Raw genomic sequence first — 254,406 nt, 5'->3', positions numbered from 1 at the left:
TAGGGGAGAACATTCGAGTGTAAGAGTGTTAGACGAGAAGTCTATTCACCAAGTTATAACATCCGAGCTATTCACTAGTGAAATCCAGTCGATTGGTTGCCACCATGAAGAAGTGGACATATGCTTGAACAAAGCCTACGTCCATTTTCAAGATCAAGAGAGCTTCACATTATTTATATACTTTTGATCCAATATGTAACATTTAAATGAGAACATGTGAGTGTAAGAGTGTTAGATGGGAAGTCTATTCATCAAGTTATCACATCTGAGTCATTCACTAGTGGAATCCAAATGATTGGGTGTCATCGTGAAGAAGTGGACGTAGGATTGAACAAAGCTGAATCACTATAAATCCTCTGTGCACATCTCTTTTCCTTAATCTCTATGTTTATATATTGTGATAGCAAAATTGTGCACACCGCTGTATCTCAAGATATCTTGGATCTTACTAGATAGCATCGTCTGAACAAAGCTCTAAGCATACTTATATTCCCCATTTATTTCTTAAAATCCCTTGAAATCATCTATTCATCCCTCTCTCGGTGATGCCGCTAGCCCTAACACTTTTTTCATTACTGTTCATCTTTTTTTATGATTTTTTCCCTCCAATTTTTATGATCCTGGCTCAACCAAAATGTCTTTCGTCATATTAATTAAGAGTCATCATTTTTGCATGTGACTTAGAATTTGGAGATATTGTTGGGTTACTTCTAGATTACTATGTTGATGTAATCAGATTTCCATGCAATTTAGTCGCGTATAAGAATTGTGATCTGAATTCTTGAATCACTTCAACTTAAGACTTGCTTGCATTACATTCAGTTGTCTCCTTCGTTTTGCGACTTCCTGTACAAGTTGACGATGCTCAAGTTAAGAGTTTTAAGAGCAATAGCAAGGTCCTTTATCTAAGTTAAAAGCAACTATGAAAGCATAATGCTGATGACAATTGCCGTGGCCATCAAATACATGGATTCAACAACTCCGACGGTGTTCGCGGCGGTAGTGACTGCGAACTTTTTTCTCTATGATGCATCTATGTTTTAGCTAATTTTCGTTACTCTCGTGCACCTCAAACAAAGTTAACTCGGGAAATTAGTAGAAATTGGCAGAAAACAACTTAGAAAAATATTCACTAAATCGAACTGCATTTTATGTATCGGTTGCTAAACTTTGAGTCCCTTCCCCTTGAAAAACGGTACTTTGGTATAATTTTTTTTTCGAGAAAATTACCTCAATCTATTGTAATCGTGTCAATTCAGTCCTAAACTTTTTTTTTTTGGCCGACGTGGCGCCGCCGACGTTGATGTGGTAATTTTTTAAATAAATTTTGAATTATTTTTAATAACTTCTTTTCAATCTTTTTTTTCTTTTCTTTTTTTAGGGTTTGGGCCGGCAGCCGTACTGGCCACCGAGGGCCCCCTGGGGAAGGGCTCTCGACCCTAAGTCGTAGTTTCGTGAAATAAGGAACACACATTAATCAAGTGAGTACAACTTGTTAAGGGAGGAGAATATGCTTTTCTTAGCCAGCCACGTGTTCGTGTTCCTCCTCTTCGGTCGGTAACACTTCGCGTGCTGTGATTGGTTAGGATGCGGACGTGGTGCTCCGAGATCACCTATAAACAAATAATAATAATAAAAAACATCTCGGAGCATCATAGGATGTCCAGTGGGCCCACAAAAAGTAGTGGGACAGTTCGGCGGCACGAGTACCATGCATTTGGAATTGTTTTGCACCATCCGTGCCGGGGGTCGAAAGTGGGTGGGAAACAGTTGGGCTTCTAGAAGGTCCTTTTGAGTATGAAGCCCAGAATTGCCTCGGGCCCAACCGGCTGCCCGAGTCAACGGCTCACCAACTCCCGATGGTAGGAATGTTCACTCATTCATTAAAAAGAAAGCATGTTTATTTATCCTTTGACGATAACTAAGTGCACCATGCATAATCTTCATCGGACAATCAACAAATTCGCACAATTGTGTTGCTTTTTTTTATTATTATTATTATTATCCTCCACGTGAGTTGCTCACGTCGTGGGTGTGTCGGAATTCAACGGAATTGACCGCGATTTGAAAACCGATGTTCAAGGAATAATGAGTCGTTCGTGTGATATGAACCGGTCGAAATGATGCCATTCGTCGTTCGCGATCCTGTCATTAGTTTTCGCCGAAAATCGCCGACGTAGCGGTCCCGTCATTGCCATCCATCCTACGTGGCACACTGTCACGTCGGTGATTTCCTTCGAAAAATTGGCCGGAACGATTATATTGAAATTTTGAGTTGAAGTTTATGACTAAATTGATAAAACTAGAAAGTTTAGGACGGAATTGCATTCGGACAATAAGTTTATGATTTGTGACAATTTCCTGCCGTGTCAAAATATTGCAGACATATACAATGAATGATAAATTAGCATGGCTCAACAAAATTCATTATACTATTAAAGGTGGGGTGGACTCCAGTACCATTGTCTTGCATGCTTCACCACGAAGTATATCTGAGAGCTGATAGTCATTATGTCATAAACAATATTCATTGATAACGATATCTGATATCAAGTGATCACAATCTATGAACATAGTACTCATTAACGATTGTATAGATTGACTAAACATTGTAATCTAGAAAAACAAATCTACTCGGTCCGAGTTCGCTGGATCGAAAATGATCCGACTCTCTCTCTCTAGAAAGCCACCCTCGAAGTTCATGAAAATCACCGGAGCGCCCTCGAGAGGGAGTCGACTATCGGCACAGTTTCAAACTCTTTTCTCAGTCCATGTAGCAAAGCTCTTTAATTCGGAATGACGTGCCGTCGGGCCCTCATTTCGTCCACTTTCCCGGCAGCCTTGGTCTCGAGTCACGCCCCTAGGGTCCGGGAGTCCCGCCCCGAGGCTCCTTCCCGGAGGCCAGGACCCGGTTATTCTCAAGTCGAGATATCATAAAGAACGCCTTACGTGTGCGGATCTTCAGTCGAAACAACTCTCCTATACACAAGCAATTCATTTTTTTGTCAACAAAGGATGTTGAAGGATCGAGAACTACACGACCACGTGAAAGTGAATCCGACATGGAAAAAGAAACCAGCATCAAAGCAAGATCAGTTCGACAATACTCGGTCGAATCTCTAGAGTCGTGTCTAGAAGTCAGATCATCTCGGTCATTGGCGTTCTTGTCCAAAAGAGGGAGTTGGTGAACGTTAGCTGTAACCCAGGTTTACACAAAAACGCTCACCTCATACTAACGACGACGTTTCGGTCTTTGCTTCTGCTACTGAAAGTGAGGATATGTATAGAGACCCGCACAGATGTTCGTCATCTATCTTTGGTTAGGTAAGGACTTTGTCACGATTCATTTGATTGTACTTCACCATAGATTAGCATAGGTCATATAGTGCATGCATTTACTTTTCTTTTTGTTTTTTTTTTTTGGACTAGAAAGCGATTTGTCAATGATTATTATGTTTCCTTATTCCAGAAGGAAGGTGTGGAGTGTTTTTGAAGTTAGGAATATGATTGAATGATTTTTCTTCAAGTACGTCCACTTATTGACAATTTCTCCAATCTTGGCATGCCATGAACTTTAAAAACTTGGGTTTTAGTTCAATGGTTTTGCAATGCGTTATCGTTCTTGACCCACAACGCCAATGGTATTGGAAAATCGGATTCAAATGTCTAAAACTGTTAGATAAGTGGCTTGATATTCGGATATGGAAAAAAAAAAATACATACATGCTCATGCGAGGGCTTGCATTGACCAAGACAAAAAGGGAGGCGAATTAGGGATCTGAACAGATTGGCTCGAATCTTCCGGCTCCTATGCCATATTAGAAACCTCGATCCGAAAGGCTAAGTTATTAAATGAACACGTGGTTTACCATTTAAATATTATAAAGAATTGGTATTCTGCCAAATGGGTTTTACTTTTTCTTCTAACTAGGGGTGGCAATCGTGATAACGGGTCGTGTCCGTTAAGGTAACATTAAAAGATAGGTCAACCCACATACGACACAATAAAGCTTATCATGTCGATTTATGTGACACGAACGCGATCTGAAAATTAACAAGTTGACAAATTACAACCCCGTGTTGCACAATGAAATAATGGGTAGATTAGTCGATGTGATTGCATGACCCGCCGCGACGTGAAATCAACCTGCCAATGCGAACCTAACACGAAATATCCTTGTTTTTTTTTTCATAAGATACATTTCTAATTTCGTAATAATCCGACACCAAAATATCATCAAATCAAATTTAAAAAAAATGTCGCTAATAATTAAGGAGGTATCATCTATTTAAGATCATAACCGTGAATGACATGAAAAGAACGGTTTTTTTACCTAATCGTGTCGAAGCTGGCCATACACATGTCGTGCTAACACCAACCCATGCGAATGCTTTGACACGAAGCTGACTCGGGCATGATTAACCTCAACTCAAATCCATTAATTTCTTATCGTGTTCTAATCGTGTTGTCGTGTCGTGTTGGGAATCGTCACCCTACTTCTTAAAAAAAAAAAAAAACACTATAGTTTGTTGTAATTATCGTGCCTTTCCCCGAGGCCGACCTAATTTGTACCGAAGGCAGGCCCGCCTGCGTTGCTTGAACCCGCAAGCTAATTGACTGAAATTAGGCCCGGATAAAATGGCCCACCATATTATTGCCAGGGTTTCTCAATTTGCAAAGAGGAAAGATTTGTTTGGATTGTTTTGAAGCACGAAAGATTGCCAAACAAGAACGGTAAAAGTGCATTGACTTTTGTACCATGTTCACTTGAGAGTTACAATATTTTTTTTTTACCAACTTAAATGCCACATCGGTGTAAGATCGATTATTTAAATGTCGTTTCCGGCAAATCGACATAAGTTGATCTTTTACTTAATTTTTCATCCGACGTGGAATTTTATATATAAACAAAAGTTCCACTTGGATTTTTGTTATTATCTTCTTTTTATTTCTATTTCTATTTCTATTTTCCTTTTTCTCCTTCGTTTTATATTTTCATGTTCCTTGCCGGCCGCGAAGGCCCTAGGCAAGGGCTTCGCGGTGCCTCCAACCACGGGCGAGGCGAGGCCCTTTACGCCCTCGCTAGCGACCGATGAAGAAAAAAAAAAAAAAAAAATAATAAATAATAAAATTACAAGAAATATTGTTTACCAAACAAAATATAAAAAGTGACATACTTTTGCCTTGCCACAATCATCTTCATTCTCAATAGCCGATTCACTCTCGCCCAATGCACTTAAAAGGATTGTTCATCATCAATATCATTGTCACAGCGTTTTTCCACCGCCTTGGCCTCTTCCTCTCGTAGCTTGGAACCAAAGCTTCTGAAGAAACTTCTCAGTTTCTTCGAGTAACTGCTTAATGCGATCTGATTTCGTGTACTGTTTGAAAAATGTCGAAATTCCATGTCGAAAGGACAAAAATAAGTGATAGGAAGAATGACTGAATGAACGCCATCTGAATGAATCAGAATCGCACCTGTGCCATGCTCAGGTACCCTTCATTCGTTCTCTCTTAATCTTGAACACAGTCGTCGAGTTCGACTCGTTCTCTCAAGTTCGGGAATCAATCAAGTCATAATAAGCAGTTAGAGCACCTAAAGAAGATTTGCCACTAATCTCCAACAGATTTCCAGCTGCTGAAGCCAGGTAGTTTCTCTCAGTTTGGCCAAATTATTCAGTCTATCAAGTGGATTTGCCAGATGAGGAACTTTGGAGGGCTCATTAGACGATTGTGCCAACTTCTTTGGAAGCAACTAGCTCTGGCTGCTGATGTCCATCCATAGAGCCGCCCGTCATTTGCTCATTCACTTACGAAGATGCAAAGGGATTAAAACTGGAATGTTCGATCGGAAAGGTGCGTACCTTCTTTCTGCTGCATATTTCCAAGAGCTATGTCAAGGTGCAAAGGCTTTGGAGCAAAACTATTCCTGTACAGGCAAACAAGCAAACAAGCATTGGTTCCAAAAATACATGTCAGTGTCAGTGGGCGGTTTCAATCCTAACACCAGTGAAAAGACTGGGAAAACCTAAAGAGGAGCACCTTAGCAAGCTTGACAAGGTACCTTCAAACAGATCCCACAGAGTATGAACACAATATGTCACATGAAGAGACTTCTCGCACTGTCTCAGGAGAGAGGTTCTTTCATTTGCTGTAGCTCGAAGAATTGACGATAGAGTTGAATGCGATAGATCAAACCAGGAGCCAATGACTACATCAAGCCATATTAGTCACCTCGACATCGTTGATATTACAAACACCTCTATGTATAACAATTCAAGAAGTGCTCGAGTAATTGAAACATTGCTCTTAAATTGAATTAAGACTTAAGAGATTACAGTTTGGTGGCTTAGGTCCCAATATTTAGATTTTCATTTTCTCATCATCTTAGAGGCTCACTCTTAAATTTACGTATTTGCAGCAAAGCATATCTGGAGCGAAATTCAGATCTTCCATTTAGATCTTCAACAGAACTTCAGGCACCATAAAACCATTTAGTGGATTTCGAATCCATGGACCTTAGACCTCAATGAAAGACCAAATCTCAGAAACACAACGGAATTAGAGGTTGGAAGGAAGTGTTCTGTATAAGTTTATTACCAAACGGAATAGTAGCCCCTTCATAAGATATCCTCGCACATTCAAACTTCAAGCACAACTAAAAAACCTGAATGTTCCTTCCTTCTTGCATGGTCTAGAACACGTGACTTCCCTCTATCATGTTCCGAGAGATTTCCAGAGCCGAGAGCAGTTGAGACGCCCGTCCCTTTGAGCAGAGGATATGAACTGAGAGGCACTTTTGTTCATGCTCTGTTCAATCTCGGTAGAAGTTGCATCAGGGAGGACTTCCACGCTTCTTTCACAATGCGTCTTATGAGCAAAAACCATGACCCCCATGTGAAGAACCACCCGCCTGCATTTGATCTTCCAGCCTGGATCTTGAAACTGGTTTCACAGTACCAGGTAAAGATGAGGTTGATCCATCAATAGCCATCACAAAGGGAAACAATTATTAAGCTCCCCAGTGGGTCATTTGATTCTTGGCATTTAATTCAGCACCTATCGAGTCTCCTCTTTTTCTCTTAGTATCAAGCTTCTACCCTCTGGCTGCCTTCCCCAATTTGCTTGATCACGCCTTGCTTGCGAAGCCAGTGGATCTTGGGACAAAACCAAATTCATCAAACTCTCTTCTGTTTGTTGCTAGAGAAGTGGCTACTGGCCTGTGGTTCGCAGATGGCATGGTTTCTACCGCTCGTTTGATTTTCTTTTCGAGCAAACCTTTTCTCCTCACTGAAGTGATTAACCTTTGGGGACATCCTGTTACAATCATTTGATTTCCGGTTGAATTTATCTTACGTCAATATGTCACAGGTCATGCTACCAAAAGACATTCTCACCAATGATGGGGGAACAATGTAAGAGCTGCATCTTTCAGCAACTGTTTCTGCTCAATTTAACATGGAGAGTTAAACCTGTGAACTCACGATGGAGCACATATGGGAATGACAAAAGCAGCAGAGAAGCAACAGAATCTGAAAGCAATTTCCAACATATAGCATCGTTTGAGTTAACATCTTATGACGCCATAGACAGCTCTGCACCACAATCACAATTACTTGCCTGAAACCAGAAAGTCAAAAGAGATGTGAAATAAATGCTTAGCATACTATAGCTAAGGCTCATATCTTTACCACCAGGAGACATATTGGCAGCATGAGACACCATTTGGCCCCACCAAAAAGGAAAAGTACGAGACACCACATAATTTTTGCAGCTGAAGTATCCTATACAGCAGCAGAAGTTGTTCTGGTCATTGCTCAAAATTTAGTTCCAACTTATTCAGGAAAAGAAGGCAAAAAAGTCCCAATCAAAGAGATCCAGATTCTAAACAAGATTTGTTTCCCTTTCTTATCTTAAGCTGCAAAAAGTACAAGTCTAATGACCTTCCACCATAAATGAAATGTGGTGCATACAGTGAGAGGACAGAGGTCGAAGTCAGCCCCCTTACTCTGGGGAAAAGCTTAGACAGAAAGAAATGAAACAAAAGCCCATTTCATCAAGTGCTCACTTCCCAACAGTAAAAATACTTGATGACCTGAGCCTACTGATACTCTGTAGAAAAGTAAAACTAACTTGATGGCTTGAGCCTTCCAAGGTTCTGTCACGGCATATAATGGCTACTTTGTGGCAAGAGCAAACGTTTTAGACATCTGTATTCTGTGCACATATTAGAACACATTTCAGCATGAGGTTTGAGTTTGAACAACATGGCCATATCCATGCCCTGAACCATAGCCGGTACGGCAATGTCATAAGGACAATCCAAGATTTATAAACAACAGGTTGTACAACTAATCTTACTAAAACTACATAGAAATATAACCTAACTAGACTCCGGTGACGACTCTCCCGGATTGGACACTAGGTCCGCAAGCTCGACCTCCATAGGCGCCGGTGCCTCAGCATGCACCTCAGCTGGCGCTGCCGCGGGAGACTAATAGCAATGCCTCCACCTGTATAAGGAAGTACATGCCTCCAAGGAATGCAATGAAGGCTAGTATGACGGCGACTACCGCCTTAATATGACCCTTACCATGGCCGTGGTAAGGCGGGACGCGCACCTCAGTCTGAATGTCTCCCATGGATGATAGTGTCTGTCGAACTACTAGTAGAGCTCCCTCAAACTAGCCCACCAAATACTTTTCCTTTTTCCGACCAACCTCAAAATGTTCCTAGTCGTACTCCGGCGGAGGAAGAAGTTGCACAAATATATGCACTCTATAGACATAGAGCTTCTATCTCTTACATGCACTGGACAGATTATGCTTTGATGATTTGAGACGAAAATGCCCTTGGCCAAGCGACAGAAAATTGCACGAAAAATGCACATGTTATTTTTTTTTTTTACATTTGGAATTCGTTTATTTTAAGTGTATCCAACTGAAATTGATGAACTTATGAAAAAGAAAAATATAAGTGACCAATCTATAAGCTCTAATTTAATAGTAAGGTTTCAATAGGGGATAAGAAGTTACGGTCTCATGTTTTAATTTAGGTATCATCAAGATTGAATGAAAATGTAATTTTGAGAATACAACACTTGATTCTGTCAAGATTGAATGAAGTTACAGTCTCATGTCTTACTAGATCTTCTCTCTCACACACGCCAAATAGATTAAACTTTGGTGATTTGGGATGAAAATGCCCCTAATCAAGGCAGAGAAAATTGCACGTAAAATGCACGTGCAATTTTCCATTTATTTTTTTTTTGTTTGGAGAATATTCACTAATTATTGTTTTTTACTTAAATAATTCATGTCCAATTCGACTGGATTGGAAGACTCGCTTGAAGATCATTGGTGGAGTCGCTCAGGGGCTTCAGTACTTACACGAGGCTTCTCATGCCAAAATCATCCACACGGACCTCAAGGCTATCTTGCTGGATGATGACATGAACCCGATATCGGACTTTGGGCTGGCGAGGATCTTCTCGTCTGTTTTGGGGTGATGTGATGCCTATCACCGGCATATTGTTCCCATTGCCGTTCTTCCTTCTTATAAGCATAAGGCAGTTCATTCTTCCCAAGCTGTTTAAGCACGATCACCTTTAGGAGTTCAATGCCGGCGAGTACAAGGAAATCACTGCAACCCCATACCGCTGCCGAAACCTCTCATTCAATGTGTACTTAGACGCAAGACCGTCTGATTCTGTTAATGAGGAGAGCAAAGAAGACTTCCATGATGCCGAGATATTGGACGAGATGACAACAAGCAGAGGAGAGTTGTAGCTCAGAACTGTGAGCTTCAAAGAAGAGATGCTCTTTCCTGTGAGGAACCAAAACTTCAACTCTGAATCCATCATCAGTTTTTTCAGTTCTATTGCACTCACACTGGCGTTTGGTTCTGTAGGTTCACTCGGAAGATGCCTCCCGAGCCTGACACTTTGATGAATTTCCGGAAATTGCCGATTAGCATAGTTCGAGTTCCTCTGTTATGCAAAAGGTGATTTTCGCCGGTCAAAAAGCACGAAGGCTTTGGGACAGTTCTACAGACTGCAACGGAATAACCTAAGTAAAACATCTGAGCTGCATTTGTGACTGTAATAACATTCTGTCGCGCCATGTCAGAACAATTCGTTTGGTGTTCTATTTGAAGTGTCTGCTCTTAGATCCTTCGACTTCATTATAAGGACAAAGATGGATAAGATAATGAACAGGCGAAAAGGGAAGAGGACAGGTCGGCAAAAACATCATGTATCAATGAAGTCCTTATTTGTATTAAGTTACAAATGACGATGAAGAAGTTTCGCTGAGTTTATCCATAGTACAATCATCCAACCACAAATTCAAACTTCACCCAGGGAGCTGATTCCAACAGTTCTGCTCCACTCCATGGCATTTAACTCTGAAACTGTGAAGCTTGTAAGCCATCTATCTTCACTGAAGTCCTTAATTTTCTTTCTGCTCCCTCCATATATACTCTCCCCTGGCCGGGCCTCAACGACCCTTGCCCGATCTCTTCATACATGATGAGAAATAGCTAATCTCTTCATACCCGATTTCTCAGCATGATACGGCATTAAGTCGCCCTAACTAGAAACTCGGCTACTCAACTCTGTACTATCATCAGGCACTCACTCTCGGTGAAACTACATCCAGGAGAGGAGAAGAATGGAGGCAACAAAGTGAAAACAAACCCCTAGAATATCTTTCCGGAGGGATCTCCGCTTCTGACCCCCTCCCTGTATAGCACAAGTTAAAGCAGAGAAATGACCCGGCACATGGGGATTAATCAATTGCGCCTGCTGTTCTGCTTCTTTGCTGCAAAGGAAGCACCATCATTGAGCGTGTCCTGCGCATCGGTTTCCATCCCGAGCTTCGAGAGGGCAAGAGCCTGCCGATAGAAGGTAGCGGGCCACTCGGGCAAGCACACCTGAGCCTGCATTGCATCTCTCGGAGCAAGCTCTGGTTGGCCAATCATCAAATACGAGAGTGCTCGCCTCACGAAACCAGTACCAGAAGGGACCGACACCGTCTTTCAATCAAAGTGAACTAGCTTAGTGCAGGCAGTTATAAGAAATATTGGAGGGCGACGAAATAACAGAGAAATTCATCAGTCAAGCATTTCCTAACATGACAACATTTTGTCGTAAAGCTGTCTGGTCAATGTATAAAGCACATGGGAACCAGTCGCAACTGTCAAAGATGTAAAAAGCACCTTCAAACAAACTAGGACTAAGAATAATTAACTAGAGGTTATTGCATGAAATCATAGCCAAGTCGAAATTATGCTCGCGTCAAAGTTGCTATGTTAGAAGTAGTACCTTTGAGTAGTACTCAATCGCATTCTTGAAATCTTTGTCCCTAAAAGCAATATCCCCAAACTTCGTTGTATTCCACATGTCTTGTACTTGCTGCGTCCATTCTTGGAACAAAAGCTTCACGAGAATCACAGATAAAACAATCACAAGCCAAGTAACGCCAGAAAAGAAAAGTGTAAATATGAGAGCTTTATCTAGAACCCCAGATAGACAGGTCCTAAGCAAAAGCCATGACATATCGGGGATTTTGCAGAGACACCAATGTTGTCATGACCCAACACAAGGATTGGACCCAGGAGGAAGTGACAAGTTTTGAAGTTACTATCTAGAATCTCTCAAGGAGATACCGAGGCAATTCAATCCAAGACTATTGGATACTCGGAACACGCAACGAACAATTATCAGCTCAAAGCTAGTTCACCATAGTTGGCTAGATCAGCATTCCAGTAGTGGATAATCACCGTGATTTGATATAAGTTCTGTGTGCTAATTGGTTGTATGTCAGTCTGGCATGACAAAATGCTACGGCTCTTACTCACCTCATTTTCTGCACCTTCTTCATCCTTATAACCTGTCTTAAGCAGGATGCCGTGTACAGCCGTAAGGTCCATCCTAGCGCATGCCTTCCCTAGCGGCGATAGCATTGTTGGAAGCACTCCGGGAGTTTTAGCGATACCCATAAGAACATGCGAAGCCAACTGGTGGTGAATGCACATATTAGCGAAAGAAGAGAGCCGTCCGCGAACATAATCAAGAACCATTTCACAAAAAATCTACAGCTCAATTAGTGGGAAGCCACCAAAAGGGCGCTTGAGATTCTGCACCTCTTTTCTGCTTCTGCAGAGGCGCAACTGATGATAGGAGGAACTCGATTGTCAGGCCTATCTCTGGCCTCATACTGAAGACATATTGAGGCTAGCTCAACCAATTCAGCTGCATCTTCATTTGACGTATTGACCTTCGAAGGATGAATCCATTAGCAATAAAGAACTTTTACCGCTTATCAAATCCAGTGCCTAGGGTCACAAAAACATAACCGATGGCGTGAAGTCTAAAGCGAATTTTAGCAAATGTAGAGAAAAAATGTATGTGGCAGTGCAGCTTCGATTCCTTAAGCACAAATATGAAGTATTTGCATCATACATCATTCCTTTCGTGCAATATTCTCAGCCTTGTCGTCTGGATTTAACTCATTGGACTACCCGAATTCAGGAGAACCCTTGATCTGTCTCTCCTCCATAATTAGGGTGACTTCCAGTCAACTCGGACGAAATTAGATTTCGGATAGCAAAAATAATTGGAGCGAAACAATCGAGGATGATGCCCATGACTTCTCGGAAGCCTAAGGAAGACGGAATGTCTGGTGACGAAAATTGAATACAGCTTAAGTATGGAATCCAAAGTCCTTACATGGCTTGGAGGGATATGCATGCCACTCAAAAGATCCAGCAATACAGTCCCATAACTATAAATCACACTCTCGGGGATGACCCTTCCTGAAAATTGAAGCAACGAGTTTCAGAAAGCAGACAAAGAGGACAACAAAAAAAATCAAATGGCTTTGTCATTCCTCTTGTTCTTCTAACAACTAGGATTTTTGGGGGCAAGTCAGTTGATATGTTAACGATACTTGTTAGCGGATAAGATAATTTATCATACAGAGATAAACAGTTCGACTGATTAGACACCTTCGATAACACAGATTATATAGGAAGGGTAACTATGTTATGACGTACAGAATTTCCATTTATTGACTATATCACAAAAGAAATCATCTTTCAAATTAATCAGCAAAGGACTGCAATCGAACTTAATTATTTCTACCCACTTCATCCTTGTCATCTTCCATCAAGTACTTGTAGGGCCTGCGTGGCGACGATTCTTGCCCGAAAATGTGATTTCAATTAGAATCGATTTTTTCTAATTCTATTTCCTGGATGAGTTTTAGAGAATTAGAGTGTGTTTGCTAACTGCAAAAAATATTTAGTTTAGGTCAAGGAAAAGTGATGAGAGAACTAAATGGGAAAAGTGAGAGATATGAGACTTCATACCGTTTTGTGTTTCGAAAAAGTGATTTTTTTTTTTTTAATCAACGTTTTTTTATTTTTATTTTTGTTCCAAAACTGTTCTCAAGAATAGAATCAGAATCAGAATTATTTACGTTACCAAACATGTTTCTCATTATTTTTTTATTCTCGAGAACATAATCAAAGAATTAAAATTGTTGCCATGCAGGCCCATAGAAGTCTGCAGCCTATTTCCCTTGAGAATGCTCTGCATCTAGACATATAGATCCATGCAAACCTCATCACCTTCTGTGGCCAACAGACCTTTTAACAATGCAAAGTATGAGACAGAACTGCCTACATAAGAGAAAGCCACACGGATCCAGGGAAAAGTCCCAAAAAAATCCTAAACCTATTGCATTGGTACCAATTCAGTCCTATACCTTTCAATTAGACTAATTTAGTCCTAAATCTTTTTGTATTGGTATCGATTTAGTCCATCCGGCCAATTTTGGCCTGAAATCGCTGACATGGATGTTGACGGTGCCATCTAGGAGAATTTCCGCTGACGTGGATATTTTTAAATAATATTTATTTAACAAAATTATTTTTTCCTTTTTTTGTCCTGTACTTTTGCCCCTTCCCTTTTGTTGGGAGCGCCGCCGTTCAGCTACAACCTCCGGCGACCTCCATAGCTACTGACCGCACGAGCCCAGATCAGTTCAATCCAGGGCGAGGCCTCCGCAACGCTCGGTCCAGCGTCGTCGACGATTTCTAGTGACGCGCAAGCTCCTGTGCTTGCCTTTCCCACCGCCGCACCTCTTCAGGCTTCACCGGCACACCACCAGTCCGCCCCTTACGTTCTCGCATCTTCACGGCTGGATTCTTTCACAGACGTTATAAGTTTTTAACCCAAACCAGATCTGGATTCTTTCAAAGACGATTTCTTTTGCAGGTTTTCTTTGGCGTTTCTAGTGAGCACGAGTGCACAACAGTCTTCGCAGTGATACTATGATACCACGGCTGAATCTCAGCCTTAACTTCGAAGATTTTCAAAGAAAATAAAAGCTCGAATTCGGGATCAAGAGATGAGACAAAAAAGAAGAGAAACAGAGACGGAGGTCAAGAGTGGTTGCAGAGAAAGAGAGAAGGAAAGGGGCAAAAGTTTAGGGGGGAAAAAGGAAAAAAAGTGGTTAAAAAGATATTTTTTATAAAAATTATTATTTAAAAATATTCATTTCAGCGGAAATTATCCTACGTGGCACTGTCGGAGTCCACTTTAGCGATTTCCGGTCAAAATTGGCCGGATGGACTGCATCGATACCAATGCAAGAAGGTTTACGACTAAATTGGTCCAATTGAAAGGTTTAAGACTGAATTGATACCAATGCAATAAGTTTAAAACTTTTTTAATACTTTTCCCCACGGATCCATATTTTGTACGAAGTTTGGGATACTCGATTTCCTCGTTATAAAACCAATTTCGACTGTAATAATTCAAAAAGAAAAATCCTAACAAACAAAAGCTTCGGGTTATTTTCGCTTATATTATCCGGCGTCCACATCGGATTTCGGGCGAGGTAGTGATCGATTTTTTAAATTTGTGACACTTAAGTGAGCGAAAAAGACAAATTATGCTTACTAAAGTTATGGCACTCATGCTGTTTTTATCCTGAGGAGATGTGATCGATGCTCGAGAGCGCAAAACCTACGGCCCCTGGCCGAGAGCCGAAGTTACGGAGAATATTGGAGCTCGGTTGGCGTTCTATAGCGGTGAGATTCTCGGAGAAGATGTTGAGGAAGCCGCCCCAGAGACGCGAGAAATGCAAATTGGCCTTCACATCATGCTTAATCTGCGACCCCGGGGATCGACGAATGCTCTTCGGCATGTCGACTCTGACCTCGAGCGTCGGGCTGTGGTGGCTGGCCCAATAGAGCCACCAAGCAGCCACGAGTCTTCTGAAAACGGAATCATCAGGGGCCGTCCAACATCCTCGACAGGCCCTTGTATGCTCTGTTTTGAGGAGACGAAGCACACCTGAGTGGCTAAATGTTACTCCTCCTGCTATTGAAAACCCACGGGAGCTAAAGTAGCTAGGGGTTTGGCATTGATACACAATAAAGGATTGACGAGGTTTTTGCAAAACTCGGAGCGCAGAATTAGGTTTCCATTAGCAGAAGACTGGGCTTTGCCGACAATCGGATCGGACCATAGCCCGATACTCTTTAAGATTAAGCATTATTTTGTGGAGTAATCCTAGGCTGGTATTTGACGAAACGAATTCCAATTCTATAACCAAATGAACGTGCGGAAAAACATACGAAACATCTTCAACGGAATCACAAACTTACATCACTGATCGGGATACTATCACGCAATGGAATGTACCCGTTATTCGCAGACTAAATGCCTCGGAAATGCCTTGTGAGAAATCGTTGTCCGTTCGAGTGCGAGAGAGTCTCGGAAGAGGTACTGTCCTTTGAGAGCGTTTTTGGAAGAGAATGGTGAACGTTGCGGAAACCGACGTACGTTCCTCTTTTTTTTAAAATTTGTTTAATGTGGTCTATGAACTTTAATTCAATATGCAACATTATTCTCGAACTTTTAAATTGTTCAATGTAATCTTGAAATTTTGATACATGTTCAATTTAGTTCTTGAACTAGATGAAAACCGTCGAATATTTTTATATAGTTCATATGATTCAGGATCTAAACTGAATATGTACAAAAAATTCAGGAACAACATTAAACATTGTAAAAATTCTAAGACTATATTATATATTATATCAAAGGTCATGAATCAGTTATGTCGTTATTCCTAGATCGAAATAACTTACTCTCCTCTCTATATGATGCTACAGATCTGACGGATGCTTTTCAATTTGCAAATGTGCCCGTGGTGAAGGCCTCATTCCAAAGATTTGCACCATCATCATCTTATCAAAACTCAATAAATAAAAATCCACATGAAGGGTACAATATGACCCCTCCAAAAAAATCCACATGAAGGGTCACAGAGGAGGCCGCGTGTCCATGATTGATAAAATACTTAATTAGATCACGGATCATCACAAAAAAGAGACACAAGTCAAGTTGTACAGGAAGTTCACTATTCAAATCAGGAAAGGATTTTCACACCTTTGTCTGGTTCTGGCTGTCTTCCTTGACTAAACAAGGAACTTCCATTAAATTAAGCAGAAACCCTAGAAAAAGAGTGGTTCCATTGATTCCAACACTTTCCATTTCGATAGTGGAACAGGTAAGATCCTGACATCGATGGAAGAGCAGCAACAGGAGCCAATGCGAGGCGGTGCCGGGGTGAAGGCGCATCGATCATGCACGCTCGTCAGTGTATCTAGCCTTTCTAAAATGGGTCAAGATTCGTATGTCAAAAGGGATTGAAAACCCAGAAAGTTTAGAAGGACATATTGGAAATTACAGATTGCTGTAATGGAGAGAAAGAGAGAGGATTGAATGATTGAGAGGAAGGAAGGTTGGTATGAAATTGATCATGGTCGGCTGCTCGCAACAAAACTGACGTGGCTAATGTCATTGTCCAAATAAGAATGCTGTTGGCATTTGTCATCGTATTATTCTAAAAATAACGAATATCATTTTGTAAACACTTGTCGATAAGAAAAGTAAGTTTCAATTTTCAAACCCCTCATTATGGACCTTTTGTAAGTTCATTAAATGTACTAGAATCTATTAAGTTCCTTGATTAATCACTTAATTCTGTGACATTCTTTTAACAAGTTCCTCATTGCCAATGGAGCTCACCCAAACTCTAGAAACAACAACAACAACAGTCTATTTGGTATTGTAGTACTTGATGCCAGATTATTATTGTGCAATATATCTAATTGCTTCTCTGACAGAAAACTCGAGCATTCTATGCGACAAATCGTAACTCACTAGTCAAAATCACCTGAATTCTCGAGTAAATTCATATAAACGGAGGAGGGAAAAATTTATCCTCTACTAATGTTTATATTTTAACAAGGATAAGATCGTTCAAATTTTTAGAATATTATAAGTCACGAGTCAAAATAACCATAATTTTCGGATTAATTCATATAGACGGAGAAGGGAAACATTTATCTTCTACGGTTGTACTTTAACAACGATAAGGTCGTCCAAATTCTAGAACATTGAATTTCACGAGCCAAAATAATCTTGATTCTCAGCATAATTAGTCTAAATGCAGAAGGAAAAATGTTTTCCTCGACTGATTTTTATGCCGAGTTCGTCCAAATTCTAGAATATGGCCATTCGAAAGATCTAAAAAAATCCAAGCCGTATGAATTTTCTCCATGTGGGAATTTCACGAGAAGCCTCGATTTTCTAACTGGCAGACACTTTTTCCAACTTTTTAGGCTGTGAACTTTGGACCGGCGAATGCATTGCAGCCTCGTTTCTCTCTGTCTCTCTCTATGTAGTAATCAAACCAGAGACAAAATGGCAAGAATTAAAAAGACCAAAACACGTTGTTTCCGTTCATGCAACGAGGTCGCCTTCGAAAGATCCAAGAGAAATATCTCCAGTCCAACTTTTGACTTTATTAGGGCAAAACTTCAGCACATAAAAGGAGAATAAAGAAAGCCCCCATGGCGGTAACAACCACCAGCAGTTCTCTTGGATTTCACTCTTCCCCAGATCTTCTCGATGCCCTTTCTCTTGTCTCTTTCTTGCTAATCTCAGCACCTTCCCCCAACCAACAAACACACCTTAACCTAACTCTCATCGAAAAAAGGAAAATAAAGTGAACAAAGTAAAAGAGGCCAGTGACATGGAATCTTTCACGCGATGTAGACGACCATGCACGTGTCGCGTCGGCGGAGGCTCATCCCGTGTGAATTACAATGTAAATCGAGCATGATCATTGTAACAAATTGTTAGTTATTAGCTCTTGCCCCCGTCCGAACCTACCGGTTAGGCTTAGAGCGAGATCGTGGCATTGGTGCGTGTGGTGGAACCCTTGATACAGTGAACTTGAGGTTAGGATTTTAGGGAGAGGTCCATCATGCGATGTCTAAATCCGTGGATGGAAAATTAGGGAACTTGGGTCATGTCAATGTCTAGGATCGTTTTTTGTTGAAAATATGTCTTTAATTTGACCGGGCGTCGTAATTTGAGTAGGTTTCTTAAACCAGCTATGCTATTTTGGATATTTATATACAAATACATGTACATTTTACTTGATGGCAAATAAGATGAGTATCAAATTTTCAATATGTGAGTGTTCCGAGTGAGTTCTCTATGAGAGATTGTAAGATAATACATGTGTATTTGCTTTGAGTTTAATCTAGATGTGAAAAACACTCATGTGAGCAATTATAACTCTGTGAACCTCCGAATATTAGTGGATTATTTACTACTTGCTCTTCCCGTGGAGTAGGTATTGACACTTGGACTAAACTATGTAAATTTTTGATATTCTTTAATGCATCTCATTTATTTCTCTGGTAATTTCGCATCGATGTAATTGCAAAATCTGGTTAGCTTCCGTGTTATATTACAAGAATTGGTATCAGAGCTAGGGTTAGGGTTTCCAAAATTAATTTAGGATTTTTGCTTGTCCGATCACCGTATAGAAATATTGTTGTTGCAATTATGTTTGGAGCAAGATTTGAGATTTGAGATTGAGAAGTTCAACGTGAGAAACAACTTTAGGTTGTGGAGCATTAAGATGTGTGCCATGCTAACAACCCAAGGTTTGGCAAAGGGATTGGATGGCAAGAGCAAAATTGTCAAAGATGATAAAAGAGGTCGATAAAGTAGAGTTGATGGAGAAGGCAAAAAAGCAATCTTGTTGAATCTATCATATAAGGTATTGATTGAAGTGGTTGAAAAGGAGGATGTCACAATGTTATGGGCAAAACTTGAGGCGCTTTATTTGATAGACAATTTGAACAATCACTTGTATATGCTAAAAAAGGGGGATAAGTACACCGTGAATACCATAACTTGTGTACGGCGTTCACTTTAGTGCCATAACTTTCAAAACGTCCACTTAAGTGCCATAACTTTCAAAAATCGTTCACTTGAGTGGTACATCAACTTTTCCGGCGTGTCACGTCGGCTTTCTAACACCCCATGTCGGCTTTCCGGCATGCCACGTCAGCTTTTCCGGCGTCCACGTCAACATGGCACTCAAGTGAACGATTTTTGAAAGTTATGGCACTCAAATAAACGCCGTACAAAAGTTATGACACTTCTAATGTACTTTTCCCCTAAAAAAGGTGTTCAAATTCCGGATGGTTGAAGGCACATCCATCAGAGCCCATTTATATAAGTTTAATAAACTCGTGATGGACTTAAAGAATGTCAAAGATGCCTTACATGATGAGAAACAAGGAATGTAAAAGCATCTCTACAGGATTCTTTTGAGCACTTTTCACTACTACGGGAGCACACTATGATTAACTTGGAAGAGGTAAATTTCGCATTGTTTTCTAATGAGTGGCAAAAGAAGTTATGAGAAGATAACTTAATGCAATATACAATGCAAGGTTTGGTTATTCGAGGTAGAAATGGGGGAGAAAGATTTGGATGGTGTTTAGAAATAGGTAGAGCTTTAGAGAAGGCCTAGAGATGTTTGGAGTATAATAGATGTGATAGTGTCCGTAGATTCGCTAGATTCCATAGAAGTTGACGGTTTTTCCGAAGTCACAATTAATGAAGCTTCGAGGTGAGTGAGGGTGGATGAGATAGAGCAACGGTTGTATCCATACATTGAAATATATAATTTGGGTGCGATAGAAATGGCTTTAGGTATGGAGATGCAGAGAGAGCCTATTGAAATGTTACGAGTGACTCAAATGAGTTGCACTAGAAAAGTGTAAAGATGCTTCAACATGCAGTTAAGAAATTCTGTAAGTACCTTGCATACTGCTTATTATAAATTGTCTAGTCTGTCATTGTGTACATAGATGGTGGTGTAGCACCTGTCCGATGCTTCACATGCTAGTATTATTGGTTGTCCGAGTTATTGTGCTTGATCTATCACATACAATTAAGATAATGTATAAGATTAATCTAGGTATACATATTGTGATATTGTAAAATGTATCGTCCTGATTTTATTGAGGAAGACAGACGTTAGGTATGTTTCGGAAGATGTAGTTCATGTAGTATGGTGGTAACTAGATTTGAGAACCGGGTCATGCAAGGATCTTGAAAGATAAATGATTATCGAGCAATTATGCCTTTGCTTCTGTTAGTAGTGTTGTGTTTTGGAAGATGTCATTAAGGGACATGGTGTTCTAATGACTTGGCAAGTGATGTTGGCTGCGACATCCAATTGATGTAATGTTCGGTAGAAGTCGACATCACTAGAGAATTAAGTTCATCGATGATCGCAATTTCTACGTCAGAATTAGCATGTCGGAAGAGGATTTGATTGTAAAGAAGCGTCTTGCGGTGGAGAATTCTACGAACTTGTGGACGGAGTTCTTTTCTCTAGACAAGCCTAAGCTCAATTGGGGTTTAATAGACTTATGTGATGGGTAAGCGCCCTTGGGCGTTGGAAAGTTAAGGGCCTATTTGGCTCAGAATTTCCAAAGGATTTTGGGGCTCTAAAGTCGCTTAGCCAAATGCAAATAGTGTTTGATTTATTTTTTTGCTTAACTTTGAGAAAATGCAATTGTATTTCTAAAGGCCCATAAAGGCCTTTAACCCAAAGTAGCTTCGGAGGTACTTTGAAAAGTTGCATTTCCGGAATGCAATTAATTTTTTTTCTTTTAACTTTGTCACCTCCACCTGCCGCCGCCCACCATCGCTAGTCGACCGTCGCCCTCCATCTCCCGACGATCGCCACTCGCCGCCCACCGCCCACCACCGCTGCCGGCCACCGCCGTCGTCCATCACTGCCACCGATCGACCGCCGGTCGCCACCCGCCGCTCACTACCGCCGCCCGTCGAATGCTGCTCACCACTACCGCCACCCGCCGCTCACCATGGCCGACCGACAACCGATGCCTATCGACCACCACCCGCCGCTCATCACCGCCGCCCGCCGTGGCTTGTCGACTGCTGCCCGTTGGCCGCTCACTACCATCGCCCGCCGCCGCCCACGCCCATCCTTCAATTGCCGTCACCCATCGATCACCACCCGTCGCCCGCTGTTGCTCGTCGACCGCTAACCGCCGCTCATTATCACCGCCCACCGCCACCCGTCAACTGTCGGCAATTGGCCGATGCAAGTAGTTTAAATTTTTTTTAAAAAATAGCAAAAATTCTTTTTTTTTAAAAAAGTAAAAATACTTTACAAAGTATATTTTTTCACCAAACGACATTTACGTCAAAATTACTTTTCAATGTGTTTTTAAAATACACTTTGCCATCCCATTTAGTCTAAAGATATTTGCATTTTCCCAAAGATATTTCCCCAAAGCTAAACTGAACAAGCCCTAATGTGGATATTGAGCACTATAACTTGGCATAAACATCAAGTCAAGTGGAGATTGTTGAAAATGGGTTTTACTTTATGCTCCGTTTGTTTCACGGAAAATATGACCTTCTCGGAGAATGTTTTCCGGGAAGTCATTTTCCAGGAAAGTGACTTCCTTTTCTGATGTTTGGCAAAAACTTGAAAAAGTTCTAGAAAATATTTTTCGCCGTTTGATAAGGAAAATTCGTCTTATTTTTTTCTTCAAAACAAACTCTGGCGCTCACTTCTTTTGAAGTCCCCTCTCTCTTAGCTCGCGTTTCTAGAGATAGAGAGAGAAACCCCGAAGGAGAGAGGCGTTGCGCAAAGAAAGCATGAGGCGACGGTGCTCGGAGCTACGGTGCCGCCCCGGCCCGCGATGCTATCGGCGTTCATCGGGAAGCGGGTGGTCCCCGTTGATTGCGCCGCGGAGGTCTCGCAAAGCCTCCTAGAGGCCACCCTCGGCGGCGACCCGGAATCGGCCGTCGAATGCCTTGCCGACCCACTCGTCGACGTCAACTACGTCGGGCGGTGAGCCTTAGGACCAGGAAGGCCGCTGTTGTCTGCGCGTCGAGTCCACCGCCGAGCTCCGGGTGGAGCAAAAGGAGTTCGGGACGGACGTCATGGCTCGCTTCCTCGCAATAGCTTTCCTTGCTTGAGGCCGAAGCCATCGAGCTACCTGGTCGTGGCCGACAACCAGCCGAGGGAGAAGAAGGAATACTAAAAAAAAAGATGAAAAAATAAAAAAATAAAGAAAGTAATTAAAAAATAAATTTTATCAGAAAAATAAAAAATAAAATTTTCGAATTTTAAAAAAATAAATAAAAAACGAAAAGAAAGCAAAAAAATAATTAAAAAGAAAAAATAGTTGAAAGAGAGGAGGAATGAAAAGTGTGGAAAATGTTTTCCTCTTCTCAAAATGAGGAAATCATTTTCCTTAGTTTTAGAAGGTTTTTTTTGTTGACCGGAAAATGTTTTCCGTTGACCGCTCATTTTCCGCCCCCCAAACACCGGAAATTGAGGAAAATATTTTCCGAAAAAATATTTTCCGTGAAACAAACGGAGCCTTAATATCATATACTGCAGGACAAACAAGAGGACTATCGGATTCTCTTTATGAGTTTTCTGAGGGAGTTTCTTGTAAGAGATTATAAGATAATAATATTTGTGGATTTGCTTTAGGATTGGTCTAAATATGGGAAGTACTCGAGGGATGAAACTATGATATTCTTTATTCTTCTTCGCTTAGTTTTTCGGTGATTTCGTGCTAATTTTATCGCAATACCTGTTTAGCTTTCTCATTATATCACGACAGTTTTTACACCGACGACTACAGCTGACTTGACGTTTGATCTGATTTTTTTTTAGTCGAACGTTTGATCTGATTTCACAAGGCACGAAATTGTCATTGATATGCCAACTCATCTGTGAATGACATGTGACTCGAACCTCAAACATTCCGTCCACATATCAACCTCAATATAAGTAAACCTCAGACCGGGACTCCTCTTCGCCACTCCGAGCTTTCCAACACAGAGACCCACCCGACGAGGAAGATGTTCCTGTTCTTGAAATACTTGTCAAGAACCGTCCACGAAGAGCTGCAGTTCGAGCATGAACGCAAACGCCTCGCATCCTCGATCAAGACAATCCCGAACGAGGATCGACACCAGATCGGAGAACCCCGCCGCGATAATAACGCGCAAGAGGCCTGCGTTTCCTTCACGGTGTGGAGGAAGTCGCTCCTGATCAACTGTAATGGCTTCACGGTGATCGACTCGCGCGGGGACATAGTCTACCGAGTCGACAGCTACGGCGGCGGTCGTCCACGGGAGGTCATTCTCATGGACGGCGCTGGCAAATCCGTCCTCACCCTCCGCCGTCTCAAGGTAGGTTAGGGTAGCGTAGTGGACATGTTTTCTCCATATGCTGATGATGTCCGCTAATATCGCAAGTGTATGGACTCAGCCATCTTCTCTCGGGACATGAAATGCAGAAACTACTCGCGAGGCTAGATGACTGGCTGGTCTATGAAGGCGAGGTAGGCGACGGCGGACCTTCTTACAAATCTGGCAAACTATCAAGAAAGAAGAAGCCTATTTGCTGCGTGAGGAAGCGGGTTGGCGTCTTTGGTGCTGCGTCCAATGCGATCGCGTATGTGTGCCACGCCGTGCCGGGTAAGGCACGAGAGTACGTGATCGAGGGGTCATACGCGAACCGGTCATGTAAAGTGCTGGAGGAGTCGTCGCGGGACGTGGTGGCAGAAATCAAGAGGAAAGAGGCCAATCTCGGCGGGGGATCGTTCGGGACGGAGGTGTTCGTGCTGGTCGTGCGGCCGGGGTTCAACTGCGGTTTCGCCATGGCTCTTGTTCTGCTGTTGGATCAAATGTTCTCCTAAGGAATGAGAATGAGAGAACAAGAGAGAAGTTGGCAATGGCCCTTTGCTTTGGCAACTGTGGATCAAAAATCAAGTCGAACGTGCTCAAAAACGAAGAGGAGAAGAAGCAGCAGCAGCAGTTAAAAAGAGAGATTACGGGAAAACGGAAATGGAGATGCGGGGTATCGATCCCCGTACCTCTCGCATGCTAAGCGAGCGCTCTACCATCTGAGCTACATCCCCATGTCGTGCACTGTTCCAAGATGCTGGTATTTAAATTCATTTACTGGTGTGATGATGACTTTTCAATGAAAGTTGTTTCGGAACTTCTTATGAGACTCTGTATCTGGTGTTGGTTCAACCGTGAAAGAGAGAAGCTTAAAAAATGTACCAAAAGAATGAGTGCAAGAATAGAATAGCAGAAAATGCATCCTTTCTCGGTTGATTTGACACATTTGTGACTTTTCTCCTAGGATTAGCTGGTCCACCCATCACAAGATTCGACCAAATTTTGCCAACGCAAGTGGGGGAATACTACTCACATGTTGCCCTAATTAAGCTGTAATTTAACTACTCGAAATCAGAAGATGGCACCGCCATTCTCTCTGTATCGTCATCATGTGGCGTTCCTCTAAGCACGTCCTTGACACTTTATAGTAACGAATAAGAGTGATGAGCCATTGCAATGGCGCCGACCAAACAAAAATTGAAGCAGCAATCTGTCGAGAGGATCTCGGGTAGAAGAGTAAGAATTCAACTGCCACTTGAAATGCTTTACATGGGGCGGCAAACAATTCATCTCAGTATGCTAAACTTGTTGGCGAAACCTAATAATTGTTACAGGTTACAACATTACCCGCTTCCACATCCTAGAGGGGGCATCTTCTATTTCGACCGTTTCACAATTTCGACAATACATATGTACAAAATCCGGCCATTCCTTTCCCCACCCCCAATCTTAAAACAGTAAATACAGTGCAAATTGGACCTTATTGGAGGAGAGGGTGAGTCAGTGTAGACCGTCCCTGCCTCTGCTCCAATACAACGGCATGGACGTTTTGGGCTTCTGCTGGCTGTCATAAGCCTTATCAAAAACCCGTGCCACGGGTGGCAACATGCTCGCTTGCTTTGAGATGCTAGTCATGGAATGTCTAGCTTCAGCAACAACGTCCCTGACTGACCTGCTTGGTGATGATCTGCTCGATCTGGGGGTAGACCAACTCATTGAAGGTTTAGAAAAGCAGATGTCCATGTTGGAGAGCTTTGGCTTCTTCGACAACGGTATTCGGTCCAAACTATTGGCGACATCTTTGGTCTCTGATTTTGGCGTCACAAGGGCTTCCTCACAATTTTTGCTCAACTTCAACTTCCGAGGTTTGAGCGCCTTTTGCAAAGGCTTTCTTGACCACTTCAGCAGAGGCCCCCGAGATTCCTTGCTTGCAATACCACACAAGGTTCGTGCAGCAGCTAACAGACTTGGGCACCGGCTCTCTGTCATGTAACAGAAACAGTTTCTGGGGATAAATGCAGGAATGAAACATCTAATAGAGGTAAACACCTCAGTGTATTTCTATTAACAACTCTCAACACTACTCTCTCTTTGAGGAGGCCTCAAAGATAAGAAAAAGCACGCAACCCTCATCACATGCCACTTAACACTAAAGAAAATAAAACAACCTCAAGGAGCTGCACAGATGAATTAGACCCTCTGGCAATAAGATTTTCAGAAGTTCTTTCGACCTCAAATGACCTGAAATCTCTTTTCCAAACTTCGAAAATGTGCACAAGACTCCATGTTAACAAAACGGGAAAGGCTTAGACCAAAAAAAAAAAAGTGGCAAAGGCCTTTTTCTTTCCTATCTTTTCTGCTTGGTTTGCAAAAGAAACTCTTGATTGATAGAATAATTTTCCAACTGGTAATGGTGGTCCACCACTATGATTAACTGAGGTCCCGTAACTAATGAGAGAGTGGTCATTGAAATCCACATAACTCGATCATTCTATTGCTTACCAGCTCTAGTTATGCATTATACAAAATTTTGGCAACAGTTTTTAGATGTTTAAAATTCCTCCCATCACACTGTCTAGAGTCAGCGAATCATATGTGACCATCAAACATCAAAATATTGCATAGAGATTATAGTTACGTAGTGCCTACTTTAAATATATAAAACTATGTTTAACATATTATCCTCCAATATACGACATAATTCGTGTATATCTATTACAACATCCTTATTCTATACCTGTCGTCCCCAGATACATAAAATCATGTGTTAGCAGACGAACAAACCAAGAAGATAGATGCTATATTTCCTAATAATGCAAATGGTAACTGAATCATACCATGAATCTCATTTTCTGTCTCAAGTCTAGATTGCGCTGCTCCATTTAACCAAACAAAGGCTGTTAGAAGGAGCAAGAGGATAAACTTATAGAACCTATAGAATCTGAACAATGCCAGAATGTCTTACCCAGAGTTGGGTTGGAGGGAAAAGAGCAAGTAGCAGAAGAAGATGATGCCCAGTCCCACGGCGGAATCCCAGAACATTCTCGAGAAGCAATTTTACTTGCCAAAATCCCTGCTTTTCTTTTTACAGAGGGAACCAAACCCTCGTTATAGGTGATAGAGTCCAAGTCTGTATAACAATCAGCTGAATTTGCAGCCAAAATCACAGGACTTGCTACCCTTACCCATCTACCCTGGCAAGTACTCCTACTAATGGACAATCTAGCGGCATCAGAATTATTCCGAGCATGTCCATTAAAAGCATGTGACCATGCAAAAGGCGGCAAGCAACCTCGGCGAACTATTTGCTTGCCTGAACGTAGATCAGACATGCTCTTTGAAGATAAAGCAGGTTTTGCAGCATCCAGGAGCAAGGAGTCCAAATCTTTAGTTTGAGGAAGTGACAATCTTCCCCATAGGTCTTTTGGAGTACAAAGTGGCAAATCAAGAGGATCCATAGAGGTCTCTGGCTTACCACAGGGGCCCTGGTTGTTATGAACAGAATTAGAGGAAAAAAACCGGGTAACTGGTCAGCTCTCACTGTATCAACCCAAATCCTAAGATGTTCACTAGTACAACAAATCCACCACATATTAGACTAATTATGTTTGTTCGAGCAGAAATATGCCATCAATTCCATAGCAAAGACTTATATGATCAATATCAAAAGCATGAAGAATAATTGGTCAAGTTACATATGCAAAAAGTCCACATGCATAGAGATCAAAGACGGCTCAAGTATGTGCACTCTCCCTGCGAAAATTCAAAATGAAAGTTCGAGAAATTTTCCTTTTCTTATAAATACTCCTCCAAACCTACCTCATTGGATGAAGAGGGGTCAACCGAGTACGTTTCCCTGAAATCACCCTCAGCACCACTTTCTGCAATGGACACGGAGCTTAACACAGAGGACATTTTCTTGTCTTCGCAAATGTCTATCTCAGCAATATTTTGGGATTGGCCTCGCCTCAGGGGCTGAAGCACAGAGAATGCCTTTCTAACTGATTGAGTTAATTTATCATCCGCATTAGCTGATTTCTTCCCTTTCTCTTTGCCTAAACTAGGGCATTTGCATGTACCCTCAAGGATGTCAATCAATGACAGGTCATCCACAAGCTTTGTAATATCACGATTATCTGACTTCAGACCATAGAACCCTGTCATTAATAGGATGTCCACGTTAAATCAATTTTAATACCTCTTAAAACATCACATTTCAGAAACTGTAAGCGACAGAGCCAACTGAAAATAAAGGACAGGTGACCAGCAAACCAAGCTACTATTTTGTGCCACATTAGCACTAACACTTATTATATGCCACTTGAAAAGCCAAACACTAGCATGGTAGATCGGAGGAATAGCTCGTCAGTAGCTTATGCCACTCCTTTTTTATAATTTTGATGAGTTAAGTCACTCTGTTGTTTAGTTATTTCTGGTTTTCAATTTTGCTCAGAAGAGAATTATATTAACCAGCAATGAGAACAACTCAAATCCTAGTGCAGTACATCATGCAAGAACTACATCAGAATGCTCTCGCCTAAACATCAAGTAGCGCAACATTGAAAGAACTAGCCTTAGTCCAGAAAAGCCAGCCAAATGAAGATTTTAGCAAATCCAGGTTTCCTCCAATAGAATTAGGATAAATGGCAAAGCTGTAGTTTTAGAGTCCGCAGGAATGAAACCCTGATAGAACTACAGTAGATGCTCTTGCCCAAAACACCTCAGTCCAGAGAAGCTGGCCAACTGAAAAACATAGCAAATCCATGCATTCTCCCATAGTATTAGGAAAAATGATTAAGGAGATGCAGATTGAGAGTCCTTAAGGATTTAGGCCTTTAAAAATCTTTGAAGCATCTGTTAGACTTTCTTTAAGCATTCACCATGGCACTAGTTATGCGATAAGAACTTGGGAATATCAAGATGAAAATAAGTACACTCGGTGATAGTAGATGATGATGATCTTTGCTTTCCTGTGGAAATAGCTGAGATATAACTCCTATAAATAGCAAAGATACGTATTGGTTCAGTCAATATATCCTGTGCATCTGTAACTTTGGAGTAGTCACATATGAAAGGTAAAAATTATGGTGAGTGCATGGGTACTGGTTGGTCCACAGGAATGGACAAGGGGGAGTAGGATATTCATTTCCAATGAAGTACAACAGCATCTATTAACTACCTCTCTTTCTGGCGATCGAAAAAATCCCTCAATGCACAAAACTCTAATTTCGGGGAACACACAACATTTTCTTAACAAGCTTATATCCAAAACAGCACCTTCTACAAGGAAATTACCAACATGCGAAAAAGTTCCGCAACCAGAGTTGGCATGCTTTGTTTCAAACTATTAAGAATCAAAAAGACTCTCCAGTGCCTATGTCTGAAACTGCCATGCCTATGAACATGCAATTGCTCATTACTCAGTTCTCAGCTTCCACTCTTTTCTTGAAGTGCAAGCCAAGAGTCCAGTTTCACTCTTAAGCAGGCTTGCAGACAATAAACTTATTAACAATACTATAAGAAGATAAGAGTCATTTGAAATGCTTTGGCTGTTGGCAATACAGTAATCTCACTCCTCTGCCAAAGATGAAAACTGGTTTAAATTTTTCTGAATGGGTAAAGCTATGATTAAAATGTAGAATAGCTGTACCTAGAAAATTGCTTCCTCCTGGAGAGACAGTGAAACTTGAAGAACAAGGCCTCATCACGAAAGAGTCATATCTATTCTTGACAGGGGCTTTGCTGTTTCTTCTATCACCCCGTTTACTGCCAACAGTCCTCTGTTTCCCCAAATGATTTTTCTCTGAGAAGTGGTGCAACAGCACATAAAAGTTGAAACATAATCAGTACTAGCTCGTACGAAAAAATATAGATTCGTACTAACTATACAAGCAATGACAGTACAAACCTTCAATAATGTCAAACTAAACCATTACTCAAACAACCTTTCAGGTATGACACATTCCATGACGCCATTACATGGGAAGAAGTATCTGGCATACTTTTAACCGTAATAGAAAACATTTTAATAAAAGGAAGTGGCAGAACCTAAAACAGAAGGAAATTCTCTGATCTCTATCATGGAAAATATGGTTTCCTTTGACTTTAACTCAAGATACATGATATGCATCTCCTGCTAAATTTATGAACTAGCATATAGCTAGAAGGCTGCAAAAATTAGGTAAAAATTCATATTCAGACCATCCAGAGAGTATGCTTCACTGAAGAAATCCTCTTATCAGCAATCAAAAAATGCCTTGTGAATACGAACGCCAAGGGAATCTGACTTACACGCTTACAGTCAACACTTTCAAATTGTGTCCCATGTACACCCATACTATCGAAGTTAACCCTCTAACATCAACATACTATAGAAAGCTGAAGTCTCATCCATTGAATAGAGCATTAGCAACTGAAAAGGCTGGATTAGAGTATGACCAAAAGAACTTCAATTTAGACAGCAAAAGTACTACTATCTTGGGACATTCAAGTTCCTAAAGTTAAAAGTTAACTTATTCGGGCACATATATGTGTTAACGGCAACTCATTGCTTCTACTTTTGACATTGGAAATATCAACAATTACCTAAAGAGCCACTTCTTGTCAAAGATTTATCTTTCAATCCCTTAACTTCATCAGCTAAAGTAATTGCTGAAGCATCTTCAACTTGAGTACTCCGTGCTCTCTTGGAGCATGTATTATTGTTCCTTGAAACTTTCCCTGCTTTCCATGGCAATCGAACATCTTCAGAACCAGGGCTACGAACAAAACTCACATCAGTCCTGGGAAGATCCTGAGTTACGTCTTTATTATGCAAATCCGGCAGCAGATGATTATGCCTATAATTTTCAGCTTCCGTACTTTTATGCTGGGAAGGCATGTCCAAAGCATTTACAGGAGTTGCCACATCTGGAAAGATAATGATAGAACAAGGTAACCCTTCAATGAGAACTAATAAGAGGAAAGCAACTCAATTTCATAGAAAATTTTCAAAGGAATGGTTGTTCTATTTCTCTCACAGAACATCCAAATAATGATGAAGGCCAGACTTTTAACTAACAACCAAAAAGATCAGAATAATAGACCACGAAAAACTGCAATGTCCATTTTTCATAGAGGAATAATATCCGGTCTATTTACCAGCGAGGAAAGGGAAAGATGCGCGCTGGGGATGTAAATGACTGCGACCAAAGGCAATCCAGCAGAAAGTCAAATCACTTTACGTAAGGACCCTTTCCGCCAGCTCTTTTTTGTTTTTCTCTTAACAGTTAAAATAGCCACTAGTGAGCAAACTTATCATATTAGCATCAGTTAGTAAAGCGACTTAAGTAATCTGAAAAGCATGAACTCCAGGTAGAGCCGCCGTTTTGCCTTCACATAGACTCGGAACTTATCCAATCTCCCCAGAGGAAGCACAAACGAGTAAATCAAACAGCATGAACCACTAATTTTTGCACATAATTGATAAAACCGAATCCAGAAAGAAAGTAAACCCTCCCTCTGGCTTTTAAACTCTCTAGACTACTCCAACCCTTCTCTCCAGCTATACAATCTCAAAACGGATTATACAAGCAATTGGAGGAATCAAAACCGCCCAACCGAAAGAAATGAACCCAAAAAGACACTCACCTTTCTTGTCAGCAGCCATGCCGCACGGCCTGATCGGAGGAATCCCGACCACGCGGTCCGAATCGCTGCCGCGAGGTTCGACCTTCTTCGCCGCGACGCCAACGCCAGCTCTACTGACAAACCCGTCCGACCCCATAAGCTTAGAGACTGCAGCCGCCGCAACATCAACTGGATAAGGAAGCTCCACCGCGTCCATCACGGCCCTCCCACGAGGCCTGGAAACCCTAGCACCATAGATCCCGGGCGATCTAACGAGAAGAAAGGGCCGGCCAGGTTACAAGGCGGACGGCGACAGAAGCATCGGCGAGTGAGGAATTCGACGGGAGGGTGGAGACGACCGAGCGGCGATGGAGGTCGGGTGTCGAGAGCGCATTTTTGCGGCGAAGTAAAAGAGACGACAGGGAGAGAGGACAGATGGTTTCTAGGGCACGAAATTGGGGAAATTGGGAGGTATTTATAGTTTTCGGGAAAAGCAGAGAGGCGGGGTTGTGGGTTTTCCGGTGCGGAGGGGTGCAGTATGATCAGATGCACGCGCCACCGGGTGTCGAGCAACGCGTCGTGCGCTTTTTGGCGTGGCATTATCCACAAATGGGAATGGTCCGGCCCACGTAAGCACGCGCGCAAGCAAATAAGCTGAATTGGTTTTTTCCCCCATTTTTAATGTTTTATTTCTCCGACCAAAAAAAAAAAGGTTTTATTTCTTTATTAATCAATTATCCTTAAAAAAAAAAAAAAGATCCTCGTTCATTTACTTCCTTAGAAATAATAATCACCCTCTTTCTTTTTAGGCTCTCAACATTATTAATTTTCTTGAACCCGAGCAAAGTCATTAAACCGCTTTGTTTGAACTCTTGGACGTAAATTTCGGGATTATTCCTTTTGGATGAAGGGAAGAAAAATATTTTCTCTTAAATTAGAAAGAGATGATGGAAAAGGTAGACTCCACGTCGTTTTCTGATGGTTACCTCTAAGTAGAGTTGTATAGTAGCGTCCGGCGCCAGGGTGAATCATCGGAGCTTTGGCTCATGCGTCGTCGACATGTGCTTCGCACAATGTCTTTGAACCGACATGTCGGCGACGTACCCCCGGTTGAAAGATACTATGCGAATTATTCAACTTTGCCACGAGTGCATCCCACTTGAGTTACAAATTTTCAACGAAAATTCAAGTTGACATATGGGTAATAGGTAAGTCTAAGGCTCCGTTTGTTTCTCGAAAATGAATGATCTAGAAAATATGTTTCCGGTGATGATCGCTCATATTGTTTAAAATAATTAGCCAATGAAAAATATCTTCATCATCGACAACGACTTATGTATGAATACTTTTGTGGACGATAAAAATTAAACGTTTGTTCATTCATTTTGTAGATAATACGCGTGATCATTTTAAACCCGGCCACATTACTTGATCGAGTGGCGTAAGGCTTGTAAGGCTTACTCCCAAGATCTTTGGATCCCTAGCTCAGATTAGAAACTTAATTACCGCATAAGTACCTCGTCATTCTATCTATCCCAATGATTTTATACTTAAAACGCCAATAAATTGGATAAAGGCTTAGAATAAGAATGTTAACAGGTAATAATAATAACATAATAGATAAATACACTAAAAATCTTAAATTTTGTTACGAAAGTACAATCGAATCCTAAAACTTTCAAAAAGCGTAATCAACTAAAAACTTTTCATGAAAGTGCAAGTGAGTCATTGATTGCACTTTTTGAAAGTTTTAGCATTCCATTGCTTTTTTACGACAAGGTTTAGGACTTAACACACAACCGCCTCTGAGGGAAAAAAAAAAGAAGAGGAAAAGAAGTCCAAAATATGCTAAAAATGAAAGAATTGCCCACCAAAATTCAATTTTCCAATAATAAAAAAAAAACTGCGAAAAAATTCAATTCAAACCCCAAAAGCCATACATTCAACCCAAAAAAAAAAAATCAAATAAGAGCTTGAAATGCCCTCATTTATCAAATAATGGCCTAAAGTGAATCTTATTTTAAATAAATGTTCAAAGTGCCATTATTTTGTCAAATAAGGGCATGAAGTGGTTATGTAGTCTCGGAAAAGGTCTCACTTCACAGGCATTTTTGTCATTTAATTTTATGATTTTTTTTTTGTTTTTTAAAAAGTTAAAAAAAAATTGAAAAAAAGATTCCATCATCTTAATCACCTTGAAGTTTCACACATCCAACAACCGCAACCCACCATGGAAGACCACCACCACCACCGTCACCATCGCCCTCGCCGGAGTCTCCGCTTTGCCTCGCACCGTAGCGACCACCTCGAGGCCCTATCTTTTCTACTCGTTCCCTTCGTCAATCCCAACATGAACCCCGGAAGTTGTGCATTTTCTCCCTCCTCACCCCCTCCTCCCGTTGGCCCTTTGCCAACGCCGCCAACAAATCTTCCCTCTCGTCGGTAGTCTCCCGCCTATGGCCGCAGCCATATGATCGGTGGGGTGTCAATGACACTGGGTGAGGGCCGATCTAGGAGAAGGTTGTGGCCCTCTCTCAATTTTGGCGAGGGCCTTGGTCGGCAAGGTCGTTGACCCTTGTCGAGGTGTCAATGACCCTGCTGATCATCGCCGGCGCCCCACCGGTGGTGGCTTGGTGTACATAGGTGGTGGTCGTCGTCCATGTTGGTCTCGGCGGTTGGCTATGGGAAGGTGATGAAGACGATGGATCTGTTTTTAACTTTTTTATTTTTTTTTGGCCATTTTCTTAATTTTTAAAATATAAAAAAGGGAAAAAATCGTAAAGATAAATAACGAAAATACTCCTAAGGTTGGCTTTTCTGAGACCACATGACTATTTCACGTCTTTATTTGGACAGTTATGCCACTTTAAACTATTATTTAAAATAAATTTCACTTTAAATTTATATTTAAAATAAATTTCACCTCTGAAAAAATGAGCCCACGCAGTCACGCACCCAAGCCCTTATTTAAAAATTTAAAAGAAAAAAAAAACCCAAAAGCCGTACCGAAAAGAAACTACCACAAAACCATACAAAACACCAGAGATCTTGCGACACAAATTTCCCTCTCCAATGCGCTCGAAATTCGAGTGATGATCGGAGCAGCGACCACTCAGGTCCCTCAGCAGCTCCCTTCCCCCCCGCCGCGGCCGCCGCCGCCGCTGCAGCAGCAGCAGCAGCAGCCGCAGCCGCAGCAGCCCGCGTCTGACGCCTCGATCCGGTTCTCCCCCTCTGTCCGCAACGCATTTAGGGTGGCCGCCATCGCCCAGTGGTTGTCTCTCTATCTCAGCGCCGACAAGGGCTCCGGCTCGTCGCCATCTGGCGATATTCCCATGGAATTCCTGAATTCGTGCCTTTGTCTCGCCAAGTACGTCCCAAGTCACACTCCCACGTGTGTCGAAGCGGTTTTTCGTAAAAGCCTGGGGGAGGATTTAGCGTAGCATCCTCGTTAACGTCGAATAGCCCGAGTGTCTACTAAAAGTTGTGGCTATCGTGTAGCATCTAGAGCTTTTGAGTCTGTTTCAGCTGGGAACTTTCTGCTGAACTTCTTTCTCGATGGATGTTTTGCAACAATCATGTGTACTCCCGACCCTTTTCAGTGTATATCCATAAATGTGAGAAAGAATGGTGTCGTGATTGTGGTGGATGTGGATATTAGTATCAACATTGTGTGGATTGTTTGTTTCTGCCACATTCCTCTGTCGTCCTCCCCTTTTTTCACCCGCTTTGTCTTCCGTTATTTTCTTTTGGCTCACTGGCTTCATTGATTTCGAGAATCAGAGGCATTGACTATGCTGTTGCGAAAAATGAGGTTCTTCCCAAAGCTCATGAGTTACCCGCATTACTGAAAAAGGTAAGTTTGGTCACAAACTGTGCTTGCGATGACTTTCGCTTTCCACCTTCTTCTTGCAACTAAGTTTGCTCGCTGGGTCTCCGATAGCGATATTGATTAATTGATTGTTCCATCAAAATAGCATGTGAACAGGTTGCTTTTGTTAAACTGTAGCTTGATTAACATTTTGAATATGTACTTGCTAGTGAGGCGGAACTTAAGCTTAGTTCTTTTGCGCACACCCGCCTGCACGTGCTTTGTGCAATTTGTGTTGTTTTGTGGTCGTGTCTATTTAGGTTTTTGATTCAAGAGTATTGTGTTAGGACGATGATTGAATAAGTTAAGGGTATTGATCATGAATTGTTGAATCCATGCAATGATCGTCATTTCTTAGTTCTGTTGCTATGCATGCTGTCAGCAAGATCGCACCCTCATGTTGCTGATTTTATTGCTAGCAGAACTCCGAACATTTTTCTCTCTGAATGAGATTTGTAGAACCTTTCGAGACGTAGTGCAAATGTGGGCTATGGCTTTTACTTGAGTCCCCGATTACCAAAACTATGAAATGGCTGCACGTCATGCAAGAGGAGAAGGTGTTTTGTACATCAGATACTATCATGTGGCAATGACACGTGTTGAAGCAAGTAAATCAGAGACCATATGATCTGAAACTAAAACGCCAAATTGGTTGGAATTCCTGTCACGGGACATTGTAATTGACTTGTTTAGCCTTGTCAGTGATGCAAACAATAAATGAAATACTTTCTCTATGTAAGAGAGAGTTCTACCCACTTTGGATATGGCTCCTCTCTCTCTCTCTCTCTCTCTCTCTCATGCGCGATTGAAATGTACTTAATGTAAGTCTCATCAATTGATACCCGATATTCTAAGATTGAGTGTCTGTTTATACAATCTGCTGATTATTCATGCTTCCACCAACAAGACCAACATTGCTATGAAACAATAGTTCTCCATAGTATGTGCACATGATAAAGACCTACATTTATCATTAAAGGGGAATTGATAAGAGAAGGATGACTTGAACATTTTCTGTTGACATTCTTGGCTGACTAAGCTGTCTGCATTCACATTTTGATGTGCTCATCCTTTTAGAGTATTACCCTCATGATCTTTCATTTTCCCAGCAACAGGGCTGGCTGTTTGCCTGTTTGCAGAGACCAATTTGTGGCTCCTTATTATGTTTATCCATGGATTGAGGTTGTTAAGATGATTTTCTCATTAAAGGCGGCATATATGCAGTTTGCTTGTTCTTCGAGGAAATTTCATGTTTCTGGTGGCTCTAATACGAGTATACTGCAGCCTGTGTGGATGGCTTCTTTTTTAACTTGGGGCATATTGGTTTTCATTTGCATAAAAATGTTGGATGTGACTAGCAACATTATTACAGTAGTATTATCTTCTCTTAACTATGAGAATTATAGAAAGTAGTTCATTTTGATTACATTTACGGTAAATCATGGCTTCTTTAAGAGGAAAACAAGAAAAAATTTAAGCCCAACCAAGAAAGAAGTCAGAAACACCATTCTCTCGATTTTGGCTTTTCGCTTTTAAGTTTTAAACTGTTTGCTTTTTGGTTGTGACTGTGACTATCTGTTAGTGTTTGATGCTATGTTATCTTATCAAAGACTAATCCAATCTTCTTGTGTGTTATCTAGCTCTGCCTTCTTAAAGATGATGGTTCCTATCTTGCAATTCTCATGGTTCTGATGATCTCTGTTAAGGTACTTAATTTGATTTGACTCGGAGCATCCTTAATTTTATGTTTCACAGCCAATAAGTGGCTTTTATGGGTTATTTCCTTAATCTCATTAGAATCCATTTCTATTTGTTATACATTGTAGAGTGCATGCAAATTTAAGTGGTTTTCAGAGAAGGATTGTCAAGAGCTCCTTGCCCTTTTTGATGAAGTAGGCTCTTTTCTGTTCTTAAACCACTTGCTGTTATAATTGTAATACTGGGTTGTTGACTTTGCTTGCAACTGCTTATATTGCATATAGATTGGGAGAAGCTTTCAAAGTCCAAGAGACACTAGTGTCGGAAGTGCTGCCTCTTCTTCCCTAGTTTCAATTATTATGGGAAGGTAAAGTCTTTAATGGTTGTGTGATTTTCCATGCTTCTCAATTATAATATGTTTCAAGTCCTTTTTATTTATTTATTTATTTTTTTTTTTTTGGGGGGGTGTTACTTGCATGCTGAGCCGCATTTCTTGTTTCTCATCAGACAGTGATTTGTTCCTGTCATAGTTAATTTGTCCGTTAAACAGTACAGTTGATTGAATAGCTTTTATTAGCCTTCTAGAAGAACTAAGTTCAACCTGGTAGCTATGGGCTGTTTACCTTTTAATTAATTTCATAGATCTAGGTGTCCCTTAGTTTGTCGCTTGTAAGTGCAATTTTTATATCAAAACCTGAATGTTGTTTCAAGTTCTATGCATTGGATGTTCAGTTGAAGAACAGTATGAATACATTTGCTTTTCCATTGTACATTTATTGAAGAAGGGTCTATGTAACTATCAGTTGCCACTGAGATGTTCAGGTTGATCTTAATTTCTTTACCACTGATCATTCAGGGCATTGCTTCCTTACTTTCCTCTCTTTATCTTATATTATCACAGATTCTATCCACAGCTGAAGATGGGCCAAATTCTTACTTCGCTGGAAGTAGAGGTAGCACTCTTAGCATTTTCTTCTATGATAATTTTTTAGGGCCACCATCACTATAAACTTGCCTTTCTGGTTGGTTTGCAGCCTGGATATGGAGCATTGGTCAGTGATTTTCACATATCTAAGAGTGTGGTGCACTCTCCAGAAGATAAAATAGTAAGCAACCTCTGAATCTACCAGTATAGTTATGTAAACTTAACATAGCACCATTCAGACAACTCAACAATGATTCTTTCTATGCATTGAGGAGCAACTTAAACATGCTGGCATGAGGTGTTTGCTAAAAGTGAGATGAATGACTGCGCATTGATTGCTGCACTGGAGTGTCTCTACATATAAAAAATATCATGATAATCTGTCGCATGCAGGACTCTTAACTCTTCACGAAGGGGGAAAAGATGTTTTCCTGATTCTATTTGAATCTTTTCTTAGAAAATTAGAGAGAGCCTATATGTTTCTGTTCAGAAAGACTGAAACGAGAGAATAAAATAGGAAAAGAATGTAGAGGTGGGGTTAGGATCCAAGTTTTCCCTTTGTCCTGATGGGAATTTTCTTTTTGTTGTCTGACTTCTTGATGTTGACGCCTTTTCTATAATTTGAACCAATGAGATATGCACTCGTCTTTTGGCTAGCAATTATGAGATTTATAGTCTTCAGCCACAGGTAGTCCTGAATCTTTCACTTCTTTTTCTTATCTTGACATAGCAATTCTGTATGATTGAGATATTTGCACTTTGTTCAGAGTCACTGCAATTTCGATAGAATAAAAGAGATCTTTTCATTTGCTTCCTTCCCTTTGCATGTATAAGTAATTGAGATATTTAAATTTCTCATTTGGCTTTGATGTATACATAAATTATTGCCTACATATGTGTTTTAAGTCAAGTGGATTATTTGTGTCATAAAGAAATTTATTTTTCCACTATCAAAAGAGTGATTTGGTTGACATGAAAAATAAAGGATTTCGAATCCATCTTCTTATGCTAGTTCGCTTATTGATGATCATTAACTAATTCATGGTAGAACTGATTAGAAACACAATACAACCAATCAGAAATGTCATGAAATCCCCCGCTCTTGGGGGATGTCCTCGGCGTCGAGGAACATGTACTAGGGTGCATCCCATTGTCAGAAAAAAGACATCGTATGTATCGATAACCAAATATTTGTATTTTGTACATGAAGATATGATCTGATTGATCTATCTTATCTATAGAAATGGACATCATGTAATCAAAAGGATCTATCTTATTGAGAAATCCATGTCTTACTCCGTAAGGTTTAGGGAACATACGCTTGTAATGCATTGTATGTCCCAGAATAGGTCCCATTCTTCTACCCTTTCCCGGGAGTCGATGAATTATTAAATCTTGGATGGAAATTTCTTTTGCCCATTTCTCTCGGTAATCTATTATTAACAACTTCTTTCCAACTCCTTTCATTGTAAAGGAAAGAAAAAGGAATAGGATATTCTAGATTTACGATTTCTCTCAAATATCAAATAAGAGAAAGAAACAAACATAAAACTATTGATAGATCCTTACGATATGTTCCCTATGGTAACTGGGCTCATGAATTATGGTCAACAAACAGTACGAGCTGCAGGGTACGTCCGTGTATTTTATCATCAACTTGATGAATTAATTTCAAGATATAAGGCTTTCCTATTATAACAGGTTGTTCAAAAGGATCTCCTGTTCTTACATCAAATATTCTGCTTTTTCCTGGATACTCGGGTTCAAATACCCACAGATTCGCTGTTTGCTAACTGGCTTCATATAATTCAGAAAACGCTAGTTTTCTCGAAGCCTCTTGTTCATATATCTCATCAAATGGTGCTATTAGATAATCTCGTAGATCCCCCACTAACTTGAGCGAGCATTCAAATATCTGTCCTACTTTCATTCGTGAGGGTACTCCTAATGGATTGAAGACACTAAATCACCACCTCCCAAGTCAAACTGGTGCTTGCTGTTGCTCCAGGGGCTGTTGCACCAGTCGCGAAAGCATAGATGTTCTTATTTGGACATCCTGTTTGGGCTATTGAATTTATGTTTTTAATTTCCTGGCATGGATATTGGCTGCTTTCTCATCCTTCTGTAAAATTAGAACTTGACGTCAAGTCCTTCAAACAGATATCTTGAGATAGGAATGACAGAATTTTTGCTGCCAAACTGTCTTGCTTGCAGAGGTTACTTGTAGCACAGACAGATAACATAGAGACATCTGCATGTATCGTAACTCCTCCACAAGTAAGGTGCGACCTTTTCCTGATTCAGTTAACTTCCGAAATGTGATTTGTTTGAGTTATTCTAATGTCATTATCTTCTTGGTTCGGTTTTGTAGCTTTCTACTGAATGGAAGCGGAGTAGGGAGAAGGACCAATGCCTCTGTGGTTCGTGTCTTTCTGAATGCTTTAGAGGAACTCAATGTATTATTGAGGCAATAAAATTGAGATAAGGAATTATTTGGTTTTTCTGTTCCTTTTAATCGGAAATGTTATATTTTATTCCCTTGGATGCTGTTAGGATACTGGAGCTCAGATGCCTAATGATGTCAGTCAAATGCTTAAGTACGGCACAAACCTTCTCCAAGCTGTTGGCCAGTTCAATGGTATGCTTGAGTAAATATTTTTCCCCTCCCACCTTTTTTGTTTGGTTTCTTAAAGAAAGCCTCGCCAAGTGACATTTTTAATTTTGTGAAAAGGTCATTATGTGATAATCATTGCCCTTATGAGTGTGGCATCGCCACCTGATTCATCAACACTATCAGATTATGTTCCACCAACCATTGCTGCAGCAGATTCCGGTGCGTTGTCCAAGAGAAAAGTTTGGTTGATGAAATTTTCTTTGCAGTTGCTGCATTTTCTCATTCGATGAGAACAAGATGTTCCACTGCCTAATAGAATGGTTTTTTCTTGCTTTTGTCTCCATATTTCAGACTCCGACTTAATAGAGGTGGCATCTCGTATATGTCTCAATTGCCCCATAAGGTATGCCTGATGTATTGTCAACGTTGTTTTTCTTTTTTCATCCAATGTTGTCAACATTGTTACTATGTTATTTTTAGTTCTTTTTTAGTTGCCTTTGCTTGGTCTATGCTTGGGCTAGTCATGCACTAAATTTGAAGTAGATTAGGATTCTGAAAGGATGAGTCACCGTGTGTTTAATTTGAAGTAAGTCTTGGACTTTCGGATGATATGAAAATAAAAGGTGTAGAACCACGATTCTTTGACAAATTTATTTGGAAGGGGAATTATGCTTTTCTTACATGCTTTGTTAGATGTCGGTGCCACAGGTCATAGTTGTTGCTTCCTTAGTTATAGTATGTTTAATAGATAACAATTACTCATTTGATTGATATGATCTGGGCTGCTTGTGGGAAAGTAAACTTAGGTGAAAGACGTGCCTCTGACGACTACTGATTACTGCCTTTAGAGAGTTGATGTCAAATTCTTCCTGCTTATGGGACAATGATTCTATAATACCTACTGTGCACATTACTTACAGATTGTTAGGTACTTGTCTGTCCCACAATTACTAAACTGTATGATGGTTCATCATGGAAGCTTGATTCTATGAAATTTAGGTTTTTACTGCCTATGCTGATTTTTTCTTCCTTCTCCTTGGAAATGTGGTTTGATTTATATAGCCGACATTGTTCATCTTTAGATTCCTGTGTTGATTTTTTTGAAGCTATTTCTATATTTGATAATGCCGTATCCTTCCCATATTAAACAGCCGGACCCGTATCCAGTTACCTGTTAAAGGACAGTCCTGCAAACACCATCAGGTGAGTGGTCATTTCACCGTCCTATGATGGTAATGTAAAGCATAGTTTATTGGAAATTTTCTCAGTTTTTCTGGAACATCGGGAGAATATTAGGGAAAATGATTGGGTGTGCATATGTGCCTCATATTTTTGGTGGTTTTTTAACATCATGAGCTCTTTGAAGGTTTAATTGTCGATTTTGGCTTGCCATAGCCCTAGTACATTGATGGCAGAACTATAAAGCTTTTCGTCATCTCTTTGCTTGATTGCAAGTTGCTGGTTGTACACAAAAATCTTTCTGTTGTTGCTCATTACCCGAAACTGTTAAAAGTGTCATGACAATTGCTTGATATGGTAGTGTTGATGAAGGCTAAAAGTTCATGTTGATTTTGGAATTACTTTGGCCTCCTTCCCAGCTACTTCAGTAATATGTGATGTGGCTTTTGTAGTGTTTCGATTATAGTAATTTCCTCAGCATAAATTCAAGGAAACCATCTTGGCGCTGCCCCCATTGCAATCAACCTGTCTGCTTTACCGACATTCGTGTTGATCAAAACATTCTGAAGGTAACTTGGTACTTGTTGTCATCTTCCATATAGTATTTTTGAAGCAATAAGGTGCATCTCTGTGCGCTCTCAATCATGAATTTCTTATTTTCAGTATTTTCTGTCTGACAGGTCCTGCAAGAAGTGGGTGATGACATTTCTGAGGTGATAATCACTGTTGATGGTTCATGGAAGGCAGTTATGGAGTGCAATGATGATCTGTATGAGACTCCCAATGAGACCCTGAGCTGGCTTAAACAAGGGTCTGAGCAGCAAAAATCTACTGTTTCTCCAAATACCATTCCCAATGTTTTGGATCTAACAGGGGATGATGATGAAATGGATGGAGCCTTTACTTCTGAACCTGAAGACAGGAAACCTTTGCAATCTGATTTTTTGATTCAGAGCCTTCCAACAAATCCATCTTTGCCATCTACATTAAACAACAGTCGCACTGTAACCCAACTTGCTCATTCAACATCAAACGCTGGGCAGGAGATGCAAATACATGGGGGTCTACCTCAGGCAATCTCTCCTATTGCCACTTCGCCATTGGCTTGTGCCGTCTCTCCCACACCAGCTCAAGATGCTCAATTTCTTGGAAATGCTAATTTCATGGACTCTATGATGCAAACTCATTTGTCTGCTCCCAACAATCTACAAATACAACAGTCACCAGTTGTAAATACAGCTGTTGGAAATGAATATAGGAGTATGCCCTCCATACTTAGACATGCAACTCTAGGAATGCAGGCCCCCCCAGCCCATGCTCAGACGCCAAGCCCATTGCAGCGATTACAGGGTATGATGTCGCCGGGTGGTCCTTCCATGTCTCCGCAGCATGCAATGTCTACAATTCAGCCTCTAGAAGGTTTTGGAAGTGGAGGAATGCACTTGGAGAGGCAGCAGCATATTCCTAGACATCCTGTGAATCCCCTTCAAGTCTCGAACATCTCTCCATCAGCATTGGTCCGGAGCTCATCAATGCAGGTTTGTTTTTCCCTTGTTGCATGTTCCTAGATTGGGAAGACTCCAGCCAGTTATTGTCATTAATATGTAATAAAGACATGAACGGAAAGGTTATGTTTTCTTGTCTGATACATTTTCTACTAAAACGTTACTATCAGGATCGATTCTCCACGGGGCAATCAGTCCAAATGCCTGTGATGGTGCGCCCGTCTCCTGGTCAACTCCAAGGTCGTCCTAGAACGCCCTCTGGACCATTCCAAAACTCGCACCGGCAGCAGGCTCTGAACCAGGTGAATCCACGATCCACTACCCATTCTCTAAGCATGAATAGACCAATTCCTCCTCGCACTCCAGCTTCAGTGGGTCAAATTCCTGGTTCATCGAGGTTCTGGCCTTCTGCTCAACAACCAGCCATGCCTGCGCAAACTCCGGTGCCGTTGCAGGATCAGCCCTCGAGAGTGGGGACCTCTCTACTTGATAGTTTCTTGGCATCAGCAGGTGACCAAGGAGCTAACCCTGGGGTACATGCTCCCACAAGTGGCGGCGGTACTGGGGAGTTGTCGGCAGAGCAACACTGGCGTCCTACACGTCCAATGCGCGGAAGCATCTCTGGACAGTCGCAGTTGGATAATAATCTCACTGTGATCCGGCCAACCCAACAGGCTCAAGCTACTCCAGCCCCATCCGCTGTGGGTTCAGCCTCACCTACGGTTCAGCCTCACCCTCGGGGTCCAAATCCTATGACTGGTGGCAGAAGTCATCTGGGTTACCCATCAGGTACTCAGTGACCAAGCTCGATCATCATGCCACGACGACTGCCCATTAGCAGATGAAGGACCGATTTTGGATTTAATGGTGGCTGGTAGTTTTTTGCAGCGTGTTCGCAACCATAGGCATAGGTCATCCGGGTGCATGCGCAGGTCTTTACCCGGTGTAATGATCGATGTAATAATTTAGCCCTGTAAGATGTGTGCGCAGTTATATCTATAGTCAACGTCGTCTTTCTGGCTATTGATAGGGTCTATCCTTTTTCAGACAATTTCTTGGTTTTTTTCCTTTTCAATTTCATGTTTGTTGGACGGTCCATTTGTAAAATTATTTCTCAATGTAAAGATCGAAATCGAGAAGCTTTCGCCTCTTTTTTTCGACTCTAACAAGAAATCAAGGTAGTGGGTAATAGAAAATCCTTAACTAGAAAAATTATTCTCTCTGGATCACACCCTTGATATGATAAGATTCTATCGCATTGTTCACGATAAGCATCCTAAAATTCAGTTTTCCATTGGATTGTTTTGCTTATTTCACAAAAAATTAATAATTTAAGGATTATTTTTTCGAAAATGATCATTGTCTAAATATATTCGTGGACAATAAATATTTAATTATTGTTGTAAATTACATAAATTATCATTTTTCGCGAAATATTTGTTAGTTCATTCATTTTCTAATGGAATAGACCTTTGATGTTTTGATTTTGATATTATTGAGGAAACAAGTTGTTGAAAAGATTAAACTTGTTTTTAACCTCATATATATGCTATATTGAGAATTTGTAATATGTATATAATTTTGTGGAAATATATAACCTGCTTTTGGAATTATATGCATATGAACTGCCGTATTTGAAAATAATGAGAATTGTAGTACTTTTACTATTCACATGACAGCGTAATTCATTGATAATTTCGACCGTATGAGTACAAATGTTCGCCGAAAGTAAATGATTTATATTTGAAGTAGTACGTATATTATGAATCGAAGTATTGAATTTCGTTATGGTTTTGTAAATATGCATAGTGGGTGCTTCTGGAGGGGGTGTACTCCTTTCTCCCTCATGAGTCTCCTTACCTCTCGGTTCATCTCTCATGCAACTAGAGGATCTTCAACTGATCAAATGGGAAGCTCATCAAATCTGCTAAGATATACTACTCACTGATAGCTGTGGTTGCTTACCTCATTCCTTTCAATGCCCTTTTCGGTTCTTCGTCTAATAGGACGAGAGCGATATCAACGATTTTTGTAGTTGCTGTTTGGATGAGTACATTTGAGATAGTTGGAAATATATACTTTGATATCGGGTTTGTGGTTGAGACTGTGTCCTTTGAGTGGAAGGACGGCCGTGTCATGTCCCCACATTTTATGGTTTTAGGGGTAACACGGGTACCCACTGATCATTGGTGGCACCAATATACCTCACGACAGAGGCTGCGAGGCTCACTCTGATGGTAATCATTTCGTTCTTGTTGTTGTATGCTTGTTTCTTCGTTCTTCTTTTTGTCATATGCTTGTTTCGAATGAAACTTTTCTGTTAGTGGGTGTTGGATTGATTACCGGGCTTGTTGTTTCATTGGGTGGTTCCCATTAAGGGTTCTTTGTGGTGGTTGTTGTTGTTGTTTGGAGTTAAGTTCGACTCGGGAGTGATTACTGTTTCATTGGGGCTTTCTTTTCTTTTCTTTTCTGATCGCAAATTGGGGCTTTCTTTGTGGTTGCAGGGGATGTGTTGTTTCATTGTGTGGTGGATGCGATTTTGGCCGCTCTGGGGCTTCCAGATATAGGGCAGATATTCGCTGAGAATGATCCCAAGTGGAAGGGTGCACCTTCATCTGTTTTCATCAAGGAAGCTGTGAGTTGACCTGACGGCCCCTTCTTTGTTTAACATCCACGTAACGGGGCTGCTTCGTTTTCTGAAAATAATTCCAGACTTCTCACGGTTGTTTTCTCCCTGGAAGGTGATCTGATAAGATGATGGCAGTTGGCACTGCGTAGTTCATCAATTGAGCATTTCACTGGGATTTCTTGTTTACAAGATCCTTCCCCGGCCATCTTGATTGGGCATGGTTAATTTTATTCTGCTGTTTGCTTGAGGGTAGTTATCTGCTGCTTGAGTGTCGTGTGCTGTGTATGAAGGAATGAAGCTTTAGGTGGAATACTTTTTTGGGCTATTGTAGTGGTCGACCTGAATACTTATGTACTTAGGCCCATTCAGAGGCATGAATCAGAGGTCAAGATGATCAAGATAGTTTCACTAGTAAATTTCTCTCCTTTACTGCAAGGTGCGAGTGTTTTAGAAGGTCAAACTTACTGTTGGCATTGTATGATCTTGCTCTTCTTAGTTGGTATACTTTCCCAGAATCCTTGTATGAGGACATGAAGGGGCTCTGTGTTGTTTCCTGCTGTGCCAGCATGTAACTTCTGACCTTTGAAGTCTTCTCCTTATCAAGTGTAGCAGAACTTAAAATATTTTTACTCTAGGAATAGTAAGAATTAAGAACAAATCGACTTGCTAGATGATGATCTTAAAAGTTTGTAGTCTTGCCCCCCGCAGAGGGCTTTATAATGTTGTAGGGAGTTCCTGCTATCATGTGCATTCCCACACTCGTCTGTGCAGCTTTTGGTAGTATAGTCATTGTATTCCACCTCCTGCTTGTGGTTTGTAAAGATTAGCAATTTAACCATGTTAGCTTGTGTGATGGTACCTTCAGGTTCGGCTCATGCACGAGGCAGCAAGTTATGAGAATGGAAACTTGGATGCAAACCTTGGTTCTCCAGAGACCAAAAAGTCAGCCCGCACAAGGAAGCTATCGGGGAAAGCCTCGGTGAGCTGCCCGGAGCAGATACGACCGCTGTTAACCTTAAAGCCGAAAACTCACGAGTAGGCCGATAGCCTCGGAGAAAACCGGAGTATTGCAGCTCATACTGTGGTTCTCCTTATGCGGAAGTGAAGGGTATGCAGATGTTAAGTTTGAGTCCAAGACAACAGAATGTTAATTACATACACTCCCTCTAAGTGAGCGATAAAGTCCGATCTTTCCTGAACATGTGCGGTTCACTGATAATAAGTCTGGCAATATGTGTCTTACGATCTCTGCGTCCTTCCGGGAATATGAATTGTGGAAAAAAAAATCACAAAAGAAGTTTAAAAATTGCAAAAATTGTCCAATTAGCACTGATCAATATCATGCCACATAGGACAATCAATAACCACATTAATGGTTTCCGACCAAAATTGATTGGGATGACTACATTGAAAAATCGTCAAAGAGTTTAAGACTAAATTGGCCAAATCAAAATGTTTATGAGTAAAGTGGCCACTGTAAAATATGTTGAGGGACTTTTGGACAATTCCTCCAATATTACCACGCTACGTCAACCCGTTCATTGACAAAGTCTATCCGACAACAATTCGACCTAATCATAATTCGGGTCTCTTATCCTTTTGGCTAAATTTTAATGGTAAACACCAGTGCAATAGTTCATCTAGTGGTGAAAGGCGTGTAAGGCTTACTCCCAAGATCTTTGGGATCCCTAGCTCGGGTCCGGAACTTAATTACCACAGAAGTTACCTCGTCATTCTATCTACCTCAATGATTTTACCATGAAACTTAAAATGGTAATACATTAGATAAATGCTTAGAATATACACGAATAAAAAAAAAATGAAGAGTTTGTGGCGAAGGAGATAGAAAGCTCTTCTGATAGAATTGATAACAAAAATAAAGAATTTAAACATCGAATTTAAGTATTGAAAACAAAAATAAAGTTGTTTGATAATCGCGGAAAATGGATGACTGATTACTATTTTATTTATCGCACGTAGAATTGTGATAATTATTGGTATGTTTAGAAACATACAATACCTAATGAATTGAGTAACTCTTTCCTTACTTAATTCATTATAAGCATAATGTCCTGTAAAACCTCCAACTTTAGCTCCCGATCCAATTCTACCTTTTATTTCATAAAAAACTTTAGACTTTAGCTTCAATCCTAATTAACCGTAAACATTTTTTTTTTGTCCATTAAAAAAAAAAGCCCTCAACTTTAGATTATGTCATAGTTCTACCATAAACTCTCAACTTTAGATCTTGTCCCAATTTTACCGTACAGTCACAATTTTGCCCTAAATTTTTTATAGTCTCATAAAAAATGACAAACTTTTATTTGTGTCACATATCCGCCCTCGTTAACCATGCGTCCAAAATTTCTCATTACAACTAGAAATCAAAAACTCCCAAACACGAGGTATTCAAGCATCACGAGCGCGAGCTCTTTGACTGCGGGAGGTGGAACATTCCCAAACACGAGAGGTCAAAGACCGAGCACAAAATCACTAAAGGCAATTTTGACAGAGAGTTAATAGAGGCAAATATATGACTCAAGTAAAAGTTTGTGATCTTTTATGAAAAAAATAGAGTAAAATTGAAACTGAATCTAAAGTTGAGAACTTTTTATAAGGTAAAAATAGTTTAGGTAAAATTGATACTGGATCGAAAGTTGAAGGTTTTTTTACGAGACAAAAAGAACTTTAGGGAAGAATTTGGATTGTATCTAAAGTTGGGGTTTTTTATAAGACAAAAAAAATTATGGTAGAATTGTGACTGAGAAGTTTTTTATCAGACAAAAGGTAAAATTAGGACAAGAATTAAATTTGGAGAGTTTTTTTAGGATATCAGGCCACTTTTAAGCTATTGTTAGTGATGGTTTTCAAACAAACAAAGTGTTCTTAAGTGCTTGTTTCTTTAAATTTTCATGGAAATAAGAAAGAAAAATTCTACCACAGATTCGACAAGCGAAATGTAACATTAGTTTTTATCTATAGAAGGAAGATAAATCACTAATTAAGACATGAGGGAGCACCAATTATCGAAATCCGACTTTATATAAACATGAAGCTTCATGTTTCCATCCCCATAAATATTTGTTATACAAGAGCGCGAATGACCACACTACTGCTTTAGAAATCAACTTCTAACCGAAGGTTGATTCTTCTACTTCTACTCAGAAATAGAAATTGATTTTGCTACTTACTCTCCGGAAGTTGATTTCTTATCAGAGAAATTCGTTTGATAACGGTTAAAAATTTCTACATCCGCAACATTATTAACACAAAATCTTCTATGAAAAATTATTGTTGGTGATCGAAAAATTTCTATTTCATTTTTAAACTTTTTAAATTTCTTTAAAAATAATATTAATTACTTTTTAAGAATAAAAAATTATTATTTATTTTTTATTCCAGTGTTGGAGACGGCGACTCGGCGAAGGTTGGCGATAGGCTGTCGTGGCGGGCGAAGTAGTGCTCGATGGTTGGCGGCGGCCGGCGGTGTGCGGTGGTCGGTAACGACGGTGGTCAACGGTTGGCGGTGGTCGTGGGTAGCGATGAGACCACGGGGAGGTGGGTGGTGGCGATCTTGGGCGGCGGAGGTCCACGGTCGACGATAGTGAACAATGATTAGCGGTTGATGGTGGTCGCGGGCGGCAATGAGCGACGGCCGACAATAGGTGGCGGTTTTCATGAGCGGCGGTGGTCGGCGGTGGTCGGTGGGCGAGGTTGGTGAAGGCAAGCATGGTCGAAAAGAGGATGAGAGTTTAATGAATAGAGATTGATGCGACAATACTTTTTGAGGTTTTTTTTTTGTCCAAGAAGTAGTTTTTGAGATTTTCTTTTGGCATATAAGGGCGCACATGGCAACATTTTTGCTTTAGAAATTAATTTACGATCAGAAGTTGATTTTTCTACTTCCACTGTGAAGCAAAAGTTGATTTTTCTATTTCTGCTCAAGAAGTTGATTTCTGATTAGAGAAACTCGTTTGTTAATGACTGAAAATTTTTACTTCTAGAACATTATTAACACAAAATCTTCTACGACGAATTGTTATTGGCAGTAGAAATTTTTTTACTCCATTTTCAAATTTTTTTAATTTCTTTAAAAATAAATTTTATTATAAAAACATTATTTACTTTTGAATTTCTTTTTATACTCTAGTAGCCGGAGATGGCAACTCGGCAACGGCGATGGGTGGTTGTGGTTGGCAAACGGTGGTTGGCGGCGATCAGCGGAGGTTGAAGGCGAGTGGTAGTCGGCGGCGGCTGGCGAAGATCAAAGGCGGTGGTTGGTGGTAGTAGTGAGAGGTCGTCGGTGGGGTGGTAGTGGGAGGCGGTAGTCCGCAAGGAGGGGTGGTCGGCTGCTGTCGACGAAGGTTGGGGACGGTAGGCGCCAGCGGGAGACAATTGTGGGCGACGGTGGATGGTGGTCGGCGATGGGCGAGGGTCGGTGGCACTGGGCGACGGGCCGCGGAGGTCGGCGGTCGGAGGCCGTGGGCAGAGACGTCGGAGGTGTGGTTGAGCGAGAGAGGCGTAGTTAAAAGAGGATGAGGGTGAGGCAAGAAGTACTTATTGAGTTGAGAAGTAGCTTTTTTTTTAACTTCTCAAATTGGGGGGACAATAACTTCAAAAGTGAAAATTTACTTTAGAAGCAGAGAATTCTTTTAGAAGTAAAACTTTTTACCAAACTGATTTTTACTTCAGAAGTTGGTGCTTCTAGAGCAGAAATTCACTTCCAAAAGTGTTACCAAGCGTAGCATAGTATTTCTTGAGTTGAGTAGCATTTGTTTTTTTAACTTCTCAAATTAAAAAAAAAGAAATCACTTCATAAGTGAAATTTATAAAAAAAAAAAATTATGTAACGGATGTCTGCTCCAGACATGTTCTGGTCCAACCACTTCAAAAAATGCGCACCCCAAAGTGCAGATAATGTCGAAACTAACTGCGAAAGATCCAAATCATGCTAAACACGAAATAACTGCCGACGAAAATTTTCCAATAAAAAGAAAAACTGCGAAGGTTCAATTCAAACCCGCAAAAGCACCAGAGACTTTGCGGCACAAATTTCCCTCTCGAATGCGCTCCAAATTCGAGTGATGGTCGGAGCAGCCGCCACTCAGATCCCTCCTCAGCAGCCGCCGCCGCCGCCGCAGCAAGCCGCGTCTGCCGCCCCGATCCGGTTCTCCCGCTCTTTCGCCAACGCAGTTAAGGCGGCCGCCGTCGCCCAGCGGTTGTCTCTCTATCTCAACGCCGACAAGGGCTCCGGCTCGTCGCCGTCTGGCGATAATCCCATGGAATTCGTGAATCTGTGCCTTTTTCTCGCCAGGTACGTCCCTAGTCACGCTCCCATTTGTGTCGAAGCGGTTCTCTGTAAAAGCCTGGTTAGAGTCCAACATTTACCAGTGTCTACTAAAAGTTGTCGCTGTAGTGTAGCATCTGGAGCTTTTGAGTCTGTTTAAGCTGGGAACTTTCTGTTGAACTTCTTTCTCGATGGATGTTTAGCGCAAGCATCATGTGTACTTCCGACCCCTTTTATTGTATCTCCATAAATGTCAGAAAGAACGGTGTCGTGATTGTGGTGGATATTAGTATCAACGTTTTGTGGATTGTTTGTTTCTGCCACATTCCTGTGTCGTCCTCCCCCTTTTCACCCCCTTTGTGTTTCGCTGTTTTCTTTTGGCTCATTGGATTCATTGATTTCGAGAATCAGAGGCATTGACTATGCTGTTGCAAACAATGAGGTTCTGCCCAAAGCTCTTGAGTTACCCCCATTACTGAAAAAGGTAAGTTTGGTCACAATCTGTGCTTGTGATGACTTTCGTTTTCCACCTTCTTGCAACTTTCTTTGCTCGAGGTGTTTCCTATAGCGATCTTGATTGATTGATTGATTGCTCCATCAAAATGGCCGGTGAACAGGTTGCTTTTGCTAAAATATAGCTTGATTAACATTTTGAATATGTACTTGCTAGTGGGGCGAAACTTAAGCTTAGTTCTTTTGCGCCCGCCCGCCCGCCTAGAACGTGCTTTGTGCAATTTGTGTTGTTTTATGGTCGTGTCTATTTAGGTCTTTGATTCAAGAGTATTGTGTTAGGACGATGATTGAATAAATTAAGGCAATTGACTGCATGTCTTTTTAGGTCGTTGATCATGAATTGTGCAATTTGTGTTGAATCCAAGCAGTGATCGCCAATTCTTAGTCCTGTTGCTATGCATGCTGTCGGGCAAGATTGCACCCTCATGCTGCTGATTGTATGCTAACAGAAGTCAAAACATTTTTCTCTCCGAATGAGATTTTTAGAACCTTTCTAGACAGTGCAAATGTGTGCTATGGCTTTTACTTGAGTCCCAGATTACCAAAACTATCAGAAGGGTGCACCTCATGCGAGAAGAGAAGGTGTTTTGTACATCGGATACTATCACGTGGCAATTACACATGTTGAAGCAAGTAAATCAGAGTCTGAAACTAAAACGCCAAATTGGTTGGAATTCCTGTCCCAGGACATTGTAATTGGCTTGTTCAGCCTTGTCATCGATGCAAACAGTAAATGAAATACTTTCTCTATGCAAGAGAGAGTTTTACCCATTGTGGATTTGGCTCCTCTCTCTCTATGTCTCTCTCTCTCAAGCGCGATGTTTTGAGATGTACTTAATGAAATATCTCATCAATTGATACCCGATATTTTAAGAGCGAGTGTCTGTTCATACAATCTGCTGATTATTCATGCTTCCACCAACAAGACCGACATTGCTATGAAACAATAATTCTACATAGTATGGGGACATGATAATAACCTACATTGATCATTAAAGGGGAATGATAAGAGAAGGATGATTTGAACATTTTCTGTTGACATTCTTGATTGACTAAGCTGTCTGCATTCACATTTTGATGTGCTCATCCTTTTAGAGTATTACCCTCATGCTCTTTCATTTCCCAGCAACAGGGCTAGCTGTTTGCCTGTTTATGGAGACAACTTTGTGGCTCCTTGTTATGTTTATCCATGGATTGATTTTATTAAGATGATTTTCTCATTAAAGGCGATGTATATGCAGCTTGCTTTTCTTTGAGGAAACTTCATGTTTCTAGCAGCTTTTACACGAGTATACTGCAGCCTGTGTGGATGGCTTCTTTTTTAACTTGTGGCATTTTGGGATTCATTCGCATAGAAATGTTGGATACAACTAGCAACATTATTACAGTAGTATTATCTCCTTTTAAGTATGAGAATTGTAGAAAGTAGTTCATCTTGACTACATTTATGGTAAATCATGGCTTCTTTAAGAGGAAAACAAGAAAAAATTTAATCCCAACCAAGAAAAAAGTCAGAAACACCATTCTCTTGATTTTGGCTTTTGAGTTTTAAACTGTTTGCCTTTTGGTTGTGACTGTAACTGTAACTGTCTTCTAGTGTGTGATGCTATGTTATCTTATCAAAGACTAATCCAATCTTCTTCTTTGTTATCTAGATCTGCCTTCTTAAAGATGATGGTTTCAATCGTGCAATTATAATGGTTCTGATGATCTCTGTTAGGGTACTTAATTTGATTTGACTCGGAGCATCCTTAATTTTATGTTTCACAGCCAACATGTGGCTTTTATGAGTTATTTTGTTAATCTTATGAGAGTCTATTTCTATTTGTTGAACATTGTAGAATGCATGCAAATTTAAATGGTTTCCAGAGAAGGATTGTCAAGAGCTCCTTGCCCTTGTTGATGAAGTATGCTCTTCTCTGTTCTTAAACCACTTGCTGTTATAATTGTAATCTGGGCTGTTGACTTTGCTTGCAACTGCTGATATTGCGTATAGATTGGGAAAAGCTTTCAAATTCCAAGAGACACTACTGTTGGAAGTACTTCCTCTTTTTCCCTAGTTTCAATTATTATGGCAAGGTAAAGTCTTTCAGGGTTGTGTGATTTTCCATGTTTCTCAATTATGATATGTTTCGAGTCCTTGTTACATGAGGAGCTTCTTGTTTCTCATCAGACTGTTTTATTCCTCCATCATACTTAATTTGTCAGTTAAATAGTACAGTTGACTGAATAGCTTTTATTAGCCTTCCAGAAGAACTAAGTTCAACCAGGTAGCTATGGGCTGTTTGCCTTTTAATTAATTTCATAAGTCTAGTTGTCCCTAAGTTGGTCAGTGATTAGTGCAATTTTTATATCAAAACCTGAATGATGTTTCAAGTTCTATGAATTAGATGTCCGGTTGAAGAACAGTATGAATAAATTTTCTTTTTCCATTCTACATTTATTGAAGAAGGTTCTGTTGTTAGGATTGTGATAAATTATTCATATATTGTAATTTATCAGTTGCCACTGAGATGTTCACATTGCTTCCTTATTTTCCTCTCTTTATATAATATTTTCGCAGATTCTATCCACAGCTGAAGATGGGCCAAATTCTTACTTCGCTGGAAGTAGAGGTAGCACTCTTAGCTTTTTCTACTATGATAATTATTGAGGGTCACCATCAGTATAAATTTGCCTTTTCTGGTTGGTTTGCAGCCTGGATATGGAGCATTTGTCAGTGATTTTCCCATATGTAAGAGCATGGTGCACTCTGCAGAAGAGAAAGTAGTAAGTAACCTCTGAATCTACCATTGTGGTTATGTAACTTAACATAGCAACATTCAGACAACTCGACAATGATTCTTGCTATGCCTCGCGGAGCAACTGAAACATGCTGGCATGATGTATTTGCTAGAAGTGAGATGAATGACTGAGCATTGGTTGTTGCACTGAAGTCTCTCTACATATATAAATATCATGATAATCTATTGCATACGGGACTCTTAACTCTTCACAAAGGGGGAAAAGATGTTTTCCTGATTCTATTTGAAACTTCTCTTAGAAAATTAGAGAGAGCTTACGTTTTTCTGTTCAGAAAGACTGAAATGAGAGAACAAGATAGGAAAAAGAACGTAGAGGTAAGGTTAGGACCCAAGTTTTTCCTTTGTCCTGATGGGTGTCCTGATGGGAATTTTCTTTTTGGTGTCTGACTTCTTGATATTGACATCTTTTCTGTTATTTGAACCAATGAGATTTGTACTCGTCTTTCTGCTAGCAGCTATGAGATTTATTGTCTTCATCCACAGGTAGTCCTGATCTTTTCATTTCTTTTTCTTATCTTGACATAGCAATTCTGCATGATTCAGATATTTTCACTCTATCCCCAGTCGCTTTATTTTCGATGGTATGAAAAAAATCTTTTCATCCGCCTCCTTCCATTTGCATGTCTAAGTTACTGAGAGATTTAGATTTTTCATTTGGTTTTGATGTATAAATACATAATTGCCTCCATATGTATTTCGAGCCATGCGGAGCATTCTTGTGCTGTGGGCTTGTAATGTTTAAATAATACGACCTGCTTTCTCTTCCTTCTATATATTTCAAACTCGACATCAAGTCTTTCAAACGGATATCCTGATATCTTGAGATAGGAATGACAGAATTTTTGCTGCTGAACTGTCTTTCTTACAGAGGTTACTTGTAGCACGGACAGATAACATAGAGACATCTGCATGTATCATAACTCCTCCACAAGTTAGGTGCGACTTTTCCTGATTCAGTTAACTTCCTAAATGTGATTTTTTGAGTTATTCTAATGTCGTTATCTTCTTGGTTTGGTTTTGTAGCTTTCTACTGAATGGAAGGGGAGTAGAGAGAAGAACGAATGCCTTCATGGTTCATGTCTTTCTAATGCTTTAGATGAATTCAATGTATTGTTGAGGCAGTAAAATTGAGATAAAGAATTATTTGGTTTCTCTTTTCTTTTGATCGGAAATGTTATATTTTATTTCCTTGGACGCTGTTAGGACACTGGACCTCAGATGCCTACTATTGTCGCGCAAGTGCTTAAATACGGAACAAACCTTCTCCAAGCGGTTGGCCAGTTTGATGGTATGCTTGAGTAAATATTTTTCTCCTCCCACCTTTTTTTTTTTTTTTTCCCTCGGAGTAAGCCTCGCCAAGTGACATTTTTAATTTTTGAAAAGGTCATTATGTGATAATCGTTGCCTTTATGAGTGTGGCATCGCTACCTGATTCATCAACGCTATTAGATTATGTTCCAGCAACCGTTGCTGCAGCAGATTCAGGTGTGTTGTCCAAGAGAAAAGTTCGGTTGATGCAATTTGCTTTGCAGTTGCTGCGTTTTCTCATTCGATGAGAACAATATGTTCCACTACCTAATAAAATGGTTTTTTCTTGCTTTTGTCTCCATATTTCAGACTCCGACATAATAGAGGTGGCATCTCGTATATGTCTCAATTGCCCCATAAGGTATGCCTGATCTATTGTCGACATTGTTACCATGTTATTTTTGGTTCTTTTTTAGTTGCCTTTGCTTGGTCTATGCTTGGGCTAGTTATGCACTAAATTTGAAGTACATTAGGATAATGAAAGCATGAGTCACCGTGTGTTAATTTGAACTAAGTCTTGGACGTTTGGGATGATTTGTATGAAAATAAAAGGTGTAAAACCACCATTCTTTGACAAATTTATTTGGAAGGGGAGTTATCCTTTTCTTAGATGCTTTGGTAGACGTCGGTGCCACAGGTCATTAGTTGTTTCTTCGTTAGTTGTAGTGTGTTTAATAGATAACAATTACTCATTTGATAGATATGATCTGGGCTGCTTGTGGGAAAGTGAATTAGGTGAAGGACATGCCTCTGAAGACTACTGAGTACTACGTTCAGAAAGTTCATGTAGAATTCTTCCTGCTTATTAGATAATGATTCTATAATACCCACTGTGAGAGTTACATTGTTAGGTACTTGTCTGTTCCAGGATTACTAAACTGGATGATGATTCATTTTGGAAGCTTGATTCTGTGAAATTTAGTTTTTTGCTGCCTCTGCTGATTTTTTCTTCCTTCTCCTTTGAAAAGTGGTTTTATTAATATAGCCAACATTGTTCGTCTTTTAGATTCTGTGTGCATTTTTTGTAGCTATTTCTATATCTGATGATGCCGTATCCTTCCCATATGAAACAGCCGAACCCGTATCCAATTACCTGTCAAAGGACAGTTCTGCAAACACCGTCAGGTGAGTGGTCATTGCACCATCCTATGATGGTAATGTAAAGCATAGTTTATTGGAAAATTTTCTCAGTTTTTCTGGAATGTCGGAAAACTATTACGGAAAATGATTGGCTGTGCATATGTGCCTCATATTTTTGGTGGTTTTTTGACATCATAAGCTCTTTGAAGGTTTAAATGTCGATTTTGGCTTGCCATAGCCCTAGTACATTGATGGCAGAACTATAAAGCTTTTCGTCATCTCATTGCTTGATTACAAGTTGCTGGTTGCAAGGAAAGATCTTTCTGTTGTTGTTCAAAACCCGAAACTGTTTAGTGTTATGACAATTTCTTGATAAGATAGTGTTGATGAAATCTGAAAGTTCATCTTGATCTTGGAATTACTTTGGCCTCTTTCCCAGCTACTTCTGCAATTTGTGACGTGGCTTTTGTAGTGTTTCGATTATAGTAATTTCCTCAGCATAAATTCAAGGAAACCATCTTGGCGTTGCCCTCATTGCAATCGACCTGTCCGCTTTACCGACATTCGTGTTGATCAAAACATTGTGAAGGTAACTTGGTACTAGTTGTCATCTTCCATATGGTATTTTTGAAGCATTAGGGTGCATCGTTGTGCGCTGTCAATCATGAAGTTCTTATTTTCAGTATTTTCTGTCTGACAGGTCCTGCAAGTAGTGAGTGATGACATTTCTGAGGTGACAATCACTGTTGATGGTTCATGGAAGGCAGTTATGGAGTGCAATGATGATCTTTATGAGACTCCCAATGAGACCCTGAACTGCCTTAAACAAGGGTCTGAGCAGCAAAAATCTACTGTTTCTCCAAGTACCATTCCCAATGTTTTGGATCTAACAGGGGATGATGATGAAATGGATGGAGCCTTTACTTCTGAACCTGAAGATAGCAAACCTTTGCAATCTGATTTTTTTATTCAAAGCATTCCCACAAATCCATCTTTGCCATCTGCATTAAACAACGGCTGCACTGTAACCCAACTTGCTCAATCGGGAAATAACTTGCCTGGATTTGTTCAAACTCCTTCAACATCAAACGCTGGGCAGGAGATGCAAATACATGGGGGTCTACCTCAGGCAACCTCTGCTATTGTCACTTCGGCATCGGCTGGTGCCGTTTCTCCTGCACCAGCTCAAGATGCTCAATTTCTTGGAAATGCTAATTTCATGGACTGTAGGATGCAAACTCAATTGTCTGTTCCCAATAATCTACAAATACAACAGTCACCATTTGTAAATACAGCTGGTGGACATGAATATAGAAACATGCCCTCCATACTTAGACATGCAACTATAACTGAAGGAATGCAGGCCCCCCCAGCCAGTGCCCAGACACCAAGCCCATTGCCGCGATTACGGAGTTTGATGATGCCCGGTGGTCCTTCCATGGCTCCGCGGCCTACAATGTCTACGACTCAGCCTCTAGAAGGTTTTGGAAGCGTAGGAATGCAGTTGGACAGGCAGCAGCATATTTCTAGACCTCCTGTGAATCCCCCTGAAGTCTCGAACATCCCTCCATCAGCATTGCTCCGGAGCTCACCAATACAGGTTTGTTTTTCCCTTGTGTTGCATGTTCCTAGATTGGGAAGTCTCGAGCCAATTATTGTCATTAATATGGAAGAAAAACAAGAACGGATAGGTTACGTTATCATGTCTGATACATTTTGTACTGAAACGTTATCATCAGGATCGATTCTCCATGGGGCAATCAGTCCAAATGCCTCCGGTGGTGCGCCCGTCTCCTGGTCAACTTCAAGGTCGTCCTAGAGCGCCCTCTGGACCATTCCAAACACCACCGTCGCCTGGTCAACTCCAAGGTCGTCCTAGAACGCCCTCTGGACCATTCCAAACATTCCAAAACTCGCACTTGCAGCAAGCTCTGAACCCATCCACTACCCATTCTCCAAGCATGAATAGACCAATTCTTCCTCGCACTCCTTCTCCAGTCAGTCAAACACCTGGTTCATCGATGTTCTGGCCTTCTGCTCAACAACCAGCCATGCCTGCGCAAACTCCGGTGCAGTTGCAGAATCAGCCCTCGAGAATGGGGTCCTCTCTACTTGATAGTTTCTGGGAATCGGTAGGTGACCAAGGAGCTAACACTGGGGTACACTCTCCCTCAAGTGGTGGCGGTACTGGGGAGTTGTCGGCGGAGCAAAACTGGCGTCCTACGCGTCCAATGCGCGGAAGCATTTCTGGACGGTCGCACTTGGATAGTAATCTCACTTTTATCCGGCCAACCCAACAGGCTCAATCTGCTCCGCCCCCATCCGCCATGGGTTCAGCCTCACCTACGGGTCCACCTCACCAACGGAGTCCAAACCCTATAACTGGTAGCAGAAGTCATCTAGGGTATCCGCCGGGTACCCAGTGACAAAGCTAGATCATCGTGCCACGATGACCGCCCATCGGCAGATGAAGGACCGATTTTGGATTTAATGTCGGCTGGTAGTTTTTAGCAGTGGGTTCGCACCATAGGCCATCCGGGTTCATGCGAAGGTCTTTACTCTGTGTAATGGTCAATGTAACAGTTTTGCCTCTGTAGATGTGTGCGGAGTTGTATCTATAGTCAACGTCATCTTTCTTTCTATTGATGTAATGTTTTTTCAGACAATTTCTTCTTCCTTTTTTTTCCTTCAATTTCACGTTTGTTGCACGGTACATTTGTAAAATTATTTATCCATGTAAGGTGAAAGTCGAGAAGCTTACATCCGTTTTTTTAACTCTTCAAGAAGTCAATGTATTGGACCCAAAAAAAAAAAAAAAAATTCCTTAATGTAGAGGGTAATAGAAAATCCTTAACGAGAAAAAATACTCTCTGGATTACACGGTTGATATGATAGAATTTATCACATTGTTCGTGACAAGCATTCTAAATCCTATTTTTCAATGAAATTTTTCGCTTATTTCGCAAAAAATAAATAATTTAAAAATGTTTTTCGAAAATTATCATTATCTAAAAATATTCATGGCTAATGAATGTCGAGTGATACGAGCCATTATTTTTAAAATATATTTTCAGATAATTCATTCTTCATGAAATAACATGAATGATTTGGAAAATGATTCCGTAAAAATTATCGTTTGCATGGTTTAAAAAAATGAATTAACGAAAAATATTTTTATTGTTCACGAAAATATTTAGACATAAGTTATTATTAATGATGAAAGTATTTTTGATTAATTAATTATTTTAAACGATGTTGGTACTTGGTGATCATTATTAAATAATATTTTTTTAAAACGTTCATTTTTCGCAAAATAAACAAATTCTTGAAATGCCACTTGTTTTTTCGCGTGCCGCTCACGCGCTGCATCTATACCATAAGAAATCTCTCCTATTCAAGCGCGGAAGCTGTCGCGCCAATTTCCGCCTACTTTCGTCTCTCCCAAATGTCCCGCGCTCCGCAGGACGAAGGACAGAACGATCAGACGGGAAGAACGGAAATGGAAGATCTCTGCGCGTCTTCGCTGACGTTCTTCTCCGATCAGCGGCTGTGCTGCGCCGATGTCCTCCCTCCCGCCGAAGCTCGTGCCCGAATTGAAGTCGCGGTGCTCAGTTTCCTCCGGACCTTGACTTCCCACGATCCTGCGATCTCGCATCTTCCCCTGGTAGTTTCCGGTGTTGTTTCTCTCCGTTTCGGCTCCTGATCGCGTCTCTAAGTTTGACTAAGCGAACGAGGTATTCACACGCTTGTTTTGAGATTAGAACGGAGATGTAGCAACTTCTCTGCTGCAGTGTCAAAAAAACGTTTCTGCTTCTGATTTGATTGCGATGAGTTAAGGCCGGTGTGAGAGGATTTCAATATGCTTCATCGAGCTTGAGACCGAGAGCCCATCACTACTGCTTCACTGTCTTTTCTCAGTCCCTTAGAGATTGCCTTTTCCATAGTGGGAAATAGGAGATCGTTCTGATGCAGTCAAAAGTTTTTTCCAGTTTCGGAACGCGTGTTAATGGCAAGCATGGTAGAGCTTTATGTGCCTGTGAAGCTGGACAGTTATCTGCCTTTTTTCTTTTTTTTCTCCCCGCCGTTGGAAATGGACTGTTTCTGAAGCAAGCTACATGATGGAAGGTTGATAAATGTAATAATGATTTTTGGGGCAACCGGTGAGGAAGTGAAAATTCAAATGCCATCACCTGTCTCTCTATTCAACTTCAATAATTGTATCCATGGATGTGCAGATTAATAGGACATTGAGGAACAGCAGAGTGAATCATGGACTACTTACTGATGTTTCATGGATATTTCTCTCTCACTCGTTTGGCACGAGGTCTTTGATGAGAGCTAATGCCACTAAAGGCTTCATTAGAGGTACCTTCCTAATTTCTATGATCAAGATCGCCTAGCTTCTTTTACAAATAGGCAGGCATAAAAGCCTTTGACATAACACGTGTGGTTTGAATGTTTTGCAGTCTGGAAGGTCATGGAGATGTGTTATCAGATTTTGCTTCAGGAGAAGAGAGTCACTCAGAGGGAGCTTTACTACAAACTGCTTTCTACATCATCGGAGTACTTCACTTCCCAATTGCAAGTTAATAAGGCAGTCCAAGGTCAGCATTGATGTCCAAATCCTAAGTTAATGGTGCCGTTGATTGCTTTGCATACATTTGATGAGTGCAGGATGTAAATGGGCAGATATTGTAGCATTGCTTCGGTGTAGCCGATACAGTCTCGGAATCATGGCCTCTAGCAGAGGACTTGTAGCTGGAAGATTGTCGCTGCAGGTACCTGCTCTCAAGACTTTTCGGAGATAGAATCTCCTGGATATATTTCGTGATTCAGCGATACCCCAAATAGCATATTAGCAATACTGTGTTCACTCTTGTGTATGATCGTTAAATTGGATGATTGGTAGACCGTAGTTTCATCACAAGCCTTGCAAGAGATTCTTAATTGCAATCAGAGTAGACTGTCGCTCCTAATGTCTGATACTCTCATCTTTTTGCAATGTGGCTACACCCAAAACGTTTCCACCATTGGTCAGTGGAGCAGAACATTTGCATAACTTGATGTTGCTTTACCAAAGGAATTGCTTGAGTGTCCTATGGTTTCCTTGGGAGGGTTTCTTCTCCTTGTGTAAACCATATAGTTGTTGCAGTCATAGTTGACAAGAATACTGCCTTTTGTATGTGGATTTGCTCTAGTCTACCTCCATTGAATTTTGATGGGGATTCATATTTCTGTTGCCTTCTTTACTGCTTACGTTGGGACATGTTCTAGGAGCCAAACAAGGAGACTGTTGACTGCTGTTCATGTGGCTCTTCCGGGTATCCTATATCCGGTGACTTGAATTTGCTGGAGAATTTGATTATGAAGACTGATGCACACTATATCCTCCTAGTAGAGAAGGTAATTTGGTTGGTCAATTCATAAAATCAATACCTGATAGATTCCGCCATCACAAAATTATGAGACATCCTTTGAGGTTATCTTCTTGGCTTAGCATGCAATATTCCAGCGGCTGGTAGACGATCATGTGTTCAATCAGATCCCAAGCATACTAATTACAGCCAAAGGGTATCCAGATATTGCAACGAGGTAACACATTAAGCAGATCTTTCACTCTTTAACAAACCAATCTGAAGCAACTAGCAGAACTAAGCTGATATCTTGAAAGGACAGTGTTGCTAGAGTTATGACAATAGCCTGCTTTACTAAGTGATACAGGTTTTTTCTCCACAGAATGAGCCAGAATTTTCCGAATTTGCCAATTCTGGCATTGGTAGACTGGTGAGGGACCTTTTCTCCTCTTTACTGCGTGATGTGATGTTCCTTCTGGAGTTAAATATGCCCCTGTTAAACTTCTGCATTCTGAATATGCAAGGAATCCAGCTGGATTAGCTATACTGTGCACCTTTAAATTTGGGAGCATTGGAATGGGTCTTGAAGCATTTCGATATGGTGCACTCATGAAAGTTTCATTTGAAATCCATGTTTATGTGCACATCTGTATCCTTTAAAGTAGAATGCAGTTCTTACTGCCTCTTTCTTTCTTTTTTTCTTTTGAAATATATTGCCCTCTCAGCTTGCAATGTGAAGTGGTTGGGATTGCGAGGGAGTGATCTGGAACTGATACCGGAAGAATCTTTACTTCCTCTCAAGCCAAAAGATATTGGAATAGCAAAAAGCTTGATGTCCTCAAAGCTCTTGCAGGTAAATTCTAACTCACTGCAATGGTGCCTTAGATGAAACACTACACAAAGTAAGCCAATGGAACTGCTTTGCTTAATTAAATGGGCATTCTGCAGGAAAAGTACCAGGAGGAATTGGCATTGATGACTGAGACAGGTCAGAGAGCCGAAATTGAAGCTCTGTACTTCCACGGATATGATTTTTTGGGGAAGTACATTGCCAAGAAGATTGTGCAGGTCGATTACATTTGATTAACCAATCATGAGTTGAACAGAATAGTGCATGATGAGTACACCGGGGTGAAAAGGCTCAAGAAATTTCGACCCCAAGGAGAAAAAAAACAAGGAGAAAGGCTCAAGAAATTGCGCGGTGTTATTTACTTACCATAAAGCCAAAGATAATAGCAGTTAAACCGTTGATTTCGACCCAAGTTGAGTTTTTAATCGACAGCGGGTAGGGAATAGAAGGTGCTCCAATTTCTACCCCATTATGTAATCGAAATAACGTCTCTGAACTAATGCTAGTATGAATGGTCCTCCGTCTATCCTCGAGCAAGTTGTCTGAAAAGAGCAACCTCAACTCTCAATAGTCATGTCAAAAAAAAAAAAAAAAAATCTCCATAGGGCTTAGACCTTAAAAAAAAAAAAACTCTATAGGGCAGAATCTGTCTTACCTTTCCATGAGCCTATTTTCTCTTTAACCATTCGCAATGACTTTGCCTGATCATAGAGGTTTGCGAGAGTAGGATTCACTTTTCAGCAGGCTGTTATCTTTGTATGCATTGTGCTTAAATTTCTAAAACATGGGATCTAACATGTACATGAGGTTAGGAACGGAGTGCATAACGAGCTCTCATTTGCAATTTAGAGGCTGTAATTCCTAGTCAAGTCCACCATATCATTTTCGATCACCCAAAAGAAAATTATTAGGTATTCATTGTGAATTTATATGAACCGTGTTAAATCTTCCGTACCTTATTAGGTTAATGGTATATGTATCTAGATACTTAAATTAAGTGCATGGATTAATATCTCAAACTCACGTAGTTTTTCCTTAAAATTGAATTCTAATGTGATTTTATCTTTCTATACGGTAGAGATTTTATATCTCGCTCTATAGCCAAAGATCGTTCATCTCGATTGAATTTACTAAATTTTTTTCAATCCTAATCTAGTAAAGTGACACGACGACAAATGAGGCTGGGGTTAGTGAAACAAAACCGACAAATTATGTATTTTTTTCTCTCCTGATTTCGTAAAATTGAGGGGAACCATGTTTGACAAGTCAGCATCTTCACACAGAGCAAAAGACAAAATCTCCCCGGCATCTAAGCACCAAAGATTCGGGTGGGCTAAAAAGTGGCGCAAATTCAAAGCGTGCTTCTCGTGTCCCTCCTCTCCATACCGGACACTTCGGCTCCGAGCTGAGCCAGAAGCAGCGCGACCAAACTCCACGCCCAAACACCACAGACAACCGCAATTGCTTCTTCTTCTTCGTTACCTTCCATGGCCACCCACCTCCACCTCCACGCCTCTTCGCTTCCCACCGGAATCGTCACCCGCAACAGGAAGCCGCTCTCTCTTACCTTCATTTCTGATAAGAACCCGAGTTTCTCGGCACGACCCGCTTCGGCTCCGACCCTCAAAGCGGCGGTCTTGCCGTCGGTGGTTGCGGCGGTGAGCACGGCCGTGGATGGAGCCCCGCCGGTCTCCGCCTCGCCTCCCAAGACGTTGCCTTTCAGGGTGGGCCACGGCTTCGATCTCCACAGGCTAGAGCCTGGGTACCCTTTGATTATTGGTGGCATCAATATTCCTCACGACAGAGGCTGTGAGGCTCACTCTGATGGTAATCATTTCGTTCCTGTTGTTTTTACATGCTTGTTTCGAATGAAATACTGTTCTGTTAGTGGGTGTTTGATTGATTACCGGGGCTGTTGTTTCATTGGGTTGTTCCCTTTGGGGGATTCTTTGTGGTTGTTGTTGTTGTTGTTTGGAGTTAAGTTCCGACTCGTGGGTTTTGGGAGTGATTACTGCAACTGTTGTTTCATTGGGTCTTTCTTTGTGGTTGCAGGGGATGTGTTGCTTCATTGTGTGGTGGATGCGATTTTGGGTGCTCTGGGGCTTCCAGATATAGGGCAGATATTCCCTGATAATGATCCCAAGTGGAAGGGTGCACCTTCATCTGTGTTCATCAAGGAAGCTGTGAGTTGACCTGACGGCCCCTTCTTTTTTTAACACCCATGTAATAGGGCTGCTTCGTTTGCTGATAGTAATTCTGAACGTCTCATGGCTGTTTTCTCACTGGAAGGTGATCTGACAAGATAATGGCAGTTGGCACTGTGTAGTTCATCAATTGAGCATTTCACTGGGGTTTCTTGTTTACAAGATCCTCCCCCTGCCTTCTTGATTGGGCATGGTTAATTTTATTCTGCTGTTTGCTTGAGGATAGTTATCTGCTGCTTGAGTGTCGTGTGTTGTGTATGAAGGAATGAAGCTTAGGTAGATTTATGATCATGCACTTTAGATGAGGTCCGGATACTTTTTTGGGCTTTTTTGGTGGTCGACCTTAATACTGACTAAGATTATGTACTTAGGTAAATTCAGAGGCATGAATCAGAGGTCAAGATGATCAAGATAATTTGACTAATAAAATTCTCTCCTTTACTGCAAGTATGAGTGTTTTAGAAGATCAAACTTGTGTTGGCATTGTATGGTCTTGCTCTTTGTAGTTGCTATCCTTTCCCAGAATCCTTGTATGAGGACATAAAGGGGCTCTGTGTGGTGCCAATATGTAACTGCTGACCTTTGAGTTTGTTAACTACTTCTCCTTATCGATTGTACCAGAACTTATGATATTTTTATTCTAGCTATAAGAATTAAGAACATACAGACTTGCTAGATGATGTTCTTAAAAGTTTGTAGCCCTGCCCCGCATTGGGCTTTATAAAGTTGTAGGAATGGCACTAATCAGTGGTGGCAGTTTTTGGTTACTTAGTGCATCGCAACTAAGCGGAATGCACTAGTCACCGGCTGAGGGGTGAAAACGTTTTTTTTTTTTTTTTTTTTGAAGGGTGAAAACAATTATAGTTTCCCATAATCTGTTTAAAGCAGATGTTTCATTTGTTGCTCATAATTACCTGTATCATGTGCATTCCCACACTCGTCTGTGCAGCTTTTGGTTATATAGTCATTGTATTCCACCTCCTGCTTTTATTTTGTAAAGATTAGCAATTTAACCTTGTTAACTTGTGTGATGGTCCCTTCAGGTCCGGCTCATGCATGAGGCAGGTTATGAGATTGGAAACCTGGATGCTACCTTGATTCTCCAGAGACCAAAAGTCAGCCCACACAAGGAAGCTATCAGGGAAAACCTATGCAAGTTGCTCGGAGCAGATCCGACCGTTGTTAACCTTAAAGCAAAAACTCACGAGAAGGTCGATAGCCTCGGAGAAAACCGGAGTATTGCAGCTCATACTGTGGTTCTCCTTATGCGGAAGTGAAGGTTACGCAGATGTCTTGCGAAATTAAACATCTGCAGCTCTTCATTTCTGTAGCATCAAATGTTAAGTTTGAGTCCAAGACAACAGAATGTTAATTACACTTCCTCTAAGTGAGCAATAAAGTCTGACCTTTCCTGTACATGTGCGGTTCACTGGTAGTAAGTCGGCAAATATTTGTCTTATGATATCTGCGCTGCTAATCCAAATATTTCTACTTATTGATAGTAAGTCGTGTGGATTCAGCATCTTGTGTTGAACTAGTTATGTGGCCGAGCTGACCAACCCTGTGGACAGGCCCTAGTGAGATTGCGGCCATTCTTTCACATGCCTTCTTCATGAACGAATTTGGAACTAGGATCCTCCAAGCTTTATCAAAGTTACCTGGTAGATAAGATTCATGGTCTTATTGGCTACCGTAAGCTTTGCTTACTTGTAAACAGGGTGGAGATTGCTGGGAAGAAAGACTTGAAAAATCCACCAGTAAGCAAAAGGCTTCTGAAAATCGTGGGTGCGCTACGTGTGTTTCTCTGCCTCTTTCCAATTTACATGGCTGGTACGACTCATTAATGACAACCATTGCTACTGGTTCCGAGAATTTCCACCATCATAAGTTTGTTAACCAGGATGGAATGGCATGCAAGTATAGACAATATCTTCAAAGATGAATAAAAGACAGCGATCCATCCTCGGTCTCTGGGGAAGGCGCATTGGTCCGCGAATAATGGTTGTCTAAGTTCCCTATTTCCTTCAACTTTAGGGGAATGTATATGCAATCAAAGACCGAGGGTTATGGAGATGTCGTCAACTTCTTCCAAGCAACGCAATTTAAGTGAGTATATCCTGCTTGCAATCTAAGGCCGCGCTTTCTTCTCTTGGTTTGGGCAAGAATTTTTCATGAAATTTCAGCCTTGCTTGCAGCTTGCCCTGGAGTCACCTGACCTGACCAGTCACCGGAATTTACCAAAAGCCAAAGCAATGACTGTGATTCACCATGACAGAAGCATGGATCAAATTTAGCATCTGAACTTACTCGTTTTCAGAATCTTATCATTCAGCAGAATACCCTCCACTAGATTGTGAGGCTAAATTATGACAAGAAGCTGCTAAAGGAATACTAGATAAGCTCATCAGCTAACTGCAACTGCTGCTAGCTGAAATGAAGTACATCATGGCTCTTCCATGCCTTTGAGTTCCTCAACTGAGATCCAATCTCTCTGCATAGAAACCCTTTGTACAATTGAAAATCGAAAGACGCACTAAAAACTTGATATTCTAAAAAGGGTACTCCACTCGTTCTAGTTTACACAAGGCATAATCAACCTTCCTTATTCAATCCTCTCCAGTGCACAGACCAAATCCTGATTTGGTCTGGAAGCACTAACAATTTCAACATATGACACAATTCGGGGTTTCTTCATGGGGCACGTAGTGATATGTAAGCGGCGGGAAATAGTATGCCTCATAGGCTTTTACTGGATCTTCTTTCTTCTTGCCCTCATCTTTCTTGCCATCGTCTTTCTTGCCATCATCTTCCTTAGCCGGTCCGACACTCACGATTTCTGTGCGCCAAGATTTCCTCAGTTTGTTCACCACCTTGACCGGGTCGAAATCACCTGATACTGTCAGTTTGCCGTCCTTCATGTCCATATTCAGAGACCCAATCCCTGGAAAAACATCATGCGACAAAGGTCAGTGATTAAGCCGAACAGTTCAAGCGCAAGATGATTCCTATTACAGTTATGCGATGTGAACATTCTAGTGGCAGAATGAAGGGGAAAAACAGAGAGAGAGAGAGAGAGAGAGAGCTAATACCTCCAAAACCAGAAACTACTTGCATGGCCTTGCTCCTGTCTCTGTCGTCATGTAGATCCACTTTCACCACCAACTTCTGCAATAAGTTTGAGAAAAGCAAAAACCCCAGTTAGATTTCGATTAAATATCAATCTCTCACGACGACTGAACTCAACATTCGAACGCGTGTAATAGACTAGCGTTGAAACAAGTTTCACCTTCATTTTGCCTTGGGGCTTCCAAGTACTGATATTACGTCTGCCTTAACTCTTGATTTGGAAGCTAATGACACTCGAATGACACTCTGAGCAAGTAAAACTGAGGGTGTGTGCACGTATGGTAGACGAAACGGTTTGCTTTATATAGTGGCGAGCACGAGAGTGCGTGAAATGAGAAGTTTCTCGGAGGACACTAGTGTGTGTGAACAAAGGGCAAAGTCAAGTCAATGTACTAACATTTTGCGGGAAAGACCCACACGGTTTCTCAGAAAATTCACGCGTCCAGACGATCGAAAACTGTGGGTCGCGACTTTAAAATATATGAGAGAGAGAGAGAGAGAGAGAGAGAGAGAGAGAGGCCAGCCGCCCCCGCGGCTCGGGACTTTTGAAGAACTGTTTGAAAGTGACTCAGTCGAGTGGCATTTTGAACACGAGGGGACTTTGGCAGCTGTCAGCCTTGACCGTACGTCGGTCCACGCAGTTGACGGGTCCAACCTTTTCATTACAACGGTGTCGTATAGAACATGGACGCCGGAAGACCGAGGTCGTTAGAAAATAATAAAATTGATTTAGAAGTAGAAGAGTTTAATTTGACTTTAAACTTGTTATAAATAATTCTTATCCATATTAATAGACAAGCTAGAAGTAAAAATGGTCTAATTTGGCCTTGGACTTGTTATAAATAATGCTTATCCACATTAATAGATAAGAACAAGTGAAGATCAAGTCCAAATTTTCCTCTTCATTGGCGTGGAAGTGCAGGCGGTGGACTTGGCTACAAATAAGGAGAGTCATGATAGTTATTTTTTTAGAGAGTATGCCATAGAAGCTCTAGCATATGAGAGAGTTAGAGAGTTGTGTGTTTGTAATAAAAGCTTATAGTTAAGTTTGTGTTTTTATTTGTGTAAAACCATAGTAAAGGCATTTTGAATACTATTCTCATTTTTTGCGTACTCAAATTTCCTCCCACATTAAAACCTCCAAATTTCCACAACCTTTTTGGTTTCTACAAATGGTATCAGAGCTAGTTATGACATCCACCGGTTCCGTTCAATTGCAACTTCCAAAGTTGAACGGGAGGAATTTCAACAACCGATCCGTCCGGATGAAGGTTCTTTTCAAATCGCGGGATTTGTGGAACCCGATAGAGAGTGGTTACACCGAAGTAGCTAATGCTAAAGAATTCAACGCTCCGAAAAAGGAGGAGAAGGATTTGTTGATAAAGTCCCGATAGAAAGATCATAAAGCATTATATGCGATCTTTCAAGTTGTGGATGAGACGATATTCGTTGATCGAGTCCCGAAAAAATGTTGTGCGCAGAAATTGCCAAAGTAGCATGGGATATTCTGCAGAAATCCTACAAGGGCGATGAACGTGTGAAGCGAGTTCGACTTCAAACACTTCAAGGTGATTTTGAGTCTTTACGCATGAATGACTCTGAATCTATCACATCATACTTTGATCGTGTGCAAACCATTGTTAAGCAATTTAAGATTAATGGTGAAGTCCTCCAAGATGAACGAGTCATAGAAAAAATCTTGAAATCTTTGATTGAAAGATTTGACTACGTTGTTGTCGCGATCGAAGAAGGTCGGGATATATCAACCATGACATTGGAACGGTTGATGGGTTCATTATGCTCGCATGAGCAAAGAATGAATCGAAAGTCCGTCAGTGTGTATCTCGAGCAAGCTTTGCAAAGCCGAGTCGCTCATTCAACTCGAGGAGGGCATCATGGTGTGCGAGGCCGTGGAGGTGGAAATTCCAATTCCACTGGAAGATATAAAACACGTGACAAATCAAAGGTCAAGTATCTTAAGTGTAACAAATTTGAATATTACATATCCGAATGTCGAGCAAACATTAGGCACGAACGGCCAGAACATGTACATGCCGTCGATGCTGATGAAAACGTCATGTTGGCATGCAAAATGAATGACTCGAGTACAAGTGACGCCAATCACATATGCAGCCGAAAGGAGTTATTCTCACCGCTAGACGAAACGGTTCGTGGTGAAGTCAACTTCCGAAATAGATCAAAGATTCTCGTGATGGGAAAAGGTAACATTGATATCAAATCAAAAGATAGTACTAATGTTACGGTTGCAGACATTTACTTTGTGCAAGGACTTTTCTAGAATTTGCTTAGTATTTGGCAACTTTCAAAAAAAGGCCACAAAGTTAACATTGAAAAGGGAGTTTGCACCATTAAAGGTGTAAACAAAAAGTTGATCACGGCGGTGCATATGACAAAGAACTGAATGTTCTCTCTATCTCTCCAAACAAAATCTTTGTTGAGTTTTCAAGCCATGGTGAAAGATAGCAAGTGGTTGTGGCATCTTCGCTTCGGCCATCTAAATTTTCGTGGACAAAAACTATTGGTTTAGAAAAAGATGGTGACTGAGATGCCTTTGATTGATAGTCCAGATAGTCCATGTGAAGGATGTCTCATCAAAAAACAACATCGAGAATCATTTCCAATTGGAAAAACTAGAAGAGCCGAGCAGCCTCTAGAGCTGGTACATACAGATATTTGTGGCCTAGATGAGGTAGAATCGATCGGACAAAAAAGGTACGCATTAATTTTTATAGACAATTTTACCAGAAAAACAGAGGTATATTTCTTAAGAGAAAAAGCTGAAGCCTTTGGAAAATTTAACGAATTTAAATTTTATGCTGAGAAACATAATGGATTTAGTCTAAAGACATTGGGATCAGATAGAGGTAGAGGATTTCTTCCAATGAATTTGACAAATATTGTAAAATTCATGGACTAAAGCGTCAATTGACTACTAGCTACTCTCCTCCACAAAATGGTATAGCAGAAAGGAAGAATATAACTATTTTTGAAATGGCAAGAAGTATAATTAAGGCTAAAGGCTTACCAAAGAAGTTTTGGACAGAAGCCGTTGCCTATGTTGTTATGCTGTATTTGTCCTAAACGGGTGTCCAACAAGGAGTATTCTTGGAAGAACCCCGAAAGAGGCTTGGATCGGCAACAAGCTAGATGTTTCATTCCTACGAGTATTTAGGTGTGTTGCATATCCCCATATACCAGACAAACGAAGGAAGAAGTTGGACGACAAAAGCCAGAAGTGCATCTTCATTGGTTACTGTGAGGCGAGTAAGGGTTATAGGCTGCATAATCCGATCACGGAGAAAATAATTATTAGCGGGGATGTTCAGTTTTTTTAGCATGAAGCCTGGGACTGGAACTAGAAGGGTGATCCTAAAAACATCACCATTGAAGAAGAACCAAAAGTGGGAGAGCCGGAAAAAACTTCAACTGAAGATTCATCATTTTCACCTCGCAGCTCATCTTCTTCACCAACAACGATTTTAGAACCATCAATTCAGCATTCGCAACGACCACGGCGGACTCCGATAAAATTCAAGGATTATGTGGTCATAAGAGATGATGATAGTGATAGTGATGAGATCATTGATGAAAAAAGGAAAATTTTTGTTTATTTGCTGAATGTGACTCCATATCCTATGATAATGCAGCTAGAGATGAGAAGTGGATCCAAGTAATGGACGAAGAAATCCACTCCATCGAAAAGAATGACACATGGGTGTTAACTTCTTTAACACCCGGTAAGAAGTCCATTGGTGTCAAGTGGGCGAACAAGATGAAGTACGAACCCGACGGTCAAATGAACCGTTACAAGGCCATACTAGTCGTGAAAGTAAAAGCCAGGTATTGATTATTTTGAAATATTTGCACTAGTGGCTCGAATGTATACCATTCGAATGATCTTAGCACTAGTAGCTTAGAACCATTGGGAGATCCATCAAATGGATGTGAAATCAGCATTTCTTAATGGTTTCCTTGATGATGAAGTCTACGTGGAGCAACCATAAGGTTATGAGAAAAAGGGTGTGAAAATCAAGTTTACAAATTGAAGAAAGCATTATATGGGCTAAAACAGGCACCTCAAGCTTGGTACATGAGAATCGACACATACCTATTGGAGCATGATTTTCAAAAGTGCCCATATAAGCATACATTGTATATCAAGTCAAATACTAACGGTGATCTCATTATTATATGCCTTTAGATGACTTGATATTTATAGGAAACTATAAAAAAAATGTTTGTGAAATTCAGGGAGGCCATGACAAGTCAATTCAAGATGTCATATTTGGGGTTGATGTCGTATTCTCTAGACCTTGAAGTGAAGCAGACAAATAATGGCATATTTGTTTCGCAACAAAAATATGCTAATGATGTGCGATTCAACATGGAATCACTCTAAGCAATTCAAACTCCTGTAGCAAAATGGTTAGAGCTGAAGAAAGAAGAAACCAATGAGCTAACACTTATTTTAAAAGTATTGTTGGCAACTTAAGATATTTCACCTCTACTAGGCCGGATATTATGTATGGTATGGGAATTATTAGTCGGTTCATGGAGAAACTGTACCAATCACATTTGCGGGAAGCAAAAAGAATTCTACGGTATGTAAGTGGAACTTATGATCATGGAATTTTATATTCTTACACCGACAATTTTAATTTAGTGAGATATACAGATAGTGATCGGGCGGGTAATATTGAAATGAGGAAGGGTACTTCTGAATATGCGTTCTTTCTCAAATCGGGAGTAATTTCTTGGTCCTCGAAAAAGCAACTAGTTATTGCACATTCGACAGCTGAAGCGGAATACATAGCGGTTGCTTCGGCAGCATGTCAAGGGATATGGCTTCATAGGATGCTTAGCGAACTGATGCATGAGCAGAAAGATTCTACCAAATTGATGTGTGATATCAAGTCAACAATTGCATTAGCCAAGAATCCCGTTTTCCATTGCAAGAGCAAACATATCGACATCAAGTATTACTATATCCGTGAGCTGGTCAAAGATGGTGAGATCGAACTTGATTTACGTAGATCCGAAGACCCAGTTGCAGATATCTTGACAAAACTATTGAAGGCGGATTCATTTGAGAAATTGAAGACAATGCTTGGTGTTATGTACTTCCGAAATCAATTTTAAGGGAGGCTGTTATAAAATAATAAAATTGATTTTGAAGTAGAAGAGTCCAATTTAGCTTTGGACTTGTTATAGATAATCATTATTCATATTAATAGATAAGTTAGAAGAAGAAAAGTCCAATTTGGCTTTAGACTTGTTATGAATAATGCTTATTCACATTAATAGATAAGAACAAGATTTCTGGTCAAAGTGGGACTTTCATTAGTTGTCCAAGTGGTTGAAGTTGGTACCTACAAGGGTGAGCTTAGATCCGAGACCATTAACATATTCAATGAGTTATAAGTTGCTTATGATATAATAAAACAAGTTCACACCACACCAATTCTTTGGCGAGTCTTTTCTCTAACCCTTTTGCACATGAAGCCTGCTGTCGGAACCTCATTTCTACACCACAACCATTGCAGGGTTCCCTCATTCCTTTCTTGAAATATTTACCAACCACCAATTCATATTGAGAGTGCATAAACCTATCAAATGGGTGGGTCCGGTCGAGTCCGGTCATAAATGGTCCAACCCAAATTAAGCTATATAACTCGTTTATGACCCTTTTATTGTGATGCAAATTTCTCAATTCATACCCGACTCATACGTAATCCGACTCATATTGTTAAAAACAATTCCATATTTAATTCAATTTAGAAAAATTTATTTCATATGAAAGTGTAAAGTAATTATATTGCTAAGATACTATAGACAATTTTAAGAAAATCACAAAAAAAAACAATAAAACAAATGAAAAATGAAAAATGAAAAAAAAAAGATTTTTTTTATTTTCTTTTTTCTCTTTTCCTTTTTTTCATCTAAGTCTGACAAGGGTCGCCGGTGAAGGCGAGGGGCAATAACCCTCTTCATGAGGTCTTCACAGCCCTCACCTTCTGGCCACTCCTACCGGATTTTGTTTATTAAAAATAATTTATTTATTGTAACTCACTTAAAGTAACTCATTTATGAGACATTTAAACTTATTTTTAAAAATTAAGGCTATCCATTTACGATCAAGACCATTAATTACGAGTTGAAATATGAATTTTAGACTCATTTTGTCACTTCTACTTCTAAGAGTGAGTCACCGATCAAGCACCTTGATTCTCCAAAGATTGAAAGTCCACCCACACAAGGAAGCTGTCAGGAAAGACACACTTGAGTTGCTCAAAGCAGATCCGACCCCTGTGAACCTGAAAGCAAAAAACTCGAGAGAAGGTTGATAGCCTATGAGAAGACCAGAGTATTGCAGCTCATACTAGGGTTCTCCTTATACAGATATCACGTGCCACGAAACATCTGCAGCTCTTCATTTCTGGAGCATCAAATGGTAAGTTGAGCACTAGAGAATCATAACTGTTAATTACACTTGAAAGATCCCATCTTTACTGAACATGTGCGGTTCACTCTTAGCAAGTCTGCAACGTACGTCTCAATCATATCTGCAGCTCATGCCCAAATGCTGTAACTTAATGATATCAAGTCATGTGGATTCAGCATCCTGTGTTGAACCATTTATGATCATGGACGCCATATATATGCTTATCTGCCTCTTTCCTGGCAGGTATGTCCAAATGCTGTAACTTGACCTGACCAGTCACCAGAATTGACCAAAAACCAAAGCAATTACTGATTCACCATGACAGAAGCATGGATCAAGCTCATAACCATTTTAAGAACTTATTGTTCACCCGAATACCCTCCACAAGATTGTGAGGCTAAATTATGACAACAAGCTGCTAAAGGAGTACCAAGTAAGTTCATCAGCTAACTGTAACTGTTGCTATGGACATTGGATCATACTGCAATTGAAATGAACAATATCTCTTTTTTCCTGTAGATTGATTAATATATCGAGCGAAAAAAAAAAAAGATTATGCACTGCATATTCCCGTCACCGAAAACAATCGTTTGCTGAATGGAGTACATAATGGATCTTCCATTCCTTGAGTTCCTCAACTAAAAGCCAATCTCTCTACATAGATAGACTATGTACATACAAAAACCGAAAGAAACATTAAAAACCTCATGTTCCTAAAAATGGTACTCCAGTTATTCTTGTGTTCACAAGGCATAATCAACCTTTCCTTATTCAGTCCCTCCCCAGTGCACAGACCAAGTCCTGATGTTGGTCCGGAAGCACAAAGAATTTCAGCATTTGACACAATTCGGGGTCTCTTCTTGGTCGGGCACGTAGTAACTATATGTAAGCGGATAGGAATAATGGTATGCTTGATAGGCTTTTACTGTGTCTTCGTTGTTCTTGCCTTCGTCTTCCTTAGCCGGTCCAACACTCACGATTTCGGTGAGCCAAGATTTCCTCAGCCTGTTCACCACCTTGACCGGGTCGAAATCGCCGGATACCATCAGTTTCTTGTCCTTCATGTCCATAGTCAGAGACCTGATCCCTGGAAAGTTATTATGTGACAAAGGTTAGTGATAAAGCCGAAGCATTTTTGAAGCACCAGACGATTAGTCATTACAGTGACGATTTGAACACTCAAGTGGGAGAAAGAGAGAGAGAGAGCCAATACCCCCAAACCAGAAACAGCTTGCATGGCCTTGCTCTTTTCTTTTTCGTCATGGACATCTACTTTAAACACCAACTTCTGCAAAATGAAGTTGGAGATAAAAGGAAAAACCCAGTTAGATTTCAACTAAAGATCAATCTTGTAGGATGGCAGAGCTCGACGTTCACAATTGGTGTGATAAACTGACTGGCTTTTAAACTAGTTGGCCACTTATAATCAACAAACAATGTACAAGAATCTGACGCAGGCAACATTTGGTACTCCCAGCATTCTGGTTCACATGGACAGATCCACTTTATGGAATATGATTAACAATTTAAAACAGCAAAGAAAGAAAAGATAAAATTCGTGAAGCTTGAGACCGATAGATACCAAGAGAAAATATCATCGAGAACCCCCCCTCTCACAGAAATGCGTAAACCCACTCCATGTGCAAAAACGATTTAACTTCTCGAAGGACAGAAAGAAATCTCACCTTCACGTTTTTTGTCTTGGGTTTTCAAAGCAGTGGTGGGATTGTCTCTGCTCTGGCTTTGATTTGCAAGCTAAGAACACTCGAATGACGCCCGGAGCAAAGTAAAACTGCATGCGTGCGTACGTGCACATATAGTATAGAAGACGAAATGGTTTTGCTTTATATATAGTCGCGCATGAGAGTGAGAGAAAGGAGAAGTTTCTTTCTTGGAGGATACTGTTGGCTAGGTTCACTCTCACGTGAAGGAAGCCCAATGAATTGCAAGCCTGTAAGTTTGAGCCCATATAATAATATATATGGAGAAGTAGGATTTCTCATTATTTTTCTATGTCGTAGCTGCAAAAAGCATTCTTTTTCAAATGTATTAGCAAGAGAGAAAGAGTGAAGAAAATCTGGAAGAGGGTGCCGTCCAGATTTCATCAAGCGTCCATCAGAGGTCGATTCGTGGTTTGATTGCTCACAACGCATTGTTCTCGGATCTGATCGGTTTGATTTTCATCCGGATCTTCTTTCATCGGGCTTTTAGTGGGTAGAACTAAACCTGCATTTTGGTGAGATTTAACCTTGATCTCTCGCGAATTGACGTGTATTGCCAAGAATGGTATTCTTAATGTATTTGTTGCTACGTACCTCTAGTATTAACTAGAGAAGAACATTGTCTACTCAATTCATTGGTAGTGAAGTTTTTGGGTGGACTCTGGTCCCGCGGTTTTTTACCTCCTCACATCGAGGAGATTTTTCACATAAAAAATTCCCTTGTGTTTGTAAGTACTTAGCATTTATATATTCTATCGGATATATTGATCTATTATATCATTTCTTATTAGGTTTGCACAAGATGAGAGATTTTTGTTAGAATATATTTTGATATTCAATGTGGGCTTTATTAATTGTTATTGTAAATATTAATTGGCATAATAAAGAAAGATAAAATATTTTCTAATTCTAGTTGGATATGGGACTGGATAGTAAGGACTGAGATAAGCCTTATATATAATGAGGGGATAAGCTTTCAATTTCTATAAATAAAGCTCAAGTTCCTCCTCCAAACCCTAATGTCTACATAACCTCACATAAAGGGTCGTCATGAGTGATACGCGAGGGGTCATCTCATTAAAGCCGGTGACAAAGGGGGTTCATAGAGGAGAATGTCTTGAGCATCGGATCGTCGCAATCCCGCATCAAGAACATGGATCCAAAATCAGGTGCGTCAATTCATTAATTTTATGAATCTGTGATTCGTATATCTAAACGTGATTATCTTGGGTCACTACATCAAGGGTATTAATCGCAGATTACATGTGGTATCAGAGCCAACGTGTTCTAGATCTCGAATCACGTTATGGTGTTTTTTTAAAATTTTGTTTTCGTCAAAATTGAAAAATAAGCATATATTCTGAAAGTACTTGTCGAGACAGGAAAAACCACGTCAAGATCATCGCTGGCGATCGCCGGACGTGCCGCTACGAGCGACCATGAGCCGCTGCCCATCGGGTGCGTGGCGGCCATGCGCCAATAGGGATCCCACGCTCGCGACCCAATCCGCACGTGCGGAATAACGTCGGCTAACGTCACGCCAACTCGGGTAAGTTCCAATCAACCTGGTTACCCAACCCGGCCCAGTTGATTGTTGACTCGGGCTTCCCGATCAAACCGATCGTTGACCGATCAGACCGGGTTAAGCCAAACCTATTTCGTCAATTCTGTCTAGAGGCGGTTGGACCAGGATGAACAGGTCGGACCGATTACGCAAACCGATTGGTGGCTCGAATACGTACGTTGCACGTGTACGCGCATGAGCCTCATACGCTAAAGCTTCCGGTGGCGCATGAGGGAGCGTGCAACGTCGAATTGGCGAGTTCCGGGTACCGGCGTGCTCGTATGCTCATATTCTACAAGGTGGTATATTTATTTTACATGTTTGATGCTTTTATGGATGGAAAATACCCATGGAATTCCAAATACGTGTATTATTTAGGGTATTTTTGGCGTATTTCTATGTATTTCTATATGGTTTCGTGAAATACAGGTGCAATCTCATATGTAAGTACCACATACAGATATGTGGAGCATAATTTATCAATTACATGTGTATGGTTTAACATGTATTATTGAGTGAATTAGCACAACATGTAATTTTGTGGATAATTGCCCTTAGTTTCTAAAATTACATGCATACAGTAAATGTGAAATATAAAGTTTATATCCCAATTTCAGAAAAATTCAATTGGGTTGTGACCGCCAAAGTGACACACTTGATTGGGTTTAATAAATAACGGTTCATAAAGTATTTGGATATTTCTTGCTTTAATGCGTAGTTATAGTCCCAAAGGAGGTAATTATGTATTGTTGCATGGAGGGTTACATGTACAACATATGGTTGAAAATTGATTGGTCTAAGTGCTTTCATACATCCAAAGGTGGTGATTAACGAAGATTAAAATAAATTCTCATAGCCGCTGTAATGCAGAGAATATACAACCGCATATCATGTTTTCTGCCCAAAAGTGATTATATGATGATGTATGTGACTCTCAAGGTAAATTTTTACATTATGCTAATTATAAACATTGATCATTTTTGTCATTGTTTATGTGAACGACAACTCTGTTAAAATTGAGATTCATATTGGTTCAAATTTTTAAAAACTTAATGGGGATTTGCTGTTTACAATGGACTGGCGAATATTAATGATGTTGCTCTTATTAAGTATAAATATGCATATCTCACTTTCATTAGTAAGGAATCCTGGAAAGCATTATATGTTGCTAGGGAAAAGAATAATTGGATCTGCTTATTTTTGGTATGAAGCAATCCATTAAGGAACACTTGAAAAGTGTTTTTTGCTAGTCGATCGCACTGTCAAATAAATGATGAAAGCCTTGGAGGCTTTGAACTATGTATCGTCTAATACTGAAAGTGGTACTCATCTACAATGACTCTTTAAACATCAGGTGTGATGGTTCTTGGTTTAGAAATCATATTCATAAAGGAACTCACCAAACCATCAGTCATTTTGACAATTTGGGTCTAGTAAAAGCATCCTTTAAGAAGGATGGTGATCACTACTTCTTTTGTAAGAAAACAATCACATAAAGAAAGACTGCAATAAAAATAAAACTTAGTTGTCTAAATGTGAGCATAAAGGTAATGATTCTTTGGCATTTGTTTGTGAATCTAATCTATCAAAAGCCCCATCTTATTCGTGGTGGCTAGATAGCGGTGCAACAAATCATGGTGCGTTTACTATATGGAGATTCATAAACTAAAGTATACCAAATCAGGTTAAATCAAGCTCATTGTAGAAACAACTATAAAGTCGACATTGAGTTTATGGGAATGTCATTATGGATTTTGGTTTTAATTGACATTAAGAAACATATTTTACATACTTTCCTTAAAGACGAAATTTAATTTCCGTATTAAGTTTGGACATGTGTGGTTACTCTTTTGAGATTTCAAATAATGCAATTTCTATTTCTTTTAATTTAAATGAAGTTGAGTATTGCACTATGTCCAATGGATTGTACAGATTATGTTTTTTTTTCCCAACAAATTATACGTCGCTTATACAGCTGAAAATGTTGTTTCCAAAAGACCTCTACCTAAGAAACAGTCTTACACATTATGACATAAACGTCTTGGTCACATCTCTAAGGAAAGAGTGGAAAGATCGATAAAGAGAGACGTTCTACCCACTCTTAAAAGTAACCTAGACTCATGCGCAAACTGTTGTAGAGGTAAGATGACTAAAATAAAGAAGAAAACTGCAGTCCGTAGTTCTCATTTGTTAGAGATCATCCATATAAATATAAGTGGACCCTATACAGAAATGTTGTGTAGAAATTTTTATTTCATCACATTTATAGATGATTTTTCCCGATATGATTATATGTACTTGATTAAGGAAAAGTCCGAATCTCTTAACAAGTTCAAGATTTTCCAGAGCGAAGTCGAGAAACGACTAGAAAAAGTCATAAAAATTGTCGGATCTGACTACGGTGATAAGTATTATAGTCGACATGGCGATCTTGGATAGCTTAAAGGGCCATTCGCCAACTACTTAGAGGATTATGGGATTGTGGCTTAGTTTGCTATGCCCAGTAGTCCTTAACAGAAAAGTGTGGCCGAAAGACGCAATCACACCCTTTTGGATATGAAAAAGAGTATGATTTATAAAACTAATTTATTATGATTTTCTGTAGGGTGAAACTTTGAAAATAGCCCTTTACATTATGAATTGCATTTTTACCAAAAGTGTTCTATTGATTTTCTTTAAGTTGTGGACTGAACGTTAATCTAGTTTGAACCATATTAAGATTTTATATAATCCAACAATAAATAAGTTGGACTCGAGAACCACTCGGTTTCACTTCGTACATGACCCGGATCATTTAAAGAGGTATAGATTTTTTTATTTCAATGGAGGAACAAGAATTGTAGAATTACAGATAGCTAAATTGCTGAAGCATGATATGGCCGAATAAGGATAGTTGCTTACGGACTATTAAGAATAATGGTATGGTAGAACTATTGTGTCGTGTTTTTCTCCGTTTATACGGGTGATCATGGAGTCTCTTAAACCACGATATGATTTTGTTGGGGTTCGGGATCCTGTTATTAAGACGGTTCCTTATGAAGTTCATCAAACCCCACAAGTGAATGATAAAGTTGAAGTAGCTCCACTAAAAAATTCCCTTGTGTTTGTGAGTACTTAGCATTTATATATTATATTAGATATATTGCTCTGTTATATCGTTTCCTATTAAGTTTGCATAAGAAGAGAGATTTCTTTATTCCATTACGTTAATTCGTTAATTGTTCGGGTTGTCAATGATCTCCCAATAGACACAATGTGACGTGTGAACAGATTAAAGAGCTGAGGGAAAGAGCCACACGGTTTCTCTGTAAATTAATCAGTCGAGACAAAAACGAAAGCGGGCCGCGACTTTAAAATGAGAGAGAGAGAGAGGAATCGCCCCTCACGACTCGGGACTCACACGCTGATGTATTTGGCTCCACCCACTCCCATCTTTTTTATGCGGGATAAAGGAAAGGCACCACGTCACAATTAAGTAATTTCAAAGGCATGAGTCGAGATAATTCCACCGACAAAAAAATCCTGTCCTTTACTGCTAGTATAGAGTATAGTTATGAACGTTCTAGAAGGGCAAAGTTATTCTTGGCATGGTATGTGGTCTTGATCCTTTCCCAGTATCAAAGGGGCTGGCTCTGTGTTGTTTTCATCTTGTGCGGATATGCAATTGGTGACCTTCGAGGACTTGCAAGCTGATGATCTTAAAAAGTTTGTAGCAATGGCAATAGCCAGTGGTGGCAGTTTTTGGTTACTTCAGCCGCGGGGCGACTTTGGAAACTTGGATGCCACCTTGATTTCTCCAGAGACCAAAAGTCAAAAGCCCATACGAGGAAGCTATCAGGAAAAAACTTAAGAGTTGCTTGGAGCAGATCCGACCGCCGTTAACCTTAAAGGCAAAAGCCTTGCGAGAAGGTCGATAGCGAGGGGTATGCGGATATGACGTGCCATTAAACATCTGCACTGCAGCTCTTCACTTCTGTAGCATCAAATGATAAGTTTGAGTCTAAGAGAAAAGAATGTTAATCACACTTTCCCCCGGGGGAGCAATATTGTCCGACCTTTTCCTGAACACGCGCGGCCCACTGATAGTCAGTCGGCAACGTACGTCTTATGATGTATGCGCCGCGAATCGAAATATTTTGACTTGCCGCTAGTAAGTCCTGTGGATTCGGCATCTTGTGTTGAACCAGTTATGTACCCGATTTGCTGAGCAGCTCTTTGGACAGGCCATAGTGAGCTTGTAGCCAATCTTTCACACACCCTCTTCTTCATGAATGAATTTGCAACTAGGATCTGGATCTTCAACCAAAGAAGTGGATCCGTATGCACCCAAGTTCATCAAAGTTACCTGGTAGATAAGATTATGGTCTTATTGGCTGTGATCACTGTAAATTTTGCTTAGCTATACACGGGGTGAAGATTGCTAGAAGGAAAGACAGGAAAGATCCACCTAACATTAAGCCAGATGCTTTTGACAATCATGGACGCCAAATAATATGTAACCAAAAGTGGGGGTGGTGGCGAAGTCCTCAGATGCTTCCAAAAAATGCAATGAAAGAGAAGTTCTTTTTGTTTTCCTCCTTTAATCTGATAGGAACGGCGCTAAATAGTTAAATGGCTAATCCGTGGTTCGTGCATTCGATCAAATTTGAAAAGAAAAAAAAAACACAAGCAAACGACAATAATTTTCCGCGTGCAAGGTCTAAGGCCACGCTTTCTTATCTTGGTTTGGTTAAAAAGTTCTCGCGAAATTTCAGCTGAGTATGTCCTCCTTGCCTGCAGCTTGCCTGAAGTCACTTGACCTGATCAGTCACCAAAAATTTATTGTACAGCAGAATCAACTTCACAAGATTGTGAGGCAAATTTATAACCTTAAGCTGGCTCAAGGAACGCCAGGTATGTTCATCAGCTAACTGCAACTGCTGCTACAGCTTCCTCATGAATGAATTTGTACAAACTAAAACCGAAATACACATTAAGAACCTGATATTCTAAAAATGGTACTCCACATGTTCTTGGGTTCACGAGGCATAATCAACCTTCCTTTATTTGATCCTCCCCAGTGAACAGACCAAGTCCTGATGTTGGTCCGGAAGCACAAAGAATTTCAACATATGACACAATTCGGGGTCTCTTCATAAAGGGGCACATAGTAATATGTAAGCGGCGGAGAATAGTATGTTGGAAAGGCTTTTACTTGATCTTCCTTCTTCTTGCCCTTTTCTTTCTCGCCCTTGTCTTTCTTGCCGTCATCTTCCTTAGCCGGTCCGATACTCACGATTTCAGTGTGCCAAGATTTCCTCAGCTTGTTCACCACCTTGACCGGGTCGAAATCGCCGGATGCCGTTAGTTTCTTGGCCTGCATGTCCATAGTCAGAGACGCTATCCCTGGAAAGTTATTACGTGACAAAGGTTAGAGTAGAAGTCGAAGCATGTCAAGCACAAGACGATCGGTTATTACAGTGACAGTCTTGAACATTCAGTGGGAAAATGAGAGCCAATACCTTCAAAACCACAAACTGCTTGCATGGCCTTGCTCTTTGCTTTGGGGTCATGTACCTCCACTTTCAACACAACCTTCTGCAAACAGTTCGAGAAAAGCAAAAGAACCCAGTTAGATTTCAAGATCCATCTTTTCACGACAGACTGAACAAGTTGGCCATATGTAATCGACAATGAACAAGAATTGGAAGCATCATGCATACGATTATGCTATACGATTCAACAATTCCAACAGCAAAAGAAACGAACGACGCGACTCATGAAGCTTGAGACAGAGAGAGACACCAAGATAAGTGTTCGAGAAAACCCGGGAGAGAATACCATCAAGAAACCCATCTCACAAAGTGCACAAATACACGTAACATGCGGAAAAAAAATGGACTTCTCGAAGGAATGAGATAAAATCTCACCTTCATCTTGTCTGGGGTGTCTGCTCTGGCTTTTGATTTGGAGGCTAGAAAACACCAGAACGACACTCAGAGCAAGTAAAAAACTGAGCGTGTGCGAGAGTATGGCAGACGAAACGGTCTGGCTTTATATAGTCGCGAGCGGGAGAGTTGCGGGAAAGGAGAAGTTTCTTGGAGGACACGACGTGGAGACCCAGGGGACAAATTATTGACCAGTAGATTTGGGAGACAGATAAGTAAGTCGATAGAGCCAGTCCACGCAGTTGATGGGGAAATGGTTCAAGCTTTCGCGATAACGACTCGTGAAGATTACGCCAGCCAACTGCTCCTCGGTCGGTCGGTCGGTCTTCGGTGCCAAGGTGATACGGGGAACAACGATCAGACGAAACGGTCTTCTTTATCTAATTTTGTCTGCAGAAACCATCAATTTCGCACGCATGTATCTCTTCCATGTAATCTAACGACATGTTAGGATTGGAAATCTTTAATCGTGGGTACTCAACTTACTGTACAAATATTGATTCGGTTCTAAACTTTTTCATCACAAAGCTTCGAGATTTTACCAGAAAAATTTGAAAAGTTCATGATTGAATTTATGTCCCTTCCAAAGACATAGATTTTAGGATCGAATTAGATTATAGATAATAGCACCCCCCGTTCCCTCCCGCGCGTTCGTGTCCGATTTTTCATCCCCTTCTTGCGTAATTCTTTAAGACTTTCGGATGAAAAATCATTGAGCGCGAGGACAATCGAATTAACAGGAGGGAGGGGTCGGGACAAAAGTCGGGACGATAGGACATCCTTCTGCATCATCATCTCTGAAAATGCCACCAGTGGCTAAGAAACTCTTCTTCGATCGGAAAGGTGGAAACATGAAATCTCTAGGAAAATACACGTTGCACACTCGGAGATGGATCCTGTCTCCACTCCAGACAGTCTCGAATGCCACATTGAGATGCCGACGTCGTCATCTCCGTCGTCTTTGATTAGGACCTTGTCTCTCTCTCTCTCTCTTTTTGGATTTTTTATGTTCGTTTGACAATTGACTTTGAAGTCGGGATCTAAGTCAATGAATTATTATTATTAATCTTGTAACTGGGCAGATAACAACAGTCGGAATTGCTGGCACTGAGAGAACATTTAGCAGAACGAAATATCGAACAATCTAGGCTACGAGCTGAAACGAGGAGGACCGATACGAGGATTAAGGGTGATCGGTTCCCAATCCGATCCGATTTTCCTCAAGAATCGGAAACCAAACCAGTAGTCTTGATTTTCAATTTTTTGGAATCGGGAACCGGACCAACAGTCTAGAGAGCCAGACCAAACCGGACAGATCGATCCGGTCCTGTTCCCGGGCAGTTCCATTGGGCCGGTAACATGCCAAAAAATATATATATACACACCATTCCTGCTCATGGATTCTGATCTATATACTATATATTCAATTATGAGCAACAGAACTGCTTCCGCTCATGGATTCTGATGTTTGATTTCTAAAGCAAAGAAGCCATGTAACATACCAACTGGCAACTATAGCAGATTAAAACATGCACCATCCCTTCAAATGAATCATATTAAAAAATGACATGTCCAAAATGATGATTCGATCTCGATGATTCTCTTTCCATGCTTGTGCAAAAACTGTTTCCTCTATTTTCTGCACACACACGCACGAGAGTTCCATTCTGCTAACAGAAAAGAAACTGTGCTGTGTCTAACAAAGTCCGATTGGGGATGAAAGAACAAAAGCCCTTGAATTACACATGGAAAAGAACACCAAATGAAGCAAACTAGTCCAGCAATCATCATGACACGGGAAAACACAGAAAAACAGAAGCACCTAACCAGAATTCAGTCATGTGCCCACTGTCCAAGCTCTAAAACTCAATAACAATTCATGTCCAAGACTCCGAGTGCCCATGGTCCAAGCTTTAAAACTCGAGAACAATTCAATGCATCCCCATATTATCATCAAAAGCACATTGAAAGCACTACCAAAGGGGAAAAAAAAAAGTTACACGTAATCACCGAACATTCACCGAAATGACTGAAATATATGGGAAGATTTCTAGACTTCAAGTCCTTTCTTGATATTTGATGGGCGGAGCAAAAGTGCGGCCAACCTGCAATAAGTATATATAAGCAATGAACATTAATTTTGAATTAGAAATAGAATTACTAGAAATCGAACTCAAATAATGAATGAAATATCCCACCATATATATTCCTTCCACCAACTTGTAAGCTCCGAGTGATCATCATCCATAGCTAACAAAAACAAGATATTAATTAAAGCATTCACTTGTCAGTTATACGAAAAAATTGTAAAATAAAAAGAAAAGATATATCCATAACTTATCCGAATCGAACTTTTCTGCATTTTTTATGCACTCTTCAATATTAACCGGCTTGTTAACCGTGCTCAACCAATCTTGAGTAGAAATCAAAGCTCTTCGTCGATCGGAAAGGTGGAAACGTGAAATCTCTAGGGAAGTACGCGTTTCACACGCGGAGAAGGATCCCGTCTCCCACTGCAGACGGTCTCGAATGCTAAATGGAGATGCTGACGTCGTCATCTCCGTCGTCTATGATTAGCACCTTGTCTCTCTCCCCCTCTTTCTTTTGGAATTTTACGTTCGCTTGACGATTGACTTTGAAGTCAAGGTCTAATCGATGAATTGTTATTATTAATCTGGTCACCGGGCAGACAACGTCAGTCGGAATTGCCGGCACTGAATAATCGCTAATATCTAGTCTCACCGTCCACAGAAATATTTAGAAAAAAAATATATTTTTCATCTACTAGTTTTTCAAACTACGCAAATGCAACAAATGGAGTCTTTAAATTCCCTTCTTTTCTGTGTGGTCAGACATTTTAAGAAATATCGAAACAATACTATACCGGCGGCTGTGAAACACTGCTGTCAAACATAATCCGATGCATAGATCTTAAAACTTTGCATAATCTTTTTACTCCTGTCTTCATCGCTCCATCTCACATAATGGGACGTACTAGATTATGAGATGAACGATCAATGCGATGCGGATTCCATTTGGAATGGATAACCGCCGAGCGCATCACGTATCATGCTGCCTACCTTGGGCCAACCTCTGAAGAAGCATTTCCACAGACCTGTGATGCATTACAGTCGAAACCAAACCACCACAACAAGTTTCAAATCATTCAAGCGCCCAATGTCGGGACGCATATTCTACAGAATGCCAGAGGAAGAGGCATCGTCTTTTGCAACTTTTATTCGCCGGTTTCATTTGGACATGAGAAGGGAGCCATCATTTTTCGCTGGTATTATTCCAGTGAACGGCAAAGAATGAATTGAAATATGGCAATGTCTGCGATCACTCCGCAGCTTTGGCCATAAGAGACTTCTGAGCGATTTCTAGAGCTTCCTCTACTGAAGATGCATTCTGGAGTTTGGTTATGTCGACGGTAGGCTGGCTCCTTGCTAGCTTAGGGAGAAGCTGAAATTCCTGAACAACGCAGCACGAGGTGAGAGCTCCATGAGTTAGCAATCGTAAAAGAGATAATGGGGGAATCTATTTCTTTCACATCATTTCTCTTAAGTCCTCTTTTCAGAGTATCGATGTTCATTCAGTCCACCTTCAGACTTTTTAATTGGAAAAAGGAACGGCACAAAAGTTTATGCTTCTTGAAGAATGTGATGAAAATACATAGGTAAATCCAGAAGTTTTTTCCAGCTAATTTAGACATTGAAAATACATAAGGAATCTGAATGTAGTATGTAATGCAGTCTTTCAAATGCTGGTTCGAATATCAAGATCATTAACAAGCAAGTTCCTCTCGTTTCCCAGATCAAGCACCTCTTTTCAAGCCAAAAGGAAAGTTTCTAAAGGCTTCCATACTGAGCATAAGATCATGTGCCAAGCCATGCATTAGAAAACCGACGGACTCAATTTTAAGCAATCATTTGGATATTTGATGCATGCTACAATTTCCCAAATCGCCATGCTTCAATAGAATACCGTGCTTTCATATGAATCCATTGATTGCTCGCATGAAAAAGACAAGTCAAGTTTTGTACCTAAAGCCTGATTCAGCTGATTTAGTTAGTCAGTACAAGCGTATAACCTACCTCTGAATTCCCACTTTCTAGAAGAACTCCTTTCAATTTACCTGCAATAGAACAAGAGTGAAATTCATACTTTGTGGATGCTGCTAAAGCAAAAGCAACATGTACAGTTGGACCACTTTACCAGAGTCTACCCAGAATGTTGCAATCTTCGGATCAAAGCTTCCGACTTCAACGGCCTCCCCAACTGCAGATAGAATAACGCCCTAGGGTCAACAACAAAAAAAAAACTATCATGATACATAAAAATATGCTGCATCAATAGCATATTATACCATTGTCTCCAAAAAACTGCCACCAAAGTTTTCTGGGCTCCCTTCATACTCAAACACCCTCGAGTAAAAATAGGGCAGATAGTCATATCTGCATGTGTGTCAGTGGGAGTGTCATTGTATGGGAATGCTATATATAGCACATATGTGCTCAGTATAACAACGAAGAATCAAACATACATATGGGTCTGAGCACTCAATATGGATTTCACACAATGTTGTGCAGATCTTCGAGCGTGATGAACATGTTCAACTCGTGCGATGCGGTCATACATCTGCCAACATGAACGACAGTAATAGTCAGCATAGAAAAACGAAAATGGCCAACTAACAAAAGCATACCTTCAATGGGAACGCTGCTACATCTCCAATTGCAAAGATTCCAGGGATCTTTGTTCTGAACTGACCATCGACCTGACAAAGTCAAATTTAATACATCACTAGATCATGCACCTTCGCAATGTTAAGCTAAAAGTGCAGAGATCGCCAGCAATAAGGACAACATTTATTATTATGCAGATTCGCTGGACATCTCCCTTACCTGTATTCCTCCAGCCAATGCATTTAAACCAACCCTCTCAAATGGACTGTAAGATTTGATGGGACTACAGCCAACTGCTCTAAAAGCTTAAGCTGATAGAAGAAGGCGTGGTTTAACATTTATATATTCCAACACTCCCCCTCACGCTTAGTCTGGTCTTTTTGCCTAGTACTAAGCGTGGAAATATTCATTTGGGGAGGCAAATAGGGGCCTGGAAAGATTTGAACTCGGGACCACCTGCTCTGATACCATGTAAGATTTGATGGGACCACAGCCAACTGCTCTAAAAGCTTAAGCTGATAGAAGAAGGCGTGGTTTAATATTTATATATTCCAACATGGACCAACAGCAGGTTTAGCTCCAATCCCAACAACTACCTGCCCAGAAAAAGAAGAGAAGAAACAAATTTTTTTGAGGTTTCTAGCTATAAATTTGAAGGTAGAATCAATAACCCGAAAGAAAGGTTTTTATCGAGGGAAGTAAGGTCCAGCATGTTTCAAAACTGTACCGTGTCTGCTTCAATCGTTGATCCATCTTCAAGTTTAACAGAGCATACACATCCATCAGAACCAGCTTCTAAGTGTTTAATAGAGGCACCCTGGTTATGCTCAGCAAGTTAAAGAACGCTTGTGACTAGAGATGCAAGATCATACAATCTAAGTGACATACCAAAAAAAGGTGATGATCTATAACATGTGTGCTTGAAGAAACAGCCACTCAAGATCCACCAATTTGGGCAGCCGAGAAAGAGGGAAAGAACCTTCATGAACTTCACACCGTTATCCTGGTAAAATTCTTCATATCTCTGGGCAAGGGAAGGAGTAAACAGCCTCTGCAAAAGATGATTCTCTGGAAAGATGATCTGTTTAGAGAGAGAAGCGGCTATGAGTTAGTGTTTCCCTTCAATAAAAATCTCCAGCAGAAAAAAAGAAATAATTCAGGATAGAAGAAGAGTTAGCGACATTTGCCAGCAAATCCATTAGCACCAATTCATTAGACCATACTAGAAGCATTTTACCCTCCTATCAACAATGATTGGAAAGGGTCATGTGTTTCTGTATCACAGCATCATTCATCTTGTTTCAAATAGTTAAGATTTGCTAACATTAAACTGGAAAGTTAAGATATATAGATGACAGGCAAAGAAGCCAGGATACTCATGCAATAAAGTTAGGTGCAGAATGTTATAACAAAAGATGTCTACACAGTAAAATGTGCCCTCAGAAGATGATCAATTGGACAACCAAATGACATAAGCACCCTAGGCTTGATAAGACCTAAGCAATGTCACTGCAGATTTTGGTAACACAGAAGACACTCATACACATAGGCAAGCCAAACCTGTTGATTCTCACGTATCAAGGCTTTCTGAACAGATTCAACAATCATATTGTTAGCAGAATATGATTCAACTTACAGTTGTGTCGAGCTTCCAAGCAACAGCTGCTGCAGCAACCTCCATACCAATATACCCCCCCACCTACAACAACCAATTTCTTTGCCTTCTCCTATAAAGCAACAACGAACTTCTATGAGTAATTAAAGCAAGCCATGTTATCTATGGACAACAGAAATCCAGAGGAGATGAAAATGAAGCTTACGCTATCTCTTTCTTTTTCAGCCAGTGCTTATGGAACCTCATACATTTTTAAATTTTTTTACGAACCCCAAGAAAGCTTTATGAACAGATCTGATCACCAAGTCAAATTGTTCTTGGAAAAGGAGAAAATCCAAAGCACCAAGTACCAAACAGGTCCGAGCTTTTATCCCAGTTGGTTTGGTTTAGAGACAAAAAGCTTAATCACAGAACTAGGCTGCAAAAAAGGACGCAGGAGGTTTTCCCCAGTGTTCCAGGTAGCATGATTTTCCTCTCTGGCATAATGTGATTGGAATTTTAGGACTCACAGAATCTAGGAATGGGCATGAATTGCAGGGAATCTGTACCCCGCGGGTAACCACCCCGACCAGGGCCAATGCCCCGTGGGGCAAGAGGCAGGGCATGGGGGCAGGGCCAGTATTAGCGCTGTCCAGCCCTGCAAATCCGCCCCGTGCATATATCACAGTTGAAGTATTATATTTATTTATTTGGATAGAAAATTTGAAAAGAAAACCCAAGAACAACTTCAATTCTTAAAGAGAATCTGTGCAACTACAAGTCTTACTTTTATAAGAGACACGAGCATGATAAGTTTTCTAGATAAACAATGCAGAACGATGGTTTTCCATATTTCTCATCTTCACGTTGTCCAACATCAACTATTTTGCGAAGGTTGAAGTTTTTTTTTGGGGTAAAGGTGAAGGTTGAAGTTTGTTTGACTCCGTAAAACAAACTAATCAGGTATATTGTAAAATGACCATAAAAAAGATAGTATTTTTCAGTAAAAGTTCTGCATCAAGAGCGTTCATAGTACCCCGCGGGGCACCGTTGCCTCACAAAGGCAAAACAGCCCCATCCCCCGCCTCTTACGGAGCAGGTTTTACTTCGCACAGCGGGGACAGGAAACATGATCTCCATGCCCATTCCTAACGGAATCACACAACCACAAGAAAAGAAGCTGCTAAGTCATACAAGCATACCTGGTGTACCATTATTTGCCAACTATAAATGAATAGCGAAATAGCAGGAGATTTTCCAGGGAACAGCTAGAGCAATTCATTCAATTCTTTGCCTTAAAAAGGAAATTCCATTGGACGGTTCCTAACCAACAATTGTTTTCTCGAGATAAGTACCCATAATTTTTCTTTGATGTTCACGCTCCGTCATTATGATGGAAAATCACAATGTTATTAACAGTCAGGCTCCTACAATACAAATTCTTTAGAACAGAAGCAGTGAGGCAAGAAATACCGAAAAGAAGCTATAAGCAAGTAGAGTGAGATGATGCAAAAATAGGGTGATGATCCATACCCAGGATGATATAAGTGAGTTAGCATCTGCAACATCTCTGATATAGTGTACGCCAGTAAGGTTTCCTCCAATTTTCTCTGGTAATCTAAGATTAAGATGAGTAAGAACAGTTCATCATGCCCACTTGTTTACAGATGTTGGCAGGGTCGAAAGCACTCCTTGAACTAGAAAATATGCTGCAATTACAGATACCTTGAAGCTGTGCAACCAGTTGCAATTATAAGTGCTCCATATTTAAGAAGCTTGCCGGAATCAGTAGCCAAAGTTTGTTTATCGATATCAATACTTGTCACTGGATCTTCATAAAACATCTGAACATGGCAGAAAACATTCTAAATATTAGGAGCCAATCAAATAGAGAGAGGGGGGGGAGGAGCCCCATGATCTCAAAAGGAGTACCTCAATCCCTTTCTCTTTGTACCATTCTGCAGTTTGCCTCTCTCCCCCAGAACCAACACAAGTGTGAAAACCCTATACCAATCAAAACCCATAGTTTCAATTCTAGATTAAATAGCTATTTGCAGTACCAATGTATCGCAAGCAAAGCTCATTATCTCGTGATATATAACATCCTATAACATTATCATAGTGTTGAATAATTCTCAAAAGGACTGGAATCTCTTAATGCACCAACCAGACATGTATATATCAACAGCAAACATAATCTAAATAGCCTATTGAATTCAAATGTCAGAAAGTCATATCTCAGAAACCCATCATCCAAGGCAATATGAAGCAGTAGCCATGGGGGAACGGGAAATAATAAAGCGCATTGATCGTACAGGTAAGCGAGCAGGCTTCTTATCTAAAGGTAACAGGTAGCCTTTGGTCAAAGCAGGACGCTCGTAGGGTGCATGAGCCTGCAGGAAAGAGAGAGCACAATGTCCATCTGAGACTCACTGCTGAATTCCTCAACAAACATCATCATACGAGACAGGACGAAGCAGCGACATCACCTCTTTCAAAACGATACAGAGCCTTCCATCGGCCATGCCATGCTCGACGAAAGTCCGAGCTGCGTAACCAGCGGCATTTCCACCGCCAACGATCACGAACCTTAAACAGACAAGTCCAAAAACTCAACCAAAACTCGAACCACATCAGAGCGGGAAATTAAGAACTCAAAAAGCCTCGCTCACTCTCTGTTCTCATTGGCAAAAGCAGCGGCCACATAGCTCCTCCGGAAGCACCCGAGCCCGATCGAAGCACGCCGCGCAGTCCGACCGAGAGCGGAAGACTCGGGACGCCGCAGGAAGAGCCCGGGCTTCAGCGACACTGCGTTCGACACGCTCGCCATCACCTTGCGCGATGAGAATCTAGCAGCTGAAAAGAGAGCAAGCCGCCGTTAGGGATTCGAGCGAAAGAGAAACGAAAGTGATCGCGAAACGGAAGCAGCGTCAGCTCGCTCGCGGAGTGTAGGAGCCAGGAGGAGACCTGCAGACATCGGAGGGGAGGAGCTGGTTCGGCTTCGGTCAGCATATACTGCGTTCGACGACCCGGGATAAACAATTAGGGGGAGTGGGTTCAAAATGGTACGGCGGAACTATTGTGTCGTGTTTTTCTCCGTTTGTACGGGTGATCACGAAGTTCTTAAATCACGATATGATTTTGTTGGGATTCAGAATCCCGTTATTAAGACGGTTCCGATAAAGTTCATCAAACCCCACTCCATTAAAAAATTCTCTTGTTTGTGAGTGCTTAGCATTTACATATTATGTTATATATATTACTTTATCATATCATTTCCTATTAAGTTTGAACAAGAAGAGAGATTTCTTTATTCCGTTACGTTAATTCGTTAATTGTTCGGATTGTCAATGATCTCCCAATAGGCACGATGTGATGTGTGAACAGAATAAAGAGCTGAGGGAAAGAGCCACACGGTTTCTCCGAAAATTAAGAGTCGAGACAAAACGAAAGCGGGCCGCGACTTTTAAATGAGAGAGAGAGAGAGAGAGGGGAATCGCCCCCGGCGACTCGGGACTTTCACACTGATGTATTTGGCTCCACCCACTCCCATCTTTTTTATAAGGGATAAAGGAAAGGCACCACGTCACAATTAAGTAATTTCAAAGGCATGAGTCAAGATAATTCCACTGACAAAAAAATCCTGTCCTTTACTGCTAGTATAGAGTATAGTATGAACGTTTTAGAAGGGCAAAGTCACTCTTGGCATGGTACATGGTCTTGATCCTTTCCCAGTATCAAAGGGGCTGGCTCTGTGTTGTTTTCATCTTGTGCGGATATGCAATTGCTGGCCTTCGAGGACTTGCAAGCTGATGATCTTAAAAAGTTTGTAGCAATGGCAAAATAGCCGGTGGTGGCAGTTTTTGGTTACTTCAGCCGCGGTGCGACTTTGGAAACTTGGATGCCACCTTGATTTCTCCAGAGACCAAAAGTCAAAAGCCTATATGAGGAAGCTATCAGGAAAAAGCTTTAAGTGAGTCGCTCGGAGCAGATCCGACCGCTGTTGATCTTAAAGGCAAAAACTTCACGAGAAGGTCGATAGTGAGAGGGTATGCGGATATGACATGCCATTAAACATCTGCACTGTAGCTCTTCAGTTCTGTAGCATCAAATGATAAGTTTGAGTCCGAGAGAATAGAATGTTAATCACACTTTCCCCCGGGGGAGCAATATTGTCCGACCTTTTCCTGAACACGCCCGGCCCACTGATAGTCAGTCAGCAACGTACTTCTTATGATATCTGCGCCACGAATCCGAATATTTTAACTTGTCGTTAGTTAAGTCATGTGGATTCGGCATCTTGTGTTGAACCAGTTATGTATCCGATTTGCTGACCAGCTCTTTGGACAGGCCATAGTGAGCTTGTAGCCATTCTTTCACACGCCCTCTTCTTCATGAATGAATTTGCAACTAGGATCTGGATCTTCAACCAAAGAAGTGGATCCGTATGCACCCAAGTTCATCAAAGTTACCTGATAGATAAGATTATGGTCTTATTGGCTGTGATCACTGTAAATTTTGCTTAGCTATACACGGGGTGAAGTTGCTAGGAGGAAAGACACGAAAGATCCACCAAACATTAAGCCAGATGCTTTTGACAATCATGGACGCCATATATATATTGCAGTGAAAGAGAAGTTCCTTTTGTTTTCCTCGTTTAATCCGATAAGATTGAGTGAGAATGATCTCCAGGAGAATTTATAATATGTAATCAAAACTGGGGGTGGTAGCGAAGTCCTCAGATGCTTCCAAAAAATGCAATGAAAGAGAAGTTCTTTTTGTTTTCCTCGTATAATCTGATAAGAACGTCGCTAAATGGCTAATCCGTGGTTCATGCATTCGATCAAATTTTAAAAGGAAAAAAAACACAAGCAAACGACAATAATTTTCCGTGTGCAAGGTCTAAGGCCACGCTTTCTTATCTTGGTTTGGTTAAAAAGTTCTCGCGAAATTTCAGCTGAGTATATCCTCCTTGCCTGCAGCTTGCCTGCAGCTTGCCTGAAGTCACTTGACCTGATCAGTCACCAGAATTTTGTTGTACAGCAGAATCAACTTCACAAGATTGTGAGGCAAATTTATGACTGTAAGCTGGCTAAAGGAACACCAGGTATGTTCATCAGCTAACTGCAACTGCTGCCACAGCCTCTTCATGAATGAATTTGTACAAACTAAAACCGAAATACACATTAAGAACCTGATATTCTAAAATGGTACTCCACATGTTCTTGGGTTCACAAGGCATCAACCTTCCTTTATTTGATCCTCTCCAGTGAACAGACCAAGTCCTGATGTTGGTCCGGAAGCACAAAGAATTTCAACATATGACACAACCCGGGGTCTCTTCATAAGGGGGCACATAGTAATATGTAAGCGGCGGAGAATAGTATGTTTGAAAGGCTTTTACTATATCTTCGTTCTTCTTGCCCTCATCTTTCTTGCCGTCGTCTTCCTTAGCCGGTCCGACACTCAAGATTTCAGTGTGCCAAGATTTCCTCAGCTTGTTCACCACCTTGACCGGGTCGAAATCGCCAGATACCGTTAGTTTCTTGGCCTGCATGTCCATGGTCAGAGACCCTATCCCTGGAAAGTTGTTACGTGACGAAGGTTAGTGATGAAGTCGAAGCATGTCAAGCACAAGATGATCAGTTATTACAGTGACAGTCTTGAACATTCAGTGGGCAAACGAGAGCCAATACCTTCAAAACCAGAAACTGCTTGCATGACCTTGCTCTTTGCTTTGTGGTCATGTACCTCCACTTTCAACACCAACTTCTGCAGACAGTTCGAGAAAAGCAAAAGACCCCAGTGAGATTTCAAGTAAAGATCCATCTTTTCACGACAGACTGAACAAGTTGGCCATATGTAATCGACAACGAACGAGAATTGGAAGCATCATACATACGATTATGCTATACGATTCAACAATTCCAACAGCAAAAGAAACGAACGACGCGACCCATGAAGCTTGAGACAGAGAGAGATACGTGTTCGAGAAAACCCGGGAGAGAATACCATCAAGAAACCCATCGCACAGAAGTGCACAAATACACATAACATGCGGAAAAAAACATGAACATCTCGAAGGAACGAGATAAAATCTCACCTTCATCTTGTCTTGGGTTTCCAAGAACTGAGATTGTGTCTGCTCTGGCTTTTGATTTGGAGGCTAGAAAACACCAGAACGACACTCAGAGCAAGCAAAAAACTGAGTGCGAGTGCGAGTATGGCAGACGAAATGGTCTGGCTTTATATAGTCGCGAGAGGGAGAGTTGCGGGAAAGGAGAAGTTTCTTGGAGGACACGACGTGGAGAACCAGGGGACAAATTATGGACCGGTAGATTTGGGAGACGGAAAAGCGAGTCGATAGAACCAGTCCCCGCAGTTGACGGGGAAATGGTTCAAGCTTTCGAGATAACGCGTCGTGAAGATTACGCCAGCCAACTGCTCCTCGGTCGGTCGGTCTTCGGTGCCAAGGTGATACGGGGGACAACGATCAGACGAAACGGTCTTCTTTATCTAACTTTGTCTGCAGAAATCATTGCGATTTCGCACGCATGTATCTCTTCCATGTAATCTAACGACATGTTAGGATTGGAAATCTTTAATCATGGATCCTCAACTTACTGTACAAATATCGATTCGGCCCTAAACTTTTTCATTGCAAAGCTTCGAGATTTCACCGAAAAAGTTTGAAAAGTTCGTGACTAAATTTACATCCCTTCCGAAGACAAAAATTTTAGGATCGAATTAGATTATAGATAGTGGCATCCCCCGTTCCCTTTCACGTGTTCGTGTCCGATTTTTCATCCCCTTCTTGCGTCATTCTTTAAGACTTTCGGATGAAAAATCATTGAGCGCGAGGACAATCGAATTAACAGGAGGGACGGGTCGGGACAAAAGTCGGGACGATCGGACATCCTTCTGCATCATCATCTCTGAAAATGCCACCAGTGGCTAAGAAGCTCTTCTTCGATCGGAAAGGTGGAAACATGAAATCTCTAGGAAAGTACACGTTGCACACTCGGAGATGGATCCTGTCTCCACTCCAGACGGTCTCGAATGCTAAATGGAGATGCCGACGTCGTCATCTCCGTCGTCTATGATTAGGACCTTGTCTCTCTCTCTCTCTCTCTCTCTCTCTCTCTCTCTTTGGAATTTTTATGTTCGTTTGACGATTGACTTTGAAGTCAATGAATTATTAGGACCTTCTCTCTCTCTCTCTCTCTCTCTCTCTCTCTCTCTCTCTCGGAATTTTTATGTTCGTTTGACGATTGACTTTGAAGTCGAGGTCTAAGTCAATGAATTATTATTATTAATCTTGCAACTAGGCAGTTAGCAACAGTCGGAATTGCTGGCACTGATAGAACATTTAGCAGATCGAAATATCGTACAATCTAGGCTACGAGCCGAAACGAGGAGGACCGATACGAGGATTAAGAGTGATCGGTTTCCGATCCGGTTTGATTTTCCTCAAGAATCGGAAACCAAACCAGTAGTCCCGATTATCGGGCCAACGGTCTAGAGAGCCAGACCAAACCGGACAGACCGATCTGGTCCGGTTCCGAAGCGATTCCATTGGGCCGGTAACATGCAAATATATATACACATTCCTGCTCATGGATTCCGATCTATATACTATATATTCAATTATGAGCAACAGAACCGCTTCCGCTCATGGATTCTGATGTTTGATTTCTAAAGCAAAGAAGCCATGTAACATACCAACTATAGCAGATTAAAACATGCACCATCCCTTCAAATGAATCATATTAAAAAATGACACGTCCAAAATGATGATTCGATCTCGATGATTCTCTTTCCATGCTTGTGCAAAAACTGTTTCCTCCATTTTCTGCACACACGCACGAGAGTTCCATTCTGCTAACAAAGTCCGATTGGGGATGAAAGAACAAAAGCCCTTGAATTACACATGGAAAAGAACACCAAATGAAGCAAACTAGTCCAGCAATCATCATGACACGGGAAAACACAGAAAAACAGAAGCACCTAACCAGAATTCAGTCATGTGCCCACCGTCCAAGCTCTAAAACTCAATAACAATTCATGTCCAAGACTCCGAGTGCCCACGGTCCAAGCTTTAAAACTCAAGACCAATTCAATGCATCTCCATATGATCATCAAAAGCACATTGAAAGCACCACCAAAGGGGGAAAAAAAAGTACACATAATCATCGAACATTAACCGAAATGACAGTGAAATATAAAAATGGAAATATTTCTAGACTTCAAGTCCTTTCGTGATATTTGATGGATGGAGCAAAAGTGCGGCCAACCTACAATAAGTATGTATATAAGCAACGAACATTAGTTTTGAATTAGTAATAGAATTACTAGAAATCAAACTCAAATAATGAGTGAAATATCTCACCATATATATTCCTTCCACCGACTTGTAAACTCTATTTACCGTTAAGCTCCGAGTGATCATCATCCATAGCTAACAAAAACAAGATATTCATTAAAGTATTCACTTGTCGGATATACGAAAGAATTATAAAATAAAAAGAAAAGATATAGCCATGACTTACTCAATTCGAAATTTTTTGCTTTCTCGATGCACTCTTCAATATTAACCGGCTTGTTAATCGCGCTCAACCAATCTTGAGTACAAATCAAAATCAAAGCTCTTCATCGATCGGAAAGGTGGAAACGTGAAATCTCCAGGGAAGTACGCGTTTCACACGCGGAGAAGGGTCCCGTCTCCCACTCCTGGCTGTCTCGAATGCTAAATGGAGATGCTGACGTCGTCATCTCCGTCGTCTATGATTAGGACCTTGTCTCTCTCCCCCTCTTTCTTTTGGAATTTTATGTTCGCTTGACGATTGACTTTGAAGTCGAGGTCTAAGTCGATGAATTATTATTATCAATGTGGTCACTGGGCGGTTAACATCAGTCGGAATTGCTGGCACTGAGAAATCGCTAATATCTAGTCTTACCGTCCACAGAAATATTTAGAAAAATATATTTTTCATCTACTAGTTTTTCAAACTATGCAAATGAAACAAATGGAATCTTTAAATTCCCTTCTTTTCTGTGTGGTCAGACATTTTAAAAAAATATCGAAATAATACTATACCGGCGGCTGTGAAACACTGCTGTCAAATATATTCCGTTGCGTAGATCTTAAAACTCTGCATAATCTTTTTACTCCTGTCTTCATCGCTCCATCTCACATAATGGTACGTACTAGATTATGAGATGAACGATCAATGCGATGCGGATTCCATTTGGAATGGATAACCGCCGAGCGCATCACGTATCATGCTGCCTACTTTGGACCAACCTCTGAAGAAGCATTTTCACAGACCTGTGATGCATTACAGTCGAAACCAAACCACCACAACAAGTTTCAAATCATTCAAGCGCCCAATGTCGGGGACGCATATTCTACAGAATGCCAGAGGAAGAGGCATCGTCTTTTGCAAATTTTATTCGCCGGTTTCATTTGGACATGAGAAGGGAGCCATCATTTTTCGCTGTTATTCCAGTGAACGGCAAAGAATGAATTGAATTATGGCAACGTCCGCGATCACTCCGCAGCTTCGGCCATAAGAGACTTCTGAACGATTTCTAGAGCTTCCTCTACTGAAGATGCATTCCGGAGTTTGGTTATGTTGACGGTAGGCTGGCTCCTCGCTAGCTTAGGGAGAAGCTGAAATTCCTGAACAACGCAGCATGAGGAGATAGCTCCATGAGTTAGCAATCGTACAAGAGATAATGGGGGGATGTATTTCTTTCACATCATTTCTCTTAAGTCCTCTTTTCCGAGTATCAACGTTCATTCAGTCCACCTTCAGACCTTTCAATTGGACAAAAGGATCGGCACAAAAGTTTATGCTTCTTGAAGAATGCGATGAAAATACATAGGGTAAATCCAGAAGTTTTTTCCAGCTAATTTAGACATTGAAAATACATAAGGAATCTGAATGTAGTATGTAATGCAGTCTTTCAAATACTTGTTCGAATATCAAGATCATTAACAAGCAAGTTCCTCTCGTTTCCCAGATCAAGCACCTCTTTTCAAGCCAAAAGGAAAGTTTCTAAAGGCTTCCATACTGAGGATAAGATCATGTGCCAAGTCATGCATTAGAAAACTGATGGACTCAATTTTAAGCAATCATTTGGATATTTGATGCATGCTACAATTTCCTAAATCACCATGCTTCAATAGAATACTGTGCTTTCATATGAATCCATTGATTGCTCGCATGCAAAAGACAAGTCAAGTTTTGTACCTAAAGCCTGATTCAGCCGATTTAGTTAGTCAGTACAAGAATATAACCTACCTCTGGATTCCCACTTTCTAGAAGAACTCCTTTCAATTTACCTGCAATAAAACAAGAGCGAAATTCATACTTTGTGGATGCCGCTAAAGCAAAAGCAACATGTACAGTTGGACCACTTTACCAGAGTCTACCCAGAATGTTGCAATCTTCGGATCAAAGCTTCCGACTTCAATGGCCTCCCCAACTGCAGAAAGAATAACGCCATAGGGTCAACCAAAAAAAAAACTATCATGATACATAAAAGTATGCTGCATCAATAGCATATTATACCATTGTCTCCGAAAAACTGCCACCAAAGTTTTCTGGGGCTCCCTTCATATTCAAACACCCTCGAGTAAAAATAGGGCAGATAGTCATATCTGCATGTACGCCAGTGGGAGTGTCATTGAATGGGAATGCTACATCTAGCACATATGTGCTCAGTATAATAACACAGAATCAAACATACATATGGGTCTGAGAACTCAATATGGATTTTGCACAATGTTGTGCAGATCTTCGAGCATGATCAACATGTTCAACTCGTGCGATGCGGTCATACATCTGCCAACATGAACAACAGTAATAGTCAGCTTAGAAAAAGAAAATGGCCAGCTAACAAAAGCATACCTTCAATGGAAACGCTGCTACATCTCCAATTGCAAAGATTCCAGGGATCTTTGTTCTGAACTGACCGTCGACCTGACAAAGTCAAATTTAATACAACATCACTAGATCATGCACCTTGGCAATGTTAAGCTAAAGGTGCAGAGATTGCCAGCAACAAGGACAATATTTATTATTATGCAGATTCGCTGGACATTTCCCTTACCTGTATTCCTCCAGCCAATGCATTTAAACCAACCCTCTCAAATGGACCAACAGCAGGTTTAGCTCCAATCCCAACAACTATCTGCCCAGAAAAAGAAGAGGAGAAACAAATTTTTTTGAGGTTTCTAGCTATAAATTTGAAGGTAGAATCGATAACCCAAAAGAAAGGTTTTTATCGAGGGAAGTAAGGTCCAGCATGTTTCAAAACTGCACCGTGTCTGCTTCAATCGTTGATCCATCTTCAAGTTTAACAGAGCATACACGTCCATCAGAACCAGCTTCTAAGTGTTTAACAGAGGCACCCTGGTCATGCTCAACAAGTTAAAGAATGCTTGTGACTAGAGATGCAAGAGCATACAATCTAAGTGACATGCCAAAAAAAGGTGATGATCTATAAGATGTGTGCTTGAAGAAACAGCCACTCAAGATCCACCAATTTGGGCAGCCGAGAAAGAAGGAAAGAACCTTCATGAACTTCACACCGCGATCCTGGTAAAATTCTTCATATCTCTGGGCAAGGGAAGGAGTAAACAGCCTCTGCAAAAGATGATTCTCTGGAAAGATGATCTGTTTAGAGAGAGAAGCGGCTATGAGTTAGTGTTTCCCTTCAATAAAAATCTCCAGCAGAAAAAAGGAAATAATTCAGGATAAAAGAAGAGTTAGCGACATTTGCCAGCAAACCCATTAGCACCAATTCATTAGACCATACTAGAATCATTTTACCCGCCTATCAACAATGATTGGAAAGGGTCATGTGTTTCTGTATCACAGTATCATTCATCTTGTTTCAAATAGTTAAGATTTGCTAACATTAAACTGGAAAGTTAAGATATATGGATGACAGGCAAAGAAGCCAGGATACTCATGCAATAAAGTTAGGTGCAGAATGTTATAAAAAAAGATGTCTACACAGTAAAATGTGCCCTCGGAAGATGATCAATTGGACAACCAAATGACATAAGCAACCTAGGCTTGATAAGACCTAAGCAATGTCACTGCAGATTTTGGTAACACAGAAGACACTCATACACATAGGCAAGCCAAACCTGTTGATTCTCATGTATCAAGGCTTTCTGAACAGATTCAACAATCAAATTGTTAGCAGAATATGATTCAACTTACAGTTGTGTCGAGCTTCCAAGCAACAGCTGCTGCAGCAACCTCCATACCAATATACCCCCCACCTACAACAACCAATTTCTTTGCCTTCTCCTATAAAGCAAGAACGAACTTCTATGAATAATTAAAGTAAGCCATGTTATCTATGGACAACAGAAATCCAGAGAAGATGAAAATGAAGCTTAGGCTATCTCTTTCTTTTTCAGCCAGTGCTTATGGAACCTCATATTTTTAAATTTTTTTACGAACTCCAAGAAAGCTTTATGTACAGATCTGATCACCAAGTCAAATTGTTCTTGGAAAAGGAGAAAATCCAAGGCACCAAGTACTAAACAGGTCCGAGCCTTTATCCCAGTTGATTTGGTTTAGAGACAAAAGCTTAATCACAGAACTAGACTGCAAAAAAGGACGCAGGAGGTTTTCCCCAGTGTTCCAGGTAGCATGATGTTCCTCTCTGGTATAATGTGATTGGAATTTTAGGACTCACAGAATCTAGGAATGGGCATGAGGTGCAGGGAATCTGTACCCCGCGGGTAAACACCCCGACCAGGGCCAATGCCCCGTGGGGCAAGAGGCAGGGCATGGGGGCAGGGCCAGTATTAGCGCTGTCCGGCCCCGCAAATCCGCCCCGTGCATATATCATAGTTAAAGTATTATATTTATTTATTTGTATAAAAAATTTGAAAAGAAAAACCCGAGAACAACTTCAAATCTTAAAGAGAATCCGTGCAACTACAAGTCTTACTTTTATAAGAGACACGAGCATGATAAGTTTTCTAGATAAACAATGTGGAACAATGGTTTTCCATATTTCTCATCTTCACGTTGTCTAACATCAACTATTTTGTGAAGGTTGAAGTTTTTTTTTTTTTTTTTTGGGTAAAGGTGAAGGTTGAAGTTTGTTTTTTTTTTTGGTAAGAGTGAAGGTTGAAGTTTGTTTGACTCCGTAAAACAAACTAATCAGGCATATTGTAAAATGACCACAAAAAAGATAGTATTTTTCAGTAAAAGTTCTACATCAAGCGCGTTCATAGTACCCCGCGGGGCACCGTTGCCTCACAAAGGCAAAACAGCCCCATCCCCCGCCTCGCACGGGGCAGGTTTTACTTCGCACAGCGGGGACAGGAAACATGATCTCCATGCCCATTCCTAACGGAATCACACAACCACAAGAAAAGAAGCTGCTAAGTCATACAAGCATACCTGGTGTACCATTATTTGCCAACTATAAATGAATAGCGAAAATAGCTGGAGATTTTCCAGGGAACAGCCAGAGCAATTCATTCAAGAGTTTCTTTTCCTTAAAAAGAAAATTCTATTGGACGGTTCATAACCAACAATTGTTTTCTCGAGATAAGTAACCATAATTTTGCTTTGATGTTCATGCTCCGTCATTACGATGGAAAATCACGATGGTATTAACAGTCAGGCTCCTACAATACAAATTCTTTAGAACAGAAGCAGTGAGGCAAGAAATACCGAAAAGAAGCTATAAGCAAGTAGAGTGAGATGATGCAAAAATAGGGTGATGATCCATACCCAGGATGATATAAGTGAGTTAATCCATACCCAGGATGATATAAGTGAGTTAGCATCTCCAACATCTCTGATATAGTGTACGCCAGTAAGGTTTCCTCCAATTTTCTCTGGTAATCTAAGATTAAGATGAGTAAGAACAGTTCATTATGCCCACTTGTTTACAGATGTTGGCAGGGTTGAAAGCACTCCTTGAACTAGAAAACATGCTGCAATTAGAGATACCTTGAAGCTGTGCAACCAGTTGCAATTATAAGTGCTCCATATTTAAGAAGCTTGCCAGAATCAGTAGTCAAAGTTTGTTTATCGATATCAATACTTGTCACTGGATCTTCATAAAACATCTGAACATGGCAGAAAACATTCTAAATATTAGGAGCCAATCAAATAGAGAGAGAGAGCAGGAGCCCCATGATCTCAAAAGGAGTACCTCAATCCCTTTCTCTTTGTACCATTCTGCAGTTTGCCTCTCTCCCCCAGAACCAACACAAGTGTGAAAACCCTATACCAATCAAAACCCATAGTTTCAATTCTAGATTAAATAGCTATTCGCAGTACCAATGTATCGCAAGCAAAGCTCATTATCTCGTGATATATAACATCCTATAACATTATCATAGTGTTGAATAATTCTCAAAAGGACTGGAATCTCTTAATGCACCAACCAGACATGTATATATCAACAGCAAACATAATCTAAATAGCCTATTGAATTCAAATGTCAGAAAGTCATATCTCAGAAACCCATCATCCAAGGCAATATGAAGCAGTAGCCATGGGGGAACGGGAAATAATAAAGCGCATTGATCGTACAGGTAAGCGAGCAGGCTTCTTATCTAAAGGAAACAGGTAGCCTTTGGTCAAAGCAGGACGCTCGTAGGGTGCATGAGCCTGCAGGAAAGAGAGAGCACAATGTCCATCTGAGACTCACTGCTGAATTCCTCAACAAACATCATCATACGAGACAGGACGAAGCAGCGACATCACCTCTTTCGAAACGATACAGAGCCTTCCATCGGCCATGCCATGCTCGACGAAAGTCCAAGCTGCGTAACCAGCGGCATTTCCACCGCCAACGATCACGAACCTTAAACAGACAAGTCCAAAAACTCAACCAAAACTCGAACCACATCAGAGCGGGAAATTAAGAACTCAAAAAGCCTCGCTCACTCTCTGTTCTCATTGGCAAAAGCAGCGGCCACATAGCTCCTCCGGAAGCACCCGAGCCCGATCGAAGCACGCCGCGGAGTCAGACCGAGAGCGGAAGACTCGGGACGCCGCAGGAAGAGCCCGGGCTTCAGCGACACTGCGTTCGACACGCTCGCCATCACCTTGCGCGAAGAGAATCTAGCAGCTGAAAAGAGAGCAAGCCGCCGTTAGGGATTCGAGCGAAAGAGAAATGAAAGCGATCGCGAAACGGAAGCAGCGCCAGCTCGCTCGCTCGCGGAGTGTAGGAGGAGACCTGGAGACATCGGAGGGGAGGAGCTGGTTCGGCTTCCTTCAGCATATACTGCGTTCGACGAGCTGGAATAAACAATTAGAGGGGGGTCAAAATGGCTCCACACGAGTGGCGAGGGTCGCGAGCGCGGCTATTGACGGCGCGGAAGGGTCGACATTGGGGGTACGACGAGCGCGAGATACGGCGACGACTGGGAGAGCGCAGGTGTTCCGGGTACCACCGGTGTCGCCTCGATCATACGACGAGCCGTGAAGCTGTCGCTTCATCATTCGCAGGCGTCGCCATTTGGGTGTAATTGGAAATCAGGGATAACGATACAAATCATAATTAAATTTTGACTCGAAATATCTAAACTTTTAGTTAGCCGGTTCTTAAATTTTTAATTTATTTAGTGTGATCTCTAAAATTTTTATATATATTCAAATTAGTCCATATACTATATAGAAATGTTCAACGTACCAAAAGCTTATGGACTATATTGAACCAATTTAAACATGTACCAAAAACTCAAAGACTACATCGAACCAATCTAAATAAATTAAAAGTTCAAAAATCTCGTTGCACATTAAGCTAAAGTTCAAAAATCACATTAAACAAATTTGGCTTTATTTGATTTAGCATTTGCAAGGGGTTTTGGAGCTCCAAAGTCCCTTGGCAATTTTTTTTTTTACAACAGCTTTGGAAAAATGTAATTGCATTCCTAAAAGCCTAAAGACATTTGCCTCAGAGCAAGTCCGGAGAAATGCTGAATTTTCGAAATGCAAATAAAAAATTTTCCTTCCAATTTTACCCTTGTTATGCTTTCATAATTATGGAAATGTCCTTGAAAATTCTAATTTTTCCGGCAAAGGCCTTACCCACTAGCGGCCGGCCGTCGACTCGGGTTGTTCAATCTCGGGCGAGGTTGGAGGCGTCAGACTTGGCCTCACCGGAGTCTCATCGAATAACGACCGGTCCTTAGCTAATTTTGAGTTTTTTTTAAAATAAAAATAAAAGAGCTTTGCAAAGTGTGCTTTTTTTCAAACGCCGTTTTAATCAAAATTGTACCCCAATATTTTTCAAAATACACTTTATCAAACATTAATTGCATTTCAAAAAACCCCTTTAGCATAAAGGCTTTTGCATTTTCCCAAAACATTCCTCCAAAGCGAAATCGAATACATCCACATTGTACATTAGATAAAAGTTTAAGAACCATTTACATCATTTTTTCGGAGAGTACAAGATTTCAGCAACTTTAAACAAAACTGGGTTGGAAATGTCTCTCTAGTGGCATAACCCTTGCGATGTCATTTCGTAATTTTTTTTTTTTTTTTTGCCTCGGAAAAGAAATGGTTGGGACAGGATTTGAGGTTACCTCACTAGTTAATATAATGTTCAGTTTAAGGCATCGGCGAAACATCAACCGCCTCGCTGACTGAGTCCGTCACTCACGTAAGTCTAAATGCTCACTTGATGACCCAAACAAGTGCTTAAAAGCTAACAATTCAACACTTAAGAAGATTGAGCTTGTTTGATAATGTTAAATAACGTCACTTAAATTGAATAATTTAAGTCTGAAATCCATTTAATATGTGTAAGTAAGGGAATGACTTTTTAAGGTCCTTCAGTGGAAAAATAGCGGATGACAATCAAAGTCTTGCTGAGTACATGGGTGAAATATACCAACGAGGTTGTTTTCCTATGTTTAGTAAATGAATAATAATATTCAGGCTATCAAAATTTTGATTATTACAGGCTATCGAAATTTTCAATTCTATTTTCAGCACTTACTATCATTCTTATTAAAAAATTCAATATTTAGATTTTCAACAGTTAATTTTCAATTTCATAAAACAGGCTCTAAAATTCGGATTATTGATTGTTGTTCTTTCTTATGCTTCGTTCGAATGATTTGAAAAATATATTCCTAAAAATAATTTTTTATATCGTATATAAGAATAAATGGATGACAAATTTTTTTCATCATTTACGAAAATGTTTAAACACGAATATTTGTCGATATTGGAAACGTTTTTAATTAACTAATTATTTCGAATGATACAAACATCATTTTTAAAAAATTATTTGTAAAATTATTTATTTTTCTTGAAACAAATGGAATCTTTAAGTCAGGAGAACATCATTAAGGCAATGGCCTTTTAATGACTTGTAAGATGACCGTCAATCTAGTCTAAAAAACGAAAGGATTTGAGGAAACATCCCTCATAAACCCGATTGTTCGTGTCGTTTGGAAAAAATTCAAACAGGGAAAACATTTTCATTATCAACAACGGTCTATGCCTAAAGAATTCTGTTGATAATGAAATTATTTTTTCTCATTCAATTTTAAGAAAATATTTTTAAAATCCGTGATTTTTTTTTTTCGACCAAAAAAAATGTCGAAATTTCAAGATTTTTTGGGCCGTGGAGTGAAAACCATTCCGGTAATAACAAATTGAAATAAATGGTCTGAGCTTCGCTTTCGGCCCAATGGAGAGAGAGACGGCCCAATACCTACTGCCGTCGCAGCACTGCTATAAAACACCGCCCATGGCTGATTCTAGGGTTTACTGCAACAAGCAAGTCAGGAATTTCCCAAGGAGCCGAGCGTTTCTGCTTGTTGCCGCCGCCGCCGCCGCCGATTAGCCGTCGTCTCCTCTTCATCGCAGCCATGGTAAGCCTCTCTCTCTCTCTCTCCGTCCTTGTGTGTGTGCGGAGTCGATGCTCTCAGCTGATTGGGTTTGTAGCTGATCGACTAAATAGAGGGCGCTAGAGGATGAACAGTCTTGAAGTTTTCATAGCTCGAGCATCAGTGGGAGAAAGTAGTTCTTTTTTGTCCTCATTCGCGGGTTGAATTGCGCTGACAAGTTCATTTTTTTGTCCCTTCGCCTCAGATTATTCCAGAGAAGAACCGCCGTGAGATCTCCAAGTACCTCTTCCAAGGTCACTCCTTTCTCTATTACCTTGACCCTTTTTCCGATCCATTTCGATTCAGTGGCAATATGAGCTCGAAGTAATTTGGCGTGCTTATTTCTATCTATGCTTTGTGTTCTGGTAGTCGTGCTTTCGTTCTCAATATACTTTTAGACTTGCATTCGTGCCGCATATTGGCACGAATTTGTACACCACCATTGCTTGTGCTCAGTTGTTCTCTCAGTACAACAAAAAATTAAGATCTAGATGCATCTTTGCTCTTTAGCATGAAGCCCATTAATTCTGGCTTGTTCTGTCTTTAGTTGGTTTTGTTGAATATTTTCATTGTTCCTATAGAGGGAGTTTGCTTTGCCAAGAAGGACTACAATCTTGCGAAACACCCGGAAATCGATGTCCCGAACTTGCAGGTGATTAAGCTGATGCAGAGTTTTAAGTCGAAGGAGTACGTGAGGGAGACCTTTGCTTGGATGCACTATTACTGGTACCTTACGAACGATGGGATCGAGTTCCTGAGGACTTACTTGAATCTCCCTTCGGAAATTGTCCCTGCCACTTTGAAGAAACAGGCCAAACCGGCTGGTAGGCCCATGGGTGGCCCACCTGGTGATCGCCCACGGTAATTGTTATTTTAGATGCATGTCTCGAGTTTCAATATTGATCGTGTTGATACAGTATATATAACAGGGTTTATATTCCTGCGGTTCATAGCCTGTTCCTTATCCTAAGTTTTGTAATGTTGAACAGTGGCCCACCTCGCTATGAGGGAGGAGAACGGAGGTTTGGTGACCGTGAGGGCTACCGTAGTGGTCCCCGTGGACCTGGTGGTGACTTCGGTGACAAAGGAGGAGCTCCTGCTGACTACAGGCCTTCCTTCGGGGTAATATACCAATCTCCTACTAGTCATACTGTCATTATTTTAAGTGATAAGTGATTGTTTTGCTAAGTTGTACGAAGTTGCGATGACTTTATTGGTGAGTTCCTTACTGTTAAGACGGTATAGAATCTCGCCATTACATGAAAATGATTTCTAGGACAAGCCATCTATTGCATACTTCATAGCTAAGGTTCTGTATTCATTAGAATGAAAAATTGGACTAAGTTGATTAATGAGTTTATTTGCTTTTGACTTGGGGATGCGCAAGGGATGCATCTCAAATCAATTATTTCTATATTTACAATTATGATTAGGTTAAACTTCTTACCGAAAGAGTTATTAGGCAGATGATTCATTTTTGTTTGTCCAGCTCTTTTCCAACTTTAGTGTTGCACCACTAACTTGAGTGAATGAGGGAAAGATAACTTGACTACTTCCATTAGATTTATGGTGCCAGAATCTTGCCATTAGCAATTGGACCGTCCTTACTGGTTGCAGTAGAGAATTCTCTTATACAATCACGATTAATCTTTCTTGGCCAATATAACAATCAAGTTCTGTCATGCAGGGTGGTCCTGGTGGAAGACCAGGCTTTGGACGGGGAGGTGGTGGCTATGGTGCTGGACCGGCTAGCTCAAACCTTCCTTGAACGGTTCATGGCTAGTAGCTTCAGCTGTCCAGTTGTAAGAAGGGCATGACATGCGGCACCCTGCAGTTGGTTGCAGCATGTCAGCTCTAGTCCCTGAGAGTTGTTTATCTGTTATTAGCGGATTAAGCACTGCTTTTGTTCTGACAAATTGAATTTTTGAGAATGGGGTCTTGCTTTTCTATTGTTATAGTATTCTTAATTATTGCAGTTGGGTTTTGCTGGAACCTTTGGTTGGCACTTGTTTTTTACGTTAATGGCCTCTTGAACTTTTCACTATGTCTAGGAAATTGAACGCTTCACCTCCGTCTTAGTGATTCTTATTATAAGATTTGAGCTAGAAACTGGTAAATTCCTTGCATTTTCTATGAAGCATTAGATCCAAAAAATACGATGCAAACCAGTTTTTCTGTTGTCGAACAAGAACAAGAATAGTGAGACTAGTGGTTTGTCTTATGGTGGGGCGGCTGCTATACTTGTTTTCTAGTGAACGATACAGTAATCAGCGTGTGATGCAATGATAAAATGAGATGAAACGACAACCATAGGAGCTATAAAGGCACCGACAACGTGGCTGGAAAGAGATTCATTCAAGAACCTGCCCGAGTTCGATCTGTACATGGTTTATGTCGAACCCAGTCAAAGAAAAACGTCCACGGTCGACACAAAATCAGCACATAGCGTCAATTGAACGAACGAACCGTTACCTAGTAGCATCGCAGGGAACATTACCACCAATTACATCGAGGGCGAAAATAGTGCGCAGATTGTTGCTGGCACCGACCCATGAAATTCCAATATACAATGTTAAGAGGCCCCCTGCGTTTAGTTAAACCATCAAGCTCCAGAATTGCAATGAGCCCACCTGAAGAGCGGGGGTAGCATCGTGCAGTTGAACCGGTCGATGCTCCACCGAGAAGCAGGTCGTGCCGGAAGGGGGATTGAGATGGTGAATTACTAGGGAATTGAAGGGCGTCAGCCTCCCTAGGCGGTTGAACAGCAGTAACGGTTGCTCTCTGATTGATTGATTAATTCCATCATCTTCTTCACTGCAAAAAGAACAAAACATGAGTTCTTTTCGAAGACACTGGTAGCGGCCTATGGATCTATACAGTGTACATGGTCAACCACGATCAGGAGCTGCGCCATCTCAGTGATCAGACAACATTCCTACAATTTGATGTGGTTTGTGAGCGTTGCTAACACTTCATATATACTCCTACTCTGCGGATGCTTCGTGTCATTAACCATGAACTTCACATCATCCCCTCGGACAGCCACACTGCTCCATGCCTCCTCCTTCCCATCTAATTGCTCCAGCTCAGCTCTCACCTTCCACGAGTCCTCCCATTGACCTACGCTCGCATAGACATTCGACATGCCAACCCTCCAGGCTTTTCCCTGTGGGTCCAAAAGCGAGAGCCATTTCGCTGATTCTTCAGCCACGTCAATGCGGCTATGAATTGCACAAGCACCCAAAAGAGCCCCCCAGACTGCAGGTCCAGGCACTGTGGGCATGGCCTTGACGAAGGCTAGAGCTTCTTCGAGTTTGCCTGATCTTGCCAACAGGTCAACCACACAGGCAAAGTGTTCTATGCTTGGCTCGACACCATATTCTCTTTTCATGGAGTAGAAAATTCCGAGCCCTTCTTCAACCATTCCTGCATGGGCGCATGCTGAAAGAACGTTGATGAATGTAACTCCATTTGGTTGGATTGTTTGCAGTTCCTTCAACTTGTCGAATGCCCTAACAGCAGATAGACCATCTCCATTGATTCCCAGCGCCATGATCAGAGAATTATAGGAAGGTAGATCCTTAATTTGCATGTCCTGGAAGACACTCTTTGCTAAATCTAATCTACCTGTCCTTCCATACATGTCAATTAGAGAGTTCTGCATGAAAATATCACGAACCAATCCTGTTTTGGTTATGTATCCATGGAACATTTGACCTAGCTGAGCTGATGACATTTCCGAGCAGGCATGAAGTATCGCCAACAACGTGACAAAATCAGGACGGCTCGGTTCGTCGCCTCCATTGTAGTGGATTTTTTTGAATTGCCTTATGGCCTCGCTGGAGTTCCCATCTCTTGCAAGACAAGAGATGATGGAATTCCAAGAAACAATGTCTTTGGCAGACATCCTTTTGAAGTGTTCAAATGCAGAATGTGCACGTCCATTTTCTGCATATAAATTGATGAGTGAGTTCTCCACCACTAAGCTTGGAAAGGCTCTCTTCTTTATCAGAAAACAGTGTATCTGTTTCCCCAGCTCAAGAAAGCCCACACGGCAGCATCCCTGAAGGATGACAGCCAATGTTTCTGGTTGAAGATACCGGTCCTCGCCTACGAACATATACGTGCAGAAAATCTGCATTCCTTCGAAGAAATACCCGTTAACCAAGTACATTTCCAACAGAGAATTCAATACAAAATCATCCAAGCACCAACCCACTTTCATAATCAAGCCATGTACCCATTTGAAGACCAGAAGTTCGTTGATCAAGGAACATGCCCTCAAGACGCTCAGAATCGTTACTTCGTTCGGAGCGATCCCATCTTCTTGCATCCTCAAGAAATACCTCATGGCCATCTCCACTTCTCCCTCTTCCACTGCCCTAGAGATAAGGGAAGTCCAAGAGACCACATCCGTGCCCTCGCTCTCTCCAATCAGTTTCTCAGCAACAGACCTATATCCAGATTTCGCGTAAGCACCCACCAAGGCATTACTCAAAAAACCTTCTGCGACGCATCCTTCCTTAACTACCCAGCAATGGACTGATTCAACCAATCTGGGATCAGCTTTCTGCGCACAAGCCTTAAGAAGCACGGACAACGAGAACTCATTAGGGTCCACTTCTTGCAGCATCTGCTGATACATAGACATCACCTTGTCACTTTCTCCGAGCTCGCAGAAGGCAGACATCATCGACGTCCATGATACCACCGTTCTTTCAGGCATATACTCGAACACCTTAGTAGCATCGACCACACACCCGCATTTCGAGTAGAAATTCAGCAGTGTATTGCCAACAATGACATCGGCGTCGAACCCACGTTTTATAGTAGCCGCGTGAACGCAAGAACCGGACTTTAAGTCCCTTAACGCAGCGCAAGAGCTCAAACTGTCCAGAGCGTGATTGAAACTGAAGGGTCCACCTTGTTCACACGATGAAGAGTGCGAGGGCCGCGAGCTTCCCCTCAGGTCCACTGATTTGGTATGTAGCGCGATTGGGAAAGACTCGTTTAGGCACAGCGAGATTGAGGGATCCATGGGCGGCGACACGAGCGAAGAGGAAGGAGCACCTCCGAATTCACCAGCTAAAATTCTCTCCCTCCTCTCAAAGATGTGAGTTCCATGGTACGAGGAACATGCATCTTCGGGAGAATATACCCATCTTTACTTACAAGTTATAAGCAGGATCGATACATGAGGGTAATATGCTCCCTTTTCCCGCTCGACGATCTTTGTTGTCAACTTTTCTTGTTCGTACTTCTCCGTTGTTAATTGAATGAGATGCTCGCATAGGATCGTGTCGTTCGGACTTTGGGGACTCAGCTTGCAGAAGTGCGATCTTAAGGCGCATGGTGACACTCATACTTCGTAAATCAACTTTTGGTTAGAAATTAATTTTTTTTTATTTTTATTCAGAAATAAAAATTAATTTTTCTTCCACTATTTTAAATTTATAATAAAAAAAATTCACTTAATAACAATTGAAAATTTATAATTCTAAAATATTATTAGGACAAAATTTTTTTATGAAAAAGTATTGTCGGTTGTCGAAAAATTTCTATTTCATTTTTAAATTTCTTTAAAAAAATTTATTATATCATTTACTTTTTAAAAATAAATAATTATTACTTACCTTTTACTCCGGAGACCGGAAACGGCGACTTGGTGACAGAGATCCGCGGTAGACCAGCAGCGGCGAGCGCGCGGTGGTCGACGATTGGTGGCGTTGGTTGGCAATTGATGGCGAGGGGTGGCGGTTGCTACGAGCGGTGGGCGATGGTCGGCGGCGGCGGGTGGCAATGATCGCAAGCGGCGATGGGCAATGGCCAACGGAGGTCTGCGGTGGGCGGCATTGGCGGCGATGGTTGGTGGTGGGAGGCGATGGTCAATGGTGAGTAGCGGCAGTGGTCAATGATTGGCGACGGGAGGTGGTGGTCAATGGTGAGCGGCAACGGAAGTTGGAGGAGGTGGGAGTGGTTGAAAAAAGAGTGAGGGCATAATAAAAAAAAAGGTAAGGTGAGAAGTACTTCTTAATTTTTTTTTGTCCAAAGTATTTTTTTTAACTTCTCAAATAAAATAAAATAAAAACTTCAAAAATGAAAATTCACTTTAAAAATAAAAATTTATTTCAAAAGTAAAATATTTTACCAAACTAATTTTTACATCATAAGTTACATTAACAAACGAATTTCTACTCTTGAAATAAAAATTTATTTCTAAAAATGTTACCATGCACGTCATTATTATTTGCTTCAAACTTGTGCATTCTTATTATTCGCTTCAAACACACGCACCCACCATAAAAAAATCTGAAAAAATTTCAAATGAAAGGACGTGCCTATCATATCGATACCTAAGATGGGTTTGATACCCATCAATCAATCATGGTCTCATCCGAAGATAATTTTAAATTTAAATTTTTTTTTCAGATTCTTATTTAAAAGAATGAATTAAATACTTTTTTTTAATGATTTCATAAAATTTTCAAAAAAGAAACAAGTATGAGAAAAAGAAATAAAATCTTAAAGTATAAAAAAATTAAATATTCCATCACATTATTTTAGAATTTTCTTCTTTTTTTCGTCCTTTATTGTTATTTCTTACTAACGAAGAATCTACTACAATTCCTACTTATAAAATAACATTTCCACCGGTCTTACTCGAGAGTAAGATTCCTAGAACAGTTGGTAAATCTGAACACGGTGCGACTTTCTTCCCACAAAGTGCATAAACCAGATAGAATTTGATCATGAAACTACTCTGCTATTACAAACACACTACTAGACACACATATGATGTACTACGGAGTCAACATGTGAACAAACCCACCAAGCCAAAGTGCTAATACAACCCCAGACACTGATATATACGACCGAGAAGCATGACCCCGTCCTGCATGCTTTTTGTTACTGTCGATTTTGTTCAAGTTGTTTCCTTGTTTAATCGACTTCCTCCATCTTGCTCTCCTCATTCCCTCCCTCCTCCAGTGGAGGCATCTCCGCGTCCTCGCCAGCGTTCTCGTCACCCTCCTCAATGCTCAGGCCGAGCTTCAGCATCCTGTGGATCCTCGACGCGAAGGTGTTCGGGTCGTCGAGGCTGAACCCGGAGGTCAAGAGCGCGGTCTCGTACAGCAGCAGCACTATATCCTTCACCGACTTGTCGTTCTTGTCGGCCTCGGCCCTCTTCCTCAGCTCCTCCATGATGCCGTTGTCGGGATTGATCTCCATGGTCTTCTTGCTGGACATGTAAGCCGCCATGCTGCTGTCCCTCAGCGCCTGAGCCTTCATGATCCTCTCCATGTTCGCCGTCCATCCATATTCCCCGGTCACCAAGCAACAGGGCGAGTCCACGATTCGGTCCGACACCACCACTTTCTCCACCCGATCTCCCAGTATCTCCTTGATCGTCTTGCACAAGTTCTCGAACGACTTCTTCTTCTCCTCCCTCCTCCTCTTCTCTTCCTCCGACTCGTCCTCCAACTTCAGCCCCTCCTTGGTTGCGGAAACCATTTTCTTGCCGTCGTACTCCTTCAGCTGCGTGACGACGTACTCGTCTATGGCGTCCACCATGAAAAGGACTTCATAGCCCTTCTTCTTCAGCTGCTCGAGGAACGGAGAGTTCTCCACCGCCTTCTTGCTTTCGCCGGTGATGTAGTAAATGTCCTTCTGTCCCTCCTTCATTCTAGTCACGTAGTCCTTCAAGCTCGTCATCTCATCACCGCTCTTGGTCGAGTAATACCTCAACAGGTCCGCGAGTTTAGCTCTGTTCTGGCTGTCCTCATGGATGCCCAGTTTGACGTTCTTGGAGAAGGCATCGTAGAACTTGGCGTAATCCTCCTTGTTCTCGGAAATCTCGAAGAACATCTCGATGCACTTCTTGACAAGATTCTTCCGGATAACCTTGAGGATCTTGTTCTGCTGCAGCATCTCGCGCGAGATGTTGAGAGGAAGATCGTCAGAGTCCACGACTCCCTTGATAAATCCGAGATACTCGGGAATCAGCTCCTCACAATTGTCCATGATGAAGACCCTCCTCACATAAAGCTTGATGTTGTTCATCTTCTTCCTCGTGTCGAAGATATCGAACGGGGCTCGCCGCGGAACGAACAGGATAGCCTTGAACTCGAGCTGCCCTTCGACCGAGAAGTGCTTGACGGCCAGGTGATCCTCCCAATCATTGGTCAAGCTCTTGTAGAAGGCGGCATACTCCTCCTTGGTCACCTCCTCTGGTTTCCGCATCCAGATGGGCTTCTGCTTGTTGATCTGCTGCCATTCATGGATCACCTCCTTCACTTTCTTCTTTTTAGGCTTCTTCTCTTTCTCTTCGTCTACCTCCTCCACATCCCCTTTCTCTTCCTTCTTGGTCTCCTCATCCTCCTCGTCGCTGACTTCTTTCTCGACAGTCTTCTCTACCCAGAGATAGATTGGATAGCTAATGAATTCAGAGTGCTTTTTCACAAGGTCTTTCAATCTCCTTTCCTCCAAGTATTCCAACTGCAGTAGTAGGGAGTTCTCTATCAGTTGCGCCATAAACATTAGCTCATATCTACGAGGAACTTGTCTAAAAACCTTCCTCGTATATTAGCCCATGTCTGAACAGAAACTAACATCTTCGGATAGACAAGCTCAGGGATTTTCACTTGTAAGAGAGACTTGGAGACTCGGACTCGACAAACTCACCTGATCTTCCTTAAGGAAGAGGGTAACCTCGGTACCTCTGCCTAGAGGCTCCCCATAGACGTCCTTAGTAACAGTGAAGGACCCGCCAGCCTGAGACTCCCATATGTATTGCTCATCGTCATTGTGCTTGGTGGTCACCACAACTTTCTCAGCAACCAAGTAAGCCGAGTAAAAACCGACCCCGAATTGCCCGATCATGCTCACATCAGCTCCAGCTTGCAGTGCCTCCATTAACTCCTTAGTTCCGGATCTCGCGATGGTGCCCAAGTTGTTCACCAGCTCTGCAGCATACCGAAACTCAGTTCAATCTCATCAGAGCTCAAAATCCCACTAGTGGGAAAGCTCTAGTTTAGCCATAAAATGATCTCGTTTGGTCATTCGTTATTTGCTGACATCTCGGGACAGTTCCAATGGTGATCGGGGCACGCAGTGTACCAAACAAGATTGTTTACGCTGGAACCACGCAAATTTATTGCAACGGGCGCAATTAGAAAGCTGGAATACCTGCTTTGGTCATGCCGCAGCCGCTGTCAATGACGGAGAGAGTCTTGTTGGCCTTGTCAGGGACGATTCTGATGAAGAGCTCGGGCTGAGAATCAAGCTTGCTTTTGTCGGTCAAGCTCTCGAAACGAATTTTGTCCAATGCCTTCACGTAGAAATCAATCGAAAAGCGTTAGCCTCCATAACCATCCATTAGAGAAGCAAAAAAAAAAAAAAAAAAAAAGGAGAAAAGCTACTAAACTCGAACCGCCGGCATCTCAGAGAAGAATGACTAGAAAAAAAAAAAAAAAAAACTTGCGTGATTGATCCAATTGGAAGATCCATTGCAATCACCAAATGCTTTGGATACGACTAAGATTAGACTTAACTTCCTCGCGAATTATGCAAACTTACAGAATCGCAGAACCTACAAAACCTAAAACCCGGGACAGAGTCAGGTGTCGCGGTGCCAAAGCAAACGTGATGAAGCATAAACATTTCATCGATCAAGCAACATCACGCCAACGCGACCTCGTCACCTTAAACACTGTCCCATCCAGGGATGTCGCTGATTCGAGCGCGACCCCACCAAAACCAGCACGGACAATCCCAGCGGACAACGAGAAGAGACGAAGAGAGAGATTGAGGAGGTAGGGGAGGGGAAGACTTACGTCGGAGGCGTTGCTGATGAGCTCGCGGAGGAAGATCTCCTTATTGCTGTAGAAGGTGTTGATGATGAGGCTGAGGAGCTGGTTGATCTCGGCCTGGAAGGCGAAGGTCTCGACCTCCCCCATGGGAACGTCCGCCATCGGTGTCGACGAAGCTCGGGCTCAAATCCCACGCAGTACCCGATCAAGAAGAAGAAGACGAAGAAGCTACTAAAGGCAGCGAAACTCTGTGCAGAGTGTCTATCTGAGGAAGCAGGTGAAGAGAAACACAGTATTTATACCATTACCGTGAGAGAGAGTGAGAGATTCTAGAGAGAGAAAATAGGCATCTGGTGGCTTCTGCTCTATTGTTGACAAGGTGGCAGCATGGTAGCTTCGGAGAAGAGAGAGAGAGAGAGAAGGTTTGAGAAGAGGTGACGATGGTTTTGGCGGTTCTGGACTTCTCTCGCTCATTCTTGAATTTATGTCTCTTTTTGTGAGCTAAGTCCTAAAGGTGGACCACCACGTAGGAGAGAATGGTAAAAATCTATGCAATTAAGTCTTAAAAATTTTAAATCATAAATCTTATTAAATTAATACGATTAATCATTCAATTTTTTTTTGTAATTTTTTCTCTCCAATCGCCCGTAAGAGAGAGTGGTAAATTTTTTTTTAATGCACCGTTATTTAAATTATGTAAAAAACGTCCAAATTTTAAAATGTAGAAAAAGGGAAAAAGCAGGGCAAGGTTTCCCAGCCCTCACTGCTAGGGGTGTCAACGGGCCGAGTCTCGGCCCGCCCCGAGCCAGCTCGAGCCCAAATTACATATGCTCCAACTTTTCAGGTCAAATCAGATTTCTTTTTTTTCTCTCTTTTAGAATCGAAAGCATTTGACAAGCCCGTCGAATGAAAAAATATAAAAAAAAAACACACACACACACAAAGAAAATAAATTAAAAAGAAAACATGGGTGTCAAAAAAACCAGAGCCAACCCGAGCCTTACACTGATAGTATTGAAGCCCGGCCCGAAAAGGCTCGAAAATTTGGTAAATTTTCGGGCTGGGCCGGGTCGGGCCATCTCCGACTTTTTCGACACCCATACTCACCACCACCCCACCATCGCAAGCCACCGGTCCGGCTGAGGGTCGGCTACCCTCGCCCGCGATTAGCCCCCAACCGACGCCTAACGACCATTGCCCCATCATCGTCGACCCTTCCCGGTGATGGCGGGGCCGCAGTGAGGACTCGATTGACAAGTTTAACTTGACCTGACCAATCCGACAAGTGTTAAGAATTAATTGTACTTTTTAAAAGTTTTAGGACACAATTGTACATTGATAATTAGTTTTAGGACTTTCGATAGGCTTGTGTATTTTTCTTTTTCCAAAATTACCCTCTCCGACTCAAGAGCATTTTGCCCTCTCCGATTCACGAGCATTTTCTCGTACCTCCTACCTAAAATTTGTCTCGAACAAACACTTCCAACGTTGGATCGGAATTTTGTTATCTTATAAACCAAATCTCAATCGTTTCTCGATAATTCTTTCTAACCCTCGGGAAATTTGTAGAACGTATTCTGACGCTAGTAAGAGAAAGAGAAGGCGAGCAAAGCAGTCGTTCGTTGACTTTGAGTTTAAACTCGATTTTAAGGCTAGTATTCACTAGATTGCTCGCGAAGTTATTGCAAAATGCCTAAAGGGTATTGGTTATTGATGTTATCTAAAGTCGCTTCACGTTATTGACATAATACTAATCACCTAGGAGTGCTATGTATATTAAAAGACTACTTTTGAAAACGAAAGGTTATCGCACGAATGAATTGCAAATCATGTGAAAATTCTTACGACCGACTATGTGAAATTGTTGACTTCAGATGGATGGAGAATTACCCTGTCAATGCAAGGCGACAAGTCAAATTACAAGTGAGTAATAGATATGTTCTTCCTATGCTCTTACTGCTAATCGAGGTGAAATTACTTGCTTACTTTTGATAATGATCGATGAATATTATCAACCACATTGGAACACTAATTTGAGTCACAATACCTGGCCAAATCTAGTCAATGCGGCGGTTGGAGAATGCTCGTCACATAGATTAAACATTGCTTACGTGGACAACCACCGTGAATACCGAAGAAGGGGACGATATAAAAACGAATAATTAATCTATCCATTGTTCACACGCCACGACGGGTATCTATAAAGGTAAAATATAATTCACGTCACATTACGAAGTCTTTTGGAAATGCCATGTTGGCCGGACTCGGGATGATTTTGTGTCCAAGGGACTTGATTAGACATGACTATAAGTGGGAAGACTCGGATTAGAAAAGAATTGGATGTTTTCAATTAGCATTTGGTGTACGCCCGATTTAAAACAACAAAAGAAATTTCATTTAAGTTGGGTTTGTATTGGGCTAAAAATGTCCTACATGGGCCAGCTCATGACTTTTAAAATATCAAAACTTTAATTGCAACATGACCGGGCCCAAGCAAGCCTTCTTCGCTGGCTCAGGCCCAATAATAAAATTGCATTCTTAGCCCAGCCCATTTTTGTTTCGAGCCTTGCCGGATCTGGTGGGCTATGGCTGGCCCAACTGGGCGACAGCCCATGATCTGGTGTTTACACGATAGTTCTTTTCCAAGCTGACAGAGCCCAATCATGCGCTTGGGGCAATAACGCTAGCAGAAGAACCCGTTTAGGTGTTGGGCCCAACCTCATTTGGCATTGGGGGGCGAATTGGAGTTCTCCAAACATAACGAAAGGATAAAACTCGACCTTCATATTCATATCAGGGAAGAGCGGTTTCGGGGTCGATTCAAATTTCATCTATAACTTAGAACCTACCTGTCATTACCGATTCTCCAACTTTTGGAATCTGAAATCTATCTGTCGGAATCGATTTCCCATTTTTTAGAAAATGGAACCGGACCGGTTCTCATCGGTTTTTCAATTCCCCATTCTATCGTGGAATTATACTCACTCCTAATATATACAAGAGATATCACCATGAGACAAAGAATTCCCCTTCATAAACTAGGCTCTCGAACTGTCCACATCCATCATTTCTGATTTCAAGGAAAGTCGAAATCTTTATGTTCTAAACTGCTCAAAATCTAACTCAAATAGAGGGTGATAGTCGTCCACGACTCATCCGTGTGCCTCTGGTTTAACTCGACATATTGATTCCAACTCGCGTCATTTCGACACGATATGACAAATAGGAATAGCCCCCCCTCGTGATCTATCCCTCCTAATGCGAATCGATGCACGCAATGTAGACGGGCTTATCACCAAAGTGAGGCAAAAGGGGGCTAAATGAATTGAGGCAGGCATCTCGTGACCAAACCCACCCACCAAATCCTATCATCAACTCAATAAATGGTGGCCATGCGTGTTTCCTCTCTAGAGAGATCTCTCCCCATGCTTAATTGGACCCAAAAAACAAGTCACCAAAAAATCATAAAAAAAAAAAATTAAGCGAGAAAAAGTGGAGAAAAAAAATCATGTGCACTCATGCATGTTACTCCTTAAATCTCAACCGTTGAAACATATGTCCTACAAAACTTACGAGCCAAAAAGCGACGATCGTGACCCCTCTTAGAAAAAACCAAAAACCGCAGTTGGACCATCTCATAATTAACCAAATAAATGCGATCGGATTGCGCAACATCGTCATTCAATTGGAGTCGTTGCACGAATTGATAAACTTTCGGACCTTAGCATAGGACAGGACCGTAGATTGTCGTGGAGGAGGACGAGGGCATAATGGACAATGGCGATATCCGCCCCTTCTCAATTTTTCAGAAGGGGAAGATGGTCAAAACTGGTCAGAATTGAAATTTGAATTGAACCGTTCAAAGAGAACGTGACATCTTAACTATAGGGGATTCAACAAGGTCAGCCTCCACCTAATTTTATGCCAATGAACTTCCATATTTCACATTTAGTCGACTCGTCAATTGTCAACGAATCCCACAGCTAAATCCCCAATTATTGTTTCAATAGTGGCATCATTGAACAAACGTCCGGTCCGCCAAAAAAGAAAAAAACAAATCGTCCAGAAGAGAATGAATTAAAATTTCAAAATATCACAAGGGTTATATCAAGAAATGCTGCAGGTAATTTGCTTCAAGTACAAGTGTAACGAATATAGATGTCCCATCTCATGTCTTACTACGATTTATAGGCATTCCACGCAGCTTGTTTCGTACCAAACCGACAATTTATCAAGCCCGACTAAATAAATGATATATGATGCATACACGTTTCTCAAAATTTCGTTTTAATGCACCAAATCCGTGCAATACACGAACAACCTCAACTACACCTCCCGTATCATCCATTGATCGTCACTGAAATCAGATCTAAAACCACTAGCGGCCATTAACATCAAAGATCGATTACTTATGATTCACACTAATCTCTCTTTTTTGGTCGATGTTAATTCAAAATCATGATTATATAATCAAACAGGCCCTTCATCCAAAGTCAACAAGCTAAATCTCAATGCACCACATAAACTCCATTACATGATCCATTTCTTACATTACACAAACTGGCAAAAATTTGGACGATCACAACAAATTACACCTTAAGAAAAAGTCAACTCGTTTGAAAAATTCAAATCGTCTTTAGTGTTTGCAGGAAGAGAATGTTTACATGACAAGTTCTTAGTGGTTGTTTAATTAGAACATGCAATCGATTTCTTAATCTGACACCAACTTGTGGCGATAGAAAAACTTTCGCCCGCAAAGAATTCCAATACAAACCGGTTGATGGAGATGCACGACTCAATCGGTTCAATCGGTTGAGCATGATTAGACAGACCAGTTTTACGTGCAAAGTACTATATACAAGCAGTACATATCGGTCACAACAGTTAGTTCACATTCAATACACACAAGTTACAAATTCAAATCTCGTGGTATGAAAGCTTAAATGCATTTTCTTTTCTTTAAGGAAGGCAAGACTGTGCCCATTAATTAAGGAGATAATACCGTCAAAAATTTCAAACGGGTACATGTATTTATCCTAAATCATTTTCATATCACCTAAACCACTAAAATAGCGTACTTATAACAGATCTACCCCCCCTCCCCCTAAAATTTAACTTATATCCCTATAAAATTGCTAACGTGAAAACAAATGGGTCGAGCTCACTCATTTGAGGTGAACTCAACTTGGAAACTCAACATAAATAGTATGAGTATCGCTCAAGGGTTCTTAGCCCTAGAAAACCGAGCAAGGGTAAATGTGTTACAAATGTACCGGTTCGGGATTGTTGGCAATACAGAAATCAGTTTTAGAGTAAATGTATTACGTGGGCATTTCAATTTGAGATTATTTGTGGTCCGAGAATTAATTTAGAATAAAGGGATCATGGAGACCGCTATGGCCATTCTATTGCCAAAGCTGCCATAACCTGGCTGGTTTAGCGTGTGGGGAAAGAATGCGAGAAAGGTCAAATGTTTTCCATGGAGGATCTTTCCTAAGTGCGAGGTTCCGTTGGTCCTCGTTCAACCCGCGCCACTGCGATTGCCCGTAAAGACGTCTGCCCTCGAACGGGTCTCCCTTCCTTCTCTTTAAGCTCTTTTTATCAAAAATTTTTAACTTCTCGTTTGAACATGATAAGAAAGTCGTCTTCGCTTCACGGACTCTCGTACCAGTTTCTCAGACATCAAGGAACCTCCGTGTCTCCCCACCTAAAGGTCTCTCCGCCTTTTTGCCCCCGTTTCTCCCCGCACTTGAATCACGGCTGGTTTCGAGAAAGCCCGATAAGGTTCGATTAACAGAGAGAGAGAGGGAGAGAGAGAGAGAAGAGAGAGACCCATCAACCTGCTACGCTGTGCTCGTTTGCTCGGTGTTCAAATAGAGCTCGGATTTTGAGGAGGGGAGCTCTTGAGGGCGGCGGAGAATGGCTTGCACGAAGGAGTCGCGCTCTGCCTCGGCGGAGGGCGCGAAGATCAAAGGAGTCCACACGCATGGAGGTCGCTACGTGCAGTACAATGTGTATGGGAACTTGTTCGAGGTCTCGGCCAAGTATGTCCCCCCAATCCGCCCCATCGGTCGAGGCGCATACGGTCTTGTCTGGTAAGTGTTTGATGCGCGGTCCTCACATTGAATCTCTCGGTCGGTTTTGGCTTTCTCGGTTGTTTCGATAAGAAGTCGAGAAAAACATTGCCGTGCAAAGTTGGTTTTTTTTTTTTTTCTTTTAAATGTTTTGTGGGTGAGATAGCGAATGGAATGCGAAAGGTGTGTTCTTGGTGCAGAGGTTGTAACACAGATGGAGTTCGCTTGTATAAACTATCTTTAACATGCGAAAGTGATGCAGTCGGTCACTATAAGAGCGGAAACGGATGGAGGTGAGAGGCGCTAACTTGAACAATAACGTTAGCAGCAACTCTGTGTTTGTGGGTGCTTCTGTGGATTTTAAGGGGTATCACTATCTTCAAAAGGAAACATAATTTCATGGAGAATACAAGCTACTCAAATGGTGAGGTGATCACTCGCTATGAGGACAAAACATCTTCGGATTAGCTTTCTTCTTTACTCCAATACTTTGTCTGATTCAAAATTATGTGGTGGAGAAGCATAGAACACGTCCCAAATGTAACCAGAATAAGTTTGTCAGATCAACGCCTTGTCCGCGGCAGATTATTATCTCTTTCCCCAATTCAAAGCAATGACCTTTTAGTTGCTTTATGGGGAGTTAGAACTGTCCACATGTTACCCGGATAAATATCCTATTCAGCTCCATGCTTATAATTTGCAGTGAAAAAGGGAAAAAAAAAAAAAGGAACTTTAGTTCATATGAGATGGTCTGTCCTTTGTTCAGTTGAATGTGTAATCCTTTCTTGGAGTTGGTAGTTGCTCTTAATCAGTTTGTGCTCACAGGGACAAACAATCCACCTTAGCGGAACATTTGATGCTCTGCTGGTTCTAGAAAAAAGATGAGCACTGCCAGTTATCTATTTACTTAGTGGAGTGATGATTTTCCATTTTCTCACTGAAGAGCATATAGTCATTATCTGTTTAACAACTTCCAGTGCTGCTGTGAACTCGGAGACCAGAGAGGAGGTCGCCATCAAGAAGATTGGCAATGCATTTGATAACAGGATAGATGCCAAAAGGACGCTGAGAGAAATCATGCTTCTCCATCACATGGATCATGAGAATGTGAGTTTGCATACACTTGCACAATGTGGTGGATAGTATCACATACTAATCGAGTGTAACTTCTGTTTTTGTGCTTATTTCCTTCTTATGCACTGTGTGGTTCTATTGCATAAATCCCGTGCATTTGTCACCCTGTTCTAGTTGCAATTTTGCTCTGTTACTGTATTTATGCAGGTTATAGCTATCAAGGACATCATACGGCCACCCAGGAAAGAAACCTTCAATGACGTCTACATCGTTTATGAATTGATGGACACTGATCTTCATCAGATAATTCGGTCTGACCAACCATTAACGGATGATCATTGTCAGGTTAGAACATAGTTGCAGCCATTGCTGCTTAATTATAAGTTGTTTTTAATAGTGTGCGAAGTGCATATTTGATGAAGTAATTCTTCTTCCTTAGTCATCTGAGGCAAATTGAGTTTTATCTGGATCATCCACATATAGGATTCATGAAAAAACTTCTACGTAGAGGACTGATGGAATTATATGTAATAAATAGGAAAATGTTCCTCGACAAACCTAGTTATTGCATTAGCTCCATACATGTGGATATAGAATAAATTTTGGGTGGGGAAACTACTGGTCCTGCTTTTTTTGCACTTAAAAGAGTTCACAATCACTATTTACTCCCAAACAGTCGACAACAAATCATGAGAACTTAAATGAACAAACTAGCACTTATCATTGGCTCAACTTCGACTTTAATTAAGCTATGCAAGAAATGGATGACGGATTTTGAGTGTTGACAGAAAATCGACTCATGTTGAACTGATAGGATGGAAATGCAATTGCATTCCTCATACTTGCAATTTTGCAGCTCCTGTTTTGTCCTGGGCAAGTTGCTCCGGCTAAATTGTTGTAGTTCTAATACCTTTGAAAAATCAATGCAGTACTTCCTGTATCAGTTGTTGCGAGGACTGAAGTATGTACACTCCGCCCATGTGTTGCACCGTGATCTCAAGCCTAGCAATTTGCTTCTAAATGGGAATTGCGACCTGAAAATAGGAGATTTCGGTCTAGCGAGGACAACATCTGAAACAGATTTCATGACTGAGTATGTTGTCACACGATGGTACCGAGCACCTGAGTTGCTCCTGAATTGCTCGGAGTACACTGCTGCGATCGACATATGGTCTGTTGGTTGCATACTCGGAGAAATCGCAACCAGAGAGCCACTGTTCCCGGGTAAAGACTATGTTCATCAGCTGAGGCTAATCACAGAGGTAAGAACTTTGGGACATTCAACCGCAGCACTTCTTTGAAACACTTCTTTGTCAAATTTGCAATGTATTACACCAATTTTTCCTCCAATGCACCTACTCTTGTATTTCTCGTACTCCATTTGGTGACTGATTCTATTAGGCCTCAATGAAAGAATATGTGTGATTGTTTGATTAGTGACTCACTTTCAGTACAAACTGCATCTGGTATATCAGCTTTTTGCTGTGTCATACAATTATATCGATTTTGATAATGTGGAATTTGCTCCTTTTCTCATCTGAAGTTGATAGGCTCTCCTGACGACGCCAGCCTCGGTTTTCTCCGAAGCGACAACGCCAGGAGATATGTCAGGCAGCTTCCACAGTACCGGAAACAACAGTTCCCTATGAGATTCCCTAACATGTCTCCTGGGGCCACCGACTTGCTAGAGAAAATGCTTGTGTTTGATCCCAACAAGCGCATAACTGGTACAGGAGCCACCTATTCTCTGGCATGCCATGTTTTCTTCCGTCCCCTCCTTGACTAGATCCTTCACCAAAAAACAAGGGTGATGCTTTACTTGTGTGTCTGTTTGCAGTTGACGAGGCGCTTTGTCACCCTTACCTATCATCTCTCCACGACATTAACGACGAGCCAGTCTGCCCCAGGCCCTTCAACTTTGATTTCGAGCATCCATCGTGCACTGAAGAGCACATCAAAGAGCTCATCTGGAGAGAATCCATGAAGTTCAATCCCGACCCCGCCTGATCAGGAACAATCGGTCGCAGCTTCGCATACTCTCAGGATAATGTCGTGGAAATGAGTCCTCCCGTGATCCAATTGGCACGTCACCTGTTTGCTAGAGACAGCGGGAGAGGTGTTAAAGAGTTGTCTGTTATATTTGTGGGAATTGAAGCAAACTCCTGTATAAAGGGGCTTGGATGTGAATTTTCATTCTAGAGGGAAATTCCAATTCTCTAGAAATAAGGAGATATAAAAGAGATATGTTGGAGCAGGCTACCTTAATCCTTTTGTGAGCTAAACTAACTTGGAATTGAAGCAAAATGAGTACGTCTCATTTGTTATGGATTTGGATTTCTGCTGGTTACTGGGAATCTGCAGTTGCATTTTGTTCTGGTTTGTAATGCAGCTGCCCTCTTGACACACTGCAAAGAACATACTGTAAATCCAAAAGAACAAGGTAAAAGCCCCCTGAGATGGTCGGACAAAATGTTTGGTGAGAAGTTAAAAGATAGATAACTAGTACATGCAATCAGTAAGTCTCTAGCACGTCTCATGTGCCTGGGACGAACCATTTGGCATCCCTAATCACAATATAATGCCTATTTAGGTTTGTCTTATGGACACTAGATGGAGGGAATAACTATACAAATAGTTTTTGAACTTTGGCTCAATACGTAATGATGTTCCTGAAAATTTAATTTGTTCAATGTGGTCCCTCAACTTTATCTTAATGTGCAATATAGTCCATGAACTTTTAATTGGTTCGATTTTGTCCCCGAACTTTTGGTGCATGTTCAATTTGGTCTCTGAACTATATCAAAATGCTCAATATTATCCCTAAACTTGAATTAATGGAAAGACAGTATTGAATATTTTTATATAATTATGGGACTAGAGTGAACATGTACTAAAAGTTCAAGGGTTACATTGCATATTGGGTTAAAGTTTAGGAACCGCATTAAATTAATTAAAAACCCACATTATAATTGGGCCAAAACTTAGAGATCATTTGTATCATTTTTCTCCGGACAAGGAATGGGATGAGCATAGAAACATGATGACTTTTCGCTCTTATAGGTGTCGGATCTATGCTTGTTCAACTTTTTCACTTTGCTCGGTGATGGTGTTGGAGACGCTAAACATAGGCATGCACTAAAGGCAAAGCCGTAGCGTGAAATGGAGTTCTCGGTGCGTGCTCTTTATTGAAGACGGATTTGGTGATCGGTCGCTGATTTTGGTGTGAAAAAGTTACGGGCGTGTGTTCTCTGAGTATATGACCTATATCATTATTCTGATGATTTCTCTTATTATGTGGAGCTTGCTTTGTTTTGAAGCTATTTGAGATTTATCCGGGTTTGAAGTTATGCTCTTTTAATCGAGATATTTCTCTCTTGTATTTAGATCGAGGAAGTGAATAAAATGTTAATTTGATATAAAAAAAAAGAAGGAAAATTGAGTTATTAGAGTTTTCTTTAGGTCAATTAAGAAAAGATTTAAAAAAAAAAAGTACCACGACTTGAGTTCATTGTCATTGGAATTCACGCATCGAAATTTATACGTGCCGAATAACCAAAATATTTAAAGTCGGAGCCATGCCAGATTATGGACGCCTTAATTTCCTCCATTACGAGCTCGAGACCTTGATTAGAGGTTTTTCTAAGTCTAATCTCCTAAATTGATCAAAACAAAATAGTTAATACTCGTTCGACAAGCGGCCAAAAACCTTAAGTTGTGTCAATGCTTGTTAGGACAGGTTTTGATTGTTACTCTTGATTAATCGAGACGGAGATTTTTTTTTTTTTTATCTGTCCCATTTCTAATTCTCGTTTATCTTTCGGGTTTTTGTTCCGTCTCTTTACAGAGAGCGAGAGTCAAATCCCGCACCTATGATACTAACGTCATGACCCTCCATTTCCTTACCATTGGGTCGCGTGCCTAGCAGATTGGATTGGGAGGTTCATTCGTGTCATTACTTGACAAATATAGAGAGGCATGTAATTGGGGAAAAAATATACATGTAAAGCCTCTTGAAGAGGCACTTCCATGTAAGACTCGAATACTAGGGATGAGGACCAATCGGATCGAGAACCGCCCGGATCAGATTGGATCGACGTGTTTGATCCTGTTATGGAGGTCACTAATCCGATCCCTACTTCCTCAAAGTGGAATCGGTGCTCTACCGATTCGGTTCTATAGGGGAGAACCGGACCGATGGACCACCCATCCGGACAGACAAATTTTTAAATTTTATCTTTTAAATACGTTTAATAAGCATAGAAATGAGATTCTAACCAAAGAAAGGGACTTGTACATAAAGAAAAATTTCCGTTTAAATATTTCTCGATAAATACAATACTATCCGTGGAAATGAGACTCGCATAACTCTATACAAGATTGAACATTATATTCGATATTCACTGTGATATACATGTCCCCCATATGAATCACGAGAATATTATATGTAGATATGTGAATACCAAACGATTCCTTTTTATTTTCATTCTAACGATTCTATTGGACCGCCCAAGAATCGAACCAATCTGGACCATGCTCACTCCTATCAAATACGTTGAGATAACAATATAAGTAGCTTATTTCAGCGCTATTAATAACTTCTCCGATTGAAAAAGAAAAATGCTTCCCTATTTCTAATTTATAATCTTATAATCTAGTGGTAAATTTTCACTAGGCGAAGTAACTTATATTTTTACTTTAGTATTATTGGCCCATTAGCTACGTTTGATTTTACCCAAGTACAAAACCCGGGAGATCCCCACTCAAACGGGCCGGGTCTCCCCAGTGCCACGTGTCGGAGAATCGAATAGAAAAACTCCCGAACCTTCTTCTACGTCCTTCCTTCTCTCCCGTAAGTAGTAACTGACCGGGAAAGCGAAAACTCGCGCCGTCGTTCTCTCTGTCGCTCCGCCGTCGTCGTCAATCAAAGCCAACCCGAATCAGGTACGCAAAGATCGTCGGTGTGCTCGAGATCGCCTACCGATCGGTCGTTCTTCGTTTCTGCTGCGGTGGAAGCGCCACGTTGTGCTTCATTCTTGCTTATGAAATTGAGAGAATTTCCCCTCGAATGAATTCGAAGGTTATGTTTTACGGTTGTTTTTGTTGCCGGTCGATCGAACATGTCTTTACTCTCACGTGTGAACTAAGTGAAGCCAAAAGCCTGTTGTTTGCTGTTGTTGTCGGTGAATTCTGAGGAAGACTTAGAGTTGTAGGCATGGCCGGGAAGTTTGTAGACTGTGCAACGGAGCCGACAACTCACTTAACTGGAGGCCAAACCAGAGCAAGGATTCTCATTATCTTTCTTAATTCTCGTTCCATTAGCTTCGATTCTTCTGTCAATTGGCAATGGAGTGTTCCGATTTTTCTCCTGTATACATGGCAGGATCGTCTTCGAGACGCCAATTCTCATAACCAAACGAGTGTACATGCGCGCACCGGCTCTGCTTTTGTCCGCGAGGACACTAAAGCAAATCAACTGCATTAAAGGATCATGGGGTAATACATGGATTCCTTGTTTTTTCCCCCTCAGTATGACTTTACATTCTTGGCAGTAACTACAATTCGATAAATCAGGTATCTTGAGAAGTTTGACACCACTTAAGCAAGGGAAAAGCGACTTGGGAATGCCGGATCCCCACGAAAAGGCTGAACCCATTGTGGCCTTCAGCAGGCCACCGCCGCTTCCGCCAGTGATTGGACCGCTGGTTCTTCTCTCTCTGTTTGAAACGTGGAATAGCCGCCGTGGAAATGATGACTGACGGGCTGTCTTCAATGTGGTAAAATATCTGGTTAGTCGAAGAAAAGTTTAAGAATGAAGATAATCATGCCGAGGGCATAGCCGAGCAGTCGGGCCATTAGTTTCCAGGAGTTTATGTAGCTTGCTAGAATGGTGCTTATAAATGGTGCCAGAAACATATTGTAGATACGCTTTGTCCATTGCACGATTGCACTAGGACTCTTTAGGAACCCTGCATGAGATGTTTGCTGCATGAGTGATCTGCCATGATACGTTTATGTACTTAGAATTTTTGGTGCTTAATGAATGTTTACGCACTTTCAGTCACTGTCGGAAAATCGTCAAACAACGATGTGATGGTCTTCAAGAGAATCTGTTCTCCAAATGAGAAAGTAAACAGTTTAGTATGATTGGAGGTGGATGTTAGATGGTCGGATAGAGGAGAGATATTGCGGACTTGAGATTAATTCGGTTCTTAATTTGCTTCAGTAAAATTACCAGCACTATGCCTCCTGGTTTGATTGGCGGCTCGACAAATACTTGAGCTTTCCTGCACGCAGTAGTTCTGTATTCTATGACTATCGTCGTTCCATATAGCATGTATGCAAGAAATTATGTTGAAGATGTTAGAATTGTCACCTAATGACCAGCCTCTCTCCATCTTTTGAGCATTCATAGAAGCTGCAGCCTCTGGTGAAAGGTATCTCATTTCCTTTCCACTCTACCGCATAATTCGAAGACCTTGAAGTTAGGCAAAGTTTGATTATTGTGCAGGTAAAAAGTGGGAAGCCGAAGCAGGAGGAGTACCTAGGTGCCAATTCACCCACGCCGTCTCCTCGTCCTCACTGACATTTTTGAGGATGAATCTAACATTCTTGCCCATGCTTGAAGTAAGTTGCGCAAAGAAGAGCAAGACCTCCTGCGTTAACTTTGCCTTAGGCCATGACAAAAAGAAGCAACAAGAATTACAATTCAAGACTTGAATCCTCTACTTCGCACAGCACTTACTGCCTTCGGTTTCTCAATAAATCACAATTCATTGATTTATGGAGATGAAGCCGCAATCAACGATTGTGATTTATCGAGGGACCAAAGGGAGCAAGTGTGGTGTAGCGGATCCTACCACTAGCTAGTACACAAGAAACCTTGTTTCCATTGAATGGTGTGGGGAAGGAGAAGTCCTCAAAGCAACAATCTTTCGAGATGACCTCATCTAGCGCCTTCAGGTTCTTCTCGTTGATGCATTCATACAACTGCTTTGCTCTCTCGCCCGGCGAGTGTGATCTCGGAGTAGGGTGAATGTCACTTCTCGAAGTCAACACCAGTGTGAGCTTGCGATGATAATGAATTCGGATGCCTCGTGTCTTGATCTCCTTTTGACCAAATCGGAATCGCTCAAAAACTGAACTCGTGAGGGCAGTGCCACCGTTGCCAATGGTGGAGTTTGTGCATGCTCCACACGACAACGAGGGGAGACGAGAGAAGGTGATGGCACGAGCCATTTTGCCTCTAGGACAAGACGGGTCGATTGATTTGCTCGGCCAGGGAGATTAAAAGCAAAGGGATGACTTGAAATATATGAGAAGTGAACGGGGGACTGAATGGGGCAAAGAATAAAGCTAAGTCTTGCTTTGTACTTCCACATGCATGATCATAAGCGTCCATTGTTCCTTCCCTGGCATGAACTCAAGGAATCTGAATATTGAAGGACCTGAGTCCACGCCAGAACTGACAAGTAGATGTTGGTTACAGCCATCCAGGAGATCTATGGAAATATGACTGAAACAGAGCAGCCTTCTTGTCTACGCTTGCACAGATTGCATCTTAATATAATGCGTGCGGATCTTGTCAATTAATTTTCCTAGAGACTAAACCAGAAAAAGACACTCGAGCTGACCAAGACAAAAACTTCGCAAAAGGACTTGTGTAAGTCAGAGGACTCAGGAAAAAATAAAAATAAAAAACTCGCATGAACAACACCTGGACGAATCATGAGATGCGTCCCTAACGAGTAACTCGAAAGGAGAGTGCAAAGTTGCGAGTCGAATACGATGAAGATGAAACATTGGGCAAAGATCAGCAAAACACGGGGCAAAAATGCAGTCCTCATCCAGAATTGCTATTCTCCAATGGCACACGCCGTGGATTTCTTGTGACAACATAAAGTACAAAACTTAAGGGTCTATGACAGCAACGGGACTCATCATAGGCTTTCATTTCCTGCCTAGGTTAGTACTTTCCAAGGTTGAATACACAAGAAACCAACACGGTTCGCCAAATAATTCGTTGGACAAAACCAACGGCAGCTTCTCTTCCAAAATCAAATTGTGTTGGTCGATACTCGACGAATCCTCTACAGTCAACCAGAAGTATCCCCGACCCAATATTCAACTTTGCGAGAAGTAGCGGCTCTAGTCATAATTTACCGACGAAAAGCTAACAGATCAGCTCCACTGATGAGGCACATCCAGGTTCGGATTCTCTTCGTGAAAGCATTTGTCCATATAACTCTCGCAGCTTCATTAAGATTCTCTCTCTATCTGGGTGGGACTGGTCATCGGCGAAAAAGAAGTTTAGAGTTCCGTTTACCTGAATCCAGCTTGAACCAGGTTCCTTCACCAACATCTTTTCTTTCATCTGTCTCCTCAATTCGCTAGCAGTGCTCCAGTTCCCTGCTGCAGCATTTATATTTGATAGCAAAACGTAAGCAGAATCGTTTTCAGGTTGCAGCTCCAGGAGCTTCCTGCCTGCAAGGTTCCCGAGGTCAACATCTCCATGGAGGTGGCACGCAGAAAGGAGAATTTGCCAAATCCGAGCATCGGGATTCATGGGCATGGTATCGATCATCCTCTTTGCATCTTCCATGAGGCCAACCCGCCCGAGCAAATCAATTACGCAGGTATAATGCTCCACACTTGGAAATACCCCATCAAGTTCAAGCATAGAGTTTAAGGAAGTTTGCCCTTCTTCCACCAACCCTGCATGGCAGCATGAATGAAGTACTGCGAGATAAGTTATCTCATCAGGTCGTAATCCAACTTGAGACATTTCATGGAATAGCTTCATAACTTCACGGTCACAACCGTGTTGAGCATACCCCATCATCATGGCATTCTGAGCAACCAAATTAGCTCTCAAGATATTTTTGTAAGCCTTCTCTGCATCAATGATGCTTCCACACTTGCAATAGACATCGACAATGGCACTTTCTATAAAACTGTCTTGATCAAACCCATTCTTGATAGAAAGGCAGTGAATTGTTCTCCCTTGCTCTAAATCTGTTAAAACTCCACAAGCTTTAAGGAGGATGCTAAGAGTCGTGCTATCTACTGCAATGGATGAATGCCATGTCTTCTGAAACAAAACCAGAGCATCATCATGATACCCAGTGCTCATGAAGGTGACCAGCAACGAATTAAGATGCAATGCCTTGATTTGGTCAAGCGTAGAAAATATTTTCCTAGATTGGTCAACCCTGTTGCATTTCCCATAAGCAGTAATCAAGGCAGAGACCATGGAATCATCGAACATCAAACCGTACTTAATCATTAGGGAATGAATTTGTGCTGCCAACTCTTGCAAATTTGAGTGGGCAACCACTTCGAGGATGCTTGCTAGAGCATAGTTATTTGGCAACACCCAACAAGAGCGCATCTTTGAGAACGTTTCAAGACACTGACAGAGAAGATGATTCTCAGAATATGCAGCAACGAGGGAGTTCCATGAAATAGGATCCGGGAGACACATTTCATCAAATACAAGCATGGCATCGACAATCTGCCCCCACTTTCCATACAATGAGATCAATGCATTACCAACTGAAACCAGTTGTATATGTCCCCTCTTGAAAGAAAGAGCATGGATTTGCTTCCCAAGATTCAAAAACTCTACATCTATAATTTGAGACAGTAAGTTGATCACCGTGAATTCGTTAACTGCCACACCTTTAGAGTGGAGCAATTTAAACAATTTGGAAGCCTCAACACCATCGCAAGCAGCAAATATCCTTTCCGACCATGAAACAACATCCGGCTCAGGAATTTCATCAAACGCCTTGACAGCATCTGCTTGGTTTCCACACCGCGAATACATATGCATAATCGAATTACTCAGATGCAACGAACATCCAGACAACAAACCCATCTTCAAACCAAACCCATGAACCTGTCCTCCTTCCCTACCATCAAGCAAAGCACCGAGAACAGCGGTCATGCTATACTCATTCACCTCCAATTCCAACCCGCGCATGTCCACAAACAACTCCTTCGCACACTCAAACTCCCCATTCCACACATACCCACTAACCATAGCGCCCCAAACCACATTATCCACTCCCTCACACTCCTCAAAGCACTTCTCCGCAGCCCCAACCTCGCCGCCACGGGCATAATTCTCCACCAGCCCACTCACCACATAAGCGCCCGAAGAGAACCCATACTTCAAGCAAACCCCATGAACGATCTCATTCTCCCAAACGCTCCCACAAGCCTTGACCAAGGAACTGAAGGTGTACACATCGGGGCAGAGACCCTGAAGCCTCAGCTCGTCGAAAAGGGCTAGGGCGGGCTCGGGGCGGCGAAAAGAGGCGAAGCCAGAAATGAGGGCGTTGAACGCGACGGTGTCCGGGGAGAGGGTGTCGGACAGGAAGAGGGAGGAGCGAGAGAAATCGCCGTTCTTGGCGGAGCGAGAGATGAGTGGCGTGGAGAGGAAGGGGTGGAGGGGGTGGCCAGACTTGAGGAAGAGAGCGTAGGCCTGGTCGGTGAGGAGAGGAGAGAGGGAGGGAGGCGCGGCGAGGGCGAGCTCGAGGGCTCGAGGGACGAGGGATCGAGAGACGAGGGACCTGATGCAGCTGGCGAGCGACTTCATGCATGGTGTCCACCGCCGTCGCCGTCGTCGTCGTCGCCGAGAGCAGCTGGGGAAGAGGCGTTCCCGCGAGAAAAAGAACCAGCTTCAATTCAAACACGATTTTTTCTTTTCTTTTTTCTTTAATCGAATAGGCGAATCTAAAGAAATGAGATTTTAATCTGTAAAAATCAATGTAAAATCTTATGTAAATGTTATAAAGACTAAATATATGCGGCGCGTATTCTGAATTTTAACTTACAAGCACAGCCAACCGCTTTGGATTTCTTCTACACACATGACATGTTCTCAAAGTAGCCGGTAAAATTAAACTCGACAAAAATTTTGAAGATACCGGGGTTTGTTTACTTTCCAAATTTCACGCTAATCTAACCAGATTAAGTGTGACATTTTCGTATTATGCAAATTCGTAACTATCCCACAAAAATTTTAATTCTTTAACGAGCATTTGGTGACAGTCTGATTCCAACTACTACAAGGGAGATATTTCGACATGGCGGGTCCAACGAATTTGGACCAATGATAAGTTGGAGAAAATTCTCATGAACCGCTAATCTTCGAAATTAAGCAACCTCGCGAAATATTTTCCCTCTTTCCCAATTAGGTCAAATATTCAAGGAAAAAAAAAAGCATCTAAAATAAAGTCGGAGTCCGCCCAAAGTGAACCACAAAAGTGTGAATAGTCGTTTTCCGACTTTCTCAAAAAGAAACCGCATGAAATTATGAATGGACTCTCCAGCAATGTCTCCGGTCTTCATCGTAGGTCACACAATCAATTTGCGCGTGCCACCATGTATCACATAACATGGGACGATGACTTGATGATGAACTCATGAGATTTGGTCCTATCTTAACTTCGACAAGTTGGATTAGTCGTATGTGAATGAGAAATCGAAATTTACAACCCCAACGAGTGGTATTTACTTGGAAATATATACAGAAGACCATATATAACTTTATCTCGATCAGAACTTTGGCAAAACGAGTGATACAATAGGGTCGTTATATGCACTCCGCTTGTGTATTTCTCTGTACTTCTTGTGGTGATTGTGGGAATCGGTGGCCGTTTGGTCTGCCAAAGCTAAGGCCGAAATTCCCCTTCTTTAAGTGTACCCCTTCCCGATCAATCTTACATTACAAATGTAGTATTTTCTTAGTCATTGAGGGGTTCGGATAAGGATTTTTAGGTTCCGTACTAAACTCAGTCCGCTCGATACCCAATTTTTATGGATCCACTCTTCGAGAAGGGAAAATGACACAAATAATCTCCGAACTTTAACCCACCGTGTAATGCGATCCTTGAACTTTTAATTTGTTCAATGTAGTTTGTGAGCTTTAGCCCCACGTGCAATGTCGTCTCCGAACTCTTCAATTATTCAATGCGGTCCCTAGACATTTAGCACCGTTCGATTTTATCTTTGGATTATATGAAAATGTTCAGCACTATTCCCGATCTTCAATTAATAAAAGGATAACATTGAATATTTTCATATAGTTCGGGGATTGAATTGATGTGTATTAAAAGTTCAAGGGCTATAGTGAACATATTAAAAGTACTTTTGCCGCATTGCACATTGAGATTGTCTGTTGAGGTAAAGTTTAATGATCACATTCAATAGATTAAAAGTTCAGTAATCACATTTTATATTAGATTAAAGTTCAAAAACCATTTATGTCATTAATTCCACTGAGTACGAGCAAGATCCGATTGGACCAAAGGTCGTCGGCCGTCACCTACCAACGCAATAGCATCCACTTCTGCTAGTGCGATAAGGGCTGCACACGAAATAAATGGATGTGGGGGAATTGGAAGTGCACTTTGATAAGAACAGCCGAGCCTAACCATGTGGTGTGCAGGAGCAATCATTCCTGCACAATAGTCCTACATTAAAAAGGTATTCTTTCTGCTAGTGGTCGATGTGTTCCATCATCCGAATGCATCAAGGGATTGTAGGTTTGAAATTCTCGAATCCCTTCCCCAGTTTTTTTTTCTTTCTTTCTTTTCTCGGTGAATCGAAGAACGTTAGACATAGATGCACGGTTTCGCTGTGTTGGATGGTCTTGAATCTCTCTCACCCCCGAAAATTAACTCAAAGATCGAGACGTTTTATCTCGCTTATAAACCGATCACAAGCTCATTCCATAACCGATGTGTGATAACCTCCAACAATCGCTTCTCACATGTCGGGATAATTACACAAATGGTCTCTGAACTTTGGCTAAATGTGCAATGTGACTCATAAATTTTTAATTTGTTCATTGTGATCCCTTAACTTTTGGTAAACATCTAATGTCGTCGCCGAACTTTTGATTTATCTAATGCAATCCTTGAACATTTTGTAAATGTCAAATCTAATCCCTAAACTATACGAAAATATTCAATGTCATCCTTCCATCAATTCAAGTTAGTGGAATTTGCTAATTTGGCTTCCAATCCGATGAGTTTGAATGGCGGACGGAAAAAATAATGTTACACATGGATTATCCAAGTGAGATATTCAACTCAAATCGGGATACAGTGATCCACATCATTATATAACACGGACAATCAGTTTTCCGAACTGGAAAAATTAAACGAATTAAAACGTCTTGTTTGCCCACCGTCCAAACGTACTAGTAGCAAATGAAGTTGACTCGAATTAAGGGAATGACAACGTTGAATATTTTCATGTGATTCGGGGACTAAATTGAATATATGCCAAAGGTTCACGATCTACATTGGACATATTAAAATTTCGGGGACGGCATTGCACATTAGACTAAAGTTCGGAGATCACATCGAATAAATCAAAAATTCGTGGGCGGCATAGCACATCGAGCAAAGATAGGAGGGAACAATCAAGTAAATGCAAGTGTGGTCCATTTGGCTGTTGTTGCTCGGGAGGTCTAATAATTGTGTCCGGGACATGAATATGGTACGAAGCTTAGTGGCCGTTGAAGTCAAAAGTTCCCTCATGGAACACTTCATATGTCCGTAAAGGGCACAGTGCTCGGGGAGAAGAGACTAGGACAGGACGATTCTTAAGCGTCAATCATTTCGGACCTCCATTCCTCATATTCAATGTTTGGTGTGCATAATGCCGGGGTATGATTTTGGACCCTGGATTGCTTCAACATCCATCCGCCATCTCAATAAGAGTCTCCAAGAATCAGATCCATTACGATCGTCATCCATCGTGTTATACATCTCAGTGAAGTCCCCGCGTGTGATGTTGTTGTGATCGGCGAGTGTGATTGTTTATAATTGGAAAAATTGTCCGACCAATCTTGAATCTATCGCGCGAATGCCATTTTTGGCCTAAACTTTCTAATTTTGCCGACTTAGCCATTGACATTTAAGCGAAAATCCTATGTAGTCATTCTAGCAGACATGACAATGTGCCACATAGGAGGGTCGGTGATAACTAAACTATCACGTCAGCGGTTTTCATTGAAAAACTAGTCAAAAGGACTACATTGAAGTTTCACGCGAAACTCTTTGAGCCTTACATGTACTTCGAGCTCTATTGTTTAATAAATGAAAAGTCTACAAGTGAATTGACAAATGCACAATAGATTTAGAGATGATTTGGTAAATTTTCGATTCATAATTTATGGGTTCGAACCCGCGAAAGCATTCTTCCTAAACTCGTGTCAATTGAATCGAAATAGGAAATTGAGAAATTCTCACATCAGAATTTTCCTATCAAAGTATAGTATGGATAATCGAAGTTGTTGCCTTTAATTCTCGAAAAGCGCAAAAGCAATCTTTCTTCTTTTCTATTTTGCCTTACTACGACAGGGAAAAATATTCATAGTAGATACGATTCACCCTTTGCCTAGGTGTGGACCACATTACTCCCATTCTTGCTAATATTTGATGAAACGATGCCATATTGCAATGCCCATTTTTACATGCTAGCGATTTGGGCGAGACATCTAGTGAATTTGCTTCAATTAGAATACATGGAACAAGATAACCTCCTTTCTTCTTCGCTAGCTAATGATTCCGGTCTCGGAACCGAGTTTTTTTTTTTTTTTTGTCGAAAAGAATAGCTAGGCTGGGGTGGTTTAGACATCCAATTAGGAAGAAGAGCCTTCTTTCATTCTACGAACCGAGCATGGTATAGTAAAAAAATTTTGTTGTCTGGATAAGTTTATCGGTATAGATGAGTATAGAATCAAACTTTAGAAATTTAGCTCATTTACTATTTTAGGCGGACATCGAACTACATCAAACAAGGATCGAGGGTACTTTTTCGGCATTAGAAATGGCTCGGTAGACAATAAGCATCACAAAATCTCTTACGACGGATGCAGGTACAATTTGATCTTAGTAGCCATCTTTCGAAAAGAGCCACTCAATCGATACAGTCTTCAACCTTTTTTGAAATGTCTATCGAGGACTAATCGTTATGTTAGATTTATCTGCTCGCTCTTTTTCAAATCGAATAGATAGGGAACAACAATTGTATTTGGATTTTTCATCGCTTCAAATTTATGAATCGGCAAAGCTCTCCGATTAGTCTTTTATTAGTTTGAATTAATTAGTTCCGAGTCATGGCGGCTTTAGATATGAGATCTCGACCGTCACAACCTCATATCTATTCGCGACGGCCTGGATTTGAGTCCATGCATCTAAGTTCAAGATAGACGAGGCTCCATGGATTGGTGGTGGTGGAAGGCGGAAAGGTGGTGATAGACCTCTTGGGATGGTGCTGAGATGGCGGTGGAAGGCGAGTCATCAGGCTGAGTTAATATTTCGAAAACAGATTATCGAAAAGCACGAGGAAGGTTAGCCATAAACTTCATCCAAATAACAATCACGGATATCAAAAGGTATTATTGTTTTTTTTTTTTTGGATTTGTCTTATCTCTGACTCTCATTTCTTCTGACTTTTACTCTGTCTGTATACGTAGTCGAACACCGCATTTATGATATTGACGTTCCCGCTACTCCAATCCCTTGGCGGCATGCCTATCGACAACCGGAACTAATTTCAATAGAGAGAATTTCACGTCGAGGTACACGAGCGTAGATCCGGATCCATAGATCCATTTGATCGTCGGTGATCGTGGCCGTCGATCAGACGGGGATCTCGCGACGGTACCTCTCCGATGGCTTTTAGATGACGCCACTTCTTCCGACCTCCACAGGTTCAGCCCTGTCTCCGTGCGTGCGTGTGGGGTCCAGTGCGATCGCCGCTCATCACGGCCGTCCTCCACGTGTACATCCGACGCCGCTCGATAACACCCACCCCAGCACCCCCGCAGCTCCACCACGCCTCCGCTCACAGCTGGAAAAAGAAGAAGAAAAACATCCCCAAAAAGAAAGACACTCGCAACGACACAATTTATATTGATTTTACATAAAGAAAAGAAATATTGAGTTGAGTTAAAGTAATTTATATTGAAAAATAAGCGATTTAAATAAAAAAATTTTTAAAAAAATCCCTCGTATGATTCGAAAATTGAAAAAAAAATGAAAAAATACTTTTATCGTTCACAAAAATTAGAATTAATTATATAATTTTTTTTGTAACTATTATGTTAACAATCTATTTTAGATTAAAAAAATACTCATTAATTAAAATTTATTGTGAGATCCATCTTTTAAGATTCTGTGGCTAACAATATACTGCAAGACTGTTATGTTAGCAAAGTTCTAAATTATCATCGATAATGACAGCATTTCACGCGCTGCAAGTAATTATTGTTACGATAAATTATCAATTTTTGGAGAAACCAACAGAGGCAAGTGATATCATGACATTTATTAGTTGTTCAGATACAGTGACTGATTTGCTGGAAAAATAAATAACTTGCCTCCTTTTAATCGCTAATTGAAGCATGTCGTTTAATTATTATTTTTTTGGTCGAAATTGGAGCATATCTTGTCGATTTGTGTTCGAATTTTCTTTTATTTATATTATCAATAACACTATTTCTCTGCATAAAAGCTGGCAAATACGCATCTCTCTCTCTCTCTAACCCGTCTCTTTTATCCCCCCCCCTCTCTCTCTCTCTCTCCGACTCTCTTCGTCGCCGTCGTCGTCGCCGTCGTCATCACTGGAATCGTCCATTTTTCTTTTGTTTACTCATCGTTATCTCTTCGTTCGTGTTGTATCTTCCTCCGTTTTTATTTTCCCCCTTCAATTCCATGAATCGATTCTGAAGCCACCGGCGCGAAGCTCCCCGAATCCGATCAAGAAGCCCACGAAATCTCACGACAATGCAAAACCCCTGATTCCGAATGCCCAGCGACGACATTGATAGATTGGGTGCAGGTCCTTCTTATTCTTCTTCTTCTTTCTCGCCAGAATGAAGGCGACCCAGAAAGATTCAGGGAGAATGGCCTTCTGGGACCAGATGAGAGTGCCGCCGCCCGGGACCCCGACCGCCGTGCCCGGCATCGGCGGCTCGCAAGCTCGAGCGCTGCCGAAGCTTATGGTGTGGCTCATCCTCTTCGTGTCCGTCACCTACGTCGTCTACACCCTGAAGCTCGTCTCCTCCTCCCGCGCCTGCGTCGACAGCGAGCCCTTCTCCACCTCCCGCCGCCTCACCTCCTCCTCCTCCTCCTCCACCGACGGTCCCTCCTCCTCCTCCTCGGCCGCCGCCGCCACAAACTCATCGCTCTCCTCCTCGCTGTCGGCTCGCAGCGCCACGGCCCTCGCCGAATCGGGGCATAGGACGGAGCTCCGGCACGTCGTGTTCGGAATCGCCGCCTCGGCTAAGCTCTGGGAACAGAGGAAGAACTACATCAAGCTGTGGTAACTACAAATCGCCCCAGAGATTTTTTGCCAGAAATTTCGAGCTCGTCGTTGCTTTCGATTGATCAGTCCGTGTGGGTTTCCACACTCAGACGAGAACGTCTCACAATCAGCTCATTATTTTCCCGGAAAAACTTTTAGCTGGTGGAAACTGTGGAATGTGCACGGAAAATGTCGCAGAATCAGCACTGGAAAAATCTCTTAATTCCAATTTGAACACGAATTTGCTTTTCTCATCCACCTACATTTTCCCGAATTTAGCTCTCCTTTTGCCGTTTGTCTCAATCGGGCTCTTGCTAATCTCATTCTTCTAGAAACTTTCCTCGATTCAGCTTTTGCCCATCGTCACTCACTCTCACTCTCAATCATCTCCACCGCTGATTATTATTATTTTTTTCGCAGGTTCAAGCCGGAGGAGATGAGAGGCATAGTGTGGCTGGACAGGGCGGTGGCGACGCGCTCCGGCGAGGGTCTCCCACCAGTGAGGATCTCCGGCAACACTTCCCACTTCAAGTATACAAACCGGCAGGGCCACCGGTCGGCGCTGCGGATCTCGCGGATCGTCTCGGAGACGCTCCGCCTGGGCCTGAAGGACGTGCGGTGGTTCGTGATGGGCGATGACGACACGGTGTTCGTCGCCGAGAACCTGCTCCGGGTGCTCCGGAAGTACGACCACCGGCAGTACTACTACATCGGGAGCCTGTCTGAGAGCCACCTGCAGAACATATACTTCTCGTATGGGATGGCGTACGGCGGCGGCGGGTTCGCGATCAGCTACCCCCTCGCGGTGGCCCTGGAGCGGGTGCAGGACCGGTGCATCCAGCGGTACCCGGGTCTCTACGGCTCCGACGATCGGATCCAGGCGTGCATGGCGGAGATCGGCGTCCCCCTCACCAAGGAGCTAGGGTTTCACCAGGTGTGTTTCCTTCCTTAACGTCAATCCCCAACTTGCCTTCTCAGTTTTGATCACTATTCGTAGAAAGTAATTTGACTTAATACGTAGGTTATTGACCCACTTACTTTAATTTGCGTCTTAACATGTTAAGATTGATTAATCTATGGTAATCCCAATTAAAGAATTAAAGTTAATTACGGTAATCGGATCCTTATTACGGGTCATCAAAGCTAAACACTAATTGTCTATGGGATCGCACTCACCCTCCGCAATTTCAGACCGTGACGTGGTCTATATCGACACGTTTGCATTTACGAAATACTTTATTAAGGTAAGTGCGTCCGCTAACAATTGGCGTCGTCTTTATGGGAAAGTGCGGTTTTGTGGGTTTTACCCGGCCGGTTGCTGGCCCCTAGCTTTCGTGGGGCTTTGACCCGCGGGGGTGGTCACCGATCCTTTAACGACAATGATTGTTTTGGAAACGTGTTTAAGGGGATCTTTGCCCTAAGTGAAATGCTAGTCTAATCTGGGTTAGTTAGAGATTTAACTTCTTTATTGTCTTCTAATTAAGAAAATATCCACGGGTTTTACTAACTCAGTGATTGAAGGTGAGATTCCTTCTCATCAGGGGGGGGCCACCATGTCGTTACCGGGTCATTGAGGGATTTAGGGTCGGGTAATTTGGGATCCGAGAAGTTTCGATGATCATGCCTGTGCTTATTGTTGGGCGTCCACCGCTCGATCAATCTTGATTAAGTGAATCTAATTCAAATGGAATTTGGATTAGTGTGGTTATCGAATCTGGAATATCAACTAAAGATTTGGAGATTGTTGAACATCGAGCAATGGCGACAATTTGTTAGGTGAAGTGTTCAGTACCGTGTGCAAAGGTTCTGACTTCTGAGACCTTTCGCGTGGGGTGGTTACCTCAAAGGTTGTCCGTGCCTAGGTTCCTAGGGCCTCGGGCTGGACCCCACGTGTCGGTGGGACGTGGACCCGGTTTTGTTCCCAGCCCCGAGAATTCGCCGGTGCGCGCATCGAGGCTCCGTGAGGCCACGCTCCTTATTTTATATATATATATATATATATATGGCACCCGCCCCGAAAGCAGTCAACGTCTTGTCAACACTTTCGGAGTTTGAATTAAACAGGAGATGGGTTTCCATCTTACGACTATTCTTTTTTCTTGTCTTTTTTTTTTTTTTTCTTTTGCGTATGTGAATGATTGGTAGATTCTCTTAATCAGCAATTATTATTGTTTCGGCGCATTCTCAACTTTCAACGGGATTTCATGAGTTGATCTTGATAGCGAGTTTTATTTATTTTTTTTGTTTTGGTGTATATTGGCTATCAGTACGATGTGTATGGCAACCTGTTCGGGCTCCTCGCCGCCCACCCGGTCGCGCCCTTGGTTTCCCTCCACCATCTCGACGTGGTGGAGCCCATCTTCCCGAACGTCACCCGGGTCCAAGCCCTCCAGCGGCTCGCGGTGCCGATGAAGCTAGACTCGGCCGGCCTGATGCAGCAGTCCATTTGCTATGACAAGGCGAGGAGCTGGACCGTCTCCGTGTCCTGGGGCTTTGCGGTCCAGATCTTCCGCGGCGTCTTCTCGCCCCGAGAGATCGAGATGCCCTCGAGGACCTTCCTGAACTGGTACCGGAAGGCGGACTACACGGCGTACGCGTTCAACACCCGGCCGGTCAGCCGGAACCCGTGCCAGAAGCCCTTTGTGTTCTACCTGTCGAACGCGAGGTTCGACTCGCCGACGAACCGGACGGTGAGCGAGTACCTCCGGCACCGGGTGCCCAATCCTCATTGCAGGTGGAAGATGGCGAATCCGGAGGCCTTGGACTACGTGGTGGTCCGCAAGAAGCCCGATCCCAGCTTGTGGGACAGAGTAAGTAAAACTAACTTAACAACCCCCGTTCTATGCTTAATCTGTCTTCGTTTACGGACTTTTCACCATCCAATCGGTAACCCCGTTAACTCGTGCTCGCTCTCCGTTCATCCATTCCAGTCGCCGAGAAGGAACTGTTGCCGCGTGGTGAGCTCGAAGAGGAAAGGGAGCATGGTGGTGGACGTCGGCGTGTGTAAGGAAGGCGAGATCAGTGAAATCTAAGGGCGGAAAATTCCTGGAAAGAAAAAAAGAAAGAAGAAGAAGAACCGGTTCGGTGGGGGGTCTCTTAGGAATTTGGTTAGCCTCTCCAAATTCTATTTCTAAAGTCTGCTAATTGTTTAATTAAGATCCCTCTTTGATCATTCATCAAGTTTGCCAATTTTGTAAGGATGTCCCTCCACAAGCGGGCACGATTCGTCAATTAGGGAAAAAGTTGCCAGTGTACAAAAGCCGTAGATTACACATTTGAGAAAGTGTACCATTTTGCCCTTTTGTTGGTCGGAAAATTGCGTACATGGATGGATGGGACGAACGTGGTCGTCCGTGGTTTGTGGCGCCATAAAGATTCGGAAGTGTTGATGACAATTATTAGAGGGGGGGTCTTTTCAATCGGTCCCCTTAACTTTTTTCACGTTTTTGTTTTTGTTATCCAATGTCTTTTTAGCTCCGTCGGACCGGATTCTAGGACAAATCGATGTGACATTTATTTCAATGATTTGTATCTCGAAAAATCGTGAACTCATACAAAATTAATTTTTCTGACTATCAAAATATTTAATAAATTTATTTCGAATTAATTTTTTCACGAGCTTAAATTGATATATTTGTGAAAAATTTATTTCTTTGTTAATTTTTGTTAAGTTAGATTAATACCTCTAAATTAGTATATCAATGACAAATGAAAAATAGAAACTCTAAGTTAATATGCTCCTTAACTGTTAATTAATAAAAGATAAATTTATTACAGGTGCACGAGAGTTTTCGAGTTTTCGTAATATTAATTGTTGCTATAATCACCGTTCTGCTCTTGCTTGAAAACGGGCGTGCTTTTCCGATGTTGACGTGTCCGGACACTAGTGGTGGGACTCGCGGTCCGTTGAATTTGATTCCAATGGGGACCCCATTCCGGGGACGTTCCCATCGTCACCATGCATGGACCGCTGGATCGGTTGTCGGGTCCTCCTCTCGCGTGTCGGTGTCACCCGAATCCGAGCGGTCCGACCGACACCCAAGAGCTGTAAAAAATTAAAAATTCGATGAGGTCGAGTCTGAAAGTTCTTGTTTCCGGGCAGCACGCAATGAACCCAATAAATCACGTGGTGTTTGTCACTCGGCAGGCGATAGAAGTCTCTTCGAACGGGTGAGGGCGTGGGGCCCATCGACCTGTTCTTCAATATTGTTGATCGTCCCCCGCATTGTGCCAAAAAAAAAAAAGTGTCGGCAACTTGGTCGAGATCGAGAGCAAGAGAACTAATGGTGTCGGAGAAGACGAGGGCTTTCGGTTGGGCAGCCTCGTTCCGCGGTTCAACCCGCTCCGTAGGGTCGGGCTAATCAAGGTTTAGAGAACTATTAACCCCGTCCGCTTTGAAACAAATTCTCACTCGCGCATATCATATTTCTTGGAGAGGCTAACTTAGGGATGAGCAATTTTAGGATCGATTCAAATTCCATCTAAAATCTACTTGTCAGAATCAATTTTTCAAATTTTTTAAAATCTAAAACCTACCATGCATACGCTGAAACATACTTGTCACGGATTTCAGGAACCACGAATCTACCAATAGGCCTAAAACTCACCCCGTATACCCTATCTGGAATAGAATCGATTCCCACCGATCCGGTTATCCGATCTCGATTCCACTGTGAAATCATGCTCACCCCTAGAAGTAGACATAAAATATCCGATTAATATTCGGTCGACCCGATTGACCAAACGCACCGGACTCGTCCCAGGTCACAACTTCCCCAATTTGTATAAAACTACGAAAAGGATCATGTGATCTTATATAAAAACTTATAAGGTTGCCCCGTTTTCAATCATTGTTCGTTCTTAAAGTCGAATTTGTTGAGTTCAACAGTTGTGAGCTTTTTGCGCACGTTGCTTTAGTTGGGGATGAACTTGCAAATTAATGAGATGGCGGTCAACATCTGTCCCCCTCCTTAACTAACCTAGCTTTATATGGAAGCAACGGAGAAAAATTAACGTTCTTGACAGGGCAAAGCAAGTTCGATTAGCTGTATGCCCCACCTTGACCAAATCGTCACGCTCTCCTCAAAGATTCATGCGGTTCCCCACTCGATGTGAAATTGGGCAAATGGATTTCGGTCCGGGTTGATGGATCCGGTTCTCTCGATTCGAATGCCCCGTAGACCCGGCCCGAAAGAGGCCCAAAAGGCCCCTCTTTACATTCCAAATGCTCCCACGTTGCCAAATCTTAACATGGTGCTATAACGAGGTCCACTTGGTCACGGTTTTGAAACTTCTTATAGGTGCGATAAAAAAAACTATAGTTGACTAGGAAGTGGATTTTTTTCAATTGGAAATTCCTAATAAGAATAATACTGATTAGAATCGGGGACTAAGTTTCATCTCAATTGGGGAATACTTTGTTCGTTGTAACACTCTTAAAAAAAAAAAAAAAAAAAAGAGTTTGCTTTGCTAAGAACGGGAAGGAAGAAAGCGAATCGGTATGCTAACTCCTCATCATCCAATTCGTCCTTACCCAGGGTTGGTGTCCCGACAAATAAGTAATTGTAGGAGTGAAATACCGATATAATTCGAAAAAACAAGGAGCAAGCCCCGGCCGTAAAAAATAAGATAAAAAATATGTATTTTCGATATTTAATCGGATTACACAAAGGGATTCACAAATAAAAGCACTAAGGCTTGTGACCATGGCATTACAAAAGTGGAGGAGGAAATGGACTGAAAGTAGGAAGAAAATCATTGGAAAATGGCGGGAAAATTCGACAACCGTTCATAATACGGGATAATATCGGCCGCAAAGGTCTCGATACCCGGCTTGTCCTCGCCTGTGGCCAGCGACGGAAACCGACCTTTGTCATATTAGAATTTGGACTTGTCAAAAAAACGTTGGCCTAGCTTGAACGTCGTGAAGCCAATGAAGTCTCTCTCTCTCTCTCTCTCTCTCTCGATATATCTCAGAGAGGGTCGTGACGAAGTTCGCTCACGTCCACGAAAATTGATCCATTTGAGACAAAGATTCCCAGGACTAGAAGGTGCAACAACATAGTCCTCATTTGCAAAATAGTCACGAGCTCCAACCACCTTACAATCTTGTCCTTTGTTCCTGCAGGAATTATGTGTCCACTGCCCAATTCGATTGCCCGATAGCTTGCTTTCATCACCATCGCCTTCTTCTTCTTCTTCTCCTTATTGTTGAGTGTGTCCAACTCTGGATTCTCACTCACGTGGAGAGACATGACCACGCTCCACCTGAAGTTCTTTCCGGCCTCTTCTTTCCCTCCTTCCCGTAGAGTTCTGCGCCGCTTGGACGCCATCCATTGTTGTGCCACTCACGGGATCGAAATCTGCAGCAACGGCAATGGCAGTACCAATGGGAAGGCCACTTTCCCTGAGAAGGACCCTCTGATCCGCCACGTCGCCTCGGCCCCACCCCGGCCTCGCCGCATCATTCTGGTTCGGCACGGCCAGAGCGAAGGTAAAAATAGGTTGGGATTTGGCTGAACAGTTCGGTAGTTTATCTGATGAAACGTATTGTCCTTTACGTTTGCAAAGCCTGCACTCATAATTAGCAGAGGTGTGGACTGCATCTGCATTATAAAGAGTGAGATGAGTCTATTAATTTGACCAGAACAGAGGGTGTGATTCAGATTGTTCTCTCTTTTTATGTTTCAACGAAGATCACATTGTACCCATGAACTATGGAGGTTATTGCTAAAATTATGGAGACTGCATGAGAGTTGGATTTCAATGAAGTGTCTAGCTCTGAAACACAAAAATGTTTAGTGCACCACCCCATTTAGACAAGAGGGTAAAAATCTGGTGCTCCTAATTGCAGTAGGAGGACAATTAGGAAGACAAAAAGCAAACCGCTGCTGCTGAATTGTCATTTCGCATCTCGAGTTTGTAATGATTGAGTTATGCACAACGCTGGCAGGTAATGTGGATGAGAGCATGTACACGAGGGTCCCCGATCCTAAGATCGACCTCACCGACAAGGGGAAGGCCGAAGCGGAGGCAACTGGTTGGAAGATCAGAGAGATGATAGAGAAAGATGGAGCAGACGATTGGAAGGTCTACTTCTATGTGTCGCCTTACAGAAGAACCCTAGAGACTCTGAGGTGTTTGGGCAGGGCTTTTGAGAGGTCGAGGATTGCCGGCATGAGAGAAGAGACTCGCCTAAGAGAACAGGATTTCGGTAAACAGATCTCGAGTTCCTCTGCTTTCCTGCCATACATAGCTATTCAAAACCAGCTTCGGTTAAATTGATTTTCTTGAATTTGTTTTCTTTTTTGTTCGAAAGGGAATTTCCAGGATAGAGAGAAGATGAGAGTTGAGAAACAAATGAGAATAATGTATGGTCGTTTCTTCTACAGATTCCCTGATGGAGAATCTGCAGCAGATGTTTATGATAGAATTACTGGTATTTCTTCTCTTTTTGCCCCCCCCCATGAATTTACTCAGTACTTAAAATTTCCTGGGAATAGCAGAAAGGAATATTGAGGTAATGTCTACCGGTGAAAACAGGATTTAGAGAAACTCTAAGGGCCGATATCGACATCGGACGGTTCCAACCGCCGGGGGAGCAGAACAAGAACATGAACCTGGTGATCGTGTCTCATGGACTCACGCTGCGAGTCTTCCTGATGAGGTGGTACAAGTGGACATCGGAACAATTTGAGGGCCTTAACAATCTGGGCAACGGTAAAATGATTGTGATGGAAAGAGGGTACGGTGGAAGGTAACTCTTCTCAACAGGTCCTAAAACAGAGTATTTCTTACTTCTGTGCTTTACTGGGGTCGCTCTATACATGTAAGCTATCAAAACTAAAACGATCCCCAACACCGGTGCAGATATAGCTTGCTAGTGCATCATACCGAGGAAGAGCTGAGGGAGTTTGGATTGACAGAGGACATGTTGGTTGATCAAGAATGGTAATGAGAGATAGACTGCTAGAATCGTCGATTCTTCGAAGTCCTTATCCATCTGGTACTGATCTAAGAATTTCTCTGTTTCTGGTCAAGGCAAAAATATGCGAAGCCGGGGGAGCTGAACTACAACTGCCCTATCCTAAATTCGTTCTTCACTCACTTTGGGAACGAGAGGGTGGGTTGCAACCTAGAGTGAAAAGGCAAGCAAAATCGGCACCGCAGCAAAGGTGGGAGGTAGAGCAAATTGTGCAGCGGACCAGAACCGTAGCACGGGCTGGTTGTAGTCATGGGATTAATATGAGGGTAGACACAATATCAGGATCAGATGGAGGGAAAACTTAACCATGCTATTTATTCTACAGCTACTCGAGAATAAGTGCAATCCTACAGTTGTCCGATGCGCGGACACTGAATTCCGGAATGTTGAGCGCATGTCCCTCGAAATATAGGTTTCTTAAAGAAGTAACATGCATATCAGGGCAGGAGAATTTTTTCTTGCTGAAAACAGAGCATAGCAAGCAGAGCAAAAGTTTGAGAGAGGAGAGGAGAGTTAGAATAGGACGGAGTTCCTGCCGGAAGAACCAGACAAAAAGCTACAATCAACATACATTTGACTTTGCTAGCTCAAAGCTCGGACCAAACTTAATTTAGCACAAGAACTGCAACGGAATTTGAAAATGCATTCTTCCCACAACAGGAAGAACAGAAGCTAACGGCATGATTTTCCAGAGAAACACAGAAAATATCCAGACAAACAAGTGGCTCTACACTGCGCAACAAATATTGCATATATCACCTGGAATTAGATTCCGCTATCTACACTGAAACCATGTGTGAGGACGAATGTCCTGAACATCGCTTGGCAACCAACTTACACTCTCCAGTTAACGTATCCCGAGCCGGGAGAGAGCAATGTTCCCTAACCTCGTCTAAGAGTGTACCAAACCAATTATCCTGCCTTCGAGAACACTGCAACTCCATTTACAGCATCAGAGTCACGCAATTGAAGTTTAGATATCTAGTTGTGCGATCCACTCCTTGGAACTCTAAAAGAGTTCACAATCACTAGGAAATGCATCGGCTTGGAGCTTTGATCTCGGACTATTTGTCTCTGCATGTATAAAAAATTTGAAAACGCAACCCTAATTAGAGCAGATGCTAAAATCAACGAAAAGTGCAAAGTTATCAACTCATGTTATGCCAAGCTAGTTTGTGACTTCATCGGATTGACAAAAACAGTAGAATCTAAAGGAAGAAATGGCAAACAAACCTCAAACGAACCCATTGACTGATGTAATGTTTACACTTTAACAGCAACCGAAGGCCACATGCCAAGAAAGTGATTTTCACATATTTGATGGCACTTTATCATAAACATTAAGTCAACAAAGCTATCAAATGAGCATATGACATTAGGAGAAAGTGCCGGCTATCGGCCAGGATCAACTAACATGGCTTTGTAAGTTCATCATTCAACAACCTAGAAGTTCATGGTTCACCAATTCAACAAAAGTTCACCAACACCACAATATGGATATTTTTGTTATTAGTCAGATGCCCAACTACTTGCTATTGAGTTCGATCTTTTCCAGTTTCCAACTGAACCAGGTTGAACCATCCCCCATGTTCATGTCATAAAAGCCCACTGGAATTAGTTTAACAAGACCATCCTCCTAAAGGAAGAGAAATTCACATTTTATATGCAGTTCCACAGATGTGACACTTACCATTGTCATTGGAGAAATGAGATGGAACACAATTTTATCACAGGAAAAAATACACCATAAAAGCAGCTGGATTGAAGATGCTGATAATCTTGATAGACTCACATGAGATAGAGCAAATTTAGAACAGAGCACTCAATTTGGAAGCATAATAATTAAACTGAAATGCTGAGATATACCTATTGAGAAGGAGCCTTCGATCAAGATAAACGATCTAGGAATTCTCAGCAGTTCCTGCAGTAAGCTGTAGCAACCGTGGCTGCTGCTGGTCGCCATTTCTCCTCCAGAAAGCCCTTCGCCACCAAACTTCAAAACCTCTTTGGATGTTCGGACAATCTTCACCTGCATTCAAGAATCTGTCGAACCAAGCAAGCATTATTTCCTGTTGCCAAGCTAGAGGCAGTGTGAGAATCGTATTGCTAAGGCCATCTTCAATTAAGTGCCTATCAAGACCCCTGGACGCCCTCCTCATCCACCCAAAATCATTGTAGAACGGCACCAACCATGTCTGCAATAAGAGGCACCTTGCATCTTTTGAAGCCAAAAGCTGCCCTTTCCCGATCCCCACAAACAACCGCGCTGTAACTCTACTAACTTCGAATCTGTGAACAGCCGGTACTTTAGGGTGTGCATCCGACATATCAGACCGAGAAGCCCAAGATGTTAGGAAGTCTTCGGCAATCTGTCTATCGATCAAGATATCCAAAAGCCAGTGCAAATTATTGGCCTGCCGTGCAATCTGAGCTACATCTTTCAACTCTGATTCTGCAGCTAGCAGAAAATGCTCACGAAGCGATTGCAAGCACCCATCACAGGCAGCATATAAGGACTCTTTCCGAATATCACTCTGAGATGGGTTCTCTCGAAGCATCTTAGCCACTAACCCTTTCATATCCCGCCTCGCCTTTTCATCCTTTCCTTCAAGGACCACGTGTAAAAGCTTAAGCAACACTTCCTCATTGTCATTCCCCGCAACTACTCCTTTACTAACTTCCATAGAGACCCTCTTCAGAACTTCACCAGCCGCGGCTCCATCAAATCGAAGATTTGATAACAGAGAAGCCACCTTCTCTTCTTCATCCTCGGCCCATGGAGCAGCTTCTAAGTACTCCAAACAAGATAACACCCCAGCATCAAAACCAATCGCCGCTGAAACCTAGAAACATTAAAGCAAACCATCACATTCAATGCTCCCAATAACCTTACGAACAACCCAAGTCGCTTATAAAAGAGGCAATGTGATAAAACCAACAACCATTTGAATTAACTTCGATTTACTTTCAACTGCTTCAAGATGCTATGACATAACATTTTCAAGACCAAAAAACTCTAGCTCCTTCCCTCTCTATGTTACATTTTTAAGAACCAAATCAACAAATTCAACATCATGCCTTACCTTCAAGATACCAAGAACTCTGCTCACATCCTCCTTCATGAGCCTCCTCCTCAGATCCTCGCAATACATTAATCTCAACGTTTCCACGTAAACCTCCACATCATCGCAGTCCGCAATCTCCACGATGGGCGCCGCCGCCGTTGTCCGCTGCTGCTGCTTCATCCACTGATCCGACAGCTTCACAGCGAAAAACTGGCTATTCGCCGCAAGTATTTCCCTATGCACATTCATAGGAACACAGATAGCCCCATCCTTAGAGCTCAACGTGAGTTTAATGTCGCTCGAAGCAGAGTCGTTGAAGAGACTCCCTGGACTTCTCGAGGCCAGGACCTCCGATATTCGCTGCAAGGTCAGGGCTTGCTTGTCGAGAATGGGCAAGGGGGGTCTCACGCTCGAGGCGTGAACTGGGATTTGCATTTGCACCCTCGGGTGGATCATGTCGGGTTCGCTGGCCATCATCTCGAAGAGGGTCGGGCTGGATCGGGCCTTCTCGGGCATGGAAGCCCCCGCCGCCGGTGGAGGCGACATCGGGTTCAGGAGACCGGCGGTGAGCATAGAGTTGAACTTCGTGAATCCCCCCGACGCGAAGGCGTCGTCGCTCGGAGAGTGGCCGTTGACGGAGGTCGCCGCGAAGTCCATGACCGGCGACAGGCTCCCGGGCGAGAACCTGATCCGGAAGGGCGAGCCGGGAGGGAAGGCGTGGGCGAGGGTCAGGTCGGGCCGCTGCGGCGGAGGCGGCGGCCTGGAGGCGGGGCAGCACCAGGAGTCGTCGTCGGGAGTAGAGACGACCGGCGGGCAGGGCTTGGGAGGGCGGTCGGCGGCGGAGGAGGAGGAGGAGGAGGAGGAGGAAGAGGGGGTAGGGGCGGTGGAAATGGTGGTCTCGCGGCACTTGCGGCGTTTGGGCTTGGTGGGTGGGTTTTGGAGCTTGAGTTGAGCGGTAGTTGTGGTGGAGGCGGTGGTGGTGGTGGTAGCTGTGGTCGCCATGGAAAATGTTCACAATTTGTCCTCGGTGATTAATAATAACGTGTCCTTTAGCTCCGCGACATTTGCATCAGAGACAGAGGGAGAGAGAGACAAGAGAGAGAAAGAGAGGGAAAGGCAATGGATCGAAGAGAGAGAGAGAGAGAGAGAGAACATCAATGGAGTCCTCTGACGGAGTTTCAGAGAGCCATTAATGTCGCTTTCTTCTTCTTCTTCTTCTTGAGCTCAGAAATGTTGATGTTTGCACCGCACGGGCGTGACGGGACCCTCTCTCTCTCTCTCTTTCTCTCCCATTACATTGATCGTTTCAGCTAGAAACTTAGGATATGGTCCAATGTACCAACCCATTTACGTATATTCACCGCAAAATAAAAAATCCGAATACCAAAAAAAAAAAAAAAACACACGACTGGGATCCATTTCAACAGTTAAAAGGTATTATTGAGATACCCTTTTCCGTAACAACTATAGTTCGATCCAAAACGACATTCGAAATCGAATAACTATGATCACGAGTGATGAATCAATACAAGCTCCAGAGAGCTAGTGAAATTGGCTTCCAGAGCCGAAGAACATATGAAGTTCGATCTTCACGAGCGGGACGTCGCAATCATTTTTTTGTGCAAATTCTTCAAATGCTGATTTTTTTTAGGCAAAAAGGTAATTGACGTGCGAGGAAAAATGTCTTTAACTCAATGTTAATATGTGGATTAAGTGAACTGTAGTTTACCTTTGTATTTATTTATATTTCGCACTTGCTTTGTCACGCAAAGTGATGTCCATGCACCCAATAGATTCCTACACGATGATGTGATTGAATTGATTCGGATAATCTTCTCATTTATGCTCGTACTCTTACAGGTAGAGTATGTTTATTGTGATATGATGACACAACATTAAATAATAAAAATAAGCCGTGCATACTTTCGTATTGTCACCAACATAGGGGTGATTGGTTTTCGATCTGATTCGGTATCACTCATGAACAATCACATCCGCTTAAAACACATATTCACACATTTTAAATGGCTAAAAATACCCATAATAATTAAGAGTTTAAATGATTTCTTTAAAGATAAGAAACAAATTTTAAAAAAAAAAATGGTCGGTTCGATCCTCGTGGTTTCACCCCTAGAACCGAGAACCGAACCAAAAAACACCGGTTCCAATTTTATGGAACCGAAAACTGCACCGAACCAATTGGTCCGATCCAAATTGGACGGTTCTTGGTCTAGTCGAGTTTTTTTTTCTCACTCTTACTCTTACGTATCATCTATACACCGGAACAATCAACTTTGTTTAGGAACATAATTGTAATGCTGATGTACAAGACGAGGCATTGTTTTGAATGATATTTCGAGCTCGTAAAATGATACGAGATTAAGCTTGCAAGTGAGGATTTACCAAATACAAGGAAAAAGTTGACATAACTTGTTTTGGAAAATTATCATCACTTGTTGAAATTAACTAAACACAAGTGCACAAATTCGTAATTTGGGTCAATGGTTTTGCGGAAATTTTATCCTTTTTTACAAATTGGGGAAAAAACAACAGAATTGCGACGGAGTTAGAAAGAACTTCGAATTCAAAAAATTATTTCTTTTTGTAGCAAAAGTATTTACCGGTTCCCTCCGAGAAATATGTTGGTCTACACAAAAAAAAATAAAAATTCTCACTCCTCTCAAATTATAGATCTTGCACAAGTAAATTATCACGAAACATGAAATTTCAATTTTTTCCAATAAATTTTATTGTCTTTTTTTTTTTCGAAACATTTCAAAAGCAAGACTAATTTTTTTTTTATCTGTTCTTTTTCATATTCCTGGAAAAGGGTGAACAAAAAGGCAGAAAGAGAGGAACAGCGGAGCCCCACCGTTAAGATATCTTCAATTTTGTGGGCTGAAGTTAATGTCCTTCTGTGGTTCGGTTGCTTCACCTGTCAGTTATTGTTCCACCTATTTTATTTTTATTTTATGTTATTTTACTTGCTTTCCTTTCTGTTGTATTAATTTTTCAAGGGTTAACACCGCAAAAAATGTCAAACTTGTATGCATGTGACAAATTTATTCCGAACTATTCGTTTGACCACAAAAACCCCCCTAAACTGGTACACCTATGATAAATTTACCTCAAATTATTTTTTTTACCACAAAAAACTCAAAACTGGTACATTCGTGATAAATTTACTTTAAATTAATTATTTCGACCATCAAAAATCTCAAACTAGTACACATGTGACAAATATACCCTTCGTTAGTTTTCGTTAAATTGGATTAATATCACGAAAAACCCCGAATTGACAAAATAAAGGGTAAAAACTCCAACCGTGTACATTCGACAATTGCCGCGTGTCATCAAATCCAGCAATTAGAAGATAAAATTTAACGAAAATTAACGGAGGGTAAATTTATCACGAGTGTATCAATTTAGAGTAAATTTGTTAAAAGTATATTAGTTTAGGGTTTTCGGAGGTTAAAAAAATAGTTTGGGGTAAATTTATCATTGGTGTACCAGTTTGAGCTTTTTCGTAGTATTAACCCATTTTTCAATGATGATATCTTTTTTGCCTTGGGAAAATGACATAAATGTTTCTTATGTGATTCCCGAGCTTTTAATTTGACCAATATGAAATCCGAACTTTAAGCCAATATATAATGCGTTCTATTAACTTTCAATTTGTTCAATGTAGTTTATGAACTTTTGAAATATGTTAAACTTAGTCCCCGAACCATGAGAAAATGTTCAACGCCATCCCCAAACTTGAATCAATGAAATAAACATTGAATATCTTTCTATAGTCGAATGTTAAGTTAAACATTAGTTCATGAACCATATTAAATATTGGTTAAAGTTCATGGATCATATTGATTAAATTAAAAATTAAGGAATTATATTATACATCGAATTAAAGTTCGTAGACCATCCGTGCCATTATCTCTTTTGTTTACGAGTAATTTTGGTGTCCACTTGTTGCCCTCCAATTGGGGTCTTTTCGGTCTCCTTGTCTCAGTCTCAATTGTTGTGATAGATCGCACACACAGGACATGATGAGAAAACAAAATGATTTTACAAACACGAAGGAAGAAATCATAAGTTGTAATAAATCGACGAGACATTATATTGTCAGTCTGTGGACTGACAGTCTTGCCAATTGAGCCAAGCAACCATAATATTAAAAGCTAAAATTGCAAATTTTCTCCTTATTTAATGATCTTGTCGTTGTCATTCGCCCCCAAACCAAAAAGAAAGATCTTGTCATTATCAGTATTTTGCTTCATCAATACATAGGTGTAGCTATGAGATTATTGTTTAGCAAACACTATGCAAATTATTACCATATTGCATTTATATGCACCAAATATAAATGCGGGTCGTGCCGATGCTACGTTGGCTAGAACGTGACATTACAGTCACGAACGTCCAAATTGGCGCGAGAATTGAAAATTTTCAAAACTTGATATCTCCAAAGTGGAAAGAACTTTGTTAGTGATCGGATTATTTAAAAAAAAAATTTAATGACTCAATTCACCGCGTCGGTAATGCAATATATCTAAATAGGGAGTTGTTAGAAAAATATGAGATAATGTGAAAATAAAGAGTTGTCGGAAATCTGTTGGAGAAAAATAAGAAAATAAAAATGATCGTCTAAGGCATGCAAACACTATCTTTGAAGATAATTTCGCATCTCGGAGTACGAAATCTGATGCGATAGGCTTCTATTATTCAGGGCAAGGTAAAAAAGAATGCTTGTTATATCTTGGAATGATAGCTGTTAGAAGTCTATCGCACCGAGTTTCATACTCCAATGAATGGAATTATCATTAAGGACAAAACTTGCACACGTTAGACACTTGATCTTATTTTATATATATATATATATATATATATATATATATATATTCAACGCAGTTTCAACAATTCTTATTTTTCATATCATCGAATGTTTTTTCCAACATGAATTTCAAAGTTTAGCACCACTTGGGATTTCCTTTTTATTGTGAGATAGAAATTTGCCAGAAATTAATGAAGAACAATCTCAAGAGGCTATTCAGACGGAAAACACGCTCGCCTTCCTTGTTCGAGGCTTGCATTCCAGCCACCACACTCATGTGTACTAGCGATTTCGCCCTCGAGACCATCATGCTACTCGCTAAGAGACTACTCGATCACGAACTTGCTCACGGCACTCCAAAACAATGTTCCGGAAGAAGCGAAAGCACTCTCCGATCCTAATCGCATGCGGGACGCGATTGTTCGATTGCGTACTTGCATCATCCCTGTCCTATTGCTAATGCTCATGCCTAGGTTGGTTCAAGGGTCTTGAGCTACAAATATTGAAAGATTTGAAAGGGGCTCTAATGAACAGTGATGGAAAAACCAAGGAGTAGTTGCTTGATCATGTTATTTGGGATGACATTGGAGTTCCCAGTGCGGTTTTCTTTTTTTCTTTCCTTTTTTTCCCTTCCTGCTTTTCTAACTAAAGCCAGAAGGATGACAGCACCAAAGTTCAATTAACATTACTTTTACAATAATTTAGGCACACTTTTGATTTGATCATTGCCTCTCATGCTTCTTTAGCTTTCACTTTCTTTCATTCTCGTTTGTCCTCAAGGTATCATGTGATCTCTCTATCTTATTACTTGAATTCTATTTCCTTGTGCCTTTATAAAGATTTTAATATAAGCGAAAGCCATTTCGAACCGCAACGCCATGAGCTCAACCGGGCCCTCTTACTTGTAAATATTTTCTATCTATCCTATTCGGGGCCACCCGCCCAGCTAATTTCGACATATTTCATACGAACAACCACCGCAAAAGCACCGGATAGGACAACTCCTTAGCTATCCAAGGTTCTATACGATGCCGAACAAGTGAAGCCTTAGGGGACGCATGGCAATATTTCTGCATCAAAAATCAACTTCTAATCATAAATTGATTTTTCTGTTTTTACTTTTGAGCAGAAATTGATTTTTTTACTTCTGCTCTAAAGGTTGATTTCTGTTAAAAGAAAAGCGTTTGATGAAATCATAAAATTTCTACTTATGGAATAGAAATTCGTTTGGTAACGATCGAAAATTTATACCTTTGGAACATTATAACACAAAATCTTTTACAAAAAAATATTGCCGGTGGCCGAAAATTTTTTACTTCATTTTTTAAATATTTTTAAAAATAAATTTTATTGTTAAAAATTATTATTTAATTTTAAAAATAAGAAATTATTTCTTTTTTTTTTACTCCGGCGGCGGGAGGCAGCGACCACGTGGGCAGCAGCTGGTGGCGGCGGTTAGCGTGCCGGTGGTGGTCATGTCGGTAGTGGACGGCGGGTGACGGCGGCTTGCGACGGTAGGCGGGGGGCTGTCGTCGGCGGTGGGCGGTAGCCGGTGAAGGTCGGCGGGGGGGCGACGGTGGATGCATAGTTGGGAGAGAGAGGCGTTGAAAATGAAAAGAAGCCGGAGTGAAATATTGATATTGAGAGATTTCTACTTTCGAAAGAGAATTAATTTTTTTTTTACTTTTGAAATTGGCTAAAAATCAACTTTGGAAGTAGAAATTCCCTTCAGAAATAAAAATGTAATATTACGTAACCAAACGGATTTTTGCTTCAGAAGTTACATCATAAAACGGAATTTCTGCTCTAAAAGCACTTTTGGAGCCGAAATTCATTTCCAGAAGTGTTACTATGCCCGCTTAGAGTTTGAGATCGAGCGACCGTACAAATATGCTTTGACCGTACCCCGAGTGAATGATGGGCCATCCTTGTGAGCCTTGGGCTTTGGGCCTTGGTCCTTCAATTGAGGTGCAAGCCCTGTGGACTCCTTCATGAGTCCACGTATTAGCTGGCATCGGATCCATTGTACCTTCGACAATATGCATAGTGGCGACGGGCCTGAGCCCGAAACTTACTGCGCTCACGCATGTGTTGAAGAGGCATGTGGCTTGGTTACATTCACTTTATTCATGTCGAAAAGCAATACTCCGGTTCCTTTTGTTTCGCAGAAAATCAATAATTCGAAAAATATTTTTCTAAGAATAGTTGCTAGCATCACATTAAATGATTATCCTTTGAAAAAATATTTTCATTACCAATAACAATTTATGTCCAAATATTTTAAGGACGATGAAGGCATTTTTCGTTGATTCGCTTTAGTAAGCAATATAAGCAATCGCTTTTATGCAATGTGATTCCCGAACTTTAAATTTGTTTAATGTAGTAGTCATTGCAGTTTTTATACATGTTCAATTTAATCTTTAGACCATATTAAAATATTAAATGTTGTCTATCCATTAATTGAAGTTTGGAGACAACATTGAATATGGTTCAGAGACTAGTTCAAACATAAAACAAGAAATTCAGGGATCATATGGATCGAATTAAAAGTTCATGAATGACATTACATATTGGAAAAAAGTTCAATGACCACATTACATATATGGTCAAAGTGCGTTTTGACAAGTCTGTAAATAAAATATGATAAAAAGACAGGGGAGTATGCGAAAAGTCACAAAGGCTAATTATCTGGATTAATTAGGCTTAATCTTTATAGACCTTAAATTCTATGCAGCTTTGGTGGGCCTCTCAAATTGGTTAGGTACAAAGCCACCGGCATCCCACATGCCGAAGTGATCCCACCTCTCTGACTTTGTCCACCATATAAAATTTGCAATATAGGGCTTGATTGGTACTTGGTGCACCTATTAAATGATCGATATGGTAGAATGAATCAATCAAATTTAAATCGACAGGTTGTAAGTTACCAAAAAAAATAAGGGTTCTTTTAAATTTAGCCGGAAAAGGGCATAAAATAATTGATATATACGTGTAAATAACAAGTGCTAGGACAGATAGGTAAGACAGTTTAGATGCTGGCAACATGCTAAATTAGTAAATCCAGCTAAAGGGCGTAGGAACTTCTTTTTAGACTGTAGAAGCCTATATCATGCTTTTGTTGTCATGGTAATTACTAATTAGTAAAGGTTTTCTAATCATATCTTAAATGACATTTCCCTCCCCTTAAAATATGCAAATCTACCGTACTTTTTTGTGACGTTGCAAGCGCGCCTTAATTGGATTAATCTCATGGGTCAAGTAAAACGGAGTAATTTGCAAAAAAGGAGTCTAAACATATTATAATTGTGCCTAAACCTTTTAATTGTGCCAATTTAGTCCTAAAATTTTTCACGTTCAGTCAATTGAGTCTATCCGACCAATTTTATCCGAAAATAGCTTACTTGGATGCCGGCAATCTTATGTGACATGACCGACATTGACATAAATATATTTTAATAATATTTTGATAATTTTTTAAAATTTTTTGGGCTGAGAGCCAAGACGCCCTTGCCGGCTCCCAATCTAAAAAAAGCAAAAGAAAAAAACACAACAAAATAAAATATTATTAAAAATATCCACGTCAACATCGACCATGCCACGTAGGACGGCCAACATCCCCATCGGCGATTTTCCTTTGAAAATTTGATCGGATGAATTCAATTTGCAAAATGTGAAAAAGTTAAGGACTGAATTGACAAAGTTTTGAGAGCACCCTTATGTTGTTCCAACGCAAACTATAATTCATTTTATAAATTGCCTAGATTCCTTCTACCCCCATCATAGGAACATATTGTATTTACAGAGTTTCGAAGTGAGTAATTTATTCGTTGATTCATTCATTCATTCATTCATTCATTATTATTATTATTATTATTATTATTTGGGTGTGAACAACCGAAAGAAGCCATCATTCAATCAAAATGTATCTTTTTTCTTGGGGGTGATATCGATTAGAAAATTGATGGGAGATGCATGTGATGATGCTTTGGTGTTTAGCCAAAGACATAAGATAGGTTCCAAACCAGGAGTCAACAATAAGTCTCCAAACAAGATTTCAATCAAAAGAAGATCATATGATGTTGGCTCGCTCGCGACTTGTTTGGGCAAATTAAATTTAACGCAATAATCGATCAGACGTGGGGTGTGTTAGGGACAAGAGTTCGTAGAATTGGGGTGGAAAACTGTTAAAAAAGTTTAAAACTTAATTGCATTTTTGCTAATTCAGTTATAAATATTTTAATTATGGCAATTGAGTCTATCCGATCAATTTTGACCGGAAATCGCTAACACGGATACCGGCGTTGACTTGGACAATTTTTAATAGTATTTTAATTCGATTTTTTTAGTTATTTTCTATTTTTTCTTTTCTTCCTTTTGGGTTTTTTCCTTATAGTGGCAGACGAGGGTCACAGCTCTCACCCACGCCAACCGATCGTGCCACGTAGGATCGATTGATGCCTTATGTGAGTAATTTTCGCCAAAAATTGATCAAATAAACTCAATTGGTTGCGACAAAAAAAAAATCAATTGGCAAAAAGTAAACAAAATTTAAAACTCAATTGATAAAGTTAAAATGTTTAGAATTAAATTGAGCATATCGAAACAATTTTTCTAGCAACTCTCTCTCTCTCTCTCTCTTTTATGGTCGACAATTTATCTCACGATTGGGTCGTCAAGAATGTGTCTAACGAAGGAGGAGAACTCCCAAATGAAGATCCGGCAACGTTTGCTGTTGTCAGTGGCATGACAGTGAGGCAGAGACAAAGCTCTGACAAGATGGGTTGTCTGTTAGAATGAACAGGAGATAGCAAACGACGTCGGGTTTGGTGTCTCGCTCGCACGCACGCATCCTCTTGCATTCGTGGGAGACGCAGGAGAAAGGGTCCTCTTTTATTGTAGGAGGAACCATTTATGATCACACGTGTAAAAGAGACATTAGGTTTAATTCATTTGATGAAGTATAGGCCAAGTGGAATGTGCTTGGTTAGAGAAGTAATGGGGAAACAAACAGCGACAGAGAACTGGCACACGTGTGCTAGAGTGTCGGTTTTCGTAATACCATCGAACGGACGAGTCGGGTCGGGTTATAACCGATCGGATCCAAGAAGCTTATTTAATCCGTTAATGTAGTGATCCATACTCAATTTATACCCGACTCGACTCATATTTCGAAAATATTTTCATATGTATATAACCAAACTAAGGTGAAAGTGCGAAGTGAGTAAGCGCGGGATGAAGTGAGGGCGAGAGAAAAATGAAGAGAGGATCATAGGGGTTAGTTATGCTTGAGTAAGTTGTAAATCTACTATGACATATTTAACACTCATATTATGTTTAAACGTATTTATTGAATATAACTAGCCTATTTAACAAGTCAGCCCATTATATATGGGTTAAGAAATGAATTTATGACCCATTTTGACAGGTCTAATTTTCATGTACCCAATTGGATTTAGGTATCCAGAGAAAGCTAAGGCGCCGATAATGGGATGCAGCGATTATACGCGTAAGCGTAAGAGCCATCTATAGAATCATACTCGAATCCACTTGACGAGATTATTCGGACGATGGACAATGGTTTTTTTTTCTTCGATCGAGGACAGAGGAAATTTTTTTTTCTTCGATTAGGGACGGAGGAAACACACATGCCCAGTTGAGATTCATCTGTCGTGCCTATGAACGGGCTTTTTCCATCACTGTCTATCGAGAATCGATCGGAAAGGACTGAATCGACGACGCGATTGAGACCGCCAGCGAGATGACAAACGTGATGTTAAAGTCGCGAGGGCACCCATCGGTCGATCGATTTGCTTTGATACAATGTGACCTCCTAGTCAACAAATGGGTCCGCCAAATAATTTACGGTTTCCTCTCGCATTTCAATATTAGCTACGTAGGAATAAAAAATGTATGAGCACTTTGACTTAATAAAATAGTTTATAGTTTTATAGTCAGTTCTTTTGTTTGTTTAATGAGAAAACAATTTGATTATGCACGTCACGGGTGCCAGCTTATATTCTGCAGAAAGGCGGCTTTTGCCTTACGTGCGCCTTGCATAAAAAAAAATAAAAAGATAATAGTTTTTTTTTTTATAAGTTAGGACAATTGTAATAATCTGTGCAAATTACAATACTATCCACCAAACGTTGTTTTTACTATTTAGTTTTGACAAAAAAAAAATATTTAGTTTTCCTGTCCTTTTTGTCTTTGTCTTTTCCTTTTTCTGTTTTTTTTTTCAGATATGAAAAGATAAAAGTAAAATAAAATAAAAAAGTAAATGATAAAAATGCTTTTGAGGTCGGGCTCCTCTTTCGAGACCACATGATTACTTCAAATCGTTATTTAAAATAAGATCTGCTTAGGATTTTTATTTGAAAAAATGAGAACACTTTGAACTCTTAATAATTTTTCATCACACGAGCATAGGTTAACAGAAAAATTGTACAACAAGAAGATCACATAATAATCTACATGTAAAAGTAAAAAATAGAATAAAAAGCCCTGTGAATGACACATGAGTGAACAGTAATGTGAACACGACATGACACGCCTTTCTTTCAATTTATGTTTTCCTTTTTCAGCCTACTTTTTTTTTTTTGTTTTTATAAGCCAAAATCTCAAATACAGAGGTTAGAAAAAATTATGATCGAGATTAAACTCAGGGTCTTGAAGAATAAAAACGTGTTCATAAGGTTCAAGGCGTACCAAAGAAGAGGGTCTAGACGGTCTTACATTTCGCGAAACCGCACTCACCTCGTATGCTCGGGGTATCGAGGCATGAGGTAATGCTCGGAAGGGTAGATCAAAACCGCCTCAACCAATGCAGAATCGGGGCCTATACTTCTGAAGGCGGGCGATGTGGAACTATAGTCTCCGCTTGAAGGTACGGAGTTGTTGCATGTATATAAATAACACTTTTAAAGCAGAAATCCATTTGGTAATGCGCAATTTACGGAGTAGAAATTCGTTTGGTTATGCAACTTCATTTTTCTAATTACGAAGCATTTTTTTTTTTTGCCCTAAAAGAAGTAAAAGTGGAAAAATCAATTCCTAATTATAAGTTGATTTTTGGAATAGAAGTGTTGCCATGTGCACCTAGATCCACCTTTTCATTTAAAAAATTTGGGCATCGATGTAGCTAATTAAGCAATTGATCTTATATCGAAATTCACAATAAGTCAGGACTAATGCATGCATAAGAATATTTAAGCAAACAAATGGTCCATTTTGTGCCCCTCTTGAGAATAGACAAGATTCTCTAAATGGTCACGACAAAAAAAAAAAAAAAAAGAATTTTCAAAAGAAAATGAAGAAGGCAAGTGGAAATGAAAATATTTTCATGCTACAATATATAAAGCCTCACTTGCATTTCTAACTCCAGACACACCCACCCCACGAACATGGGCTTCCCAGTATGTTACACCGACCTCCTCCTCCCAAACCTCTTCCTCCGCACTTTCTCTCTCTTCGCCCCCCTCCGAACCGCCGTCCACTTCCTCCTCCGCCTGCCCGGGCTCCTCGAGCCCGACCCCACCCCGCTCCAGGAACCCGAGTCCCTCTACTCCTCCTCGGTCTCGCCGTCCCTGACCTTGATGCGCGAGCTCCTCCCGGTGGTCAGATTCTCGGACCTGGCCGACGGCTGCCCGGACCCGCCCGAGAGCGCCTGCTCCGTCTGCCTGCATGACTTCGAGGCGGACGACGAGATCCGGCGGCTGCTGAACTGCCGGCACGTGTTCCACTGGGGCTGCCTGGATCGTTGGATAGGGTACGCCCGGAGGACGTGCCCGCTGTGCCGGGCTCCGGTCGTGCCCGATGAGGTGGAGGGGCCGATCAACGAGAGGCTCTGGGCTGCTTCTGGGGTCCCTGAATTGCACGAGGACTCTTATGGAGACGCCCGTCATGGTTTGTAGCAATCTAATCAAACCAGAAAGCTTTTCTCTTCCAAGAACTTTCCTTTTTGGGGTCTTGATCTACGCCCGTCATAGTTTGCATTTCGACTGCAATGGGCCATCGAGAGGTTATCGTCTTGGGCTGGTAGAACTCCAATTCAAAACCCTAATTATGGAATAAAAAAGGCTAAATGTATATCCGTAGTACAAAAGGCAGATGATCGGAGATAATGAACCGTGGACAGATCGAAGCTCTCTTATTTTCTGTGTACATTCGTGTCATCAAAACCCTCGAAACACCGAAAACTGTGGCATAATCCTAAACCTAGGAGCTGAGATCTAAAAAACCCTTTGTACATCAAGCACACATAATCCCAGGATGCTCTCTCTTGGGAAGCTTGCTGTCCCCTCTTTTTTTCTACTTGAACCTGTGCACCCGGACTGTGTACTTAGACCTGCATTTGACACAAACTCTACTTGCATTTGACACAATCTAACCATGTAGATCACAGATAGTCCTCCAAGACCCCACGGCCGAACCCTCTTGCAGTCTCAATCTACAATCTACTTTGAGTCAACTACATTCAGAGTATTTAAATTCACTACCTTGCTGCCCATGTTTCATAAATGCCAAATCAAGTAGTAAATCAAACATGCAAGCTATGAATCCATACCCTCACCTCTCTAAGGCTCTCGGCCTACCGGCCCCTCCTCGCGGCACAACCGTCAAATTATCTCATTTCGACAACATCCAAGACGATCAATCTTCAGATCTCGACTACCCATAACTACAAGACCTCGACTCAACAAACAAACCCAACATGCAACGTCGTTTGTTTCACCACGCAAGAACATCTTCACTTCGACGCTACCTTGAATCCTTCCGTGCCAACTCACACAAATCAGTGACAATAGCTAATTTAGTGGTAAAGGTTAGTGTTCCACTTGCGTAAAAGGCCCGATGCCTTCCCTACATCAGAGCTCCAACGTCCCAAGTGACACTAATTGCGAGCTCTAATTTAATCTTTCATTAAAGATAGTAGATACAGAGGGCGAATGCAAAAGCTTAATATCTAAAAACAAGCAGTCAGCCATACAAAAATGCACAAGTGCATATGTAAAGAGAAATGGGAAGCACGCCTATTAGGGTATGACCTTGGGTTTCCTAACCTGTATAACATACATTGCATGGCACACATGAACCCCACACATCAAATCATATGTTTCTGTGTGTGTGTATTAGTTAGTTACATTATTTGTTTACAAAATTAAACTGCATAATACATTCGGAGCATTACAAAGAAAGAACTACTCCAGAATACTAACCGCATCTCCGTTGGCGTTCGATCATATGAAGTCGTAGGAATCTGGATATCTGAAAAAGCGGTTGAACAACAAGGGCCTCTTCCACATCTCACAGCCGTACACCAAAGAAGCCTGAACTATCGAATTCAAGTCGAATCGCCGACAAACAAACAATCAAGACACCAAAACAGATCAATCACAACCCAAACACAATGAATTAGTTAACAAATTCAGCATGTACCTCCAACTCTCCCCACAAGCACGCCCTTAAGGCCTCGACCAACCTCACTATCTCCAATTCTCTTCAATTCGGTGAAAATCAAGACGATCAACCATAGGATTCTAGTTGCCTACAGCCCACTGAGCCTAAATTAACAAGCAAAAATTGACTTGTAAGGACGTTTGCCTTGCCATGCGAATGAAACACTCCATCCACACGTCTATTTACAAAGCTTCCGTTTCACGCAAGATCGAGCAATAATGAGATCTTCTATTAGTAAGGCTAGAGGTATACTTGCACCGTGCGGTGAAACCTACGGGGAGGGGAGAGAGAACAGGCGTCGAGGGCAAGCTATAGCGGCTAAGAATCTCGTGGACCATCATCGTCGAGCTATGATATTGTCGGTGCAAGAACGAGAGGGAGGGAGAGCTTGGCGGAGCGCACGAGGAGGGGGAATGAGAGAGAGCTAAGTTGGTTGGGGATCTTCATGCCTCAATCTCAAATCAAATCTGACACGACTCAAGAACAGAACGATTATGTTAGATAATGGTCCATGATTTGCATTTTCCTCGCGCCCATTACTCTGCCGAAATCTAATAATTCACCGCTCCTAAATTAAATCCCCAATTTCTCATTCACTCTTGGATTTGAGTCCGATAAACATTAATCCGCCTATTAATCTTATCGGGAAATATTCAGACCTTTACTGTTAGAATGCACGTGTGAGTTGTGTTAGAAAAGTCCTACATTGGAGAATTAATATGGTGTGCAGCAGTTAATATATTCAAATTGAGCCATAACTCATTAGCTTAAGCTTTTGAGTAAAGGTGGGTTCAACTGAATCTATTGATAAGCTCGGACTTGGACTCCCTCTAGGCATTGGACGTCTGCTACGAGCTCCAAACATTCACAACTTGTCTTAAGTTCAACCTTGAGGAGGAACGAAGCTCGAAGTTGTACCAAATGAACCGTAGGCCTTCTCCTTCCTCTTCGGCGTTGCGCGGGTCAAGGGCAAGCAAGAAAGAGAGAGAGAGAGAGACTCGAGCGAAGGAGATGAAAGCAAGACGAGAGTGAGGCTGAGGGCAAGGAGTAGTAGAGGCCGCCACCGTCGAGACGAGCTCAAGCGAGAGTTAGCGTTCGGCGTTGTGGGCGAAGTGACCGAGGGAAGCTCTCGATTGTGGGGTGGGGGCTTCCATGAAGAGAGTGGAAAAAAACTGAGGGCAAGAGAGAGAGAGGAATTATTTATAGGAAGTGGGTTGGTCGGCTTAAGGGGCTTCGCGGTTCAATCCTGGACTGAATTCACTCGAGAACAAAACTATTCGATCCAAAGATAATACTAACGTCCAATGGTCCATCGTTTAGATCTTAGGCACACTTGCCACCACAATTTAAACTTAATGGTCCACCGCACCAATTAATTAAACCCCCAATTCATAATCTCAAATAATCTAAACCCGACATTAGCGATTCCTCTCATTAATCTAATCCGGTAGAAATTTAGGCCGTCATAGCCTGATTCTCCTCTTTTTGAAAAAAAAAAAAAAAAACTTTCCCTACCTTTTGAATTTGTTTAAAAAAATTTGACATTAAAAATCATATTTGGACAAAAAAAAAAATTCACGTCGGAGCGGTAGTGTCACGTCAACTCTAACCGGCCAAATGTACTTAATTGGAAAAAAAATGTTTAAAATTGAATTAGGTTTAGGACTTTTTTGGCAATTTTTCCTTGTTTCTTTTGTGATTGTTTGTTTATATTTTAGATGAGTTCATTGATGATAACATTTGCACGTTCATATGGTGTAATGAGATGAGAGCTTGGGCCTATGATAGTTGAACTACTAATGACTAAGGTTCAGTTTGTTTCGCAAAAAGCAAATGATTTCGAAAATATTATCTTTGAAATGATTGCTTATCTCACTTGAAATAATTAGTTAGTGAAAAATTTCCTCATTAAAGATAATAATTTATGTTTGAACATTATCGTGGACAATGGAATATTTTTCGTTCATCTATTGTTGTAAGTGATATAAGCAATCGTTTTTAGGAAAATATTTTTCAATCATTTATTTTTCATAAAACAAATGGAGCCTAAAGTTACAAAGAGTGGCGGCTGAACGATGTGCATTGTCAACACTGCCTCTTTAAAACCCCCCCTCCCCTCCCGGGCGATCGCTCCCTTAGGGTTTCTCTTAAAAAAAGCCACTGCCTAGCATAGCAGTCGAATCCCTCTCCCTCTCCTTCTCCCTTTCCATTTCTCATTCCTTCTTTGGTTTTTTTTGGTCTATTTCCTTTTCTTATTTTTCTCTCGTTTTAGAGCTTTTCTCTTTTGATTTAGTCTAGATTCAAAAGTTTCTCTCTCCCATTTTGGGAGATTTCTATCCGGATCTAGTCTAAATTTGAGATTTTTACTTGTGTGTTTTCAAGATTTCACTTTCCTCAAATTTCGCTAGTGAACAAGTTCAAATTTGAAGAGGATCATAGGAGCTTTGTGAAGGTTTCGCTCTCACAGGTGTCAAATCTAGGTTCGTTCGACTTTTTTACTTTGCTTGGTGATGGTGTTGGGGATGCCAAACATAGGCACGCACCATCGAAAGGCAAAGTCGTTACATTAGATGGAGTTCTCGGTGTGTGCTCGTTATTGAAGAAGGATTCGGTGATCGGTCATCAATTTCGGTTTGAAAAAGTTATAGGTGTGCTCTTTGAGCGTGTGACCTATAACTTGATTCCGATGATCTCTTTATCATTTGGAGCTTGTTTTGTTTTGAAGAATCTAGGATCTATCTTGGTTTGAAGTTGTGCTATTTGCACCGAGATGTTTCTCTCTTATATTTCGATGAGGCATTGAATGAAATGTTATTTTGACAAAAAAAAACTATGTGTGTCTTATTGGATAGATACATTTTCATGAATAATATGTCATATACCACATTGTACAAAATGATATGTTGAGAGTTAAACAACGCTTGTCTTTAGTAAATTAAGGAAAAATAAACAAACATCAATTATTTCTTTACCAAAAAAAAAATCAATTATTAATTAAATAGAGTTGGTAATTCAAAATTAGTTGATAACTGAATAAGAGAAAAGTAGATAGATCATTATAGTTAGTTAACAATATAAGAGTTTGCAAATTTAAGGCACAATTCAAAAAAGTAAATAAAATTTCGGTTTCAAATAAGAAAAGTTGGTAATTAAAAAAAAAAAAAAAGCTTCGTAAGTAAGTCAAATGAGAATTGGTAAATCACTATAGTTACGGTTAATAATTTTTAAAGCAATTGACAAACTTAAGGCGCTGATAAGAAATGCAAATACCAAGTTTCTAATGATAGAAAAAGCTGGCCAATCAACAAATATAGGTATAAACGTTAGTAACTTAAATGACAATGAAACCAACATTACGTGATAATTTAACGGGAGATTAGTCCGCGAGTCACGCCAATTGGGTTGATAATCTCTGAAAAACAGTTAGCAAATGTAAGAGGTTGATAAACAAAGCGAATAAAAATTGTTCAATCGAGAATTGATATATATATTTGATTCGACGAAAGTTATTATTAAGTCACTCTTGGAAAATTTCCTATAAGAGTCAGTAAATCCGAAGCGTGATTAAGCTATGCCAGTTTCCAAACCGTAAAAGCAATGTGATAATTTCATAAAGACGTTGGTAAGCTACCAATTGTGTCTCCCAACGGTAGAACACGAGTCAAGAATGTCTGGATACAAATCCGAGTAGAAAGAGAGACCGCTTTGATCGAATAAGGATAGGGGTGTCGGTATGCAGGCTGAGGCTAATAGCCGACCGAGGGAGGCACCCGCTGGTCAAGCCGCGACATCTGCTGCCATCGAGGCACGGCCATCGGTCCATCATTGATCAAGCCGTCTCGCTTGTCCATCTCTATCTTGTGCTGAGTCTGCAAAGCACTCTCGGTCTCGGTTAGCAAACCAGAAGGTTAAAAAACACAGACAGTGAGATGCAATGTTCAGTAACGATACGAGGCCGCATCGAAACTCACTCGACATACCTGCATACAAGCGCAAACTCTGCGAGAAGAGAAGAGGGAAAAAATTAGCATAAGCCATGGACTCGTGGTTAAATTAGTTGCCGTGATGTTCAGGAGTACACGGTACAACTTACGTGCAGTAAACCATGTCAGCCAAACAACTGAGCATCTGCGAAGCCTGTCGGATCTCGCTGTTCCCACATATCATTGCTATGATTGAAAACACGCAGGCAACTTGTTGGAGGATGATCATGAAGGCCTGAGCATCATCGGAACATGCTAATGATCAAAAAGGGTGGATTGCACGATGAATTTACTTTCCAATTTTTATGATTGGTGCACAGGTTAGAGCATACAATGATACAATTGTCGCATTGAGTGGTCTGTATGTTGAACTCGTCTTGCAAGAGAAAGCGCGTCGAGGCCACTGAATTCCCAAAGCAGCAGACAACCTGGCCATCCGAAGAGATATAGAATGAGAGAACCGGCGAGATCAGTAATTGTTTGGCTAGAGAAATATCGCCGCCATTTATTTTGCAACAAGTGAGGTTGTGAGATCTTAACGCAATCGGCGATCACGAGTACGTGAGAGGGGAGGGAATAAGTGATTGACATGAGAAACAGGGGAAGAAATCAGAACCACCATAAGTTTGAAGGGTTAATATACCTCAGTGGCGAGGCATAGCTCGGGATACTGGCTTTCTCCGCACCTTCCGCTACAGGGCATGTAACCAGCGCAACACACGTATCTAAAGACGGAATGAGAGAACATATTTTCACCAGCAGATCGTGGAATTGAGTAAGAGAGAATGATATGAATCACGAAGATCCATTACCTGGACATGTCATTGTAAAGGGCTCTTCTCCGGAGCAAGTACGAAGCACATGGTCCACTGCAGCAGAGCAAAAGGACTTAGCTGGATGTCGACAGCAGAACTGCCCATTGCATAATGCAGTCCAAAATTCGAAGCATAATGAAGCTACAAGAATGACTGTAAAATGTCGAATTCTTGTTGGATATTGTCAAACATCAGTTGCTATTGGCTACAAGAAATGCTTTTGATCAACTGCCCACTGTTAGCTGCCGAAACCTCTACTGCATGCATTGATTACTGCTTAACACCAGCATGAGACAATCCAGCAATTCTACAGTCAGAAAATGCCTAAAGAGAACTCTCCAAGATGTGGTTCCATGATGTGTCCTCGTTTGGAAATGTTCTCCTCCAGGAATAACACAAGGGATAAAGATTTACATGAAATACACGAACCCCGAAATAGTTTCCATTGCGGCAGTGTTGTTAAATTGAGATGTCTTGGATGAGTACTGGTAAAGACAGTGAAGTTCCATGATTTCAAGTTTATCTCAGTCGCACATTAACGCTGATGATCTACATTTTCCTCTTGAAGTTAGTACCCTGTGGATCGATTGCTATAATATATACTTCCTTGACCACTTCAAGACAGATTGATAGCGTCATTTGTCGGCAAGGTGAAGGAACAGAACCACCTAAGATCTAGCCTATTTCTACATCGTCCGACACCGTGTAAGGAACCTAGCCTATATGAAGTTATATGCTTTTGTGGAAGCATGTTCCGGAAGGACCAAACTTCCTCGAAAATGTTGGCTTGCGGGATCACCGCGAAATGTGCTTTGGTGAAAGTGTGGTTACCGAATAAATGGACATGACTCTCTCTCTCTCTCTCTCTCTCTCTCTCTCTCTCTCTCTATTTGATTGTTGAAGAAAATTTGCAGAAAAACGCCATCAAATGACCTTAGCTCAATCCATAGTCCAAAGGGGAACATGTAAACTGTCTGTTTTCCAATTTTCCTTCCGACAGTCCATGTTGTTGTCAAATTTTCGTCGTAACATCCTCTTCCTGATGGACCATAATCTCGTGACAGTAACAAGACAACATTCTTATTGTAAAGCTACTCGTAAGCACTGAAACAAATCCAATTCCCAGCAATAATTTCAAGAATCATCTCAAATCAACAAATTGGAAAAAACGTACCACCAAAAGGCAAAGCAGCAGTCTGCGATCCCATGCAGCGAGAAACAGAGCAACCCCATCAGAGATCAGGAAGAAGATTAGATAACGCATTATATTCCTCTCTTTTTCAGAAAAGACCATGTATAAGATCAGAGAGAGAGAGAGAGAGAGGCAGAGAATGGAACGATACAGGGGGTGTCAGCTTGAACGGTGTGCGTGAGGTCAGCGTGCCAGAAGTTCCTGTAACTCTGGCGGGCTTGCAGCTTCTCCAGATGCTCTTGAGACGCCATGACTGCGAAGCTCTATCAACTCTGCAAAGAGAAGAAGAAGAAGAAGACTTCGCCAGCCAAGAAGCTTGAACGCAACACACCGAGAACAGCAATGGACGCCCTTTTATACTACGAAGACTGGACTTGGCCAAAGAGAAGCTTCTTTAGGACAGGTCAACGCGTCAACGGAGAAAACCAGGGCCGTTTCATCTTTTTCCCCAGGAAACACATGAAAGGGTCAAGGCGGGCTCACGAGGAAGCTTCAGACAGGCTCGTAGATGGCGTCAACTTCGAAGCCGATTGACAATGGTGACGTAGACGGGGTCGATGGTTTTCTTGCGTATGGTATGGTTTGGGCCCTGGGGTTGAACTGGTCTGGGCCTGAAGCCCATTGGGCGCATCACCAGGGCCTGGACAAATCTGGACAGGAAGTTTTAAGCCCGATACATAACCAAGCGATCAACAGATCATGTTTCAAACGGGCTTCAGACAGAGTCTAAGGAAAAGTGTACGCCAATGGCTTCCACTGCGTTTTAACTCCTTTAAATTGTTTGGCAATTCCTTATACAGGTAGCTATTCTTTTTTTTTTTTTTTTCGTTTTTGGGACCCAAGTGCAAAGACCGGCTATTTGGAAGTCCATGGAACCCTCTTTAAGCCCCATGAACTTGCTAAATTCGGACTTTTCATCTGTGTGAGCGGCCTTAACCTAGAGCGGTTTGCATGCAATCCGTGGAATTTGAACATATAACTTCTTAAGTTGGAAATCGTCCAACGCAATCTATACCAAGTTTTTTCTTTAGAAAGCGTCTTATGAGCTTGTGGCTCCGACGGCTTATAATACTTCCAACTTCGCATCAACAAAAAAAAAAAAAGAGAGTCTTCTCATTCTGGGTATGACGTTTTCAGAGTAGCGCAAATATTCGAGAGATACCTCACCAAGGATAGGAGGAATAGAGGCCAAAAGCTAATTGAAGGTGAGACATACTTCATCCCACCAAAAGGAGAACGGAAGTGCAGATGCACCCATCTCTTGTTGGGTGGGATTCGCGAACTACCTCTTGAGTTGGAAATCGTGCAACGCAATCTCTTCGAAGTTTTGTCTTTTAGAAAGCGTCTTATGAGCTTGTGGCTCCGACGGCTTCTAGTACTTCCAACTTTGCATCAACAAAAAAAAAGAGTCTTCTCATTCTCGGTATGACAATTTTAGAGTAGCGCAAATATTCGAGAGATACCTCACCAAGGATAGGAGGAATAGAGGCCAAAAGCTAATTGAAGGTAAGACATACTTCATCCCGCCAAAAGGAGAATGGAAGTGCAAAAGCATCCATCTCTTGTTGGGTGGGATTCGCGAACTACTGGCTAAAAGAAGTGAAAGATAGTCCCTGGCATAATATAAAAGGCCCTTTTTTGCACGTAGCCGCCATGCCGAGAATCGGAATAAGAACATACATATTACATGTGATTTACGACATCTCGGGGTAACCTATAGAGCGCCATAACTTGTAATTCGATGGCTTGGAAAACATTCCTAAAAATGATCGCTTGTATTGCTCACAAAAATGAATGAAATGAAAATTATTTTCATCGTTCACAAAAAAATTTAGGCGTAAAATGTTATCCATAATAGAAATATTTTTTTTGTTGGGTATTTATTCCAAGCGATGCAAGTCATTATTTTTTAAAATTTTTTTTTTTAAATTATTTATTTTTCGCGAAATAAATTGAGCTAAAATAAAACCGTATGCTAGGGATTGTGTTTTGTAACGTTGCCTTGGTCCTCCTCCAAGCACCGAGCTTAAACAAAAACAAGAAACCGAGAACAACTGTCACACTTATGCGCTTTATGGCCACAACACACCTGCCGACGAACACACGTCCTCGAAAAAAATCGAATAAATTTCCATAGTAAGAACTCGACTTTCTTCCCATTTCCTAAAACCCAATTTCTCCCTCCGAGCTCTCATCGCCGACAACCCCCGACGAGACCCAGGAGAAAGCTCTGAGCTTTCAATCCAAAAAAAAAAAATGTCCTCTGATTATCTCCATGGCTATGACGCAGACCTGCAGTTCGTCCCTGACCCTCTCTCTCCTTTCAACGATTGCTACATTGACATCCTCCATGAATTCTGCAGCAGCGCCTCCGAGAACCAAAACCCAGTTCCCCAATCCCCTCATCTCCACAGCCCTGCCGCTGCCGTCTTCCCTGCTTCGCCCCCAAGCCAAGAGCTTGAACATCTTAGCCTTCGCCGGGGGGCCCAGCTGCAGCCACCCTCGAAAAATGCTCCGGATTGCTTGAAAGGGTTCGCGGGATCGGCTCAAGAGCTCAAACCTGATCGAGGATGTCAGCGTCGCGCTGGTTACGATAGCGAGGCCGTTCCCGACGGTAACGGCGGGCGGGAGGATAATGCGGGCAAGAATATGCAGAGGAGCTACAGCACCAACTTCTTTAATGGAACTAGGCCTCACCTTCTTGAACCTCCACCGCGCTTTGATCTTCCCGACATAAGTTCGCCGGAGAGGCGTTTCTTCAGTGGACAGATGATGAGGAGGGTCTGTAGCACAGGAGATTTGCAGGTTCTCTGTTTTTCAACCGAAATTGTCGAATGCTCTGTTACTGTGAATTTTTTTGGGGGTGAAAATAGAATATAATTCTCGGGTTTTAATTTGTGCCTTTTTTTTTTTCTTTTTCTGTTGTGAATCTCAGAGAATGAAGGTAGCAACGGCCAATTCAACGAGCCCGTTCATGGAAGAAGCGAGCTCCTGCAGAGTGGGGCGATACACTGCAGAGGAGAGGAGAGACAGGATTCAGAAGTACAGGGCAAAGCGAACACAGAGGAACTTCAACAAAACAATCAAGGTAATTTCTTTTTTTTACGATACATCGATCGATGCATCACATCCGAGATGATACCGAAAACGTAGTCAATTTAGCTCGAGTTCTCTCTCTGTTTCTTTCTCTGCACTGGAGAGAGAGAGAGAGAATACGTGGGTTGGTCTTGTGAGCTGTGACTGATGACAAGAGTGTCTGTTTGTTCGTGTCGAAACGACAAAGTATGCATGTCGCAAAACTCTAGCGGACAGTCGACCGCGGATACGTGGCAGGTTCGCGCGCAACGACGAAGCTGGCGAGGCTCCCAAGGTTTCAGGCTTCGCCAGAGACGAACACGACGACCACGAGGAGCAGCTCTTGGTAAAATCTTTTTTGACTTTTCTTTCCTCTGTCTCTCTCTGTTTCCTCGCTTCAGCTTTCAATCCACTCACCACCATTCTCTTTGACCCCTCTGCATTGACGGTTCATTTTTATTTTTCACTCTTCTACCTTTTCTCGAATCTGCAAGTTCGCATTTCACCGCGGGGGAGAAGAATTCGGAGCAGCGGCGAGAGGAGGAACGTTCATGACCAGTTACGGCCAAACCCAGTTCCAGCACTACGGCTCTTGATGACAGATGAAGAAGCTCTTCGTCGCAGATGGAGATTTCAACGTACATACTAGCCCCAAATTTTTTTCTTTTTCCATGAAATGGGACCATCGAAGAGAAATCCAAAAGGGATTTTTCTGGGCAAAAAACAGGGCAAAGAAGGGTGAAATTGTAGGCAATAGGAAGTTTAGGAATTAGGGTTCTTGTTTCCTGTGCTGTTGTTGCTTGTACATGGTGTAATTTAATAATCCCTAGTGTTGTGATGAATAACCAGTGTCCTATTTCCATCTTGTATTATGCCCAAATCTTTGACCTCTGCCCAGATCTCCTCAACTAGTGCTTTAATGTAATTTAATATAATTGCGCTCTTGATCCCTGCTTTGACTTCTTTTTGGGAGAGTGTAGATTCTTATTTGGCACTCATCAGCTTGGAGTGATACTGCTAGCATGATCTAGTATCATGATTTCACTGGGCTATTCTCATTTCACAGAAAGAATACTAAGTACAAAAAGAGGACGGTAATCGTATCGAAAAATAACCTAAACCTTTTCACATTAATACCAATAGAGTCTATAGGCTGTAAATTTTTTATATGGACGTTAGTCGTCCTAATGGCACGGTCGGCGTTGACATTAACATTTTTAAATTATTTTTTTATTTTTTTTTCTCTTTCATTTTGATTGGCGAGGGCTTCGCCCAATGGCTGGGCGTGGGCGAGGGTTGCTGGTGACTTTTGTCTTCCAAAATGAAAGAAAAACATAAAAGAAAGAAAAATAATAAAAATTAAAAAATGTTCACATTAGTGCTAACCACTCCACGAAGGACGGTCGACATCCATGTCAATAGTTTTCGACTTAAATTGACTGAACGGACTTAATTGATACTAATTTGAAAATGTTTAGGACTAAATTGGTCCAATTGATTATCATACAGCCATAAAAGCTATGGCCTCGAGTCAAGCTGAGGGGGAAAAAAAAAGCAGTTTTCTGGAAAATTCAACACATTATTCTAGTGAAACCATTTTTCTACCATGTCAAACAATTGCCAGCATAGTGAACAAGAACTCATTAATTAAAGAAGAAGTGCCCATGTCAACTTTTGGAAAAACTACGCAAAAAGTCCCAAAATATGATTGATTCCTTTGCTTTGGTGGAACAACACAATTGAAAAGAAAATCGGGGAAGGAATGAGCTTGTCTTCACTTTAACTTCTGAACCCTTCGAAGCTGATTTGCTGTATCACTTGACCTTAAGATTGACACATAAACGGAAAAATATTTTTAAGACAAAATGCACGTCTACGTGACTTAATCAAATTACACGGGGTGGGATCTTAATCTCTTCCTAAAACCAAAATACGTTTGGTTGAAGCAAGAACACAGCACCCCCATTGCTTTAAATTGCTGATATCTAGAGATGTTCATACCTTGATGTCTTTTGCCTATCTTGAATTGGCTTTTTATAGATGTTGGAAGGTGCAGATGGGATTTCAATGCAACTTTCAACAGAGTTATTACATCCTTGATTTTGGGAGGGTTTTTCCTAAATAAAAGGTCCTTTCCACTATGACTTACGTGCAGACAGACAACAAAAAGGGGAAAAGACGGTAGGGAAGTTACACTTGCTCTTCTCTTCCTCAGTGCAACCATAGATTGCCTCGAGAGAAAAATCAAAAACAGCTGATAAAAAGATGAACTTTAGTACTTTGACTATACTGAACAATTGATGCTTCTGCTTCACTGCGCAGATGGTCTGGTTGGCTTTCTCACTCGCGTCTCGTGGGAAATTAGGGACGGACTTGCTCGACGAGTAATTCATGCTTTGTTGGCTCAACATTCAGCAATAGGTGCGGTAGATCTCGATCTCGTCTAACTACTTTTTTTTCATTTGAAAAAGATCAAAAGAGTTAGTCGTCCCAATTGAATTTTTTTTTTTGCGTCAATATCGACACGATTATTCGTTTAACGATGGCTAATCCAATTGCTTTGCTTGTAATCCATTTCACCTTTCCTAATGGCCTATAAAGAATACATATTCCATTCCCAATCTGGAAATGAAGTGGTTGAAAAGACCCCAAAAAAAGAGTTGGGATTTTGGCCTTTGACCCTCTGGAAATATTGCAAGTGGGTCCTCCGGGGTCAAAGGAATTTCCAAGACTGGTAATTTTCTACAATATGCCATTTCTGATTCTACCCTTTTTGGTGTTGTCAAATCCGCGCGTGAGCAAACAGTGGTTAAAGCTTGGAGCAGAACTTGATTTCTTTTGATTTGATTATTCAGTATTGGCCAGAGAAAATTGCGGTTGTTTATTAAAACTTTTGGCGAAGGCGGAGAACTTGTGGCCTTCGGTGGAGCGTGGCCGGGTGGGACGGCGAGATTTGTCCTTTGTGGAGCTTAAGTTGCACCAATGACTTAGCTTGTAAATTATTGTCTCGATGCGGTTACAGTGTTAGGGACACCAAATCTAAGCGTACACCGCCTTTTGACAAAGGCGTAGCTATTAAAGAGGAAAATCTCGATGTTGGCTTATCACCGATATTGATGCGATATTCGATGATCGGCCGCTGATTGTACTTTGATATAACGATAAATCCGTCCTTGTGAAATGAACGAGTCTCTGCAACCGTGTGACATTGTACAAAGATACCATGGACATGTTCAGTTTTTTATGTTTGACAGAAAAAGAAAAAAAAAAGTTCAGTTTTTTATGTCAAACCAAAGATCAGCAAGCATTACAAGTCTCAAAAGTCATGGAAAGCTGCAAGGTGGCAACTGCATAAACAAGAAATGCAACCACAAAGTCAACAAAAAGGCCATACATGTACCAACACAGCAAGAAGAAGCACAGGAGCTGCTGAGGACAGACTTATGAAAACCATTGGCCATCTTAAACAGAAGCTGGGCAAGTGCAGGGGAATTGACTTTTTTGCTTGAGACCCTTCGTGGCCTTCAGCGCTATGTTTAGCAGCAGACCTGATCATCCTCAAAGTTCGATCCATATTGGATGAACTTTGACCGTGGAGAACCTCATTTCCTGGCTTTCCAAATGTAACAGATGCTGCTGTTCCAAGACAATCCCAGGGATCTATCAATAGAGAACAAGCTCAATCCTTTCTCCATAACTGGGCAGAGAAACTACAACCAAGGAAAGGGCGAACTCCAGATTCATTACATTGATTGAAGAGCAAACAATGAAAGAATGAGAAGTCTGCTTAGAATGGCTATCCAAGAGATCAAAGCAAATCTGGGAACATTCGGAGCAAACCGTGTTAACCTATGCTCATCCACTTTAGGTCCTTTGTTTCGAACTAAATCCCGAGCGGCTGCAATAGTGAAAATACCAGAAGAGGAGGTTGTACAATTAACCTTGTCTTGTTGTGGAAGAGTTGATGCTCTTCTCTCTATCTATCAATCCAAAATTGGGAAACAAAACCTCTAATATTTCTTGCATGCCGCCGATGGTGTAGTTCTTCCACATGAATAAAGAAAATTCAGTGTTTCTTCTGGTACTTACAAATTGCATGCACCGAGAGCTCGCTTATGACAGAAGACGAATTCGAGATTGAATTTACAATTGAATCATTCAAGAAGCGATTCCCAAATACCACTGAAAAGTTTCTTTTAGCACGAGTAATTACCAAATATAACACTTTAGCTCTAGAAAGAAAATCGATCTAAAAAAGGTCATTCAACCTACCAACAAGTAGAGAACCTTGAAGTACGGTTCACTGAATCTTGTCTAAAATACAGCACTTTCACTTGTGTTTTTTTAGCTCTATGATCACTTACCTGATGGGACAACTCTTGAGACAACATTAAAAATAATGGGCTGCTCATCGATTAATAAAAGAAGAATGATTACAATGATTCGCACTTGCAGAATCAAACAACATTTCCAGAGGAACACTTTTGACCAGCACAACATGGGGGCACAACCAATATAAAAACACTTCATATCCCTATCATGGGAATGCTTGTGTGTTGAAGATTCCTTAGGCCTGCGTCGAAGATACCCCAGAAGACAATTCTTCTGAAGATTGAAAGGACAAAAAAAAGAGAAGCTGTCGGGATTAAGATAATGCAATAAAATCTGTCCAGGACAAGGGGTTGCTGCTGGTACATCGAAACTTCCAAGCCCTGAGGATATCTGGGGCCATGTCGTCCAACAAGAACTTACCGGATCATCATGAAATGATCAAGTGCACGAGTGACAACAATGATCGAATTTCGAAACAGGATTAATTTAGTAGTATATCCCATGTGATGATGGTGGTAACATGTGGTGTTGTGCGCAAAAGAGATAGCGAAAGGAGAGAACTTTGTAGTGCTCGAAATGTAAAAGAGAGCAACCCCATATTTGACTGTCAACTGAGACTTTTTTAGCAGCACTCACGTATCATCAGACTGGCCAGCTAATTGGCACTTTTGAGGTTTACACTGTCGCTTTTGCAGATTTCGCCTTTCGCGAGGGCTTCTTATGTGAGATGGGAATGCCTGCGTATTCATTAGGCGAAGAAGATGCAAGTTTGGTTTAGTAGTTACGAAGGAAGTGGATCATGTCATGCAATGAAGCAATTAAAGTACCGGTGGTTTCACCGCTTCGAGACAGTTCTGATGAGAGTTTTTCCCAGTTACCGGCTTTTAATTCTCTGTGAAATTCATCTGCAATATCATACCTCCGCATAGGTTGCGTAGATTTTTGAGGGATTTGCTTGTCAAACAGCGAAACCTGTTTCGATTGAGCAAAACCGGACTGACTCTGATTTATACTTCAAGCAATCAGACTACAGAATCTGCTTCAAAAGCAGTCTATGGATGGAGACCTGCGCTTGACTGAACCAGAGAACGGGGTTCTTTCTCATAATTTATAAGCAAATAATTGAAAGGTTTCTTTTCATTTCTGGGCTTAGAAGTCCTCCTTTACTGCATATAATTGTTAATCCCTAGCTGTATCCCCACTACAATGGAATAGGAGTCAAGTCCTCTCTCCTAAACAAAGTTATTATAGAATGTCTGCTTTGTTCATCTTTATTCGTAGTTCTGCCTTTTGCCCTTCAAAAACCTAATCCTGTCTGAGAACTGCAATCAGTTTCTTTGCTTAACTTTCAAGTCGATTTTGGTTTGTCGGCCCCGTTTACCCTCGAGCAAGTAGGTGTTTGATGAGTCCAACGATTCGCCAGTGTCATGATTTTTAAAGTGGAATTAGAAGTCAGGGCATTTGGAATGTCCAAAGGACAGTCATAATGCTTAAAACCCCTTCAAGGCCATTGGAGAGCAGAGGAAGGAATTCTGCCACCGCGTGGGGAATCTCTAAGAGGTAAAAATTATTAGCTGCGGCCTTATAAATTTGCGCGCGTGCGTGAGAGAGAGAGGCTCTCTTTTCCTTAAAGCCAATGATTCCCCAACTTCAAAGATGGTGGGAAGGCATTCTTCACTTCCTCGTGGGCCTTTTTGGCAAACGATGAGTTGAATGGCAAAAGCCAAGTTGAGGTAGATCAGACGTCATTGTTCGTTCATTTCAAGGGGAGCAAATCATTTGCAAGAGTTACCTTTCATAGATCCACCACTGAGACTCCAGTAGATCCTCCCAAAAGACATTTGGATCTCTTCAAAAATTTCTTAAAAATACATTGAATGCTTCATTCCAATCATTCTAAAACGCATTGAGTGTTTAGACAGCAAATTAAATCCACCTTTACTCCAGCAGCTAACATGACGAGGATGAAATATTACCCACATACCAAATGGAAGATTGAGATCACCCGAAGAAGATTATCCCAACATGTCAACTTCTTAAAATGTTGGTGTCATCAAGGACGGCAAAATCATTCAATATATACATGTACAGGAGGATACACAAGCATCATGACGCCAATTTGCAAATGGGGATGGCAACCGCTACCAACACCAAGGGAGGGTAGCACCATATGTCCTGTTTGGATCACTCTTGCTGCATCACAATCACGTGCTTTTGCACATACTGAAAAGCAGTTAGATAGGTCCTGAGAAGCATACTGTTTTTCGGCACTTAGAGTCGCAACTGCTCTGCTGAATTTCATCAGTGTCTCAGCCATATCTTTTCTTAAACAAATAATGTCGCTTGGAAGGGTCCTTGGGTTTAGGTTTTTGTTGGCCAGGTCCTAGCTTTCGTCCAGTACTGCAAACAAATTCGCCACATTGTTCTCCATTTGAGAAAAGCAGTCTTGCATATACTAAACAGTTCCGATACTTAGAATAAAGCATCTCGAAAGAAAAACGGTTCTACCTGTATTCCATGTACACCATCCCATTTGCACCTGACATTGCACTCATTGATCCAAAAGAACGACGAGCTTTGTGAAGAGCTATATCATCGGCATCTTCTTCCAATTGCTCTAGACCAACTGCATCATCACCGGCACTCAGTACCTGCCAAGATCCAGACATGCGCAGATTAGCACTAAGGTTAGATAAGAGAAGTTTCGAAGATCAAAATGAGAAGAAAGAACTGACCTTGCCTAGAAGTGCCAGTTGCTCATCCAGTCGGTGATAGCTCAAATCAGCTCCTGAATCAGGAGGCGGCAAGCTTGTGATCACCTGTAGTGTGCAAGGGATGATTACAATTAAGAAGAATGACCAAGCTCTGATCAATAACAAAAGAAATGAGGACTTGTTAATCTGTAAACTATTCTTCGACACAGCATAACAACATACCTTAAAGCTGTAACCTTGATCGATCAAAAACTGCTGCCGTTTGGTCGAATAGTACATTTCCTTCATGTGAACAATAATAAACAATATCAATACCATAAATAAAAGCCGCAATAAGAGCTGCTTTCCTTTGTGCTTAGGTTCTTTAATAAATATTCTAACTTTTTGGTGCTTTTATTCTCGCACTGGCTCACGTGGTACTGGCCACTTCGGGCCCCACTTCCCATCTCACCTCTGCGTGTGTGTGTGTGTGTTTTTTTTTTTTTTGTGGGTTTTGGGGTTTGGGGGGCTTGGGGGGGGGGATGACGTGGGAGCTCATGAGGCCCTCAACTAGTAACTAAAAACAGGCTTAAGAGGACTCAAAGTCTTTCCAATTGATATTTGCCAAAACATAACTCTAAAATGGAAAATATTACATAATAACCTGTGTATCTGTAGACACAAGGGAATAGAAAAATGCATTGTATTCTTCCTTGCCTCCTGCCATCCTATCTTGAGGCTTGCCCTGATTTGAGCAATATGAGACGTTAAATTTGCAGAGTTATCTTGCCAAAGCATAGACAGCTTGGATTGAAACATGAGATGGTTGGAACAAAAAATAATGTTGGATCACTATCTAGCTTGCTAATGAATACATCTATTTCTGCAGGAAAGGTTAGTCCAATTCATTCCCGATGCCAGTAATGGAAACGAGGAGATAGAGTTGCAACACCTGTATAGTAGTATCAAAGACATATAACAAGTCACACATGGAGATAGATGTGTAACACCTGTATAGTAGTACCAAAGATATATAACAAGTCACACATGAATTACTTGTACGATTTCCAGATATAGAACGATCCTCAGTAGAAATATTTCATATTGTGATGGCATTGTAGATACCAATATGAAGGCAGAAAAATCGGAAAATATCAAGAGATGTTCAAATCACCTTTGCCCTAAGAATACGTCCAAGACGTTGGGCTTCTTGTCGTCTAGATCCGGCATGTGATGAAATTTGAATTATAACATTTGCCTCAGGAATATCTATTGAATTATCACCAACCTGTAGAAAGTGTGCGAATTAAGGAACAGATAGAACATGCCATTTACTTAGGTCAATGCCAGATTTAAAAACCATGGTACCCAATATTATTCTAGATTATCCCATAGAACGAATACTGATGATTAGAGGAATACGGTACCTTGGATAAAAAAATTGTGTTCACATCCCGACTAGTTTTAAAAGCTTGGAGAATTTTTGTCCGTTCAAGATGGCTGCACATCCAACAATCCCGGAATGACTCATTATAAGCAAAGGACAAAGTGATCATCCAAAAGAATGTTAATGGTCATTAATACCTGGTAGCACCATAAATCATTGGTTTGCGCAGTTTCATTGCATACTCTGTTAGGGCAAAAAGATTATCGGCAAAGACAATTATTTTATCCCCACGCTGTTGTTCATGAAAACGGATCAAAAATTCGCAAGCTCTGAACTTATTGGGGTTCATCACATACAGTGCCTGCAGTTGAAAGCCCATCATTTAGAATATCAAGAAGTTCTGGGTGAAGCTGTACCTGATTTTCATCAACCATTCAGAAGTAATAACTATGTTGTAACATTTCAGGCCACAAAGGAAGAGATCAAACTCTCAGAGAGAACATTTACATCCATCCCATTTCCACTACATTTGCAAAGGAGCGATATCTCAAATATCTCAACGCACTAGACCCCATTTGCAGGAGTACTAGCGACATTTTACCTGCTTTTTCTTGGAGTTCTCCTTCTTCAGATACTCAGCAAAGAACTCCTTAGTCATCGGACACCATACTTCTGCACACTGTACATTCGCAATAAAGCCGCCTTTCACCAAATCTAACCAATTTGCTTCATACAATTTAGGACCGATAAGGAAATTCAGATCTGTTATCCTCTCATCCTCACGAACAAGTGTGGCTGCAATTACATATCATGAAGCCTAATTTAGATGTTGTGAAAAATAAGGTAGCAAGGAAAACAGGCATGTAAAGAAGTTGGAGCAGAGTGCAATAACATCCAAGTGACATACCAGTGAGTCCAAGTTTGCAGTGCGATTTTGTGAGGCTGATGACCTTTCGGAACATGTGAGCAGGAACCACGTGCACCTGAACAGAGATAGTAATTCGATGCAAAGACAAATATGAAGAGGGGGTACATAAAGCTAGGTATCATGGAGTAATGAGATCACCTCATCCATCAGAAGTAACCCCCATTCTCTATTCCTTATTTCTTCAATGATTTTTTCAGATTCTTCAGATCGTTTTCCACCAAAAGCAACCATGTTGTATGTAGTAACAACGACCCCGGCATTGCCACGAAATCTTTCTTTGTTGTCAGATGTGAAACGACAAATTTGTTCATCTCTTATAGTTGACCATAACTTGAACTGAAATGCCCATTGATCCACAGAAACTGCATTTGTTGCCAAGCAAAGACAACTCTTCTTTATCCGGCATGCTGCAGAAACACCAACCAGAGATTTCCCAGCACCACAAGGTAGCACGATGATACCAGATCTGGCTCGACCTAAAGAAGGACAACAAAAAAATGAGAACTATCAAAGAACCAAAAACTTCAGGGTCTCTTACTTCCAGTCGAAAACACAAAAAATAAGGAATTAGATAACACATCAAATAGTTTGTAAGACCTTGAACTATGAGTTATACATATTCCAAAACATTACCAAAATATATATTTAATAAAGTCGTGTTTGCCCACTCCCACATCCTTCATGTCTAAGTAAAAAGTAAAAAGCACATCTTAAATAGTAAAAGGAGGAAGCTTCAATATAATAAATCATCTAAGAAAGAATCAAGAACATCTAACCTCTAAATTGATTCATGCCCATTCGCAATTTGTATAAGTTTTGTTACCAACCAACACACTCTCTGTGAAATACAGCATTAAGACGACCTCAAAATTGTCAAATTGCACTTTCCCCGATAAGAAGGTAGCTTCTTGGTCAAGTTTCTCTTAATCAGTAATCACAAGGTCGGGGCACCTAAATTCTATAAATGTAAAGGCATTGGAATTGCAGAGTCTGAAGCAGTCTTCAAAACCCACGGGGATCATCCGCTGAAGACTGTTTTATGGAAATGACTGAAAAAATCAATGCTTGTGATTGTAGAAAAAGTCCTACCATTTCCAAACATTTTACTAAGGCTTTTTTCTTGATATGGTCGTGGTTGTGCATGAGGCTTCAGCTCTACTTCCAGGTCAGGGTTTACCTGCACAATAGTAAAGGAACGTCAACTAGCACCAAGATCTCAGAGGTAAAGACAAGTCATGAAAGGTTCTACATGTTCAATTTATTAAACATGTATAACATTGACATGGTACTTTAGATTTCAACTTAATACAGAGATCATAATCGAGGATTAGAACTCACTGTATCATTCCTGAAGTCATACTCCTCCAACATGGGATAGTTTAAAGCATTGGGCAAGCAACGTTGCTTCACATTTTCAACCTAAAAAAGTAAAAGACAGTACTGAATGCGCTTGCAAGAACCTTAAGGAATGCATAAAATCCAATATAACTTACAGCATGCACACTTGATAAGCATCAGTCAATTGACACTGATGCAACACCACTCAGAATCCATGACATGGTTATAGAAACGGAAAAAATAGAGAACGCAAATGTAAGGATAGAGGCAATGAACTGAACAGGTCACAAACTAAAAAGGACAAAGAAGCAGAAAGTTTGAAAAATAATAGTTTCTGGCCAACTAAATCTAGGATATGCAATTGCGGTTCACGATCAGTGACCACAACTATGCTTCGTTAAAACATGATCACTGACAACTAGTCGTCCAAGCAGAAGGTACGAGATCCTAGCACATTTTTAACTAACGGTCTGAAAGCTTTACCTGAGAAGGATCGATCTCAAATGAGTGGGTTTCTTTCTCCTCAGCTGCAGCAGCCAGTTCAGCTTCATTCAGTAGCTCATTATGTCCAACCCCAACTTCACCCATTGCTTTGCTAATTGTGAATCCATCAGCACCAGGTCCCTGCATATTACCAGATATCCTGTGACCAATGATTGTACCACAAAAGACGCTATAGTATTCCTCTCACGATAAAAACATAAGGAAACATAAACCACATATGGCGAGCATGAAGCTATTGTTGTCAAGACTTAAACTTGAAACAGGAACTGTGCAGGAAAGAACAAAACAATAACAAAGCTTTAACTCGATAAGAAAGTTTGCATCAGAAGGAAGTGCAAATTAGAATATTGATATTATACTGAAGGGCCAAGGCTGACTGCTGTAGTAGACAAAATATAGATGCCCTGTCATAAGGCAAATCAAGGAAGGATATGAATATTGGGGTAAAATGAATCCCTTCCCCAAAGCAAACTTAAAATTGATAACCACATTAGTAAAGATTTCATCATATTGTTTGCCAAGTCCTCATCAAGTTGGCCAATTAAAAGCAAATGATTTCCAAGTTGTCTTCGAGTCTCCTAAATCCAACCAGGATAGAAGTATTATCCAATTATAAGGAACTCAAATTCATGTGAATCTCTTACTGTCAGAGCATGTCATAATCTTCTTCAATTCTGAAGACCACCGACTTACAACACGGCTAAATCATGCCTTAGACAAAATGTATGAACGACAGCATTGAAAGAGAGACCATCGCAAAAGTGCTAGCAACCAAGACGGGCATCAGCAGGCAAAAGAAACGCATCATTTCAACTAAAAATAGTATAGACACAAACCTCAGAAGATATCCTAGCTCGAGATATAACTTCATCCCTAAGCAACTTCTTCAGCACCTGTAATTAGTTTTCTGATTAGTAACCCCCAATCCAAACGCTTGTAAGAGTGAAAGAAAAGGAATAGAGAAATGGGCCTGCCTCAGGAAAGGGTGACTCGATGAAGTATTTATTCTTTTTAAGCACAAGCTTCACTTTTCCGTAATTAGCGGTCGAAGCATGTATGAAGTCAATCATCTCTTTAGGGAGCTTGGTCTTTGACAATTTATTCAATACGGAAATGATAGTTTCTGTCTCAAGACCAACAGACACCGCTGCATACAATGAGTGCGGGGTCAAGTTGTACTCATGCATCGACTCCGGTCTACAAAAGAAAGAAAACGAAAAATTAATCAGGGTGAATGATGCATCAGGCAATGCAGTGCAGAATTACAAATTAGCGACAGGTGATTGAAATGGATAAAACTGCCCATGCTTTGAGAAAATTTCATAGACCTATGGCTAAAGACGCAATGCTAAATCATCCGCACTAGGAATGCGTGCAAACTATCTCGAGAAGAAGGCTTTGTATTGAAAGAGTACCTGCAAACAGGCTCAGCAATGGCAATGAGAAAATCATAAGCCTGCTTGTATAAGGGGGAAAATGTCTCCAGGAAAATTCGGCCATCCGCACAAGACCATAAGGGCCGATTGCCGTGATCCAGCTTCAGCTCTAATTTGCTAAAATCCTTCTTTTTCCCTTCACCGTCGCCTACAACAACAGATTAACTTATGATTTCGCCCCCCAATCGAGCTAAAAACCAAGCCGTTCCCAACACAACCCCGCGTGCCGCCCTATCTCTAAACAAGCAAAACATCGAACCGCACGCGTCAAAAGTCAGTACCATCGCGATAGTCCTCCTCCATTTCTTCGCCGTAGATCGCCTCGTCCTCCTCCGGCATCGCGCTCCTGTAATCATCCTGCAGCAACAACAGCGTCGCCGCCTCAACAATCTCACGGAAACGATGCGCGAGCTGCGGTCTTCTTTGTATTGCGGCGAAATCGCAACTGGATTCAGAGAGGGGAGAGAGAGGGAGAGAGGAGGGAGGGAGGGAACTGACCTTGGCCGACGATTTCTGCCTCTTGCCGGGCCGTCCCTTTTCACCTGAAAATTTAGGAATCGGCAGATCAACAACGACTGATGAGCTCGGTTTCTAGAGCTCAAGGTGGTGGGTTGCGACAGCGAGAAGCTGAGGAGTGAGAGGATCGTACCGTGTCCCATGAATTTCCTTTGGCGGTTGGAGCGAAATTGCAGAATCCGTTTCTCTTTCGATGTCCAGAAAGCGGAAGCTGCAGCAAGTTTTATATGAGGAAGTCCACTTTCCGGGCCGGGCCTCGGATTTAGTATTCAAAACTTTTATCTCCCTACTTTTTTTTTTTTTTTGTCAAAAAAATTTCTCTATTCCAGAAGTTGATTTTAGTAATTTTTAAAAAAAAAAAATTAAGTTGCGTAATTAAATATATTTTTATTTAAAAAATTATTTTCTAAATAGTTTCAAAAAAAAATTAATGCTTCGAAAATAAAAATAAATTACTTTTTGTTTTAAAAGTTGCATTACTGAATGAATTATTTTCTTTAACTTTATGTTTAAGTGACTCAGCAAAAAAATTTTGAGACTTAAGTAAGGGGCTTACACAAATTTCGACAGGTGTTCGGTCTTTATGGTTTTTTGTCTAAAGCGTTCTCTTTTTTTGTTGGCCTATAGCTCATAAAGCGTCGGGACGAGCGGGCTTCGGAGAAAGGTGGGGCGTTCTTTGCCATTTTTCGGCACTTCTGTGCTCAGTTGCAGACGATCCGACGGACCGCTGTACTAGGGCATCCGAGTCGATCTCGGCGATTCCATTTAGCTGAACCCGAGTGAAGGTTAGTCCCTCCATTTTTGCTCCCTAGCTCGCGGTCGTCTAATTTTTTTTCCGCCATGTCGTGCCGTTTGGTGAGGGTCTATGCACCGATCAATCCCGCGCTCGCCCGTCTTGTCAAGATCATGCGAAGTTTGATCGGGAAATGCGTATCTGATGTGGGTTTGTGTCGTGAATTTGCGCTGCCTGGACAAGGGAAGATGTTGAATTAGACTGTTTTTCTTTTTCTTTTTCGCGCGTTCGTGGGGATTTCGGAGGGAATCGAGCTAAGTAGAAGTTCATGGGCTGAGATTGGTTCTGTTATTGGGGTCGAAATTCTTGATTCGTTTGTAGAATTGCTTAGCAGGGTTATTTCATTGGGTTGACAGCTCGAAATAGAGATTTTTGGTGGCATTAAGCAACCTGAAGCTTAAAGTTTTGAGCAGAATGGCGAGAATTCATATTGTTGCACGTTTGTGCAACATATGTAGTCGAACGAGTAAGACTATCGAGAGATAATTTGCGGAGAGTTGATTATGTTGGTGTTTAATGGATTCTGACATCGAATTTTTTGTTACTTGTAGATGCCATACAAAAGGAGACTAAAGTAAGTTCTCCTGTCGATTCTTTGAATCTTATATGTTATTGCATTACCTATGCCTTGGTAAGCCTACTTTTTCCTGTGGCGCTTCATGTCGCAGGTCTCCTTCTCCTCATGATTCTGCTTCACCCGTTAGAGGCCGTCGGTCCAAGTCAAGATCATTGTCAAGATCAAGGGATTCCGCTTCACCCGTTAGAGGCCGTCGGTCTAGGTCAAGGTCGGTGCCAAGGTCGGTGCCAAGGTCAAGGAGAAGCCGCTCGAGGTATGTTTTTGTTCCATAGACAAGTATGGATTTCCTTGTATTTGTTGTATGACAAATTCTTGCTATTGGGGTTTTTTAGATGATAAATATTTGTCAGTTGTGTCTCGAGCTGAACAATGGAGGTCTATTGTTCCAGGAGCCAAGATTTCGAACATGTTTCCAATCCAGGAAATAACTTGTATGTGACGGGTTTATCAACCAGGGTTACTACAAGTGATCTTGAAAAATATTTTAGTAAAGAAGGAAAGGTATGTGATTCTGAAAGCTGTCATTTCCTCATAATAATCACTCGTTTCAGTGATGCCATTGGAAGCTGATGCGGTCTTGATGCTTTATGAGTAAGAACCTACGGCATCCAACTGCCTAATGTTCAGGGATTCTGCATTTTTTTTAGCTTCTATAGTTGTCGGCCTACGACTTTAACAAAATTAAAAGTTCATCATGTAAGGTCATTATGTCCTATTTCACATTTTAAAGGAGAACATTACCTTGTAATGCCAAATTCTTCGCTGGCCAAAAAGTTGCCAAATTCATTCTGGTCAAAAATCTGGAGAAGAAAGTGGGAGATCAAAAGGCCCTCCCCTTAGGCTATGAGATTTTGCTGACAGTAATTTTGGGGGGCAGTATGATCTGATAATGGAGAGATGTAACAACATAGTCCACAGAACACACTAATACTACCTTTAAGGTGCGGTAGCAAGTCGGTATGGTGAAATTCGGGAGACTAAATTCATTAAATTAGCTGTTATCAATGTATGCTCAGGAAAATGGAAAGTTGTGGTTTGTGCAAAAGTGTAGCGTTGTCTATGTTTTATGGTCATTGGATAAACACATGGCTAGAGGCTCGGCACAGTTGGTGGAACAACTGCTATTTCCTCTATTGCTTAATTGTCATGTCATTTGCTTCTACTTATTGTAAGCTCTGTTGGAATGTCTGCCGTCAATGAAAGAGAAAATTCATACTCGAAAATCAGTAAGGACTATGGTGTCTCGTCCCATTATAATGCATTAGTCAACATAAGCCTTGGAAGGTAGACACTGAGGAAGTTGTTTGTAGACATAGAGAAAGTGTTTGTAGCCAATCAGTCATCCCTTTACTAACAGTGGTGGAATCTTATCTTTTCTTCAGTAAAGGAGGTAAAAATAAGAAATAGATGGATACATTGTGAAAATGATTCCAGAAATACTTTAATGAGCTCTGTTTTAGGTTTTGGAGTGTCAGTTGGTTACTGACCCTCGCACCAAAGACTCGCGTGGATTTGGTTTTGTCACCATGGAAACCAACAAGGATGCAGAGCGCTGTATAAAGTATCTGAACCAGTCGGTGTTTGAAGGCCGACTGATCACTGTGGAGAAGGTATGTGTTTTATTTTCATAATTAGTTAACTGGTGTGAGTTGTTATGTCTTGTCAACTTTTTAGTGGTTTTTTTCTGGGATTATTGCCTGATGAATTTTAGCAGCAGGTCTGGTCTGTGTAGCTCCATCGAATTCACGATCTAAGATCTAACCGTTGAACCTATTCGTTCACCGCATGAGTTCTTCAGCGACATTCCCGAACTCGTCAGTCAATTCGACTATTTTGCCGATGCCGAGGGGTGTATGCCCTTTTTCGATATGAGTAAAAGTATCTGTCGTTGGCCTCTCTTTCTTTTCAATTTAAGTCGACGGCTTTGATCCTTTTCTGCTTGTTTTTCTGTAATTTTTTTTTTCTGTATTCAATACTGAACGGCCATAAAACAGGATGCTAAGTTTGTTTGTTTAATTCAATCAGTTTGAAAATATAATCTATCTTCTACAGGCAAAAAGGAAGCGTGGGAGGACTCCAACACCTGGAAGATATCTTGGATTGAAAGAAAAACAAGGTATGCACTTGATTTGTGCTCGTGGTGATTGAATGTGGGTGATATCCTCGGCAAATTATCATTATCTTATATAGTAGTATTAGCTTTTATTTGATTCACCAGAGTACCTTCTTTTTTTCAATATTTGTTTTGATGAAGTTTCAATGTCAATGCCCTGGTATAGTGTATGCATCATTTCTCTAGATTTTACAATGTTATTCGAACGTGTCATGCTCATTGGAGTTGAAAATGCAGGCCGTGGTGGGAGAAGATCCCGTAGCCGTTCTCCACGCCGACGGCGCGACGATGATTACTATCCAAGGGACCGGCGAGGAAGATCCCGCTCCCGCTCTCCTTATGGTAGGAGGGAGCGGGACAAGGGACATTCAGACTCGTCCAGGAGACGCAGGGAGCGCTCCTTGTCAAGAGACAGTGGTGGATATTCTAGATAAGTGGTGGTGTTCTCTGATCGAAGCCCCTTCTACATGCAAGGCGGAAATATTGGTCGACATGTGAAGCATGGAATCTCTAAATCTTTTGCATATGAGTTGCTGTTTCTCCGTAGTGTTTGCATCTTGATGCAGTCTTTTGACTCTTCTTTGTCAGGATTCATGGTAGAGAATTCAATTCACTTGTTTCTCATCGATCAATTCATCATGGACGGTCATTTACCTTGTGTCCTTCAGAATGTTGCGTGGCGATTCTCTAGCAAATTCCGAGGCACGTTATTGCTGCAACTAGTATCTGAAAGTTCGCTTTGCCGGTTCCGTTTGAATCCTTTTGTTGAAAGGGACTTGCCCGCTTCACCCTTCTTCACATTAGTAGCAGAGTTCTCGACTGCTCCTGGATTGTCACATACCATTGGCTCGTTCAATTTGCGGTCTCGTAGCTGTCTGGACTCCGTGGAAGCAAGCCGGCAGCCTGCCGGCATTCGGGAGATTTTCCGAAGGAGAGATGGGATCGGCGCTGTTGGAAACACCCAATGGGGGCAGCTGGTCCTCCTCGGTGAAAAGCGGAACCATGAAGGGCACGCGGCGGAAAAACGATTCTTCCATTTTAGCTTGAGCGCCACGCCGATGTTCTGGCGAGCGGTTGACCTCACAATCTTTGATAACCGTGAGACTCGAACCTGCGGTGCCTTAACTTGTGAGACGAGGGGTGAAATCAGCCATTGGTGCAGAAGAGAACCGACGGTGGTTCCGTCTCTGCCATGGACAGAGTTCGGACAAGAGTGTCGAAAGGCAAGAGTGACTTGGAACGACGACGTTTTTTGAGTTGCGACAGGGGCAGGCGGCCCCACTGAAATCCTGCGGAGCTCCGCTGCAGGCGAGAAGCACCGGATTTCAAATCCCCTTTCCAATCGAGTTTTGGCTGCTTGGATAAGATCCGAGAAAAAGCATCCCCGACACAAACCGCTGAAAAAGAAAAACTGTGAAATTTGTATTTTTCTCTTCTTTTTTTCTTTTTGGGTCAGAATTGATTAATTGCGAGGATATGAGTTTGTATGCGTGCGGTTATCCAAGTGGAAAAATTTGCCCCGTGTTCCTCTTGGTTCCGACACACGCAACCCCCCAGGAAACGATAAAAACTAGCTGAGCAAAGACCGGGTCCCGCACGTACGGCACCGGGGCAACACACAGGACAGCTTTGTCTTCCGAAAACAGATCATTTTCCCACGAATTAAAGACTGGAAAAAAGGAATAAAAATCGATTTTTTTTTCTCCCCCACCAATGTTCTATCGCCTCCCTAGGCATGCACGCACGAGGAGCATGAGATTTGAACCATCTTTGATTAGTTTGTTCTCTCCATTGAACGTGTTTGTTATAATATGACGAAATTCCGCGTCTTCAGCAGACGCGGGGGCCGCTTCGTTGCATGCTCGCTCTTCTCTCGCAAGTTAGGAAAAGCCTACTCGAGGTCGAAACGAATCGTGGAGCTAACTTACGCACCGATGGGCTTATCAAAGATGGTGAGGAAACAGTAGGCAGGTGAGGCGGGGTCGCACTTTTATGTGCAAGAAAAATATCTCATCGAATCCCGATATAGATTGATTCATTAGCTCGAGCAGTAGCAAGAAATTATTAGGACGAGTCACAATCCGACTCCACTCCCCTTTGTTTTCATGTCGCAGACTTTATAAGAAAATTGTATTATTCTCTGCCAAGTAAAAGAACGAACCTCCTATAAAGTCGAAAAATTCAAATTTTTATTTATCACCACCCTTGTACAAACCACGTATAATTATTGGCCCAATTCCCTTGAAAAGCATCGATTTTATGAGTCTCACATTTGGCCCCTGGACCAAAAAAAATTATGGCCCGATTTTTTTTTATTTCATGAAAAAAATATCAACTTTATATTGAATCTCAAGTCTAATCAATATTTTTTTGCCTCGTAAGAAAACAACAACTATAGATTGGGTCCCAATTCTGAAGAAATATGACTTTCATCAAGTTGTCGTCTGGTGATGCCATTAAAGATTTTACGTGTATACTCAACGGAAACTTTATGGGAGATTGACATGAGTCAGATTTAGGTACCAACTAAAGTTTGACCTTCTTTACTAGATTAAAAAAAAAAAAAAGAGTCTGGCCAAAGTTTTATGAGAAAAAAATAAAAAGATTGGGGTCAACGACAAAAAAAAACATTGACCCGGAATTGAAAATTTTGAATAAAAATTGTTGCTTTTTAAAGGGATTGGGCCTACAATTGTTTAAAATGTTCACGAAGTATTTTCGGGAAAAGGCGACCGGCTACCTGCAATACCCGGTAAAATGCAATGCTGACCGTACGCCATGCTGTCAGGTCCGTTTTCTTATCAGCAGTTGGTAAGCATTTAAGAGCATACACTCTCACTCACACTCTCTCTCGCTTGCTCGGTCGCGCTTTCAGATCATTTCAGGAGTATCGTCATCAAAATCGCAGTTTGCTCTCAAAAGTCGTGCGCTTTTTCTGAAGCATCGTTCGGAAAAATCCCATCCGTCTTCGCATTTCCTCTAGCTTTTTGTTCGGGTCGAGCTCGCTCTCGCGGTCTTTCTGTGCGCAGGTATGCGGGTCAATGATCAAGTCGGTTCTTTTGGGTTTTTCTCGTTACGCATTTCGGTCCCGAGTTGCGAATTGTATTGAGCTCGTAGCCACTGTTTGTCGCACAGAGAGCGAAATGCGTCTAGGTGGGCATTGAGTATTTGCGTCATTGCATTTCGTCAACTTGTTCTTATCTCGGTCTGGGTTTTGAAGTGAAGTTAATTTAGTCCGGGTTGGCTTCTTCTTGCGTCCTTTCGGTTTTTCTTGGGAAAAGTTTCGATTTTTTTTAGATGTTTGGTCGGAATCCTCTGAGCTGAACTTTCAGGGTAGAGCCTGAAGCACTCTCAGGTTGATGTTGTGGGTAATCGAGGTGATTTGTACTTGAATAGAGTCGTTCTAGTTCCGAATTTGGTGTAACTGTGACTTGAATGGAGGTTTATCGAATGAGTTATTAGCACTATATTGATGTAGATCACAACGTTGGGTTCTTCAAAAAAAAAAATTAATGAACGGGCCTTATCTGCTATTCACTTGTTTTCGAACCCTCTTCTCTTATTCAGTCCTTAAAAAATTAGTGTCAGATTGGTTTCTCTCTCTCTCTCTCTCTCTCGTGATTTTACATTTCAGTGGCTGTTAGCCTGTTACTTGCTTTAATCTGTTACTTCGCAGGAAAGCTTACTTTTTTTTTTTTTTTTTTGGTCGAAGGAAAGCTTACTTGAATGAGGCCTCTTTTGAGATATCTGCGGAATGCGGAGTCTGGAATGCCATGAGCTTCTACTGAAAGCTGTCCCCATCTTGAGCTGAAGTCAATGAATCGCCATGTTATTAGCTGAAAATCCTATATGAGTGTATGTTTCGCACCGTCTGGGGTTAGCGTAGGGGTTTTTTTATCAGTTTATTGAGAGGGTTGGATTGAGTTGGAGACAATGTTGGGGGAGACTGAGCTATGTCCTGCTAGAATATTATCACCATTTCGTGAGGAGAGTGGTGACGAGGAGCTGTCCGTTCTTCCTAGGCATACCAAGGTCATTGTGACTGGTAACAACCGAACAAAGTCCGTCTTGGTGGGTCTCCAAGGTGTTGTCAAGAAGGCCGTGGGCCTCGGTGGTTGGCACTGGCTGGTATGCCTTCATTAACTTTTTCTTGGTACAAGTTGACTTGAGTAATGCTTCATTACGTGGCAACACAAGTGGAGCAGTATTAACTTCTCACTTTTAGGTCAGCTGCTTTCTAAATCCGACCGTGAGAGAATTTCCATCATTGGAAATTTATGTCCTAGTGATCACATTTCTACTTTGGTAGGCTACTGTAATCAATATACTGACTAGCGAATCGTGTCATTCTTGAATTTTTCCGTTCATTTTAGGAGTTCATCTGATGTGGTTTATCAATATTGAATTAGTTGCTTATAAATCATACTGGGTACTGAAGTTTATACGTATCGGTAGCTTGGTGGTTCACATTAAGGAAAACTTCAGCAAGAAGTTGATTAAATGAGATTAATGTTTGATTGAAGATATGCTCTATCTTTGTGATGGGTAATGCATGTCAAAACTTGTGCTGAGCCCCAGACATTAAGGTCTTAGGTTGGCAAATAACTGTGACCCAAATTTGTTTCCCTTATTCAGCTGGATGTCTGGCTTCCATGGATGATATTGTCGTGACAGAAGTTTTTAAGAGTGGTTGCTTTTTAAGTGACTGATTTCTGTACGAAAGAATTTGCTTTGCATGTCAAAATTAGGTTATATCCATTGCATAACTGTTAGATTCAGATCTGATGGACAAAGTTTCTGCTGTCTTCTCGTCTACTTAAGATGGGTATCCTCATAAATTACCGTACTGGTTTTCTAGTCATCTTTACTATGGGAATGTTTTAAATGAACATATATTGCTGTTTCGCATCTTTTGCAAACCAAGTTTTGAGGATGTGCTTTAAAACTATGCATGCTTTCTCCTGCAAGGTTCTGAAAAACGGAGTTGAAGTCAAGCTGCAAAGGAATGCATTGAGCGTGCTGGAACATCCTACTGGGAATGAAGATGATGGTGATCATAACATGGACTCTAGCACTGACTCTGACATTGTCGAAAAGGAGCATATCATCTGTTAGTCCAACTTAGGCCCTATCTTCATGTACTTTACTGGAATTCCATGTTTTATCTTTTGAAGTGGTTATTTTCCTCGAGCAGCTACCAATACTAACTCCCACAAACCGGGAAAGCCAAAAGTACGGCACGCAAAGCCATTGGTCACCCCCGCTGCAAGGAAGTCTGTTGTCCATGGCAGTTACAGAGACGTCCGATCGATCATTCAGACACCTCAACTGGTATGACCAGCATGCGGTTATCTTGTTTATTACTTCTCTTGTGGACTTAGCTCTGCTCCTAGGGATACCATAATCAAAGTTGAAAGGGGGAACAAATTTCGATCATTCCTTTTTAGATACTGAAATTTCTGCTTGCATGCTGGTCAAGTCTTTTTCTAGCGAAGATCTGGCGTTTTCTTGGTATTCATTGGATTGGACATGATTTGTTGCTGTTTCATGGTTTTCAGAAGATAGATTTGGCAAAACTGAGCACACACGCATTGTGGAGATACTGCAGGCACTACAAGCTTGTAGGTTTTTCAAACATGGTGATGTTGATTTACATTCTAAAAGATTTGTCCTGAGCTGTATTTTCTTGAAACATGATATGTAGATACGCTCATCAATCCACCCACTGAGGAATGAATTGCTCAACATCGCGGAACGCCATTTCATATCACAGGTTTCTCTCTCTCTCTCTCACATACACACACCCCCACACACAAACTCAGGCATTGCCTTCAAGATAAAACTGATGCGTCTACTTTTTTCTCTTATTTCTTATCCTTCAGAGAGTAAAGGAGGAAGAAGTGATTACAGACTTCATCCGCATGGCCAAGCGACGGAAGGGAGAAGAGCCATTGCTGCAGCACTCGGTACCTCGGAAAGTGTCCTGGAATTAACCTTCAGCAACTAAATATGACCCACCTAGACTCTCATGGGAGGATAGGGTGTGGTCAACCAATTCTTGTTCATCTGTTGGATGCTAACCCTCTGATGTAGCTGCTCGCTCCCAGCCCCAGGTAATGTCTGGGACGACAATTCCTAATTATGTAGTAAAGCTTTATTCAAGTAAACGCTTATTGAAGTCCATCGGATCAGAGCATAAGACATCGGTGCTAATTATATTCGATCCCGGTGCGGATGACTTGCCTCGACCCGGTTGAGACGAGGCCTTCAAAAGAAAATAAAAGGAAAGAATGACGGGACTTTTTCTTCATTTTCATATCGAAGCCTAAAGGCAATAGGCCTATGCGCGTTTGATTTGCTTTCTGCTGCTCGAGAAATGGTCGAAACATCCTAAGGTGGATCGAAGTTTGTCAGCCCAGAGATTAGGATTTGTTTGTTCTTTGGACCACAAGCGGGATGAGTCGCCTTTGGCCTTTTTTCCTCCTCGGTTTCATTTTCGTTTTCTTTTGTTTTGGCCAAGTTCTGCGGAAGTGGGACCCCGGCATGGTCAAACTTTTCAAAAGACTATTAATTGCGCGGCTAATAATTTCTTGGTGATTGGACGTATGATATTGATCGGCTCGAGTCTTCTTCGGATCCGTGTTTGGACCGGGCTGGAACTTAGTGCCAATCGCTAGTGGTCTGCCCTTTGGAGTGACATGGTGAAAGATGGACCGATCCAACTCTTGGATTAACGATTCAAAGTAGAGATCATCAATGGGCCGAACCGGACCGAATCGGCCTTGAAGGGGCCATCCACCCGTTGATCACCTTTGTTAAACGGATTTAGTAATCACATCCATTGCATTTGGCACAGGCGAAGTAGCACAAAAACCGGACCGCATAGATCCTAGAATTGAAGTTGGAAAATGATTTCTTGATAGTCCGACAGTACTATCGGTTATTTTTTACCGTCGATTCACACGTCATCATTGCATGTTTTGCATAAAGCACTCATTAATTGAAAAATCATGATGTCAGAAACAATAATAAGACCGTCAGTTTGTCAAGATAGCAGCTTTCATTAAAGTTTACCCGGTCGTAGGTAGAGCGACTTCTCTCGTTTCATAAAGTCGTGAGACTCGCGCGTGATCGCCGACATGCACGTGCGGAACAAAGTTCGTAGGTGTGACTGTGTAGTCAATTGCGGGGCCAGCCGCAACTAAGTAACAATGTTCCTTCGATATAACTTATATCTCGACAAAACTATGCAACGCAATCGGCAATTTTTCAACCCAAAATTCGAGTCCATTGCCACAGTGACAGTAGAGGCCAATCTCGATCTCAAAATTCGGTCTAAACTCCATGCCATTCCCGCCATGGAACGAACATCAAATCGGCTTCCGAACGAGCAAAGGCCAAACCCTCCCTAATCCTTTCGCTGTGGACGTTGTCGGAATAAAAAAATGATCTCTTTATACCGAAAGCGATAGCTTATTTTCACAAGAATACAAAGTGAAGACTGGAGAGTATTCCCTTGTCTAGCAGCAAAGATGAGAGGAAGAGAACAACTTCCAAGTTAAGTTATTACTTCCTTATGACTTGATCCAAAGTGGTATTTTTAAGTGATAATATAGAAGTTTAGAACTCTTAACTTTCGGAGAGAGGCTTCTTCTACATGTTTCGAAAGGGGGGGATCACTTCGTAGTTCACGCTAGGAATGAGCGCGATGTGTGATTGGATCGTGTTTGGCGCCCAAATTCACCCAAATCGCACCAACCCATTTCGAAAAGTATGAAGACAATATCCAACCCTTTTCTAAAGTTTGGATTTTGTGATTCGGTATCGAGCAGGCTCGCATGCCCTGAGGTTGAATTATACGCATGGACATTACAAGGCGGAAAGCATGTCAAAGTAGATGATGCACTCAAGCAATCCCAGCTGCTTAGAGGCCTCATGAAATACTATGCAAGCCCTATGAGCCGGTTAAAAACTTAAAATGCAAACGGTCCCGACCCAAAACGGTTTACACGCAGCTTGTGGTTGCTGAACGGGTGGCATCCAGTTCTCGAATTCCCCCAATGGACAATAGCAACCCGGAGGGATAATTGTTCAAAATGTCATACAGACCTGAATCTTTACATTACACCAATTTAGTAGACGATTTGTCAATTTAATTTTTTCGGATAATTTTGGCAGAAAATTGCTGACATAGACACCGATCGGCCACCGACCATCCTACATGATATAACCGATGATGACGTAGACAATTTTGCATTTTCCTTTCATTGTGGTTGGTGCTCAGCCATGATTGGCCATAGGAAAAAAAATCAAAAAATAAAAAAAAATACAAAAAATGTCCACATTAGTATCGCCCACGCCATGTAAGATTGTCGGCTGCCACCTTCCTCATCAACGTGTTTCCAGGCCAAAATTGGCCAAAATGACTAAGTTGGTGAATTATTAGAAGTATTAAGATTAAATTAACAAATCGTTGAAATGTTTATGACTAAATTGATACGATTAAGAAGTTTGAAACCGAATTGATCGTCGCACAATAGATTTATGATTTTTTGAATAATTTTTCTCCGGGCGAGAAGATCGTAGTAACCGGGATTGCTGTGGTGTGGATAGTTTGTTGTAGTGAGTTTTGCCGTATAGTCTTTTTGGTGGCGGACTTGTTTTGGTTTTCCTTGATAATTAAGTGAAGAAGAGAAATAACACAACAGTGACCGAGAGGAATATTCAAAAACAAATGGGATTAGTCTCAGGTCAATGTTAGGCAAAAATAACCGAATGTCGATTATTCGGTCACTTTTGGATGGTTAGAAAGAGAAGAATAATATGAGAAGGAGAGAACCGTAGAATTTCTGTATATTTTGATGTGCATGATAGATTTTATTAGATTATACACAATTTAAAAGGAGATATGGAGAATACCCACTATCACGAAAGATCTGATAAATCAAGAGAAATGTCTTAATTATAAGTAAGGAAATATTTCAAATATATCTATAAGTTACATAGATAGTTTTCGACAACCCAGATAAATAAATCGTCATTATCCTCTCGTTAGCGATCGCGATATAATCAAAATTCGAATCGTCGACCATAGTACAAGCGACAATTGATGATATCCGACAATATATGACGGGTACTCGATAAGCATACGCTATATACAAATTACATATACGACGCACGTACACACACGTACATTCTGTCCGCACGCACGTGCCAAAAAAATGGGGAACCCAAAATCAGTCTAGCAGGACCCCACGTGCCTGCGCGCGTGGGACCGACCGCTCGCGCTTTGGCAACATTCCAAGCTTCCTGAGTCCCGCGGGTCGCTCGAGTAGGCCAGCTGACGGTACCGGAATTCAACACGTCACTGTCGAATCCCCGGCGAGTACCTCCACTTGCCCACTCGCGAGCGCGTGTAATCAAATTCCCTTCTCTCTCTCTCTCTCTCTTTCTTTTCTTTTTTTTTTTTTTATTTTTTTTTCTGGGGATTTTTCGATTTCTGTATTTTTCTTTTTCGTCGCCTTTTCCATCTCCTCGCTCAACTACACAACTGATAGCTCGATTCTCTCTGTCTCGAGGAGGAAACTCACGCTTCGTGTTCTCGCTCTCTCGCGATTCAACACGCCTTCTTATGCCCTGCTTCCGGATTCGATTCGGCTTCCCGTAGCAGGCCAGGTAATCACGTTGCCAAGCTCTACTGTTTTTTCGCGCTTCGATTGGAATCGCCAATGATCGGTCGGTTTCCGAGCTCGCGATTTCAGCTTTTGCCTAGCGTGTGCCGCGGTGGCGGTTGATGCGTGTTCCCGCGGGCTTGTCGACCGAAGAGACGAGTTCCTGGCGCTGGTCGTTCTGCGTTGGGAGCTCGTCGTCGCTGCTGTTTGCCGCTTCGGCCGACGCGTTTGCTGATGCTATCTCCGATTGTGTTGCTCGCGGCGGGTTTGGCGCCGGAATTCTGAGTCCGGCGTACTGGCTTGCGTCCGTTTGCTCTGCCGAGCTGCGCAGCCGTAGTTAACGAATCGGTAGATGGAGGATGATAGTGCTTTCGCCTTTCGAGCTCGGTCCGCTCTCGATATGTTTTGTGCTCTGCCGATTTCGAGGAGATTGTTAGTGGTGTGGAATTAGCGTGCCTGTATCGCTGACATAGAATTTCTTGTGTACGGCTGCCTTTGCCATGTTGCATTAGAGGGCAACTGCTTGGTTGCAGCAGGGAGGACTAACCATTGATACATGATGAGTCTGAACAGAATTAGAATCGTCTCGAGTAGAATCGGGAACTAGAGTAGGAGCCGACAATATAGAGCAGGGCATCTTCTACAATTTTGTACCCGTAGTGCGTTGAGTGCTGCCAATGTGATCAACTAGGCGATCCTTTATCTAGGATGGTGAAGGAAGTTCTTGAAAGTATAGCAAGGTTCATTACTGGTGTAGTTCTGTTGTCTCAGAGACTCTCGTGCCATTCCATTGTTTGTTCTCATGGTGATCACTATACCGTGGCGATGTTCTATTAGGTTCCAATAAAGTGGGGGATTTCCTTCTCATTTTTCCTTTAATTTTTTTTTTTTGGTTATGGCACGCCGATTGCTTGAATGCACATAATCTAGGGTTCCACACTCGAGTTCCTCACAAATTGGTGGTCGCCATGAGATGATTTTGCATATGATTGGTTATGTTACCAATAGTTATTTTCCAACAATATCTGCAATTCGTTATTAGCAATGGCTCTGCGAGAATAGGAGGCATCGGGTATTTGCTATTTTGTTTTCTTTCTTTCCCATGTTCCTTTCAATAAAGTCCTAGGTGGTATTGTTACCAATTACATTTTGGCAATAATCTAAATATCCGCTTCTCCAAAACAAACTGCCTTTCTGGTCGGGTTTTCGATTTGCCTCTCTTTGCCTTTTCTCATGGTATCTGCTACTAACTATTTGGATGTGCGTCTAGATAATAATGTCTACATTCTTGTGTTTGATCTAGATAGCCCAATTGCACTTATGTTGGAGGATGGGATATGATGAGCCAGGTGCCGATTGATACAGCTGAGCAGTCAAAAGAATAACAGTATGGGAGGCTGTTGCTGCTGTCCTAGGCCTGAACCGCCGCCATTCTATCACGTCAGTATGAGTATCTTTTTCATCTGTTCAGCCTCATTCTTGATAAGTTCTTGTTTTACAAGAATCTTATTTAGCTCAAAAGCGTGTTCCTGCTGGGACTGGATGGAAGTCAGTTTTAGGAAGTAGTAGTTGATATTGTAATACTTCCTTAGTTAAGTTATGCATATTTGGCAAGTACATGATATGCTCTTGGCAAATGGTCGATGCATTTCAATATGCCTCCTCTTCTGCTGACACTGTCATTTTTGCTGACCATCAGTATGCCTCCTTCCGTTTAGTGCTTGACCGAGGGGATTGTGTAGTATGTTGTTGTACTTGTGGGCCTGTGGCCTTTGAGAGATTCCTCTCTAAGCAACAATAGTACGCATCATTAGGAACTTTCAAAGGGCAAAGAGGTCGGAGTTGGGGGGAGACAATATTGTAGCCATCCCCACTCACCAAAGCCCTGTACCAAGCAGGCTGGCAGGTTTGATTGGCTCTTGGGGAAGGGTTTTTTTCCTATGCCTACTATGCGGCCTCTTCGTAATTTTTTTTGGATACTTTCTTATGATTACTTTTTGAATGATGTTCTCTTAATATTTTCACAATCATTTCAGCTATTCCTGAGAGTTTCACTAGGTATCTACATAGGTTTCCCTTAACTGCTCGCAGAAGACCTTCAATTAGGATTTTCTTGTCTGTATTCTCAATAATGGTCAATGATTCTTCAAGCAATTTTCAGAACATTGATTTCTTTTGTAGATGTCTATACTTTCATTTACTTTTATAATGATTATTTTTCATCGTCTCTTCAAAATGGCGATACTTTGCTCCTGCTTTAATTTTCAAATGATTGATCTCCATATCACTGCCTAGTTCCGAATTTCTCGTTTCTTATACTTGAGAGTACTTTGGTGATATTTTTCATTATAAGCTCCTTCGGTTTTTGCAGCCAGGTGTCTCCATGTAGTGAAAGTTGCATGAATTGCTGTTAAGAGTAGCCTCACATAGTTGCATTGTGTATGTTTCGTGTGCAAATTAATTTTCACGTCATTGTGTGAGATGACAGTAATTCATGTGCTTGGAATCTGACATGTATGGACCTAACACCAAAGATATAGTTCTGTTGCATTACTTTTCGCTTCTGTACTATAACAAGCAGTGTTCATGTTCTGGTTATTGTTATGTTAATCTAAGTAGAGTGGGTTCAGTTTAGGCAGTTGTCATGGGTAAAGATCTTTCGTGATTTCGAGCACAAATGGTGAAAACAAAATACAACATAGATGTAGTTTGTGTGAATTTACTCTCATTAGTACTTTCCTTTTGTGTTATTCTCTTGAGCCTTAATCTAGTGCATATTCTCTCTGCAGGGCCCGACAGCATCCGAACAGCTTGTTCCTTTATCATCTCACCATAATTCTGCCTCTACAATCTCTTCTGGGCTTGTGGTTGATACGAATTTAGAAACTACTTCTATTGACACCTATACACCACCTCCTGCACCTTTGCCTTACGATGTGGCTTCAGGCCATCCTCAAACTCCACTGTGGCCTCAAGAAAGTACTGGCATTAAAACCAATGCATCAGTCGAGACACCTGATTCTGTTCCTGCAGAAAATGTTGGCGGCAATGTTTTAGATAAACCAACCAAATGTGGAGATTTGAAGCTATCGGACTGCAAAGGACAAGACTATGTTCTCGAAACAGAAAACGAGCCGGAAATTGAGCTCTCAGAATCCGTTAATCTTGTTATTTCATCTGCAGAGGAGTGCCCCACCTGTCTAGAGGGTAATGCTTGCAGAAAGCCCTAGTAGTACGCATGAAATATTTGGGATGTTCGGATCTGAGGAAGTATTGTGGTTTTCCATTTTCACTAGAAACTTCTTAGTATGTGTCCATTTCAGTTTCTTGTCAATGCATCACTTCAATTGCTTACATCTTGCTAGTAAATGAGGTCGACAATTAGTTGAACGCGACGTATTCTCTATGAATTTCAGTTTTCTGTAATAACTGATGTGGTGACTAAGAGTAAGTCTTCTTTTTGTAGAAGATTTTTCACCATTCTAGATATCTAGAATAATACAAGCGCCTATGTCATGTTTCTCCACTGTGTCCTTTCACTCCGTAAAATTGCTAGTGGAAAAATCTTTTTAACATCTTTTCTCCCCGGATATTATTATGGTAGATGTATCTTCTGCAGTTTGGCGCACATTAAAACTGCTTACTTTCTGGTAGACTGATCATTTTACTCATTCTTTGTGCAGAATATGATGCTAATAACCCAAAAATTGTGACAAAATGTGAGCATCATTTTCATCTTGCATGCATTCTTGAATGGATGGAAAGAAGCGACACTTGTCCTGTCTGTGACGAGGTTTGTCTTGGCTGGATCTGATGCGACTTTTGTTGGGATAAGAAGAGAGAATACATGTCATGACTTTTCATTTTGTTGATGCAGGAAATGATTTTCAACTACCCTGTTAATTAGAGGCACCACTGCTGTAACGCTCTCTTCGGAATTCACGGGATTGGTCTAATCAAGTTTGCACCATGATGGTAGGATATTCCACAGTAGACAGTTTTGCCTTTAAATTCCTTGTGAGTTCATTGAGATTTTGGGAATGCTAGGGATGATGTCAAAATAGGCGTGACCGATTGCTTGTGGTCCATTTTTCATTTTGTTTGAATCTTTCATACATATAGGCAGATTAGAGGAAATTAAGAAGCTGTCTTTTTTGTCTGTTTCTCTGTTGATAGGGGATTGATCTGTGAAACAGAGGCGGGATTTTCTCTGTGATATTAGGTAATCCATGTAAATAAAAATATGATTTGATGGCAATGCTTGATCGTATAAAGGTTACAAGTTCATAAAGTCCCTCCCTTGGCCTCATACTCCTATACTACTACTGAAAATTTCCGGTACTGAAGTTAACAGTTACGAATTCCATCTGTGGGCTTCGATGCTGTGAGTATACATTCGTGCTTTGGACTCGGCCTACGGAAACGTAATGCTTGAGTTCCGCTTTTCTCCAATGTGAGCTTTGGAAGGTATATTTGCGTCTCTTCGGAGACATCCCGTAAAATTGGTATTCACATCGTAGGCATGGGAGTGGGCTGCTCAGAAACACTTAGAATTGCTTCCATTAGTCTCTAATTTGCATAACCTAACTGAGGATGAAGCATACCGTGCACATCTTTGGCAGATATAGATACTTCATTTCCATAGCTTGCTAATCTCGTCTGGATCGCAGGACTTGTGCAGGCTGCCGAGCTAGCACATGACAGTGGATTGAGTACGTATTTCTGTATCTGATGGGTTTTGTCGTTACTTGTTCCGATTCACTTGGATCCTCCTGCGTGCTTACATTAGTTGGATACGGGGAACCAACCTCCCGGCAAAGATGAACAGATCATATGATTGGCTCTCTCATTTTTAGAGCTTGCTGTTCTAAAAGAAATTACTTTGGTCTTTTGCCTGGTGAGTGTCGTTTCATTCCTCATCTTTGCGTACAAACTACTGTGTGTGTTCCTCAATCAAGTGACTAGGAACAGCTGTAGAGGATGCAATACTCGCCAATCATAGTACGTTAGCTTCATCATTCATTTGATGGGCTCTTCAATTATTGGTCTACAAGATCTGTGTGATTTTTTTTTCTCCTTTTTTTGCATCATGGGTAAGAGCAATTTGAAGAGACTAGTAGAGCTAGGAGGGCGGTAGGAGATATGAACGGGCTGTCAGTGTCCTGGCAACCAAAATTTCAAGTCGATCAAGTTGATGGATGATGCATCCCCTTTTCTACTTTTCTGCTTTCGGTGCTCCTCCACTCCACTCCCCACCCAGTCCCTCTGTCCGTCACGAAGAAAAAAAGTCGTTCCTGTTCGCTGTCTCTGAGCCCGTCATCATATCGCTCTCATTGCACAAGCGTTTTCCCTGCCTCTCTCTTGGCATGTCGTGTTTGTCTTCATCGTCGTAGGTCCGCAGGAGAGAGAGAGAGAGAGAGAGCAAACAAAAGGTGAATTTTTTCCCCCTCGTATGCTGTTTTTATACCCTTGATGTAATGGGCAAGTCCTCGCCTCTCAATCTGAGATGCTACTTGTACGACCGATTATTCTGCTTTATCTATGCTGGCGATCCACCGCCGAGATCTTTGTCCTTTTGGAACTTCCTCGAGGATCCAATCACAATGGGACCGGGAAAACTACCACGGCCGCCATAATTCGTCATCGACCGCCGCAAGATGGTGTCGAAGTTCAATGTCGCCCGGGAACGGGACGCTTCCGATTCAAGTCTGATGCAAACTTGCGATGCATGTAATACCATTTGAGTGGCTTGATGTACACACATTGTAGACACATTCTTGGCCGAAGAGGAACACATGGCTAATATTTAAAAAGGAGCTTGCGTGCCCGACAGGATCAGCAACTGATGGATTGACCCCTATCAATCCCCCAATCCTTAAAATAGAAAAAAAAAAATAAGTGTAATAGGACGGAGGAAGAAGCTATCGCGGAATCTTTGGGGACGCAAGCAATTCGCTTTCTTTATTTCATGGGCTCCGTAAACTATTCGCCTTCCCTCCGTGATCTTGATGTTGCCTCCACCTCCTAGTCTCCTACTGCCCTTTCTTTATTTCCTTTGTTTCCTCCTTATCCTTTCCTACGTTCACATCTCATTTGTTCTGTTTTGGGCAAATTCATCTACATCAAGATCGCGAGATTCGATCGTGTTAAGCCGCGAACTAGTTGCCCCTGAGCTAACATTCCCTAGATGTCTCTCGTTTCGTTTCTTAAGGACAAATCTATCGCATTTTATTTCCGCTCACGATTAAAGCACTTCGCAAAGACTCGAGAAGCAAAGTGCAGATTGTTCCGTCAAAGTTCAGATCGTTTTGTCTAGAAAAAGTGTTCTTTGACAATAAGAATGACAGGAGATCTACAATAATAATGTAATGTAGTCCACAATTTGTATGGCATAGACAATGAGCGGTATAACTAGTATTAAAAGACCGACGTTGGCCTGATTTAAATCTTACAGGGCCGACTTTTGACTTCTTTTTCTTTTCAACCCTAAATACTTGAGACTTCCACAATATACAGGTATCAACACATAAATTCACTGGCATATGTTTTTAAATTTTTTTGAGGATTCTTGTGATGCTTTAAATTTGGAGGAGAAAGAAAAAAATATAAATTTTTTACTCCATTTACTTTGCGGAAAATGAATGATTTGAAAAAAAAAAGTAATCTAAAAATGATCGCTTATATCACTTAAAATAATAAGTCAATGAAAAATGTTTTCATTATCTATAACAGCTTATATCTGAAACACTCATGTGTACGATGAAAAGTATTTTTTAAAATATTTATTTTTCGCGAAACGATGAGAGCCTAAATTGAGCTATATATATACTTCTCCATAGTGTTATCGGAAACTTTTACTGCATGGGAAACATAGGACACGCGTCACGACAGATTACAACACCATTGTGGCGCTCTTGCCGCGATGAACTATGATTACATTATTCACGAATCGATTAGCACTTGGATCGAAAATACTAAAATAAAATAAAAAAAAAGAATAAAATAGCAAATCCCAATCTGGTCTCGTCGTCTTTTGATAAAGTTAGGTCGGACGGTGAGTTATTTTCCCTAGGCTTGAATAATGTTCACCACGTCGACCCTCATATCATGTCATCATCTTCCTAAAACGATTTTAAATAATAACTTCGTGTGTTCTCTCGTTTTTCATTTTGTTATACGTCAACATAGCTTTTGAAGAGAGAAAATCCCACATCTGCTCCTCTTAATTCGGGATTCCTTCCTTACCTTCGTCCCTCCACTCTTTCTTCATGCCGATCCATGAAAATTGCCATCGCGAGATTTCTTTCTTGAGATAATCAGCAAATATCGATACGTATTGAGAGTGGGCTACCAATCATTTATCAATTTTGGTATCATTCATCGGGGAGCAAGCAGCAGAAATCTGATACTTTCACATGGAAAGGTCTCCAAAAAGGAGTCTAATTTTGAGCCTATCAACATATCTAAGATGGATTTACATTCGTTCAAAAGCTTAAACTAATGAGTTATGACCACACCAATTTTCTAATGTAAGACTTTTTTTTAACAGAATCTACGCGTGCATATCAACAATCTTCTCCTTACGTCCGATATCGGTGTTAAGTCCACATCTCTAGACCCAGACCGGTGAGTGCGAGCTTAATATTAGGTCCAGGTCTCTAGCAACAGAACGAACCATGAATGCTGCTCAAAAACTGCATTGGTAGGAGATTCCTTCATTCAGAAGCCCGATACCTTCACTTAGAAAGATCATCAAGAGTGATCCCAAGTCTGATCTCATCGGTATATTCAATTGGATACACATTAACTTAAAAGTTTAAGCTAATGAATTATAGACCAATTAGCATATAATAACTGCTCCATACCACATTAATTATTTGATGTAAAACTTTCATAACAAAACCCACACGTATATCTCTATAGTTTATTGTCAAGATATGTAAAAACTAGCTTTGACGCTAACTGTTATATGAAAAAAGAATCGCAAAAACTGTAACAATTACATGTGAATCTTTTATTGAGAAAAGTACTAAAAAAAATCGTAAATCTATTACATAGATATCAATTCAGTCTTAGACATTTCAATTAGACCAATTTAGTCCTATGCCTTTTGACAATTTTTTAATATAGTCCATCTAACCAATTTTGGTTAGAAATTGCCAACATATTCGTCGGCCGTTTTATGTAGCATGATCGATGAAGACAAAGGCAACTTTTTAACTTTTTATCCTTCTTTTTCTTGTTTTCCTTCTTCGTTTGACAACTGTGGGCCTACGAGGTCGCCAACCGACTATCATCGGCCAAAGGAAAGGGTCGACGAACCTTGCCTTGAATGTAGTCGGCGACCTTGCAAGCCAGAGTTATTAAAAAAAAAAAAAAACAAAGACAAGAAAAAAATGTTTCAAATTGTAACATTTGATCATGTCAGCATTATCGTGCCACGTAGGACGACCGGCTGTCCATATTAGCGATCTCCATCCAAAATTAATCAGATGGATTACATTGACAAGAAGTGAAAAGGTTTAGGGTTTAGTCTAATTAAAAAGTTTAGAACTGCATTTTTACCAATACAATAACTTTGTGACTTTTTGATACTTTTTTTTATATTTCATTTAAAGAGAAAAAGCCACCAAGAACCCTAAACTATGCCCATTGTGACATATTTACTCAAAAAAAATTGTGATACAAAAAATCCCAAACTTACATCCATGTGACACCAAAAATCCCAAACTTGTACCGGTATGACACATCTACCTTAAATTTTTTCTAGTGAAATGAAAAATCCTAAACTTGTGTGACACATATATGTCACATGCCTATAAGTTTAGGATTTTTTGTGTCACCAAAAAATGATTTTAGATAAATTTGTATATGGATACACATTTGGAATTTTTGGTGTCTTGAAAAAAGTCTGGGGTAAATATGTCACAATGGGCATAATTTAAGATTTTATTTGGGATAAATATGTCATAGTAGACATAATTTAAAATTTTTGTGGTTTTTTCTCTTCGTTAAACGAGGAAAAAGAAAACTATTCGAGAAGAGCACTCACAAAAACGAACTCGTGCCTCAGAGATTAATCTGGGCAAAGCAAAGCAAAGAATGACACTTCTCGACATCATGGAGATTATGCATAAAAGAATCAGTTTATCCTTGAGATGCATTCGCGGGTCATTTTTCAATTTCCTTTTCTTTTTGTCCTTCCTTGTAATTTACATAAAGTGGCCACTTTATTCGGCAAGAAAATTCGTTAGGCCCATGTGATGCAGCCGCCTTAAAATGAAAACATGCCATATCTGATCAAGCCGAAAGGAAACAAAAGGTCAAAAAGAGATATCCATAGTTCTGCTCACATTAATTTGCGGTAAATGTATCCGACTCCGCCGCTAAGTTTTGATTTGTATTCTCGAGATATGAATCGAGTCGTATGGTTCCAGTCGAAAATGTTTCGAGTAAAATTTAAATAGTACAAGTTGCGAGCTTTCAAAGAAATGCGAGAAAAAAAAAAGAATTATTTCTTGAAAATGAGACAGGATCAGGACATGTGACCAGTTTGCTTCGTGTCTCTACATACATCGGCCCACACATACGGCCATATACATTTGGATTATACGTATTTCCATGATTATATATATACATCTGTTTATGTACTGCATCATCAATCATAATGATGATTATCATGATTGTTATATATGTATATATATATATATGTATATAAATCATCACAGGCCCACCTAATTTCCCTCTTGCTTGTCTGAACCCTCTTTGAGGAATTTTGCTCACACCTCTCTCTTCCCTCACCTCCCCACAGGCACCTCTTCCTCAGCCTCTCACCAAAATCCTTACCCACAAGGGAGGAGTTAAGAGAGAAGCAAGAAAGGCAAAAAGGAAAGAAAAAGGAGGAAGAACCATGTCTTCTCCAAGCAAACGCCGTGAGATGGATTTGATGAAGCTGTAATTCTTTTTTTTTTTTTTTGCCGTCTGTTTTTCTTCTTGAGTTTTTGTTTGGTGTCTTCTTTTCCTTTTTTTTTTTTCATTTCTGTATGTCTGGCTCTGCCTGTTATTGATTCTGGGTTTTGTTTGGTTTGAGCTGTGTAGGATGATGAGTGATTACAAGGTGGAGATGATCAATGATGGCATGCAAGAGTTCTATGTGGAGTTCCATGGACCCAAAGACAGTATATCTTCTATACCCACTCCTGATTTTGTGATTCACTTAATTTTACCTCTTTGATTGGAATTTTTAGCTCCTTTTGCTGGAATGTTTTGGTGGGTTGTGATAGATTATAGTCTTTTTTCGTTGGACCGCTTTTTATTTACTGAAATAAAGGTTATTTTGGGGGTTTCGGTCTTCAGATAATTTTCGGTCTCCTTCCATAAGACTAGTGGGTTCTTCTATTGAGGGAATATTTGTTGTGGTACTCTTCATTTTGGCTCCCAGATGAAACCCTTTTTGGCATTTTACATATATAACTTCTCTTGAATGGTAGAGCAACAACTTTAGGTACTTTTGGCAATAATTAATTGTTATATGTAATTTTCTTTTTTTTTAATCTACCTGATAATTTGTCAGCTGGCATGTTTATTGCGGGTAAGTAGCTGCAAGTGTAGTAATCAGTGTCGGTGGTTTTCCTTTTTAAGTAGGTTGCAGTTTCAGGCATTTGCTTGGGTTAATTGAATTGGCCATTTGCAGGTCCTTACCAGGGAGGTCTATGGAGGATAAGGGTTGAGCTGCCAGATGCTTATCCTTATAAATCCCCTTCAATTGGCTTTGTCAATAAAATTTATCACCCGAACGTCGATGAAATGTGAGTCAGTGAGCATTAAAAAGTGGAAAATGTAGCTCATTTACTCGAATTATGATCAACGGTCTATTTCTCTGGAGCTCTAAGTTTGTAGTTGAATTTGTTGCATCAGTCTTACACTGTAGTGCCATTTTGAGTTTCAGGTCAGGCTCAGTTTGTTTGGATGTTATCAATCAGACCTGGAGCCCCATGTTTGGTATGACACATCCACCACTTTATTGCCTTTTCGCAAGCCCTGTGTACCATCTTGCCAATGCCATTTTATGGAGAAATCAACATTTCTGTTTGTGCTCCTTAATTTGTTCCAGATTTGGTAAACGTGTTTGAGGTGTTCCTTCCTCAACTTCTTTTGTATCCCAACCCATCAGATCCATTAAATGGAGAAGCTGCTGCTCTTATGATGCGTGATAAAGGTGCATATGAACAAAGAGTGAAAGGTAATGATCGATCCAACAGGTCTATACTTGTTTTCTGGTTGGTTCTCATGAATGTAGTTTGCGAGCTTGCTTCTTTCACATTGCACATTCTGAATTATATCTGTAGTCTATGGTGGGAAGTCATAGGGTGGGCAATGCATTTCTTGTTCTTGAGATGTTGAGAAAAAGAAAATTAAGAGCAAAGGAACTTGCTAACTGGAAGTACATTGTGTGTTGTCCTGGTTTGATGTACTCAAACTTATCTGCTTGATGTAAGCAATTTGTGATCAAGGCAGCAAACGCTTGGTATTCGAGTGGTCTCCAACCTCCAAGGCTAGACATTTGAGGGTCTACACGATTTTTCATCCATAACTTTCTTTTGTAGGTGCACAGAGTCTGTTTTTGATCTCATGGTACCTTCTTTTTATGGTTTTCTCATTCTTTCTTCCAAAAACTCTGTTGAGCGCGATTCCGCTTCACAAGGTTTTATGCTGCTACCTTGGTGGATTGCTGCACATAGTTCTGCTTTTGAGACTATTTTACCTAGTCTTTCCCTATGGTTCTGATTGTACATAATGCTTTGCAAGATGGAAGATATGGATGCTAGTGAGTTTGTTGCATCTTTCCCAATCCCTTGTGCCTCAGCATTGGTTGTTGGCTTCTTACCATTTTTGTATTTGTTCAATGGTTTTTGCCCTCATAAGCGAGATATTTCCATTGACCTATTAGGGCCCTCATATGCGTGTGCATGATTACAAGGGCTTGCATCTGGTTCTCAAAAACTCAACCTTCTGTAGCTGTATCCAGGAAAATAAAGTGATTTTTGAACTTCTCTAACTAATATACCAAGGCCCAACACTGAAGCATCACTGCAGTTATATAGTTCCAGCTTTTTCGATTGCTTAATGTTTTTTAGAGGATTTGTGAAAATGAGTTCGAAAGGTAATATGTGATTCGCTGTCTTCTTCACGTTTACTAACCAAAATCAATGATGAGTGAGGCTTGTTACAGCCGATTCTCATTCGCTGGCTTGTTTACCTAGGCAGATGGTTGATAGCTGAGAGGCTAGAAAGGACTAACTCATACGTCAATATGTTCTTCACATTTGCAGTTGAAAAACTGTCAGACAGAGATTGATGGTGAATTTAACACTTTTTAGACCACATTTCTTTGATAACTGTAGGTTTAATGGAGACAAATGATGCCAGCATAGTCAAGGGAAGGTTTCATTTGTAAGAGATACAAAGTTTACCTTGAGCAGAAGATAATGTGACATATGGCATGAACTTTAGGCAGAGCTTATGTATCGTGCACATTGTATAAGAGCCTCCATAGGTTTTAATATCAACCTCCCTTTGGTGAACCCAAAAGGATTATAATGCGTTATGCACATTTATATTGGCTGGGTCCGTTTGGCATTTTACTAATTCTATTGGTTATCAAGTCTAGAATTGCTGGAAAATATCGTTTTCCTTTTGCCAAAAAAATGGAAAATTTCATTAGTCCGGACAGAACGTAGGTTGCATTCTGGATATCTATTATACGGGTGGGGGCTTCTTGATGCCAGATGCCGCATGCAACTTTCTATTGCACTGGGGTCTCCAAGTGTGCTTGTTCCCTTCCTTTTCCTTTGGAAACATTAGAGACAAGATTGTGAACCGTGTTTCAGTTGAATAATTGCTACTATTTTGAGTTGTATCTTCCATACAACTTGGAACTGCATATGACTAATAACCTTCCGAATCCTGTCTACCAAATCTTCTGTCATCAGAGTACTGTGAGAAATATGCGAAACCCGAAGATGTCGGTGCAGCTGGGGAGGACAAATTGAGCGATGAGGAGCTGAGCGAGGATGACTCTGTTTCGAGCGACGATGAGGTTGCCGGCAAAGCTGATCCTTAGGTTCCATGTATTGTACCAGAAGGGGGAAAAAGATTGTTTTCATCTGTACATGATCATCTGCTCCTGGAAAATGAAACCTATCAAAAAAATGGAAAAAAAAAAAAAAACTGAAAGCCTATGGGGGAGAGAATTTCCTACCCTTTCTAACTTAATATTTTCCATGGATGATGCTGTGTAAATTATTGTCTGGATGTTTCATGTTGTATTGATTCAGTGCTGGAATTTCTTCCTGTTGTCTCTCCTCTCTTGCATCTTTAATATATCCTTCTCCTCATGATTTGCCGCATTTGCATCGGGTCACATGCTAGACGGTTTAGAAGTCGAGTTCAATTCAAGCATGGTGTGAAATTTTATCAGATTTTGCTCCTGGGTATTGTTGCTTTTGAATCATGACAGCATAATTTGCCAAGTTTGCAAGCATTATGCACGTCAAGTGTATGACTTCCTGCTCTTATGAAACATTGAATGTGGTAGGGAGGCTTGATTTACGTTGGTATGGATTGGTAATTTGGTGCTAATCAAGTTTCATTAGCATCTTTCGGAGCAAGTAAAGATCGTAGTCGCTGATTAATATGAGATGTGAATAAACAAAGATTGTGGCGGAGTTCTGGTTGGGCAATGAGGGTCTTTCTTGTCTGCTTCAAATTTCTTCAAGAGTAACGTGTAAGGGAAGTAGTTTGACGAAGCCAACGGAGACTCTCTTTGAAAGCAAGTCCCATCCCATCTTCTAAAGCCCGATCAATTCCCGAAAGGACCGGCGAATTCGACACCGACACCGGGTACAAGTACCACCTCATTGGATCGATTCAACTTCTGGATTGATCCGCTGCATTCATTCATACTGTTCTGTGGAAAAGAAGTTGCCGGAGATGAAAAGGGAGCCCCCTCGTGGACCCGGCAGGTCCAATCGCTCGACTCGCTTGTGCTAATTAGGAAAGAGATCGCCGGGCCAACGAGACCCGACCGGTGTCCAATTGCTGGGCCAAATGAGACCCGACCGGAGTCCGATACTCCCGCGAAAAATGCAAATTGGGTAGGTCACCAAGCTGGTGGAATTCCGCAAACTCGAAAGCCATAGCGTCAATTTGAAGACTACGATGTGCGGAATTGAAGGTGGTCCCGTTATGGTGGGCGAGAGACATTTACAGTTAGCGTGCGAATCAGTCACGGAGAGAAGCGTCCCTGTCCAAGACAAATCCTGCCAAACACGTAACGAGGGGCAAAAAAAAAATTGAAAGCAAAGCTTGACAAGTACGTCCAGCTCGAGCACATTGCGACCGGCGGCGCACCGATTGACCTTCGCATCGGTCTAGATCAAGCACGACTCGTGAATAGCTCGACCCAGGCCGCACCCGATCCAATCCGATACGGTCGGCAGAGCGTCGACCGGATCCAACTGTAGCCAAGCTAGGGTGTGCTGTACCGATTCATCGTGCGTCGGTCGAGATCGAGCGCGAGCGCAAGCGGATCGGCTCCACATCAATGCGGCGAGATCGTTCCACGAAGGAGGTGGGTAGTAGCTAACTAACCCTCCATCGTTTTCCCACCAAAAAAAAAAAAAAAAAATTTTGCCAATGTAGTCTCTCGCACGCTAGCACATTCACCTCGTGGTTCGGCCTCGTCTCGCTCAGTCCAAATTGCTGACCGCATTTGGTTAGGTCTAAGACTTACAAAATCACTATTTAGGTCGCTCCAATTCTTTCTTCTTCTTCTTCTTTTTTTTTTTTGCTTCCAAAATAATAATGACGAAAATTTTAAATTTTAAATATCGTGAAAAGATAATATATAATATGTCTTTCTGAGCTCAAATCTTTTTTCTTTTTTTTTTGTCTATCCGATCTCTAACTCTCGTTTTTCTAACTTTTGTTCTACATACAATGTTACGCAAATTCAAAATTCAAATAGCGCACGCTGCTCAAACGGACTTCAGACCGGCCCTCAATAATGCTCCTTAAAAAAAAAAAAAGGTTTTAAGGACAAGCGTGCACGAAAAGTGAGAAACATTAGGGTGGTCGAACTACAAAAACGTTGTCAATAGTGGAATGTCTTATGGTTGACTATGAATTGCAGTTGTGGGATGATGCGGCGGGAACAGCAATTTGGCCTAAATCTTTAGGTTCGAGTCGGTGTCAACTGCAGACCCAAAAAAAAAAAAAAATGCCAATTTTCATTTCTCGTGCTTCGAAAGTCTTAGGCCCTATTTTTCGCCTATGATGTTATTTAAGCGTGGGATAAGTGTATTGAAAATATTAAAACTTATCTATAAAAAATACGATCAAATATTAAAATTTGTCAGATTGGTACAAATAAACAAAGAGTGAGAAACAGCCCTCGACGCAACTGGGAAGGGCCGGCTATGGTGGGGGAGGGCCGGCAGGTTGGCTGCTAATTTCTCGCCCCGTCCCCTTTTTTTCTCCATAAATTAGCTTTTTTTATAATTTAATCTAGATAAAATTTGTATTAAAAATCTAATTTGGAGCGAAATGACGTTGGTTCAACCATGTCATCGCCGCGTCCGAGCTAAAAAATATTTAAAAAAGCTACGTAAGCATTTTTTTCGTAAGCCAAGCTGAAAAAGGTTTAATGAAAGAGCTCAATTACGCCAATATACCAAATTTTAGGCTCAAAGCTAGTCAACGAACATGCGTCCAATTCCATAAAAAAAGAAAACCTCGATTTTACTTCCCATCCTGATTTTGTCCCGGCTTTTTATTTGTCAAATTTTTTGTTTACAAACTTTCGCTATAGGCCCAGATATATCCACACGGCCAAAATCGCCACTGAATCCTTTAAAATTATCAACCTAGGGCCCAGTTAGAGACTCGTTATCAGAACCTGCGTCGTTACTAACACCCTCGCATTCGTATTTGACAATATCAACCTCCTGGTATTAATTATTACGAAGAAATCGGTGGACCAAAGTGGAAGTTAGCGAATTTAAAAAAAAAAAAAAAGTTCGGGACGAAATTAGGATTGAAACTAAAGTGTGGAGTTTTCTAAAAAAAAATCAGGTTACGAATGCGTGCCATTCGGGTACAAACACTGTTGGGAGAGAGAGAGAGAGAGAGTCTCGCGTCGTGTCTGAAATGTGGTGGGCCCTACCTTTCTAGTGGAAAACCAGAACCTCGAAATTTCCGAGCACCTTGGTCAACTTTCAATTTCCGTAAAGCTCATCCACAACCTCGACGTCGTGGTGGACCCCGAAGATCTCTTTCGGATTCACACGTGTGAATCCGAAATTACGAGTTAAATTAAATAGTTCATTCTGAGGTTGGATTTTATTTCGCGAAAAAAATAAATAATTTCTTTAATTATTTTTTATAAAATTGGGACGGATTATTTCAAAGGAAACGTACGATTTAATTTTCAATTTTTTCCAAAATAAATGAGGCGTACAAAGCACCACCGGCTTAAATAGCCTAATCGATTACAGTGAAGTAAGTAGTGGAGCTGGCAGACCATTTCGTGCTTTGGTGGTATGCATAAACGGGGAGGAGCAGAAGAGGCGCTTGCGAACCTCGTACCGACGTCAGAAGAATCGAAATTTCTTTATAGTAAATAATGTCACATCCTAGTTGGCTCGTTAGACATGTGACCTATCCCATCCACCACACGTTCGGCAAAATTCCATAGTGAAAGTGAAGCTGGTAGCATTTGTCGTTCCATAAGTGGACTGGGGCTTCCGTGGAGATTTTGGAGAAGAAGGGAAAAAAAAGAAAAAAGAGGCGTTACTAAAGATGGAACACGTCGTGTTCAACCACGAGATAAGAGTTGCGTGTCGTATTAAAAAAAAACAAAGGAGCTCAGATTTCCGTCCCGCTCGAGTGCTCGATGCTGAGTTTGACTCCGGCTCAATCGAGCATCGGAGTTTCCGCCCGATCTTGCGGTAGTGAGATGTTCGGGATGTCGTGCTCGGCCCGAATAGGGCATATTTATGGAGGCAAGTCAGGGCTCGGGGTGGAGCCCTGATTTTGAAAGTGCTCGAAACTAGACAAGTCGATCTCGAGCGGTCGGTCGGGGTACAAACCACTTTGCCGACCTTTTGGTGGTGGTGGCGCCCCCAAAGCGGGAAGCGACAAGCCAATCGCCATCTAGAAGGAGAGGGATGAGCACACGTGCACGCCTTTCGCAACCCAATGATGATGGCAACTCCAACCCAACCACACGCTTCCCCCTCCCCCCCCCCCCTCTCTCTCCCCACAACTTCTCTTGTCTTGTCCCTTTGATTTTCTCCAACGGAGAGAACTGACCGCCGGTTAGCCTCCGTTGAACTGACCGGATTACCCTTCCTCACCTCTCGTTTTTACGTTTAGAATCGTGGATCCGACCCGGCCGATGTATGTCGGATGTGATGCATTCTGGATTTATCATCTAAATGGTGGAGGAATTGTCGCGCGAGCCGCGTGTGCAGGAGGGATCGTTCATGTGGTTGAGAGAACGATAAAAAAATTTGACCCATTTGTGTTTTCATTTCACCGTCTGAATCCGTTTCCTAAAGACACGACAGACCTTCTCGATGTATTCTCTGCTGCTCGCTCTTTGCTCGAACCAGACGTCATGGGAGGGAGGAAGACCTGTTCGCCTATCTACGACCGTACCGTACCCCGCACGTACTCTCTCCGGAATCGTAATTTAGAGCGCCGGGGACAAAACGAGAACTTCCATTCAACACACGTTCTTAGGATAACAAAATCAATGTCAAAAGTTCGCTTGCTTTTTGTCCTTTGCACGTGGGGCTGAAAATACCGCGCGTTCGCAGGGGCATTTTCGGAAACCCGCCCTGCACTAATGATTAATCAATTAAACGACGTCGACTTCCTCGAAACAGAAACCCGAAAAAGTCCGGGTCTTCCACAAATCAAACGGCAGGCACCCACACGACGTCATTGCCGTGTTCGACCTCCAAAAGCGAAAAATACTAAAATATTCACAGTAATATATAATTTTCATTAACAAATATTCTCGAGATATTCATCAAAAGAATTTTTTCGAAAAATTTCAAATAAAAATCTGAAATACCCTATTTATTTCAAAAAAGGAACTCGATCAAAAGTATTTTAGTGATTTATATTTTTAAAAATATATTTTTCTTTTTTCCTTTTTCTTTTATTTAAGGAAGAGAACGGTCATCGACGCGATGACCGGCCACTAACGATGATTGGGTAGCGGCCTCTTCATCTAAATGACTAAAATACCCTCAGCGAAGTCCTTCTTTGAAGCAAAATATCGCGTCCACTAACGATGATTGGGTAGCGGCCTCTTCATCTAAATGACTAAAATACCCTCAGCGAAGTCCTTCTTTGAAGCAAAATATCGCGTCCACTAACGATGATTGGGTAGCGGCCTCTTCATCTAAATGACTAAAATACCCTCAGCGAAGTCCTTCTTTGAAGTAAAATATGCGGGCACTTCAAATTCTTATGTCAGAATTTTTTCGATGTTGCAAGGTATTGAAAAGTAAAATATTATGACCCCAATGACATTTACATGGACTTCGGAAAATAAAAGATTATTATTTTAGAGGAGGTAATATTCATTTTCCACGCGATTTGGTTCGTCGTCGAAGACCCGCGTTCCGTGACTTCTCTTCGCTTCCGGTTATTTTCTCGAGAAAATTTTCTCGCATGTGTGCGTGCACGAAGCTCTCGATAGCGTGGTCTTTAGCCGGAGTCTTTCGCTCGTCGGGATCGAGAAGAGCGAGGACGTGATGAACGGGAATGGGGAAGCGAGGGCCGCGACTGTGAGCGCCGACCGCAACGACGCTCTGGAGACCATACACGCCGCCGCGACGGCGATCGCCTCCGCCGAGAACCGCGTCCCTCAAGCCGCAGTTCAGGTGAGCGCGAGTCGCTCCTTGACCCTGCTCGTGTGCTGATGCGCTGTTTCCCTGTGCTCGTCGGTGATATATTTTTTTATATTTTTTTTTTTGTCGGTCGAATCCGGGGAGTGGTGCTGAGGGAGTCTGATTTGTTTTGGTGGTTAGATTGATTTTCTTCTGCCGGTTCGGCTCGGTTTTGATTTTGTGTGTTCAGGTTGGGTCGTGCGTAGGATTTGTAGTTTCTCGAGATTTCCCTTCCTTCTGCTCGTGCCTCGTTAAAGCAAAGTGGAAGTGGGAATGAGTTCCCGACGCGAAATAGGCGAGACCGCTTTTTCAAGTAGAGGCTGAGCAAAAAGATGGGTAGAAAGTTTGCTGGTAATCATTAGAGGAGCAAAAAAGTGATTTCTAATGGCAGTTTTCTAAAGTTTTGATCTGCTTCTTTTTGTCTCTGGTTTAATCAAAAAGATAATTAAGTGCAGGAGATATTTGCTGGAGAAAAATTTCACCTCGAAAGTACAGGGGGCTCGATAGTTGAATTTGGAGTGAAAGATTGGGATTTGATGGTATGATTAGAAGTTCTGAGAAATTGAACAGGATGAATGCTCTGATGTAGATAACTGTGGTAGTGAATTCTACTTTGTAATGGTTAGGTTCTTGGTTTTGGATATGATAGGGAATGGAGTTCGGGACTCGGCACCTGCATTTTCTGAAATATTCTTTTTGGTTGGAAATGGTCCATTTTGTTTGTTTAACTTGATACTTTCCTTCCTCCTGCCTTTTTTCTCCACTTGTTTCTATTTCAGGGTTCTTCATGTGTTGTGCAGTGGAGTTAGAACTTCGAATGAAAATGTGTAAAACGTCCTTCGACCAAAAGAGTCCTAACTAATCGACTCTTCTTTTATGGTAATGTGTGCTAAGAGCTTGTGATATGTTTTATCTTGCTCTGCAGCAGTGAAAAGTAAAAGGCAAGTACTCAATTCTAATAGTCGTAAGGGCAGATGGATTCAAGCACGAGCAAGTTTTGAGTATATAAGTTCCTGACATGCTTTGCTGGATCCTCCTTTCAGGAAAAATGAGTTTATCGCGTTGTTTCGGCAATAAACCACTATGAGGTCCGAGGAATTACAAAGCTTTCGGTGGCATCTAAGCAGATAATAGGGCGCTCTTTTTTCCTGCATACCTGTTCTGCTTTTACATGGCTTGTCCTGATTATGATTATCAATTTTTCACACCAATTTATGCATCGCGCGTACTTTAAAGTGCCAACAATTATAGCTTTTGTATGCCAATATCTTTGTCGAGTTGTTGTGTCCTTTTTCCATTATATTACTGGCACTTTTTTTGCTAAGACATTTCTATTTGTTGTTTGACAGCAGAAGAGAAGATGGGGTGCTTTTTGGAGCTTGTATTGGTGCTTTGGGTCTCAGAAGCACCGGAAGCGTATTGGACCTGCTGTTTTTCTTCCTGAGACGACGGGTTCCACTGGCGATGCTCCGGGTGCTCATAATCTAGTGCAGCCCACTGCTATAACGCTGCCATTTGTGGCACCGCCCTCCTCTCCAGCATCATTCCTTCAATCAGAACCTCCTTCCGCTACCCAATCTCCAGCTGGTGTGTTCACCATGTCGTCCATGTCAGCAAGTATGTATTCCCCTGGTGGACCTCACTCCATATTTGCTATTGGACCTTATGCCCATGAAACCCAGTTAGTATCTCCGCCTGTTTTCTCGACATTTACAACTGAGCCGTCTACTGCTCCCTTCACCCCCCCTCCCGAGTCCGTGCATCTGACTACGCCCTCATCACCAGAGGTGCCGTTTGCTCGGCTGCTTGACGCCAACCTGCGGAACTCTGGGGCCTGTCAGGGGTTTCCGTTCCCTAACTATGAATATCAGTCTTATCAGTTTTCTCCTGGAAGCCCTGTCGGCCACTTGATTTCTCCTAGCTCTGGCATCTCGGGCTCGGGCACTTCATCTCCTTTTCCTGGTTGTGAGTCTGCTGGTGGTCTCAATGTCCCTGAGTTCCGATCCAGTGAGCCTCCCAAGCTCTTGAACCTTGATAAGTTGTGCACCCATGAATGGGGATCGAGGCGAGATTCTGGTTCATTGACTCCTGATCCTGTGAGAAATGTAGATGGATACCCTTCAGTTTTCAAGGTCGCAACATATCTATCTGTCAACAAACGCCAAAATGGCGATCTGACAGTCAACAATAGAGTATCATTCGAGATACCTACAGAAGATGTGAGACACGGGGATGGCAAGCTTATTGCTTCGACAGGAAGTGCAATCATTTCTGCAAATAATGCATCTGCTGAAAGAGAGAGTATCTGTTGTGAACTCAAAGGCAGGAGCGAGGACACTTTAGGCGCAACATCCAGTAATGAACAAGAGGGAGTTTCCATAGGTGACAATGAGAAAGGGCTACATCATAGGCATAGTTCTATCACATCAGGGTCTTCTAGAGAATTCAATTTCCATAATGCCGATAGGGGAGATGCTCATAGGCCCGATTTTGGCTCGGCTTGGTGGGCAGGTGAAACGGTTGTTGAGGAGAATGGAAACTGGTCCTTCCCAGTGATACAGCCAGGTGTCAGCTAATCGGCAACGCTTGCTTTTGCACTCTGTTGTTAGTTTAGTCTTGCACAGACCATAGTAAGTCTAAAAGCTCAGGTGGGTGAATTTTAGTGTTTGACAGACCGTCTATAAACTAACAGTATACTACTTTCTTCAAGTTGGAAGAATTTGGAAATTTAATTGGAAGGACCAATGCATGTTGACCGTATCTGTTTTTGGGTAAACAGGGTCGTCCATGAACTTTTGTTAGGACTAGAATAGAACAGTCTTTCCCTCTCTCTTGTAAAGTTCAGACAGGAAAAATTACTGGTATTCCCAGGCATCTCAAGGCTCAATCTCATCATATCATATTCAGCTGTTGTCGTGTAAATTAGTACTTACAATGAGATTTTGATGCTGGTTATTTTCAAGTACTTGAAACAACAGGTATTTATCAAGGATTGAAGGAGGGTTGAACCCTGAGATTTTAGAAGACCTATGGTCTGTCTCTGTTTTGAGTACTTCTTTGAAATCTCAAGCCGGTTTCCACTTTTGCACTACTAGCGTGGCGTCCCGTTCATTTACAGCGACTCCATTAGAGGCTGGCATGCTCATCAATGTGACTGCAGTCTACGGTGTCAAAGTCAGGAGAATGTTTAAACGGAACATCCGTTCTACATATAAAGGGCACATCCATTCTACATCTGTGTTCGTCGCAGTCCAAATTTTGACTATGCGCGACTACAAGGATTTCTTAGATTGCTGATTTAGATGTGGGACTCGATGAAGGTGGCTTTAGTTCTGTAACTGCGGTCGTTTCGTGGATGAAAGCATCTGCTATGCGGTTGTCTTAGTAGCCTAGCCTCCGTGACACTGCCTGGTTCACATGTGGTGGGGAGTCTACGCTGGGTTGATTTAGGTTTCTAAAATCTGGAAGACGATTGCAATTGCGGATATCTAATGAATCCGGTCCGAGTATGGCAGCCGGGTTGATATCACGTTTAAAATGTCTTGGCCGAAACGACCTCGAATCCTACTTTCTATCGAGAAGCCCTTGCAAAGATCCATTTCTCGACCGTCCACATCTATGACAAATCCGATCCTGTCTAACATTGTCCGTGTCATGATTTTCGTACGAGTACTTCTGGGTCACAACTCTGGAAGGTGCCGTCCGTGTATTTTTATCATTGGGCAGTACAAAGGTGGGACTTGCCGAGCAGAAAGTTGTTCTTTTTGTGTAACCAAACCAACCCCCAAAAGGACAACTACTCAATTGATTGGTCTTTGTGACTATGCTTTAGACCGGTGGCTCTGCTACTGCTAGGACGGTTGGAAGGGAAGGAAGGAAGAGACCCAACATTCAAAGCAGAGGTCCAAATCAGACGGCTTTGGCGACCACATTAGTTGACTCGCCAATTTGCAAACAAAGAAACTTTCCCCTCTCATTGTCCTGTCCAAGAGAAGAGATATCATTATTCACTGTTGCGAATTTCTTAATTGGCCCGAAGGGGGTTTGTCTAAGCCGCGAATTAAGAGATCTTTTTTTATTTTCGACGCATCATCCTCATATTATGCACAATTGGTACCTGGAAAAATACTCGTTAATAAGATTGTATTTGGCTGATTTATTGGCTCGTACATCTCAATGGGTTTTATTTGGAAAGACGGGTCTAACATTTGACACAGAATTCATCGAACTCAAAAGGACAAGATGGATTAGAGCACATACGTTCGTCCCACGTAATGGTTTTTCCTTTTTTTCTTGGGTTTTGGAAAACATCGTCTTTGACCTTCTGGACATCCTCAACGTCAAGTTTCACCCCATTTTGTTTCTGTTCTCTCACTTGCCTCTCTTTGGTTTTGCTTTGCCAACCTTTGTTTGTTAACCCCCGCTTACCCCTTATTTATTCAGCACTCCGTCTTCCTCCCTGTTTCCTGGGGTTGCTCTTTCTTGGTCCTCTCTAGGGTTTTTTTTTATTTTTTATTTTCCGGGAGAGGTCTCGATCGAATTCGCTGGAGCTTCGCAACGTCCCCAGCATCGGAATTCAGGTAAAAATGCCACCTTTCTCATGCTCCACGCCTTCTAATGCGTTGCTTCCGGCGAAAACGGACTCCAATGTGGTGACCATCAACGTGGGTGGTCAGATTTTCCAGACCACCAAGCAGACCCTCGCTCTCGCCGGCCCCAAATCGATCCTATCTACGGTGGCCAACTCCCAATTGGCTCATCTCAGCGAGCATTTCGTCGATAGAGACCCCGAATTGTTCTCCATCATCTTATCCCTCCTCAGGACTGGCAATCTCCCCTCGAAAGCTAAGGCCTTTGATCTCCAGGATGTGATCTCTGAATCCCAGTTCTATGGGGTCGAGTCCCTTTTGGTCAATTCCGTGTCCAACCCGTCTCAGTTCGAAGCCTTCAACCTCGAGAAATCGGTGGTTTTGCCGCTGAATGGCCGCGATACGCCGTCCACGATTGCCGCCACGCCGTTCGGGTCCCTCCACGTCGCGCACGGGAGCAAAATCACCTCGTTCGATTGGTGTCTGGGGAGGAAGAAGACTATTCTGACTCAATTCACTGCCGTTGACTCGCTGCTGCCCATCTCGCCGGCTGTAGCCGCAGCTGGCGCCACCGACTTTTCAGGTTTGCAGATACTTGATCTTGAGAATGGGTCTGTTAGAGAGACTTTGAATTGGGAGAATGTGACTAGGTCTGGTTCAACCGTGCAAGCGATTGGTTCATCGGGTGAGTACTTGTTTGCTAGCTTTGAATCAGGTCGGAGGAACTCGAATTCGATCTTGGTTTATGGCTTGCAGAGCTTAAGGCCAGTCACAGAGATCGGTCATAATGAGATATTCGGTGCTGATCTTGATTCAGCTATTCCAGCAACGAAATTGAAGTGGATTCCAAGTTATAATCTTTTGATGGCATCTGGGTCTCATGGTGGGCCATCAGGTGTATCGGGCAATATCAGATTGTGGGATATAAGGACGGGGAGAATAGTTTGGGAGGTGAAGGATAAAGATGACTGCTTTTCCGATGTTGCAGTCTCTGATAACCTATCTGCCATGTTTAAAATTGGCGTGAATTCAGGCGAGGTGTTTTATAAGGATTTGAGGAACTTGGATGATGAGAAGTCTTGGGCTTGTCTTGGAGATAGGAGAAACTTGCTAAATGGAAAGAAGGAAGGAGTTGGTTGTAAAATCGAGAGTCATGGGAATCATGTCTTTCGTACTAAAAAGGGCGATATAGAGTTGTGGTCAGAGGTGTTGATCGGCTCTGGGAAGAAAAGCGATGACGGTTTAGGAGAGAGGGTATTCAGGAAGAACTTAATGGGAAGAACAAAAGATATGGGAGGAGCTAAGATAACCAACTTGGCTTTTGGAGGGAACAAGATGTTCATCACCAGGAAGGATCAGCAGTCTATTGAGGTTTGGCAGAGTTCAGTAAGAGGATTTTGATCCCAATAATTAATGTGGATTATTAGATTATTGGCAAAGGTCTGCGAATAGCATTGTGTTGTAAAATACATTGCAGCTGAATCTTTTGTAAATATTTGTGTTCGTTCTTCCCCAAGCAAGAAATTGTAGAAGAATGAGATGTCAGTCAGTTGGATTTAGATACTTGTTTCCTGTCATTTGCAGTTGCAGTTCATTTTCCTAAGTCAAACAGTTTAATGCACGTATTCATAAGCGAGAAGATGAATATCTGGTTCAGATTTTTACTTCTTTTGTCTTGCTCACTCCAGTCTGACCTTTTCCTAGCATTTTGTTTGTAATGAAGAACTAATGAGAAGACGGAGAGGATTTAGCGGATGTGAAGATCTACTGTGTGACAGAACCCATTGATTGTGAATTTCAGTTCTTGGATCGAGTCGAGGTTTTCATTCTTCAAAAATGATGGAGAGAGAGAGATAGACTGGGATCGCATCTTACGCCCGGTTTCCACCTACTTGTTCGGCTTTTATAGTGCAACACTTCGTGCATCTGTCAAGCTTTATATCTTGTGTGAAATGCCATTACTTGCTTCCCATTTGTAAGGTGATTTCGTATGCTGCTGCAGTCCTCTGGAGATTTATGGTGGTGGATACCGCCAATCATATGTTCTCCTGTTCTTATTGTTCTGCGTGTGATGTTTTGCTCCAATGAAGAAGCAATGCAATGTGATCGCATTCTTGAAATCTTTTTTTTTTTATGCTGTAAAAGCAATTATAAATTTGTTTAATAGGCCTGTCGTGTCGTCGGCTATATCATGGCGACGGCTTTTACCGAAACAGTCTTGTATCGTCGTAGTCGGAGTCGTGAAAAAAAGCTAACTGTAGTGGAGAAGCTAGAGAGAAGTTCATGTTCTTTTTCTTGGTCTGCAGTACGAGCTCCACATGCTGATGCATGTCAAATGGAGTGGGAGTGGAATGATATCTGTGGTGAGAAAGAAAACGTCTCCTTTAGGCTTTAGGACCATCCATGTGCCTGTGTCTTTTTTAAGTTTTCCTTTGCTTTGATTTGAGGTTGAATTCGTGCAATCGCCTTTTTAGTCTTTGATAGAAAGCGAGCCGTCTTGGCAAGTTAGGTGCTTAGCTTTGCAAACAGTAAGTGCTTAGCCATCTTCGCAGTTGCAGTACATTCTTGTAACTCAGTCGGGTTATTCAAAAACAAGAAGATGAATATGTGGAGATCCTGGAGATTCAGATTTTGAGTTGAAGAACCCATTCGTTGTGGATTCAGTTCTCTGATCATGTCGAGGTTTTCATTCTCTGAATGAGACAGAGAGAGGTTCCCTTCTCTGATATCTGTGGTGTCCAAGAGATTGTTGGATTTGAATGATCCAACTGTCGGGATTGCTGTAACCTTAGGATTCTTAGCTGCTTGTGTTTATGAGGCAGGACTATTTAAGTGGTGTCGGTTCTCTGCCGGCAACTTTCTAATTACTACAATACGAAATTTAAAGGGCAACAAATTGCTCCAGCCATGAAAGCTTTGGAAGGTGGGAGAAGAAAAGGATAGTTCATTTCATAAGGAGTAGCATTCACAAGCTCGACGTACCATCATAACTTTGATAATTTACATCATAAATATTGGGGAAAAAAAAAGTCCAAACCATTAGAAAAAAGGAAAGCCTCAAGTGAAAGGAGAGAGGAGCTAGAGATGCAAATGAAACTTTCAGGCCCTGGCTTTGAAGGGGATGGCTCTGATGATTATCTGGTGGTAGACAGCAGCTAGTGCAGCTCCAATGAAGGGTCCAACCCAGAAGATCCACTGGCAAAACCAAATTCATCTCAGAGTTTAGTTTTGATTATCAACCAAGAGAATCGTGTTTTCTTCTTGAACAAGAAAATAAGGAGCTTACTTGGTCGTCCCAGGCACGGTCCTTGTCGAAGATGATGGCAGCTCCAAGGCTCCTTGCCGGGTTAATGCCAGTTCCGGTGATGGGGATCGTGGCCAAGTGAACCAAGAACACTGCAAACCCAATTGGAAGAGGAGCCAAGATCTGCAATATGGATGCCCCAAGAAAAAAAATGAGAGCAGCCTAGAATTAACTATCTTTCAAGTATAAGACAACATGGATATCCGTTCGTTCATGCCATTGGTTTGAAATAAGTAGATTAATTTCACATGATGCTAAACATTCTTTACACGCCGATTGTTTTTTCAGTAATGTCTACTTCAGATGTTGGTATTCTAACCTAATTAGGAGTAGTCTAGCATCACAAATGGGCAGTCGTTACTATGAGAACTAACTTTTTTCCAAATTCTTGAATGTGCATGATGATTCAACAAGCCCTATTTGATCTAAATCCAGAAATCTTTAGAAAAAGGCAAGACATTAAAGTCAAACAATTCCATCATGCATAGCTTCTTTTCCTTATGCCACCAACTTTAGTTTATGGAAGTGGAATGATACCTCCAACTCAACAAACCAGAGCACTCAGATTAAGCCAAATAATTCTTACCTCAAGATAACAGTAAAATCTTCATTTCATGCCTACCCCCAGTGATCAATATTTCCTAACCACTTCTTGACTCCCTAAGAATTTTCCTCCTCCAAACTCATCAATTTTAATTGCCCTTGAAAAGCAAATATCCATTGTCCAAATTGTGTAAACTCCTTTTACCCCACTTTCTTAGATCAAACTACAAGAAGCAAAGCTAATCATCCCACTACATCAAACCACTTTCATGAACAAAGGATCAAAAGCTGAGTTAAACCCCGAAACAAAAAAAAGCACCAGAAATATCAAGAACACCAGAGGGAAGAAGAGGCCAGAGTGAGCACATACAGGGACATGAGAATCTCTGGCATTCCTCTTGGCATCAGTGGCAGAGAACACTGTGTAGACCAGGACAAAAGTGCCCACGATTTCAGCACCGAGGCCGTCACCCTTGGTGTAGCCATGGCTCACAAAGTTGGCGCCACCACCCAGAAGCTCATACTGCTTGTGGCCCATGAAGCCCTTCACCACCCCAGCACCACAGATGGCCCCAAGGCACTGCATAATGATGTAGAACACTGCCCTGGTCAGGGACAGCTTCCTGGCCAGGAACAGCCCAAAGGTCACTGCTGGGTTGATGTGTCCACCTGAAGTTCAAGAAACCAGAACACACCTATCAGTCGTGGGAATGGAGATGAGGTGAAGCCCCTGAGGAGATGCGCCGTTAGTAGGTAAAACATGGCAAAGTAAAAGAAACTTCCTTTACTCCTTAAAGTCACTCAGTAGTGATAAAGATGTAACCTGTAAGAGCCATCTATGTTATTTTAAGTCATAGTTACAGCAGATATAGCAAGTGATCTTGCAAGAAAACATCCCCCAAAATTACTAGGCAGTCTTTAGAAAAACTGATACCTCAAGTCCTTCAACAATCTCCAGCTGCAGGAAGCAGGGAAACAAAAAGGGCTCTAGCAAGCAGGAAAAGCGAGACAAAAATGGCGAAAATTGCATCTTCTGAAGGGAAAACAAGTCTAAACTAACCCCCAGGACGACAGAAATAAAAGCATGCATGTGAATATGAAGATCCCGGAAAGACAGTTAACAAAGTTCTTTCCTTTTCCCTTCTCGCTCTCTCCCAGACAAATCCTAAACATCTCCAAGCAAGAAAGAACAAAACAGAGACACAGAGGGAGCGACTGAAGTAAACCCAGCAAGCTCACTCCAACACACACTCGTGACTCACCAGAGATACCAGCGGTGCAGTAGACAAGGGCGAAGATCATGCCCCCGAAGGCCCAGGCAATGCCCTGGACGCCCACGGTGGCGCACTTGGAGGGGCTCTTGAAGAAGCCCATGACGGTGAGGATGGTGATGTAGAGGAACAAGAAAGTGGCCACGAACTCAGCAATCCCAGCCCTGTAGAAGGACCACGACGAAAGCTCCCCAGGCTCAAACAATGGTGCTGGGGGTGGCTCATTGTAGTCCTTGTCCGACTGCGCGGACGTCCCAATGGGCTGCCTCTCCGGGAACTTGTTGGCTCCCACTCTCACGTCCTCTTCTTTGCCCTCCATTTTCCTTCTGCTTCTGTGCTCTGCTCTCTGCTCTCTGTATTCTCTGTTTCCTCTGTTTCGCGGACTGATCTCTGTCTCTCTCTCTCTATAAAGCTAAAGCTGTGGCAGAGGGGATGACAAAGGTGGTTTTATAGATGACCGTGCTACATTTTATTTTTTTATGTTTCATCGCTGCGGGCGACAGGCGGACGCGAGCGGGGACGACAGTGCTTTTTCTTCTTCTTCTATTTTTATTTTCTTTTGCTCTATTTTATTTTTATTTTTTGGATAAATTTTTAAATGAGAAATAGGTTTAGAACTAAAATGAAATATGAAAATTTCTTGTTTTTCTATTTCTAAAACAGAAACAGAAATAAAAATTTCTCGCTCACTCTCGCTCTCTCGCATGTGATCTTCCTCTTTTTCGCATCCCCGACCGCCGGCCATTGATCGACAGCCAGCAATCGTATAAATGTAATGCCATTATCAAATGAATTTTTGTTTTGCAAACAAAAAAAAAAATGTCGTTGTTAAACGCGTTTCTCTGCTCAAAAACTCATCCAAGAAATAAAATAGAAAAATAAATAACTTCCGAGAACAAAGTGGTTATCATTCGCGCTGTAGGTTTCTTCTTGTGGTTCTTTTCTTAATGTTTTACCTTACTGTGGATATTGCCCCTGAGATTTTCGCTTTCAAGCGTTAAGTTATTTTTAAAAATGTTCAATAATTCATCTCCGCGCAAGGCTGAATTGAACTTACTCTAACAGTATAATAGAGCATATCGACATGTAAGGGCATAAATGACAATGTTCCTGACAATAATTTCTTGATAGAAATAGTTTTTATTTTTTTTATTCCTAGATGAGTTTATGTGCAGAGAAACGTTTTTAGCAACAACACAAAATCAATTTATTTGATAACAACATAAAGTTTTTACAGTTATCGGCCGCCGAACTTTAAATGGGCTGACAACCGGCTGACGGCGGCGATAGGCGAAAGGGCGAGAGAGAGAGGGAGTGAATGATGAGAAGAATTTTTATTTCTGTTTTTGGTTCTAGAAATAGAGAAGTAGGATTTTTACTTCTCATTTATGTTTCAAACCTATTTCTGGATTAAAAATCTGCTCCAGAAATTAAAAAAATAATAAAATTACATTACGAAACAAATTTCTCTTCAGAAAAGATAGAATGATTACCTTGCAAGCTATAAATATTTCTTTGCTTCAGTTAAATTATTCGTGCATGTTGCATAGATAGAGTAGCTCGTACCTAGGGATAACCTAAGCTTGAATTCCAGACTTCTGAATTCTCTGCTATTGAATTTGTGGAAGTCCCTAGTTGGCCTAAGGAAACGGTCTATAAATTTCAAATTGAATGGACCTAACTGCCATAATGATCTACTATGTCTCCTTTTTTTTTTTCCAAGTGAGGGATTGTTCTGGAAAGGGCAAGGGCATGTTGACAGGTTGGTTGGTCCTGCTGGCTTTGTTCTTATCCCCCTGCAGTGGCAGTCATGTGCTCTTCTTTATGTTTTTTAATGCAGAACAGCAGAAGGGTTGTTTCTTTGGAAGCTGCTTGATTCATCCATGGTGCATCCACTGCATCAAAATCAGAATTTTTCTTGTGGATGACAAGCATCAGCAATGTGATTGTATGGTGGGTTGTCTCGTCAGATGGTAGATTTGTCTTTCCTTTTGTGAATTTCTTCAAGCTTAAGTGAAGTGTGTTTTTAGCTCAATGGTTTTGGAAAGTTAGGTGAAGGTTGAAAAAGTAGCTGTTTGCTCACTATGGTCACAATATGTATGTTTTTTTTTTTTTTTGGTGGGAAACTAGATGGGGACTAGACCTTACCAAAAAAAAAAAAAAAAACTAGATGGGGGCTATAATTGTGATCAATTTTTATGCTTGTGTTTCCTTTCTTTCCTTAAAAGATGGAAGTATAAACGTGTCATTGAGGTAAGTCAGGTGATCGATTCCAGACCAGGTCTATTCATTGATCAAGTACCTAAAACTCATCAAGTCATGGCTAGTTCTGGAATTTCCCAAGCCAGAAACCAAGTTGGGACGCTTTGGATCCAGCCTGAAATTGAGCCGAGCAATTCTAAGGGTAGACCTGGGAGCCGTTCACGAATTATTATTTTTCATTTTCAAAATGTATTGAATTTATGTTTTGCATTATTAATGTATTAGTTTCCCTTGACAAAATGGTTGAAGCACTTCGAGTTTCTTTTTAGCCATCCAATATCTTATCTCTTTTGTCGCGGCTTCTATACAAATTATTAAATAACCAAAAACGATTTATCCGAGAATTACAAGTGATTTAGAGAGTTAATCCGATGAAGAGCCGGCCTTAGCCAGTTTGTATGATTTTACCCATGAACCTACGCATTTCATTTGAAAGACCGATTTTAATCAGTTGGTTCTAGCCAACTTCATTGACGCGTGCGTGTGCGTGTATATATACTTTAGTAGTCGCGTCAAAGAAAATCAAATAAAAATGATGAATGCTTGTTTTTCTTTAAACGATAAACTCATTAATTATCGATCAAAATGACCTCAGACATCTCATCATGGGACATGTCGTGATAACTAAGCAATTTCATTTTTTTCTCTGCGGGAATCTAAACGATCTCGGATCAACGAATTCACGGAAGAACATAAGATCCAACGGTCCAGATTTCTACACGAGAAAGATCTCGACGCATCGAGCATTTTCATCAAAGTCGCACGTTCTTCCCAGTAGTAAATTGCACTTGAAAGAGTGGGGCCCGGCCTGGTTCCTTCCGAAGCGAACCAACGATGCTTCCAGCAACGGTAACAGAATCACAGCCACAAAAAATTAAACCCCGAGGGAAAAACAAAAGTAAAAAAAAAAAGGGAGAGAAGAGAAATGGAAAAAGCGGAGAGATACGGTCAAAATCCAACGGCTCAGCACAAATCAGCCGCCTTTTTGACCGTTCGATCTGTTGACAGCGAAAGGACTCGAGGATGAAAAATAGCGCATGTGCAACGGCTCCACAACGATCGCGGTGCCGTGAATTTACAATTTTGTCCCCGCAGCATACGTGATTTTACGAGTCTGTCCCTTTCTACGGGGACTCTCGTCACTTGTAAATGGTCCCCCACTTCGGCGTGAAATGGTTCGGGCAAATCCCACGTGAATTTGGGTTGTCATGTCTTAAAACACGAACACCTTTGCACGGTCCGCAACAGCAATACGGACCTTTCGACTCTGAAATGTCCGATCACGCAATGCATAGGTTTCAAAACTTCTCAATCGTGTTTTGAAATCCGTCTCGTTTGTAATTGCGAAGGCTAATGACAGTTAAATCCGTGACTCGTTTCTAGCTAAACTGCTTAAGCGAAATATCGTGTTAATTCTATTGTCCGGATCAGTTCACGGGGTCCTTAATAATTGTGCTCACCTACCATATCACCAAACTCATCGAGGTGGGGGGCCCACAATTGGCCCTCGATTTCGATCACCCCTTTCAATTGGAAATTGCAATCTTCTTGTTCAGTTTTGTACTTATAAAAGGGAGAGGGTTGGCCAACTCACCCTTATAGGATACCCTCCCCAAACTCACATGCCTCACTCCTTTGGCATGGGGTCCAATGCCAGCCATTTGTGACATTGAATGTAACATTAAAAAAAAAATGGGGAAAAGGGAAAAGCAAAAAGGGCAAAAAATTGAAAAAAAAAATGATAAGCTCTTTGAAAAATTTATTTTATTTGTTTTCAAACTTCTTTTTTTTCTCTTTTTTTTCTTTTTTAAGTTGGCGGGGCATCATCAACCGTTAAAGCTCGCAACTCCCAAAAAAAAAAAAAAATCACCTTTCACGCCCACCGTCCGAACCACTAGCTTTCCACCACGTGGCACCATGTGATGTCAAGGATTTGCAATTTTTTTTTCTTCTCGGAATTCTTAGTGTTGTCACATCACGGCCGTCGGGACCACCGGCCTCGCGAGAATTCGAGCGAAGAAGCAACCTTAATCTTCCCCCGTGGACGAATTTCCACGAGGACAGAGTGGCACCGATGTTCGCTTTCGATTTCTCGAGAGTTACCTTGACTTCCATTGAGATTTTAGGTGGGTTTGGTTGAGCATTTTCAAAGCTCATTGGGGCTCCAAAGTTTTTTGAAAAAAATACAGGACGTTTGACAATCATTCTCAAGGGGATTTGAGATGAAAATTAGTCTTGGGAATACTAAAAGCTTGACATCATTAAGCTTTTTGCATTTGGCCAGATGCTGAGCTATGATTTTTGTTTTCCAAACTTACCCTTACTTATTTTTTCAAATTCCAATTTTGCCTCTTATTTTTTTGTTATATGGTTTTTAAATATAAAAAAATCCAAACCTTAGTTACGGCCACCGGCCAGCCGGATCTGCGAGCGTCGGCCGAGGTCGCCCGGGGTGGGCGACCCCCGGCGGCCGTCGCTTGACTCATGCGACCTCAGGCCTTGTCGCCGGGGTCTCGCAACACGGGAGACAGCCGACGGGCGTCTCGCAACCCTAGGGCGGACCTAGCCAAGGTCGAGCGACCTTTGGCCACGAGCCCGGGAGAGGGTCGGGTGTCTCGTGACCCCCAGGGCGACCCTAGCCGGGGTTCGTTCGTCCCCCGGCGGCATCGACCCACTGCCGCCGGCGAGCCAAATCTAGTTCATCGACAATCGTAACCATAGGGTTTGGATTTTCTTTTTTTATTATTTAAATAAATATGGCAGAAAGCCCTTTTGCAAATTTGCTTTGCCAAATACTAATTAGCCCCAAAACTATTTTTCAAAGGAGCTTTTTACCAAATGCCATTTGCATTTTCCCAAAACCCCTTAAGTTAAAAGTATTTACATTTTCCCAAAACTCATTTCCAAAGTTGAACCAAATCCACCATTCGTCTGTTGTGCGAAAAAATTTACCTTTTTAAAAAATAATTCGTGTATCGTGATGCTACGTAGTTTCCGACCGTCGTGACGTGATGACGCTAGGAATTCTTTTTGTTTTGTTGGTTGAATACAGCTAGGAATTTTTGAAATCACCTGGTGCCATGTGGTGGAAAGCTAGTTGTTCGAGCGGTCGGCGTGAAGGTGATGATAACAATATTTATGAAAATGTTTAGGAATAAATTATCGCCGTTACATGATCCAAATGTAAAAAATTTTGACACGTTGTATGTTAAATATATTTATTATGAGTATATAAAAATATCAATGGTGAGTTTCTTCTTACGTTAGAGATTCACAATTAATTTTTGTTGGATTTGCTGAATATACTAATTTTAGGATGGCTAGATATATATTTACATTTTGATTCATTGAAAATGCTTAAAATTGATCAAGTGTATGTCGAAGTGGCGTGTCGGGATGCTGGACTTGCGTGTCGCTGGTGTGTTTAGAGTGCTGACTACGTATCAAAAAGTGTTGAACGCGACACAAAAAAGCCTCCAAAAAGTGTCGGTACTACATAAGTTGGAACCCCAGCCTCGCGAGAATCCGAGCAAAGCTCATCGTGTGAAGCAACAATAATCTCTCCCCACATACGATTTCCCACAAGGGCACGCGGCATTGATGCTAGCTTTAAATTTCTCGAGTGTTAGCATTAATTTGCTTTTTTCATCGGATAAAAAGCATGAATTTTTTTTAAAAAAAGAAATAATTATTTATATTGCTTAAAATAATTAGTCATTAAATAATATTTTCACTATCGATAATAATAAAATCATATAAATTTGATTTTTTTTAATCATTTATTTTTGTAAATGAGATAAGCGGTCATTTAAAAAAAAATATTTTCAAGAGCATTTATTTTCCGCTAAACGTACGCACGTCATATTCTCCGAGAACATCATGGTAGGAAGGGTGCCTATTTTGAATTCCAAAGCATATCATATCCCCTCTTATCAAATCCGATTTGAATATTTTAGTACATCACGAAATGTACGCATGATAATTTGGGCCAATGGCGGGACATATTCTTTTTGTGCACGAGGAATATTACATAAGGTCTTCGTTGGGGGATTATCTTTGTCTTAGTCTATAATTTTTTTTTTTGAATTTTTCGCACCCCCATTAGAAAAATAGAGAAAAATAATCATATTGATGGGTCTCTCGTGTTTGTTTGACTTCAGCATCAATTATGTGCATCTCTCTTTTTTGTTTTGGTTTGGCTGTATGGCATTCGATCATGTGATGTCAATTAAGTCCAATTCGTGAACATTAGCCATGAGGAACATGCAGCTTGGATGCCATTATTGATTTCCAGCCTCATAGTTCCCGCATTGACAGTCTATTATCAAGCTCAACACATAAAATATATCATTGAAAGAAATAAAAAAGCAGATTGATGACCTAATTCCCGCATTGCGGTAATTATAACAATCGCGGGTCGCCACCGGAGGTTTTTCAAGAGGCGAAGGTAATGCGCCTTTCCCCTCGAGGGGAATCCGACAATCCGATGCTCGGGCGATGCATATGTTGTCTCGGCTCTGGTGACGGTATCTTTTTTCACTGCCGTTCTTGGTGTCCTACTGTCATTTCATAACTAATTTCTCGGTCGTGTAACTGTACAGCCTGTTTTTTTTTTGGGATTGCGTTCGAAAGGGCTATTTATTTGAAAGAGGAATACTTCCACATCGATTAACGAGTTGAGTTAATCAATTCGCGCAATTAGAAGAGAACCAACTTCGTTGTTCACAAATTATTTTCCGTTCCCGCTCCTTTCTCTCTTGAAAAACCTAATTAGGATTAGTCTTGCAAATGATAGAGAGAACATGTTAGGAGAATCGGTAAGTTGTCCTGCTAGTTCGTTTACTTTTGTCGCCTTATTCTGGGCCTAGGGTATGGGCCTAATCCCAAAAAAGAAATCGATCCAAAACAATAACAAGAAGCAACAAGTTTAACTTCTGATCTGATCTCGGGCCCAGAAGAAATTCTGATCTGACATCGTTGGCAATTTGATCTGGTCCACCGTGATTTGGACACTTAAGTCCACACATGTGAATCCCATCGCTCATCCTTCAACCTTTTTTCTTCTCCAAATCCGCCAGCCGTGCCATACATGCCACGTACGACGATCGGCATCCACATCTACGATTTCAATCTAAAATTAGCCGAATGGAATCTATCGACAAATCGTCAAAATGTTTATGTCTAAACTGGCCATATTATAAGGTTTATGACTGAATTGACACGAGTGCAAGATAGGTTTAAAACTTTTTCGATAATCTAAAAAAAGAAAAATTACATTCACCCTCTTCATATTACTTCCTTGTTGTATTCTTGGTGTTAAAAAGTACACCCTTTAATTTCCTCTTTCGTTTTTTTTTTAGGGGGTTTTCGAGATCATACCTAACACGTTATCGGAGGACGGGTCGGTATCAGTGTTTCCCCTTCTTTAAAAGCCCGGCTTACACGGAAGGAAAAGATGCTCGTGTCGTACTTGGTATCATATTTGGAGTCCCTTTCATGGTATTAATACTATAAGCAGGCAATATTCGATGATCAAATCGATCACGGGATTCATCTGAAGGAGAACAGTCAACGGTCAATTCTTTTGTTCGTACCCTTATACGTTTCTCTGAACTTTCCCCGTCATTCCGCTTCTGGTTCGCACACGTCCGAAGAGATTTCCCCCAAGACGCTAGCTTTAAATTCCAAGCCATGACGTCGTGGAATGCAAGTCTTAGAGCCTAAGAAAAGCTCAACGTGTACGGTACTACGGTCCAAGGCCGAGAAAAGAACGAGCTTGGAGGAAAGCGATGCCATTCATGGCCGTTGATTTACAGCCCTTCGTAGAAAACGACATGACATTCAAGGTCGCCGACTAGACTTAATGAAAGACTCGATGTAAGAGTTTTTCTGATGCGAGGTATATTATTTAGTTGAATTAATCTAATATGGGACTGATTAACGTGGATGGAGTAGAGCCCGACTTGTGATGAGAGGCCGGGCTTTAGTACTCGAGTCTCTCATCTAACACGATTCGTGAGGGACAGTTTTCATGAGCTAGATACATAGGGTGGCACACTTGAACTTTGGATCGTCGCTATTCCATGTAAAAGAAGATGGATTCCAAATCAGGTGCTCCCCAATAATTTTAATTGCGCTTCTATTCATCATTGAATGGTCGAGGTTAGAACAACGAAAAAGAGGGGATTCATGGTTGGAAGTGGGTCTGTTGAAGAGTCGTGTGCCGATGTTTATCCCTTGATGCTTCGACAGATATGTGTTACATTTTCGAATGGTCAAAGCTATCTTAAGTGTCCAAATCGAAGTCGGTTATGTTCGTTCTAAGTCCCCGTTTGACCAACCAACAAGCGAATTCAGACAACGGTTCGCCATCGAATGATACAAAACTCGGGCCACAAGAAAGATGTTTCGAGTCGCTATGGCCGGATAAGCCGGGATTCCGCTTCCGATTTGGCAAGTTCTTGATCCAACCGAGAGCAGGTGGAAGGAAGACCAACAAGAAAACTGAAAGATCCCGCACTACATGAAGACTTGGTACATGTAAATGTAAGATTAATGAAAAAGGATCTGTGGACGCATGTGTTGAACACGATTAACAAGCCGGCACGCCAGGGCAATCACATGAAGCTTTTGATGATGCGCCAAGAGCGGATTTCTCTTCGGTGTCTTCTTCTGGGCAATGGTCATTTTCATGTACATCATAACTGCTAATCAGATCCCACTTCAGTGGTTTCTATAGGTGCGTTCGGTTCGGCTTTGCCAAAGCCCTTTGGGGTTTCAGAGCCCCTCAGCCAAATGCAAATGGCTTGATAAATTTTTTTTTTTTTAGAGAGTTTTGGGGATAGCAATTGCATTTCCAAAATGCAAATATGACTACTTTATCTTTCAACTTTGCCCTCGCTCAACTTTCATAATTCTGGAAATGTACCCACCAAACGCGTCCTCTTTGGTGAGGTCAGTTCTGGCTGCTGGCCATCCACGCTAAGGCCTTGGTTGCATGACTTGAGGCGCAAAAGTCTTTTGCAAAGTGTAGGTTTTGTCAAACCGACATTTAAGTTAAAGTCGTCTATGTGTTTTTAAAATACAGTTTACCTAACACTATTTGTATTTCAAAAACCTTCATAGTCTAGAGGCTTTTGTATTTTCCCAAAAACATTTCCCCAAAGCCGAATCAAATGCACCAATACGTACAGAGGATGAGCATTCAAGGCCTGAATTGATGGCTGAAATGTGGACAAGGAGACATCCTCGAATGTCAGGTTGATTATAAAAGTAGAAGTTGCTTACGGACTTGAATGATTCAAACCCCTTACGGTGCTGTCAGCCACAGTTTTTATACAAACAGTTGCAGACAAGGTTCGGTGGGATCATTTGTTTTGTACGCACCTTATTTTGTGATAATCCATGGATAATTCTATGTGATTAGATCGATAAAAACGCGGAAACCTCTTGTCGAAACACGTTGTATTAAACGGTGTGTCGTACTTGATTGGTCGTTTCGGCTTGTTTCGGTATAAAGTCCTAGCAATCTAGCAGCGTCCGATCTTTATGATGTTAAGTTCGGAATTGAATTTTTCAGACGATGATGATGAAGAGTTCTAGTCAAAATTGCTGCGCACCAACTGACGTTGAGATAATTTTTCAGTTCAATACTGTCTTTAACTCGTTTTCAGTTGGCAAATAGGGAAAGGTTAAAAAAAAATGATTTCTCCCGGGTAAATTGCCTATCTAAAAGAAACTCATTTAGTAGTAAATTAACAATTGAAAACCGCTATCGTTGACAACTGCTACCGTTGACAATCGCCGACCACAGCTGGCCACTGCCCATCACCACTCGTGACCATCACCAACCACCGACCATCGCCTGCTGCCACCCGTTCTTGGCTATGATCACCGACCACCACATCCGCTGCCCATTGCCAACCACCGACCACCGCCCATCTCCGGCCGCCGCAGCCAAGTCGCCATCTCCGGTCGCCGGAGTAAAATGTAAATAATATTTTTTTATAATAAAAACTATTTTTAAATAAATTTAAAAAGTTAAAAAATAAAATAGAAATTTTTCTGCCATTGATAATAACTCTTTATAGAAAATTTTCTGTTAATAATATTTTAGAAATAAAATTTTTTAACTGTTACCAAATGAATTTCTATGATCAGAAATTAATTTTTGGAATAGAAGTAAAAAAATTAATTTTTGGTCGAAAGTTAATTTCTAAAGTAGAAATAATGTCATCATGCGCGGCCTTAGCTTTGCTTGAATTCCAAGCCTGTAGAAACTGTGGTGGTTACTCTGTTTATCAGTCAATATCATAATGACTCCCACCCCCATGTCTTATTTAACGTCTTCTTCACACTTTCATGTCACCTTCTCTCTCGTCCCTCTCCTCTCACCTTCGCATTTCCTCATCCTTCGCCTTTTCTCCTCTTTCTCTTCCTGTTGATGGGTTCGATGTAACTTTGAATCCTCAAGCATACCCATTGCAAGTTAGCCTCAGAAAATCTTGAGTTGACTGAACTAAGCACTTAAGCTTAGGTTGTCCCCTTTCTGGTACTTCTTTTCTCGCTTTCTCTGCAAGTCTTGCCCTCGCTTTCTTGAGAAATCTTTTTCCCTGGTATTCGGTTGCAATCCTGCGTATTCTGCTTCCAGCAAATGAAGAGTTCTATGAGGCAAGAGTTGACAACTTAGACTTGGTTGTTTTTTATGTCCAGACCCTTCTTTTCCCCTGCAAAAATTCAAGCTTTAGACTCAAAATCAGCAACTTTCTGTCATATGGATTAGTACTTTACTTTCCAACATAGACTTGCCTTTACCGAATCACTCTAAATAGGCAAATCCGTTTGACAGCGTGTAGTCCCAAAAAAGTGAATTACGAAGGGCGGAGGAATTGAACTGTATGTTTTGCATTAGAAGAATTTGTGTGTATCGACTAATTATGCAAAAAGATCGTAGTTTTGAGGAATCTGCTGCGAGTTTAGATGTTCCTTTGCAATGAAACAGTTGAAAGAACTGGTTTCTCTCATTCCTGATGTTTTTCTTTTTCAATCTGTCAATGTACTGCAGTTTACCTGGGGGTCCTTGCCTGAATGACAGGAGCCAAGAGGCAATTCTGAGCGAGGAGCGCTAGTACAAGTATCAAGGGAAAGAGATCATCGAAAAGCGCTGGGTTCCACGACAAGTACCAATTGGGCTGCACGTCGTGGGGTTTTGATGAATGTTTCCGAGCTTCTCCCGGGTCGTTTACGTATGAAGCTGCTCAAAGATGCGAGGCATTCGGGGACTAGACACAACCATGGTGAGAATTCAAACCGGACCGCATCACTTATCGAGGAACCATAAATCTCGATTTATTTCTGCAGCACAGAAGAAAATAAACGTCAAATATAAAGTGTTTCGAGTTTGAAGTGTAGAATTTATTGATTTGTTTACCTCTGCAGATGATTTACATATAAAAGGGAGACATAAATCTCCTCACACGTCGGATAAGAAGAGCCAAGTTGCTGCGGTGAGTCTGTTTATTGTTTCCTCGGACCTCTGCTATTGAGATCACACAAATTTTTGCATACTTCACACTATAGAAGCATGATTTAGACAACATTGATTCCCCGCAATTCCATGATTAGGCCAGATCTTCCTCTGTTTCAGCTAAGTCTAATGATCCACATGTAACCTTTTACTACGAAGCAGAATACACATATTCAAAATCTGAACTCAGCCATAGGTTGCATTTACATTTTCTGGTGGAACATTCTTGTAAATGCGATGTTATTTCTCAACATTTTTGCTGGATGGAGCAATGCATCTGATTGGCAATCTGTAACTTATAGGACGAACAGGATCACACAACTCCGGTTGTCAAGTCCAGAGATGAAAGTGCAAATAAAATGGGGCAAAAAGAGAGGCACATTAGCAAGCAGTTAAAAAGAGAGAATGCTGAAGCTAAGCAGGAAGAAAAGCATTTTCCTGAGAATCCAAGTCACTCATCCAAAAGCCAAGGGAAGACACACCGTAGGCCTCGACGAAATGATCCAAATACGGGTTCTCCACGGAAACTTCCCCATCCTATGTTAGTGGATGGACCTCAGTCGACATTCAGAGGAATGTTTTGCCATCAGGTACATCCCAGAAGCGGAGTAGAGATTGGCTGTAGAAGCATCAGTGTGGCAGAAAATGAAGAATTGAAGAAGACGAATGTCCAATCCCTTCATAGGAACGGAGTGGCGGAGGCACTGGTAAATCAGAAGTTTGCCAAAGGTGGCCACTTTGGTGATGATCGGACAGGCCACAAGTCTAAGCAATTCTTGGATTCACTGCACATGCTGAATTCCAACGAGCAATTATTCTCTAAACTCCTGGATGACCCAAACTCTGTAGTAGCGAAGCACATCCAAGAATTGCGGGACTGTCAGGAAAGAGAACAGAAGTGTGAAAGTACCATTGATACGAGTGGGATTCAAGATAAAAGTGCAGGTACGCTTTCCTGGAAGAAGATCAAGAGCTGGGGAAAACGCCGTCCCAGGAGAAGCAGTGAAGAGCACTTTTCAATAGTGGTTTTAAGGCCTGGACCACAAACTGCAGGCAACATCAAGAAAACCCGCTCATCTTCACAAACAAACAATAGCACAAGAAATGAGGTCCCGACCGTTAGAGAGTCGCACTTTCCATTTCAAAGTTTGATAAGGAAAATGAGGAATGCTACCGAGCTAAGCAGAACAAAGAAGGGACAGATGCCTAAATTTTCATTTGATCTTGAGAGGAAAGGTGATGCAGGTGAGCCTGATGGTCTCCGAGCGAAAATCGGATGTGAATCTGCTACAACAGGCAGAGTTGCTCGTACGGGAAGTGATAGAGATCACAAGGAAGGAAACTTCAATGTGGATGAAGCTAGGATGCATCTCTCTATGCCATTAAGTAAAGATCTGTGTAAAAAAGGTGATGATGAGCAGTTCCTTGATACTGCAAGGAAGTCGCTCTCTTTGCCTGAGCAAGACTTGTTGTCCTTCCCCATTTCTGGGAGAAAAGAGGAAGTGGGGTTTTTTACCTCACAGATGAGGTTCGGCTCCTACAGCAACTATCTAAACTATCAGAACAGACTCGGGATTCACAAGGAAAAAGAGAATAATGTACCAAGTCCACCAAGGTCAAATGAGGAGGTCCCTACCCTGAATGATCATACTTGCAGGAATCCAGACGATCTGTCTAATCATGCTGAAGCAAACCCAGAAATTCAAGAGAAACTTCTTGAAACCGAAATGCATGAAATTGCCCCTTTCCGTATTGATTCAGTCTCCGAAGGTATATCTGTACCTTGCGAGCTTAGTCAAGCTCCTTCTAACCAGGCACATCTTGGCATTGCTGAAGCATCTGTTATTGCAGAAACAACAAATAATATGCTTCCAAATAGCATCGATCCTAAAGAACCTGCGGCATTGAATTATGGGCCACATTGTTGCGCTAATCAGAGCACCGATGAATTGGTAACACTTTCTCTTGTCAACTTTAGTCACCAAGTTGTCGACTCCATTGTTCTACTATTGCTTATATGTCTTTTTCTCTTCCCTGTTCTCTTTACAGTTCTTACAGTCATTTTAGGATATTTCATACAGCTCACAAGTTTGCATCTTTCGATATTTTCAGGATTCACCTCTACAAAATCAACCGGAAACTTCTTCTGTGTGTGATTCCTTATTAAGATCTATAAATGGCCAGAACACAGATAATGTGATTACTTCCAGAACTACTGTGAGCTTGGATAGAACCGTATCTGAACCCGGTAGGATTCATCATGGAAAAAATAAATTAACCTCATATAGTTCTTGTTTTCATTTTATTCGTATTCTGTTTCATTGACCAAAGTGCATTGTGATACTTGCAGCTGATGTTAAGCTCGGACTGACATCTGAGTACGTGAGGTGGCTTTTGATAGCTTCGGGTTTAACCTGGAATGACCTTTGGGTGAAGCACCCCGAGTCAGACCAATTTCTTCCACCATCTTTATTTGGTGCAATGGAGACGCAGCAAGATCGGCTGGGCATCGATCACGCACTCCTCTATGATTATGTTGATGAAATCCTCCAAGAAGTTGCATACCATTGGCATTCTAGATTTCTTGGACTAAATACCAAGATGGTTCCACTGGATGAAAATGTGGTTTCTGAGGCGATGAAATGGATCGATTGGAACCTTGTTTTCCAAACAGAACCACGCGCTGGGGAACAGCTCATCGAAAAGGACTTGGCGAAGCCTCGAGTTTGGTTGGACACTCGAAAGGATGCCGAAGGCATTGTTAGCAAGATGGCAGAGAGCATCCTGGAGGATATAATAGAGGAGATGGAGTAGAAATGCGAATATGAAGACAGATCTTTCGTACCGAGGATTTCAGGAATCCTGCGAAAAAGCATTGCCCGGCAGTGAATTTCCCTGTGGCTATGTATCATCATGTGTGAAAAAACTCGAGATGGACCATGAACCTGGCGAGTTTTGTTCTAGAGCCGATGATTCATCTGTGGCCCTGTCAAGCTCACTCGACGTATCGAAGTTACATATACTCACACATTGTCCAGCTGCAAGTCTTGATAAGAATCTCCTTGTAACTTTTGCTAGGATCTGGTATACTGTGATTACTAATGGGAGTTAGATAGTTCTGGGATGATTGTAAGAAATGGGACTACCCGGGTTGTCAATTTGACTTATTCAATTGAGGTAAACTAGAATTAACCTAATCCTAAATCTTAGTCCTGAAGTCAACTGGTGATTGGAGAAAAGATTCAGAAAACACCCAAGTGAATGTGTCTTGGTGTTTCACCAAAAAAAAAAATTGTGTCTTGGTGAACATATCGATAGTCCCATCACCCGTGAATGCCCGTGCTTGGTGCATTCATGAACAATATTATTATGTTCTATTTGGTTAGCACTTTAATTATCACAATGAATAATTGTTCCGCTATTATGACGCACTCCCATATTTTCCGGTAGCCATTGCAACGAATAATAACTCTGATGTCGTATCAACAAGAATTCGATATTACGCTTCCTATGCAAGAGTGATTGACAGTTTTCTGTTTCTTACTATCCTATGAGATTGAGTTGTCCAAAAAGAAACACTAGTCTATGATGGACCGACCATCTTGAGAGTCTTAAGCCCAGTCAACATTAGAATATGCAATAAGCAGTCAACTCTAAGGTTATTTTTTTTTTTTTTTTGGTCGAACACTCAGCTCTAAGGTTGAATGAGCTAAAACGTGGAAGCTATGAAACAATGTACACTTAGACATAGCAAAGAATCCAGAGGACTATAGCACAAATTCATTATATAATGTATATTTAGTATTTACACTTAGTCCATACTTTTTGTATATTAGTATAGTTTACTATTTAATAAAATCTTATTAGAGAATGATGGAAAGGAAAAAAAGAAATAAGAAAAATAAAAAAGAGAGGAAAAATAATTAAAATTAAGCAAATGAAAATGTGAATTAGGTAAAAGTATTGTGAGAAATTCTTATCATTTTCATTTGTGCAATATTTTGATTCATTTACACTGGTATACTTAAAAATATATATATGTTGGTCAAGTCCTTATTTTGTCGGTTCATGTTGACAGCCACGACTCATTCTTCCTAGGATTTTATTATATAATATTCATTGTTTAGCGAATCGCAATAATAAAGCTGAATATTTCTATATCATATCCAATTCATTATTTGGTAAGAAATGCATATCATTGCAAAATGAACCTCGAAAACGCACAAACATAAATGATAAGAATCTCTCATGAATCACCGCTAAATAAACCTGATTGAAGGAAGATTGTAACTAAATGGCATACTCACGGAAGTCAACATGCTTGACTCCGCAATGTTTGGACAAAAAGTTGTGTCCATGGCGACTTTGCGAGGTTTGGATCAAAAGTTCTGTCCATGTTTATATCACACAATGGACACGATACGATGTGAAAATATCCAAATTTATTACTGTAATTCACCAAATGATGAATATGATATTACAAAATTCCTACGTTTTATATCTTATTCAAGACCAAACGTAGCCAATTCGAAGGAAGGGCATTTTGTCTCTGGGCTATAGCCACCCAGTTTGCATTTGCTAGGCTAAAAAGCTGGGAATTCCATAGATTTTCCATAGATTATCTTCATAAGAATATCTTCTTTCCTGCCACGTGTCCAGTTAAAAAAATTAATTCGACTTAAAAAAAATCTCAAATTTAGAAAGATATATCCCTACTTCTTTTTCCCCTATTACAGGTTCATGGCGTCACTTCCCGCCAAACGCCACTAAGACCCTAGCATCTTTCTCTCTGCCTAAACCCTTCAAGGCCTGAACTCCCGCCTCCTCCTCCACCGCCGCCGCCGCCGCCGCCGCCGCCGCCGCGAATTCCATAACCCTACCCTCCCCAAAATGGACGCCAAAGAAGGCCAATCGGACCTCGTCCTCATCCTCGACTACGGCTCCCAGTACACCCACCTCATCACGCGCCGGATCCGGAGCCTCTCGGTCTTCTCCCTCTGCATCTCCGGCACCGCGCAGCTCAAGACCATCACCGACTACAACCCGCGCGTGGTGATCCTCTCCGGCGGGCCCCACTCCGTCCACACGGCCGACTCGCCGAGCTTCCCCGAGGGGTTCGCCGAGTGGGCCGAGAGTAATGGGGTGCATGTGCTGGGGATTTGCTACGGACTGCAGCTGATTGTTCAGAGGTTGGGAGGGGAGGTTAGGGTCGGGGAAAAGCAGGAGTATGGGAGGATGGAGATCAAGGTGGAGAAGAATTCGGGGCTTTTCGGGACGAAGCGCCTGGGGGATAGGCAGACTGTGTGGATGAGTCATGGGGATGAGGTGGTGAGATTGCCCGAGGGATTTGAAGTTGTTGCACGGAGCCAGCAGGGGACGGTGGCGGCCGTTGAGAGCCGAGGGAGGAGGTTCTATGGGCTCCAGTATCATCCTGAGGTTTGGTTTTGATTCTGATTTTTGGTTTCTGTTGTGAAAAATTTTGTTTTGCATTTGATTTATGGCGGCGACGGCAGTTAATTTTGCTTTGTTGTTCTTTTTGGTTTTCTGGTTCACAATGCAAAAGATTTTTCACAAAGATCTATAAGATTTAATTGATGGAAGCCTAGAATTTGGGTTATTGGTTCGTGAGTTCACGCCGGGTTTAATTAAGTTCGATGGAAGTGGGAGGCAGCTTGTTGTACAGCCTAATTTGTGCAAATTTTATGTGAATTTCGTTGCTATCTTCCTCAAAATGAGAATTGTTTTCTTGTGCGATTTGGTTAATTAAAGCATTTAGTAGATGTGACTGATTAGGCTTGAACTTGATGGTTTTCTCTTGCTGCCGAGTTGTGACTGGATTTTGAGATCGTCACATGTCTCTCCTTATAAATGTTGGCTGTTGAATATGGTGCAGGTTACTCACTCACCTGAAGGAATGGAAACACTGCGCTACTTTCTTTTTGACATCTGTGGAGTCACCGCAGGGTGGAAGATGGAAAATGTAATGGATGAAGAGATTAAAGTGATAAAGGGCACAGTGGGGTCTGAAGATCATGTCATTTGCGCATTATCTGGAGGTGTTGATTCAACAGTTGCTGCAACTCTTGTTCACAAGGCTATTGGAGAGAGGCTTCATTGTGTTTTTGTTGACAATGGTCTTCTGAGGTGAGTTGAGCCCCCTTTTCGGGGAAATCTTTTGTGTGTTCTTGCCATTTTATGTCCTCTGCCTTACTTTGTATCTTTGCTTCCTATAGGTACAAGGAGCAGGAGCGTGTCATGGAAACCTTTGAAAGAGATCTACACTTGCCAGTTACTTGTGTTGATGCTACTGAGCAGTTCCTTAGCAAGTTAAAGGGTGTAGAAGACCCTGAGGTTAAGAGGAAGATAATTGGAAAGGAATTTATTTGCATCTTCGATGCTTTTGCCCACGATCTGGAGAAGAAACTTGGGAAGAAACCTGCATACTTGGTCCAAGGGACTTTATATCCCGATGTGATCGAATCATGTCCTCCCCCAGGGAGTGGAAGGTCACACTCGCACACAATTAAGAGTCATCACAATGTTGGAGGACTTCCCAAGGATATGAAATTGAAGCTGATCGAACCGCTTAAGCTTCTATTCAAGGACGAGGCATTATTTCTTCTTGGCTTGTGGATTGTCCTTAGTTTTGTTCTGACTTGTCTGGTTTTTAACCTGCTTTATTTATCTCTCTTAAGGTTCGTCAACTTGGAAAGATATTAGATGTTCCTGAAGGGTTTCTTAAGCGTCACCCATTTCCTGGTCCTGGCCTTGCAGTTCGAGTTTTGGGTGACATAACTAAAGATAATGCCTTAGACATCCTTCGCCAGGTATGTGGTGTTAGGCATGTCACAAATGCTTCTCCACTTTATTCACATCAAAGGCATAACCTTTGTCTTCTTGTTTTGTTTTCTAAAGGTGGATGAAATATTTATTCAATCAATTAAGGATGCTGGACTTTATGATACAATTTGGCAAGCCTTTGCTGTGTTTCTTCCAGTAAGGTCTGTTGGAGTTCAGGGTGATCAAAGGACGCATTCTCATGTTGTTGCTCTTAGAGCTGTAACAAGTCAAGACGGAATGACAGCAGATTGGTAAGCAGTCTGTTCCTTTAGGGCATGTCATACTTCTTTCTTGTCTTCGGAAAAGAATGTCATCTTACCAGGTCGTATTGTGGGAAGCTTGTCTCTAGGATTGAATAATGACTTGTAAAGTCCACTAACTATGTTGGCATCTTTTGCATTTTTGTTGCTCTGATATTTATTGTTCTAGATCTTTTACACGTGTATGTGTGTTTCACCAATTTCTTTGCCTTTTTCTTGCTTATCTGGATGACGGTCTTTATTAAAGGGCACTGGGGCCTCGTATCTCCTGAGTCTTCTTGTCGGTATTTTCTTTTCGGAATGCTGAGTGCTTATATGTCAATTGCAAACAATTTCAGGTATCAATTTGATCACAAGTTCCTTGACCACGTATCACGAAAGATATGCAACAGTGTTCGAGGTGTCAATAGAGTTGTTCTGGACATCACATCGAAGCCTCCATCAACAATTGAGTGGGAGTGATACCATTATGCATGGAACTTGTCCGGATTCATAATATTTATGATCAGATTTGAATGCAGATTTTTGGGACATAAATTTTCCAAGTAACTAGGGGAAATTTATGTGACGTGCTCTCATGCTTTTAGAGGTAGAGTTTTGAGATGGTGTAGGAAAATGGCACAAAGTTCTAAAAAAAAATCTTTGGTATGCATAGTCTTTATAACTTGTTGCTGGTACTCGGTTTGTGAAATGGCAGATTGGTTTGCTGAACTCTTATCCAGATATGCGGTGCATATTGCAAGGCGTATCTGCCTGATTTTAAAATAACTTCGAGGCATATGTGCGTTACTGATCGAAGCTTGCCTGACGACTAATTATAATAAAGCAATACTAAAGGCTTTACTAGCACCAGTACCTGCTCTCATCCTGTGTATTATTGCTGCTGAGATAGGGGTTGAACTCCTTTCTACTTTTTTTATTCTGGCAAATCTTACTGCTTGCTTTTTTCAGTGATAGTACAGTGTATCCTCGGCTATTTTTATGGTGGGTAATCAGTATGACCTGTCCCTACCACTATTGTGTTAATAGTGAACTTCGCTAAAGTTTCTCCTTTTGAAGTAGTGAAAAAAACTGACAGTAACTAACTCTCATTCCATTTATGACCCCTGGTCTAGGCTACAAATTATGGTAGCCTTTGTGGTTTTATTCCTACCACGTGATGTTGGAGTGTGGCAATTGACGACTTGAAAGGTTTTTAATGATTGCTCATCATTATTGCATTTGAAACTTACTTAAAGCAACGAATGACAATTTTGATACATAAAATTCTTATCTTGGGCACCCTACTCTATAAGTAGCCACCCTATGTGCCTACATTCCTAGCTAGCTGAAGTACCCGTGTGATCTTCTGTTGTAATAATGACCAAATCCAAAATTTCCTTTCAACTTCCTGTTCTTGATTTGTCTCAACCTGTAGAGTCCACCTTCCTCTCTGCACTCTCTCAAGCATGTCAAGAATGGGGATTTTTTTATGTTGCCAATCATGGTATACCTGAAAGTATATTCAGCGAGCTTTGTTTGCTATCGGAGCATATATTCAGCCTTCCCCAGGAATTGAAACTTAAACTAGGCCCATCATCATCAGTCCAGACCTATACTCCTCGTTTTATAGCATCTCCATACTTTGAAAGTTTGCGAGTTTCTGGACCCAACTTTATGGCCTCTGCAAAGGCTTCTGCTGATGAACTTTTTGGCTCACAAAATCGTGAAATAAGGTAACTTAAGTTCCACCTTTGGTCTTTCTCTGCCTTTTTATCATGCACTATTTTGTTTTTGAATTTGGTTTCTTTGCTTTTGTTCTGCCAGCAATGTTTTGCAAGAGTATGGAAGCAAGATGATTGATGTGGCAAAGATAGTTATAGAAGTTCTGTTGAAGTGCTTGGGCGATGTTTACGAACGGAAGTATTACAAGACAGAATTCAGCAATTGTCATGGTTATTTGAGGATTGTGAATTATTCGCCACCTGAAAATGTAAAAGAAAAAGAGGTTGAAGGACTTGGAATGCATACTGATATGAGTTGCATAACACTGGTATATCAAGATGAGATTGGTGGGCTTCAGATGAGATCCAAGGAAGGGGAGTGGTTGAATATAGACCCTTGCAAGGGATCTTTGGTGGTTAATATTGGAGATCTGATGCAGGCTTGGAGCAATGGAAGGTTTAGGTCATCTGAACACCGAGTTGTTCTTAAGCAACCAGTCAACCGACGTTCTCTGGCTTTCTTTTGGTGTTTTGAGGATGAGAAGGTGATATTGGCACCTGATGATGTTGTGGGGAAAGGTAACGCAAGGATTTACAAGTCATTCGTCTGTGCTGACTATCTGAAATTTAGGGAGAGTAACGAGGAAGGAAAGTTTGAGAAAATTGGATACACTGTCAAGGATTTTGCAGGTGTTAAAATTCAAGCAACAGTCACTACAATGCTATGAGTACTGTTTAACATGTGAGATGTGATTCTGTTTGGTGAATTTGCTATTGATAATCATATGTTCTTGGTTTTCCCTACTCTGCTGCCAAAGATGGCAGATGATAGTGAAATTGCTCTGCAGTGATGTTCAGATTGCTTCCACTCCTTCCTGCCCCCTTTCCTTGTTTCAAAAGCAGTAATTAAGGTTGTCTCTTTGTGTCTGGAATTGGTGTGGTTTTGTTTTATGATTTGTATCAGTGTTTGGCTTATACTTGACATGGGAAGAGCAGGAGAGCGATGTCCATTGAAACTAAATGTAGCCTTGTAGGGGATTTTGTGCCAAATGTGCTAGTTGGTAGTTTGAAAGGAGAAAAGACGAAACATGTACTGTCGATATTGCATTCTGTTGAGAGGGAATTCAACGAATGCAGTTTATTTCTTGTGCGCTTGGATTATTTATTATTTATCTAGTGGAGGTAATGGCCCTACACTTTTTCGCTTGTTTTCCTGACGTACTTAATTGCTTTAGCGGTGGAGCTTTAGTGATAATGTGGCATACTCATTCTGCACACCCTCCTGAAGCATCTCTATTTTGAAAATGGTCAAGAATTATGTGGTGTAACAAAAATTCGAAGAGATGGGGTGTTTGTCCTTGTGAGAGTGGCCTATGATCATTATTGAAGGATGTCTCAGAGAGTTCTCATAGGATAGGTGATGGTGATTGTATTATGATCTGGAACTTCTTGCTTCATCACTATTAGAATGAATTGCAAATGCTAGTTCTTGCTTCACTGACATTGCTTTCTGCAAAAGCACTTCAAGATGTTGAGCTAGAGCAATAATCCTCGAGGGTGTGGCTACTGAAGCATTGGCTTTCTCAATCCCTGCCGCCCTGCCCTCCTTTTGATTGACGATTTACCTATTTCTAACTTGCTTGATTCTACTACTGTCCTCTTGATTGTACAACTTTGTTAGCCACAGAAGACATTGCACCCTTCATATGTCTGCAGTTTCGATATGGTGGGGCAAGAGTGAAGTTCCTGGGAGATTTGTTTTGGAACTTCATGTAGAAATGTTCCCATCAGTATGCCTTTCTTCCCCTTCTTCACTATCCACAGAGGAAAAAAAAATAAAATTCGGAAGAATCTAGTGTGTGGTAATTTAACATATAGCAACGCTATAATCTCTCTGCCTGCATACTAAGGTTGCTTACTCCCAACTGTTTCTGTTTATAGTTGGTTGGCTCGACAAAGGTTTCGTCTCTCATGTCTATTACACCGTATTTTTCTTAGCTGCTTCCTACGAGAAGCAGGAATTTTCTTTCCCAGATTACTTGGTGTATGAATTAAGTAAAGTGAAGGGAACCAGTACAGAGTACAGACCATCTCAATGAAGTTCTTAGTTGCATGCTTATGT

At 41.4% G+C, this 254,406-nt stretch overlaps 32 protein-coding genes, 4 long non-coding RNA genes, 1 other non-coding gene and 1 pseudogene across 55 annotated transcripts; 23 read left to right on the top strand and 15 right to left on the bottom strand.

Moving 5' to 3' along the window:
- Positions 1-11,324: 11,324 nt before the first annotated feature.
- Positions 11,325-12,264, bottom strand: LOC115746504. Its single transcript, XR_007197813.1, has 3 exons — positions 12,146-12,264; positions 11,861-12,019; positions 11,325-11,438 (listed from the first exon to the last, which is right to left on the bottom strand). It is a non-coding gene; the product is annotated as an uncharacterized LOC115746504 (long non-coding RNA).
- Positions 12,265-23,259: 10,995 nt separating this feature from the next.
- On the top strand, positions 23,260-24,408 carry LOC115746528 (protein LURP-one-related 17). Its single transcript, XM_048276060.1, has 2 exons — positions 23,260-23,645; positions 23,753-24,408. Exons 1-2 carry the CDS (start codon positions 23,313-23,315, stop codon positions 24,152-24,154), a joined length of 735 nt encoding a protein of 244 aa, XP_048132017.1. The 5' UTR covers positions 23,260-23,312; the 3' UTR covers positions 24,155-24,408.
- Positions 24,304-24,376, bottom strand: TRNAA-AGC. Its single transcript has one exon. It is a non-coding gene; the product is annotated as a tRNA-Ala (tRNA).
- Positions 24,409-24,868: 460 nt separating the features above from the next.
- LOC115746419 lies at positions 24,869-31,712 on the bottom strand. 2 transcript variants are annotated; one of them, XM_030682171.2, is made up of 7 exons: positions 31,272-31,712; positions 30,228-30,551; positions 29,293-29,445; positions 27,462-27,799; positions 26,608-27,127; positions 26,480-26,515; positions 24,869-25,624 (listed from the first exon to the last, which is right to left on the bottom strand). In XM_030682171.2, exons 1-7 carry the CDS (start codon positions 31,465-31,467, stop codon positions 25,143-25,145), a joined length of 2,049 nt encoding a protein of 682 aa, XP_030538031.1. In that variant the 5' UTR covers positions 31,468-31,712; the 3' UTR covers positions 24,869-25,142. The 2 variants fall into 2 exon arrangements, with proteins under 2 accessions (XP_030538031.1, XP_030538032.1); XM_030682172.2 differs by lacking the exon at positions 26,480-26,515.
- Positions 31,713-34,342: 2,630 nt separating this feature from the next.
- LOC115746429 (E4 SUMO-protein ligase PIAL2-like) lies at positions 34,343-44,197 on the top strand. The gene is made up of 16 exons (XM_030682186.2): positions 34,343-34,617; positions 35,031-35,103; positions 36,759-36,824; positions 36,945-37,010; positions 37,101-37,183; positions 37,718-37,769; positions 37,851-37,922; positions 39,956-40,023; positions 40,113-40,161; positions 40,295-40,379; positions 40,473-40,574; positions 40,707-40,758; positions 41,507-41,558; positions 41,987-42,103; positions 42,215-43,072; positions 43,210-44,197. Exons 1-16 carry the CDS (start codon positions 34,343-34,345, stop codon positions 43,837-43,839), a joined length of 2,700 nt encoding a protein of 899 aa, XP_030538046.2. The 3' UTR covers positions 43,840-44,197.
- A 1,009-nt stretch (positions 44,198-45,206) lies between these two features.
- Positions 45,207-46,773, top strand: LOC115746458 (annotated as a pseudogene).
- Positions 46,774-50,752: 3,979 nt separating this feature from the next.
- LOC115746420 (E4 SUMO-protein ligase PIAL2-like) lies at positions 50,753-59,377 on the top strand. Its single transcript, XM_048275838.1, has 17 exons — positions 50,753-50,982; positions 51,367-51,439; positions 53,124-53,189; positions 53,310-53,375; positions 53,465-53,547; positions 54,032-54,083; positions 54,166-54,237; positions 55,141-55,208; positions 55,296-55,344; positions 55,476-55,560; positions 55,656-55,757; positions 55,890-55,941; positions 56,654-56,705; positions 57,133-57,249; positions 57,361-58,260; positions 58,400-58,469; positions 58,530-59,377. The coding sequence occupies exons 1-17, from the start codon at positions 50,753-50,755 to the stop codon at positions 59,084-59,086; spliced, it is 2,694 nt and encodes an 897-aa protein (XP_048131795.1). The 3' UTR covers positions 59,087-59,377.
- A 617-nt stretch (positions 59,378-59,994) lies between these two features.
- LOC115746425 (meiotic recombination protein SPO11-2) lies at positions 59,995-63,266 on the top strand. 2 transcript variants are annotated; one of them, XM_030682178.2, is made up of 11 exons: positions 59,995-60,324; positions 60,896-61,025; positions 61,127-61,264; positions 61,350-61,438; positions 61,935-62,063; positions 62,158-62,252; positions 62,382-62,444; positions 62,539-62,615; positions 62,740-62,867; positions 62,963-63,159; positions 63,208-63,266. In XM_030682178.2, the coding sequence occupies exons 1-10, from the start codon at positions 60,106-60,108 to the stop codon at positions 63,095-63,097; spliced, it is 1,203 nt and encodes a 400-aa protein (XP_030538038.1). In that variant the 5' UTR covers positions 59,995-60,105; the 3' UTR covers positions 63,098-63,159; positions 63,208-63,266. The 2 variants fall into 2 exon arrangements, with proteins under 2 accessions (XP_030538038.1, XP_048131796.1); XM_048275839.1 differs by lacking the exon at positions 63,208-63,266 and having other exon boundaries at positions 62,740-62,863; positions 62,963-63,124.
- A 791-nt stretch (positions 63,267-64,057) lies between these two features.
- Positions 64,058-66,497, top strand: LOC115746426 (2-C-methyl-D-erythritol 2,4-cyclodiphosphate synthase, chloroplastic-like). The gene is made up of 3 exons (XM_030682180.2): positions 64,058-64,691; positions 64,917-65,047; positions 66,112-66,497. The coding sequence occupies exons 1-3, from the start codon at positions 64,352-64,354 to the stop codon at positions 66,343-66,345; spliced, it is 705 nt and encodes a 234-aa protein (XP_030538040.1). The 5' UTR covers positions 64,058-64,351; the 3' UTR covers positions 66,346-66,497.
- Positions 66,498-67,357: 860 nt separating this feature from the next.
- On the bottom strand, positions 67,358-96,453 carry LOC115746427 (heavy metal-associated isoprenylated plant protein 39-like). Of its 7 annotated transcripts, none has more exons than XM_048275841.1 (3): positions 96,252-96,369; positions 68,158-68,233; positions 67,358-68,009 (listed from the first exon to the last, which is right to left on the bottom strand). In XM_048275841.1, exons 1-3 carry the CDS (start codon positions 96,255-96,257, stop codon positions 67,732-67,734), a joined length of 360 nt encoding a protein of 119 aa, XP_048131798.1. In that variant the 5' UTR covers positions 96,258-96,369; the 3' UTR covers positions 67,358-67,731. The 7 variants fall into 7 exon arrangements, with proteins under 7 accessions (XP_048131798.1, XP_048131802.1, XP_048131797.1 ...); XM_048275845.1 differs by lacking the exon at positions 96,252-96,369 and adding an exon at positions 76,343-76,362; XM_048275840.1 differs by lacking the exon at positions 96,252-96,369 and adding an exon at positions 68,355-68,494.
- LOC115746430 lies at positions 82,923-106,945 on the top strand. The gene is made up of 3 exons (XR_004016029.1): positions 82,923-83,068; positions 92,555-92,564; positions 106,935-106,945. It is a non-coding gene; the product is annotated as an uncharacterized LOC115746430 (long non-coding RNA).
- Positions 86,964-93,191, bottom strand: LOC115746424 (monodehydroascorbate reductase, chloroplastic/mitochondrial). Its single transcript, XM_030682176.2, is given in 20 exon segments — positions 86,964-87,340; positions 87,964-88,004; positions 88,085-88,147; positions 88,236-88,274; positions 88,277-88,323; positions 88,413-88,507; positions 88,575-88,646; positions 88,774-88,814; positions 89,111-89,150; positions 89,282-89,371; positions 89,534-89,635; positions 90,191-90,250; positions 90,252-90,281; positions 91,682-91,766; positions 91,874-91,992; positions 92,081-92,152; positions 92,464-92,541; positions 92,638-92,737; positions 92,821-93,004; positions 93,116-93,191. Coding segments are annotated over 20 exon segments (1,500 nt in total). The 5' UTR covers positions 93,126-93,191; the 3' UTR covers positions 86,964-87,208.
- LOC125314211 lies at positions 98,201-98,762 on the bottom strand. The gene is made up of 3 exons (XR_007197777.1): positions 98,698-98,762; positions 98,538-98,606; positions 98,201-98,442 (listed from the first exon to the last, which is right to left on the bottom strand). It is a non-coding gene; the product is annotated as an uncharacterized LOC125314211 (long non-coding RNA).
- Positions 99,378-105,563, bottom strand: LOC115746423 (monodehydroascorbate reductase, chloroplastic/mitochondrial-like). Its single transcript, XM_030682175.2, has 17 exons — positions 105,383-105,563; positions 105,091-105,274; positions 104,908-105,007; positions 104,734-104,811; positions 104,351-104,422; positions 104,146-104,264; positions 103,954-104,038; positions 102,388-102,477; positions 101,731-101,832; positions 101,479-101,568; positions 101,267-101,347; positions 101,065-101,136; positions 100,904-100,998; positions 100,726-100,814; positions 100,577-100,639; positions 100,456-100,496; positions 99,378-99,830 (listed from the first exon to the last, which is right to left on the bottom strand). Exons 1-17 carry the CDS (start codon positions 105,390-105,392, stop codon positions 99,699-99,701), a joined length of 1,503 nt encoding a protein of 500 aa, XP_030538035.1. The 5' UTR covers positions 105,393-105,563; the 3' UTR covers positions 99,378-99,698.
- Positions 106,946-107,900: 955 nt separating the features above from the next.
- LOC115746428 (40S ribosomal protein S10-1-like) lies at positions 107,901-110,038 on the top strand. The gene is made up of 5 exons (XM_030682184.2): positions 107,901-108,035; positions 108,256-108,304; positions 108,632-108,911; positions 109,040-109,172; positions 109,738-110,038. The coding sequence occupies exons 1-5, from the start codon at positions 108,033-108,035 to the stop codon at positions 109,816-109,818; spliced, it is 546 nt and encodes a 181-aa protein (XP_030538044.1). The 5' UTR covers positions 107,901-108,032; the 3' UTR covers positions 109,819-110,038.
- An 897-nt stretch (positions 110,039-110,935) lies between these two features.
- LOC115746564 (pentatricopeptide repeat-containing protein At2g13600-like) lies at positions 110,936-113,293 on the bottom strand. Its single transcript, XM_048276640.1, has one exon. It carries the CDS (start codon positions 113,086-113,088, stop codon positions 110,986-110,988), a length of 2,103 nt encoding a protein of 700 aa, XP_048132597.1. The 5' UTR covers positions 113,089-113,293; the 3' UTR covers positions 110,936-110,985.
- A 1,604-nt stretch (positions 113,294-114,897) lies between these two features.
- LOC115746559 (heat shock protein 83-like) lies at positions 114,898-118,108 on the bottom strand. The gene is made up of 4 exons (XM_030682372.2): positions 117,881-118,108; positions 117,234-117,375; positions 116,730-117,010; positions 114,898-116,543 (listed from the first exon to the last, which is right to left on the bottom strand). The coding sequence occupies exons 1-4, from the start codon at positions 118,016-118,018 to the stop codon at positions 114,990-114,992; spliced, it is 2,115 nt and encodes a 704-aa protein (XP_030538232.2). The 5' UTR covers positions 118,019-118,108; the 3' UTR covers positions 114,898-114,989.
- A 5,275-nt stretch (positions 118,109-123,383) lies between these two features.
- LOC115746562 (mitogen-activated protein kinase homolog MMK2-like) lies at positions 123,384-127,375 on the top strand. The gene is made up of 6 exons (XM_030682376.2): positions 123,384-123,951; positions 124,908-125,037; positions 125,212-125,349; positions 125,934-126,266; positions 126,548-126,731; positions 126,842-127,375. Exons 1-6 carry the CDS (start codon positions 123,776-123,778, stop codon positions 127,009-127,011), a joined length of 1,131 nt encoding a protein of 376 aa, XP_030538236.1. The 5' UTR covers positions 123,384-123,775; the 3' UTR covers positions 127,012-127,375.
- Positions 127,376-130,975: 3,600 nt separating this feature from the next.
- LOC115746565 lies at positions 130,976-132,246 on the bottom strand. Of its 2 annotated transcripts, XM_030682380.2 has the most exons (5): positions 131,884-132,246; positions 131,546-131,657; positions 131,378-131,459; positions 131,237-131,288; positions 130,976-131,111 (listed from the first exon to the last, which is right to left on the bottom strand). In XM_030682380.2, the coding sequence occupies exons 1-5, from the start codon at positions 132,238-132,240 to the stop codon at positions 131,049-131,051; spliced, it is 666 nt and encodes a 221-aa protein (XP_030538240.2). In that variant the 5' UTR covers positions 132,241-132,246; the 3' UTR covers positions 130,976-131,048. The 2 variants fall into 2 exon arrangements, with proteins under 2 accessions (XP_030538240.2, XP_048131727.1); XM_048275770.1 differs by lacking the exon at positions 130,976-131,111 and having other exon boundaries at positions 131,147-131,288.
- Positions 131,189-132,107, top strand: LOC115746566. Its single transcript, XR_004016047.2, has 2 exons — positions 131,189-131,438; positions 131,513-132,107. It is a non-coding gene; the product is annotated as an uncharacterized LOC115746566 (long non-coding RNA).
- Positions 132,247-132,838: 592 nt separating the features above from the next.
- LOC115746558 (putative pentatricopeptide repeat-containing protein At3g25970) lies at positions 132,839-135,726 on the bottom strand. Its single transcript, XM_030682371.2, has one exon. It carries the CDS (start codon positions 135,602-135,604, stop codon positions 133,175-133,177), a length of 2,430 nt encoding a protein of 809 aa, XP_030538231.1. The 5' UTR covers positions 135,605-135,726; the 3' UTR covers positions 132,839-133,174.
- A 5,879-nt stretch (positions 135,727-141,605) lies between these two features.
- LOC115746560 lies at positions 141,606-145,647 on the top strand. Of its 2 annotated transcripts, XM_030682375.2 has the most exons (5): positions 141,606-142,350; positions 142,753-143,266; positions 144,600-145,142; positions 145,263-145,363; positions 145,421-145,647. In XM_030682375.2, coding segments are annotated over exons 1-5 (1,608 nt in total). In that variant the 5' UTR covers positions 141,606-141,901; the 3' UTR covers positions 145,422-145,647. The 2 variants fall into 2 exon arrangements, with proteins under 2 accessions (XP_030538235.1, XP_030538233.1); XM_030682373.2 differs by lacking the exon at positions 145,421-145,647 and having other exon boundaries at positions 145,263-145,369.
- A 2,644-nt stretch (positions 145,648-148,291) lies between these two features.
- Positions 148,292-150,734, top strand: LOC115746563 (phosphoglycerate mutase-like protein AT74H). Its single transcript, XM_030682377.2, has 6 exons — positions 148,292-148,825; positions 149,285-149,545; positions 149,651-149,770; positions 149,875-150,088; positions 150,202-150,282; positions 150,373-150,734. The coding sequence occupies exons 1-6, from the start codon at positions 148,585-148,587 to the stop codon at positions 150,473-150,475; spliced, it is 1,020 nt and encodes a 339-aa protein (XP_030538237.1). The 5' UTR covers positions 148,292-148,584; the 3' UTR covers positions 150,476-150,734.
- Positions 150,735-150,848: 114 nt separating this feature from the next.
- On the bottom strand, positions 150,849-154,646 carry LOC115746524 (BTB/POZ domain-containing protein At1g63850-like). 2 transcript variants are annotated; one of them, XR_007197859.1, is made up of 4 exons: positions 153,400-154,646; positions 152,183-153,159; positions 151,846-151,952; positions 150,849-151,390 (listed from the first exon to the last, which is right to left on the bottom strand). XR_007197859.1 is itself a non-coding variant. In XM_030682323.2 (3 exons), the coding sequence occupies exons 1-2, from the start codon at positions 154,381-154,383 to the stop codon at positions 152,218-152,220; spliced, it is 1,926 nt and encodes a 641-aa protein (XP_030538183.1). In that variant the 5' UTR covers positions 154,384-154,646; the 3' UTR covers positions 150,849-151,390; positions 152,183-152,217. The 2 variants fall into 2 exon arrangements, 1 of the variants encoding a protein (XP_030538183.1); XM_030682323.2 differs by lacking the exon at positions 151,846-151,952.
- A 10,954-nt stretch (positions 154,647-165,600) lies between these two features.
- On the top strand, positions 165,601-166,181 carry LOC115746483 (brassinosteroid-responsive RING protein 1-like). Its single transcript, XM_030682260.2, has one exon. It carries the CDS (start codon positions 165,613-165,615, stop codon positions 166,120-166,122), a length of 510 nt encoding a protein of 169 aa, XP_030538120.1. The 5' UTR covers positions 165,601-165,612; the 3' UTR covers positions 166,123-166,181.
- Positions 166,182-171,257: 5,076 nt separating this feature from the next.
- Positions 171,258-177,344, bottom strand: LOC115746482. 3 transcript variants are annotated; one of them, XM_048276673.1, is made up of 9 exons: positions 177,334-177,344; positions 173,810-173,956; positions 173,641-173,662; positions 172,464-172,520; positions 172,295-172,376; positions 171,984-172,079; positions 171,762-171,886; positions 171,649-171,667; positions 171,258-171,537 (listed from the first exon to the last, which is right to left on the bottom strand). In XM_048276673.1, the coding sequence occupies exons 2-9, from the start codon at positions 173,907-173,909 to the stop codon at positions 171,415-171,417; spliced, it is 624 nt and encodes a 207-aa protein (XP_048132630.1). In that variant the 5' UTR covers positions 173,910-173,956; positions 177,334-177,344; the 3' UTR covers positions 171,258-171,414. The 3 variants fall into 3 exon arrangements, with proteins under 3 accessions (XP_048132630.1, XP_048132629.1, XP_048132631.1); XM_048276672.1 differs by lacking the exon at positions 177,334-177,344 and having other exon boundaries at positions 173,810-174,022; XM_048276674.1 differs by lacking the exons at positions 171,258-171,537; positions 171,649-171,667; positions 177,334-177,344 and having other exon boundaries at positions 171,758-171,886; positions 173,810-174,023.
- On the top strand, positions 175,742-177,599 carry LOC115746481 (zinc finger protein CO3-like). 2 transcript variants are annotated; one of them, XM_030682257.2, is made up of 4 exons: positions 175,742-176,463; positions 176,594-176,746; positions 176,942-177,079; positions 177,228-177,599. In XM_030682257.2, exons 1-4 carry the CDS (start codon positions 175,915-175,917, stop codon positions 177,327-177,329), a joined length of 942 nt encoding a protein of 313 aa, XP_030538117.2. In that variant the 5' UTR covers positions 175,742-175,914; the 3' UTR covers positions 177,330-177,599. The 2 variants fall into 2 exon arrangements, with proteins under 2 accessions (XP_030538117.2, XP_048132628.1); XM_048276671.1 differs by having other exon boundaries at positions 176,942-177,599.
- A 5,461-nt stretch (positions 177,600-183,060) lies between these two features.
- On the bottom strand, positions 183,061-190,119 carry LOC115746480 (general transcription and DNA repair factor IIH helicase subunit XPB1). Its single transcript, XM_030682255.2, has 21 exons — positions 190,001-190,119; positions 189,850-189,893; positions 189,633-189,708; positions 189,331-189,499; positions 188,890-189,112; positions 188,752-188,808; positions 187,895-188,035; positions 187,412-187,492; positions 187,163-187,250; positions 186,212-186,549; positions 186,053-186,128; positions 185,747-185,940; positions 185,343-185,506; positions 185,186-185,258; positions 184,933-185,046; positions 184,423-184,503; positions 184,002-184,061; positions 183,801-183,884; positions 183,574-183,716; positions 183,379-183,465; positions 183,061-183,317 (listed from the first exon to the last, which is right to left on the bottom strand). The coding sequence occupies exons 1-21, from the start codon at positions 190,008-190,010 to the stop codon at positions 183,134-183,136; spliced, it is 2,487 nt and encodes an 828-aa protein (XP_030538115.2). The 5' UTR covers positions 190,011-190,119; the 3' UTR covers positions 183,061-183,133.
- Positions 190,120-190,471: 352 nt separating this feature from the next.
- LOC115746467 (serine/arginine-rich splicing factor SR45a-like) lies at positions 190,472-193,982 on the top strand. Its single transcript, XM_030682228.2, has 7 exons — positions 190,472-190,652; positions 191,212-191,234; positions 191,329-191,490; positions 191,627-191,738; positions 192,698-192,847; positions 193,290-193,353; positions 193,588-193,982. Exons 2-7 carry the CDS (start codon positions 191,212-191,214, stop codon positions 193,782-193,784), a joined length of 708 nt encoding a protein of 235 aa, XP_030538088.1. The 5' UTR covers positions 190,472-190,652; the 3' UTR covers positions 193,785-193,982.
- Positions 193,983-196,179: 2,197 nt separating this feature from the next.
- On the top strand, positions 196,180-199,543 carry LOC115746465. 3 transcript variants are annotated; one of them, XM_030682226.2, is made up of 7 exons: positions 196,181-196,379; positions 197,063-197,478; positions 198,319-198,460; positions 198,545-198,681; positions 198,909-198,971; positions 199,055-199,123; positions 199,233-199,543. In XM_030682226.2, exons 2-7 carry the CDS (start codon positions 197,284-197,286, stop codon positions 199,341-199,343), a joined length of 717 nt encoding a protein of 238 aa, XP_030538086.1. In that variant the 5' UTR covers positions 196,181-196,379; positions 197,063-197,283; the 3' UTR covers positions 199,344-199,543. The 3 variants fall into 3 exon arrangements, with proteins under 3 accessions (XP_048132753.1, XP_030538086.1, XP_030538087.1); XM_030682227.2 differs by lacking the exon at positions 196,181-196,379 and adding an exon at positions 196,510-196,727; XM_048276796.1 differs by lacking the exons at positions 198,909-198,971; positions 199,055-199,123 and having other exon boundaries at positions 196,180-196,379.
- Positions 199,544-202,876: 3,333 nt separating this feature from the next.
- LOC115746468 (probable E3 ubiquitin-protein ligase RHB1A) lies at positions 202,877-207,314 on the top strand. 2 transcript variants are annotated; one of them, XM_030682233.2, is made up of 5 exons: positions 202,877-203,025; positions 204,325-204,461; positions 205,811-206,228; positions 206,705-206,814; positions 206,899-207,314. In XM_030682233.2, the coding sequence occupies exons 2-5, from the start codon at positions 204,411-204,413 to the stop codon at positions 206,926-206,928; spliced, it is 609 nt and encodes a 202-aa protein (XP_030538093.1). In that variant the 5' UTR covers positions 202,877-203,025; positions 204,325-204,410; the 3' UTR covers positions 206,929-207,314. The 2 variants fall into 2 exon arrangements, with proteins under 2 accessions (XP_030538093.1, XP_048132250.1); XM_048276293.1 differs by having other exon boundaries at positions 202,879-203,025; positions 204,329-204,461.
- Positions 207,315-212,759: 5,445 nt separating this feature from the next.
- Positions 212,760-216,374, top strand: LOC115746532 (ubiquitin-conjugating enzyme E2 4). 2 transcript variants are annotated; one of them, XM_048276167.1, is made up of 6 exons: positions 212,760-212,975; positions 213,120-213,199; positions 213,715-213,829; positions 213,970-214,022; positions 214,135-214,282; positions 216,014-216,374. In XM_048276167.1, the coding sequence occupies exons 1-6, from the start codon at positions 212,932-212,934 to the stop codon at positions 216,021-216,023; spliced, it is 450 nt and encodes a 149-aa protein (XP_048132124.1). In that variant the 5' UTR covers positions 212,760-212,931; the 3' UTR covers positions 216,024-216,374. The 2 variants fall into 2 exon arrangements, with proteins under 2 accessions (XP_048132124.1, XP_030538193.1); XM_030682333.2 differs by having other exon boundaries at positions 212,763-212,975; positions 214,135-214,263.
- A 5,307-nt stretch (positions 216,375-221,681) lies between these two features.
- On the top strand, positions 221,682-225,014 carry LOC115746530. The gene is made up of 2 exons (XM_048276193.1): positions 221,682-221,980; positions 223,339-225,014. The coding sequence occupies exons 1-2, from the start codon at positions 221,852-221,854 to the stop codon at positions 224,560-224,562; spliced, it is 1,353 nt and encodes a 450-aa protein (XP_048132150.1). The 5' UTR covers positions 221,682-221,851; the 3' UTR covers positions 224,563-225,014.
- Positions 225,015-226,322: 1,308 nt separating this feature from the next.
- Positions 226,323-228,243, top strand: LOC115746529 (BTB/POZ domain-containing protein At5g41330). The gene has a single exon (XM_030682331.2). The coding sequence runs from the start codon at positions 226,573-226,575 to the stop codon at positions 227,974-227,976; it is 1,404 nt and encodes a 467-aa protein (XP_030538191.1). The 5' UTR covers positions 226,323-226,572; the 3' UTR covers positions 227,977-228,243.
- A 1,257-nt stretch (positions 228,244-229,500) lies between these two features.
- LOC115746531 (aquaporin PIP1-2) lies at positions 229,501-232,125 on the bottom strand. Its single transcript, XM_030682332.2, has 4 exons — positions 231,685-232,125; positions 230,793-231,091; positions 229,862-230,002; positions 229,501-229,770 (listed from the first exon to the last, which is right to left on the bottom strand). Exons 1-4 carry the CDS (start codon positions 232,010-232,012, stop codon positions 229,675-229,677), a joined length of 864 nt encoding a protein of 287 aa, XP_030538192.1. The 5' UTR covers positions 232,013-232,125; the 3' UTR covers positions 229,501-229,674.
- Positions 232,126-242,364: 10,239 nt separating this feature from the next.
- On the top strand, positions 242,365-245,830 carry LOC115746461. Its single transcript, XM_030682222.2, has 5 exons — positions 242,365-242,506; positions 243,020-243,251; positions 243,394-243,461; positions 243,784-245,433; positions 245,594-245,830. The coding sequence occupies exons 2-5, from the start codon at positions 243,167-243,169 to the stop codon at positions 245,804-245,806; spliced, it is 2,016 nt and encodes a 671-aa protein (XP_030538082.1). The 5' UTR covers positions 242,365-242,506; positions 243,020-243,166; the 3' UTR covers positions 245,807-245,830.
- Positions 245,831-248,223: 2,393 nt separating this feature from the next.
- On the top strand, positions 248,224-251,304 carry LOC115746462 (GMP synthase [glutamine-hydrolyzing]). Its single transcript, XM_030682224.2, has 6 exons — positions 248,224-248,917; positions 249,375-249,625; positions 249,715-250,090; positions 250,177-250,308; positions 250,397-250,572; positions 250,920-251,304. Exons 1-6 carry the CDS (start codon positions 248,372-248,374, stop codon positions 251,041-251,043), a joined length of 1,605 nt encoding a protein of 534 aa, XP_030538084.2. The 5' UTR covers positions 248,224-248,371; the 3' UTR covers positions 251,044-251,304.
- Positions 251,305-251,940: 636 nt separating this feature from the next.
- LOC115746463 (gibberellin 20-oxidase-like protein) lies at positions 251,941-253,428 on the top strand. The gene is made up of 2 exons (XM_030682225.2): positions 251,941-252,296; positions 252,388-253,428. The coding sequence occupies exons 1-2, from the start codon at positions 251,941-251,943 to the stop codon at positions 253,010-253,012; spliced, it is 981 nt and encodes a 326-aa protein (XP_030538085.1). The 3' UTR covers positions 253,013-253,428.
- The last annotated feature ends 978 nt before the right edge of the window (positions 253,429-254,406 follow it).

Source organism: Rhodamnia argentea, chromosome 3 (genome assembly GCF_020921035.1).
Source record: "Rhodamnia argentea isolate NSW1041297 chromosome 3, ASM2092103v1, whole genome shotgun sequence".
Classification (NCBI taxonomy): Eukaryota; Viridiplantae; Streptophyta; class Magnoliopsida; order Myrtales; family Myrtaceae; genus Rhodamnia; species Rhodamnia argentea.
Note: the sequence above shows the minus strand (reverse complement) of the source record. Positions and strands in the feature narration are given on the sequence as shown.

Coding starts and splice junctions, on each gene's coding strand:
- LOC115746528 (XM_048276060.1), top strand. CDS start 23,313: ATGTTCCTGTTCTTGAAATACTTGTCAAGAACCGTCCACGAAGAGCTG. Junction 23,646..23,752: donor TCACCCTCCGCCGTCTCAAG/GTAGGTTAGGGT, acceptor CATGAAATGCAG/AAACTACTCGCGAGGCTAGA.
- LOC115746419 (XM_030682171.2), bottom strand. CDS start 31,467: ATGGACGCGGTGGAGCTTCCTTATCCAGTTGATGTTGCGGCGGCTGCA. Junction 29,446..30,227: donor GACAAGAAGTGGCTCTTTAG/GTAATTGTTGAT, acceptor ACCACTTCTCAG/AGAAAAATCATTTGGGGAAA. Junction 25,625..26,479: donor GACAGAAAATGAGATTCATG/GTATGATTCAGT, acceptor GTTACATGACAG/AGAGCCGGTGCCCAAGTCTG.
- LOC115746429 (XM_030682186.2), top strand. CDS start 34,343: ATGATCGGAGCAGCGACCACTCAGGTCCCTCAGCAGCTCCCTTCCCCC. Junction 34,618..35,030: donor TCGTGCCTTTGTCTCGCCAA/GTACGTCCCAAG, acceptor TTCGAGAATCAG/AGGCATTGACTATGCTGTTG. Junction 40,380..40,472: donor AGCTGTTGGCCAGTTCAATG/GTATGCTTGAGT, acceptor TTTTGTGAAAAG/GTCATTATGTGATAATCATT.
- LOC115746420 (XM_048275838.1), top strand. CDS start 50,753: ATGGTCGGAGCAGCCGCCACTCAGATCCCTCCTCAGCAGCCGCCGCCG. Junction 53,190..53,309: donor TTCTGATGATCTCTGTTAGG/GTACTTAATTTG, acceptor TGAACATTGTAG/AATGCATGCAAATTTAAATG. Junction 53,548..54,031: donor GTTTCAATTATTATGGCAAG/GTAAAGTCTTTC, acceptor ATATTTTCGCAG/ATTCTATCCACAGCTGAAGA.
- LOC115746425 (XM_030682178.2), top strand. CDS start 60,106: ATGTCCCGCGCTCCGCAGGACGAAGGACAGAACGATCAGACGGGAAGA. Junction 60,325..60,895: donor CGATCTCGCATCTTCCCCTG/GTAGTTTCCGGT, acceptor ATGGATGTGCAG/ATTAATAGGACATTGAGGAA. Junction 62,064..62,157: donor ATATCCTCCTAGTAGAGAAG/GTAATTTGGTTG, acceptor TTCTTGGCTTAG/CATGCAATATTCCAGCGGCT.
- LOC115746426 (XM_030682180.2), top strand. CDS start 64,352: ATGGCCACCCACCTCCACCTCCACGCCTCTTCGCTTCCCACCGGAATC. Junction 64,692..64,916: donor CTGTGAGGCTCACTCTGATG/GTAATCATTTCG, acceptor TTGTGGTTGCAG/GGGATGTGTTGCTTCATTGT. Junction 65,048..66,111: donor CTGTGTTCATCAAGGAAGCT/GTGAGTTGACCT, acceptor TGGTCCCTTCAG/GTCCGGCTCATGCATGAGGC.
- LOC115746427 (XM_048275841.1), bottom strand. Junction 68,010..68,157: donor AGTAGTTTCTGGTTTTGGAG/GTATTAGCTCTC, acceptor ATGTTTTTCCAG/GGATTGGGTCTCTGAATATG.
- LOC115746423 (XM_030682175.2), bottom strand. Junction 104,423..104,733: donor AGAAGCCTGCTCGCTTACCT/GTACGATCAATG, acceptor TGATTGGTATAG/GGTTTTCACACTTGTGTTGG. Junction 101,137..101,266: donor CATTGGCTGGAGGAATACAG/GTAAGGGAAATG, acceptor TGACTTTGTCAG/GTCGACGGTCAGTTCAGAAC.
- LOC115746428 (XM_030682184.2), top strand. Junction 108,305..108,631: donor CTCCAAGTACCTCTTCCAAG/GTCACTCCTTTC, acceptor TTGTTCCTATAG/AGGGAGTTTGCTTTGCCAAG. Junction 109,173..109,737: donor ACTACAGGCCTTCCTTCGGG/GTAATATACCAA, acceptor TCTGTCATGCAG/GGTGGTCCTGGTGGAAGACC.
- LOC115746564 (XM_048276640.1), bottom strand. CDS start 113,088: ATGGATCCCTCAATCTCGCTGTGCCTAAACGAGTCTTTCCCAATCGCG.
- LOC115746559 (XM_030682372.2), bottom strand. CDS start 118,018: ATGGCGGACGTTCCCATGGGGGAGGTCGAGACCTTCGCCTTCCAGGCC. Junction 117,376..117,880: donor TCATCAGCAACGCCTCCGAC/GTAAGTCTTCCC, acceptor TTCTACGTGAAG/GCATTGGACAAAATTCGTTT. Junction 117,011..117,233: donor CTGCGGCATGACCAAAGCAG/GTATTCCAGCTT, acceptor GGTATGCTGCAG/AGCTGGTGAACAACTTGGGC.
- LOC115746562 (XM_030682376.2), top strand. CDS start 123,776: ATGGCTTGCACGAAGGAGTCGCGCTCTGCCTCGGCGGAGGGCGCGAAG. Junction 125,350..125,933: donor TAACGGATGATCATTGTCAG/GTTAGAACATAG, acceptor AAATCAATGCAG/TACTTCCTGTATCAGTTGTT. Junction 126,732..126,841: donor TCCCAACAAGCGCATAACTG/GTACAGGAGCCA, acceptor GTCTGTTTGCAG/TTGACGAGGCGCTTTGTCAC.
- LOC115746565 (XM_048275770.1), bottom strand. CDS start 132,240: ATGGCTCGTGCCATCACCTTCTCTCGTCTCCCCTCGTTGTCGTGTGGA. Junction 131,658..131,883: donor CACCATTCAATGGAAACAAG/GTTTCTTGTGTA, acceptor AAGTTAACGCAG/GAGGTCTTGCTCTTCTTTGC. Junction 131,289..131,377: donor GGAGAGAGGCTGGTCATTAG/GTGACAATTCTA, acceptor TACTGCGTGCAG/GAAAGCTCAAGTATTTGTCG.
- LOC115746558 (XM_030682371.2), bottom strand. CDS start 135,604: ATGAAGTCGCTCGCCAGCTGCATCAGGTCCCTCGTCTCTCGATCCCTC.
- LOC115746560 (XM_030682375.2), top strand. CDS start 141,902: ATGAAGGCGACCCAGAAAGATTCAGGGAGAATGGCCTTCTGGGACCAG. Junction 142,351..142,752: donor AAGAACTACATCAAGCTGTG/GTAACTACAAAT, acceptor TTTTTTTCGCAG/GTTCAAGCCGGAGGAGATGA. Junction 145,143..145,262: donor ATCCCAGCTTGTGGGACAGA/GTAAGTAAAACT, acceptor CATCCATTCCAG/TCGCCGAGAAGGAACTGTTG.
- LOC115746563 (XM_030682377.2), top strand. CDS start 148,585: ATGACCACGCTCCACCTGAAGTTCTTTCCGGCCTCTTCTTTCCCTCCT. Junction 149,771..149,874: donor TGTTTATGATAGAATTACTG/GTATTTCTTCTC, acceptor CGGTGAAAACAG/GATTTAGAGAAACTCTAAGG. Junction 150,089..150,201: donor GAAAGAGGGTACGGTGGAAG/GTAACTCTTCTC, acceptor ACACCGGTGCAG/ATATAGCTTGCTAGTGCATC.
- LOC115746524 (XM_030682323.2), bottom strand. CDS start 154,383: ATGGCGACCACAGCTACCACCACCACCACCGCCTCCACCACAACTACC. Junction 153,160..153,399: donor GAGTTCTTGGTATCTTGAAG/GTAAGGCATGAT, acceptor TAATGTTTCTAG/GTTTCAGCGGCGATTGGTTT.
- LOC115746483 (XM_030682260.2), top strand. CDS start 165,613: ATGGGCTTCCCAGTATGTTACACCGACCTCCTCCTCCCAAACCTCTTC.
- LOC115746482 (XM_048276673.1), bottom strand. CDS start 173,909: ATGGCGTCTCAAGAGCATCTGGAGAAGCTGCAAGCCCGCCAGAGTTAC. Junction 173,663..173,809: donor CGTTCAAGCTGACACCCCCT/GTATCGTTCCAT, acceptor ATGGGATCGCAG/ACTGCTGCTTTGCCTTTTGG. Junction 172,521..173,640: donor TGCTGCTTTGCCTTTTGGTG/GTACGTTTTTTC, acceptor GCTCTGCTGCAG/TGGACCATGTGCTTCGTACT.
- LOC115746481 (XM_048276671.1), top strand. CDS start 175,915: ATGTCCTCTGATTATCTCCATGGCTATGACGCAGACCTGCAGTTCGTC. Junction 176,464..176,593: donor GTAGCACAGGAGATTTGCAG/GTTCTCTGTTTT, acceptor TGTGAATCTCAG/AGAATGAAGGTAGCAACGGC. Junction 176,747..176,941: donor ACTTCAACAAAACAATCAAG/GTAATTTCTTTT, acceptor GAAACGACAAAG/TATGCATGTCGCAAAACTCT.
- LOC115746480 (XM_030682255.2), bottom strand. Junction 188,036..188,751: donor GAGCTAGGATATCTTCTGAG/GTTTGTGTCTAT, acceptor GGTAATATGCAG/GGACCTGGTGCTGATGGATT. Junction 185,507..185,746: donor AGAACTCCAAGAAAAAGCAG/GTAAAATGTCGC, acceptor TTTCAACTGCAG/GCACTGTATGTGATGAACCC.
- LOC115746467 (XM_030682228.2), top strand. CDS start 191,212: ATGCCATACAAAAGGAGACTAAA. Junction 191,235..191,328: donor CCATACAAAAGGAGACTAAA/GTAAGTTCTCCT, acceptor TTCATGTCGCAG/GTCTCCTTCTCCTCATGATT. Junction 193,354..193,587: donor TGGATTGAAAGAAAAACAAG/GTATGCACTTGA, acceptor TTGAAAATGCAG/GCCGTGGTGGGAGAAGATCC.
- LOC115746465 (XM_030682226.2), top strand. CDS start 197,284: ATGTTGGGGGAGACTGAGCTATGTCCTGCTAGAATATTATCACCATTT. Junction 198,461..198,544: donor CGAAAAGGAGCATATCATCT/GTTAGTCCAACT, acceptor TTCCTCGAGCAG/CTACCAATACTAACTCCCAC. Junction 198,972..199,054: donor ACTGCAGGCACTACAAGCTT/GTAGGTTTTTCA, acceptor CATGATATGTAG/ATACGCTCATCAATCCACCC.
- LOC115746468 (XM_030682233.2), top strand. CDS start 204,411: ATGGGAGGCTGTTGCTGCTGTCCTAGGCCTGAACCGCCGCCATTCTAT. Junction 204,462..205,810: donor AACCGCCGCCATTCTATCAC/GTCAGTATGAGT, acceptor TTCTCTCTGCAG/GGCCCGACAGCATCCGAACA. Junction 206,815..206,898: donor CTTGTCCTGTCTGTGACGAG/GTTTGTCTTGGC, acceptor TTGTTGATGCAG/GAAATGATTTTCAACTACCC.
- LOC115746532 (XM_030682333.2), top strand. CDS start 212,932: ATGTCTTCTCCAAGCAAACGCCGTGAGATGGATTTGATGAAGCT. Junction 212,976..213,119: donor GAGATGGATTTGATGAAGCT/GTAATTCTTTTT, acceptor TGAGCTGTGTAG/GATGATGAGTGATTACAAGG. Junction 214,023..214,134: donor GACCTGGAGCCCCATGTTTG/GTATGACACATC, acceptor AATTTGTTCCAG/ATTTGGTAAACGTGTTTGAG.
- LOC115746530 (XM_048276193.1), top strand. CDS start 221,852: ATGAACGGGAATGGGGAAGCGAGGGCCGCGACTGTGAGCGCCGACCGC. Junction 221,981..223,338: donor TCCCTCAAGCCGCAGTTCAG/GTGAGCGCGAGT, acceptor GTTTGACAGCAG/AAGAGAAGATGGGGTGCTTT.
- LOC115746529 (XM_030682331.2), top strand. CDS start 226,573: ATGCCACCTTTCTCATGCTCCACGCCTTCTAATGCGTTGCTTCCGGCG.
- LOC115746531 (XM_030682332.2), bottom strand. CDS start 232,012: ATGGAGGGCAAAGAAGAGGACGTGAGAGTGGGAGCCAACAAGTTCCCG. Junction 231,092..231,684: donor CTGCACCGCTGGTATCTCTG/GTGAGTCACGAG, acceptor CTTGAACTTCAG/GTGGACACATCAACCCAGCA. Junction 229,771..229,861: donor ACCGTGCCTGGGACGACCAA/GTAAGCTCCTTA, acceptor TGGTTTTGCCAG/TGGATCTTCTGGGTTGGACC.
- LOC115746461 (XM_030682222.2), top strand. CDS start 243,167: ATGAATGTTTCCGAGCTTCTCCCGGGTCGTTTACGTATGAAGCTGCTC. Junction 243,252..243,393: donor GGGGACTAGACACAACCATG/GTGAGAATTCAA, acceptor TTACCTCTGCAG/ATGATTTACATATAAAAGGG. Junction 245,434..245,593: donor ATCAGAGCACCGATGAATTG/GTAACACTTTCT, acceptor CGATATTTTCAG/GATTCACCTCTACAAAATCA.
- LOC115746462 (XM_030682224.2), top strand. CDS start 248,372: ATGGACGCCAAAGAAGGCCAATCGGACCTCGTCCTCATCCTCGACTAC. Junction 249,626..249,714: donor GTTGACAATGGTCTTCTGAG/GTGAGTTGAGCC, acceptor TGCTTCCTATAG/GTACAAGGAGCAGGAGCGTG. Junction 250,091..250,176: donor AGCTTCTATTCAAGGACGAG/GCATTATTTCTT, acceptor ATCTCTCTTAAG/GTTCGTCAACTTGGAAAGAT.
- LOC115746463 (XM_030682225.2), top strand. CDS start 251,941: ATGACCAAATCCAAAATTTCCTTTCAACTTCCTGTTCTTGATTTGTCT. Junction 252,297..252,387: donor TCACAAAATCGTGAAATAAG/GTAACTTAAGTT, acceptor TTGTTCTGCCAG/CAATGTTTTGCAAGAGTATG.